Consider the following 288,358-nt stretch of genomic DNA (forward strand, 5'->3'; position numbering starts at 1 on the left):
ACATGGAAGAACCAAACTTATGATCTGTTGGAGGGCCAGGCAATGGATATTCACTGTGTTGGGGTGCCAACGCTCATGATTTTATTGCTACCCAGGGTTTGATATGTTCTTTTTTGTAACTATCCAGGGTTGATTTTGACTACATCTTGTACATGATTTGGGATATTCAAAAAATTCAGTGTTGGGTTGAATCTGTGTTGCAATTCTCTCATTGTTTTTGTCTTGCTGTCTCTATGTCTCTCAACTCTCTCATAATTGATCCACTTTCCTAAGGTGTCTATAACTATATACTCATTCTTGAATCATTTGTAATCGTTGCATAAATGGACTCTCCAATATGATGTCCTCATAATTGATCCATCTTTCCTAAGGTGTTTGTAATTATATATCCATTCTTGAAGCATATGTAATTGTTGCATCAATGGTCTCCCCAATATGATATCATAGCTAGATTTCTTTCCCATATCCACTATGATGAAGGTATGTTGGTAGTCAATATCATAGGAATTGACTACAAGTCCTCTAATAATTCCATAGGTCTTTCAACATGCCCATCAGCAATCTGAATTTTCATCCATGTTTTTCTTATAGCTAGTTTTTCCCAGCATTCCCAAACATTCTTGGTGGCTATGGAAATCCTTGTTTCACTGTCTAGGATTCCCAAATATTTAACCCTAGCATACTATATAAGTAAAGTGGTGTTGCCTTCTTTTCCCTCACATTAGTCTCCAACCTTGTTTACTAGAATAGGTTTGATAATTTCTCTTAGAGACTATTCTTTTCTCTACTCATCCATGTGCTCTTGATTTAGATCCTAAATACCTATGCCTAAGCTTTTGTGTATCCATGGTAGTATAGTCACAATAGCCTACATAATTCGTCAATCCAGTGAACTTGAACGTTGACCCTAACCTAGAGTGCAAAAAACTATCTACACACACCACTGCACTAATGGCCTTGAGAAATGCACATTGATTGCATAGATAAACCATTTCTACTTCTAAGCCTACTCACTTGGAATACTATACTCCTTTCTACTTGTGCAATGCTTGATCCATCAAATGCTCAATAGACCTCACTCAATTTACAAAGAAGCGATGTAGCTACTTCAAGCATGCACCAAGGAAGCAATGAGTGGGAACTAATGATTAAACAAGCATGCCACCTACTTTGTTCCTACTATTACACACAACCTAGAGCACCAACATTTAATCAATAAGCATCACACAAAGATTAAGAATTCAAAAATGGATAAGAAAACTTGGTTAGCTACTTCAAATACAGCTACACAATGCGAGAGAGAGAGAGAGAGAGAGAGAGAGAGAGAGAGAGAGAGAGCATTGGTTCTATTCATAATCTTAGTCATCATGCATAAAGGAGCATGTGGGAGTAGAAGAAAACAAAAGAATAGCTCGTTGTTATAAAGCTCCTTGGTGTTCACAAAGCTCAAGCTTGATGTGACTAGCCCCTCAATTTTGGGACCCAAAATGAGCTAAAAGTGACTATTCATCATAATAAGTCTTAAAAAATAGGGTTTGCATATGATCAGCCAATATCAATTAATTATAATCATCACACCTGGCCATAAGCTCTCTGAGTGTCACATAATTCCAGAAAAAATCACCTAGCTTCACATGAACTCCTAAGGCTTTATATGCCAAAAAAGGGATTTTACATATCTTAAATTACATGCTTTCACAGAAGACTCAACAATGGCTGCATTTGTAGTGGAACCACCCTCTTTCTTCTTAGCCTCTTCGGCCTTCAACTTAGGATACTGCTTGATCAAGTGATCATTAGCTTTACAATAATGGCAAAGAATCTTCTTTTTACCCTTATCATCAAAATTTCCAGACGAATTTCCGTCAGTAGAAGCAGTAGGAACATAAGTTTTGCCACTCGCAACAGAACAACCATAAGAAGTGGATGCATTGCTGTCACCACTCTTTCTTTGAGAATCAATAAAAGCCTGTTCAACTGCACGTTGCCTAGTCCTGTTTTTTCTAGAAAGTGACTCTTGCAACAACAACAGAACCATAAGAAGTGACTGCATTGTTGTCACCACTCTTTCTTTGAGAAGCCATAAAAGCTGGTTCAACTGCACGTTGCCTAGTCCTGTTTTTTCTGGAAAGTGACTCTTGCAACAGCAATGTGCATAATGCATCAAACTTGACAACTTCAGGATTTCCTTGGGTCATAAGTCTCCAAGTACTATCAAAAGTCTGGTAAGAATCTTATAAAGCATCAAGAATAGTCTGCACAAGGGAACTGTCTGAAATGACTTCATCTGCAGAAATAAGTTGCTCATTGATATCCTTGACAACAGCAAGGAAAGTGTCCATATCATCTTCCTCATGCATAATCTTCAATTCCAACTCTTTACACAACAAAGCAATTTTAGCCTCATTGCGGCTTGCATAAAGACCTGCTAGAATATCCCAAGCTTGTTTTGCAGATTTTGTTGAATGAATGTGAGGAACAATGGTGCGCTTCATAGATAACACAATCAATGCATGAGCCTACGCATCCTTTACATCCCAACGAGCTTGTTCTGCCATAAGCAAAACAACTCTAATAGCAGAAATCCTTACAGTAAGACCTGCCACATCCTCAACATTGCCTACATCCTCAAAACCAGGACGTACATCAATGCCTTGCACAATATTCTAGACACCCTTTGACACAAGAACATGTTGCATCATATAAGCCCACATAGGATAATTGTCCCCATCTAACCTGTCCTTAGCAACAAACATCTTGACCACCCATGGTAAATGATACACTTGATGTGAAAATTTCTCGAAAAGAGGAAAAATGAAGCGGAGACAACACGTACTATATAGCACAAATCGTAGAAGATTGTAAGGCACCTGTTATGCAGAAAATGGCACGGACAAAAATTCTACACAAAATGACGAAATTGCATGTGCAAACAAGTGCATGTAGTGGAAACGGAGGTCGAAATGAGCTCGAATCAAAAATCTGAGCAGATAGAAGCCAAGAACAACGAGTAGGATGTCCGCAATAACATTTTCTTATACATTTCGAGAAATATATGTTTGAATAGTTCAGCCAGAATAGAATTGGAAACTATCAAAGCACAAAATTCTTGAATAGAGCTCATTCCCTTCAAAGTCCATGTTATTAGCTCCAGTAGAATCACCACTACTAACGTACCATTCTTCCACTTCACTAGCATAGGAACTTGCACTGTTACTTGGAACCCATTAGCAAAGAATTATGAATCTCAACTTTTATCAAATACGTTTTTATGCATTCAGATGGAGAGACATAGGCAAATTCCTCATCTTATACAAGTAGATAAAACACTGTTGATAGTAGCTCTCAGAAAATGTTGAGCACGTAGTAAATACTTAGGGAGCTGGTCACGATTGTAGATAACGAGGCACTCGAAAAGCCCATGAATCTTCTGAGAGAAGCCCCAAGAAAGTAAAGCATGGCCATTTTGGGCTCTGAGAGTCCCATCAGACATTGAATGCGCACATAGCTCGGCGCTCCGAACAAGACAGAGCATGCCACATGTGGTAAAGAATGGTTGTTTTTGCCTCTGAGCCATCTTGCATCATACATTCAATGCGCACACAACACCATGCTCTAGAAATGATACAACACACAAGATGTGAGAAGCCCCAATGAGATAAACAAGGTGAACATGCCCCAGACCAGCACAACAGACTTTATGGTGCATGCCTTCACAAAATTGGTGCCGCCTTCAGTGACGCGATGCTGAGAAAAATGTGTGCAATGCAAAGCAGAAGCTGCATCGACCTGGCCCAAAAAGGACTTTCAAAATACAAAAACCCTAAATTTAACACCCTCATACACATGGCAATCATCTGACCCTCCGAAATTTCATGCTTTCTCCACAGCCCCCTATGGCCTTCTCTGGGCCCAAAAATGGTTAGTCCAAAAATACAAAGCAATGCTAAAGAAAGTCTTGCATGCGCAACTAAATATTTTCTACCAAACAATCAATCACTCATTATTCAAATAGCTTTTTGGTCAACAAATAATTAGGGAATCAATGCCTCTTCTTTTGTGCGTACACTTCACCTCCAGTGATCTCATGATGGGGTCTTCATTCAAGACCCCGTGTGCGTCCTTGGGGGGGACGTGGGAGAGAGAGAAAGAGAGCATTTGAAAACTTTTTGACATGCTTACCTATATATACCCTAGAGGAGAAGAGAGAAAGATGCACAAATTTTTTGTGTGCCTTTTTTAGTGGTCTCGTATTAAAGAATCACATGTGACTTCTTTCACATGTTGTTTTAAGATGCCTACATGAAATTATAGGAAAACAAGAGGAGGAGGAGGAGGCGACGGAAAGGTCCTGAAGGTTTTAGGTATAATGAGGATGTAGCAGACTGGAGCACATCGGTTCTGAGTTTGCTAAGGGTTAGAGTTCGTTGAGGTCACGCAAGGCTGCTGAGTTCGCTAAAGTTGCCCAAAGGCTTAAGAAGTTGTGAGTGCTCTTGTTGCTGTAGGGCAGTATCGTCCCCTTCTGCCCGACTTTGCCTGCATACGCCGAGCGCCCCTCCATCTACTGAGCGATTATTAACACTTGGCGTTAATAATCGCCTTTGGGATTGTTTTTGTGGCAGGTATATGCGATTATTAACACTTGGAGATAATAATCTCTTTTGGGATTTCCCTAATAATCACAATTTGAGCTACCTAATAAGCGCATGTGCATGTGAAGTTCTATCTCCTTGATTAAGTTCTCCCTTTTGTACAAGACCATGAGCTGAGCATCATGTGTGGTGCGTTAAGCTGCAAGGTAGTACATCCCCCCCCTCCCCACTACAACACGAGATTATTATCTTTGGTGATTATTATCAGATATTATCATCTCTTTGTTAAGGCGATTATTAACCCTTTTGTAACTTGGTGTCAGTGAGGCCTGTCACCGTGCCATGGCAAGCTCCTCTAAGCCTTCCTATGCTGAAGCAGTGTCAGGCAAAGAGCAGATCGACACTCTGAAGGCTATTGAACCGACCGGTGACCTTGCGAAACCGGGCGCCGATGATAGTGGTCAAAGCTCCCTTACTAATCTGAGTAAGGAGGAACTGAAACAAAGAAAGATATAGGTGGAAAAAGACCTAGCGGAAATCCTTTGTGCACTGTCATTAAACAAAAGGTCGTGCGAAGATTTGGCGACGCAAGAGGATCATGTTGCTGAAGTGGCCAAAGGGGACAAAGCTTCCCAAGCACTCAAGAAGGCGCTCCCGTAGTGTGTGGAGGTGGAAGATGCCGTTACGGTGGTTGTTCCCCCTCCCATAGTGAAAAAACGACTTGCGGAGGTTGCAAAGTCCACTCTGGTATTCGGATTTATGGGGAGAGTTCTCAATAGAATTGAGCTCTGTAATTGGCTTTGCAGTCCATTGGTGTTGAATCATCACAGCTCAGTAATATTCACCCAATATATAGCAAAAGGATTCGTGTCAGTTGAGTTCAATGACAATGCAATGGTTGAGAAGATTTTGTTGAAAAGCCCGATGTCATTCAATCGCACGCCAATGTGGTGCTCCCTTGGGACCCTCTGTTTGAATATAGCAAGGCATGTAGGGATCTCTGACCAGTATGGGTGGAGTTTGTCAACCTCCTAGTATGGCTTAGGAAGAACTCAAAGGACCTCGCCGCTTCGCTTGGAGATCCATTGTTTGTCCTATCTGCCAAAGCCTCGGGTGTAGCAGTAAACAAGGTTTGTATCTGGTGGGATCTGAGGAAGCCACATCCATAGAACTTGGTGGTGAATGTTGGGGCAGGGCTAAAGATCCTCTTAACTTTAACACCTTCTTCGGGTCCTGCTTCAAATGCAAAAAATTCGGGCATTATGCGAGGGTGTGGGCCGCTGAGGTGCTAAAGCGTACAGATGAGAGAAGCAAATTACAGGCTACCCCACAGGGTGACACGAATACAGTAGATCCAAAAAAGAATCCTACTGAAGATCTTGGCAAGGTAGAGGGTGAGAAAAATAAAGTCAACTCGGATAAATATGTGGAGAAACAAGATCATGGCAATTGTGGTAAGGGCAAGACCGCCCAAAGCTAGCGCTTTTCATCCACCGCTTAGCAAAGAATGGCCACCCCAGTAATGCAGAAGATCGTGATGTCTCCAACTATTAGGTCAAAAAATGAGGGTTGGCAAAAAGTATCTCATATTTCATGTAAACGGTTTAAAGAAAAGTCTAGGGCCTTGGGACAAATCATAGGTCTCCCACCGGATTTCCCAAAGCCTCCTATCCTATATGACAATTTATTCAATGTTTTGGGGAAGACAAATCAAGAGGACCTCTTCACTTCCAAGCTGGATACCATGCAGGTTCCAGTAGAAAAGAAGCCAATGGAAGAGGACAACCTGAAGGAGAACTCTGGTGAAGAGTTCCTGGAGGCAGAAGAATTGTCCCCCTTTCCCAATGATGGATACTCTCTCTATACAATCTTGGAACGTGAAGGGACTAAAAACCCAGAAAAAGGGCACTCTCTTCTGGGAGAAAGTGAAGAAAGAGAAGGCAGTCAATTGTTGGGCCATCCAAGAACACCATTTGGATGCTCGTTGCAAGAGAAAACAGGCTGTAGGAAAAAAACTTATCTTTTATGGGGAAGGAAGCGACGACTTCAGTGGTGTCTTGTTCATTGCTGGCAGAGATTTGGAGCCAAAGGTGGTTCTAAACCACCCCTCCGGAAGAGTCCTTGGGGTTAGAATAAGATGGGAAAATCAACCTATCACTATAGTAAATGTTTACGGCCCCTGCAATGCAAATGATAGAGCTAAACTGTGGATGTAGCTCAGGGATACTCTGATCAAAGGGGAGTGGCTGATGGTTGGAGATTTCAATATGGTCAAGAAAAGAAAGGACATAATAGGCTCTGCCAGTTTACTGACTGGCTCAGAAAAGTCTAAATGGCTGAGCTTGTGTGAGAAGTGGGCTATGATTGACTTGTGGTAAGTGGGCCCATGGAACAGCATACCTGGATTAACCTACACAAGCCTTAAATATGCCCGCACTGCCTCCCGGCTTGAAAAATGCTACTGCTCTCATTTAGCTGACTGGATCTCATCAACGTTAGAGATGAAGGTAATCTCAACAAAAAGCCTCTCCGATCACATGCCATTACACTTACAACTCAAGAAAGAAGAGGGGGGGGGGGGGGGGGGGGGGGGGGGGGGGGCAATTCCTGAGAGGGGAGAAAAAGCTTCTTGTTACAGGGATGCACCTGTTTAAAGACCCTCTCTTCAAAAGCATCACCAAGAAAGCGTTAGGAAAGATCAAGAAAGATGTGCGAATGAATAAACCTAATGCTTGGAATGTATTTGTTCGGAGTGTACAAAAAGCTATCAAAACTTTGAGTCCTTGGGTAAAAAAAGCCAATGAGGCACTTATCAAACATCTCATAGAGGAGGTAGTGCAATTAGCCTCTAGGAAGGCTACCGGACTGGCTACCAAAGATGAGCACAAGCAATGGCTTGAAGCTAAATCTCACCTAGCCAACGAATAGCTAGAGGAAATCAGGAAGGCGAGATTTCTCTCTAGAGAAACTTTCCTTCAACCAGAGCCTTCTAACCAAGCACATTTTTTTAGGGATCTGAAAGTCAGGATAAGTCGAGGCTATGTGCAAGTCCTCGATGATGAGAAAGGGAATACAATTCAAAACCAAGATGAGATGGCTTTAGTGATGCTCAAGTATCTCAGCCAGATTATTGGCCAACCAGAGACCCAATCTCAGGAAGTGGAAGAAGTCCGGGCGTCTTTACTTGGAAGTGTTGAAAAGAAGGTTCCCCATGAGGAAGCCAACTGCATGGAAAAGGTCTTCTCTAAGGAGGAATGCTTAGTGGCACTAAAAGCTCTTGGCAATGAAAAGTCCCCTGGCTGGGATGGATTGAGAGCTGAATTTTTTAGGGAATTTTGGGATGATCTCAACGGTCCAGTTACACGGATGGACAATCTAGATGTTTTCAAGTGTTATGAGAGGGCTTATCAAGCCCATCCCCAAACATATCTGTTTCTCTCAACTTAAACATTGGTGTCCCATTATGATGATGTCAGTATCATACAAGATTATTGCCAAGGCTCTCAGACTTGCCCCCCTCTTGAGTCGGATCATCTTTGCCCATCAACATGGGTTCATCAAAGGGAGATCTATATATGACAATATCTTGGCAGCAGTGGTAGGAATACAGTATGCATCTTTCTCCAAGCAAGAGTGCATCTTGCTATAGTTGGACCTTTACAAAGCCTATGATATGATAGAATGGTCCTATATAGAAGAAGTCATGGGAGCTCTGGGCTTTGGGCCTCGCCTTTGTCTCCTCATACGCACACTTGGAATTGGCAGCCAATCAGAGCTCCTATTTAATGACAGAATTGTGGGCTCTTTTGAGGTTAAAAGGTCTATTAAGCAAGGATGTCCCTTGGCCCCCTTGATTTTTACCATTGGGTTGCATCCTCTAATTATGATGCTCGAATCCAGTGCTGCGTGGGGAGAGATTCAAGGTCTGGCATTGCTAGGCAATGACCATCTATTGGCCAAAATGTTCGCAGATGATTCACTCCTATTCTTGAAGGCGTGCCCTCAACTTGTCAGGAGAGCTCTGGAGATTGTGCAAACATTTGCCGTGGCCTTGGAATCCAAGTGCAATGTAGAGAAGTCAAGACTAATCTCCCTGTCGGAGAACGACTCTTTTGACCCTGCAGTCTGGATAGGAGAGATTATCTCGAAAGGGAGTGTATCTAGACACCTCGGAGCCCCCGTAGGGGTGGACGTAACCCACAATCAAAGATTTCAATGGGTCCTTGAAAAAATAAGTGCCAAAATGAGAAGGTGGGTGTTCGTTCTCCTACCCTTCCAAAGCTGGATTAGAGTGATCAATGATTTTATGATCCCGTATATTGCTTTCCTCATCCCCGTGCTCAAGATGGCTAAGTGTAACTGAAAAGAATTCTTAAAACCAGTGAAAATGTTTCTTTGGAAGAACAACATGAAAACCTCCCGGTCATGGCAGTGGGCTAGATAGGAGGTAGTTGCTCGCCCAGTAGACCAAGGAGGGCTCGGCATCATTAACCCTATATCCCATGCTGAGGCCCTTTGTGCCAAATTTATGGTCTCATTGGCTACACAGGGCCAAGCTTGGGCTATCATGACCAAGGAAATGCTTGATGTAGCAAAACTGGGATCGAAAGGGGGAAAGTGGAAGGGGGTTGTGATGCACGACAAACTTATCGCCCCGAAGTGGTCTTATCTTAGATCTGGTGGACTCTCAGGGGAGCTGATGAGGAAGTACAAAAGTGCAGCTGAGGTTTTGGAATGGGGGAAAGTAACTAGATACTCTAAGAACTCTATTTTGTACTGGTCCCATTGGCTCTCTAAAATATTGGGGCCACTGCAAAGCCCCTATTGGATGGAAATGGCCAGGAATGTGAATAATAAGGGGCTCATTTGACTAGAGCAATTCTGGGATGGCAGCAAGAAGTGTTGGAAAAATGCTGAATCTTTAGCCATCCAATTTCAAATGAATGGCTTTGAGACCTTACTAGTCTACAAGGTGATGAAAGACCTTGATAAGGTGGTGATGCCAATATGTGAATCCAACTTTGAATGGGACGCTTGGAGATGGCCCGAGAGTAACCTCTTTTGGAAACCACACTCTAAAGGAAGTTACCATGAATTAATGCACGAGGCTAATCTGTGTAGACCCCTCAACAAATTATGGAAGAGGCACTGGATGGAAAAACGGTGGGAGGGATTCATGGAGAACGTCTGGAAGCCAAGGTGGCCTTAGTATATGAATATATTTCTGTGGAAAGTGATTTGGGGTGCTCTGGCAATGGGCGTGAAGATACAAGAAAGAGGCATCGGGTCCGATTGTTGCTCGGGGTGCAGAATAGCTAGTTAAGACCAAGTCCACCTTTTCATGGGATGTCAGGCAATCAGGGGCATGGCTGGGAAAATATGCAAGTGGATTCAAAGGACATGGAAAATTAAATTCTTGAAGAATGATCCGTTATTTGGTAGTAATAGGATGGGAAGTCCTTCCCTTCTCGTCTGCACTCAAATAATCAGGTACTACTTCTTGCACCATATTTGGCAAGAAAGGAACCGCTGCGTGTTTGAGGGGGATCTGGCTATGACAAGCTTTTGGGAAATCATACAAGAGAGCAGAGTGATGGTCCACATGATCGTAGGAAAACAAGCCTCAGAGGACTGGTCTAGAACAATGTATAACATCTTGTAATAAGTAAAGCCAAGGAGTAGTAGTGTTTTCTATGCCAAGAATACAACTTGTAATCCTTTGACCCTCAAGGCTGGTTCTGAGCTTGAGGATTGGTGTATATTTCTGATGTTCTTAATACTATCTACTCACAATTGTGAGTTTTTCACACAAAAAAAGATGCGTACATGAGGTTTCACCTTGTTATTATCCTAGCTTAACAAGAGAAAAGGGTGGATATGAACATAGCCTATGGTTAAAGGAAACATTCTAAGCGTAGGGTTTACGCGTTTATTGTTAGGATGGGAAGTTTTACTTGGTGGTTGCTAGGTTGTTTCTATTTTTATGATCACATCAAATTTGTTGCATCCCTTTTTTTTTGTGGGTAAAACTCACAATGGTGAGTGAATTATATTGTCATCCACAAAAAATTACATTCGTGCCATGCTCGTGTCGAGCCATGACAGCTCTTAGATGATACATCGGCTAATTGGGGAGCCACCCCATGAACAACATAGGGTCCTTATCGATGAGAGTCAGTTAAAACGGTGAAAATTAACATGTTCTATACATCAGAGTTCTTACGTTTTCCAAAGGCAAGGATCAACCCCTTGCTTTCTTGTATTTTCTTTGTGACACTGGCTGTTTCCATGGTCCTGTCAAATAAGCAACCATTCCTAGCCTTCGAGACCTATTTGAAATAGCAAAATCTAACAATTTGAGTTGCAATAAGTAGCTCTTGGCTTTTCAAAACCTTCCCTCCCAAGAACAGATCATTCTTATAGAAATCCTATCTTCCATGTCCTTTGCACCCATTTGCATATCTTACCCGTAAAGCTGCTGATCGTAGGGCATTCCTTGAAAAGGTGGGAAAATTTGTTGCATCCTAAAATTGTTGATTAGGACCATCTTGCTATTATTAACCCTTTCTTGTCCCTTTTTGCCACCTTTTGTACATTGATGTATGCTCTTGATGCTAAGGGCCGGGTCGCACCCAGTGAGAGTGGGGGGAATGGGGTAAAGCAATATACTCAATCAGATAAGAGGGGAACATTTCCTTGACTTTCGAGCCCCTCCTAGAGTTCTACTAGTACTATGAAACAACAGGTGATAAGCTAAACTTTAGGCGATACTGCTACGTCCTCATTTGTATGGAAAGTTTGACCAATCAAAACATTGTACGTGAACAATAATTTCTCCTTGAAAAGTCATGTTCCATTTTGCTTTTGAAATACACCATAGGTGCAAGGGTTCATTTTCGAGTTGAGCTTAATATCTCCTTAGCCCCCACTCGTGTTGGGCGCGACTCAACTCTAACACAAAGTAGGAGCATATCTTTTTGGATTTTTATGTAGGTGAAAATTTACTAGGAAAATAAATAAGCGGTTCACTCCCCTTTATTCATTGTACTTATGTACATAATGATGGCCTCATCATAAATAATTTTTTCTTCACATAAATAGCTTTGTCTCCACATAGCATTCACATAGATAGTTTGTATAAATCACTTTGTCCTCTTGTTGGCGGATACACTGCGACAGGCGTCAGCACAACAAGAACTCACCTAACAAGATTTGTCAGCTAAGGACAAATCTTGACTCGCAAGCGCGTGGAAGAAAGCATCGGGTGTCAATCTACACTCGACCGACTCTCGACTAATTCCTACAGAGGTCTCTACCCAATGTCTAAGCTACAACCTTCAGGAGTGAATAAGAGGAGATTTCCTACAACGCTTTCAAGAGCCAAATACCCATCAAACGTTTTCAAAATGCCACAGAACTTGAAGGAGACATTACTAACACCAATAGGTAGCTCTCCCTAAGGTCTTTGAACCTTGTAAGGTCCCCAACCCGCCTATACCGAGATCGGGATGGGATCCTTGATAGGTCTCTAGGCCTAATAAAAATCAGAGTCTCTAAACAAGAAAAATCCTAGGGAATTCACCCTTACCATTGGCAATGGTTTAGGTTCATAGCCCTAGAAGAGACCTAGTCCTATCTCGCAGTGGAAACGGGATCCTAAAAAAAAAAAATCCGGCCCTAAATCTTCATCCTTTAGATTAAGGTTTCCTTAGCCAACGCTTTTTTCCCTCTAACATATGTGAGGGCACAGCCGCTGGTGGATCCCTCGTCCAAGTGAAGTTTCTAAACGTTTTAGTGCGCGGGAATGGATAGTTACCTGACTAATCAAGTCCACCCGTCCATGATTGACAAACTTAGTCAATCCCCACTTACCACCCCGCACTCACATATGATTCGTTTATCTTATTATCACATTGTTTTAACATTTAAAATAATGGTTTCTTTTTAACATTCCATCACAGTAATTCCTTGAAGACAACATTGAAAGCATTCTTTTAAATAACAGACATCTTTAAACTTAAGACAGGGTACTATCAATCAAAACATTGTCCATAATAACCATGACTAGTACCCTTCTTGTCTCAAGACCACCTAAGGGTGAAAAACGGCACCCATTCCTTATTCAAATCCGGAGTGGATAAACCCCCACCCAAGGTTCCGGGTGCCCATACACCAAACCAGTTGCCCATACAATCGGGCGGCTCCCCTAGGATAAAAACGGTATCCTAACTTATGTAGAAACATCAAGACATGACACGGAGTAGAAACTCATCGTTCATGGGGGTAACCGACTTAATCGTGGCTAGAAAGCCAATCATTATCATCAATTTATATCAAGGAGTCGGAGGTGTCTTGAGACAAGCTGTCTTAAGGATGATCAAACATATCTTTCCTAATTCAACCAGTTTTAACCCAAACAATTCTTTCCTATATTATAAACAAATGCACGCTGGAAGTTACCTTCCGTTTTCAACCAATTTATCCTTCTTACGTATGCAATGCTAACTTATAAAAGAACTTAAACTAATTAAAGACTTAATTGAATAATGGAAACCCACCTGGGATTGATTGTCCATCTGTTGTTGCGCTGGCGCCTGAAGACTCTCCTCCGTAGGCCTACTACTAGGCCTGGCTTCGTCGTCATGCGATGCTCTAATTCGTTTTGGAGCTACATCCTCATCATCAGATGTAGGATTTGCTCGGGTCCTTTTTGGTATCATAACTTCTTATCCTTATAAAAAGGACGTCTAATTATTAGATAAATAGTTCAAAATCTAGACTTAACCTTTGTATTTAACCGTAACCCATCCAAGGTTAAATTTATAGTTTTAATTGATAAATTCTTGACTTAGTAATTTCTTATTTGTCTATATAAGCATGATAACTTCTTACACCGTTTCCCTAAGGGTTTTCTAAGCTCTCCTAACTTTCTTATAATTTTCTATATCTTTTTCCTAATTTTCCTATCAACTTTTAAGCTAATAATTTACTTGTTTTGGGCTTAATATTTATTGTATTTAATTTCTCTTAGAGATTTCATTTCCTTAACTTGATATCATAGGTTTTCACTTACTATAATTTTTCTAAAAACTTTTAACCACAAGTCTATTTATTTTAATTAATCATTTGCTCAAAATAAGACTTTTGGTCAATTATGACTTACTAATCTCACTAATTAACTATGGTATAATTACCACAAGTAGATAAGGATATTTTTGACCTCTGGTAATTATCTTATTATTTTCTAACTTAATTATATAATTTTCATCTTCAATTTTCAGCTAAAAATAGTGTAATTTGACTTAGATAAATATCTATGCTACTTTTCTAACCTTGAAATAATTATCAAGGCCTCTTTACCCTATAACATAGCTCTGATAAATAGCATGTAATCATATAGCATGATTTACTAATTTCCCTCTTTAATTTTTTAGCTAAAAATAGTGTAATTTGACTTAGATAAATACCTATACTACTTTTCTAACCTTGGCATAATTATCAAGGCCTCTTTACCCTATAATATACCTCTCATATATAGCATATAATCATATAACATGATTTACTAATTTCCCTCTTTAGATTTTAGCTAAAAATAGGGTAATTTGACTTAGATAAATATCTATACTACTTTTCTAACCTTGTCATAATTATCACGGACTTTTTACCCTACAATATAGCTCTGATAAATAGAATATAATCATATAACATGATTTACTAATTTCCCTCTTTAGATTTTAGCTAAAAATAGTGTAATTTGACTTAGATAAATATCTATACTACTTTTCTAACCTTTTCATAATTATCACGGCCTCTTTACCCTACAATACAGATCTGCTAAATAGCATGTAATCACATAGCATGATTTACTAGTTTCCCTCTTTAGTTTTTAGCTAAAAATAGTATAATTTGACTTAGATAAATATCTTCACTACTTTTCTAACCTTGTAATAATTATCAAGGACTCTTTACCCTATAATATAGCTCTGATAAATAACATGTAATTATAGTGCATGATTTACTAATTTCCCCCTTTAATTTACCCCTAAAAATAGCGTAATTCCACTAAGATAATTAGTTAAACTAATTATCTAAGATTAGCATAATTATCAAAGGTTACCTAACATCAAATGAACCTCTAAAAATTAACTCAATTCAATTTGAACCTATTCAATAATTTCTCTTATTTAAATTTCTCAAAAAACAGAGTAATTTTGCCTAATTAATTAGCTAAATTAATTATCTGAGCTTTTAATAATTATCACACGTTTATTAACACCTAATTAACCACTCATAAATATATCACAGTAATTTAATTCAATTTACTAATTTCCTCCTTTTAATTATCTCAAAAACAAGAGTATTTTTGCGTAATTAATTAGCTACATTAATTTTTTGAGCTTCTCCTAATTATCACGGGTTTTTTTACATCTAATTAACCCCTAATAATTATATCATAGCATTTGAAATCCTTTTACTAATTTCCCCTATTTAAATTTCTCAAAACATAGGGTATTTCTATCAAAGTAATTAGCTAGATTATTTTTTTGAGCTTAATCTAATTATCACGGGTTTTTAAGCACCTAATTAACCACTGATAATTATATCATAGCATTTGAGTTATTTTTACTAATTTCCCCTATTTAAATGGTTCAAAATACAGGGTATATTTGCTAAATTAATTAGCTAAATTAATTTTTTGAGCTTCTCCTAATTATCACGGGTTTTTAAACACCTAATTAACTAATGATAAATATATCACAACATTTGAAATCATTTTACTAATTTTCCTTATTTAAATTGCTCAAAAAACAGGGTATTTCTGCTAAAATAATTAGCTAGATTAACTTTCTGAGATTTTTCTAATTATCACGGGTTCTTAAACACCTAATTAACCACTGATAATTATATCATCTCATTTGAAATTCATTTACTAATTTCTCCTATTAAAATTGTTTAAAAAACAAAGTAATTATGCCTAATTAATTAGGAAAACTTCTCAGAAAATTATAGGATAATTTTTCTAGATTAATAAATGTTTAATGCATCTCTGATAAATAATTCAACTTAATCTAATCCTAATTAATATTTTTACCATTAATTCATGGTTAATTTGGCTAATTTCCGCCTTAATATGATAGGATAAATAATCAGCTTAGTATTACTAAGCTTAATTATAATAATCAGCAGAGATTAATTAATTTAAAGAGGTTTAAAGAGTATGCATAGGCCTAATCTTTGATTTATTAGCAATTTATCTTAATCTAATCTTGCTAATTAAGAAGGATTAGGTTAATTACCGTTAGGGTTAATCAATTAGAGATTAACTCTAATTATTTCTACGTAGTGTTCTCTCTAGATGAGAGAGAGAGTAGCAAGGCTCCGAGTCTGTGTAAAATGTGAAGCTAGGGGTCATATTTATAGTTTTCTGGCACTCATAAGCTCTCACCGGCTAAAAAAGGCAGTTGCTTGAAGTTCAAGCAGCCCCCAGCAAGTCAAAAAACGACCCCTGCTGCTAAATGAGTCCCTGGCAGGTGAGTGATGACCCTCCCATGACCTGGCAGCTTTTAAAATGTCAATTTTGCTATAATTTGACTTATTTTTGCTTAATTGGTAAATATCTTGTAAATATCTGGGAGACCTTTAATAAAGTCCATGCTTAAATGATTACTGCAACCCTTCAATTTTACCTATTTTACTCAATTCACAGTGTAAACTTCCAGGGGTCATAACTATGCCAGTTTTTATCGGAATTCAATTCTGAAAATTTCTACCCCGGGGTTTGCTGTGCTTAAGATTCCAAAAATACCAATATTTGCCATGGTCGGACAATTCTACATTGCTTTTTCAATAATCATATCAGTTTGATTAAGCTTTATACAACCTTTAAGGTTTCAGAAACTGAAAACCTTACAAACCAAAATCCCAACCCTAAACACCTAGTGCAAAATCATGTAGGATGTATGGTCAAAATTTGCAGGTCATCGTTTTTGAAAACTAAAGTGCCTAATGTGTAGCTCTACTCAATGCGAATGAGTGGATATGCTGAAATGCGAAAACGGATAATGTATGCTCACCGAATCACCAGATGAAGCTCATAGGTTGATCTTGCAAAACCAGACCGTACGCCCGCAATGTAGGTATCGGCGCGTAGCTCTCGTCGGGGGCAACACACTACACTTCTCCGCACTCGATTCCGACCACCAGTGCGCACGTAGCGTCAAGATGAAACGCTCACTCTCTCTCGTACACAGTACACTCACTCACACACAGAACTCTTTTAAAAATGACAAAGGTTTTTTTCATTAAGGTCAAAAGTGGTATAAATACCTTACAATCTCAAACCCTAAGGTTCCAATTTAACCATCTGCTCAATCTAAATGTCAAAAATGGGATACAATCTGAAAACTTCTGTAAGCCCAAATATTTACAAAGGTGAAATATCGGTTTTTCTCAATAAATGAATAATTACAACAAATAATATTCCGCCGAGCAGTCATTTTCTGTTGGGTGTGTCCAGCTGCTAACACTCCCCCCCTCCTTGTTCATGTCGTCCCCGACATGGCTGTTGAGCTACTTCTTTAGTGTAGGCTTTCATGCATCTTGATAAGTGACTCATATCTCGCATGCTTAGCAAGTAGCGTCGGGCCGAATATATATGTGCTGATTGTGAAGAAGCCGGTGTAGAAGGATTCTTCAAAGTCCTGGAGGTGATAAGATGGCAAAAACATAATCCTTTGATACAATGCATGTATCACCTCGTGAGAAGGCTGACCAGAGAGATCGTATGCACATCTGTGTGTATCTTGAAAGAAGAAGATGATGTATGTCGCCTGGCCTGGTTTGAAGGTCTTGAAGACTGCCAAAAGGGTTTTACATATCTTTCTCATCATGATGCAAGATAGGTCAAGTGAGCCAGTGAACAATTCGATGGCGCCCGTTAGGGTTTTTACCATGTATTGCTCCCTTATTCTCTCACCTGTCTTCAAGCCTGGCAGCTTCGGGTAATTGAGCCAAGTGGGTTGGCTTCTTTGCAATAGCTCATGGGATTTCCATGTCCTCATCCTTGGTAGAGGGCAGAAACTGAGGTTATCTCTGATCACTTTAGGTGCCTCTACCAAATGGATTAGATATTGAGGATACTTTGTCAGCCATGCCTTTCTCCACCTGGGTTGAGAGTCCGCTATCAGCTTGACCCCTTCAGGTTTGTAGATATCGTCTTTGTACAATGGCATTGTTGGCCCCTCTTTTATTCTTTTGTTGATCATGGAAGCTTCATACTTTAGCAGAGGATATGGGAGAGATGGTTGTAGCCATTCACGCCGAAGGTTACAAGCATCCATCTTCTCAACAGTCATCGACTTAAACACTCTCTGCTCCCATTCCAATTCTTCTTTGGTTGTGTCTCTTACTGCCGCTTCTATGGCCTTCTGCAGCTTCTCTTCTTCTTCTTGTGTTAGATCTTGTGGCTCTTGTGAGGGTCCCACCAGGATTTCCTCTTGCATGGTGGTGTCCACTAGGTCTTCCACATTTTGTATGTCAATCCCCTCTGTGGCTATTGGCCCAGTGCTAAACTGTTGCTCTTCCGTTTGCTACTGGCCTCTCAGCTCTTCTATCTGCTTCTGATGTGTCTTCTTTTCCTCATCCGCTTGCTCTTCCATGTTTACTAGGAGGTCGTTTAGATCTGCATTTATTTTCTCCGCCTCCTCAAGCTTCCTTTTGATGGCTTCTAGCTCATTCTTTATGGCCTGATTTTCTTCTTCTAGGTGGTTCTGCATTACCATAGACCCCTCAATCATCATCAGCCTTTGATTTTTCTCTAATGTCAACTCCTTTTGGAGCTCCTTCATTTGTTCTTCATATAAATCAATCTCAGAAGTCGTGTTAGTCGAGCTAGCAGCTCTGACTCTGGCCAAAGATGCTCGTAGTCGTTGGATTGTTTGATCTTTGACTTTAATATGATCTTTCAGCTTGATCACTTCATCTTGGCTCGCTTCATGCTCTATCTCTGCCTTTTCTTTGGCATTCCTCAATGTTTCCACTTCCTTGGATTCTTCAGCAAGTTGTAGGGTTAGGTTGTCCCTTTCTCTCTCTGCATCTGTCAATGACTTGCTAATTTTCTTGTATTCTTCTTCAGCTCTTTGATGCTTGTTTTCAGCTGCCTGATTTTCTCGTTCCATCTCCTGGAATCTTTGTAATGCCGTGGCCAGACTGGCTTGCAGCTCTGTTTGTTTCTCTATCGACTCTTGGCTTTGTTTTTGTAGTGTGTCTACTTCAGCCTTAATCTGAACTTCAGTGGTTTTGCGATTAGAAATCTCACTTTCCATGGCCATTGATCTTACCTTGAGCCCGGTTAGCTTGTGCATCACCACATCCAAGTCATTGGTCGGTGGCTATAGGTCCACTGTATTAGTGGCCATCTCTTTCAGTTCCACTAACCGCAGGCTCTACATCTGTTCCTTGGGCCTTGTGCTTGCCAACTCAAAGGCCAAAGTGGCTGCCTCTTCTCCTGAATACCCCGTAGCTAGTAGATCAGTGAATATTCTGAATTATTTTCTTATGGATCCATCTTTTCCTCTTTCGTTTCTTCTTCTTATTTCTGCTCTTGCTCTTGGCTCTTTTCCTACTTAGAATCCTCCTTTTGTTGGGTTTGTGGAGGGCTAAGAGGAGGTGGTGATGGTGGTGGGCTGGACTCCCTGCTTGATGGTGGAGTTGATGGCTTTTTCTTGAAATCCCTGTCCGCCTTTGTCTTTCTCTCTCTCTCTCTCTCTCTCTCTCTCTCTCTCTCTCTCTCTCTCTCTCTCTCTCTCTCTCTCTCTCTCTCTCTCTCTCTCTCTCTCTCTCTCTCTCTCTCTCGGCCTTCTTGCTCTTCTAGCAGTTGCTGTCGTACTTCATGTACTTCTTCTTTTGTAAAAGGGATGTTTGGGATATTTTCTGTTGTAGCATCCAGGATCTCGAAGTTTTTGATGTAGTATTCAAATCGATCTTTGTGCACCCTTCGGGATGATTCCGACATGGCCTCTAGTAAGGGATTCCACAGCTCGCTCAAATCTCCTTTTAGTGCTCTTTTGTCTGTGAAGCTTTCTATTAGTCACTCTAGCCGCGCCGCTTTTTGTGATTTGGTTTCTTTGATCGGCACTTGTGTACTTTCCTTCTTTCCTTTCTTCGACTCCGGTGGCTCTTCTAGCACGGTCTCTAACCGGCGCTTCAAGCGTGTTGCTACTCTGCGTGCCCTTGTAGGTTCTTCTTCTTTATCTTCTTTGAGCTTTAGCCAGTCATTCTATGATGGAGGGTCATGCTAGTTTCCCTTGGCATGTAATGCTCCATAGACCACTTTCGTTATTAGCTCACCTGGCACAATGTAGGTGGGGTTTTTGTTGCCCATCTTCACCAGGTTGTCATGGATGTAAGCAACATAATTTATCACCTTTGGCTTGCTATTCTACATTGCCCAGGTGAAGGTGGTAGCAATGTCTCTAGGCGGCATTCTATACTTTTGTGGCCATTTTGTACACATGTGGAAGTACTGGTTGCAGAGCTGGCTCATGATAGCCACTTTAGGGTTTGCAATATATTCAAAAGTGTAGTTGTTCTTGTTTTCGGAGTACACCCTGACTTCATATCTTCTCTTGGTCACACTATCTCCCTTGTTGGAGATGTCTAGTGCGGCTTCCACCACCCTCTCTGTGATGACAATCATGGTGTCTGGCTTGCCTTGTAGATCAATGACTCTGGCCACTCCATCTTCTTTGATAGTGGTTACAAATTCCCACACTCTTTTTATGTCAATCCCTGCTGGCAAAGCTTCAAAGTAGTTATGGAGATCTATCTTCTCTAGGTAATCTTCCATCTTGCTTCTGACAAACTCATTGAGCTCTCGTGGTATCATGGGTAGCTCTACTACATTTCCTTTAGGATCCTTGAACACGCCTTGGTAGATCTTCAAGTCATTGGACTCTAGAAAATCATCCTAAATCCATGTGTTGGTTGGCTTCAGGGCTCCTTCTGGGATGACAAACGGCTCTACTTCTTCCAAGTAGTCTTTTATTGTCATCCTCTTCTTCTTTGCCGGTCATTTTGCGGCTTCCATAGATCCTGTTGCACTCAGTAGTTCGAAGTTAGCGTTTTTTTCATATTAGTTGAGAAACTGAGTTTTAACTATCCAAATGACTTGAAAATTGAAAATAAAACTTAAAAGGAACTAGGGAAACTCGGCATGTGCTCACAATATCATTCTGGCCAAAATTTATCATTCAGACATCCTACGTGTAGGATGTCTATTTCATCAGTTTTTGGTGAAACTTGGCAGGCTAGTGGTCCTTGACCTCTGCAACATGGCTATGTGATTGGAATTGGGTTTGGGCTTCAAAAAGTGCATTTTTTGCCAGATCTAGGCTTTAGGCTCACAAATTGGGTAGGATGTCCACAACAGGTGGAAATTGATATTCAAATGGGTTGAAATTTGATATATGAGCTTCTTGCACCATGGTAATGGCTCCCATGAGGTCATTTCTTGCACAGTAGGTCAAAATCATGCTGGAGACATCCTACGCGTAGGATGTCTTTTTCATCAAAATGGCTTAAAATTGGTTCTCGGGGTAGCTCTTGGCATGTGGAACATGGCCCTGCTCTTGGATTTTGATTTGGACAAGAATTGGTGTTGGTAAGAGCATGTGTAGTGATTTTGAGCCAAATGGGATGGGAATGGCTTGAAACTTGATATATGGGCTTATGAAAGTATCATAAAGAGATCTGGAACTGAACAATGCCATCTGGGGGTCAAAAATATCATTTAGACATCCTACGCATAGGATGTCTATTTCATCATTTTTCACTTGTGACCATAGAGATAACTTGGCAATGTGCTCATGAGTGTATTGTGCAAGTTTCATGTGATTTGGACAAGTTTTGGTAGGTCTATGGCCCATTATTCCCTGTATGCTCTGACTTTGCGTTTTTTGATGCACATGAGGTCATTTTTTGTCCAAATGTGATGAAACTTGGTGGCTAGCTTGTACGGGCTATTCAGAAGCTGTGTGTGATGAGAAATGTTAGGTTTGGTGCCCAGATTTGGCCTTGAGACATCCTACGTGAAGGATTTCTCCTGATGAAATTTTCATGGTGAGTGCTACTGGTGCCTGAGCCCCCCTCAGTCCCTTTTAAGCCCTATTTCAACAAAAAAGTCAATGGATAGAAAGAAACTCCCTGTGTGGATTTCAGAGCCTCCGAGCCATTTTCTGACTGTTGGAGTGATTTTCGGCGATGAAATTTCTTGATGTTGGTCTCCATAGCTTCACGGTCCCTTGGGGATCCTTGCCATATGGTTTTTGTCGACTTTGGCTTCACCGGAGCTCCGTTTGGCAATTTGTCACTCTGGAAGCGCCCATGGTTGCATTTTCATGTCTTCGATGACTTGTGATGGTCTACCACCATAGGACTTGGTTGTTGATGGTCTACGAAATCCGCTCGTGAAGTTTGGTGGCAAACGGACATGTGGTTTGGCCGCGAGAGCCTTTTGACGCTTTGTGTGTCTGATGCCGTTTCTAAATTTTAGTGCCGCTTCGGGTCACCTTATGGCCATGTGGGCTATATAGACTTTGTTGAGCATGTCGAGATGCTCCTACCCATGAGTTTTGGTAGCATTTGAGCGCCTTTCCGCCGATTTCCCATTTGGTGGCCTCTTGCGGAGCTCTAGGAATTAGGGTTTCTCCCGATGGTTTTCTACTGCCTTTGGGCATCCAAAAGTGGTCTCCTATGCTAGGGTAAGCTGCCCATGAAGTCTCATTGCTTTTTGGCCATTTCTACTTGTAGGTCTCTGCTGCCCTCTTTCTGTGTGAACCCTACGCTAGTTTTCGCGACAAAACAACAAACATGCGTGAAAAGCTCAAGGTGGTGAGCCTACCTCTCATGTATGGAGCGTGTCGGGTGGTCGTGCGCGTCGTAGAAGCAGCTGGAAGTCCCGTTCGCTCTAGGTGGTAGGAGCTCTCTCTCAAAAGGCAATAGTAGAAATGAGCTTAAAATGAAGTGAAAATTTCTTATAATGGGGGTCCCCGAACCACTTTCCATGAAATTTGACATGTGCTCCCAAACTCCTTGCGAGATGCGGTTTAGGCTCAAAAATTTCTTGATTTAAACTCCATTTGTCCAGTTTCCGAGAAATTTGACGTTTCGGTCAAAATCTGGCCAAATCATGCTTTCCGCTCCATTCACATAATTGCACCCCCATTGTACCATAGATTGTCCTATAGTCACTGATAATCCCCATATTTTTTGTTTTTCATTACGACCGTTTTTCGCCTGCTTTTTGTATTTTCGAAGTTTTTCTGCCGAAATTTAGTAAAGGTAAAAGGAAAATAGCAAATTAAACCCAAAAAATCCCCAAAAATCATAATAAATCAAAAACATCATCGTAGAACACTATATACACTCACATGCAATTTTTATGGCCGGATTTCTCAGTTTTTTCCAATATTTTGATGGAAAAATGGCTATTTTTACTTGTATACACACACCTAAGGACTTGATTTGGCGTTTGGCCCCATATACTTGTAGATTCATGCTGTATAAGGGCATATGTACTTGGTTAGTCAGAAAATTTTGCAATCAAACGACAACCCTTTAAAATAGTCAAAAAACATGCCCTTTTTTTGCTCTTTTTTCCATTGGGTCCGCATTTGAGAATGCCTCCCCCCCCCTAGCAGAGTCCTCCCGGACGACAAGGTATCACCGCGGTGTATGTGCCGTCCATGGGTTAAAAATTGTGCTTATGCTCGGCCGTGTAATGTGGCCCTATATGATGCATACTCGATCAATGCATGAAAAAAATTAATGCTATGCAAGAGGAGGGTATAAGCAAGATGCTTATTGGCATTCTCCGTCGAGGTTTCTTGTTTGTTGTTGATTTGGTCAGCAGATTTTCTTTGCAAGTAAAAGTTGTAACTCTACTGCTCTCTGTTTAATCGTCTTTCTTGTAAAAGTCGCTTGGTTTGCCGCTACAGTCGAAATGGCCATGGTTGTCTCGTTGGAGAGAATTGTCGTGTCGGAATTGGCCATAGTCTTTGTCTCTTTTTCTTTCCATTTGTAGCTTTGCTTTGGAGGTTTTTGTAGGTTTATTACTACTTTCACAGTTGTCATTGTTTTGTTGCTGATTGGCACCCACATAGATCGGTTTGCCGGTTTCGTATGTAGTGTGTGTCTGCATGCCGATGTTGCTTGTACTGAAGGGTGTTTCTTTTGCTTCGGTTTTGGGATCCAAATGCGAGTCTCCCTTAAGTTGTTACTGAGCAGTTTCTTTGGGATCCATATCTGTTTAATTCCCTTGGTTTTTGGTTGAACTGTCTGCTTTGGTTGACTTCTTCTATTGTATTGTGGTTTGTCTGCCATGTCATCTCTATCCTTCCTCACCCATACTTGTTTGTCTCGTGTTGCTATCCTTGATCTCTTCACCGTGGTCGGTGTTGTTTTATGTTTGGGGTGAACATGGTTGGTAGTTCCGTGTTTGTTCACCATGGATATTGTGTTGTTTTGTAGTGGCACTCATCCTTTTGGTTCTTTATCCAGTGATTGTGTTGTTGCCTTTTGATTCTTTTGGGGTTGCTGAGCAAAGGCTATCACCTGTTGTTCTTGTGCATGCTGAATTTTTACTACATCCTCATTCCAATCTATCTGCACATTATACTCTTTTTGCCAAGGTTGTCCCAACAGCATGGGGTGTTGTGTGCTTTCATCCTTAACCACATAAAAATTGTGTGGGTAAATATATTGATGTGCTTATACATGCAATATAGTCCATCCCACTGTTTTTAGCGAATGTGATATACTACTTTCCAGAACTTGTGGAGTAGGATGTAGTTGACCTTTGGACTCAAGCTGTTTGTATAATCTGTAAGAGATTAGATTTTTTTGAGCTCATCAAGCAATCTCGTTGATTCAACTTGACTGCTACCCACTTTCACTGCAATTATTGGCTCCATTGTGTCTTCATCAAAATTCGTTAGTCGAATGGCATTGATTCGCAACGGTGATCCACATTGTTGTTGTTGTCTTAGAAGCCGTCTTTTGGCAATGCGTTCATTTGCTTCTGCTTGAGCCTCTTCTCATACCCTTTGTTTCTCCTTTGTCCGTTGTTTTTCTTGATGGATTTGTTAAAGCATATCCTGTGTTAGTGGCAAATGATACTTTTTTAATCGACACCCACTAATCCAATTTGACATTTCTTCACCTGCTAATGTAGCAAGCTTGACAGCTCCACTTTGTGATAGGTCACTAATCACAAAGGGTCCCATCCCTCGCTTTTTAAGTTTCTTGGCATGTTGCTTCAAGGTATAAACAAGTACATAGTCACCTGTTTTGACCTCTTTCGTGCGCACATGCTTGTCAAAAAACTCTTTTTGTCTTCTCTTTTTAGCATAGATTGAAGCTACAACTCGTAAGCAAAGTTCATCTAACTTTTCAAGATCATCTACTCTTGAAGAGAGCTCATGCCCTGTCCATTCTAAGCGTTTCGCTACTCGTAGAGTTGGAATTAAAAACTCTATGGGTAATATAGCATTTAGGCCAAACACCACGTTGTACGGTTTTGTTCATATCGATGTTTTGTAAGCTACCCTGTATGACCATAGTGTTAAGTATAACTGCTGATACCAGTCTGCCCTTGACTCTGATACAATTTTAGTCAAAATAGTGCAGTGTTTTATTTGTGGCCTCAGCAGGTCCATTGGCATGTGGATGATATGGAGCAGATTTTCTATGTATGACCATGAATTCCTCTAGCAGATATTCAATGACTTCATTAAGAAAATGTGTTCCTCGATCACTGAAAATTTCTATTGGTAACCCGTATCGTACAAAGACATTCTCATACAAAAATTGTGCAGTGGTTCGTGCATCTACTTTTTGCGTTGCCTTGGCTTCCGCCCATTTTGTGAGATAGTCGGTAGCCACAATGATATATTGGGTATGGGCGTGATATGCAGGGGGTGAAATAGGTCCCACAAAATCAATGCCCCATTTTGCAAATGTCCTTGCTCCCATTATTGGCCATAGTGGCATCTCATCTCTCTTTATTGGCACCTTGGTGCGCTGACATGTGTCACAATGTTTTACAAACTCCTCAGCATCCATATGCAATGTAGGCCACCATATTCTTGCGGTTAAGACAGTTTTTGTCGTCTTATCGCCTGAAAATTGTCCTCCACTTATTCCTCCATGTGCGTGTTCTAGAATTAGTAGGTATTCACTTTCACATGCACATATTCTAAGTTGATTGTCCTTTCCCCGCCTATAGAGTTGGTCTCCAATTAAATTAAAATCGCGAGCCTTCAGCTCTATAGCCCTTTTCCGTCCTTGTGGTTAAGAAATCAATGATATATTGACTCCATGCACGTGCAGTGTTTACCTAAAACAATGTCGCGTGATCCACTGGTCGTTTGGCACTACATAAAGTACAATTGTTAACATAAGCATGTGTGTCAGCATACATAGTTGGCCAATAGACTCCTAATTGTTTCAGTCGTTGGTGTGTTTTCATTGTTGAACAATGAAATGCACAATCTTGAACGTGTGCTTCTTCAAGATAACACTTGTATTCCTCCGGATTTATACATAATCATAGAATCTGGTCCGAGCCTAGATGATACAGTCGCCCTGCAATCAACTGGAAGTTTTTTGTTTGTCGAATTGTTTGTTGTTATGTTCTGTCTTCCTTGTTATCAAATCTACCTCCAAAGGAAAGAATACTAACAATTTCCTGAGACCATTTGGGTATCTTTTCAATATTGAAAAGATAAGCATCAGGTATGTCATCATCTATTCCTTCCGAAGCTTCCCCGTTTTGCAGCCTTGAAAGATGATCCACCCGTAGATGAGTTTTACCCTTTTTGACTACCACTGTGAAATCAAACTCTAGCAATATAGTAAACTAGCGTACAATTCTCCCCATATTGCATGGTTTATTTACCAGATACAAAAGAGCTTGATGATCTGTGAAGAACAAAAATTTGTTTGCAAGAAAATAATGCCGAAATTTCTTTACAGCATAAATTATTCCTAACCCCTCTCTTTCAGTGGTTGTGTAGTTCTTCTATGCACTATTTAACTGTCGTCTTGCATAACAAACTGGGAAATCCATTGTTCCGTCTCCAGGTTGAGCCAGAATACTCCCAATTGCATATGCAGAAGCATCAATGTGAACATGGAATATCTTTTATCAATCTGGTGCTTTAAGTACAGGTGCTGATACAAGGTTTTCCTTAAGCTTTTGAAATGACGTTTCTTACTCCTCAGTCCAATCGAAACTGACTAACAAAGGATACAGAGGTTGTGCAATGACTGCATACATATATATGAATCTTCGATAATATCCGTAGTGTCCCATGAAGGATTGCACTTGTTTGGCATTAGTAGGCCTGGGCAGGTCTACTATGACTTTGATTTTGTCTAGGTCAGTGGTTATCCCATTTCTTGAGACAATATGTCCTAAAATGCGGCCTTGCCTAACCATAAAAATGCATTTTTTCGGGTTGAGACAGATTCGATATGTTCTGCACTTCTCAAATACCTTTCGTAAATGGTCAATATGTTCTTCTCATAGAAGAGAGTGTACACAGAGATCATCCATATATATTTCCAAGAATATTCTCAGGTATTCTTTGAACGCATGAGTCATTAACCTTTGAAAGGTAGCTGGGGTATTGGTTAAGCCAAAAGGCATAACTCTATACGCATATATTCCCCATTCTGTGGCAAACGCTGTTTTGTGTTGATCCTCTATTGCAATTACCAATTGGTTATACCCTAAAAATCCATCTAGAAAGGAATAAGCCCGTTTCCCAGCCACCCTCTCAAGTACATGTTTTGTGATCGACGAGGGATAATTATCTCTTATGGTGGCTGCATTCACCTTTTTGAGGTTCACACACACTCACAGTTTTCCGTTCTTTTTGGGGACAACCACAATGGTTGACACCCAATCTATATGTTCGATTTCACAGATGAATTCAACATCCATCAGCTTGTCAATCTCCTTTTTGATTCATTTAGCAAATGTGTCATTATATGTATAAGGACGTTGTTTGCTAGGTTTGGCATCTGATTTCAAAGGAATTGTATGTTGGCATATCGATGGATCAACTCCTTTGAGGTCTTTGTAGGACCAGGGAAACACATATTTATACTTCTTGAGAAGTTGTGTTAACTGTTCTTCTCCTTCAGGCTCTAAATCAGTTGCGATATAGACCGGTTGAGGCTTTTCACCTGGTTCCGCAAGGTCTATCTGTTTTGCATTTTCCGTCCCATTGTAAGATTCCTGGTTGATTTTTTCCCTGGCTGGTGGTGTCATTATGATTTTTCTGTCCTAGATGGTGAATTTTTGATAGTGGGATGGTACATTCATGTTCCATTTTTCTGACTCCTCCTTACCATCACTTTCTCCCTCAGTAGTCCATACCTCTCGTATTGACTGTTTTAGTTCTTGGTATTTCTTTTTACGCTTCAATTTGGTCCACTCTTGGTCTTTTGTTGTTTCTTGTTTTGATTTTTGAGATTTTTTTGATTTTGTTTCCATTTTAGCCTTCCGTACTTGTTTTATTTCCTCTTGCGTCCGTTCGCTTCAAACTTTTGAGAATCTGCCTGATATTTGGTCTTTTACACAATCCTGTGCTTTGACAAGCATTAGATAGTAAGTTTTATCTTTTAACGTGGGCATAGGGTTCTCTCTCATTTTGGTTTCTTCGTGTTTTTTCCTATAGCGTTCTTGGCGTCTAGGGTGTTGATTGGCAAAATCATAAAACTTGATATTCGTTTTTTTCTCCCCATGCTCGCTTGAATTGTCTGAACACTCGTTATCTGCATCGTTATTTACCTCCACATGCTCAGAGGAGTTATAAAACTCTTCTTGTTCTAGTGGTTCTACAATCTCATCTCCTTTTGGTATAAGACTTACAATGTAGTAGGGTAGCACATCATAGCCATCCTTATTGCAAATTTTTGTCGTTCGACTATCTGTAATGCTGCAGACATCCAATGTTGCTAGTATGTGTTCCCATTCCAAAGGTTCTAAGGCACCTTCAGAAAAAGGTTCCAAAATATAATCCTTGTCCTCAATAGCTCTTTCTAAGACGCATTCCTCTCTTTTTAAGCTCCCACAATGTGAAGCTCTGCACATCCATAGCTCTTTTTTTTTCCCTAACCATGCTAGGAGTTTGGACCCTGCCAATGTAGCTGAATCAAACTCTTCCATTGGTGTCTGGTTCACATCTTTGTAACTATGGTCTTTCATGTGTATTTTGGTTGTAGTCTCGCCATGTCTGAGGTATAGGTGGTCGTAACCTCAATCCTGGACCATCTTTAATTGTCTCATGAATGGTCTTCCCAAGATGATCTCGTAATTGTTCTTTTTGTCGAAAGCGGCTATTGCAAATGTATGCTCATACTCGATTCCGCACGAGGTGACAATTACTTTTTCTAAGAGTCCTAGAGGCTTTTCCATGAACCCATCTGCCAGTTGCAATTTCATTCTCGTAGCTCTCAAAGCCGATTTTTCCCATTTTTTCCAGATTTCTTTGGTGGCGATAGTGACTCCTACTCCACTGTTAAGAATAGTTTTGGAGACTACTCCTTGGAATTCTACTGGTAGCGTGGTGTTCCCATATTCTCCCTCGCAATATTCTCCAACCTTGTTCAAAGGTACATGCCTAGTGTTTAGTTGAGGCTTGTCCAATTCTCTGATCCCTTCTTGAAGTTTTGAGGTGGGGTCTTTTACTCCAAATTTTTCTAAGCATTTGTCTACGGTGGTCCACATGTTTGGCCTTAGCCTTCGGAGTTCGGTTAATGTGATTGTGCATGCCACCGAGGTGGACAATAACTCAATCAACCCTTGTGAATCCATCACTCTGTTAGAAGAAAGTTTTTGAGATGGGATTTCTCTCAGCTCAAACTTGACTTCATACTCTCCTAGATAAGAGGGTAGAGTTTTTAGCGAGTCTGGTTGGCTATGCCCCGAACTAATTGATCCCTATGATGGGGGCTTTTCAAAATCCAAGTTCCCATACCCCTCTTCTCTCTTCCCCACCCCATGGAAACCCCCTCTTAGGGAGGGAGTGATAAAAGACATTGGAAAAGTAAGAAAAAAAATAAAGTATGGGTATGTAAATAAGTGAGAAAGGTAAAATGGGCCACCCTGGGCCTGCGGGGCAGCCCATCCCCACCTTGGCTCCTTTTTCTTCACTATTGTCCCGCCATGTGTCCCTTTTTCTTCTCCTCCACTCAAAAGGTCAACCCCCTCTCTCTTCCCCTTGTCCTTTCTCCTTTCTCTCTCCCCTCAAGCTACCCCACCCTTGTCCTTACCAATAATGCACCCTAACTCACATGCCACCTCTCCTATCTTCCAAAACAGTATAACCCACCCCCCTTTTCTCTCTCCTATCATATCCCATGACCCAAATACCCCCCTCTCTCTCTAAAGGGTTCCATGTCTCTTGTCCTGTAGCCAGATAACCTCCCCCACAGTCACATATACTCAGTTTCACTGAAAAAGGTACCCACAGACCCATCCCCATCTGGTGGTTACCTGGTTTTTGTTGTGTTCACACACATCTGCACACATATTCACCTCTGAACACACTCCCCTCTCTCCCCTCTTGTAATTACTTTATTCTCCATGTCACCTCTCCTTTTCCCATTCACCCATCTCTCTCTCTCTCTCTCTCTTAGTCTCCCTCTCATGAGACTGCTGTTCTGTCACATATACACACAGCTAGACAAGTGGGGCCCACAGTCACATGGCCTGTGTAGATAATGATTTCTTCATTTCTAAATTCTAGAATTTCTTCCCCCTCCTCCCCTATATAAAGAGGGGTCACCATCACACTAAGGACACACACACAACATCACCAGAGAGTACACTATGCACTGTGTGTGCCTAGCGCACACACACACACCCACACCATCACAATCACCGCAGTCACCATGCTCGACTTGAGCATGACCTCTACACCCTTGGGCTATGGAAGATATAGGGTAGCTAAATGAAGGATGATAACCATAACCCTTGTGCGAGTCTTCACCATCAACTCCCACCTATCCGCCATGTGCTCTACCACTCTCTCCCTTCTCTTTCCCCTACCCTATGCTCCCCATTTCATCGCCTTATTCTCTAAATAAAGCTTGAGGTTTTGTGAGTATGTTTCTTGCAATGTTTTGCCCATGTGAGGTGTGCGGAATCGCCACCTAAACCTATGTTTGGAGTGAGATTGTGTATGTGTGAAGGGTGTGCGGATTCGCCATCCTTCTGTGGTGCCTAAGTAATAAGCCGCTATACTCTCTCTCTCTCTCTCTAACTTGATCTCATTCCCCTTCCTCTTCACCATTACTCCCAAGTATCCATCTCTCTTGGATGAAAACTTTGTTATGGTGGTGTGTTGTTTGCGTCCTAGCCACTCAAAGCTAGGTGGTGCCCCCTGTTTACTTTATCATGTCAGGTTCGAGGCGCGCCATTCAGTCCCCGGTGTTTTAGAGGTTGTCGGGGTTCGGGGTTCACTTTGCTCCCGTCATTTGGTGCCCCCACTGAGGAGGGCTTTCTAAGACCCTTCGGTTTACAATGGTGAAAGTGACGCCCACTATCAATCATGGATGAATCGCTAGCAGGATTTGCTAACTGGACGACAGAAGAAGAAGATCTCCAAGCACAACTAGACGAACTCCGCATCTCCATCAAAGCTCGAGTTCAGGTGTAACGGTAATCTTTTTGTAGTGGGAGAGTCAACCAACACGCCAAACCTAGTGGATATACATAGGCCGAGTGCCAAGAAGAAGAAGGAGAAGGTCGAAACCATGTCCGCAACCTACAACCAACCCACAACAACAAGATGGAATGAGCTCTACAAAATAGAGAATCAACACTATTCTACTTTGAGAATCGGGTAACTCAAGTCATCGAGGTAATTATCACAGTCAGTTTCCAAGTTGCAGCACAGATAACTGAAGCATTGGCTCACACTAGAGAAACTAGGGATCTACTAAGTTTGTTTCAGGAAAGAACACCACCCTCTCCCACAAGCTTGGATAGTGACTAAGCACCTCTAAGCTTCACATGAATCAGTACAACCTACCTCAAGACATATCACACATACCAACACATGTACGCTAAATCAAGGTAATACTGGACTTGAAGGCTCACTACCAGCACATCATCGACACCATGCTGGGTGCGGAGCGGGTTTTTGAGGTTCTGGCATCAGATCAGCCATTTGTCTTACCCTTGGTACAAGGCAATGTACCGTTTGAAGTTTTAATCTATGTCCTAGTATAAGAGGGTATACACGCCTACTTGTAAAGAAGAAAAAAAACTTTTGCAAGTTAAGCAGTGTGTCTTTCTAGTTCTCTCTCAGTAGTCATGGCAAGTGTAGCATTTCCAACATTTAAAGGAAAGAAGGGGGAGGATTTGGTAACAGACTTCCTAGATGACTTTGAAGTAGCATGTGTAGTGAGCAACAAAGATACGGATGAATCCCGGGTTAGACTCGTTAAGCATCTCATGAAGCTAGAAGCTAGATCATGGTACAATGCACTTCCACAAGCAACCAAGGACAACTGGGAGCCCTTAAAAACCGCTTTTAAGAGGTGCTTTGGGGGAGGTACCACTTCAGAAAAGTTGTGGGACAAGATGAGAGACTTGAAGCAGGAGGGTCTTTTAGAATATGCCACCTATGAGTCCAAATTTGTGGATTTGTGGGAACAGTGAGTTGAGTCACTGGCAAGGGGGGAAGCTGCACCCGATTTCCTAAAAAAAGATCGATTCGTGCATGGCTTATGGCCGCTTCTCAAGGAGAAGGTGAAAGGTAGATTCCCGGCTACGTAAGAGTTAGCCGTTGAGATTGTTCGCCTTAAGGACAAGAAGCTGCGAATGAAATCCAAGGTAACCGAGTCAATAGAAGCAGGAACATCGCGTCAACCAGCAACTATAACAACCACCATTCCACCACCACCACTGGCTCTTGGGGTAAGAGATGACCAACAAGATATGTTGGCCCATATTACTGACCAGCTACAAAATTGGTTTGTCCACTTAATACAGCAAGGGAGGAGTCAAGAAAGAGATCAAGACCCTAGAAGAGCACGATGACAAAACAGGGAGTATCACTGCTACAACTGCGGAGAAGATGGTCACGGTATGTACTACTGTCGCAAACCACGACAAAACTATAATAGAGGAGGTAGGAGGAACCAATTGTCACCCCTAGAGAAAGAATGCCCCCACCCCGAGCACCAGCCCCACCAATACAAATTCTATGTCCACCCTAGACACCACCACAAGCATCCATCCCACCTCTTCCACCACCACCACCACCTGATTGCCCTGTAAACATCATAAGGCTAGAAGAGAAAGGAAAATCCGTAGTAGTGGATCCACCCAGAGCAAAGGAGAGGGACAAAGGTAAGGAGAAGATAACCTTTTTAGAACCACTTGAATCCATGACTGTGAAAAGAGCTAGGAGGGAGAAAGCTACACAATCAGATGATGAGAGAAGCATGAGAGCAGAGACTAGAAAGAGGCCATCCAGGCCACGATGAAAATTGGGCATCACCGACTTCCAACTAGGGGAAAGTTCTAAACCCTATGATCTAACATTGAATGTGGCAGAGCAAGGACCGAAGATTACATGGCCACAACTGCTACATCTTGCACCTAAAGTAAGGCGACAATGGTCCAAAATGGTAAGTACAAGACGCTCCAAAACAAAGGTAGCCGGAGAAATTTCGGGTTGCAACATGGACGACATCCTTCCAATTGTTGATGTAAACATAAAAGGAAAGAGGGTTTGAAACACCTACATTGATGTAGGTGCACAAATCTGTGTAATGAGTGAAGCTATGATGCTTCAATTAGGGCTCGATGTTGACAGGACTTCTCCATGCAAGGCTAAGATGGCAAACAATGCAAAAGTGAAGTGTGTGGGTGTGGTAAGTGCCGTAAAAATAAAAGCTTTCAGCACTGAGGTAGAGGTAGATGTTTTGTAATGCCTACTAAGGGGGAGGGCTATCCACTAATCTTGGGAAGGCCATGGTTGATGGCCATGAAGGAAAAACATGACTGGGGTACTGGCCTTCTACGCATGACCGATAAGAAAGGGGAGACAATCTACTACGAGATGAGGATTGGCAAGCAGAAGCAAATGAATCTGGAAACATCGACAGATGAAACCACTAGCGAATCTTCCACTTCTGAGGAGGAGACCACATCCACCGACGAAAGTGACAGTTCCATTGATGTGATGGGTATCATTATGAAGGATCCGCAAAGGGTAAGCACAACCGGTGATCCATCACCAAAAGGGCAACCCAATGAAGAGGAGAGCAAATCACCTGGCCTAGGAGGAAGTAGGTTGAAGGGTATGTTGTCTACGGAATTAACACTTGAGGAGAAAGATTGTTTTTTGCAAATGTTGATGGGATTTCCTAACCTGTTCATTGACAACTATGAAAGAATCACAGGCATTACAGTGGTGGAACATCATATTAAGCTGAAGGAAGAGGTAAAACCAGTTGTGCAAAAGCTACGACGACTGGGGGTCATACAAGAAACGGCACTCTTGGCCGAGGTAAGAAAATTGCTGGAGGCGGGATTCATCTATCTTGTAGAAAACTCAAAATGGGTGTCACCCGTAGTGGTGACGCCTAAAAAGAATGGTAAGTGGAGGGTCTGTGTTTACTGCAAACCACTAAATGCAGCTACAAAGAGAGACCACTTTCCTCTCCCTTTCTTGGATGAAATTATGAATTAAGTAGCGGGTTTTGAATGCTATACCGTCTGTGATGGTTATTCTGGATACTTTCAAATACGCATAGCCTTGGAAGATCAGCTAAAAACCACTTTTATCACTCCATGGGGTTGTTTTGCATACAGGGTTATGCCATTTGGTCTCACAAAGGCACCTGCCACATTCCAAAGATATGTCACATATGTTTTTCAACCGTTCTTTGGAACATCCATAAGAGTGTTCATTGATGATTTTTGTATATATAGCTCCCGTGTTTCACATTTAGAAAAGGTAACTGAAGGTTTCGCCAGGTTGCAGAGGCTAGGCGGGCAATTAAATGTGGATAAATGCCACATTGGGGAGAGTAAAGTCATTCTACTAGGCCATGAAACTTCAGCTAAAGGTATCAACGCCGACCCAAGTAAGGTGTCCGCACTCATAGCCCTACCTTCACCAACGACCGCACGTCAACTGGTATCTTTTCTACAGAAGGTGAGATACTTAAGTAGATTCATACATCTACTATCACAACTTGTTCTACCACTGCAACAACTCACTCAAAGATCAACTTTCACTTGGGACGAGGAAAGCGAACATCACTACAACAAGGTAAAGGAGGTCTTAGCCACCCTGCCAACTATCTCACCACCTAAGTGGGATGAAAAATTCTATGTCACCTCAAGTGTTGGTAATGACTCATTGGGGGTTGTTCTACTCCAAAAGGATACAACGACATCTTTCATGAGGCCAATCTACTTCTCTAGTCGAATGATGACAGTATGAGAGAAGGGTTTCACCCATGTGGAACACTTAGTCCTAGCTCTTAGATTCGCAACTACAAAGTTTAGGTCATATTTGCTGCCTAAGCAATTTGTGATTCTAAACACGGATGAAATATTTCCCTATGTCGTACAACACATGGATATGTCTGCTAGGATTACTAAATGGCTAGTTCATCTGCAAGAGTTTGACTACACGGTACATGTAGAAAGCACGACAAGGGCAAGTTTGGGGGGACTCATGACCTACCAAGTCTTTGAAAGGAAGGAGAAGCAATCTAAGGGAGGAGAAGTCCAATTACCTCTAGTACCACCGATGGTAGAAGGAGCATACTCTCTCTACTTTGATGGAGCCTACAAGCGAGCGTCTGACAAAGCAGCTGCAGGCATAATGGTCTTTGATGACAAAGGTATTCTCGTTGGGCCAATTGTTAGATTCACATTCTAACAATGAAGCTGAGTATGCAGCACTAACCAAGGGTCTAAAATGGTGCGTCTTGCAAGGTGTACAATGCCTTAATGTATTTGGGGATGCTCTACTTCTGGTAAGGCAAGTAAATGGAGCATGGTCATGCAAGAATCCTAGTTTAAGGACTCACTTAAGTGGTGTAAAAACCTTGTTGGGTAAGTTTGAAGAAGTTCAAATACACCATATCCCAAGGGCTCAAAACCAAGAAGCAGATGCCCTAGCAAGTGAAAGACTATAGGAAGTGGTGGTTGGAGCAATAAAGCTAAAGCTCCCTCTATTTCAAGGCAGTGACACCTTGCTTGACATCATGCATTTTTTGGAAACAGGGGAATGCCCATCAGATTTAACAAAGGGACAAAAGCAATGGCTGACGCGGAAGGCCACAAGGTATTGACTCATCAATGACGGTTTGTACTGTAAGGGTAAGGACCAAATACTCAGGAAGGTCCCTCTCTCTCAGGAAATCGCTAGCTGTCACGACGGGGTTTGTGGTGGTCACTTTGCCCTAGACATAACAAGTAGGAAAATCTTGCAGGCACGCTTCATATGGCCTAGCCTCAACCGTGATGTACACCACTGGTGAAAAACGTGTAAGTTGTGTCAAAAGGCCGGCACTAGGTCACTTATGCCTGAACCACAAACACCTATTCTCTCATATGGCCCATTTGAAAAATGGGGCATCGATGCCATTAGGCCATTACCTAGGGCCAACTCAGGAAAATTCTACATTATCATGGGGGTCGACTACATGACTAGATGGGCAGAGGCTACAACCACCACTAGAATCACAGCGGTAGAGGTAGCTAAGTTTATCTATGAGCACATATGCTGTAGGTTTGGCACACCTTTAGAGATTATCTCTGATAGAGGGCCAGGTTTCAGAGCAGACTTGGTAGGAGAATTAATCCAGAAACTGGGCATTACAAGGAGGCACTCTTCACCATATTACCCTCAATGTAATGGCTTAGTTGAAAAGGTAAATGGAATGGTTTCTAAAATTATTACCAAGCAGGTAAACAATCATCCTGGAGACTTGGATAAGTACCTACTACCAGCTTTATGGGCCTACAGAACTTCATTCCGTACATCCCTTGGATTCACATCGTATCATCTAGTATTTGGTAAGGAAGCAATCTTGCCCATTGAAGTGAAACTACAAAGTCTCAGAGTAATGACAAGCCAACTTCAACAACCCAACATGCATTTGAGAGATCACATCATCGACTTGGAAAGACTGCAACTGGACAGAGAAGAAGCAATAAATTATTATGCAGCACAAGCAGAGCATAGACGGCTCAACTTTAACCAGCATCTCCGGCAAAAATAATTGAAGAAAGGAATGTTGGTGCTCCGCTACGACAATCACTTCGACACGCGCAAGGATAAGAAACTCCTACTCCGATGGGAAGGCCCTTTCAATATCAGGAAAAAGTATGCCAATGGATGCTACCATCTTATGGAGGCTGATGGAAAACTTCATAAAACCAGGGTAAATGGTTGGCGACTTAAACCTTATTTTCTTTGATTTGACTAGGCTCCACATATTGACATTCCAGATGAGGACACACCATCAGCCGCCACCTCCGATGATAATGATCAAACAGATGAGCTAGAGACATGAATGCCTCTAGCCAAAAGGGGAGGACTAATGATGGGGGCTTTTCACAAGCCAGGTTCCCATACCCCTCTTCTCTCTTCCCCACCCCATGGAAACCCCCTCTTAGGGAGGGAGTGATAAAAGGCATTGAAAAAGTAAGAAAAAAAATAAAGTATGGGTATGTAAATAAGTGAGAAAGGTAAAATGGGCCACCCTCGGCCTGCGAGGCAGCCCATCCCCACCTTGGCTCCTTTTTCTTCACTATTGCCCCGCCGTGTGTCCCTTTTTCTTCTCTTCCACTCAAAAGGTAAACCCCCTCTCTCTTCCCCTTGTCCTTTCTCCTTTCTCTCTCCCCTCAAGCTACCCCACCCCTGTCCTTACTAATAATGCACCCTAACTCACATGCCACCTCTCCTATCTTCCAAAACAGTATAACCCACCCCCCTTTTCTCTCTCCTATCATATCCCATGACCCAAATACCCCCCCCCCCCCCCCTCTCACTAAAGGGTGCAATGTCTCTTGTCATGTAGCCAGATAACCTCCCCCACACTCACACATACTCAGTTTCACTGAAAAATGTGCCCACAGACCCATCCCCAGCTGGTGGTTACCTGATTTTTCTTATGTTCACACACATCTGCACATAGATTCACCTCTGAATACACTCCCCTCTCTCCCCTCTTGTAATTACTTTATTCTCCATGTCACCTCTCCTTTCTCCATTCACCCATCTCTCTCTCTTAGTCTCCTTCTCATGGGACTGCTGTTTTGGCACATATACACACAGCCAGACAAGTGGGGCCCACAGTCACATGGACTGTGTATATAATGATTTCTTCATTTCTAAATTCTAGAATTTCTTCCCCCTCCTCCCCTATATAAAGAGGGGTCACCATCACACTAAGGACACACACACAACATCACCAGAGAGTATAATATGCATTGTGTGTGCCCAACGCACACACACACCCCCACACCATCACCATCACCGCAGTCACCATGCTCGACTTGAGCATGACCTCTACACCCTTGGGCTATGGAAGATGAAGGGTAGCTAAATGAAGGATGATGACTATAACCCTTGTGCGAGTCTTCACCATCAACTCCCACCTATCCGCCATGTGCTCTACCACTCTCTCCCTTCTCTTTCCCCTACCATATGCTCCCCATTTCATCGCCTTATTCTCTAAATAAAGCTTGAGGTTTTGTGAGTATGTTTCTTGCAATGTTTTCCCCATGTGAGGTGTGCGGAATCACCACCTAGCCCTGTGTTTGGAGTGAGCTTGTGTATGTGTGAAGGGTGTGCGGATTCGCCATCCTTCTGTGGTGCCTAAGTAGTAAGCCGCTATACTCTCTCTCTCTCTCTCTCTCTAACTTGATCTCATTCCCCTTCCTCTTCACCATTACTCCCAAGTATCCATCTCTCTTGGATGAAAACTTTGTTATGGTGGTGTGTTGTTTGCATCCTAACCGCTCAAAGCTAGGTGGTGCCCCCTGCTCGCTTTATCATGATAGGCTCGCATTAGGAAAAGTTTGGACTCAAAAATGGGCTTTGTAAGAATTGTTTATGTCGCATAGTGGGGATCGGTAAATTTTTTGCAAATAAGATCCAAACTTGTCGGAGGTTGGATATTTAGAATCTACTCTTCAAATGCTATCTATTGATATATAGCATGCATGTATCGGACATTGCCTTCATGTAGATCTAGAAAAAGGTGATTTTAGATTACCATAACGGTAACAAAACCTGGCTGATTGAAAAAAAATGGCATAAATTTCATAGAAGTCATCCAAACTTTTCGGACCTTGGCTCTTTAGAATCCATTTTTCAAGAACTTTCCAATGATAGGTCATATCATGGAGTTCTAAGCAATATTTAGAGGGGTCTACCGGGTTGCTTTCTTTTGTACAACTTTGATGATGTGGCACTCTTCAAAGGCCCAAAAATGAGTTCAAAATTTTCCTAATGAGGCGTGCCATTCAGTCCCCGGTGTTTTAGAGGCCGTCGGGGTTCGGGGTTTGCTTTGCTCCCGTCACCTGGTCTCCCCCTTGTGAATGCATATCAAAGTTCACTTGTGATCTTTCCTCAAATTCTTCAATAGGAGGTAAGATCTCATTCTTCTCTTCTCTCGTGCTATTCATTTGGTAACTCACCCTTTTAGCTTCGTTGGCATCACGGATTTGCTTCCACGGGTCATCTAGACCGTTACAATCCTTACCCATTTCTACCTATGTTTAAAGCTGAAACCCCTCACTTGTCTCATCTGTTGTATTTGGCACTATGATAGGTTCTCTCCTAGACTCAGAGGCATTCGTGAGTCTCTCCTTCGTGTCTACTTGTTTCTCTAAAGTTGGTTTGATAGGGGTTGGAGATGGTACTTCATGCCAACTTGCAGGTTTACCGAGCGGGTTTTCGATCAAGGATTGAGCTGTTTCAATCATCTTTCGACACATTTCCAACCTCTTTTTTTCTATTTTGACATATGGATAAGTCATCCATCTTTGCTCTTCGGTTTGGTTGTTTTTTAGTCTGGCTTCGTAGGCTTTTAAAAGTGTGTCTAACTGCTCATTTATATTTTTTGCCAACACTGATCCTTCACTTTTGGGTTCTCCTATTTCCTTGGGTGCTATGGTTGCCGTAGTGTGTGAGCTTCGACTAGCTAGATCCTCTAACCTCTCTAATCTATCCTTTGTGTGTCTTAAATCCTCGGAGAGATCCGTTTGCTCTCGTTCTCTCCTAGCTTTCATACGCGCCTTTCTAGCTTTCCAAGTGCTTCTCTGGTTTTTTATTTTTGAACTTGGGGCATCGGTTTTTGGCTCTTCAATTATGGGTTCGTTCGTCATTCTTTGAGCTTGGACTCGTGTCACTACCTGAATAGGTATTATTGTCTCGTTTTCTGACCCTCCACTGGAAGGCATTGCTTCCAACATGTTCAAGGTAGTTTTTGATCCTTTGCTCGGGTTCTTAGGGCAATCAAGAATCAAATGAGTAACTCCACACTCGGTGCAATATGCATGGACTCTAATGATTTCATCATGAGGACACTCTCTTATCCAATGGTCTCCACCACACTTGTAGAAGGGTCCCTTAGGCTGTTGAGGTGCTCCTTGAGCTCCTCTTTGTTGGTATGCATGTCTCTACCCGCTCATGCTTCCGTTGGCTATAAACAACAATGTTCGTTCATCCAAGCTATATATTCCTTCTCGTGTTGCATGTGCAGCTGTTGGTGGTCATGTACTTCCTATCATGCTCTATGAGTCTGGCATTGAGGGTTCTTCCAGTGGATAATAGATAGGATTTGCAGCATATTCATTAGGATCTTTGTAATATGCATGCATAGGTACCAAAGCCTTCTCTTCTAGTTCGGTTACTGTTGGTGTGTATCTTATGTCAACTGGTTGTAATCCTAGTAGGGGTGGTTGTTGCGCCAACAATGCTTCTGGTCTTTCTACACTGCTTGATATCTAGGCATCGGTGGAAGTTGAGGAGATGCTACCTGAGCTTGGGGAGCATAAGGTCTCTCTCTCACATATCCTTTGCTATAATAACATTCCTCCGTCACATGGTTTGTCCATTTTTGTTCAATAGCACACCACTTTGGTTGTTTAGCCTGAGGTTCGTACAGGTTAATCTTTTTTAGCACTTCCTCTACAAGCTACTCTTGGCTTACAACTAATTCTCCTTTTGGTGCTGTCTTGGCGGACTTGCTTCCACTTTGTTGTGAGGATGAATCATCATCAAGATCCTTGAATTCACACTCCTTGTAGACCGCACAATTGTCTACAAGATAAAGAGCCTCCTTAGTTAACTCGTTTAACGTTGTTCTCCTCTTCATATGTAAGTCCTTCTAGAGATCTGCATTCCTTAGTCCTTGAATAAATATAAGCATAAGTTTGGACTGAGTTGGAAATTCTTCCACGGGACAAAACTTAACATATCTTTTTAATTGTAGGGCTGCCTTTCGCACCGATTCCTCGTATTTCTGTTTGAATTTATGGATTTGTGAGACTGTCTTGTGAGCTATCCCCCTTTGTGAGAATTCCTCAATAAACTCGTCAAACACCTCCTCCATATACTCAAAGTCTCTACGCTCCACAGAGTCAAACCAAGTAGCAGCGTCATCCTCTAGGGTTAGTCCAAACCCTGAAAATTGGTTAGGGAAGTCTAACACCTCTTCAACTCTAATTACACGCACAAAGGCTGTTACATGATCTCTAGGATCTCTGTTTCCCGTGTATTTCTTGTTTACCCATTTTTGCACCTGAGAACGTCTAATTCTACGATGGTCTACAAATCTCATCATTGGATCTCCTCGTCCTAATCGATATATCTCCTCTGTCCTTTGGTAGTGGGTAGGTTCCTCTCCCAATGGTGCTCCTAAGCCATAATTTTTGACAGTTCTTGCAAGAGATGGTTCATCTCTTCGAACTCATTCTTTGGGTGGTCTTCTAGGCTCTGTTGACCCTTGAGTTTTTTTATTACTCTCACCTTGATACCGTGAATAGTGTGGTGGTTCTTGTAAATCCCTTAGCCCTCGTGCGGCTAGATAATCATCTCGGTTTCGGTCTTGTTTTAATGTTTCACTTTGTAGAAGCCATGCATGTAATGATGGTTGGGTTGCTGGTTGGTTTTGGTAGTTGAACGTTTGTTGCCGGGTAGAATGTGAGGTCATGTCATACTCTTTTGAAAAGGGATTTGTCAATTTTCTAGGGGTGTAGGTGGCTCTTGGCACTTCTTTTGGGGCATATGTTGATGCTTTTGGAATTGTTGCCTTTTCTACCTCCTTTGGGAGAATACGTTTGTATTCTCGCGCGTACCTATCAACAAAAACAATATCCTTCCCCATAGCAATTTCATAAGAGAATAAGTAAAGAACCTTTTCTTTACTTAATTCGTTTGGGTAGGGTTCTTTGCATCAAAAGTAGGAGACTATTTCCTCTCTCTCATGCTTGTAAATCCCCACATTCTCATTATAGGTAGAGATCTTGGTTGTTTTCTTATCATACATAAAAAGCGCTCCAGGTCGATCAATGTTTGGAGGCAGTTCCTAAGTTTCTGAAACCATTTTTCCTTTTGCCACATTATCTCCATATCTATTGTATTTCTCAGGGTTACTAACTATCAGATAGTGGTTCCCCTTTTTGTCTCGGAATCTATCTCCATCATCATAGACTCGAATTATCTCCAATCTTTGAGCAGGCCTTTCTTCAATACAAATACACTTGCGTCCTCGATAGTCAGAATAAACTAGGGCTCCCCTAGAGTTTGTTCCTTCTAAGAAGATTACAGTGAACTTGGAATCGTTCAAAGGATTTAGGGAGGTGCTTCTGTCTTGGCATTGGGCCTTCATTGGAGAAACCTCCTGGCTGTTGACTACCCATCATGAAGAAGTACTTGTCCGTTGAAGTATCAGTATCACTACCCTCCTCAATAATCGGTGCTAGTGGATCTAACCTTGCCTGAGTTACACTCTCCTCGGTGGACACTAAGCTACCCTAATCACCTGCCACCTTTTGGTCTCTAAGAATGTGTCTTCCTGATCTTAAATTCATCAAACTTAGCAATGCACTTTAACCCAAATCCAACCACTCACCTGGCAAAGGATTAGTTTCCGCACAACTTCTTGCTTTGCCGCTGAATATACCTGTACACAAGCGTTTAATTTCCGCAATTGAATCAAAGCATTTAACCGCTAGAGGTGGTCTTAGTAATGATTGGTATAACTGGAGGGTTAACCTCAACCACTACTTTATTTTATACACTTTTGATGTTCTGGATTAGGTCTGCTAATCTAGAACTGTACTTCCCTCGGATGTTGCTCAATTTACATGGAAAGTCTTAATTCCATCTTTGCTCAGTCAAAAGGTCAAACAAGGTCCAATTTCACTTCTGAAAGAAGTTCTAGAACCTTCAAGTCAATTGGAACATCACCCTAGGTCCTTAGTCGAATTTTCACTTCACTAAGCCCTTGTAGACATCCTACACGTAGGATGTCTCCTACCCTGTTTTGCCTGTTTTTTGCACTATGGATTCCCCTTGATGTGCTGAGTCCACAGCTGTTTTTACTTTTTAATTTGGAAACCTATAAGCTGGTCAATGGATCAAAAATTTGTTTCAATGGACTGATGTTGGTCTGACCAATCAAATCAACTCCAATCTGGACCAAAATTGACTAGGAGGCTTGCCTCAGGCTATAGAACACCCTGCTATGCCTATACTCAGTTTTTGGCTTCAATTTCATGCATTAGACATTCTACATGTAGTATGTTTAATTGCTCCAAATAGATTCAAATGCACAGAATATACTCCCCTTAGGGTGCTGATCACTTTGGTATGCTCAAAATTAGGTTTGGAGTGCTAAATCACACAAAACACATCCTACGCGTAGGATGTCTATTTGGCCTGTATGACCCCAGACTTGAGCCAAAGCTTCCCCTTGATGTGAGCAACCCAATGCTATGCTTAAATTTTGGTTTGGATTTCAAAAGGCCCCAATTTTAGTTGTTCTAGCCCTTTTCAGTCAAAAATGCTTAAGTCTGCTTAAAACCGAATTTTCTCACCCAACTGAGGTGAAAACTTCCTCAGGTACTCAATAAATCATGCAGATCATGCTCATGCAGCCATCCTATGTTTTGGTCTTAAAATAATGCCTTGGCACAATTTGGGTAGGATGTCTGGCAATTTCTGTCTATCTGGCCTTATCCTGTCAAGATATGGTCAAATTTCCACTTTCCAGGTGAAAATAGGGTAAAACCTACCTTCTGAACACACTAGTCAACTCAAAATTTCAAAATTTCCACCAGATTAGCCTGTAGACATCCTACGCGTAGGATGTCTCCTGGCTTAAAATTTAATTTTTTTCTAACAGAAATGCTCCTAATGCTCTGCAGCTCTCTCAAAAACACTCACAACAACTTTTGAACTTCACTTTAGCTTTCAAACACTCTTTTGCGTCTTTTACAACCTTGTGATGAACCTAACAAAAAGTATAACATGCATGAAGTGCTCTAGATCATAAATCATGATGTCCTACTTACCCTACTCCTACTCATCATGTGAAATGGTGATAATGATGTTTTGGTTGCTTCCTGGCCTCTCCAGACTCTCAAGCTCTCCTTTCACAGCCTCTATCACTCCAACTCCTACTCTCAACTCAACTAATACCTAAAACTATCAAAGTCTACCTAAGTCGAAGGATCTAGGCCAGACACTCGCTCCCTAGACTCCCTCTAAGACCTAGAGAGTCCTGCACCCTCTGATACTATCTAAATGTAAAACGAGACTCTAGCAAGCCAGAGAATCCCTATCCTCAAGGACTAGTCTCGGTTATCTACCTAGGGTTTTCGTCCCCAGCAACGACGCCAATGTTGGCGGATACGTCGCGACGAACGTCAGCATAGCAAGAACTCACCTAACAAGATTTGTTAGCTAAGGATGAAGCTCGACCTGCAGGCGCATGGAAGCAAGCATAAGGTGTCAATCTACACTCGAACAAATCTCGACTAATTCCTACAGAGGTCTCTAGCCAGTGTCTAAGCTACAGCCTTCAAGAGTGCATAAGAGGAGATTTCCTACAACGCTTTCAAGAGCCAAATACCCATCAAACGTTTTCAAAATGCCACTGAACTTGAAGGAGACCTTACTAACACCAATAGGTCGCTCTCCCTAAGGTCTATGAACCAAAACCCCAACCCTAAACCCCAGCTTGAAAAACCAGACCGTACGCCCGCAATGTAGGTATCAGCACGTAGCTCTCATCGGGGGCAACATGCTGCACTTCTCCGCACTCGATTCCGACCATTAGTGCGCGCGTAGTGTCAAAATGAAACTCTCGCTCTCTCTCGTACACAGTACGCTCACTCACAGACAGAACTCTTTTAAAAATGACAAAGGTTTTTTTCATTAAGGTCAAAAGTGGTATAAATACCTTACAATCTCAAATCCTAAGGTTCCAATTTAACCATCTACTCAATCTAAATGTCAAAAATGGGATACAATCTGGAAAATTCTGTAAGCCCCAATATTTACAAAGGTGAAATGTCGGTTTTTCTCAATAAATGAATAATTACAACAAATAATATTCCGCCGAGAAGTCATTTTCCGGTGGGTGTGTCCAACTGCTAACACCTCTACATAGCCTTCACATAAATAGTTTGTCCTCCACATAGCCTCCTTCACATGGGAAGGTGTATACCAAGGTCTCCTTCACATTGGAGTCTGGTGTATACCAAGGTCTCCTTTACATTGGAGTCCTTCACATAGCCTCCTTCACATTGGAGTCTGGTGTATACCAAGGTCTCCCACTGTAGATGAGATCATGACACAATTTCCTTGTTGGCACTGGAAACTGCAACATACTTAGTCTGATTGTGGTGGAAGACAAAGTGTAATTTTGGAGACATGATCTCCAAGAGACTTCCGCTCATAAAAAACAAGAAAACATAGCCAAATATGGATCTTCTAGTGTCCACACAACCCGCATAATCAGAATTACTGTATCCAGCTATGGATGCATCATTATTCCCTAAGCGTAAGCACTTTGTGGATGAACCCTTGATGTATCTCAAGATATGCCTCACTACTTCCCAATGCTTTTTGCCTAGATTTTCCATATACCTACTAACCACTCCCATTGCAAATGCAATGTCTGTTCATGTGCTAACTATGGCGTACATGAGACTGCCAACTGCCAAAGAATATGGCACCTTTTCCATATCTACCTTTTCAGCATCCGACTTGGGACAATCGTTTTTGCTAAGTTTTATACATGCTACCATTGGGGTACTCAATGATTTCCCCCCTTGCATGTTAAAACGTTGCAAGACCTTGTAAATATACTCTTCTTGTGATAGTTCAAGTATTCCATCTCTCTTGATACACATACCAAGAAAGTGATGTGTATTGCCCAAATATTTCATTGCAAAGAAGTGCAATCTCATCTTTTGATTTCCCGGCTATAAGAATAACATCCACATACGAGATTAGAATGATGAAGGAACCATCATTCAACATTCTTGTGTACAGGGAGTGATCCTCTTGGCTGTGTATATAACCTTGGGATTGAATGTACTTATCAAATTTGATGTACCACTACCTTGAGCCTTGCTTTAGTCCATACAAAGCTTTCTTGAGCCTATACACCAGTTCTACCCTTGTGGGCTTCTTAGCCTTTATCTCAAAACCTTATGGCTACATCATGTAGACATCTTCTTCAAGATCCCCATGAAGAAACATTGTATTCACATCCATTTGGACCAATTCCATGTCCTCAGTGGCAGGTGCAGTGTAGTCATCTTGACCACTAGAGAAAAGATCTCATTGAAATCTATGCATTTCTTCTGCTTGAATCCTTTAGCAACCAATCTAGCCTTATATTTAGGCTCGCTATCTTTTGCTATGTACTTTTCCTTGTACACCCATTTGCAAGGCAATGCTTGTTTACCGTCTGCTAACTCTGTCAATTTACAACTTTCAGTGGTTAAAATTGAGTTATACTCAAATTTCATAGCATGCTCCACTTCATGCTATCTTCCATCTGAATAGCTTCTTTGTAACAAGTGGGCTCACCGCAGTCAATGACTTACAAACAATCCAAACCTGGCTGAAAATCAAAGGTGTAAAATATACATGAGAAGATCTTCAAAGTGTCCGACTCCTTAATTCCTCTCTCTCTGGAGAGACATTTTTTTTGTGTACTAGTGGAAGGTGCATCACTAGTACGTCAAGCATTCTATGTAAGTGATGGGGAGGCAGCATCCTCAAACCTTATTTTGTGATATTCAATCTCTTTCACTGGTTGTCTATGCACCTTAGACTCATCAAATATCAGCTATGAGCTGCATATAACCTTCTTAGATTCTGGATGCCAGAGACGATATCCCATCTCTCTATCTACACCATATCAAATGAAGATGCACTTGTGTAATTTGGGATCCATCTTTTGTCTAAACTCTTTTGGCACATGTGAGAATTCCTCACACCCAAGTATACGTAATCTATCATAATTAGGTCGTTTTCTTGTCCACATCTCCTATGGAATCTTATACTTCAATGATGTACTAGGTGACTGGCTATCAAGTAAACATCCATCAAAACAACTTCCCCCCAAAACTCCTTAGGTAAAGTGGTCATAGACAACATAGAAGTGACCCATTCTTGGATAGTCCTATTTGTTCTTTCTACCACATCGTTCTGAGCAGGTGTGGAAGGCGTGGTGAACTGTCTTCTAATGACTCATATGCCCCAGCCGGCTATGCCATAACTCTGTAGATGGCAGCACATCTACACATAGAATTCTCTTTCACTAAAGAGACATAACAATGAATACAATGAACTAGACTTCTGGCCTTTAAGCATGACCAGGTTTCCCTTCTTGATGATCCAAGAACCATGTTAAAAAATGATAGTGTAACCTAAATTGTCTACTTGCCCAACAGACATCAAACAATGAATACAATGAGCTAGACTTCTGGCCTTTAAGCATGACCACGTTTCCCTTCTTGATGATCCAAGAACCATGTTAAAAAATGATAGTGTAACCCAAATTGTCTACTTGCCCAACATACATCAAACTTCCCCCCAAAACTCCTTAGGTAAAGTGGTCGTAGACAACATAGAAGTGACCTATTCTTGAATAGTCCTATTGTTCTTTCTACCACATTGTTCTGAGCAGGTGTGGTGAACTGTCTTCTAATGACTCATATGCCCCAGCCGGATATGCCATAACTCTATAGATGGCAGCACATCTACACATATAGAATTCTCTTTCATTGAAGAGACATAACAATGAATACAATGAGCTAGACTTCTGGCCTTTAAGCATGACCAGGTTTCCCTTCTTGATGATCCAAGAACCCTGTTAAAAAATGATAGTGTAACCCAAATTGTCAACTTGCCCAACAGACATCAAACTCTTTGTCAATTTGGGTACATGTCTGACATTCTGTAGCATAAACTCACTGCCATTATGCATTAAAAAATTTATGGCCCCAATACCACATACATCACGCTCATAAGAGTTACCCAATTTCACCGTGCCATGTGTATTAGTATATGTGGAGAACCACTCCTTATGAGGAGTCACATGAAATCTATCACCTGAGTCCACTATCCAATTATGGGCATAACAATTGTCAAGAGATAACAAAGTATCAGGAATCAAATCCGAGGTAAAGATAAACACATCTAATGGCTTCGTCACATCACGAACAATCTCAACAATTGGAGATTTAAGAACATTAAATTATTCTATTTTCACGGTGCCTTTAGGTGTGTCAGACTTCGCTTTTTCTTTGTCCTTTTCATGTTGTAATGCATAATGGAAATCCTTCTTCACGTGTCCCTTTTTATGGAAGTGATAACATTCAACATACTTCATGTCTCTTACATGACTCTTGCTACAATTGTTATTGGGATCTTGAGAATGACCGCGACTATGACCACGCTGCCTTGGATTGTAATGTCTGCCACTAGCCATATATGCATCACCATGCCCACTTACATCAAGAGACTAACGTCTAATTTCCTTAGTGAGCAATGTGCTAGTAACATCATTGAGCACTAGCTTCCCACCAGGTGCTGAGTTACTTATGGTTGTATGGCGTGTATCCCATGACGATAGCAATGAACATAACAAGAAGATAGCCTTCATCTCATCATCAAAGTTAAGGACTTTGGAAGTAAGCTACAAAAAAACATTGTCAAACTCATTCAAATGAAAGCTAAGGCTGCTACCTTCTTTCATATTCATGTGCATAAGTTTCTTCATGGAAAACGTTGTTTGATGCACTTTTACCATCCTATGCTACACATATGGCATCTCATAAATCTTTGGCATTGGCCTTATCTATTATTGTGAAGTAAATGCATTCACCAAGGTGCAAGTAAATGGTCACCAGAGCACGCTCATTCAAATCTTCCCATTAATCATCAATGTATGCCTTCTCTTTTCTGTCACTCAATGGTGGTATCAATTCCTTATTGATCAACACATCTTGTATAAATTGCTTCCAAGTTGCAAAGTTTGTGCCATAAAACTTTTTGATGTAGTAATCTTCCTTGTCCAAAGCACTACTAGTAGCAGCCATAATCCAAGATAATATGACCAAAAACTTATGATAAGGGAGAATTTCATCAGAGTTTTCCCTGGGACAAGAGCAAAACCTCAACTTAGTATGCAACAAAATCACTAAGGGCTCAATCAAGTGTGCCAAAAAGGCATATGGAGGACTCCCTAGGGAAAATCTGTCAGAGTCTCCTCTACTTAAAGATCAAAATCTCAAGAAAAATTGATCAAAAAATAGCACATAAACCAACAAAGTGTAATCACTAGGCATATATTGACATGAATTTCTCAAATAAATTGTCGGATGACTACAAAATTGGAGTCAAAGCACCTATACCCGTTTGTACATAACCTATGGTGAGGCCACAAAAGGGATCTCCAATGACTAATCCACCTCACACTAGGTAACCCGGCCCCCAACTCCCGCCTTCAAAAAACCTTGCATAACGACCCTTATAAAAGGTTATGTAGACACAACTAGCCACAGTCTCAGAAAGGGCTCTTTTGGGCTGAGTCTTAGAAATGGCTGGTTAACTGCCAAATCAAGCCAAAAATGGCACCACAATGATATACAATGGTAGTATCCACAACACAACGTACATCCAAAACGTGAAACTGTCACTACAAGATGGCATGACATGCAAAGAGAAGCCAATGAGTATGAAAGCAAAAACACAAAACCAACTCCTTGTAGGGAGTAAAATTATCTCAATAGAGCATAAGCACTCTCAAGTGCGAGTCACGCTGATAGACTGCTTTTGACGTGTACAAAGTAGCACTTATATGCATGGTCATATGTACAAAAATATGTAAATACATGCATTTGTGAGATTTGCAACGTGGTTTCAAGTTCAAAAAAAGATGCAATGTGTACACGCTGTGAATAGTCAGCTTCGCGCGCTAGCAATTGGACACATGTACATGTCCGTATAGGGTATAGGGGCATTGGATATGGTTTTAGGTGGCTTATTTTGGTTCTAGATAATGTTTTTGAGCTTTCTAGAATGTAAATAATTCAAGTGACAAGTATGGGTACTCTCATCCCGCTCGAGAAGTTTGAGACATGCGGTAATTGTCTATTTACGGCGCCTGATCTGCGGTGATACGTGCATCACCCTAGAAGTGGTTAAAAATGGAATGTGGTGATGTGTAAATGTGATTTGGGTATTGAGGATCAAGCGTACAAAATTTGGTGAATTTTGGAGTCCGTTTGGGGTTTTTCTTGCGAGAAATGCCCGCCAGGGGTCAAAACTGGCCAAATCTGGGTCAAAAAAGGTCCAAAAATGGGAAAAAAAATGTGTGAAATGGCTTCAAATTGCCACATCACTCACGGTGCCATGATGGTCCAGGCTGAGGGAGGAATTTTGAAGAGCAATATCAACACTTTCACCTCTCTGTGTGGGGAAGGAAGCATGGTTCCTACAGGTGGTCTAGTGCAGTCCGGTCGTGTTCGCGTCCTGTTTTCGAGTGTGTGGAGGAGTGAATGAGAGCGTTCTCTCTTCAATTTTGCACTTGGGAGAGTCTATGCAAGTTCTGAGGTTTCCATGGATTCATGTGTGTGAGGAATTGAGGAAAGAAGGTGCGGCTTTCTGCAAGACTATTTGACCCTGTATCGGCGCCATTAGGGTTGGCGCTACTCCAAAGAGTCCAACAGAGTGGAGTTTCGTGAAGTCTTTCCAATGGTTTGAGAGTGGCCTTTTGTGGCTGGAGTTTTTGGGTTTTTGATGGTTTTTATTGTATATTTTGGTCACCATCAAGCGTGATTTTCAATGTTGATCACCTTGTAGTGTCCGCGGGCAGGCAAGGGCTTGTAGGTCGAGGCGTTTGGAGTTTGAATTAAGCTTGTGGGTAGAATTTTTAGGGAGCTTTTGAGTGGTGGTGAGTGAGGTGAGGAATTTAAGTAATTTTTTTGTATTGTGTTGAGTTGTCTGGGTGTGTGAGTGTGCGCACGACATGTTTTGCTCCATCATCCTTTGGCGATCCCGCTGGGGAGCAGAACTTTATTGTGCACCAGGTGAAGCGATTTTTCTGTGAAGTTTGAGCTTCATTGAAGAAAAGTGGTGGTTTGGTTGAGGTGCAAGACTTCAAAATTTGTGGATTTACTCATGAAAGGGAGAAGCGACTCTGAAGAGATGTCTTATAGTCGGCCATTGTTCACAAGGAAGGAGGATGTGAAGGACTGGATTACGGATTTCGAGTGGCATACGCTTGGTATGCACATTGTGAATGACGAAGCAAAGCTTCTTGTATTTCCTCTTGCACTCAAAGGAGAAGCTCGGGAGTGGTTTGAAGGCTTAGAGGAAGACAAAAAGAAAACATGGGAGCAAGTGAAGTTGGCAATTTTTGACAGGTTTGGCAAGAAACTAACAGCAACAGAAGCGACGACGAAATTGAGAGATTTGTAGCAAGATGTTCATGCTAACTTTAAAGAGTTTTTGCAACACTTCAAAGGACTTTGGGTTCAATTAGAGGTAGCATCCCAAGTACCTCCAGGGGATTTCTTTAAAGTGCGTCATTTTATCGATTGTCTCCATCCAAGTGTAAGGGAGTCTATCGATCAAGAGGAGCCTGCTACATTTGAAAGAGTTGTGGAAATTGTCGAGGCCAAGAGCAAGAAGAAGGTGGGAGCAAGGCATGACACACGCTGAGCTAGCTATGGTGCAACCAATGGTCCCTGTGGCAACAGATGATAGAGGTGGAGCAAGTGGTTCAAGGTCTAGATCATATTACGGCCCGAGTTCTGCATGATCTTTCCGGTCAGTTGCAAGAATTAAGAATTAAAATAATGAATAGGAACCAAAGAGAAGAGCGGCCAGCCGGGAGAGATAGGGGACGAAGGCTACAAGGTAGATGCTACAATTGTGATGAAGAGGGTCATTATGCCCCTGATTGTCCTGAACCACCAAGAAAGAGAGGAGGGATATACCCCTTATATGGACGTGGTCGAGGGAGAATAGAAGAAAATCATCAAGAGGGGGCACTAGAAGCACCACCTCCACAACAACAACCACAACCGTTGCCTGGAAGTGGAGAAGGTAGAGCTATTAACATCATTACCCTTGAGCATCAAGATGTGGATGTTTTGGCCAATAAGAGAGCGTGGCATGATAGGGAGAAAGAGACAGAAGAAGAGAGGGAAACAAGAGCAAGAAAAGGAAAGGCTAAGGTAGAAGACAAACCAGAAAGTAGCAAGAGACGGCGAAGAAGGAAAATTTGTCCAAAGGACTACCTCCTTGGCCAAGGTGTTGAAGACTATGATATTGTTGACGACATACAAAATCAAAAGGCAAATATATCTTTTGGTCAATTGGTGGCTTTGAATGCTAAATTGAGGAGGCAGTGGACCAAGTGTGTGAGTACACAGCTTCCTTCCAAGAAGGAAAAGCATCAAAGCATGGTGTCATTCTTGAGGGTTGGTCACCCAGTGGATATGGTGCCAATAGTTGAAGCTATGCTGGGAAAAAAGACGGAAGTCCAAGCATATGTGGATGGTGGTGCCCAGGTGTGTGTCATGACCGAGGCTATCATGAAAGAAGCATGTGTCAAGATGTCAGTGAATGCTTCGATCCGTATGAGAATGGCCAACCACAAAAAGGCAAGGTGTCTTGGAATAGCTGAAGATATGAAGATAAAAGTCTTGGGGATTGAGTGCTTGGTTGATTGCTACGTGATGCAAGCGGGTGAGAATGCTTATCCGATCATTTTAGGGAGGCCATGGCTTATAACACTAGGTGCTAAGCAGGATTGGGGCACGGGCTTGATCACCATCCCCGACAAAGAGAAAGGAAGGACCATTGTCTACAACATGAAGACACACGAGAGCCGTACACAGCCCCTATTGGAGATGCAGGATACGGATTCTACAGAAACCACGTCATACGATAGTGATGCTTCATCTACGTCATGAGAAGAAAGTGTAGAGGAAGGCTTGATGCAATTATGTCCTGATCTTTTTGGGATAAGTTTTGAAAAGGAAGCATCGATGCATGATATGAAGGTCAAGGAGGAGGAGGATAGTCCAAAAGCAATTGTAGAGCCTGCTGAAGTCAATGTAAGAAGCACGCTAGGAGAGGACTTGACCGAAAAAGAAAAAAAGGAGTTTGCAGACATGTTCAAGGAATTTCCAAATCTATTTGCCACTGAATATACAGAGTTGCAAGGAGCTAAAGGAGTCAAGCATAGAATCAATCTAAAAGAAGGCGCCAAGACAAAGGTTCAAAAGCTTAGGAGGCTAGGGGTCATTCATGAGAAGGCACTTCATGAAGAGGTGACAAAGCTTTTGGAAGCAGATTTCATCGTCTGAATGGAAGATTTAGGATATGTGTTGATTTCAAACCTTTGAATGCTGCCACAAAAAGGAATCATTATCCACTACCCTTTCTACATGAAATCCTCAATCAGGTTGCAGGTCATGAACGTTACTCAATCATGGATGGATTTTCTGGCTACTTTCAGATCTTGATAGCGATTGAAGATCGATTGAAGACGACCTTCATAACTCCTTGGGGTTGTTTTGCCTACAAAAGAATAACCCCATCAGTGCCTTTTGGGCTAGTTAATGCATATGCTACCTTCCAAGGATGGATGAATAGAGTTTTTGGTCCCTACTTGGGTAAGTTCATTCGTGTTTTCATGGATGACATTGGGTGTTATAGCTCCAGGGTCACACATTTGGAGAAGCTGAGGTTGAGTTTTGAAAGGTTTCAACAAGAGGGTGGGAAACTCAACCCAAAGAAGTGTAAATTTTCTCATGCCAGAGTCCACTTGCTAGGATCCGCCCAACAACACAAAGGATTTGGCATCATTTGTGCATAAGCTCAGGTACTTGTCACGTTTTTTCTGGATGCTATATCAGTATGTGTATCCTCTCTAGAAATTGAGTCAAAGAGTTCAAGGGTTTGAATGGAATGAAGACATGCAACAGGCTTTTGATGGCATCAAGGAGGTATTGTGTGCTTTACCAACAGTGAGTCCTCCTGACTTGCAGTCGATTTTCTATGTATCTATTAGTGTGGGGTCAGTAGCTTTTGGGTCGGTTCTCTTACAAAAGCAAGGAAGGAACTTCAAGCCAGTTTATTTTGAGAGCAAGATGAATAATGTAAGCGAATTCTCCTGCATGGAAATGGAACAGTGGGTATTCTCCTTGGTTCTTGCTTGTCGCCGGTTAAAAACCTATCTGTTGCCCCAGAAGTTCTATGTGATCACCACATCAAATCTTTTGCCTGATGTAGTACAAGATTTGAAGCCTAGCAAGCGCATCTTAAAGTGGACTTTCAAGCTTCAAGAGTATGAGTTTGAGTTTAAAGTGGATCATTCTGTTAAAGCTCACTTGATGAACATAGTGGTACATAAAGGAGGGGAGCTTCCATCTTACCCAAGGGTGGACAAGGATGATCATGAAGAGGAAGTAGATATTACAGATGCGTATACAATGATGTTTGATGGTGCATATAGGAAAGTTATTCAAAAGGCAAGTGGTGGGGTAGTCATTAAGAACCCAAAAGGTGATGTAATTTTTTCTAGAGCTTACGATCTTGATGACGCTGAAAGTAACAATGAGACCGAGTATCTCACACTTTTCCTTGGGTTGAGTTTGGATTGAAGAGGGTCATTGCAAAAGGGGATGCATTGCTAGTCATGAATCAGTTGCTTGGTTTGTGGAATGTTAAGAAAGATAATTTGAAGAAGTGGCTATATGGCATCAAGAAGCTTTTGCATGAGTTTGAGAAGATACAATTTCAGCATGTTCCTCGTGAGCAGAATAAAGAAGCTGGTGAGTTGGCTAGGGACAAGTTGGATGCCTTGGTAGCTCCTTTAAAGGTCAAGGAAGCCTTGTATGCAGGAAGGGAATCATTGCAAGATGTAGAAGTATTTCTTGGTAAAGGGCAATGTCCAGAGGGCATGTCAAAATTTCGGCGTCAGAGAATAGTTGCAAAAGAAAGAAACTACACATTGGTAGGTGAGGATATCATGCTTTATGGCAAGGATAGCATTTTGAGAAAAGTGTCGCACAAAGAAGAGATAGGATTGATTTTGGAGCACTGCCATGAAGAAACATGCCATCAAGGCAAGGATCAGGTTGTCTTTCGTGTTTTGAGAGCAGGCAATTGTTGGCCCTCTATGATGAGAGATGCTTATTTTTGGTGCAAGTCATGCCATGAATGCCAAGTGTTTGCAAATTGGAAGCTTTTAGCTGAGCCTCAAAAAGCTATAATGTCTTTTGATGCATTTGCAAAATGGGGAGTAGATGTTGTAGGTCCAATGCCAAAATGGATGGAGGCAAGAGCGGTAAAAGATGTAACAGCAGGAAGAGTGGCCTCTTTTTTGTATGAACAGGTGTGTTGCAGGTTTGGAGCTCCTATGGTTATCATTTCTGATCGTGGACCAGGGTTTAGGGGAAAACTTGTTGCTGCTCTCATGGAGAAATTGAAAATTCAGCATAGGCATTCTTCTCCTTACTACCCACAATGAAATGGGTTGGTTGAGAACTGCAATGGTCAAATTGTGAAGATGCTATCAAAGTATTCTAGAGAGCATCCTAAAGAGTGGGACTCGGACTTGGAAAAGTGTTTGTGGGCTTATAGAACTGCGTATAGAGTGTCAACACAATTTACACCATATGAGCTTGTTTATGGAAAAGAAGCTCTTATGCCCATACAAGTGCAGTTGGATTCCTTGAAGTTGTTGTGCAGAATGCAAGGTGAACATAATGACAAGCTGCAAGAAAGAATTATTTCTCTAGAGTTGTTGCGAATGAATAGAGAGAAAGCCAGTGATTATTATCTTCAACAAGCAGAGGCAAGGATGAAGAAAATGAAAAGAGGCTGCCAAAGAAAGAGATCAAAGAGGGAGATCTGGTGATGAAGTATGATTCTCGCTTGGATTTTACTTTTCAAAAGAAGTTGAGGGGCAAATGGTTGGGTCCCTACAGAGTGAAGCATGTATTTCCTAATGGTACCTATGAGTTGGAAAAATTGTCTGGTGAACGTTTGCGCTACAGAATAAACGGGTATCGATTAAAGAAATATTCTGCAAGGGATGTGGTTCCAGATGCAAATAGTCTCTTGGTTGAGCATGAATGCTCTACCTAGAGGGTGGGCAATGATGATAGACCGCTTTTGGCGTGTACAAAGTAGCATTTATATGCATGGTCATATGTACCAAAATATGTAAATACATGCATTTGGGAGCTTTGCAACGTGGTTTCAAGTTCAAAAAAAGATTCAACGTGTACACGCTGTGAATAGTCAGGTTCGCGCGCTAGCAGTCGAACACATGTACATGCCCGTATAGGGTATCTGGGCCTTGGATATGGTTTTAGGTGGATTATTTTGGTTCTAGATAATGTGTTTGAGCTTTCTAGAATGTAAATAATGCAAGTAACAAGTATGGGTATTCTCATCCCGCTCGAGAAGTTTGAGACATGCGGTAACTATCTATTTGCGGCGCCTGATCTGCGGTGATACATGCATCACCCTATAAGTGGTTAAAAATGGAATGTGGGGATGTGGAAATGTGCTTTGGGTATTGAGGATCAAGTGTGCGAAATTTGGTGAATTTTGGAGTTCGTTTGGGGTTTTTCTTGCGAAAAATGCCCACCAGGGGTCAAAACTGGGCCAAAAAATGGTAAAAAAAGGTGTGAAATGGCTTCAAATTGCCACATCACTCATGGTGCCGTGATGGTCCAGGCTGAGGGAGGACTTTTGAAGAGAAATATACACACTTTCACCTCTCTGTGTGGGGAAGGAATCAGGGTTCCTACAGGTGGTCTAGTGCAGTCCCGTCGTGTTCACGTCCTGTTTTCAAGTGTGTGGAGGAGTGAATGAGAGATTTTTCTCTTCAATTTTGCACTTGGGAGAGTCTATGAAAGTTCTGAGGTTTCCATGGATGCGTGTGTGCAAGGAATTGAGGGAAGAAGGTGCGGCTTTCTTCAAGACTATGTGACCCTGTATCGGTGCCATTAGGGGTGGCGCTACTCCAAAGAGTCCAACAGAGTGGAGTATGGTGAAGGCTTTGCAATGGTTTGAGAGTGGCCTTTTTTGGCTGTATTTTTTGGGCTTTTGATGGTTTTTCTTGTATATTTTGGTCACCATCAAGCGTGATTTCCAATGTTGATCACCTCGACTCACCTTGTAGTGTCTGCAGGCAAGCAAGGGCTTGTAGGTCGAGGAGTTTGGAGTTTGAATTGAGCTTGTGGGTAGAATTTTCAGGGAGCTTTTGAGTGGTGGTGAGTGAGGTGATGAATTTAAGTAAGTTACTTGTATTGTGTTGAGTTGTCTGGGTGTGTGAGTGTGCGCACGACATCTTTTGCTCCATCAACGGTATGCATCCAAAATTGTAGCTAGGCTACAATGTCACTCTATACAAAAAGACAATTACAGTTGGTCGTGGGTTGAAACTTGGTGGACTTGACACTTGGTCGTGGGTTCACACTTGATGGACTTGACACATGGTAGGACTGGTGGTTAGGATGACACCGTGGCCAGCTCTTCTTTGCCATAGTTTAGGGATATGTGTAGCTAGACAGTCAGAGATATCTGAGGTTATCTATTGGTTACCCTTTTGGGGGCTGTATATATTCTTACATTTGCTTCAGTCTGGGATGGTTCTAGGTAGAGTTTTGAGTCTAGCGTCAAGTCAGTCTACGTCACACACAACACCCTCCCTGCACATTTTGAGCCTCAACACCCCCATTGTACCTGTGAGTTTTGGGCATTGGAGCAGAGAGTATGCTGCCATGCCAGAGTCTGTATTGGTCCATCTGAGTTAGTGGAGTCCCATGTTGTTCAATTCTATTGTTGAGTGTGTTGTTCTATCGAGTTACTTGTTGCTACATTATTCATCGTTTGTAGTGTTTTCATTCTGTTAGTGTTTTCATTGTGTTGGGTTGAGATTTTCATGCACATTGCACTGAGGAGTATCCACAATAGAGAGCACGACACATTATTCTCGCTATAGGTGCTCTCATTTTGGCACGCTTGGTGGGACCTCATTTGAAGCTAGCTCGTTTAAGCTCTCGCCTGTGTTGGTCTAGACTAGAGTAGTCCAGCTTGGTCTGTCTAGCTCAATACTAGACCAATTAGTCTAGTCACTCATCCTGGCTCGTCTTGGTCTAAGTCTCTCATCATGGTCTAGTAGTTTCTAGGCTGGGTCTAGTCCTCTCTCGTCTAGTCTAGCCAAGAGGTCTAGTCACTCATCCTGGCTCGTCTTGGTTTAAGTCTCTCATCATGGTCTAGTAGTTTCTAGGCTGGGTCTAGTCCTCTCTCGTCTAGTCTAGCCAAGAGGTCTAGTCACTCATCCTGGCTCGTCTTGGTCTAAGTCTCTCATCATGGTCTAGTAGTTTCTAGGCTGGGTCTAGTACTCTCTCGTCTAGTCTAGCCAAGAGGTCTAGTCACTTGCCCTGGTCCAGGTCTAGCCATGAGGTCTAGTCACTCCCCTTGGTCTAGTGGAGTATGGACTAGTGTGCAGTAAGTAAAGGTCTTCTTGCTCACAGCTTGGGAGGGATTTTGGGTACTACATGACACACACAAGGAAATCAAAAGAGCGACAAAGCCCACTACTAAGTCCTTTGAAGTACTACCACATGAAGTGTCAACCCTTCTTGCCAAGCAAAAGTCCAGCCCCATTACCCCTACGTTCCCCCTCAACCAGTTCTACACCTCCCTAGTCACCCCCATAAATAAACTTCTCATCCACTGTGTTACAACAAGCTTCAATGCAACAAGCTCCTGCACAGACATCCATGGAGGAACTCACAAGCGTTCTTGCTAAGGTGGTTATTAAGTTTCCGACTTTCAAGGGTCTCTCCATAGGGGATGTGGACGACCATGCCCGTAGGATTGTTTCTCTCTGCAGAGGTCGTGGCCTCAATTGAGAAGATGGCTACTTAGTACTCTTCCCATCTACCTTGGATGGATTAGCAGGCAAGTGGACCCTTTGACTTCTTTACGTAGGGAACTTAAAGCCCTAAAACTACAACGCGCTCTTCAAGAGGAGAAATCAATCTCTCTTAGACAGGAGAAGCCCCCACATCATGAGGCGTTGGATCAAATCAAGAGGGAGCTACAAGAGCTTGAGTCTCAACAGGAGACTAAGGCTATGGTATCGTGCAGCTCATGACGCTCTCCAAGACACTCTCCATAGGACTGTCCCCTTCGTGTCTATTGCCACTTATGCAAAAAGTTTGGACATGAAGACAGGGATTACTACTATATCAAGGGATTGCGGAAAATACAACAAAAAGAGCACACTTGTATTCTCTTCTAGTAGTAACAGTATGTATTAGGCTAGTCATGCTCGACAATTACCTTTCACATTCACCACGACCCAACATACTTACCTTCTGAGAACATTTCATGCTAACCATTGTAATGCCTTCTCGACAATCCATCTTCAAAAGATCATCAATAGTAGTAAAGGACAGTTTCTCCAGTCAATTAGTATCTCTATGTAGGATGCTCATGTTCAAATCTTTATATAAATTACATTCAGTTCATTTACAAAAAAGATGAGTTATATAAACTGTTCGGAACCTTGTTGTCTATAGCCATTCAGCCCATGAATTCCAAAAGAAAACCAAATTTATGAGTGAAATTCCGATCATTATTCTCACCAGTAGCATGATGTAACATGTTCCCAGCCTGTTTTCATACTTGATGCATATATTAGTGAAAATGTACCAATAGATAATGCAAAACTACACATGCCTGGCATGGTTTACTAGGAAAACCAGTATTTATTTTTAGTACAATCAGCAACACAACTCTTATCGCCAGTAACATGCTTGCAACACGTTCCACGTTTCTGTTTCAAAACTGATGCATATTATAGAAGAAATTCCCCAATTTATGCAGTCTTACATATGTCAGTCCATGAGTATAGAGAACCATCCAACGAGGAGGTAAAATTTCATCTTAACTGTTGTTCAGCGTCACAATTTATAGCTATTATTAACACAAAGTACCATAGTATTTATCGACCCAGATTTTTTGAGTACAAGCAGTATACCATATTTTTTGCCAGTATTTACACCATCCCGATGCTACATGTTTCCTAGTTCGTGTGCAACCCAATGCACACAACAGAGGAAAAAAGCCCCAATATATCATGCTAACATACAAATGCCTACAACCAAAATTAGCAAGACTCCATTCCCAAATATGGGCTTCATCACCAATGTACATATTTTCCATAGTAAAATGATAGAAGCGAGGCTATGAGACAGTGCATTTTTAGTATGGGATAGTATCCATTTATTATTTTTGATGTTCATGCGAGTACATCAGCCCAACCACACCAGTATAGCAACAATTCTTTTCAATGTTTTTCCAAGGTCAATAAGGCATAAGAGAACGCTATCAAATGCAACATAGTAGGTGTTTAACTATTAAGAATCATAAACAAACTAAAAAACACCAAGCCGAACTCGACAATGGCATTGCTTTTTTCTACGATGCACAGTGAACCGATACCCTCTCTCAATAGAAAGTGCTCTCTCTCACAATACCCCAAGGCACTAAGCAAGTGTGCACAACTACACACTTCTCATTGATGCATTCTGGGTCCCACACGCCATGTTGCACCATTCATTCCAGAAAAAATCATCCGCAAAAAAAGACGTTTGTACATGCAGGTTTGGTGAATGCGCATGCTAGAAATGGTATTGCAATGAAGATGGCCACGTTTTTATTGAAGGTAGCCTTTTTCCCATAAGAAGGGTATCACACCCAAGCCGACCACTGAAAGAGGAAAAAAAGGTTGTGCCCAACAGAGACTCATTTTTTGAAAAATCTTTCCACAAGTATTCTTCATATTGTATTGATTTAGTCGGCTCTTAGTATTCCCCAAGTTTTTTTCTATTCGGGGATTCTGAACCTAAGTTTAGTTAGTTTAGAGACCCCACCTGTTGAGGGAGGCAATAGGCAGAATGTTCAATCAGAAACCACCCCTAGGTGAGGAGAATTTAGAGGTGTAGTAAAAATTATATATTATATATTATATATATATATGCCCGCCCAAACTCAGGCTTCATCCTCTATGAGACAGTAGATTCAAAGAGAATGAGCCTACCGGCTCATTAGTGTGATGACAATATCAATGTCTGCCATTATTCCAAGCCAAAGTCTATTTTTCAAAAACTTACAAATGGTGTAAATGAGATCTTTCCTATTAAACCCATTGGACCTAAACTTGAAAATAAGTTTTAATATGTCTTGAAAAGCTATAAAGGTACTGCTTGAAGAATACATTATGTGATATACCATGCTCAAACATGTTTTAATAGAGTTAAGATAAGGTCGATTAATTTTCCTTTTTACAAATTCTATAGACGTAAGCATCAGTTTGTCTCTCTTCCAAGAATATTGAGTAGTGAATTTGCCCATATACGGCGGTCAGTGTTATCTTTAAATTAAGAAATGACATTTTTGGGACCTTTTTATATTCCGCAATGGAAATATCTTCCAAGAGAGTTGAGTCAATCTTAAGTATCTTTGGGTAGATATCTTTGACACAGGTCTCAAATTCTGGATTATTTATGCTAAAGATGTCATCCATGTATCAAAATGTACTGTCAAATTTTTGGAGGAGTTATGAGGTTACAGGTTGTTCCATCATTTTGGAAATCCATTTAAATTCAAAATAGGTGAGGTACAAATTACACATGATAAGAGAACAAGAAAAACCCATGGGGATTCCATGTACCTGTCGGTAATAGGAGTTACCCAACCTGACATACCTATTGAAGAGTAGCCATTCAATGAGGTCAACCAAATCTACCAATCCATGTAGTGGGTTGGTATTCTCTTAGTTGATTGTTCTATCCAATGAGGTAATCTAACCATAGAGATCCAAGAAAGGCTTTCCTTTCTTCTATCATCAAAAACCATTTTTATAATTTTGTTTAGTATATCAATAAGTCCAACCGGACCGGTAAGGGGAATGTTTTCATAGCATTGTGTGATGTTAGCAGTAAATTAAGAGATACGTAATCTTGTTAGGTAGATTGAGAAAGACCACTGTTGAATTTTTGGCAAGCCAAAATGTAGAAACCTCTTTACCAAGGAAATTTGTATATGTTTGTTACTTAATTGCACAAATCCTTTCAAAGTCTTGAACAATTAAATTAAGACATCCTGTAATGGTATCTGTGACCGACATAAATATGCAGTTTGAAGCATCATATATCCACCTAAATTTGTGTTTATGGCTTTTGTATGTGGGGAAGAGAATGGGTATTTTATCTATATTTGCTAAATAGCCAAATGTACTAAGGCATTCCTTAATAAAGTTAATGGTTTCAGGGATAACATACTATTAGGTTCAAATTCATTACCATCAAGCCTACGTTCAGCTGCAATTTTAGCCAGACGTTTACAAATCAGTGTGGATATGTTGGGTGCTTTGTCTAACCCCACTACAAACAAGTGGTCTTTAATCGCATTACCTCGTGCCAGTATCTCTGGACTGATCCAGGTGGTATCCTCACTAAGCCAGGAGGTTGGTGAAAGAGAAAGTTCATATTTAAATATTCCCAGTAATGTATCAACGAGCTGAGATCGAACGTTACTATCGAGGTTAAGTAAATTGGCTATGTTAGCCAAACAGTGTAATAGTGAAGCAAAGGCCAAATGAGGGTTCATTGGATGAACTGGAATATGATTCAATCCCTTACCAAGTAGTCCTCGAGTAGAGTTATCTATTATAATTCCAAGATTAGTAGTACAAACATGTAACCCATATTCACCAAAATCTTTACAATATTGAGAATACTTATGGCATTCACATTCACTTCCAAAATGTTTTGATAGAAACTCTGTTGAGTAAAAAAAATATTTTAAACAATTCTCATATTTCCAGCCAATCCTAACATCTTCAAGCCGAGAGTGACTGCCAATCACTCTATCAAAGCATTCTGAAACAATATGGAAGGGTGAAAAGTACTAAAAAATTCTACTTGTAAATAGACAATGAACAAACAGTTTTGCCTCTGAAGGCTCTTTTTGGACACAAATTTTTCCTGCGAGAGTCCTGGTAACCTGTCATAGAAAAAATTAAGAATCAGGGAGTTGTCGTACAGGATAACCCTTACCTCTCCCTCTGATAAAGCTTTTAGCTTTTCCTCTTCCCAAGTTTGAATCCATAGAAGACGAAGGTGTGAGGAAGGAAGTAATAGAGTGAGAAGGGGTGGATATGGCAAGAGGGCATTTGAGGGATGGTGTACCCTCCTCATCTAAGCTCGGTTTGAGGAGGCTAACAATATGCTTCGCCCCTTTGAAGTTACCAAATGAGGCGATAGTGCTTCCAGGGGTATCTACCTTAAGATCCTTCAATACCTCATATATGAGTGAACGAAATTGCATGAAGGCAATCTGAGCTTTAATAGCTTCTTTAGCTTGTCCACCAAGCCAAGAATAGATGAGAGGAAGATGGTAGACAGGGGGGTAGTTAGGAAAGAGAAGGGCAAGATGGTTAAGCAAACACCAGATTGCATGGTCAAACGAGAGAATGTTTGACTTGCAAGGAGCTTTAGGATCTTGAAATTAGCACCCGCATTTGATGTACGGTTTGTAAACATTCTAGACAAATTCAATGTAAAATTCACTATTACTTTTAGAGAAACTCATTGTCCTTTTGTTCTGACGTAAATGCCCACAATTGAAATACATTTTTTGTCATCTAGAAAGTTCATGTTGAAAGGTGCCTTTATGAGTTCGCCTTTATCCAGGTATTGTACACCCTTGAGGATCTAAAGCCGACAATCTTCCAGAGTTGAAGCAGCCAAATTTGTAAGGTAGACCCAAGACTCCTTGGAAATCGGAGCCAAGATAGCTTTATTCTGTAATGTCCAAAGTTGGAATTTTGCCCTTCCGCCTACAACTTCAATCTGCCAATTAGGTAGTAGAGGAAAAACTTTAGAAACCTTTGGAACAAGTTCTACAAGTGATGAGTCACTTATAGAGCATAAACCACTGTGAAAACCATTAATAGCTTCCAGAATGGCAGCATCATTGCAAAAAATCCCACCCATGGGAGGAACAATGGGAATAGATTGAGAGGAAGCAAAGACTAGGTTCAACCCACAGAGCTTCTTTTGTAAGTTGGCTAATTCATATCCTTCTGAAGAGAAACTTACCAAGTCAGACTAAGACCATTGATAAGGTCTGACAAGAATTTCATGCCTTCCTTACCATCTTTTGCTAAAAGAACATGAATGGTGACCCAATCATTGAAGGTCAAAATATGCATGACTGATTCTTGATGCTCAGTTTGTTGTGTTGCGGGTCGGATAAGAGAGATAACAGCCTCATTTTTTATGCAACTAAGTACAAGAAGAGAGGCAGGCGATAGTGGTGCCGTATCAAATTTGAGCTCATTATCCAAGGTTAGAGAGCTGAAAGTAAAAAAGAAAAACAGGTGAGAGTGAAAACTAGTAGTAATATCCATCCTTCAACCAGCAAGATTTCCATCATAACTCTTGTGTGGAATTACCCCATAGCCAGATTGGCAGTGCATAAGATCAGAACCAACTAATCTTAGCAAGACCAATCAAAACTATACAAATACTAGCACTATGGTCTTGGAGAATGAGATTTCTCTCTCCCTCCCAAGTGATTATTATATATATATATATATTTGGGTTTACTTTATTACAGATAGCACAAGCGAATTTTAAGAAAAAGTACAAGGACCAAAAAAGAACCAGTTTAAAGCCAATAGACATATCATTATTCAAGTATCAGAACAATAATACATCCCAAGTGAGGAGGAGTTAGTCACATGCAGTTCCTCCCAATAGATAGAAAAGTTAGGAGAGATCCAAAAGTACAAGTCATCAACAACATATCCCCAATCACTGAAAAGACAAGATAGACCTTTACATACTTGCATCCACAGTAAAGACAAACAACCGCTTGGTTAGTGCCTGAATAGCATTGCAGGTAAATGGGCCTACCAGTTGTTATCCATGTACATCCCTCAATAAAAGAAGACATAACTATTGAAACTAAACCACATAATACCAGCTGATAAACAACCGCTCGGTTAGTGTCTGAACAACATTGCAGGTAAATGGGCCTACCAGTTGTTATCCATGTACATCCCTCAATAAAAGAAGACATAACTGTTGAAAGTAAACCACATAATATCAGTTGATAGACACCAACCTACCATTTCCAAGATGTTTGCATAGAAAGTTGCATTTTGCAGATAAATTTGCATGAACGGTGAACCAATGGGCTGAATTTGATACACTGGCTTGGCTTAGCTTTGTTTATGGTAAAAAAATAAATGCCAGGTCAGTTTATTAAACTTACATGGCTTGCAAAGGCAAAGGCTGAAAGCGAGAAAATTTGACGAGGTGACTATCGAGTAGCTGGCAAAGGACGAGAACGAAGGTGAGGCCAGCAGCTGGGTAAGGGACAAGGACAAGGGTGATGCCAAAAGGGAGGTGAGGCAAGCACGATGAGGTTGAGGGCAAGAGCACAGGCGAGGTCAAGGGCAAGGCCAGCAGCGGCAAGGTTGAGGACGTGGGCGGAGGTCGAGGGCGAGGCCAAGAGGGGTGAGGTTGAGGCCAAGGTTGAGGACAAGAGCGAGAATGAAACCAGACAGTGGTGGGGGCCAGGGCAAGGGTGAGGCCAAAGGCAAGCATGACTAGTCAAGGCAGAACGCAAAGCTTCTAGGCGATCACTGTCATACCAGCAAGCTAGAAGGTGGGAAGGAGACTCATAGTGTAAAATGTGAGTACTCATACCCAAGAAGACCCAAAAGCATTAAGCAACAAGCAAAGGGACTAACAATAGCAACAACGTGGAAAGATTAATAGAACCACCCAATAGGGGGAATGTAGAGAATCAGGTAATAGAAAGATATAGGTAACATGAGTATTGAATACTGTGGTATATGAAAATGCTGATGGGGGCTTTTCACAAGCCAAGCTCCCATACCCCTCTTCTCTCGTCCCCACCCCATGAAAACCCCCTCTTAGGGAGGGAGTGATAAAAGACATTGGAAAAAGTAAGAAAAAAATAAAGTATGATTATGTAAATATATGAGAAAGGTAAAATAGGCCACCTCATGCCTGCGGGGCAGCCCATCCCCACCTTGCCTCCTTTTTCTTCACTGTTGCCCCGCCGGGTGTCCCTTTTCCTCTCCTCCACTCAAAAGGTCAACCCCCTCTCTCTACCCCTTGTCCTTTCTCCTTTCTCTCTCCCCTCAAGCTACCCCACCTCTCACCAATAATGCATTATAACTCACCAATAATACACCCTAACTCATATGCAACTTACCTTATCTTCCAAAATAGTATACCCCACCCCATCTTTCTCTCTCCTATCATATCCCATGACCCAAATACCCCCCCCTCTCTCTAAAGGGCGCCATGTCTCTTGTCTTGTAGCTAAATAACCTCCCCCACACTCACACACACTCAGTTTCACTGAAAAAAGGTGCCCACAGACCCATCCCCACCCGGTGGTTACCTGATTTTTCTTGTGTTCACACACATCTGCACACAGATTCACCTCTGAACACACTCCCCTCTCTCCCCTCTTGTAATTACTTTGTTCTCCATGTCACCTCTCAATTTTTTTCATCAACCCATCTCTCTCTCTTAGTCTCTCTCTCATGAGACTGCTGTTCTGGCACATATACACACAGCCAGACAACTGGGGCCCACATTCACATGGCCTATGTAGATAATGATTTCTTCATTTCTAAATTCTAAAATTTCTCCCCCCTCCTCCCCTATATAAAGAGGGGTCACCATCACACTAAGGACACACACACCATCACCAAAGAGCACACTATGCACTGTGTGTGCCTAGTGCACACACACACACCCACACCATCACCATCAGCGCAATCACCATGCTTGTCTTGAGCATGACCTCTACACCCTTGGCTATGGAAGATGAAGGGCAACTAAATGAAGGATGATGGCCATAACCCTAGTGTGAGTCTTCGCCATCAGCTCCCACCTATCATCCATGTGCTCTACCACTCTCTCCCTTCTCTTTCCCCTACCCTATGCCCCCCCATTTCATCGCCTTATTCTCTAAATAAAGCTTGAGGTTTTGTGAGTATGTTTTCTTGCAATGTTTTGCCCATGTGAGGTGTGCGGAATCGCCACCTAGTCTTGTGTTTGGAGTGAGCTTGTGTATGTGTGAAGGGTGTGCGGATTCGCCATCCTTCTGTGGTGCCTAAGTACTAAGCCGCTATACTCTCTCTCTCTCTCTCTCTCTCTCTGTCTCTCTCTCTCTTTCACTCACTTGATCTCATTCCCCTTCCTCTTCATCATTACTCCCAAGCATCCATCTCTCTTGGATGAAAACTTTGTTAGGGTGGTGTGTTGTTTGCGTCCTAGCCGCTGAAGCTAGGTGGTGCCCCCTGTTTGCTTCACCATGACAGGCTCGAGGCGCGCCATTCGGTCCCCGGTGTTTTAGAGGCCGTCGGGGTTCGGGGTTCGCTTTGCTCCCGTCATTTGGTGCCCCCACTGAGGATCTTTTCATGAAACCCTTCAGTTTACAAGAGTGAAACCCCTAAACTATTGTGAATGGATGAATGGCTAGCAGGATTTGCTAATTGGACGACAAAAGAAGAAGAGCTCCAAGCACAACTAGATGAACTCGGCATCTCCATCGAAGCTCGAGTGCCAGGCATAACGGTAATCGATTTGCAGTGGGAGAGTCAACCAACACGCCAAACCCAGTGGATATACATAGGCCAAGTGCCAAGAAGAAGAAGAAGAAGGTCGAAACCATGTCCGCAACCTACAACCAACCCACAACAACAAAATGGAAGGAGCTCTACACAATAGAGAATCAACACTATTCTACTTTGAGAATCGGGTAACTCAAGTCACCGAGGTAATCATCACAGTCATTTTTCAAGTCGCACCTGATGCTGCAGCACAGATAACGGAATCATTGGCTCACACTCTCACTAGAGAAACTAGGGATCTACTGAGTTTTTTTCAGGAAAGAACACCACCCTCTTCCACAAGCTTGGACAGTGACTAAGCACCTCTAAGCTTCACATGAATCAGTACAACCTACCTCAAGACAGATCACACATACCAACACCTGTACGCTCAATCAAGGTAATACTGGATTTGAAGGTTCACTACCAGCACGTCATTGACACCATGCTGGGTGGGGAGCGATTTTTTGAGGTTCTGGCATCAGATCAACCATTTGTCTTACCTTTGGTACAAGGCAATGTACCGTTTGAAGTTTTAATCTATGTCCTAGTATAAGAGGGTATACACGCCTCCTTGTAAAGAAGAAAAAAACTTTTTCAAGTTAAGCAGTGTGTCTTTCTAGCTCTCTCTCAGTAATCATGGCAAGTTTAGCATTTCCAACATTTAAAGGAAAGAAGGGGGAGGATTTGGTAACAGACTTCGTAGATGACTTTGAAGTAGCATGTGTAGTGAGCAACAAAGATATGGATGAATCCCGGGTTAGACTCGTTAAGCATCTCATGAAGCTAGAAGCTAGATCATGGTACAATGCACTTCCACAAGCAACCAAGGACAACTGGGAGCCCTTAAAAACCGCTTTTAAGAGGTGCTTTGGGGGAGGTACCACTTCAGAAAAGTTGTGGGACAAGTTGAGAGACTTGAAGCAGGAGGGTCTTTTAGAATATGCCACCTATGAGTCCAAATTTGTGGATTTGTGGGAACGGTGGGTTGAGTCACTGGCTAGGGGGGAAGCTGCACCCGATTCCTAAAAAAAGATCGGTTCACGCATGGCTTATGGCCGCTTCTCAAGGAGAAGGTGAAAGGTAGATTCCCGGCTACGTACGAGTTAGCTGTTGAGATTGCTCGTCTTAAAGACAAGAAGCTGCGAATGAAAGCCAAAGAAACCGAGTCAACAGAATCAGGAACATCGCGTCGACCAGAAACTGCAACAACCACCATTCCACCACCACCACCGGCTCTTGGGGTAAGAGATGACCAACAAGATATGTTGGCCCATATTACTGACCAACTGCAGAATTTGTCTGTCCACTTAATACAACAAGGGAGGAGTCAAGAAAGAGATCAAGACCCTGGAAGAGCACGATGACAAAACAGGGAGTATCATTGCTACAACTGCGGAGAAGACGGTCACGATATGTACTACTGTCCCAAACCACGACAAAACTATAATAGAGGAGGTAGGAGGAACCAATTGTCACCCCCTAGAGAAAGAACACCCCCACCCCGAGAACCACCCCCACCAACACAAATTCTACGTCCACCCCAGACACCACTACAAGCATCCATCCCACCTCTTCCACCAGCCCCACCACCTGATCGCCCTGTAAACATCATAAGGCTAGAAGAGAAAGGAAAGGCCGTAGTTGTAGATCCACCCAGAGCAAAGGAGAGGGACAAGGGTAAGGAGAAGGTAACCTTTTTAGAACCACTTGAAGCCATGACTGTGAAAAGAGCTAGGAGGGAGAAAGCTACACAATCAGATGATGAGAGAAGCATGAGAGGAGAAACTAGCAAGAGGCCATCCAGGCCACGACGGAAATTGGGCATCAACGACTTCCAGCTAGGGGAAAGTTCTAAGCCCTATGATCTAACATTGGATGTGGCAGAGCAAGGACCGAAGATTACATGGTCACAGCTGCTACATCTTGTACCTAAAGTAAGGCGACAATGGTAAGTACAAGACGCTCCAAAACAAAGGTAGCCGGAGCAATTTCGGGATGCAACATGGATGACATCCTTCCAATTGTCGACGTAAACATAAAAGGAAAGAGGGTTGGAAACACCTACATTGATGGAGGTGCACAAATCTGTGTAATGAGCTATGATGCTTCGATTAGGGCTCGAGGTTGACAAGCCTTCTCCATGCAAGGCAAAGATGGCAAACAACGCAAAAGTAAAGTGTGTGGGTGTGGCAAGTGCCGTGAAAATCAAAGCTTTCAACACTGAGGTAGAGGTAGATGTTTTTGTAATGCCTACTAAGGGGGAGGGCTATCCACTAATTTTGGGAAGGCCATGGTTGATGGCCATGAAGGCAAAACAGGACTGGGGTACTGGCCTTCTACGCATGACCGGTAAGAAAGGGGAGACAATCTACTACGACATGAGGATTGGCAAGCAGAAGCAAATGAATCTGGAAACATTGCCAGATGAAACCACTAGCAAATCTTCCAGTTCTGAGGAGGAGACCACATCCACCGACGAAAGTGACAGTTCCATTGATGTGATGGCTATCATTATGAAGGATCCACAAAGGGTAAGCACAACTGGTGATCCATCACCAAAAGGGAAACCCAATGAAGAGGAGAGAAAATCACCTGGCCTAGGAGGAAGTAGGTTGAAGGGTATGTTGTCTACGGAATTAACACTTGAGGAGAAAGATAGTTTTTTGCAAATGTTGATGGGATTTCCTAACCTATTCATTGACAACTATGAAATCATCACAGGCATTACAGTGGTGGAACATCATATTAAGCTGAAGGAAGGGGTAAAACCAGTTGTGCAAAAGCTACAACGATTGGGGGTCATACAAGAAAAGGCACTCTTGGTCGAGGTAAGGAAACTGCTGGAGGCGGGATTCATCTATCCTGTAGAAAACTAAGAATGGGTGTCACCCGTAGTGGTGACGCCTAAAAAGAATGGTAAGTGGAGGGTCTGTGTTGACTACAAACCACTAAATGCAGCTACAAAGAGAGACCACTTTCCTCTCCCTTTCTTGGATGAAATTCTCAATGAAGTAGCGGGTTTTGAATGCTATACCGTCTGTGATGGTTATTCTGGATACTTTCAAATACGCATAGCCTTGGAAGATTAGCTAAAAACCACTTTTATCACGCCATGGGGTTGTTTTGCATACAGGGTTATGCCATTTGGTCTCACAAATGCACCTGCCACATTCCAAAGATATGTCACATATGTTTTTCAACCGTTCTTTGGAACATCCATAAGAGTGTTCATTGATGATTTTTGTATATATAGCTCCAGTATTTCACATTTAGAAAAGGTAACTGAAGGTTTGGCTAGGTTGCAGAGCCTAGGTGGGCAATTAAATGTGGATAAATGACACATTGGGGAGAGTAAAGTCATTCTACTAGGCCATGAAATTTCAGAAAAAGGTATCAACGCCGACCCAAGTAAGGTGTCCGCACTCATAGCCCTACCTTCACCAACGACCGCACGCCAACTGGTCTCTTTTCTACAGAAGGTGAGGTACTTAAGTAGATTCATACATCTACTATCACAACTTGTTCTACCATTGCAAAAACTAACTCAAAGATCAACTTTCACTTGGGACGAGGAAAGCGAACATCACTACAACAAGGTAAGGAGGTCTTAGCCACTCTGCCAACTACCTGACCACCTAAGTGGGATGAAAAATTCTATGTCACCTCAAGTGTTGGTGATGAATCATTGGGGGCTGTGCTACTCCAAAAGGATACGACGACATCTTTCATGAGGCCAATCTACTTCTCTAGTCGAATGATGACAGCAGGAGAGAAAGGTTTCACCCATGTGGAACACTTAGTCCTAGCTCTTAGATTTGCAACTACAAAGTTTAGGTCATATTTGTTGCCTAAGCAATTTGTGATTCTAACCACGGATGAAATATTTCCCTATGTTGTACAACACATGGATGTGTCTGCTAGAATTACTAAATGGCTAGTTCGTCTGCAAGAGTTTGACTACACGGTACAGGTAGAAAGCACGACAAGGGCAAGTTTGGGGGGACTCATGACCTACCAAGTCTTTGAAAGGAAGGAGAAGCAATCTAAGGAAGGAGAAGTCCGATTACCTCCAGTGCCACCGATGGTAGAAGGAGCATACTCTCTCTACTTTGATGGAGCCTACAAGCGAGCGTCCGACAAAGCAGCTGCAGGCATAGTGGTCTTTGATGACAAAGGGACAAAGGTATTTTCATTGGGCCAATTGTTAGATTCACATTTTAACAATGAAGCTGAGTATGCAGCACTAACCAAGGGTCTACAATGGTGTGTCTCGCAAGGTGTACAACGCCTTAATGTATTTGGGGATGCTCTACTTCTGGTAAGGCAAGTAAATGGAGCATGGACATGCAAGAATCCTAGTTTAAGGACTCACTTAAGTGTTGTAAAAACCTTGTTGGGTAAGTTTGAAGAAGTTCAAATACACCATATCCCAAGGGCTCAAAACCAAGAAGCAGATGCCCTAGCAAGTGAAAGACTATAGGAAGTGGTGGTTGGAGCAATAAAACTAAAGCTCCCTCTATTTCAAGGCAGTGATGCCTTGCCTGACATCATGCATTTTTTGGAAACAGGGGAATGCCCATCAGATTTAACAAAGGGACAGAAGCAATGGCTGACGCGGAAGGCCACAAGGTATTGACTCATCAATGATGGTTTGTACTGTAAGGGTAAGGACCAAATACTCAGGAAGGTCCCTCTCTCTCACGAAATCACGGGAGTAATTGCTAGCTGTCACGACGGGGTTTGTGGTGGTCACTTTGCCCTAGATATAACAAGTAGGAAAATCTTGCAGGCAGCCTTCATATGGCCTAGCCTCAACCGTGATGTACACCATTGGTGCAAAACGTGTAAGTTGTGTCAAAAGGCCGGCACTAGGTCACTTATGCCTGAACCACAGACACCTATTCTCTCATATGGCCCATTTGAAAAATGGGGTATCGATGCCATTGGGCCATTACCTAGGGCCAACTCAGGAAAATTCTACATTATCATGGGGGTCGACTACATGACTAGATGGGCAGAGGCTAAAGCCACCACTAGAATCACAGCGGTAGAGGTAGCTAAATTTATCTACGAGCACATATGCTGTAGGTTTGGCACACCTTTAGAGATCATCTCTGATAGAGGGCCAGGTTTCAGAGCAGACTTGGTAGGAGAATTAATGCAGAAACTGGGCATTACAAGGAGGCACTCTTCACCATATTACCCTCAATGTAATGGCCTAGTTGAAAAGGTAAATGGAATGGTTTCTAAAATTATTACCAAGCAGGTAAACAATCATCCTGGAGACTGGGATAAGTATCTACTACCAGCTTTATGGGCCTACAGAACTTCATTTCGTACATCCTTGGGATTCACACCGTATCATCTAGTATTTGGTAAGGAAGCAATCTTGCCCATTGAAGTGCAACTACAAAGTCTCAGAGTAATGGCAAGCCAGCTTAAACAGCCCAACATGCATTTGAGAGATCACATCATCAACTTGGAAAGACTGCAACTGGACAGAGAAGAAGCAATGAATTATTATGCAGCACAAGCAGAGCATAGACGGCTTAGCTTTAACGAGCATCTCCAGAAAAAAGAATTGAAGAAAGGAATGTTGGTGCTCCGCTATGACAATCGCTTCGACACGCGCAAGGATAAGAAACTCCTACTCCGATGGGAAGGTCCTTTCATTGTCAGGAAAAAGTATGCCAATGGAAGCTACCAGCTTATGGAGACTGATGGAAAACTTCATAAAACCAGGGTAAATGGTTGGCGACTTAAACCTTATTTTCTTCGATTTGACCAGGCTCCACCAATTGACATTCCAGATGAGGACACACAATCAGCCGCCACCTCTGACGATAATGATCAAACAGATGAGCTAGAGACATGAATGCCTCTAGCCAAAAGGGGAGGGCTAATGATGGGGGCTTTTCACAAGCCAAGCTCCCATACCCCTCTTCTCTCGTCCCCACCCCATGAAAACCCCCTCTTAGGGAGGGAGTGATAAAAGGCATTGGAAAAAGTAAGAAAAAAATAAAGTATGATTATGTAAATATATGAGAAAGGTAAAATAGACCACCTCATGCCTGTGGGGCAGCCCATCCCCACCTTGCCTCCTTTTTCTTCACTGTTGCCCCGCCAGGTGTCCCTTTTCCTCTCCTCCACTCAAAAGGTCAACCCCCTCTCTCTTCCCCTTGTCCTTTCTCCTTTCTCTCTCCCCTCAAGCTACCCCACCTCTCACCAATAATGCATTATAACTCACCAATAATACACCCTAACTCACATGCAACTTACCCTATCTTCCAAAATAGTATACCCCACCCCATCTTTCTCTCTCCTATCATATCCCATGACCCAAATACCCCCCTCTCTCTCTAAAGGGCGCCATGTCTCTTGTCTTGTAGCTAAATAAGCTCCCCCACACTCACACACACTCAGTTTCACTGAAAAAAGGTACCCACAGACCCATCCCCACCCGGTGGTTACCTGATTTTTCTTGTGTTCACACACATCTGCACACAGATTCACCTCTGAACACACTCCCCTCTCTCCCCTCTTGTAATTACTTTGTTCTCCATGTCACCTCTCACTTTTTTTCATCAACCCATCTCTCTCTCTTAGTCTCTCTCTCATGAGACTGCTGTTCTGGCACATATACACACAGCCAGACAAGTGGGGCCCACAGTCACATGGCCTATGTAGATAATGATTTCTTCATTTCTAAATTCTAAAATTTCTCCCCCCTCCTCCCCTATATAAAGAAGGGTCACCATCACACTAAGGACACACACGCCATCACCAAAGAGCACACTATGCACTGTGTGTGCCTAGTGCACACACACACACCCACACCATCACCATCAGCGCAATCACCATGCTTGTCTTGAGCATGACCTCTACACCCATGGCTATGGAAGATGAAGGGAAACTAAATGAAGGATGATGGCCATAACCCTCGTGCGAGTCTTTGCCATCAGCTCCCACCTATCATCCATGTGCTCTACCACTCTCTCCCTTCTCTTTCCCCTACCCTATGCCCCCCCATTTCATCACCTTATTCTCTAAATAAATCTTGAGGTTTTGTGAGTATGTTTTCTTGCAATGTTTTGCCCATGTGAGGTGTGCGGAATCGCCACCTAGTCTTGTGTTTGGAGTGAGCTTGTGTATGTGTGAAGGGTGTGCGGATTTGCCATCCTTCTGTGGTGCCTAAGTACTAAGCCGCTATACTCTCTCTCTCTCTCTCTCTCTCTCTCTCTCTCTCTCTCTCTTTCACTCACTTGATCTCATTCCCCTTCCTCTTCATCATTACTCCCAAGCATCCATCTCTCTTGGATGAAAACTTTGTTATGGTGGTGTGCTGTTTGCGTCCTAGCCGCTGAAGCTAGGTGGTGCCCCCTGTTTGCTTCACCATGACAGGCTCGAGGCGCGCCATTCGGTCCCCGGTGTTTTAGAGGCCGTCGGGGTTCGGGGTTCGCTTTGCTCCCGTCAATGCGAAGTTAAATTGCTAATGAACATGTAAATGGCACACCCAAAAGATACCCATATAAAGAGCAAAGAAACTGAGTGCCATGTGAGTAGAATCAGAAGCATTAGCAAGGATTGAGAGAGTGGGTAGGCCAAACAAAAGTCAATGAAGCAAGCAGAGTTAAGAGAAGAACAACCAACTACAATTGAGGACCTCAAAGCAAACCACAACAAACAAGAGTGATCAACTTTAATACAATAAACGCACAAGGAGTGAAGGAGATATTCATACAAAATCTTGAACCATGCCCACCAGAGCAGTAGAAGGAGAGGGTATATGAGACAATGATGGGGAACATCAAGTTTAGGGTTAAGGAGTTGGCTAGTAAGATCAAAACTTGATTTGAGAACCATTGACCGTCAGCTTACAAAATGATAGCATTTGATCCTAGACCCATTGACTAAGGGCAACGGAACTCCTTCTAGGGTGGATAATTGTACGGTCCCCTTGGGATAGAATCTCTTGCACCTTGTATGGTCCTTGCCAAGCTGGGACCAACTTCTTTGCTTTTTTTTAACAGTGTCAAGCTTGATAAAGTAGCATTGATGATCCATGCATGTTTTTTGGCTTACGGAGATGGCGATCATGCCATGCTTTGTGACGAATCTACTCTGTTTGTAGAGCCTGAGAAGCCAATCTTTGGCTTTCTTCCAAAAGGTAGAGACAAAAGACAGAGGCAGAACCCAAATCCCCATTGGCACGCAGACTACCTACTCGTGGAGATCGTGAGTTGAATTTGAAGGGCGCTATCGCTTCCAAACCAAATGCTAACTGAAATGGGGTGTGATTGGTTACTCTGAAAGAAGTATGATATTCCCAAAGGGTGCCGTGGATAGCTTGGGCCCAAGATGCTGGATGGAGATGACATGATTTCCACAGAAGGGCTATCACAACCTTGTTGGTGCTCTCAATCTGCCCATTCACTCTAGGATAATAGGAACAAGACTTACGATGAAAAATCTTGTAGTTTGTGAGAAAGGTTGCAATCATTTCATTAACAAAGTGACTGCCCCTATCACTGGTGATCTCTAGGGGACATACAAACCTGCACAAGATATTTTCATACAGAAACATGGCTACAGTATTGTCAGTTGTTGCGAGTACCTTTGTCCACTTGGTTGCATAATCTGTAGCCACCACCAGATACTTCTGGTTACCTGGTTGGGCAGGGGGAGCAATTGGACCCACAAAAATCCATGCCCCATCTCTCAGAGGGTTGCTATGCCATAGAGACCTGCAAAGCATGGTTGGATTGCTTGCTTGGTTTAGGTCCACATCGCTAACACACATCAAAGACTTTTACATAGGCAATTGGATCCCAAAAAACATAGGGCCACCATAGACCACTCTGGAGAATCTTTTGGGCGGTGATATGACCAAGGTAATGGCCACTAGTGGGACCACTGTGGGCATCCTCTAGAATATAAAATTCATAAAGGGAGACACACCACCTCAGAACACCATCTGGTCCTGACTTGTAGAGCTGGCCTCCAATTAGAGTGAATGGCCTAGAATTCAATAGTAGTCATCTCTTTTGCATTGGAGATGCATTCTCTAGGTAGAGGCCAATAGATAGAAAATGCAAGACATTGCCGTACCATTCCGGAGTGGTATCCACCTTAAAGAGACTGCTATCAAGAAAGTCCTACTCAACCCATGTAGGTGCTGCACCAGTTTGAATGCAAGAGAGGTGGTCACCAAGGACATGATGTTTGCTAGGTCTGAGTACCACTTCGAAATCAAGCTCTTGAAATAAGAGTAGCCACCACCATACTCAACCTGCAACTTGCGCCTTATAGTGTAGGGCATGGTGATCAATAATAATTGTGAAGTGGACCCCTAATAAATAATGGCAAATTTTTTGTAGAGCATACACAATAGCCAAACCTTCCCTTTCTGTGGTGCTATAGTTGCGCTCTGCTTTGGTGAGCAAGCGACTTGCATGGTGAACATGGCGATTTAGGTTGTACTCCTTACTAGGCTGAGTCAGCACAAGGGCCACAGCCAGTTGACTGGCATCAATATGCACATGAAAAGGGAGAAACCAATGAGGAGCCACTAGAATTTGTGCTTTAGTGAGGTATTTTTTGAGGTATGCAAATGCTTTAGCCTCACGTTTGGACCATTGGAAGGGTACTGTAGCACTGGTGAGTTGGGTCAATGGTTGAGCCACCTTTGCATACATGCGTATAAACCTACGATGATAGCATGTGTGGCCTACAAAGCTCTAAACACTTTTTGGGTTGATGGGAGGAGGTAACTTTAAGATGGCCACTATCTTCTCTGGGTCAAGTGCTAAAACCTTTAGCAGACACCACATGGCCTATAAGTGTGCCTTTAGTGACCAAAAAATGACATATGTCTGGATTGAGCTTTAGGCGTGCCTCTCTACACCTGAGGAAGACAGAAGACAGCTGAGCAAGGTGCTCCTCTAGATTGTATCTCATATTGTGTGATTGAAGGAAGGTGGAGCATTTTTCAACCCAAATGACATTCTAGTGTAGTTGAAAATATCTCACGGAGTCACAAAAGTTGTTTTGATATGATCACCTAGATGTATGCCCAACCGATTGTATCCACTAAACCCATCCATGAAATTGTACAATACATGCCCTGCCACATCTTTGAGCACATGCTCAGTGAAGGGTGTGGGAAAATTGTTTGGGATAGTTACCTTGTTCAGAATGGGTAATCGACGCACACACGGATTTTATTAGATTTCTTCTTAGGTGCTATCACCATAGGTGATAACCACTCAGAGTGCTCCACATGTACAATGATCCTTGCTTCTTGCATTTTTCTAGCTCTGACTTGACAACTTCAACATAATTTGGGTTGAGCTTGTAAGCTCCGGCTTAGCCCCTTCCACCAGAGGGATAATATGGACACCCAATTCTGGTGATGTCCCTTCCAAATCCTTGTAGGAGCAAGCAAAAAAAACTTTAAAAGAGTGCATGAAAGAGACTACTTGATCGAGTAGCACGGGATGCTCCCATAACCAAGCGGCTAAGAGGATATTTTGAGGGTTGTCAGGGTCGCCCAAGTTGACTTCTTTGACTGAGTCAGGAGGTGTGGCTAGAGAGGGTGCCTCAAAAAGTGAAGAGTGAGATGCCTCCTGGAGATTTGAGACATCATGGGCTGGTGTTTGATCCATTGGAAACTCCGCATACTCCTCTTGTAACCATCTTGGTGGAAGATCCTCGAAGGGTAAGTCTTCAGACACAACAAAGTGCTTTGGAGTGGGTGGGGCATCAGACCCAAGGGGTGTTGAGGGAAGAGGTGGAATGTTGGCGAACTCATGTAGAGGAGATTCCTTTCCCCTTCTATGATGTGTTATAGGTTCACCAAGGCCGATGGCTTCCATCAGGGTAACACTTGAAGCATGATCATTAGGGACTAATGCACTTGCTTGTGGGATCGATACACTTTCTTCTCGATGACTTGGGTCACTGGTTTTTGCCTGAGGATCTGAGAAAGAGGGTGTATCCACTGGCAAGGCTTGAATAGAGACCACATAGCATGGAATCAATGTGGTAGCTTCCAACCACTACAGTAGGTCTTCAACAGACCCGTAAACAGGGGTAGGCTTCTTGAGGTCGGGATTGGACTGGGATCCATGCCTCCTTCAAGTCAAATTGGTTGCATGGAGGAATGAGGAGTATATATCCACATGGAATTGTTTCCCCAATCATGAAGTGCCTTAGTGTGCCTCAACCATGGTCTACAATAAGCAAAGGAAATCCTCCCTCCACTTGGAGAAGACTGACCACCACAACATCCAAGCTAAAGGTAAAGTCTTGCACCTTCACAAGCACCTTGTCTATTATGCCTACTGAATAGACTATCCTCTGGTCGGCCAATGTAACAATGAATGGAGTAGGGTGGGTAGGCTGCAGACCTAAATCCAACGTAGTGAACTCTGGAATCAGAATGATCCCAGATCCACCATCCACTATGATTCCATATAATTGATGCCCAAGAATAGATACAGTGATACAAGGACTATTGTAATCGGTGAGGGGAGCGGCTGGATAGGAAATCATGTAAAACTCTGAGGGCTATACGAGGAGGTGCCCGGTACTAGGCCCTGCACCCGGGTACAGAGATTGAATGGCTGAGAGGGTGTCACTTCTGAGGGTTGCATCGAGCCGGAGCATATCATAAAGGGACACTTGCTGAAATGTGTTCTTCAAGATTGCTTCTGTTGTGGGCTTAGCTCCTTCAATCTGGGCTTCCTTTAGAGCTTTGACTTGTTCCACATCCGCCACTACTTCTAAGAAGGCTCCATCAAGGTTAGATAGCATAGAGATTGGCCTACTCTTAGCACCATTGAAGGGCTCGTCAATTGGGTCAAGTTGTGGAAGTGGAGATGGATGAGATGGACCTGTTGGCAAGCTGAGACCAAGAGTTGTTCTTTGTGCTCAAGTGACGTCAGCGGGCTCCCCCACTTGTTGTGGACTAACTTCATGAGTAGAAGGTGGATGGCTAAAGGATGGTGTTCACTGCGATCAGATTGATCTTTGAGAATGTGAAATCTTGTTGGTTTTGAGTTGGCCCTGAAGATGAGGATGCCCTTTTCTTGGGACAATCCTTACTATAGTGGTCCTTAGACTCTGGACAATGACAACAAGGAGAAGACCCTTCATGTAAAGGACACTTTCTTTGGTAATGCCCATATTCTCCACATCTATAGCATAATATTGGCCGGTTTGATGGACAAAACAGGGGACGAGATGGTCTCTGATCTTGTTGCATGGAGTTGGAAGCTCGGGGGATTCACTCTATGTACAAAATGGGACGCCACCTGCGAGCGGACAACTTTGATAAAACCCCTATATACGACTCATATCAGGGAATATGACCCCCCTTTTTACACTTATATGACAATCAATGTAGAAAACTATCATACCCCTATCTTACATATAAAATTTAGCTCATATGATCTAGCTGAGTAAAACTCGTCAAAGAGCGTGCAACATAGTGACTAGCAATGTACTAAGGAACCACTTCTATTGATAACTAGATTTACTCTCAATGTGTCTTAGTTTGACTTTCAAACAATATGCCCATTCAGCCTACACTTTAGCTACTCGTCTAATTCTGACCCATCTAAATTACTCAAAAAACATGGTTATAAAGTTTTGTTAGGTTCTCCATGTAAATTTGCATCTTTAAAAACTCTTTATAGCTTTCATCTCTCAACCAATTAACTATAGCCACAAAACAAGCAATTTATATAAAGTAGTGTTAGCACTTGTATGTCTCTTTGTAGATATCGACTCACAAGTTCGAGGGAAGACTCTTTTGGGAAGCCATGATTTTGAAACACAAAACCCCCCTCTCATTTTTCCCTTTTCTCACTTCTAATACCCCCTCCCTTAATTTTAAGCTTGGGGGATAAATTATTGGGGACCTGCCCCTAACTTATATGCTTATGTAACTTGTAAATAAAACCCCCTCCCCTGCACTTACGTGGTGTGGTAAATTTTCCATGGTGAATCCCCCGGGGTTGGAAGCTGAGGTCTAGAAGCTTTGAGGGGCTGAGGGAGCATGAGTATGATAAAAATTTTGAGACAGAAAAGTACCTGACATACCTTGGATAGTAGGGGTATTGAGTAAAGGTGGCATGTAATTTGGATGGCCAGAGGGGGCAACCTTATTGGATGTTGGTGCTAGCCCTTGTTGGAGAGATGGACCCGTTGAAATCCTTTCTATGCTCTTTAAGGAGTGACTTCTCAAGTAGTTTCATGAAAAATAGATTGGCACAGTCTTTGCATGCCTGTGTCTATCATTGATAGGAAAACATCCCTATAATCTCCTGTGGGGTTTGGCGCAAGGATTGGCAGCTTCTTTCTTTTCCACAGAAGATCCTCTTGTCACTTTATATTCCTTTTCGGTCATGTGAACCTCATATTGCCTCCAGAGTCCAAGGTGTATAGATGCAAGGATAGGGATGCTTTAGATGAGGCTAAAAAGGCCATGAAATCCTATATGCACTAGGTTTGTATCATACACTTTGGCCATTCATTCATAGTCCATTGTGATAATCAGGATACAAAGATGAAGTAATCCACATCACCTAGTGTATCATGTCAAAGTTCACTACGATGGTACACCATAGATCATGGCTTGGGATGCTTAAGTTTGTATGCATGAATACAAAGCAATAGGCAAGGACATAAAGTATGTGAGTGCATTTCTTATCTCTAGAGAAATCCACATAGCCACATATTTCTTTTTATCCTACTCAAAGATCTTGCCATGTAATATCTTCTAAGAAGTAAGGAGGAGACGTTTGGATACAAGTACAACTTGCTAATGCTTTTGGAGTAGATTGAGGAGAATGGACCTCAGGACTAAGTAACACGGGGTCTTCAATGATGACCCCGTCATGGGATCCACGGCAAGTAGCTATGCACCCAGAACACAAGGTATGTTCGGCCGTATGATTTTAAACGGACGTGTCCCAGTTTACTTTTTCTGTCTTAGTTTACTTTTTCCCGTAGAAGTTTAGGTTATATAGTTAATTTCTCGCCTTGTTGACACCGAAATGCACGCACATGTGTGGTTAGCTCATCATGTTGCAGTGGCCAAGGTGGTGGGTTCTAATCGCCGGAAAGACGTTGACTTGCATTTTTTGTTGGACATCCATCTCCCTTGAGATTCACACATGGCACGCCCATCGTCGATCCCATGATGGGGTCTTCTTAAAGACCCCGTGTTCTTTAGTCACGTTGATGGAGCAAAAGATGTCGTGCGCACACTCACACACCTAGAAAACTCAACACAACACAAGGAATTTAAATTCCTCACCTCACTCACCACCACTTAAAAGCTCCCTAATAATTCTACCCACAAGCTCAATTCAAACTCCAAACGCCTCGACCTACAAGCCTTTGCCTGCCCGCAAACACTACAAGGTGAGTCGAGGTGATCAACCTTGGAAATCACGCTTAATGGTGAACAAAATATACAAGGAAAACCATTGAAAACCCAAAAAATCCAGCCACAAAAGGACACTCTCAAACCATTGCAAAGCCTTCACCAAACTCCACTCTGTTGGACTCTTTGGAGTATCGCCAACCCTAATGGCACCGATACAGGGTCACATAGTCTTGAAGAAAGCCGCACCTTCTTCCCTCAATTCCTCGCACACACACATCCATGGAAACCTCAGAACTTCCATAGACTCTCCCAAGTGCAAAATTGAAGAGAGAAAGCTCTCATTCACTCCTCCACACACTCGAAAACAGGACGCGAACGCGACGGGACTACACTAGACCACCTGTAGGAACCCTACTTCCTTCCCCACATAGAGAGGTGAAAGTGCCCAAACCTGGCTTCCAAAATGCTCTATCATCCCAAGAACTCACGGAAGCAGCACTGATGTGGAAATTTGATGCCTTTTCACACCATTTTTGACCATTTTTTGACCTTTTTTGGCCCAGTTTTGACACCCAGTGGGCATTTTTCATGGGAAAAACCCCGAACGGACTCCAAAATTCACCAAATTTTGTACGCTTGATCCTCAATACCCAAATCACTTTTCCACATCCCCATATTCTATTTTTGACCACTTCTAGGGCGGTGCACGCATCACCGCAGATCAGGCGCCGCAAATAGACAGTTACCGCATGTGTCAAAATTCTCGAGCGGGATGAGAGTACCCACACTTTTCACCTGCATTATTTACATTCTAGAAAGCTCAAACACCTTATCTTGAACCAAAATAAGCCACCGAAAACCATATCCAAGGCCCCGATACCCTATACGGGCATGTACACATGTCCGATTGCTAGCGCGCGAACCTGACTATTCACAATGTGTACACGTACGTTGCATCCTTTTTCGAACTTGAAACCACTTTACAAAGCTCCCAAATGCATGTATTTACATCTTTTTGTACATATGACCATGCATATACATGCTACTTTGTACACACCAAAAGCGGTCTATCAACATGGGAGGATGGACACATTCTAACTGGGATGCATTTCCATGAGATGATGTCTTCTTGCTTCCAAGTTTCCTTTTGTAGGATATATTTGAAATTTATTTCTATAAGTACTGTTATGACACTAATTATGGTTTTCAAGTTTGTGCTTGTTTTGTGAATAGAAATTTTTATAAGAGCTATATCTTGGCTTAATAGTTGAAGGCCAAAATGTAATCATACAAAGGACATAAATCTGGTCGCAAATGTGCATGCCAACACACAATCAAACAAAAAAGCATATACAAATGGTCTACAAGATGTAAATGGAACAGAACTTTCTTTTTGTAACTCTTGAGTGTAAGTTGTGAGTGTGTTATCCGTTGACCATGCTTTGCTACCAATTTGACATAATTATAATTCTCGCCATGGGTTTTTTCCTAGACACAAGGAGGTAAGGAGCTTATGGTCACCATCCAACCAGAGAGGGCTAGAGAATGTATAATGCATTATGCAATGATGAACATCCTAAGAATTATCACAAGAAGATTTAGAAATTTTCTCATGTAGGAAAATGGAGTCTTTTTTAGTGTTTTTCATACATCATGAGCTTTTGCTCGAGAGGCACCACATACCTAGCTAGGTACGATTGGGGGCAGGGGATCACCGCCCCGGGCCGACGGTCCCCTGCCCCAATTGTACCTAGCTAGGTATGCGATGCCTCTCTCACAGAAGCTCATGATGTTGAGGTAAGTCACAATGTGAGAATTATTGTGAGAATATATCCAAAACTTCTTGTGTATAACTTATGACTAGTTATACAGTAGTGGCTTGCCTTTCTACACTAGCTTACCTCTATAGAGCCACTTTGACTTTGAACCCCCTCTTCCCTAATCCTTTGACACTCACTCTTTGTTCGATCATAGATCTACTATCAGCAGAAGCGATACTAAAGATCCCATTATAGACTTTGCAAAAAATTTCTAGGGTTTTCTAGTTCATATTTATGGATTGTGGTTTTGATCAACACATATCCTTATCACAAGATGGTGTGTATAGAGCCCACATGGAAATTTTCCATAGATTTATCTTTGCTCTATGAACACCTTAGATCCCCCATGAACAAACCATTTCCTAACATATGTGTTCTCAACTTTGCGCCCATCATTTTTGGATGGTCTTGGATCTTATGATGAATATTAATTTGGTCCAATCTCCATTAACTAGCTGATCCAAAGCATCAGCTTACTTCTAGTCCTTGAGGTGTTCAAATACACATAAACCCCAGAGCAATGTACACACATTAATCATGCTTAAACAATCCATCAACAAACTTCCCAACTAGCAATTCCATGCTATACTCACATGATATAAAGCCATATTGGAAGCCCCCATAAAATTAATCATGGAATAAAGGGGACATTAAAGAGTGAGAAACTAGCGCAATAGAGTCTCATAAGGGCAACACTGACTCCATAATCATCATGAAAGAGGATGTAAGGAGCTCTTCGTCAATGACTCAACCATAAAGTAGAGGGAAATAGAGAACAATCATTTTTTTAATTTTTCTTTTTTAACCAATGTAGGGCGTTAATAAATTAGAAGAGAAACAAAAAGGTTACATCTGTTTGCTCAGGGAGGGAGCATTGGATAACAAACATAGGGCCATACTGGCCAATCAAAAGGAATTCAAATAGATTTACTACACTCAGGTAACAAGCTTGTACATTGGGCAAGCTATCTTGGCAAAGTTTAAAATAAACTGCCTGTAATAGCCAACATGGCCCATGAACCTTTGAACTCCTTTATATTTTGTAGGTGGTGGCAAATTGGAAATGGCCTTAATTTTTCTCTTATTTGTGGAAATCCCATTTTTTGACACTATATGCCCTAAAATGACTCCATGTTTAACCCAAAATTTGCATTTGAAAGGGTTTAATGAGATGTGATACAATCTGCACTTTTTAAACACTTTTCATAAACATGATAGATGTTCTTTCCAAGAGGAATAAACACAAAGGTCATCTAAGAAAGCTTCACAAAACTCCCTCAAATATTCTCTAAAAGCAGTGTTTATTCATCTTTGGAAGGTAGCAAGGCATTGGTTAAGCCAAAAGCCATAACACAAAATGCGAACACTCCAAATTTGGTTATAAAAGCAGTTTTAGCTTGCTCCTCTGGTGCAATTGTGGTTTGATTGTAGCCAGAGTACCCATCTAGAAATCTATAATCTTCCTTCCCTGCAACTTTTTCCACCACATGTTTGAATATAGCAAGGGGTAATGGTCTCTCCTAGTGGCGGCATTGACCTTCTTGAGATCCACACACACTTTGAGTTTCCCATTCTTTTGTGGCACAATAACTATTGGAGACACCCATTCTGAGTGCTCAATAGGGTATATGAATACGTATTTAACAAGCTGGATTCATTAGGTAGGGTCATTGTTGGACTGGTTTAGCCATGCTATTCATGGGAATTGTGTGTTGCACCACGGAAGGTGGAACACCTTTCATATCATGATATGCCCCACTCAATTCTATCTCATTTCTCTCACACAATCACCCATGTGTGATGTTTCCATGCCCTAGCCATGTCGCTACCATCCTTGGATTGATAATTTTGTTGATTCTTTGGAGCTATTCTACAAAGGAGATAACAGGAAGAGGAAGAAGAAACATTCCATAGGAGAAAGAAATAGTTCCTCACTTATCATCACTTTTCTTGCTAGCATAACTATGAAGGTGGAGAAGATGGCAAGATTAAACATTGAAGCATGGCTCTTGGTTGGATTTTCATTCCATAGCCAAGAGTGTTGGTGTAGGCACTCAACTTCTCAACAAGCTTGGAGAAGGAGGTGGAGTTCCTCTACTTTCACCAAGTGAAATGAATGAAAAAAATGAGTGTGTGAGAGGTGTATACCCCCCCCCCCAATCATACCCCTTGATTGATTTTGTTCAGCCCTCCTTTTTTCTCAAGCCTGAAGCTCATTGGACCCCTCTCTCTCCTAGCCAATCACCCGCACAATCCATTTCAAGCACATGGGTAGTATTTGGAAAAAGCTTGAAAATATCTAGATATTTGTTGAATTGAACTAGAAGCTCATTTAACCCCTCTTTAGCCCACCCAATGGGATTCAAGCACACATGTGGCTAAGAATAGGGAGAGTCTGACATGTGTCCATGTGCCCCTTGAGAAAGGGGTTGCCCTTTGGTTGAGTGGGAGGTTAAGTCAAAGATTCCCCTAACTTTGGGGCTTTCCCCCTCCTTTGTAGGGTCTCTTTTTGACTCAAGCACCTTACCCCCATGCATGGGAAGATTCTCAAGCACCTTCCTCATCAAGCATGACAAGCACCTCAAGCACCTTATTCATCAAGCACGACAAGCACCTCAAGCACCTTAATCATCAAACACGAGAATTACCTCAAGCACCCTAGTCAGCAAGCACGACAAGCATTCAAGCTTCGGTCGGGTTCCCACCTCAAGGTCAGCCCTAGCTTGCCTAAGGTCAAAGGAATTTTAACACTAACCATTGGAGGTCTTTAACAAAGCTAGCCCTAAGGTCTTTTAAGCTCCATTAGCTAGCCTTGCTCTTTGACATACCATCTCTTATTTGGACCGCTTTACCATTGACCCCGTGTTGAGATAGAGATAGGTCCATGAGCACATGTCTATATTCTAACCCTTGTTCTCATTTATTATCCCACATTAAATGATCAGTTTAATATGAGAAAATCATTTGGGTTGGTTAGATATTAGATTTTATGACATTACCTCTCTCTTGAAATCATAGTCTTCCTCGACTATGAAGTAGAATAGATAAAGTTTTAGTCATTAGTCAATTTTTCTTAGCAGGTAGAGGATCCCTTTTTATCCTACAAAATCATTCCAAGATGGATGACTAATCCATTTGGTGCTTGGGAGACATCTGCCGCAAGCATGTCTGCTCTTTAGTCCATTTCATTCTTGCAAATAGAGTGCCAGATTCTACTTGGTGTTTGAGAGAAATCGTCATCACAAACATGATTCTAAGTATGCATACTACTTAAATTCGTGCACACTAAAAAGAGAATTAGTCTTATAAGACAAAAACATTGATCATTTAAAAGAAACATGTACATTTGCTTGCTCTAATGTAGCATTGTAAGCATTGACAATGTTCATACTATCCTTAAACTGTATTCCTTGCATCCATCTAGCATCTTCAAAAGGGTAAATTTTGAACTTAATAAGATACTCTCAGATAATCTTACCATGTCATAGTACCTTGTCTTCATTCCAAAGTATAGCTTCGGGTTGTAGCACCTCTTCTTGGTCTTCGATTTTGGGAGGGTCTTCAATAATTGGTTCTCTTGGTGGCTCTTCTTTGTAGGTATTAAGTAGGCTCACACGAAAAGAATTGTGGATGAGCCAATGGTTGGGCAACTTGAGTTGATGAGCCACCTCATTGATTGGCTTCAAATTTTGAAAAGGACCATAGTATCTTTTTGCTAGTTTAGCATAATACTTTTGATGGCCCGTAGGATTTTTGCCCATCGTTTGCCTCAATTGAACCTTGGGAAACTTAAGTAAGACCCAATCATTTTCTTTGAATGTTAAGGCCCTTTTGTGCTTGTCAACATCAGCATTTTGCCTTTGTTGAGAGATGGATATAGCCTCTTTAATCTTTTGAAAATATTCTTGCAAGTCAGGGCTATACTCATCGGCAACGAAGATATTTCCATGTACTTTAAGTAGCAAGGGACTTTTAGGTCTTCACTCTATGATTTCAAATGGTGATTTTTCTGTAGAAGTATGGACTGTATTATTGTACGCATACTCTATAAGAGGTAAGTAAATTTCCCATTGTGAGCGTTGATCTACTTCTGTAACATAGATCTTTAGTAGATCAAGAATCATAAGATTGGCTATTTCACTTTGGCCATCCATTTGTGGGTGATAGGCTGAAGAGAAATTCAATCTTGGACGTACATTTTCAAAGAGACGTTTCCAAAAATTATTGGTCATTATAGGATCTCTATCTGACACGATGGGTGTTGGATATTCCAGGGTGCTTCCCTCTATCATACTTAGTCTTTTGGCATACCACACATTTTGAAACATACTCTTGTATGTCCACTTTCATGGTAGGCCAATAAAAGTACGTCTCTACTCCTCAAAGAGTAGGTTGAATGTCTCTATGCCCCGCATAGGGAGGAGCATGGGATTCATACATGACTTTGTCACGAAGGGAGTGGGTAACACATAGCCTATTGTCATGGAGAAGATAACCATCCTATAAGGTGAATGGTTCCTCTTTATTCTCCAAAGCAAGGACTGACATTATGTCTTTAAAGTTAGGGTCAATAGCATACTCATCTATCATAGAAGATAGATCATTGTGAGTTGCTATAGACACGATATTATTTTTTTGTCATCATCAAAGTGCATCAGCCACTTGATTGTGCTTACCAACAATGTGAGAAATACGGAAGTAAAATTGTGAAAGAAAATTTTCCCAGCTTATTAGTTTGTTGGAAAGCTTGGTTTGCGTCATGAAGTACTTGGTCTCCATTTATTTTGAGTCAATTTGTAAAATAAATAGATTTCCCAATAGACAAGGCTTCCATGTGTCTAGGGCATGTAGAAAAACTAAAAACTCTTTCTCATAAATTCCCAAGGCCCGTTCATCCGTATTGAGCCTTCAGATCTCATATGTTATGGCATGCCCTTCTTGAACCAAAACTCGTCCAAGGCAATCACCACAAGTATCACATTGGACCTCAAATGGCTTTGAGAGATACGGAAACATTAGGACTGGTTGGGAGGTAAGCTTCTCTTTGAGCTTGTCAAAGGAATTTTGCTCCTTAGCAATCCATGAATACTTAACGTTATTCTTTGTTAAGTCATGTAATGGTCCTGCTATTTGAGATAATTTTTATATGAAGCATCTATAGTATATACACATACCAATAAAGCTTCTTAGCTCATGTAGATTCCTTGGATTAGGCCATGCTTTTATTACCTCCAACTTTGATGGATCCATACAAATACCATCTTCAGAGACAATATAACCTAAGTATTTAATCTCTTGAAGGAAAAATTCACTTTACTTTTTGTTTGAGAAAAAGCTTGTTCTCCCTCAATGCTTGAAAAATCACTTCGAGATGTTGCTTGTATTCCTCCAAGGACTTGGAGTAGATGACGATATCATCAAAGAACACTCCAGTAAATTTGCGGTAGGGTCTAAAACTTTTATCCATTAATCGATTAAACATGGCTGGTGCATTAGTCAAGCCAAGAGGCATGACTAGATATTCATAAAGACTGAACTTTGTATGAAACATGATGTTTAGTATATCTTCAGTCGCTATCCTAATTTGATGGTAGCCACTTTTAAGGTCAATCATACTGAAGTAGGTAGAGCCTTGTAGCCTATCTAACAAATCTTCTACCCGAGGCACGGGATTTTTTTTTTGATAGTGATATGGTTTAGTGCTTGATAGTCCACACACATACGGTATGTACCATCTTTCTTTTGCACTAAAAGGATTGCAGAACAAAATGGAGAGGACCTAGGCCTCCACATCCCTTTGTCTACGAATTCTTGTACTTTCCTCATAATCTCCTCTTGTTGAGCTTGGAAAACTCTATAAGGAGTCTTGTTAGGTGGTGAGCTTCCTGGTAGCAGCTCAATTCAATGGTCATCATCCCCTCATTTTGGAGGTAAGTCCATAGGGATATCATCGATGAACACATCTTGGAATCATTTTAGAAAGTTAGACAAAGTCTAACTCTTCTTGATTTCTACCTAGGGACTCTTTGACAAGAATCATACACATAGAAACTGATCTCTTCATCGATTTATCAAGAGCAAGAGTATTTACAAGTGGTATAGTACGACCAAACTCACTAGCATCTATATTTTTTCCCCTGTAGGTGAAGTAGATTCTCCTTTCATGGAACTTCATGTTGACAGCCATGCAATTGAACCATGGTGTCCCTAGGATAGCATCCTCATGCTGGAGAGGAGAGATTAAAATTTCTTCTTTGTCGACATAGCTTTGGACATGAAGCCTCAACTTCCCAATCAAGGAAGTAATAGAGGCTTGTTGTCCCTTGAAAGCGGTGTCAGCCGTTACAACATCTCTCATCTCAAAAGCTTGAATGCCAAACTTGGTGGCCAACTCCATTGATATGAAGTTGTGAGTAGATCCAGGGTCAAACAAGATGAAGGCATCATGCTTTCTTACCTTTCCCCAAGCATAGCAGAGAAGTAAACCTTTGAAATGAGCGTCCTCTTTTGGAGCTTCAATGGTGAAAGCTCTAGGAGTTTCATTATGAGCATTTCTCTTGGGGCAAGAACGATAGCCATGTCCTTTTTCCCACACTTAAAACGTTTGTGGTCCTTGGGAAAAGCTTCAAGCTCTTCAAAAGAGAGTTTTTTTTTACCTTTGTAAACTCCCCTCTCCTTGGACCGATTGTCGTCGTTGTTGGAATGGCCTTGCGAAGAATTTTGGGCATTGGTTTTCCCCTTTGCATCACTTTTTTCTTTGCTTTCCATGGGTTTGATATTCCTTCTATCCCCTTGTTGGAAATTGATATGCGAAGCAACCATAGTGTGGTGGATTATTTCGGTGATAGAACTAGGACATTGGGAGTTGACATACTCGGCCATCTCTTCCGGTAATCCCGCACAAAATTGTTGCTTTTGCTCGGTGAAGTCTATCTTTTAAAAGACAATATCCTTGATATGTAAATCCCAAAACTTGTCCACATATTTGTGGATAGACTCATGAGAGAGAAGCTTCAAACTGCACCATTCGGTGAGCACTTTGTCCTTTGCATTCCATGCAAGGAATTGCTTCATGATGGAAACTTGTAGAGTTTTCCATGTCTTTTGGGCTTCGTCGTTGCCACGAAGGCTAGCCCACCATTGACGAGCCAATTTTTGGAAGTGCATAGCTGCATGGTGTAGCTTGGAGGACTCTACAAAGCCCTCATCTCCAAAGGCCACATCAAATTGCTGATGAAGGCCAATACTTTCTTGGTAGCACCAAATGTGCCATCATAGGTGAGAAAAGAGATACTCCTTCCTCCCTCTTTGAACTTCTTGAGATTTTGTGACCTTTGACATGCAGGGTAAGATTTGTGATGTCCTCCCCTCTTGTGTTCTCTAGGAGAATAGCCATAGCTTTCATCGGAAGAGGAGAAAGGTGAAGAAGAAGGAGAAGAGGGTGACCTCTTTCTTGCCCTTTTCTTCCTTTTTTTCCTCTCTTACCTTTTGGAGTGACGAGGAGGACTATGGGTTGACCATTTCCTCTTGGGAGGAGTTGGCGATGGTTTAGTCCGCCATCTTTGTGCAGCCACATCTTTGGAGGAACTTAGGGATTAATTATTTTCTTGTTCTTTGGATTCCTCCTCTCATATGGGAGAGACTCTTCTTTTGGGGGTCTCATCAAGAGGCCTACTAATTTCTCTCTCCTCTTGGAGAGGAAAGAAAATTCCATAAGCACGAAATTGTTGAGTAACTTCGGCTTGCAAAGCGTCCATAGCTTGTCGCAACCTAGTGACAAGATAATTGACAAACATGGGGGCATCATCATTAGCACATTCATGTGCAAAATCAAAGTTGTCAATGTTCATTCTACGCTCTTGGTTATTGTCAACCATGTTAACAAAATTTGTGTGTTTACTTAGTGTATTATTTGGCAATTAAAAACCTTAGTTGCTACTTCTCTTATTCTTTGAAAATTAGTACTTAAGCATCTACACCCACGGCTCGAATTGGTTAATTATAGAGAGTAGTGGAGTGGGTCTAACATAGCATAGTTGCCGAGGGATAGCTCCTTTTGGACTTCTTATGACTCAATAATGGTAATGCCGTAGGCAAGTCTAAAAATACTCCATTATTAAGACCAAAGCTCCCGAGTTGTGTGCCATATCCCACATAGTGGGCTCAACGAAATCGATAATAGATCCCATTCCCACTTACCCTAATATAATTAACAAAATAAACCATTTATAGTATACTTAAGAACCTTTCTTCTTAAGCAAGAAAAGAGAAACCAAATGCTCTGATACCAATGTAATGCTAATGGCCTATGAACTTTGAGAGTAGCGGAATTAGGAAATTACACTAAATCACTTTTGTGAGATTACTTTGTGAGCATAGCGGGTGAACTTAATTGGTGGTAGCAACATAAACATGGTACTTTGTTAACTTGGCATTAACAAAATTTGTGTGTTTACTTAGTGTATTATTTGGCAATTAAAAACCTTAGTTGCTACTCCTCTTAGCCTTTGAAAATTAGTACTTAAGCATCTACACCCACGGCTTGAATTGGTTCATTATAGAGAGTAGTGGAGTGGGTCTAACATAGCAGAGTTGTCGAGGGATAGCTCCTTTTGGACTTATTATGGCTCAATAATGGTAAAGCCGTAGGCAAGTCTAAAAAGACTCCATTATTAAGACCAAAGCTCCCGAGTTGTGCGCCATATCCCACATAGTGGGCTCAACAAAATTGATAATAGATCCCATTCCCACTTACCCTGATATAATTAACAAAATCAACCATATATAGTCTACTTAAGAACCTTTCTTCTTAAGCAAGAAAAGAGAAACCAAATGCTCTGATACCAATGGCCTATGAACTTTGAGAGTAGCGGAATTAGGAAATTACACTAAATCACTTTTGTGAGATTACTTTGTGAGCATAGCGGGTGAACTTAATTGATGGTAGCAACATAAACATGGTACTTTGTTAACTTGGCATGAACAATACTTTTGTAAGAGAGAGCGTTTAGAGAACATGACAACCGTTGAGTACCAAATTTATGCGGAGCCGGTGCCCCCTCCAATAGGCATTTGTATCATAGTTTTTCCCATCAAGAGAGACTTGGTACAATACAATATTTATGTTCCTCATGACCAAGGTGATGCAATGAAGATGTAAATCTTCATGCATCATGAGCATAGCATAAACTTTGTAGAAAGCATTAACTATCCCAAGCCTCAGTCCCAAGGCCACAAACACCTTAGAAGGTGGATAGAGCTAGTGGGGAATGAGGGTAGGAAAGAGGAAGAAGAAACATTCCATAGGAGAAAGAAATAGTTCCTCACTTATCATCACTCTTCTTGCTAGCATATAAGGTGGAGAAGATGGAAAAATTAAGCATTGAAGCATGGCTCTTGGTTGGATTTTCATTCCATAGCCAAGACTGTTGGTGTAGGCACTCAACTTCTCAACAAGCTTGGAGAAGAAGGTGGAGTTCCTCTACTTTCACCAAGTGAGAATGAATGAAAAAAATGACTGTGTGAGAGGTGTATACCCTCCAATCATACCCCTTGCTTGCTTTGGGTGAGCCCTTCTTTTTTCTCAAGCCTGAAGCTCATTGGACCCCTCTCTCTCCTAGCCAATCACCTGCACAATCCATTTCAAGCACATGGGTAGTCTTTGGACAAGTGTCCTCCTTACCCCTTTGAGAGGGTAATCTTGAAAATGTTTAGATATTTGTGGAATTCAACTAGAAGCTCATTGGACCCCTCTTTAGCCCACCCAATAGGATTCAAGCACACCATGTGGTAAGCATGGGGAGATTATGACATGTGTCCATGTGCCCCTTGAGAAAGGGGATTCCCTTTGGTTGAGTGGGAGGTTAAGTCAAAGATTCCCCTAACTTTGGGGCCTTTCCCCTCCTTTGTAGGGTCTCTTTTTACTCAAGAACCTTACCCCCCATGCATGGGAAGCTTCTCAAGCACCTTCCTCATCAAGAATGTCAAACACCTCAAGAACCTTAGTCATCAAGAAAGACAAGCACCTTAGTCAACAAGCATGACAAGCACCTCAGTTAGAAAGCACAACAAGCACGTCAAGGTTCCCACCTCAAGCATAGCCTGAGCTTGCCTAAGGTCAAAGGAATTTTAACACTAACCATTGGAGGTCTTTAATGAAGCTAACCCTAAGGTCTTTTAAGCTCCATTAGCTAGCCTTGCTCTTTGAAATCCCATCTCTTATTTGGACCCATTTACCATTGGCCCTGTGTTGAGATAGATCTGTAAGCACATTTCTATATTCTAACCCTTCTTTCCGTTTATTATCCCACATTAATGATCAGTTTAATATGATAAAATCATTTGGGTTGGTTAGATATTAGATTTTATGACAACTTTATTGATGTGCTTGCATGTTTTGGCCATATGTTCTTATGTGGCACCAGTTCAAGATGCTATCCCAAAGGTGGTGCTAGAAGAAGCTACTCCTGATGCCCACAATTTGGACACTAGCATTCACTGCAATGACCAAACAAATCCACATGGTGAGGAAGAGTCGCATGTGGACAATGAGGGCCTTCTAGCTATGAAGGTAGACCCCTCTATATAGACAGTAACAGTTGAGCCACCACTAGCTGAAAGAGGTCCAAAGGAACATGGAGACATTGACCATGCATAGAAAATAGCACGAGGAGGGAGTGGATATAGTGGAACACATGCTGGTTGATGATGCAAATCCAGATCTCCCATCTTTCGGAGTGACATGTTGAAGGTGTCAATGAAGCGTAAGAAAAACAACAATGGCATTGGACCTGTCAAATTATAGGCAATGTTGAGGCTGATGCCAAGGTTTACAACATAGCTAGACCTTCCAAAAAGACTAGACCTTTGGAGTCCACGCGCTCAAATCAACATGCTTAGCGGGCTCCAGTTGAGAGTGATGATGAGTCGTACTTTAGTAAATGTCTTGTAAATGTTAAAATTAATGCATTTTATGATGTGAGAGTATGAGGTAGCCTAAATAATTTTTTTAGCATCCATGTCTCTACTTCAACACATGATCAACAACATACTCAATGAATTTCTTTCTGGTTTCAGGTGCAAATGAAAAACTAAGAGAGAGGGAAGCACTCAAATCACCTCCTACCATGAAGAAGGATCCCAAAAAAGTAGTCCCCTCCTCAATCCTTCTAATATTTACCACCGCCCAAGCCTCGATTTTGCAAAATGAATTTTCACATTGAAGACACACCATTCTTCTTCAATTGTAATGACAAGAATATGTGATTCTTGATTTTGAATGCAACAACAATCTTTTTGTTGGCCGCTATTTTCTTGTCACTATTATGTTTCATAAGTGGTGTTTTTTGGTCAAATAGTGCCTTGTATTTATTTTTCAATGTTGAATTTTTTTTACAGATTGTCCAAAGGAAAAAGGGGCCCTCAAGTTGCTCGTAGAGGAAATTATCATCATCAGAGAACCTCCAAAGTATATTCCCCCGGCTATCTTCTTGGGCCTTGCCATTTGATGATCCAAAATTTTGTGTACACCTAACAAGGATGACCCTTCACCTGCCTCTGATATTGAATCTATCTGTGGGATGGGTTTCTAACCTCACTCCTATCTTATTGCAGACATAGCGAGAACCACAAACATAATTGTCAATCCATGGGACAAAGCTGACTCAACTAGTGCATAGAGGCTACAAGAGGGTTTCAATCTCTTGGAAAACAACAAACAACTCACATCTAACACAAGCTACACTCAAATGACCTATGTCATCAAAAGCTAGTCACTAATCGTCAAACAAAACATGACCGTTACAACATCAAACGCATCCAAATGTTACGAAACTTCTAGGACAAGTATATAAGACCTAAGAACACTTGCTCCTCCCCACCCGTCCAAGCTTGTCCTATCTCTGACACTCTCTCTCTTGTCTTAGTAAACAAAGCCTCATCATTATTCTATTACAATGGACAAATGCAACATCATCTCTCACATCAAAAACAACTTCGGACCAATGAAGATGTTGCAGCAAATTGAACCTCATTAATAAATTCAACGACAAATGAAGATGATCAGCCCATAAACAACCAATCAAAAACCTTCCACAGCCTCCACAAACACTTTTCAATAGTGCCCGAGGACGGACACTAAAATCAAAAGGGGGGAATGTTAACTTAGACGGCGTTAGTTACTAGAAGTTGCTAAAGGCCTAAGCCTTACGGATGCACATTGACGATCAACATGAAGGAGCAGTAAATATTGGAGTTACACATGTCATAAAATCTAATATCTAACCAACCCAAATGATTTTCTCATATTAAATTGATCACTTAATGTGGGAGAATAAACGGGAGCAAGTGTTAAGATATAGATATGTGCTTATAGATCTATCTCAACACGGGGCCAATAGTAAAGGGGCCCAAATGGGAGATGGTCTATCAAGAGCAAGGCTAACCAATGGAGCATAAGACCTTAGGGTTAGCTTCATTGAAGACCTCCAATAATGTGTGAAAAACTCCTTTGACCTTAGGTAAGCTAGGGCTGAGCTTGAGGTGGGAACCCGGCCCAAGCTCGAGGTGCTTGACCTGCTTGAGGTGCTTGTTGTGCTTGAGGTGTTTGTCCTGCTTGAGGTGCTTGATTAAGGTGCTTGAGGTGCCTTGACATGCTTGCCTGAGATGCTTGTGGGAATACCCCCTAGTCCAAGTGCTTTGTCATGCTTGATGACTAAGGTGCTTGAGCTCCTAAAGTCAAAAATATCCCTACAAGGAGGGGGGCGAGCCTACAAGGGGGGGGGGATGAGAGAGAACACACACACCCACACACAAGGGAAGCCCCAGCTTGAAGAGGCAGCAAGGACACTTGTCAAGTTCCTCCTCATGTTGCCCTCATGGTGTGCCTGAAGCCTATTGGTTGGCCACCCAAGGGGTCCAATGATAATTTAGGATATTTAATTAATTGATTTTGCATTTATCAAGTCCTCTCTCTCAAAGGGGAAAGGGGGACACTTGTCCCAAGGCTACTCCTGTTGCTTGTAATGGCTCCTGCTTGTGATTGGCTAGGCCTGAAGGGGTCCAATGAGCTTCAAGCATGAGCTACAAGGGGGGGTCTCGACCCAAGCAAGCTAGGGGGGTGCTTAGGGGGTATACTCACCCACACACACTCACAAGCACTCTCATGGTGTGCTATGCAAAGTGCAAGAGCTCCCTCTCCAAGCAAGTAGAGGTTGAGAGTCTACACCAACACTCTTGGCTATGGAGTGCAAATCCAACCAAGAGCCATGCTTCAATGCTTGAGCTTGTCATCTCCTTCTTCTTCATTACTATGCTATTATGTATGCTAGCTCAAGAGTTATGATAAGTGAGGAACTAGCTCTTTCTCGTATGAAATGTTTCTTCTTCCTCTTCCCTACCCTCATTCGCTGCTAGCTCTCTCCACCTTCGAAGGTGTTTGAGGTCTTGGGACTGAGGCTTGGTATAGTTAAAGTTTTCTTCAAGTTTAGGTTATGCTATGATGGTGATGCATGAAGCTTTCCATCTTCATTGCTTCACCTAGGTCACAAGGAACACAAAGAATGTATTGTAACAAGTCTCTCTTTATGGGAGAAATCATAATACAAATGCCTATTGGAGGGGGGACCGGATCCACATAAATCCGGTCCTCAACTGTTGTCATGCTCTCTAAATTCTCTCTCTTGCAAAAGTATTGTCTATGCCAGGTTAACTAATTGCTATGATTATGTTGCTATTTTCAATTATGTCTACCCGCTATGCTCACAAAATCATTTCTTGAAAGTATTCTCATTAAATTCCGCTACTCTCAGATTGAATAGGCAAATTACATTTCATTGGTATCAGAGCATTTGGTTTCTCTTTTCTTGCTTAAGAAGAGAGGTCCTTAAGTAGCCTATAAATGGTTGATGTTGTTAATTATAATAGAGTAAGTGGAACTGGGATCTAATATCGGTTTTGTTAAGCCCACTATGTGGGGGATGGTGCACACCTCGGGAGCTTTGGACTTAATAATGGATTCATTTTAGACTTGCCTACGGCTTTACCATTATTGAGCCATAAGAAGTCCAAAAGGAGCTAGCCCTTGGTAACTCTGCTATGTTAGACCTACTCCTCTACTCTCTATAATTAACCACTTTGAGCCGTGGGTGTAGATACTTAAGAGCCGATTTTCAAAGGCTAAGAGGAGTGGCAACTAAGGTTTTGTATTGCCAAAGCATACACTAACACTACAAGAGGCTCTTCATATTAGCGACGCTCACACAGCGACGCTCAAAAAAAAAATTCCGGGCGTCGCTATGAGCGTCGCAAATTTCTTTGTAAATTTGCGACGCTCATAGCGATGCTTATAGAGACGCTCATAGCGACGCCGGCTGGGGTGAAAAAATAACCGAGCGCGCCCAAAAACTCAGATCTCAGATCTGAGTTTTTCGGCGCCCTCAAGCAAGGACCAGGTAACGCTCTCCCTCACTCTCTCTCTCTCTCTCTCTCTCTCTCTCTCTTTTTCTTCTCCACACACACACACACACACACACACGAGGAGAGGAAGGAGAGCCAGGTATGCTCCTTCCCTCTCCTCATTCTCATGTTCCCTTCCCCTCTTTCTCTCTCCCTCTCTCTCTCTCACACACACACACACACACACACAGTGTTTTTGAGAGAGAGAGAGAGAGAGAGAGAGAGAGAGAGAGAGAGAGAGAGAGAGAGTACAAACAAAAACAAAAACGCACACACACATACATAAACAAAGAATGCACACACACATTGAGAGAGAAAAAGAGAGAGAGAGCATGCATAAACAAAAAATGCACGCATTGAGAGAGGAAAAGAGAGAGAGAACATGCATAAACAAAAAACGCAAACATTGAGAGAGGAAAAGAGAGAGAAAACATGCATACGATCCAAAAAAACGCACACACATTGAGAGAGAAAGAGAGAGAAACTAATTTAACGTCGTAGGAAACTAATTAAAATTAAAAGACCTAAATATCTAGCCGACGAGGAGTTGAACTCAAGACCTATTATTCAAGAGGTAAATGGCATAATCACTCTATCATACTTGGCATGGGTGATAGAAAGGTTATACCATTTATCTCTTTTTATTGGCACACACATCCACACACGCGCACACACACAAGAAGAAGAGAGTTATAACGTCACAGGAAACTATCTTAAAAGAAGTTAAAGATTAGGTTATATGTAGACTTACATTAAATTAGATTTAGGTTTATTTTTAACTAGATTTACGTTTATTTAAGCTAGATTTAGATTTACGTTATATTAGATTAGATTTAGGTCTCCATAGACTGCGATGCCTACATGAAGCGGGTGAAGAAAGCCCTCAATGGAATATAGGGTATTGCTGCCTTCACGCATGGTGGGATCCGTCGATCCAAAAGTACTGGTGAAATGTCTTCAGAAGATAGGGAAGAAGGTGGATCTTCAGGGCGGCAAGAGTCACTACATCCCCGACACAATGACCATCTAGACAACCTCTAGTCATTAGACTTACGTTAAATTAGATTTAGCTTTATTTTTAGTTAGATTTACGTTTATTTATATTTACGCTTATTTACGTTAGATCGAGTCCACGCAAGAATTACTTACGGTTTAGGGTTTAGATTTAGACGAACAGTGAAAAGATCTACTGTGAAAAGATGTTAAGATGAAGTGAAGTGCTACAGCTAGAGAAGAGGCAAAGGGGTTTTGTCCACTACATGCAGTATCATGTAGACGTGGGTGTGTAGATTTCTTGTACACACAAATATAGGATTTGACCAATAAAGACGAGATTATAACCCGGTGGTTCTGATCTCCGTGCACCTCTAGACCGAGGTGTGCGGGGATTGGACATGACTAGAGAATGTGAGGTAAAGAGAGAGAGAGAGAGAGAGAGAGAGAGAGAGAGAGAGAGAGAGAGAGAGAGAGAGAGAGAGAGATAAGACGAAGAATGCCAATAGAATATTAAATTTTTTGTCCAGGTTATAAGTTTTTTATCCTCATTATGAGTAGCGACGAGGATGTGGGACCGTCCAACCGAAACACCTATCTCTCAACGAGGGTCTTATGTCCTTGTAATCAATGCAAGCATGCTTTGCGACGGACAAGACGTGTTTCTTTGCAGCATGTTCGCGAATTTGGCGAGTTCGATCCATCTATTATAGATCGAGCTGTTGCCAATTATAACTCGTCGGACTCTGACGCTGGCCAACAAGCAGCAATCTTGCAACCCAATAGACGTGTTCGCAGGCGCTTTGGTCAAGCAGCATATGTGAGGCCACAAGATGTAGCCTCTGACAGCTCGGGGGATGATCATGCAGAGCACATTCCCAACGAGGCAATGTTTGAGCCCGAGATTGATGAAATGATCGAGACGATCATGGATTCAGAAAGGCTTATCTATGATGATATGAAAAGTGAAGCCGATACGCCATTGTATAATGGAGCACGTATGTCTAGATTGAAAGCACTCCTGGTTCTTCTCAACATGCAGGCAAAGTTTGGATGGAGTGACACTAGCGTCACAGCGCTTTTCAGGTGATCTATTACAATTAGTTTACTTTAATAGAACTCTAAATGTATAATGATCTGATAGATTTTTACACGACTGTATCATATTTTTATGTTGTGTAGATTGCTGAAAGAGCACATACTACCAGCTGACAATGTGATGCCAGATTCCCGAGATGAAGCAAGAAAGATTTTGCGAAACTTGGGGATGGATTACAATTCTATCCACGCTTGTCCTAATGACTGCATTCTTTTCAGAGGGGAATACATAGACATGGAGAAGTGTCCGAAATGTGATTCCGAAAGATATCGAGTAGATCTCCACGGGACAAAAATTCCACAAAAGGTTTTGCGACATTTCCCTCTGCTTCCTCGCATCAAGCATTTCTTCGAATGTAAGTCCATGGCCGCCCTAGCATCATGGCATGAGGAGAATAAATCTTCGGATGGTGTGCTACGAATTCCTGCAGATTGCGTAGCGTGGAAACATATAGATGGAACATGGTCGGATTTTGCCAGGGAAGCTCGAAATTTGCGCTTAGGCCTGGCTATGGATGGCATAAATCCATTTGGTCAAAGATCAACATCTTACAGTGTATGGACCGTTGTCATCGTCAACTACAACATTCCCCCGTGGTTGACTACGAAGAAGGGGCACCTATGGCTAAGCTTGATTGTGCCAGGGCGATATAAAGTGGGGAATATGGATGTGTATCTTCGTCCACTATTGGAAGAGCTACAACAATTGTGGATTGGCATAGAGGTGGTGGATATGAGCCGGCACACAGGACGACGGAATGCTTTGATCAGAGGCATTCTAATGTGGACCATGCATGACTATCCCGGGCTAATAGAATGCTCAGGTGATCTATTGACACTCCTCACTCAGACACTGTAAATCTTGTTTTTTCCCATAGTTGATCTATTATCATGTGTATACATGCAGGGCTTCAAACAAGCGGATACAGAGCATGTGTCACATGTGGACCTAGACTGAATGCACGTAGGGCACCCTCATTGAAGAAGAAAATCTACGAAGGTCATCAAGCGTATCTTCCAGAGAATCATGTGTTACGCGACGGCTTTTTGGGAAGAGAGCCACCAAGGATGTCTGCACAAGCATGGTTAGAGCAGAAGGAGATGTGTGATGACGGATTGCCTCTAGGGATGAAGAGACTATCTCTATGGTACGAGTTACCATACTGGCCCCGACTCATGATCAATCACTTGCTCGATCCAATGCACATATTCAAGAATGTGGGTAATCTACTATGGGACCATTTGACCGGCAAGAAAGATACTTTGGGAGCCAGAGTTGACCTTAGAAATGTGGATCGTATGGAGCAATATTGGCCGCAAACAGCGTCTGATGGATCGATAAAACTCCCTAAAGCACCATGGATTTTCACAGGAGCCCAAGAACGCAAAGTAAAAGAGACCATTCGATCTTTGCGGACCCCCACTGGCGTAATGCACTCGCTCCGAACGTGTTTTACTAAAGAAGGAAAGCTTACCGGTTTGAAGTCACACAATTGGCATAAAATGTGTCAGGTACGTTCATAGTGGACTTTAATATCATTGCATAAAATGTCGACTTTAATATCATTGCTGCACATACTTTACAGTTTATTTTACCGGTTGCCATTGAGGGATGTTTGTCTCTCGACATCCGTAACACAATCTACAAACTTGCAAAGCTGGTGCAATGGATCTCACAAAAGGAGATCAACGTAGACACCATACCATTCGCCAAACTAAATGCTGCGGAGCTTGTGTGCATGTTTGAGAAACATTTTCCTACTACAATTCTAACCATTCAGGTGCATCTTCTTGTTCACATAGTTGATGAAGTGGAAATAGCTGGCACAGTTCATTCCAGATGGATGTTCTTCTTAGAGCGTTTCATGAAAACGCTTAAGGGATATGTGCATCAAAAGGCACGTCCGGAGGGTAGCATGGCAGAAGGTTGGTTGGTATCAGAGTCCCTAGTGTACATTGGAGAGTGGCTAGAGGGATTTGATAAATCCCGGGACACGCTATGGCGAACCATAGATGATGAGCGCATATCTGGGATTGTCATGTGCAATCTCTGTGTTGAGAAGAAGATGACGGAAGATCTAGAGGCTAAAATCAACCGATTTTGCATGCTTCACAATCCAGTGATGCAAAAGTGGATTTCACAATATGAGGATGCAAAGCAAGAGCGACAAAGGGCACGAATCGAGTGGAGACGGGGAAGACGACCACCGATGCACTATCCAGCGGTTCTGGAGAGCCTACCAACCTTCATGAGCTTAAGATGGTTGCACAACCAATTGAAAAGCTCACAACAATGCAGTGACGAAGTGACTGAAGAAGAGTGGGAGTACTCTCGGGGTTGCGCGACCAAGGTAAGTTTGCAATGTACGACTAGCAAGTGACTTTATTTATAAACGTTTGAACGGCCACTCATAATCTTTGTTCGTTGTAGTATAAGTCATACACAGCAGCATGGTGTAAAGGTCGAAATTTTAGGGTGGAACGAATCGACAAAAAGCGTTTTACTCAAGATTGTGGAATCATGGCAAAATTTGAACAGTCTAGTCGACGACGTTCCTCTGATGCAGATCCTGTGGTGGCGGAACTCACTTACTTCGGCACGCTGCAAGAGATTTTGAGGATCGATTACAGAGGATTTTTTTTCGACTTGTTCGACGTGCAATGGTTCAAGATAATCATGGAGGGTCGCAACGCTACTGTGCGTAGAGGAGAGTCTGGTTTTCTTGAGGTGGATTCTACTAAGAAATGGACTGACCTAAGAGACACTTTCGTACTACCCGAGCATTGTGAACAAGTAAGTATGTAAATAGTTAACATCCTCTTTTTACAAGTTATGTGCTTGAAAGCTCTCATGTAAGTTATGTGGCTCTGGCAGGTAATATTTCATCCTACAAAGTCTACATCAAACTGGTGGTACGTCATAGAGGTAGCCCCTCATAGTGCAAGGACGTATGAAGGCTACCATGTGCCAATCACAACGACATCAATGGAGGAGATCAGAGAAGATGCTCAATCAGAAGCCGCTGTGGTGGTGCCAGACGAGCATCAAGATGCTACTACTCTATATGGGGTGCATGCAGAGGAGCTACAAAATGAAACAGAGGATATGTGTTTAAACGGAGAGCTCTATATAGATATAGGAAGTTATGCTGAGTTATGCGATGATGAGAGAGAGATCTCTTAAAGCCCTGCCAGGACACCCAGGTTCACACGTCACCGGCCAGAGGGCTTGCCTTACTCCGTCGACATCAGCGGCGGCATCATCATGGATGATGAAGGCAAGAAGGTGATCTCGCGCATGTGTGGTCTTTGCTCTCAGCTGTTTAGACACTACATACTAAACAAATGGAGTGAAGTACCAAGTGATTTAAAAAACAGAGTCATCAGCATACTTCATGATGAGTTTCCCGTTCCAACACGGGATCAGCGCTTCAATGAAGACCTGATGAAGATTCGAATGCGCGAATACTGCAAACACAAGCGTTCCGAAGTGCAAAAAGCAATCAAGAATGGGTGGAACAGGCCAGATTGGCTGGCCAAAGAAGATTGGAAGAATGCGAAGAAAGCAGCGCGCGAGAATCCCGACAAGTGGAAGCAACAAAAGGATGCAGCCAGAGCGCGAGTAGAGGCAGGGAGCTCGCACCACTTGGGGAGCGGTGGATGGGCATCATTTGAGGCCGATTTTGTAAGTGTTTTCACATTGCTCTTTATGTTCGATAGTTTAGGGTTTATGAGTTTTTTAGTTCTAACATAATGAAATCTTTGTATGTTTTGACAGTGGTCGATGACAGAACGTGATCCCACACCGTACGAGCGCGAGTACGCAGGCAGGAAGGGCTTAAACGCCCTGATGGACATTCTCAGTTCTCGCGGCGGCATGGTTAGTATTAGGGTTTACTCTTTTTTATTTTTTGTATTGTTTTATAAATGTCGTTATATGTTTATACTTACTGAAAGCTGTCTTATTGTCTTTTTTTGCAGAATCCGACAGATATGCCACTTGGACGCGATGAGACGTCTGACTAGACGACGTCAGTTTAGCCGTAGCTAGATAGCATTAGTTTAGGGTTTCTCATAGCTTATGTATCATGAGACGGATTTTATACGTCTTTTTGAACCATGTATATTATTACATTTGTCACCGCAGTTCCTTTTGCCAATCAATTCTTTATGCCTATGATGTTGTACAATTGTCATTATTACATTTTCCAATCAATTCATTTTGCCTATGATGTGTACAATTGTCAATTTTGCAAACAATGCGTCTTGTGGGTGACTATTTTGGGTCTATTATCTACCCTTGCACTTTTTTTAAAAAGTGAATCAAGTACAATATGGTTGATGGGTGGCAGGGCATTCAATGCCCTGCCACCAAAAAAAAAATCTCTCGGGCGTCGCTATAAGCGTCGCTATTTATGGCTCTGTAGCGTTGCTATGAGCATCGCTATAGTCTTCTGTGTAAACGTCGCTATATGCGTCGCTATGAGCGTCGCTATATAGCGACGCGTATAGCGACGACTATAGCGACGCTCTTGTAGCGACGCTCGTAGCGACGCCGGGGGTTATAAAAACCCAGTGTATTTTCGTCGCTAACAGCGTCACAAGAGCACACAACCTCTTGTAGTGTAAGTATAAACATAAATTTTGTTAACATGGCTGACAATAATCAAGAGAGTAGAATGAACATTGATAGCTTTGATTTTGCACATGAAGGTGCTAATGATGATGCTCCCATGTTTGTGAATTATCTCGTCACTAGGTTGCAACAAGCTATGGGTAACCCTGTTTTGCAAGCTGAAGTTACTCAACAACTTTGTGCTTATGGAATTTCCCTTCCTCTCCCAGAAGAAAGAGAGCTTAGGAGGCCTCTTGAAGAGACCCCCAAAAGAAGACTCTCTCCCATTCGAGAGGAGGAATCCAAAGAGAAATAAAGCAATGACAGTCTAAGTTCTTCTAAAGATGTGGCTCCACGAAGACGGCGGTCTAGACGATCGCCTACTCCTCCCAAGAGGAAAAGAGCAACCTATAGTCCTTCTCCTCATCACTCTGAAAGGCAAGGGAGGAAACAAAGGAAGAAAAGGGCTAGGAAGAGGTCACCCTCTTCTCCTTCTTCTTCACCTTCCTCCTCTTCTGATGAAAGTTATGGCTATTCTCCTAGAGAATACAAGAGGGCAGGACATCGCAAATCATTTCCTGCATGGCGAAGGTCACAAAAGCTAAAGAAGTTCAAGGAGGGAGGAAAGAGTGTCTCTTTTCTCACCTATGATGGCACCTTTGGTGCTACTGACAAAGTGTTGGCCTTCATCCAGCAATTTGATGCGGCCTTTGGGGATGAGGGCTTCACAGAGTCCTCCAAGCTACGCCATGTAGCTATGCACTTCCAAAAATCAGCTTGTCAATGGTGGGCTAGCCTTCGTGGCAATGGAGAAGCCCCAAAGACATGGAAAACTCTACGAGTTTCCATCATGAAGCAAATTCTTCCAAGCGATACTAAAGATAAAGTTCTTACCGAATGGTGCGGCTTGAAGCTTTTCTCTCATGAGTCTATCAACAAGTATGTAGACAAGTTTTGGGATTTACATCTCAAAGCTACTGTCTTTCAAAAGATAGACTTTGCCGAGCAAAGACAGCAATTCTGTGCGGGATTACTTGAAGAGATGGCCGAATACATCAACTCTCAACGGCCTGGTACTATTACCAAAGTAATCCATCACACCATGGTTGCTTTCCATCAAGGGGCTAGACGTAATGTCAAGCCCATGGAAAACAAAGATAAAAATGATGCAAAGGGGAAATCCAATGCTCAAAATAACTCCCAAGGCACTTCCAACAACAACAACAATCGGTCCAAGGAGAAGGGAGTTTACAAAGGTAAAAACAAACTCTCTCCTGAAGAGCTTGAAGCTTTTCGCAAGGACCATAAGTGTTTCAAGTGTGGAGAGCAAGGACATGGCTATCGTTCTTGCCCCAAGAAGAATACTCGCAATGAGACTCCTAGGGCTTCCACCATCGAAGCTCCAAAAGAGGATGGTCATTGCAAAGGATCATCACTTTCCTATGCGTGGGGAAAGGTAAGAGAGCATGATGCCTTCATCTTGTTTGACCCAGGCTCTACTCTCAACTTCATATCAATAGAGTTGGCCACCAAGTTGGGCATTCAAGCTTTTGAGATGGGAGATATAGTAACCGTCGATGCAGCTTTCAAGGGACAACAAGCCTCTGTTACTCCCTTGATTGGGAAGTTGAGGCTTCATGTCCAAAGCTATGTCGACAAAGAAGACTTATTCATCTCTCCTCTCCAACATCAGGATGTTATCCTAGAGGCACCATGGTTTGATCGCATGGCTGCCAACATGAAGTTCCCTGAAAGGAGAATTTACTTCACCTACAGGGGAAAGAACATGTATATAGATGCTAGTGAGCGTGGTCGCACTATTCCACTTGTAAATCCTCTTTCTTCTTATAAATCAATGAAGAGCTCCGTTTCTGCGTACATGATTTATATCAAAGAGTCTCTAAAAGCTAATAATGTTTCATCAAATGAAAATGATAGGAATCAAGAAGAGTTAGACTTGTCTACTTTTCTAAAAGGATTCCAAGATGTGTTCATCGATGATATCCCTATGGACCTACCTCCAAAACGAGGGGATGATGACCATCGTATTGAGCTCCTTCCAGGAAGCTCACCGCCTAACAAACCTCCTTATCGAGTCTCACAAGCTCAACAAGAGGAGATTATGAGGCAAGTACAGGAATTGGTAGACAAAGGGATGGTGAGGCCTAGTTCCTCTCCCTTTTGTTCTCCAGTCCTTTTAGTGCAAAAGAGATGGTACATACCGTATGTGTGTGGACTATCGAGCACTAAACCATATCACTATCAAAAACAGATTTCCCGTGCCTCGGGTAGAAGATCTGTTTGATAAGCTACAAGGCTCTACCTACTTCAGTAGGATTGACCTTAAGAGTGGCTATCATCAAATAAGGATAGTGGATGAAGATATCCTAAAGACCGCGTTTTGCACAACATTTGGTCTTTATGAATATCTAGTCATGCCTTTTGGCTTGACTAATGCACCAGCTACTTTCAATCGTCTCATGGAGAAAATTTTTAGACCATATCGTAAATTCATTGGAGTGTTCTTTGATGATATCATCATCTACTCCAAGTCTTTGGAGGAACATAAGCAACATCTCCAAGTGATTTTTCAAGCCTTGAGGGAGAACAAATTTTTTCTCAACCAAAAGAAAAGTGAATTCTTCCTTCAAGAGATTCAATATCTAGGTCATATTATCTCTCACGATGGTATTCGTATGGACCATCAAAGTTAGAGGTAATAAAATCATGGCCTAAACCAAGGAATCTACATGAGCTAAGAAGCTTTATTGGTATGTGTGCATACTATAGACGCTTCATAGCAAAATTCTCTCAAGTAGCAGGACCACTACACGACTTAACAAAGAAGAACGTTAAGTTTGTATGGACTGCTAAGGAGCAAAATGCTTTTGAAAAACTCAAAGAGAAGCTTACGACCCTAAACCAGTCCTCGTGCTTCCGGATCTCTCAAAGCCATTTGAGGTCCAATGTGATGCTTGTGCTGATTGCCTTGAAGCGGTTTTGCTTCAAGAAGGGCATGCCATAGCATATGAGAGCCGAAGGCTCAATAGTGATGAACGAGTCTTGGGCATTTATGAGAAAGAGCTTTTAGCTGTTCTACATGCCCTAGACACATGGAAGCACTACCTATTGGGGACTCCATTTATCCTACGAACCGACCACCAAAGTCTCAAGTATTTCATGACGCAAACCAAGATTTCCGACAAACAAATGAGGTTGGCAAATTTTCTTTCGCAATTTAATTTCCATATTGCTCACATAGCTGGTAAGCACAATCAAGTTGCCAATGCACTTTCATGACGACCAAAAGTTAATGCGGTATCTATAGCTACTCACAATGATCTATCCTCTATGATAGATGAGTATGCTACTGACCCTGACTTTAGAGACATAATGTCAACCCTTGCTTTGGGGAAGAAAGAGGAACCATTCACCTTGCAGGATGGTTATCTTCTCCACGGCAATAAGCTATGTGTTACCCATTCCCTTCGTGAGAAGGTTATGTATGAATCCCATGCTCCTCCATATGCAGGGCATAGAGGTATTCAACCTACTCTCCGAGGAGTAGAGACGTATTTCTATTGGCCTACCATGAAAGTGGACATACAAGAGTATGTTTCAAAATGTGTAGTATGCCAAAAGACCAAGTATGATAGAGGGAAGCAACCTGGATTACTCCAGCCATTGCCTATTCCAAATTAACCATGGGAGAGTATATCCATGTATTTCATCTTTGGATTGCCCAAGTCTATCCATGGGAATACATGAATATGGACAATAGTCGATAGGTTTAGCAAGCAAGCACATTTTATTCCTGTCAAAAAGACTATTAAGGCACATCAAATGGCAAATCTCTTCATATCTCAGATTTTCAAGCACCATAGATTACCCACATCCATCGTGTCAGATAGAGATCCTAGAATGACCAGTAATTTTTAGAAAGGTCTCTTTGAAAATCTAGGAACAAGATTGAATTTCTCTTCAGCCTATCACCCACAAATGGATGGCCAAAGTGAGATAGCCAATCTTACGATACTCGATCTACTCAAAACTTATGTTACCAAAGTAGATCAACGCTCACAATGGGAAAAGTATTTACCGCTAGTAGAGTATGCCTACAATAATACTGTACATACTTCTACGGGGAAAGCACCTTTGGAGATCATCGAGGGAAGACCTAAAAGTCCCTTGCTACTGAAAGTACATGGGAAGATCTTTGCTGCCGATGAGTATAGCCGTGACCCACAAGAATCTTTTCAAAAGATTAGGGAGGCTATAGCCATCTCTCAACAAAGGCAAAAAGCTGCTGCTGATAAGCACAGAAGAGCCTTAATGTTCAAAGAAAATGATTGGGTCTTACTCAAGTTTCCTAAGGATCGATTAAGGCAAACGACGGGCAAAAATCCTACGAGCCATCAAAAGTATTATGCTAAACTAGCAAAAAGATACTGTGGTCCTTTCCAAATCTTGAAGCCCATCAATGAGACGGCTTATCAAATCAAGTTTCCCAACCATTGGCTTATACACAATGCCTTTCATGTAAGCCTAATTAAGCCCTACAAAGGAGAGCCACCAAATGAACCAATTATTGAAGACCCTCCCGAAGTCGAAGACCAAGAAGAGGTGCTACAACCCAAAGCTGTCCTTCGGCATGAAGACAAGGTACTACGACATGGTAAGATAATCCGACGGTATCTTATTAAGTTCAAAAATTATCCTTTTGAAGATGCTAAATGGATGCAAGGAGTACAACTTAAGGATAGTATGAACCTTGTCAATGCTTACAATGCTACATTAGAGTAAGCAAATGTACAAAATTCTTTTAAATGACTCATGTTTTTGTCTTATATGACTAGTCCTCTTTTTAATTGTGCACAAATTTAACTAGTATGCATGCTTAGAATCATGTTTGTAATGACGACGTCTCTCAAACACCAAGTAGAATTTGTCACTCTACTTTGGGAAGAACGAAATGGACTAAAGAGCAGACATGCTTGTGGCAGCTATGTCTCCCAAGCACCAAATGGATTAGTCATCCATCTTGGAAAGATGTCGTAGGGTAAAAAAGGGATCCTCTACCCGCTAAGTACGATTGACTAATAACTAAGCATTTATCTCTTCTACCTCATAGTCGAGGACGACTATGATTTCAAGAGAGTGGTAATTTCATAAAATCTAATATCTAACCAACCCAAATGATTTTCTCATATTAAATTGATCACTTAATGTGGGAGAATAAACGGGAACAAGTGTTAAGATATAGATATGTGCTTATAGATCTATCTCAACACGGGGCCAATAGTAAAGGGGCCCAAATGGGAGATGGTCTATCAAGAGCAAGGCTAAACAATGGAGCATAAGACCTTAGGGTTAGCTTCATTGAAGACCTCCAATAATGTGTGAAAAAGACCTTTGCCTTAGGTAAGCTAGGGCTGAGCTTGAGGTGGGAACCCGACCCAAGCTCGAGGTGCTTGACCTGCTTGAGGTGCTTGTCATGCTTGAGGTGTTTGTCCTGCTTGAGGTGCTTGATTAAGGTGCTTGAGGTGGTTGACTTACTCCATGCTTGAGGTGCTTGACTTGCCGATTGATTAAGGTGCTTGAGGTGCCTTGACATGCTTGCCTGAGATGCTTGTGGGAATACCCCCTAGTCTAAGTGCTTTGTCATGCTTGATGACTAAGTTGCTTGAGCTCCTAAAGTCAAAAAGATCCCTACAAGGAGGGGGGCGAGCCTACAAGGGGGGTGGATGAGAGAGAACACACACACCCACACACAAGGGAAGCCCCAGCTTGAAGAGGCAGCAAGGACACTTGTCAAGTTCCTCCTCATGTTGCCCTCATGGTGTGCCTGAAGCCTATTGGTTGGCCACCCAAGGGGTCCAATGATAATTTAGGATATTTAATTAATTTATTTTGCATTTATCAAGTCCTCTCTCTCAAAGGGGAAAGGGGGACACTTGTCCCAAGGCTACCCCTGTTGCTTGTAATGGCTCCTGCTTGTGATTGGCTAGGCCTGGAGGGGTCCAATGAGCTTCAAGCATGAGCTACAAGGGGGGGTCGACCCAAGCAAGCTAGGGGGGTGCTTAGGGGGTATACTCACCCACACACACTCACAAGAACTCTCATGGTGTGCTATGCAAAGTGCAAGAGCTCCCTCTCCAAGCAAGTAGAGATTGAGAGCCTACACCAACACTCTTGGCTATGGAGTGCAAATCCAACCAAGAGCCATGCTTCAATGCTTGAGCTTGTCATCTCCTTCTTCTTCATTACTATGCTATTATGTATGCTAGCTCAAGAGTTATGATAAGTGAGGAACTAGCTCTTTATCGTATGAAATGTTTCTTCTTCCTCTTCTCTACCCTCATTCCCTTCTAGCTCTCTCCACCTTCGAAGGTGTTTGAGGTCTTGGGACTGAAGCCTGGTATAGTTAAAGCTTTCTTCAAGTTTAGGTTATGCTATGATGGTGATGCATGAAGCTTTCCATCTTCATTGCTTCACCTAGGTCACAAGGAACACAAAGAATGTATTGTAACAAGTCTCTCTTTATGGGAGAAATCATAATACAAATGCCTATTGGAGGGGGGACCGGCTCCACATAAATCCAGTCCTCAACTGTTGTCATGTTCTCTAAATTCTCTCTCTTGCAAAAGTATTGTCTATGCCAGGTTAACTAATAGCTATGATTATGTTGCTATCTTCAATTATGTCTACACGCTATGCTCAGAAAATCATTTCTTGAAAGTATTCTCATTAAATTCCGCTACTCTCAAATTGAATAGGCAAATTCCATTACAACACATTTTTCACATTTTTCCAAAATGGTCATGTATTGTAAATTCCCGATTTATTTCGAGCCATTGTAATATTTTTAATGGGAGTTTCAAGCTGTAAAGAACAGGTCAGTTAGTGTGACTAGGTTGCAGATTCAGTAAGTGGTGAAGCCCTAAAGGCCTTGGGCGCCCAGACACTGCGTATTTTTACCCTACGTATATAAGGAAATGTGTAAAAGAAATTAGGGTTCTCAAGCTCATTTGCTGAGACCACTCTTTAGTGAGAGCTCATGAGGTGTGTGTCTATGGAGTCCTTGAGCTTCTCCTTGCTCATGTGACTTGATTAACACTAATCAATGCTTAATTCTCTTTCACTATGTCTCTCTCATGCTTCTTGTGATTGCTAATGATTCTTTGATTAGCTAGATTATAACTAATTAGTGGTTAATCCCTATCTAATCTTGTGTGATTGCCCTCTTTTGCTTGTGTGTGCATGTAGGTTTGATTGGAGTGTGGTGTTCGATAGATCTATGTGTGTGTGCTTGTGATTAGTGTGTTGCATGATAGGATTAGTGTTGTGTGCATCTTTCAATCGTTAGTGTGTGTGATTGGGTTGATTTGAGGTGAAGGGAAGTGGACGTGGAGATTGCCAACCATTGTGGCTTAGCTCCTCCATAGGTCGAGAAGCTCACCTCATAGAGTCACCATTCGTGTTGCCATGATTAGCTCAATAATATTGTAAGTGTTTCCATGCACTATCCGGATAGCTCATCTCTCTGTATTGATAATTTTGTTGGTCATTGGAGCTATGCTACGATGGTACACCCAACATAGAGCTCTTACATATGATTGCAATGCAACAGATGGCACTGCAGTGTGACAGCCGACACTGGAGTAGGAAGCATGAGAAGAAGAGAAGTGAGCACCGTTAGTTCATGTTGTGTATTTTTCTTATCAAAAACTTAACAATAACTTACAAAAATTGGCTTTTATAACTTAGCCAAGGTTTCTTTGGTCAAAAACTAGTAATCTGGGAGCTCTAACTAAGGATAGATTGATACAATCTGGAAGCTTATATCCCCGTCTCATCGATTACAATATCCACTTGGAAAATAGGAATTACAATATTCTTGATATATAAAAAGAATAAGAGTTTTTACAATAAAAGCTCCCAAAAAATGCTACATGGGTTAGCTTGCTGCTAACATTCCCCCCCTTCTTGACTGTGTCGTCCCTTGGCACAGTTTCATTGGCTGAAATAGTCTTCGGGTTGACGGTTGGCGAGGCGGTCTTTAAGTGCGTGAAGATCTTTCTCATATATCTCATGCATCTTTCTTTGTCAGGGACTTGCAAAACTTGAATAGTGACTTGTTTACAGTTCAATGGCAGAATAGCCAACAAACCTTGATGTCAGATTGCTAATCATTGGACCAAAAATCTTTGTCCACTATGTGAAGAATCTTGTATAAATAGCCTCTACAAATGCCAACATATTGCTTGGTGGAAAAACCATACATCTGACGTAGAAGTCGTAGAAGAATTCTTCTAAAGGCTGTCCTCTCCAATCATAGCACAAGCCTTTGTTACCTTCTAAGAAAGACACCCATGGGGCTCCTGCTTGCTCAGGCTCATGAAAAGCTTGAACGCACGTAAGCAGCATTCTGCAAATTTTATAGAGCATTGCACATGAGAGGTCAGGGAGGCTCTTAATGAAGTTCATGGTGCCCATTAGGTTTTTGACCATGTATTTCTTTGTTGTTGGTCCCTACTCTAGAGCTGACAGTTTCGGGTAATTAAGCCATGTCAGCCTCTTCTTCTTTAATGCTTCGTGTGCCCGCCATGTCCTTACCCTTGGTGCAAAACAGAATGAAGGGTCTTTTTGTATTGTTGCAGGTGCTCTTGTAAACAAAATGAGGTACCTTGAGTTCTTGTTGAGCCAATTTTTTCTCCATTTGGGGTGGAGAGCATCTCAACGTTCTTCCTGCATATCCTTGTAAAGTCTTTCTTTGACTTGCAGTAGATCCACCTTTTATTATGAAAGGGTAGGGCAGTGACTGTTGATGCCATTGAGCATTTATTTGGTTGGGAGTGAGCTGGTTACATTGACTGCATGGAGAACTCTCAACTCCCAATCCATTGCCACTTTCCATCATTTAGCATCTACTTCATGGACAATCTGTTCTTTTAGTGCATCTTCTTCAGCTTTAGAAAGCTGGACCATTGATACTTCTTCTTTTTCTGTGATTGGTACTTGGAATTCAGAATCTCCAGTCTGCCCTTCTATTGGTTGTGTTTGCATATCCACAAAGGAGACTGATGGTATGTCTATAATTGGCTGTTCAGAGGTTCATGCCTCCTCTTGAGCTTTTGTATGCCCTTCTCTCATCAACTGGTTGGCTCTCTTTAAATCCTCTATCTCCTTGAGCAACTGCTCTTCCCTTTGTACTCACATTAAGAAGAGGTCTCGTCTTTGTGCCTGTTCTAGCTTCAACTCAAGCTCCAGGTCTTTGTTTCTCTTTTCGAATGTCTTGTAGACTTCATTTGTCCCCTTGAGTGAAGCTACGGTTGGGTTTTTTGTGGTCTGCTTTAGGAATGCTACTTGGTCATTGATTCTTTGCTTGAAGTATTGCAACAAGGCATTGGCTACATTAAATTGCATTTGGATCTTTTGGACTGATTGAGTAGTAATTAAAAGTTTGTTGGCCACTTTTGTCAGTTGTTGGTCCTTGCTTTTGCATGCATCTAACAGCTTTGTGAGGAGCTCCCCTAAATCTTCCATCTCTTTCTACTACCTTTCCTTGACAATTTGGTGTTGTTTTGCTTCATTTTTCAGCTCTTTGATTTTTGCTTGGAGATCTTCAATGATGTTCATCCTGTCCTCGAGTTCACCTTGTAGGGAATATATTACATGTTCCAACTCTTAAGTGTTGTTGTTCACATCTTCTTTATCATCATCTACATCTTCTTTGCATACTCATTAACCTGAATGATGACCTCATTCGTTGTTTCCCATTCTTCAGATTCTATGCGAGGTTGATTAAAATTTCCAACAAATTTGGCTTGGCTCCATGATTCCGGGTCTTCTCCTGCAGCTTGGCAGCTTCTTTCATAAGACTCTTTTTTCCTGAACCTTGCTTTCTTCTGTTGAGGTTCTTCTTGATGGGCTACCATTGCTTTCTTCTTCATTTCCTCTCTCCTTGCCCTCTTTTCTTCATTGTCAGAGCTTTAATTGTTGTGGGCTTTAGGCAAGCTTTCAATTGATTCCTCACCTGATTTATATACCCTTTTCTTCTTTAATCTAGTGGTTTGTGGAGAGGCTTGAGCTGAGACTATCCATGTATTCTGATTTGGGGCTGGCGGCAAGTTATTTGCCATCCCAATGGCATGGTATGCGATCCGGGTTAGAACTTTTGGAGTGCCTAGATATGTTACCTTTCCTTCCTTCTTCATGCTCTTGAGTGTTGTAAGCATGTACTGAGCATGATCTATTTTTTTCCTTGTTCGTGACTTCAACACCTGCATGAAAGTGGTTGCAACCACATAATTCAGAGTAGTCTACCTTGGCAGTCTCTTTGAGAGGAAGTGGAAGTGCTGATAATAAAGATGGGCAGGATCCTCAACTTGCTTTAGAATGAGTTCGAGGAAAGTGGCGGTAGCTATATCCGTGGTGAATGTGCCAAATGTCTTCCTATCCATGGCACTCAGTGTCATACCTTTCGTTGGCAAATTTAGTTCCTCGGCCACTATGTCCTTGTTGATAACCACTTCAACTTTCTGGCCTTGCTGATCTGTGATTTGAGCACATACATCCTCTTTGATAATGGATAATAGTTCATAGGCCCGCTAGAAATCTACTCCACATGGCTCTAGGTCATAGAATTCTCGAAGTCCCAGTCTTCTGTTGGCTTCTTTTGTGTTTGGATTTGCGGCTACATCATAAAATTCCTTGGGTATCATTTGTAACTCTACCTGGTTTCCATCTTCACTCTTGAACCTACCGGTAAAGACTGTAGTGTTTTTCTCTTCAAGCTGTTCTTTGGATAGGTAGGTTGCCTTTGGCATTTTCAAAGAGCTCGCCTCCAACTGGTATGGTGGAAATTCTTGCAGCTTCTCTTTTTGAGTCATCCTCTCCTTTGCTTTTTCAACCACTCGCATTGCACCTAAATGGAGAATACAGTGTCAAAATTAGAAAATTCAACGGATTCTGCTATGAAATTCCCCAAGTCTAAATTACTGGCAAATGATGTCCATTTTTCTTCAAATCAATTTTGAAGCATGCATAGATGCATAAAAACATGTAAAGATCAAAATCAAGCAAACTAGGCAAAATTTGCAATTAATGTAAATAATCGTGATTATTTATGAATGGAAATTTTTTTCAACTTCTTGCATTTTTGACATCATAGGCTTGAAACGTATGTGATTTAGATACTGTGAGTGAAGTGTGGGCTCATTTGAGTGTACTGGGTGGAAATGGTGCCAGATTTAGGCTTCAAACTCTAAAACAATAGATATAAAGGAATTTTGAGTTTTTGTGATCTAAATTTGATAAAAATTGATTGGTAGGCTTGGAACGTCATGTACTTTGGTCCCTTAAGGTCAAAGTTGAAATTTAAGCTCATTTTGGTAAAAAAGTAAACAATTGCAATTATTAAGTTTTTCATCAACTTGGACAATTTTTTGTTGCAAGTTGGTTCTAGGCATGATATAGATCCTTTGTATGAGATATGGGGTGATTTGGATAAAAAAATGTGATAGTTGTTGAAATTATGGTTGCAGATAAATGCACACAGCTTGGAGAAGACGAAGGAAGCTCAAGGCATACAATAGAGAGTGTGTTACTTAGTGTGCAATGGAAAGATAGATAGCCCTGGAGTGATGGGCGTATATACAATGCACGGGGGAAAAAACCTCCTCAAGAGGGAAAAAATGCCCCGGCGGTCCTAGTGTGTTCACACACATCACTACCACATGTATATGGTAACAAATCCCCCTTGGAGTGATGCAGTGAACGAGAGCTGGCACACGAGTAAAGGGAAGTGCCATGCCTTGAGGACATCATCAATCCACAAAGGGGAGTAAGCCCAAAGCTTTGCAGAAAGCTTCGAGCTTCTCACGAGACAATGCCTTTGTGAAAAGATCTGCAAGGTTTTCCTGTGTTGGCACATAAGCCAAGCTGATCTCTCTTGCTCAGAGCCTCTCCCTGAAATAGTGGTAATGCACCTCAATGTGCTTTGTGCGAGCATGAAAAATTGGGTTCCTCGCAACTACCAATGCACTCTGATTGTCAGTGCAAATAGTGTTGCCAGTGTCCTGTCCAACACCCAAATCAGCCATAAGGCATTTGAGCCATACACACAAAACCGTAGTTGTGAAGACTGCCCTGTACTCAGCCTCACAACAGGAAGTGGCCACAGTAGGTTTCTTCTTGCTCAACCATGATATACATGAACTGCCAAGCATGCAACAAAAACCTGTGGACACTCGCGTGTCAAAACAACCAGCCCAATCTGAGTCCAAAAAATCATGTAAAGATGGCGGCAATGATCCCCCCTTGGAATAAAACGAGCCAAGATGTAAAGTGCCACTAGGTAGCGGAAAATCCTCTTGACATCCTGCCAATGCTTAGACCCTGGGCTATGCATAAATCTGATGACCTGTGAGACTGCAAACTAAATATCTGGCCTCATCTTGCATACATAAATGAGGCAGCCAACAGCAACTTGATAAAGAGTGACATTAGCAGGATTGCTAGCATCATGTAGACTCAAGTTCAAATCTGTTTCCATCGAAGTGGCAATAGGATCAGTCAGTAATTACCACGGCAGTACCACAGTAACTCCCAAGGCATATAAATAGGACCCATTACATTGTAATCGGGTTGGCATTCGTCGGCTGTACTTCTACTTAGCTTTTGATTCATAATCCTTAGTTTTCGAGCTGTTCTTGAGCTACATCATCTTTATCTGTAGTCCTAAATACAACAGTCTAGTGTACTTCAGCCATACATACTTTGTCTCATTCTCTCTGAATCTGAATTTGAATCTGAATCTAAACATCATTCTTAGTACTTCACTCTGTTTCTCATTTCAGTAGATGTATTCCAGTTCAGTTTCTATCTCCTTTTCCAGTTCTACTGCTTGAAGTAACACATCACTAGTAGCTGTAAACTTCTAACAGTGGAATCAGCTATCTAAAGAGATCAGCTCCAACTCCACTTTGGCGATCACGGTGGCTAGAGCTGTTGCTCGTTGACTAGAAAACTCATCTCCCATTTTGAAATTTTTCAGCTGCAATAATGGCATCAGTGGCCGGAAACCATCCTACCGCGTTGACCTTGGCCCTGAGGAGTCAGAAAGAGACTCCGACCCCAAGCATGAGCTGGTGACTGACACTGAGGCTCAGGAGGAGCACAATCATGATGATGAGGTGCAGGACTCATAGCATTCTAGTCAGTCCAGATGTAGAAGGACAGAAAGGGAAGCACGCAAGGCTAAAAGTTCTCGGTCGAGGCAGGGGGACGAGGGCGCCAAAGGCAGTAAAGGAAGTCGCCATACTTCTAGTAGACAAGCTAGGGAGGACACAAAAACTGAGATGGAGGCATATATTAATTAGGATGCAGATACAGACAATTGTAAGAAAGCTCCAAAGAGGCGTCCAGACTCCAAGATGAGAAGATCTCGTTGGCATGATTACACATCCTCGTTGAAAATCTCTTTTCCCATGTTCAAAGGGGGCAAGAAGGATGATCCAGATGTTCACATCCAAGCCTTTAAGCAGTATGCCGAGCTAAAAAATATTAATGAGGATGACTGCGGTGAATACTTTCCGCAAACGCTGAAGGAGGCAGCAAGGAAGTGGTACTACCATTACTCGGCTTGCGAGCTCAGATCCTATAATAAACTACTTAAAGCCTTTAGACTGGAGTATTCTGACAACATAGGTGATGAGGATATTCTTTGTGAATTGGATAAGATTAAGCAGAGGAAATTGTCAATTTGAAGCTATGTTGAGAAAATCAAGGAGCTGATAAGTCAGCCGTAGGAATCACCATCGAAAAAGTGATTGCGAGCATGGTTCTTCAATGGCTGTCACAGGAAGAAGCTTAGGGAGCAAGAGGTTCCAGCATCGACAAAGAAATTCAATGATTTGGTGCAGCGAGCCCTGAAGCTGGAACAACAAGCTAAGAAGGAAAAGGGTCATAAAAAGAGGAGGTCCAGTAGTAGCAGACCTTCTACTGATGACTCTGATTCAAGCGGAGCTTCTAGTAGTTTTAAGAGTAGCTCTGATGAGAAGACCAAGGATAAGCCTAGAAAGGGGTCTTGGGCTAGGAAGATTGAAGAGATGGCTCGGCAAATTGCTAAGATTAGCCAAACCAAACAACCGGTGAGAATAATGGAGACTTGGTGTTCAAAATGTAAATCTAAGGACCATGTTTCCAATGAGTGTCCGCAATGTACGTATTGTAAAGCCTATGGCCATCTATAGAATAACTGTGGCATTAGGATTTATCATTTCAAAAAGGGCAAAGACTTGTCAGTGGTGGCATTTACCAATGCCGAACAACCAGTAAGAGTGGAAACTGCCAATGCTTCTCAAGAGGAGAAACCAGGTACCAATGGTACTAGTACAGGGCGTGATAGATACCAAGAAGGTACTGGCCCGAGATCGGGGGCGTGGTAATTTTTAGAGCCGAAGTCTGAATTGCTATACTTGTGGAAAGTATGGGCATTTTGCGGCTCAGTGTCTAGAAACACCTGTGACTGCGGCTACTGAGGTGAAGGTTCCAGAGCCAGTTCTAGTACGAACACTTACACAAAGCAAAGGGGTAGTAATTGAGGAAATCCCAGAGATTCCAAAAAAACCATTCACTGCTGAAAGCAACAAATGGGCTCAACAGAGAGAGGTATGGAAGGCCAAGGGTAAAGAAAAGTTGGTTGATGAATGGCAGGAGCAGAGAGAACTAGCGGCAAAAATCACAGAGGATTTAGCCAAGAAGTTCCCAAAGCAGCCAGAGAGTTCTGAAGCACGGGTCATTCAAAAGATACCAACCCAATCTACTGCGATAGATCAGTCAAATCCCGCCGGCATGCCTGAGACCATGTTGGCTGCAGTACAAGGGTTGATTGAATAATTGGGAGTTGATAGAGGAGTTGAAAGCACTAAAATGAAGGAATGGCATTGTGAAGATATTACCAGTTCTTCAAGCTCCGACAACAAATCTGATCATGAGAAAGAGGAAATTCATGTCAAAATCTGTGTGACAAGAAGCGACTGGAGGAGCTTAACCAGTTAGATGAACTGAGACAACGGGCTATGCTGGAACAGGAGATTGTTCAGCAAAGAAGGAAACACTGGCAGGACCGAAGGATTAAGGTCTGGGAGTTTCAAAAAGTGGATCTGGTACTCCTATATCAATCCAAATTGGGTCCTAAGAAGCCGAATCTAAAGAGAGCCTGGGCAAGACCATTCAAAGTGGACTGGGTTTTCTCCAACGGCACAGTAATATTGAAAGACCTATATGGATTACTACTACCATGAGTGTATAATGGAGCTAAAAAAAATCTCTACTATTCAGAAGCCAGAGAGCCTTGCCAGGAATAGGGCACTGAGGATCTGGGCACTGAAGACCAAGAAATTCCAAAATCAGCTATCTTGGGACTTTTAGAGCCAGCTCTAGAGCCAGTTTCATACCAGTACCAGCACGACCAAGCCATGCTTAAACCAGGACCAGAAAAGTGGGGACAAATTTATCATTTATCATGTGCAGCCAGTTCTAGAGCCAGTTTCATACCAGTACCAGCACGACCAAGCCATGCTTAAACCAAGACAAGAAAAGTGGACACAAATTTATCATTTTTTAGGGGACCAACGTTCAGATGGAATATCAATGGTAATCATTTCAAAGACGGACGAAATTCTTGTCCAATGCATGTCTGCCACGTCATTTGTGGTGCACAGAAGTCTAGGAACGGTAAGTGGTGGAGCTTTTATGGTGTGAACACGTATAACAGTAAGGCAAGTAGGTGTTTTTCCTTGCAAATCTCATGCACGATGCTTACCTTCTGTTGTCCACTCACCATCACCGAGCTCTGAAGTTTCTTCACTAAAGCCGCAAACCTCATCCTCTGAGGAGACCGTGGATTGTCATCTGTCTTTGCTAGCCACACCTGGATACGATTTCGAAGAATCAAGTAAGTCATCTTCTTCTTCTACTGCTTCATCATCTTCACGGTGCATGGGTAGGAAGAAACTATCAGAGAAGATGCAGGAGACTATCAACGAAACCCAAGCCCTTATTACTGCTACAAAGGCAACTCTTCCACTCATCTCGCACAACAAAATTCAGCACTATGTGTTTACTGAGCAAGCTAAGGCTCTACTCCAACTATGGGATTTGCATGTGGTTTTGCAAGCCACGAGGATTGAGTTTGACACAACCATCATAAGGCAAGTCGTGGACTCTTTTATGTTGAAGATGGCAGTGCTGTGGTTTATGGCAAGAAGGTGTCTGTCACACCAGAAAGTATTGCTTTTGCATTCTGCATGCCAAACGGGCCCAAGCCATTTGTGGCAACCACATAGCAGATAAGTGCAGATCAGTGCAGCTCTGAAGGAAGATGATACTGCCAAGAGGAAAAGGAAATCCAACGCGCAAGGAATTCCAATAGCAGGACTAGACGCTCCCGCGGCCTACTGATTTGTGGCTGAAGCTATGAGCTTGAAGAATAATCCGACATATGTGTCAGAGAAAGTTTTTGCTATGCTTTTAGCAAAAAGACTAGATTTCAAAGTCTCTATCAACCTCTACCAAATATTGTTGCATAATGTGCTTCAGTAAACTGCCAATCTAAGATCTTAAAGTGTATTCAAAGCTTGGTATGTTTGGTACTAGGAAACTGCTCCAAACGCCCATGATCAGGTGAGAATGGCTTGGAGCCAGAACCCGTTCCCAGTATCCAGGAATATAGAATTGTCATTGGATGAAGAAGAGCCAGAAAACCAGTCAACCCCCACTGTACAGAAAAGGAAGGCTATACAAGATGAAGCTAGCAGTTCAAAGAAGCCAAGGATGACACTGACTAAAAGTACTGCTCTCCTTAAGCAGTTGGAAAGTCAAATCAAAATAGTGTCTACTGAAAGGATTCCAGTTAGCTAGACTGAACAATATACTGACCAGACCACTTGTGGAATCAACCAGTCAGCAGGCCAGATTTCAGTAACCACTAGTACTGGACAAGATCAGTCAGAAAGGGCCAGTCTTGCGCACTCAGCAAACCAAATTGATAAGGCCAAAGGCCTAGCTTCTCCAAATCCACTTGGCAGAGTTTCCATCCCATACAATGAAGAATCCCTGCACTTGAAAAAGAAAGACAGGTTACAATAGCTGCAGACTCGTCTGCTCAAGGGACGTCTCCTATTGCAAAAATCTTATTATGTTGCATCACCTTATCTAGCTCCTGTCACAGTCTATGATCCAATTGACTCTGACCCAGCAACAGTTAATGATGGTTGTTCAGCACTCATTCAGTCATCATGGAATACTATTGCCAGTTGCATGAGACAAATGATGGATGTTGCAGGGTCAGAAGATGAGTTGAATAAAGTAAAAACTAAACTAAAAGAAGTTGAGAAGCAGATTGAAAAGCTAGAGCAAGGGAGAGCATCCCAGAACCTGCGCCACAGTATCCTTGAGGCTCAGTCAAATAGGACTATTCATCAATTACAAAGTAAGTTAGCCAAGGTAGAGTCTGAGATGCAGACCATGCGGGAAGAAAAGGCAGAAGCTGAACGAGCTGATGATCGGTTCGAAACCATGCTGAGAATGAAGCAAGTTGAGTTCAACTCTTTACTAATCCGCCACAATGCTCTGAAGGCCACATCAACAGAAATATATATCTATAATAATCTAGCCAAGATCTTGAATCCAGCAGGAAATGCTGTTTTCAACATAGATAACTTGAAGTCTCTTATGGAAACGATGCAGAGTGATTTATAAGATAAATTTTTTGAATATAATAGTGCTCTGACAAATCAAGCTATCCTTGATTACATTGACAGTAGAACACCATTGAAGAAGACGAGGATAAGGAGGAAGAAGAAGTAGAGAAGGAGGATGATCCAAAAAAAGGGCATAATGATGATGATGATGATGCCTCTCCTCCATCTCCACCTTTAGAACCTAGTACTGGTGGTACATGGCCAGCTGGAGGAAATCAGTCACAGGCAGACTAGCCACACTAGCATGAAGGGCAACGGTCGATTAATCAGCAGTTAGGAGAGGAACAACCCAACAACAATGGGAATCCACCAGCACACCAGTCACAACACAATTGGGATGTTAAAGGGAAAGGCAAAGCAGTGACTGAGGGACCAACAGTTGATGAGCAACATTCATTCCAGCTCATCATGTTGAACAAGATATTGAGACATCAACAGGCTCCTATAACCAGGCGGTATCCGGAGGATGATGATCTTATCTCTAATCTAGAGCGCTTTTAGCGACTGTATGTCGGCACTAGCGAAATGGTTGAGCATTGGAAATCAGCTGCTTTCCATGATCAAGAGGCCTGCGAATTGCCTGCGCATCCCAGTACATTACAACTGTTAGAAAGGGTGCCTGAATGGATACTAACTACTGAAGAGAGAATAACCAATCCACATTGGCAACGACAGTCTACTGCAGATTGTCATTCTCTGGCCATGGAATTAGAGATTTTGATGGGAAACAAGCCGACATATAATGCATGAAGGATGTCAGGAATCAATTGAAAGAGGTCTTAGTGCAAATACAGATTGCTAGGGGAGTTTTGGATCAAAGGGTGCAAACTATTCTTCAAGACCAGCAGACTGCCACCAACAAGGGACCTCAAACTCGAATGTCAATAGGAGAACAGGCAAGAGAGGCAAGAGTTTCCAAGACAGGCAGCAAGAGAGGCAGAGTTGCCAAGATTTTTTCCAGCACTCTACCCTCAACATCTAGAACCAGTCGATCGGCTCACATATTTCAAGATTACTGATGATCTTTAGGATTGGTATGAGTGATCGACTTTGGAATGGAAAACCTGGCAAAGAATATTCAATGACGCTCTCCAATTGAATGATCTCCAAGAGCTAAGAGATGAGGTGCAGAGGATAAAACTGTGTATGGGCCAGTGGAAAATTCAGCTCAGAGAACTCATTAAGATCACCAACCAACTGCTGCAACTCGTTGTTGAGTCCTCTAAAGTGCTTGAAAAGGACATTATGGCTAGACCAGACCTAGGACCATAGTACAGAGAGATGGTTGAGATTCTTTTTGAAGCTTGGATCAAAGCCAATCAGCCTCTCTCAGAAGGATGGATCCATACAGCCTCGCATTGTCACAAACAGGCCAGAACTCGTCTCACCAAAGGCAGACGTACGCTCTATGATCCCAACACCAAAACTCATTATCCTCTCACGCCTTATGAAATCAAGATGTCCACAGAAAGGCGGGATCAGCTTGAGAAGGAGGCCATTTACAGGCTCATTCAAAAGGAGAATGCTGGCACTGGGACTTCTCAGGTGCCATCCAAGCCAAAATGTAAACGGAAGCGAGTTCAGTGGAAGGATATAGGGTAGTTCCATCTCAGAATTTGGTCGAGGATTTTTTTGCCGGTCTTGGAATCAGACGGTGGATTTTTCCAGTAGTTTCTCCAACAGACGCTGGATTTTTCCACTCAGGGGTTGGTGTCACTTGGTTGGACAGCCCTTGGAATTACAATTACAAGCGTGTCAAGCACTCAACAACCCAGCACTAGAAGAATCAGACGATGGATTTTTTCAGTTCGACTTGGTGTCTCTTAGTTGGATGCCCCTAGAACTACAACTAGAGGGGTGTTAAGCACTCAACAAGAAAAATTCAAGAAGAATTAGACGGTGGATTTTTTTTCTTAGAAATTTTGGAATCTTGCCAAAATTCAAGAAAGGAGGGAAGGATGTAGATGGCGGTTTCTGCTTAGCTTTTGATTCATAATCCTTAGTTTTTGAGTTGTTCTGGAGCTACATCATCTTTATCTGTAATCTTTTATCTGTAATCCTAAATACAGCAGTCCAATGTACTTCAGCCATACATACTTTGTACTCATTCTCTCTGAATCCGAATCTAAATCAAAATCTCAACATCATTCTCGGTACTTCAGGCTGTTTCTCATTTCAGTAGATGTATTCCAGTTCAGTTTCTATCTCCTTTTCCAGTTCTACTGCTTGAACTAACACATCACCAGTAGCTGTAAACTTCTAACACTGGAATCAGTTATCTAAAGAGATCAGTTCCAATTCTAGTTTGCAATCCTCAAGTCCAAATTTACATAGCAATGTCTCTATGTAACTTTTCTGACACAAGGCAATACCACCATCACACTGCTTAAATTGTATACCCAAGTAATGATGCAACAGTCCCAAATCTTTCATCTTGAAAGTAGCATTCAAATCAGCCTTAAATTCAGTCTCTCATTTGGTCCCGTGATCAGCATATCATTTACATAAAGAACCACAATGAGAAGTACATCACCCTCACGCTTTACATACAATGTGCTTTCAGTTGGATTGTTACAAAAACCTTGTTTGACCAAATGAGTGTCAACTTTCTCATACCAAGCACGAGGAGATTGCTTCAACCCATACAAATCCTTGTTACATTTTCACACTTTGTCCTCTTGTCCTTTCTTGACAAAACCGTGAGGCTGCGTTACATAAAATTCCTCAAATATGTCACCATTCAAGAAAGTAGTAACAATGTCTGATTGATGTACATCCCAACCAAAATGAGATGCCAATGCACATAGAAAACGCATAGTAGTCATACAACAAGTGGGAGCAAATGTCTCTTCATAATCTCTGCCTTTTTGTTGTACATAACCCTTTGCAACAAGTCAAGCCTTATGGCGATCAATCTCGCCATCCGGCTTGCGTTTCAACTTGTAAACTCACTTCATACCAATGGCCTTTTTGCGGGGAGGCAAATCACATAAAGTCCATGTGTCATTTTCTATAAGTGCATCATATTTTGATTGCATGGCAGCCATCCAATTTTCTAAATTATATGCTTCATCAAAAGACAGAGGTTCCTCAACATCATGTAAGCTAGACACAACCAAAGCATAACAATCTGATGCATAAGATGCATGGTGAGACCCTGAACGAGTATGACTAGACAAAGGTGCATCCAATTTAGTGTCACGTAAAGTGTGCACCAACCATTTTGGCATACCTCTAGCCTGCTCATTTTCAGCCCTTTCCTCATCAAGTACATCATGTACATCTGCATTAGTAATAGGCTGATCTGTAACATTTTTGGAAACCCCCATAGGCTGTACATTTGCCTCATTGGAACTTACATTCGTATTTCCACCACTAAAAAGAGGCAACAAAGTGTCATAAATGTCCTGTGAGCTTACATTACTGTCTCTAGTACATGACAATAAGGGCTGAACAAAATATTCCACAAACACTATATCCCGTGAAACTAGAATATGTTTTGTTTGTGGATGATACAACCTGTAACCTTTGCTTTCAGTACTATAACCAACAAAAATACATTTGACAGCCTTATCATCCAATTTTCTGCGTTGTGTTTGTGGCACCAAAGCATATGCCAAACAGCCAAAACCATGCATGTGCTCAATAGAAGGCTTTCTATCATGTCATGCTTCATATGGAGTAATAGACTGCAAAGCTTTTGTAGGACACCTATTTAGTACATAAGTGGCACACATGATGGCCTTAAGCTAAAAAGAATGTGGCAAAGCTTGACTTTTGACCATACATCGTGCCATTTCCGTAAGTGACATGTTTTTCCTCTCAACAACACCATTTTTCTGAGGTGTATAAGGCACTATACATTGGTATTTTATCCCACGACTAGTCAAAAATGCATTGAATTCATGAGGCATATACTCCCTCCCTCGATCGGAACAGAGGGTGCCCATAGTACATTTCAAGACATTTTCAGTCATAGCCAGAAATTGTTTGAAGCACATAAAAACTTTGGACTTTGCTTTAAGCGGAAATACCCATGCATGCCTCGAGTAATCATCAATGAAAGTACCAAAGTATAGGTAATTGCCCAAGGACGGAGTTTGCATGGGCCCACAAACATCACTATGCACAAGCTACAACGTGCATGTGTCCCTAATTGAACCATCCTTTGGAAACTTAGAATGCTGCATTTTACCCAGAATACAGCCTTCACAAACATGTTTGAGAGGTGCTTCAAGAGGCGGCAAAGAAGCAACCATATCAGATTTTTGCAAAGAACGCAGCAAACTGGCAAAATTTAGATGACCAAAACGTGCATGCCAAAGTATTGCATCTGAAATAGCCCTTGAATCTGCAACTGCATTTGCAAAATTTTGTCCACACTTGTCATACAAAGTGAGCTTATACAGCCCACGGCACAAAAGCCCAGATCCAATGATTTCATCACCAAAACTGAGATCATGAACTGTACATCTGTCATCCACAAATTTGACTACAAGTCCAAGTCTAGCAAGTGTAGATGCAGACAAAAGATTCTTCTTGATCCCAGGTACATAAAGTGCATCAACAAGTGCAAAAGAACTGCCATTAGCAGTAGTAAGCACAATCTTTTCAACCTCCTAAACCGGATAAGAGGCATTGTTGGCACAAGTGACTGAATTCCCATGAGGGACAGACTCAAGAGAGGTGAACAATTCACAATGTGAGGTAATGTGCTTTGTAGCACCACTATCGAAATACCACACATTTGAATCTGCAGCAATTGACAAGCATACATGATGGACAACAGGATTGTAAGTGCACTCTGCACTAAAAGCCCATTCTGCATCAACATCAGCAACACAATCTCCTTTCACAGAAGACTCAACAATGGCTGCATTTGTAGTGGAACCAGCATTTGTAGTGGAACTTACCCTCTTTCCTCTTAGCCTCTTTGGCCTTCAGCTGAGGACATTGCTTGATCAAGTGATCATTAGCTTTACAATAATGGCAACGCATCCTTTTGCCATTATCACCAAAATTTTCAGATGAATTTCTGCCAGCAGAAGCATTAGGAACATAAGTTTTTCCACTCGTAGAAGAACCATAATAAGTGGCTGCATTGCTGTTACCACCCTTTCTTTGAGAAGCAATAAAAGCCTGTTCAACTGCACGCTGTCTAGTCCTATTTTTCTTGAACACTGACTCTTGCAACAACAATGTGCATAATGCATCAAACTTGACAACGTCAGGATTTCCTTCGGTCATAAGTCTCCAAGTACTAGCAAAAGTCTAGTAAGAATCTAGCAAGGCATCAAGAACAGTCTGCACAAGGGAACTGTCTGAAATGACTTCACCTACAGAAATTGCTCATTGATATCCTGGACACCAGCAAGATAAATGTCCATATCATCTTTCTCATGCTTAATCTTCGACTGTAGCTCTTTACACAACAAAGCAATTTTAGCCTCATTGCGGCTTGCATAAAGACCTCCTAGAATATCCAAAGCCTGTTTTGCAGATTTTGTTGAACGGATGTGAGGAACAATAGTGCGCTTCACAGGCAATGCAATCAATGCATGAGCCTGCACATCCTTTACATCCCAACGAGCTTGTTCTACCGTAAGCAAAACAACTCTAATAGGAGCAATCCTTGCAGTAAGATGTGCAACATCGTCAACATCACCTGCATCCTCAAAACCAGGACGTACATCAATGCCCTGCAAAATATTCCAAACGCCCTTTGACACTATAACATGTTGCATCATGTAAGCCCACATAGGGTAATTGTCCCCATCCAACCTGTCCTCAGTAGCAAACATCTTGAAGACATCTGTGTTGTTGTCAACCATGGCAAATGCTGCACCTGATGTGAAAACTGCCCGAAAATAGGAGAAACGGAGCGGGAATAGCACGTGCTATATAACGCAAACCGTAGAAGACTGTAAGGCACCTCTTATGTAGAAAACGACATTGAGATAAATTCTGCACAAAATGGCAAAATTACTTGTGCAGACCTGCCTGAATCAAAAATCTGAGCAGACTGTGAGCTCTACAAGCACCCCCAAAATTTTTGTCGACCTACGAATGCTTGCCAACGCTTACTGAAATCGGAGAAAGTGAGCAGGCGTGTGCTGGAGCAGTTGGTAACTAAGCTCGGGAGGACGTAACCTGCTCTGATACCAATTGTTGGAATTAGGGTTGCAGAGAAATGCACACAGCTTGGAGAAGACGAAGGAAGCTCAAGGCACACAATAGAGTGTGTTACTTAGTGTGCAATGGAAAGATAGATAGCCCTAGAGTAATGGGCGTATATACAATGCACGGGGGAAAAAACCTCCTAAAGAGGGAAAAAATGCCCCGGTGGTCCTAGTGTGTTCACACACATAACTACCACATGTATATGGTAACAATAGTTAACTCAAAATTTGAACAAAAGAGCCTTTAGTGCGTTTTTTTGACCAAATTAGAGATTTTCTTGATCTGTTGGGCTCATACTTGACATATGGCATGTGATAGATGTGTACAAGTGATAGGTGAAGTGACAATAATTTTCAAGCCAATTGTGCACAAAAGTACATAATCGCAATTATTTACAATAGTCACTTTTTTTGCATAAAAATAAAATTTTATGACCTACAAATCTTTAATACATTTAAAAGAAGCCCTAAAATGAATTTGGTAAGGTTTGGTCGTGTCGGTATCACTTCGTGCTCTTGTCGACTCTGAAATCACCGATTTTTGTTACTACTTGGTGTGTAGAGTTGTTTGGTCATTTTTGAAGCCGTGGACTTGTCTGGTACATAGTCCTGATGGTGCTCATTCAGTTTGGGCTCATTCGGAGTCAGTTTGACTTCATATGTCAAATTTGACACTTTGTAGCCTTTGAGCTATTTTGTGTTGTTCGAGAGCTTTCCTTGACTATTTTCTTGAAACCATCTAGGTACTTAGTGTACAGACCTTGTCTATAAGCTACCCATGGAGTCAGAATCCAATTTTGGGATTTGGTAAAAACCTAGATTATTTACTTGGGGACCCCATCGACCCGTGCCAAATGGTCATCTAATGATATGGAAGTGTTCTATTATCTAAGGGAATGCTACAATTCAAGTCTCTTCCAATTCGGTTGAGCTGACAAGCCGCTATGGTCGTTTTTGTGTCATAGGAATTTGTACACGACTAAGATTCTAGGGCTTTTTTTGGGCGTAAACTTGCTACCCGAGTGTATAGAAACGTTCTTTGCTGAGTAGAACTTACCCCTCATGTCTCGTGTGAGACAATGCTGAAAATGGGCGATTGTGGACTCCGAAAATCACGCACGAAGAAGGTAGAGAGCTCTCTCCTCCAAGAGTGACTAGTGGAAATGAGGTTATTTTGGGCCACCTAAAATATCTATACTCCGACTTCCCAAACTATTTCCCCCCATATTTCCCTCTTAGTCCTACTAAGCCATGAAATCTAAGTTAGACTCAAAATTTTCTCAATCGGACTCCGTTAGGTCATTCTGCAAGAATTTGCAAAAACAGGCCTTGGCGTCCTAATTTAGGCTTCCCGCTTTCATTTGTCATTTTGATTGAAACTTTTTGTGTCTATCCGTCTTGTTCTTCTAATTATCAACGTATCTTCAGTTTCTCTATCTGAGCTCATTTGATATTTATTATTAATTTTTGACCTATTTATTGAAAATATCAAATAAAATAATAAAATATACTAAAAAATCAATTTGAAAAATCAACAAGTAAGAAAATCCATTGAGAAACATTTCTTTATTGCTTTTTGGTGGATTTCTCCTTTTTTAAAAACTCCAATATCAAGTAAAACTGATAAAAATAAGCAAAAAATGCTATTTTTTAATGAATTTTTTGATAGTATATACACTATTTACACTCATCGGGAGATGTTATTAGTTAAAATTTTCCTCTTGATGTTTTTTAAGGGTATTATTAGGTAATTTTTCAAAAAACCACACGTTAACATCTAACTTTTTTCCTCCCTCTTCAAACATTGCCCTTGATTACTGAGGTTCCCTTCCACTCCTCCTAGATGGAGTACTCCGGGACGATTCTGTGCATGGGTTGCACAATCGTGCCTATGCATAGCCGTGGTTGGCTCTATCATGGTTTGAAGGTCGATGCAATTCAAACCAGTATGTTGTGCAAGAGTTGGGTCTTGAGTAGTTAACTCAAGGCTTTTCGTGGTCGAGGTTTCCTGTTGAATAGAAAATTCTATAATTTGTGTGCTCTTTGTCTGATTGTACCATCTGGATGCTTCGGCACATTGATTTCCTAAGCTGTAGGTATCAATGATGATGGTTGCTAAGATTTAACTCTCCAATGGTATCTTGGTTTTACAATTTGTGGAGAAGATAAATGCTCCTCTTTCCTCCAAACCCATCTTGTGTTAGTTTTACTTCTCGAAGATGTTTTTCTCTGAGTTGTTAGATGTGAAACTTTCTTCAGTATGGTAGATGAGTTTTTAGGCACCCAAAATTGATACGGATTGTCCTTGATTTTTGCTTTTCGTACCCAACTATGCCCGACTCCTTGCATGCTACTTGTAGCATTTGCTTGTCTAGAGGAGGAAGTAGATTGATTGCTATGATTTTTCAATTGTACTTTGATGCAAATGTCCATTCCATCCAACCATTCATCATTCTGTGATTCTCTTAGTCTTTCATCTCCTTCCAAAGTGTTGATGGGAATAGGTGTTTGTTGATTTTTGAAAGCAAATTTTCTCTTGAGTACTCGAAGTCGAGCTTCCTCTTGGGGTTCATCAATAACTAGCTGTTGTTCTCTGCTTTGATGCATGTATCTTCTCTAGCAAATCATTGGTTAGTGAAAAATGGTACTTCTTTAATCGACATCCACTAATCCAATTAGCCATTGGTTCACCATCTAAAGTGGACAACTTAACTGCTCCACTTGGAGATACGTCTTCAATGATAAACAGTTCGTTTTCCTTTTTCTTGAACTTGGAAATGTGTTGCTTAAGGGAATAGACTAAAACTAGGTCCCTTTTTTTGAAGATTTTTGTGACTAGATGTGAATCAAAAAATTGTTTTTGCTTTTGTTTTTGTTTTTGTTTTTTGTGCATAGATGCGAGCTATAGCTATTAGCCTTTGCTCATCAAGATTTTCTAAATCTTCAAGCCTCTCTGACGATTCATGTGTTGTCCACTCAAGATCTTTAGCTACCCTTAGTGTCGGCAATAGAAATTCTATCGGTAGTATGGCATCAAGACCATAAACAAGATTAAAGGGTATAGCATTTAAAGTTGTCTTGAATGAAACTCTATAAGCCCATAGAGCGGCATGTAGATTCATTTCCCAATCCATTCTTTCTAAAATAACCACTTTAGTCAATACCAAGATAAGAATTTTATTCGTGTGCTCAGCTTGTCCATTTTCTTGTGGATGATATAGAGAGGATTTGTTATGGATGACCATACATTCATTCAGCAGATACTCAATTACCTCATTAAGGAAATAAGTTCCTCTATCACTGATAATTTCTATTGTAAGTCCATATCTTGTGAATATATTCTCATACAAGAATGTGGTTGTGGTTCTAGCACATTCTTCCTGGTTGCCTTAGCCTTTGTCCACTTGGTCAAATAGTCCGTAGCTACAATGATATATTGAGCTTGAGTTCTATAAGAAGGTGGTTGTACTGGTCTAGCCCCCATTATTGGTCTTGAAGGCATGCTATCTACTCTAGTTGACATTTTTTCTCATTGACATGAATCACACCTTTGAACATATTCCTTGGCATCTGCAAAAAGTTTTGGCCACCATATGCCTGCCATTAAAATTGCTCTAGTAGTGGTTTCACTAGAAAAGTGACCTCCAGCTAATCCAGTATGTGCTTGTTCTAGAGTGGGGATATATTCATGTTCATTTGCACAAAGACGCAAATTTTGATCCTTTCCTCTCCAATACAATTGGTTTCCAATAAGAGCATAGTCCCTTGCTTCAATTTCGATAGCTCTTTGGCGACGTTTACTCATATCCTCCAAAAACATTCTACTTGATAAGTAAGTAACTAGATAGTTACTTACTCATATCCTCTGTTCTACTTAATAAGTAAGTAACTAGATAGTTACTCCACTTAGGAACAAGTGAAATCTGAAATAACATCACATGAGGTATGGGTGCTTGTTTTTGGCATTGAAGAAAGTTTTTCACAAATGAGTGAACATCACTTCTCATGGTTGCCAAAATACTCCGAGTCTCAAGATTGATTGCATAGTTTGGTCTTCCACAAAGTGAAGTCCTACTATGGTAATGTGTACTTGACCTAGGTATTGGGTTTTCTCCTCAAGATTAATACACAAAATCAATAATCCATCGAGATTTCTTTTGTATAGCCTTTCAGCTAGTAATTGATACATAACCGATTGCTCAATTAATCCTGGTGTAATAGGAAGTGGTATTTGAGAATCCACTTGAGCTATGGTCATCAATGAAACCATATCTTTTGACCAACGGGGTATCATTTCTACGTAAAACATATATGCATATGGTAGATCATCGTCTACCCCTTTTGGTGGTTCTCTAGAATAATCCTTGATAAATGATCTGCTCTTTGGTGTGTGGTGCCCTTTTTTACAACCATAGTGAAATCAAATTCCAAAAGAATGATGAACCATCTCACTATTCTTTCTGTGTTGCATGGCTTGTTGACCAAGAACAATAAAGCTTGGTGGTCCACAAAGAACACAAATTTGTTGGCTAATAGGTAATGTCTTTAATTTTTTATGGCATAGATCATCCCTAATCCTTCTCTTTTAGTGGTTGTATAGTTTTTGTTTGCCACATTTAACTGTCTACTAGCATAAGAAATAGGAAAATCAGTTTTCTCATCTCTTGGTTGAGCTAATATACATCCAATGGCAAAATTAGAACTTGGAAGCATCAACATGTATATGGAATATCTTATTCCAATCTGGTGCTTTTCATATTGGTGTTGAAGTTAGAGCTTGTTTAAGCTTCACGAAGGACTCTTCACACTCATCAGGCCATACAAAGAGTGTAATCACGACATACATGGGTTTTACGATTATAGCATACTTGTAAATGAATCGTCTGTAATATCCACAATGTCCCATGAAAGCTTAAATCCCTTTGATTGTTGTCGGTCCAGGCAATTTAGCAATAACATGGATTTTATCCAGATCGGTTGCTATGCCGTTTTTAGACACTTTATGTCCAAGAATGTTTCCTTTTCTACCCATAAATGTGCACTTTTTAGGATTTAAGAAAATCCTTTTTTCGAATACCTTTTTTGAGATGTTCAAAATGGTCAGCTCAGATTGATGAATATATACATAAATCATCCATATATACTTCTAAGAAATTTTAAAGATATTCTTTGAAAACATGGCTCATCAATCTTTGGAAGGTGGCAGGAGCATTAGTTAACCCAAAATTCATAATGCTATAGGAAAAAATACCCCATTCAGTTGGAAAGGCAATTTTATGATGATCTTTGGGATCAATCAAAAGTTGATTGTACCCTGAAAAGCCATCTAAGAAGCAAATTCTTTTTTGCAACTTTTTCTAAAACATGCTCGGTGATTGGAAGAGGGTAGTTATCTCAAATGGTGGATGCATTCACTTTTTTAAGATTGACACGCACTCTTAATTTTTCATTTTTCTTGGGTACCACCACAATTGGAGACACCCAATCTGTGTGTTCAATTTCATAAATGAATTCAGCTTCCTTAAGATATTCTATCTCTTCTTTGATCTTTCTAGAAAAAAATTCATTATAAGTATATGGACGTTGTCTACTTGGCTTCACATCATCTCTCATAGGTATGGTATGTTGACAGATTTTTGGATCAGCACCCTTGAGATCTTTATAAGACCAAGCAAAGATATCTTGGTATTCTTTTCGTCAGCTTAGCAAAAGCTCTTCTTCTTCTTCAATGAATTCATTCGCAATGTAGGCAGGTCTAGGCTCTTCTCCTGGTCCCAGCTAGATCTATCTTCTTTGCAGTTTCAGGTCCTTCATAGGACCCACCCTGTTTTTTTAATTCCCTTACAGGTTGTTTGATTACGACCTTTTGGTCTTGGAGAATATATTTCTTGTAATGGGATGAGACACTAATTACATATTTACTATCTTCCTTGGTTGTTTCCAGTTCAGTGGTATACATCTCCTTTGAGCTTTCTTCAACTCTTGATATTTCTTCTTTCATTCAATCCGTGTCATGGATGAATCATCATCCTGGTGTTTAGGTTTTGATTGAGTTTCCTTTCTCATTTTCCTTGATGTTTTTGATGTCCCTTGTTTGTTGTCTAAAGAATATCTCCCCGTGATTTTGTCCTTGACACAATCATATGAATCTATCTGCATCAAAAACTGTGTTTTGCTAGAAACTAATTGCATAGGTCTAGATTTCAAGTTTCTTGTGTCTCTTTTTCTTCTATAACATTTCTTTCTCCTTGTTTTTTGGTTTGGAAAGTCAAAAAAGATTTCCTCTCCTCCTTTTAGGAGTAGTTGGGCTCTCACATATTCTTCTTCTCAACCTTAATCATTAGATGTAGCTGAATGTTCTTCAAACTCGTCTGAAAAGACTTGTTGAGATTTCAGTAAGTCCTTGGGTTCCTGAACTTCATCTTCAATGTGAAGGGTTGAGATCATTTGTATGGGAATTATGTCATAACCATCCTCATTGCAAAATTGAGTAGGCATAGACGTATTCACACACACATCCATTGTTGTCCAAAGTTGAGTCCACTCAAATGGCTCAAAAAAATTCTTTGAAAAGGGTTTTGGTATATATGCTTCATCTATGCAATCCCTTTCTAAGATACATTCTTCTCGTTTTAAACTCCCGTTTTTTGAGGCTCCACACATCCAAATAGGTGTGTCTTGTTGGAATTAGGGTTGCAAAAAAATACACACAACTTGGAGAAGATGAAGGAAGCTCAAGGCATACAATAGAGAGTGTGTTACTTAGTGTGTAATGGAAAGATAGATAGCCCTAGAGTGATGGGCGTATATACAATGGTTGCGGAAAAAAACCTCCTAAAGAGGGAAAAAATGCCCCGGTGGTCCTAGTGTGTTCACACAACACACATCACTACCACATGTATATGGTAACAAGCCCCCCCTAGAGTGATGCAGTGAAAAACAGCTGACACATGAATAAAAGGAAGTGCCATGCCCTGAGGACATGATCAGTCCGCAAAGGGGGGTAAGCCCAAAGCTTTGCGGAAAGCTTCAAGCTTCTCACGAGACAATGTCTTTGTGAAAAGATATATAAGGTTGTCTTGTGTTGGCATATAATCCAAGCTGATCTCTCCTACTGAGAGCCTCTCCTTGACATAGTGGTAATGCAGCTCAATGTGCTTTGTGCAAGCATGAAAAATTGGGTTCCTCGCAACTGCCAATGCGCTCTGACTGTTAGTGTAGATAGTGTTGGTAGTGTCGTGTCCAACACCCAAATCAGCCATAAGGCGTATGAGCCATACACACTCAATTGTAGCTGTGAAGATTGCCTTGTACTCAGCCTCACAACTCGAAGTGGCCACAATAGGTTTCTTCTTGCTCAACCATGATATACATGAACTGAGCATGAAACAAAAACCAATTGTGGACACTCGCGTGTCAAAACAACCATCCCAATCTCATTCTGAAAAAGCATGTAAGTCTGGCGGCAATGATCCCCCTTGGGATAAGACAAGCCAAGTTGTAAAGTGCCACTAAGGTAGCAAAAAATCCTCTTGACAGCCTTCCAATACTTAGACCCTGGGCTATGCATAAATCTGCTAACCTGTGAGACTGCAAACTAAATATCTGGCCTCGTGTTGCATGAATAAATGAGGCATCCAACAGTAGTTTGGTAAAGAGTGATATTTGCAAGATCAACAGCATCATGTAGAATCAATTTCAAACCTATTTCCATGGGAGTGGCAATAGATTTGCAATCCTCAAGTCCAAACTTACATAGCAATGTCTCTATGTAACTTTTTTGAGACAAGGCAATACCACCATCATAGTGCTTAAACTGTATGGCCAAGTAATGATGGAACAGTCCCAAATCTTTCATCTTGAAAGTAGCATTCAAACCAACCTTAAATTGATCAATATGTCTCTCATTTGGTCGAGTGATCAACAAATCATCTACATAAAGAACCACAATGAGAAGTACATCACCCTCATGCTTTACATACAATGTGCTTTCTGTTGGACTGTTACAAAAGCCTTGTTTGACCAAATGAGTGTCAGCTTTCTCATACCAAGCACGAGGAGATTGCTTCAGCACATACAATGCCTTGTTACATTTGCACACATTGTCCTCTTGTCCATTCTTGGCAAAACCGCGAGGCTGTGTTACTTAAACTTCCTCAAATATGTCACCATTCAAGAAAGTAGTAACAATGTCTGATTGATGTAAATCCCAACCAAAATGAGCTGCAATTGCACATAGAAAATGCACAGTAGTCATACAAAAAGTGGGAGCAAAAGTCTCTTCATAATCTATGCCTTTTTGCTGTGCATAACCCTTTGCAACAAGTCGAGCCTTATGGCAATTGATCTCACCATCCGGCTTGCATTTCAACTTGTAAACTAGACACTTCTGAATTCTGCGCTTCATCAAAAGACAGAGGCTCATCAACATCATGTAAACTAGACACAACCAAAGCATAACAATGTGATGCATAAGATGCATGGCGAGAGCCTAAACGAGTACGACTAGACAAAGGTGCATCCAATTTACTATCATGCAAAGTGTGCACCAACCATTTTGGAATACCTCTAGCCTGCTCACTTTCAACCCTTTCATCATCAAGTACATCATGTACATGTGCATCAGTAATAGGCTGATAGGCTATACATTTTCCTCATTGGAATTTACATTCAAACTTCCACCACTGAAAAGAGGCAACAAAGTGTCATAAATGTCGTGTGAGCTTACATTATTGTCTCTAGTACATGACAGCAAGGGCTGAATAGAATCTTCCACAAACACATCCCGTGAAACCAAAATACGCTTTGTTTGCGGATGATACAACCTGTAACCTTTGCTTTCAACACTATAACCAACAAAAAAACATTTGACATCCTTATCATCCAATTTTATGCGCTGCACTTGTGACACTAAACCATAAACCAAACAGCCAAAAACATGCATGTGCTCAATAGATGGCTTTCTATCATGCCATGCTTCATATGGAGTCATAGACTGCAATGCTTTCATAGGACACCTGTTGAGTACATAAGTAGCACACATAACAGCCTTGAGCCAAAACAAATGTGGTAAAGCTTGACTCTTGACCATACATCTTGCCATTTTCATAAGAGACATGTTTTTCCTCTCAGCCACACCATTTTGTTAAGGCATATACGGTACTCTACATTGGTGTTTTATCCCACGACTAGCCACAAATGCATTAAATTCATGAGACATATACTCCCACCCTCAATTGGGAATGGAGGGTGCCCATAGTATATTTCAATACATTTTCAGCCATAGCCAGAAAGTGTTTGAAGCACATAAAAACTTTGGACTTATCTTTAAGAAAAAATACCCATGCATGTCTGGAGTAATCATCAATGAAAGTCACAAAGTAAAGGTAATTGCCCAAGGAAGGAGTTTGCATGGGCCCACAAACATCACTATGCACAAGAGGCAACCTGCATGTGGCCCTAACCGAACCATCCTTTGGAAAGTTAGAACGATGTATTTTACCCAAAATACAGCCTTCACAAACACGTTTGATAGGGGCTTCAAGAGGCGGAAAAGAAGCAACCATATCAAATTTCTGCAAATGCAGCAAACTAGCAAAATTCAAATGCCCAAAACGTGCATCTAAAATAGCCCTTGAATCTGCAATTGCATTTGCAAAATTTTGTCGACACTTTTCATACAAAGTGAGCTTATATAGCCCACGACACAAAAGGCCAGATGCAAAAATTTCATCACCAAAACTGATCATGAACTGTACATATGTCATCCACAAATTTGACTACAAGTCCAAATCTAGCAAGTGCGGTTAGAAACAAAAGATTCTTCTTGATCCCAGGTACATAAAGTGCATCAACAAGTGTAAAAGAACTTCCATTTGCAGTAGTAAGCACAATCTTTCCAACCCCTAAACCAGATAAGAGGCATTGTTGGCACAAGTGAATGAATTCCCATGAGGAACAGACTCAAGAGAGGTGAACAATTCACGATGTCAGGTAATGTGCTTTGTAGCACCGCTGTCAAAATACCACACATGTGAATCTGTAGCAACTAACATGCGTGCATCATGTACAACAGGATTGTAAGTGCACTTTTCACTAAAAGCCCATTCTGCATCAACATCAACATCACAGTCTCCTTTTACAGAAGACTCAACAATGGATGCATTTGTAGTGGAACTAGCATTTGCAGTGCAACCACCCTCTTTCTTCTTAGCCTCTTTCGACTTCAACTTAGGACACTGCTTGATCAAATGATCATAATGGCAACGCATCTTCTTTTTGGTTATCACCAAAATTTCCAAACAAATTGCTGCCAGTGGAAGCTTTAGGAACAAAAGTTTTGCGACTCATAGTAGAACCATAAGAAGTGGCTGCATTGCTGTTACCACCCTTTCTTTGAGAAGCAATAAAATCCTGTTCAACTGCATGCTGCCTAGTCTTGTTTTTTCTGGAAAGTGACTCTTGCAACAGCAATGTGCATAATGCATCAAACTTGACAACTTCAGGATTTCCTTGGGTCATTAGTCTCCAAGTACTAGCAAAAGTCTGGTATGAATCTGGTAAGGCATCAAGAATAGTCTATACAAGGGAAATGTCTGAAATGACTTCACCTACAGAAATAAGTTGCTCATTGATATCCTTGACACCAGCAAGGAAAGTGTTCATAATCTTCGATTCTAGCTCTTTACGCAGCAAAGCAATTCTAGCCTCATTGCGGCTTGCATAAAGACCTGCTAGAATATCCCAAGCCTGTTTTGTAAATTTTGTTGAATGGATGTGAGGAACAATGGTGCTCTTCACAGACAACGCAATCAATGCATGATCCTGTGCATCCTTTACATCCCAATGAGCTTGTTCTATCGTAGGCAAAACAACTCTAATAGCAGCAATCCTTGCAGCAAGACCTGCAACATCCTCAACATCGCCTACATCCTTAGAACCAGGACGTACATCAATGACCTGCACAATATTACAAACGCCCTTTGACACAAGAACATGTTGCATCATATATGCCCACATAGGGTAATTGTTCCCATCCAACCTGTCCTCAGTAGCAAACATCTTGAACACATCTATGTTGTTGTCACCCATGGTAAATGTTGCACCTCATGTGAAAACTGCCCGAAAAGAAGAGAAACAAAGCGAAAACAACACATGCTATATAGCACAAACCATAGAAGACTGTAAGGCACCTGTTATGCAAAAAATGGCACTGACAAAAATTTTGCACAAAATGACGAAATAGCTTGTGCAGTACTACCTGTAGTGAAATGGAGGCCGAAACGAGCCCGAATCAGAAATCTGAGCAGACTGGGCTCTACGAGCTTCTCTCGAAATTTTTGTTGACCTTGAACGCTCGCCAAAGCTCTCTGAAATTGGAGAGAGTGAGCAGGAATCTGTTGGAGATGCTGGCGACTAAGCCCAGGAGGATGCAACCTACTCTCGTACCAATTGTTGGAATTAGGGTTGTAGAGAAATGCACACAGCTTGGAGAAGATGAAGGAAACTCAAGGCACACAATAGTGAGTGTGTTACTTAGTGTGCAACGGAAGAAATCCTAGAGTTTTTCTATGTGTCCATCATTTAATTGTAATTTCGTTCAAATTTGTCTAATGACCGATTTTCCCCATGATTCCATACTGCTTTTGTGGCTATGGCTATACCAGCCCCATAGTCCAGTATTACCATGGTCTCTACATCATTATCTCACAAGAAGGGTTGTGTTTCCTTCTTCCCCTTTGTAGTATTCTCTAACTTTGTTCATAACGGATCTGATTTCCTTGTTTTCCCATTTGTGTTTCAACTTACCCAAATTTTTTGCGATTAGCCTTGTTATTCCACCTTCTCTAGAGTTTTCTATAAATCATTCGATAAATTTGGTCTTATTTTTAACAGTTCTCCCAAGGTAAGAGTGCATAAAATTGGTGTAGACATGATTGAATGGATGTTGTCTATCTCTAGGGTCTGTTCCGCTCTTTTTACCTGAGTGGTTTTATACACTATGGACTCGTCTTTGTTGTCTCTAAAAGAGTAGTGTATTTAGAGTCATTGGTTTAGACATTCTTGATGCTTCAAAGCTGCAATCCCCATACAAGGATTGTATATCATTGTCCATATCAGGAGGTAGATTGTCTAACCAAAATTCCTCTATAGGAGATGACTTCAAAGTTATGCTCCCATCATTAATCTCTCTCACTTTTTCCCATAAATGTCTTGGCCAGTCTTCCTCCACCAGCAGAATTCCATCTAAAGCATCTTCACTGTCATGCACTATGAGTTCTAGCTCTTTAGTTTCAAGGTGGGATTCTACCACCGCTTTGGATTTCTTTTTAGTGGTTTCTACCACAAGCTCCTCAGGTTTTGCTATGCTGTTAAGCTTGGGTTTTTTTCTTCTAGCATCTTCTAAGTAGTTCTTACCAAATTTTGATAAGCTTCAAGCTTAGTTGCTTCCATATCTAGGGAATGAATTTTTTTTCATTTGTTTTTCCTGCTTTGGCATGCTTTAAGCCCCGCTTGGAAAGCTTCCAAAGCTGCATTGATTGGTTCAAAAATTTTATCTACCAAAATTGATCCTCCAGATTTTATTGTGGTTTCCTTGATTTCATTGCCCGTTTCTTTCACTTTTTCCTGGAATAGTTTCTTGGATTTTTCCTCAATTTTGTCCTTTTGTTTTTGTTTTCTCATCTCATACCTTTGACTTCTTCTTTTCTTGGTCTTTTGAGAGGAATTTTTAGTATTCTCTGATTCATTAGAGGAGTTATGTTTCTTTTTCTTAGCTTGGGCTCTAGTGATCACCTTGATTGGAACAATAAGTTCACTTTTTGAAGAGCTACTAGGTATCACTTGGACTACATTCACCGCTGTTTTTCCTTTGTTTAACAATTTTTTTTGACAATCTTCAGGGAAGTGTCTACCTTTTTTGCAGCATTGTATACAAAAATCTTCAACTGGCTTAATGTTCTTGTCAGGTTTTGGGCATTCATTTTTCCAATGATCATCAGCACCACAATTATGGCAGCTTCTAGTCCTTGGCTTAATCATGGGTCTCACCATTGGAGGTCTAATACCTTGATTAGATACATAGTACATCAGTGTAGGCTCTGGTGTAGCATAAGTCACAGTTTCCTCCATTGAACATGGATGTGAATTATACCTCTCTCCTTCTACCATTACTGTGGATGGACTAGGCTCAACATAAGGTGTAACATGCACTAGTGCTTGTTCATCTATGACTCCTTCCGAATGCATGTACTTTACATACACTACATTATGTCCAGAATATGGAGGTTGTTGACCCAACACTGGTTGTGGTCTTTCCATACCCATCGGCGGTCTTTGTGCTGGGGCCATATTAGGCTGATATCTGTACATGGGTTGTCCTTGTGGCCTCATAGGTAAATATTGAACATTTCCATTGTACTTTGGTCGGTAATAGCACTCATTGTTCTCATGGTTACTCCACTTACCCTAGATAGCACACCATTTTTGTGGCCTAATTGGTTGCCCCTGTTGAGGTAACCCTTGCCATGGTCCTCTCATAGGTGCTTTTTGCATATTATTCATTATTTTGCTCATCCTTTTGAGCATGTCTTCTATGGTTGTAAGTGGTGCTGCAACAGCCGTTCCCACCTGTGTTGGTTTTGTGGATGTTGTTTCCTCACTCTGAGTATCCTTAGGGACATCTTCTTCATTGAAAATATCATAATTGTCTCCCATGTCAATAGCATCTGATGCACACTCTTATAGGGTCATATATTTATTGCTATATAGTATAGCATGAAGTTCTTTGTTTAGCAATCCCTCTAGACATAATGACACTAAACTTTCTTCTAAACGTATTTCTAGTTCTGGGAATCTTACAATGTATTGCTTCATCCTAGTTGCACAATCCCTAATAGACTCACCTTGTTTCTGTTTGAAGATATAGATTTGAGCTAAAGTATTATGTTTGATCCCAGTTTTGGAACATGCAGCTACAATCCATGAGCTACTGTATTTAAGTCCATGATTGACCTTAGTGGAATGTTTTGGAACCATGTCAATGATTTTCCTTCTAATGTCGTTCCAAATCCTCAAATTGAGTGTGTAAATCAAATATGCGTTTTGCTCTGAGCACTTGCTTAAATCTAAGTGGTCATATGGATCCCCATATCCAATGTATTTTTTGATCCATTTTTTGAAAATCAACTGGTGGCTCAACTCTAGTTCTTTGGCAGTTGGTCGTGGCTTGAGTCCTTCAAACCAATATATTGGAAATAGTGACTCATGTAGCCCTGGACTAGCTTTAATGTCACTCGATTTTCTTCGTGATGAGGTAGGTTTGGGTTTTTTAACATTTCTCAAAAAGATCTCTCGCGGAGTTCCTCTCTTGGAATAGTTTTTGGTCCGTTCTACCTCCTTAGGACTTAGCATAACGAAGTTATTGTTATAACCATCCTTAATTAGATAATTTGATAGATCTGTTGAACCCTTATCTTTGATTTTGAAGATATAGATGATCTTCATCTATGGATGTTAACTGCCCCGATTTGGCATGAGAGGTCCATAAAAGATCCTTGACGTTCCTATCCTCCCAACAATAGACTCCGATCCTAGGATTATCAGTACTAAGCCATTTCATAGGTTTTGGATCAACTTGATCATATCCCTTGAATTCTACAGTCGGTGGACCTTCTTTGGCTACCATATCCGGAATTATGGTATTCACCTCTAACCCCCATTTTTCTATTACATCAGGGTTTTCAACTTTGGAATACCGAGTCCCATTTTTATCCATATGCATTTTTCCTTGTTTGTTCGCTTTGATTTTCTCTTCAAACTCTATGGCATGGTCATCAACGCGAATGGAATACTCTTCATTAGGATCTAGGTAAACCTGAGCTCCATGGACATTAGTCTTATAAAAGGTGAGCATGTGCTTATATTGCACTGTCATTGCGGTTCCTAAATGAGTCAAAGACATTTCAGATGTTGAGTCGGAATAGGTGTCTGAGACTTCTTCAAAGATAGTTCCCAAGTGATCGCCTTGATTCACTCTCTCTTTGGTGGATATCCTACTAGCGGTCTCTCCAAAGATGCCTTGATTTGCTAGTATACAACCAGATCTAAGGTTCATATAGACTTGTTAAGCCCAGGATATAGTACTGACGGACGCAAAGCGGACCCCGAACCCCGACGGCCTCTAAAACGCCGAGGGCCGAATGGTGCGCCTCGAGCCTGCCACGATAAAGCGAACAGGGGGCACCACCTAACTTTGAGCAGCTAGGACGCAAAACCCATGATGATATGAACACCGTAAGCCTACACACCGAGAGAGAGAGAGAGAGAGAGAGAGAGAGAGAGAGAGAGAGAGAGAGAGAGAGAGAGAGAGAGAGAGAGAGAGAGAGAGAGAGAGAAAGAGCGAGAGAGAGAAAGAGAGAGAGAGAGAGAGAGAGAGAGAGAGAGAGAGAGAGAGAATGCTTGCAAATGATGAAGACCTTCGGGGGTGTCAGGGTGAATTATTTCTGCAATATTTAAAGGCGGCATGCTGTGGTGGTAGAGAGGTAGGGGAAGGAGGTGGTGCAACCTGCTTGGTGCGTTCTCTAAGGCGACTCAATGATTGTGAATACTTACCACCAAGAGCGTGCATAAGTGCGTGCATCGACCATTGGAGTCGAGAGGTGGATGTGGTTCCCTTCGCATGGTGCAATTCCCAAGGCAAACCCAACTCACAAGGCCCCCCCCTCCCCGTGATGGTGATAGTGTCAATCCTTCCTACTACACTCTACCAAATGTTTGATTCCTCATGAACTGTCCCCCCCCCCCCCCCCCCCCCCGGGATAGTGACCTCTCAGTGCCAATTTATAAGTGTTGACTGCTTGGATTATGGTAATCCCAGTGTGGTTAGGGTAAGCTTAATCGGGGAGACAAAGCAAGTGGTGGGCCCGGTGTGGTTGACCCTTGCTTTGTTTTGGGAGGTTATAAAAGGATGGGAATCTCTAGGTGGGCCTTTGTGACCATCACTTAGAGAGAAGATATTTACAAAGAATGGAAATTTACAATGGCTTGGGTGAAACTGAAGATAATGATAAAAATACCCTATAAATTACTGGGATGGCGTCCTGGTTGTGTGTTGCCGGCGAATGGCGTATTGCCGGTGCCTCGGTGTCGACCGTACTTCTTTTCGGAGTCGGTCGGGGCAGGCCTTCGGTGCATTTTCTCTTTTTGTTGTTGGCGGCCCGTGCTTTGGATCCTTCTTCTTTTGTTTATCGATGTCGTAACTGTTTTCTTCATATTTGCGGTGCGGTGCGTATATGCGTGTGTGTGTGTATATATTCGTGCATGAGGGCGGGTGTGTGCGTTTTGTATAGGTATGTGTGTGCGAAAACGTGCGTGGGAAGGGGGGCTATATATATATAATGTATATATAGTTTGTTTTTTTCCTTTTCTTTTCTTTTCTTTTCTGGCGGATGGCCGGCGGCGTGATCTTCTGCGCAAGGTGGATGGGGGGGGGGGGGGGGGGGGGGGGGGTAGAATAGGGGTGGGTGGGTGTGTGGGTGTGAGTGAGTGTGTGTGTGTGTGTGTGTGTGTGTGTGTGTGTGTGTGTGTGTGTGTGTGTGTGTAGGGTAGGGTGTCTGTGTGTGGGTGTGTGTGTGGACTGTGGACGACTGTGCACAGCGCGATGGGAGAGAGTAGGGGGGGGGGAATGTGGGTGTGTGTGTATGGTGTGTGGGTGTGTGCATTTGCGGCGTTGCCTGGAAGGGCGTGAGAGAGAGAGGGTGTGGACCTCCTATGCTTGCATGGCCTGAGCGCCCGGATGAGAGAGAGAGAGAGAGAGAGAGAGAGAGAGAGAGAGAGAGAGAGAGAGAGAGAGAGAGAGAGAGAGAGAGAGAGACCACGCGGGGCTGTGAGAGGGAGAGTGTGAGGGAATGGAAGGGGTGAGGATTGGGGATAAGAGAGAGAGAGAGAGAGTGTGTGTGTGAGGGAGAGTGAGGGGGGGGGGGGGGGGGGGTTGTGGGGTATGGGAGCTTGAGGACAAGAGGAGAGGGGGGGGGGGGGGGGGGGGGGGTGGATTGTCTTGTATGGGAGCTTGAGGACAAGAGGGAGAGGTTAGTCAATGGGTGGGGGGGAGTGAAGGAATATATCCATGGGCCAAAAGGGGGGGAGTGAGGCCGAGGGGAGGGGAATGAGGCCAAGGGAGGGTGAGGCGAGTGGGTGGGGAAGAGGGGGGAGGGATCGGGGAGGGGATATTAGCGGGCCAAGGGGGGGGGGGGGGTAATGAGAGGGGGAATGTAAGAGTGAGTGTAAGAATACGGAGAGCAGAAGGGGGGGGGGGGGGGGGGGGGGGGGGGGGGGGGTTTCCATGCGGCTCACACCGAGGGAGCACGACAGGGGGGAAGGGTTTTTTAGAGCTTCTGTCTGGCCAGGGAGGGTAAATTGGGAGAGAGAGATATTAGGGAAGGGGTATGTAGGGAAAAAAGGGAGAGAGAGAGAGAGAGAGAGAGAGAGAGAGAGAGAGAGAGAGAGAGAGAGAGAGAGAGAGAGAAATTTATCCGATGCCCGTAGGGCGGGGGGGGGGGGGATTTGTAAGCTATGGTGGGGGGTACTGAGAGTGGGGGGGGGGGGGGGGGGGGGGGGGGGGGGGTGAAATGAGTTTTTTTTCTTTTTTTTTTCCTTTGATTTTCGAAAGTCGGCTATCATTAGCCCTCTCCCTTTTGGCTAGAGGCATTCATGCTTCTAGCCCTTCTTCTGCTTCTTCAGCTGTAGAGTTAGAGGGTTCTCCCTCTTCTGGAATGTCTAGCATGAATTCTGGGTCAAACCTAAGAAAATACCTTTTCAGTCTCCGTCCATTGACTCTAGTCTTGTGAATTCTTCCATCTGCCTCCATCAGCTTATAGCTGCCGTTGTCATAGTGCTTCTTGATGATGAATGGCCCTTCCCATCTGGGTTGAAATTTCTTATCCTTCCTAGTGTCAAATCTATTGTCGTATCGCAATACTAACATACCTTTTTCCAGTCCCTTCTCTTTAAGCTCTTGATTGAAAGTGAGTCGGCGTCAATCTACCTGTGCTGCATAGTGATTAATTGCTTCTTCCCTATCCAGTTGGAGTCTCTCTAGATCCAAGATGTGGTTTCGGAGGTTTACAATTGGACGGTGTGTCTGGCTAGCCAAGACTCGTAAGCTGGCTATTTGTACCTCAATGGGTAGAATTGCCTCCTTCCCATAAACTAGATGGAAAGGAGTAAAACCTAGTGATGTTCGGAACATTGTTCTGTAGGCCCACAGAGCTGCCATGAGATGTTTATCCCAGTCCCTTGTGTGGTTGTTCACCTGTTTTGTGATGATTTTGCAAATCATTCCATTTACCTTCTCTACCAGACCATTGCATTGTGGGTAGTATGGTGTGGAATGTCGACGTGTGATGCCTAACTTCTTCATCAGTTCTCCTACCAAATTACCTATGAATCATGGTCCTCTATCCGATATTATTTCAAGAGGAGTGCCAAAACGGCAAACGATATGCTCAAAAATGAACTTTGCCACCTCCTGGGCTCTAATGCGGGTGGTGGCCGTTGCTTCTGCCCACCGCGTCATGTAGTCTACACCCATTATGATGTACAGTTTACCTGATTGGGCCCTTAGTAAGGGACCGATCGCATCTATTCCCCATTTCTCAAAAGGACCATATGAAATGATAGGGGTTTGTGGCTCGTAGGTTAACGTGCGATCACTGGCCACTTGACAAGACTTACATGGTTTACACCAATGGTGTACATCTCTGTTCAAACTAGGCCAAAAGTATCCTGCCAGTAGAATCTAGAGCAAAATGTTTGCCGCAGATGCCGTCATGGCAACTTGAAATTACCTCTGTGATTTCACTGGAGGTTGGCACCCTCCTGAGAATTTGATCTTTGCCCTTACAATACAAGTGGTCGTCTATAAGGCGGTACCTAGTAGCCTTCCTTACCAGCCACTGTTTTTGGCCTTTGGTGTGTCTTGCTGGACATTCTCTTGTATCTAGAAAACTAATGATATCATGCATAGCATCACTACCTTGGAAGAGGGGTAGTTTTAACTTGATTGCTCCTATGGGAACATCTTGTATTCTTTCTTTAGCTAGTGCATCTACCTCTTGATTTTCTGCTATGGGGACATGGAAGAGCTTTACTGCTTCAAACTTCTTTAGAAGGTCCTTAACTTGGCAAAGTTGACCAAGTAAAACCTGATTTTTGCAATCCTATGTGCCATTTATTTGCCTTATCAAAAGCAAAGAGTCGCCGAACACATTCAAGCGCTGAATTCTTTGTGAAATACATTGTTCCAACCCAAGGATTAGGGCTGCATATTCTGCTTCATTGTTGGAGTGGGAGTGTAATAATTGCCCCATGGAGAATACTCTTTCTTGCTGTTCATTGAAAATGACCACGCCTGCTGCAGACTGATCCATTGTTCTCTTGTATGCTCCGTCAAAGAAAAGAGAGTGAGCTCTCTCTAGCCTAGGACTTTCTATCATTGGTGTTTCTTCCTTTGCTTCCGTGTTGACCTTCAGCTTCTTCTCATAATAGTGATGAGTGAGAATTCTCGCTAAACTAGCCCTGGTGGAGTTTTCTACTTGCATGGTGTAGTCAAACTCTTGTAGTCTAAGTAACCACTTCAATGAGATCCTAGATGAGACATCCATGTGTCGCATTACATATGAGAAAACCTCCTCCATTGTCAGGATTACAAAGGGTCTAGGCAGGATATAGGAGAGGAACTTTGTGGTAGCAAACATTAGTGCCAAAACCATGTGTTCTACTTCGGTGAATCCTTTTTCTGATGGGGTCATGACTCGACTAGAGAAGTAAATAGGGCGCATGAAAGAAGTTTTGGGATCCTTTTGCATTAGAACTGCTCCAAGTGTATCATTTCCCACACTAGGGTTCACATCAAATGGCTCGTCCCACTTAGGAGGTGAAATAGTGGGAAGCTTAGCTAGGATTTGCTTCACCTCAGTAAACTGCTACTCGTTCTCTTCATTCCATGAGAAAACATCCCTCTGGGTGAGTTGTTGTAGGGGAAGGACCACTTGAGATAGCAGGTGAATGAACCTGCTTAAGTATCTTACCTTCTGAAGGAAAGAAACCATCTGCTTAGCGGTGGTGGGTGATGATAAAGATACTAGAGCCTGAATCTTGCTCGGGTCAGCCTCGATTCCTTTTGCTAAAATTACATGACCAAGGAGAGTGACTTTGCTCTGACCAATGTGACACTTGTCCACGTTGATTTGGCCACCCAAGGTTTGCAGCCTGGTTAAGCCATCATAGACTTTGCTTAAATGAAGGGCTCGTGAGCTATAGATGCAAAAATCATATATGAAAACCCGTATTGATGTTCCAAAGTAGGGTTGGAAAACAAAAGTCACATAGAGTTGGAACGTGGCCAGGGCGTAAGTGAGGCCAAACGGCATCACTCTGTAGGAAAAACATCCCCAAGGTGTGATGAAGGTTGTCTTCTTCTGATCCTCCTCTGCAATGCTAATCTAGAAGTATCCTGAGTAGCCATCGCATACTGTGTAGCGTTCGTGACCTGCCACTTCATTGAGTATTTCATCCTGGAATGGGAGGGGAAAGTGGTCTCTCTTCGTGGCTGCATTGAGAGGTTTGTAATCCACACAGACTCTCCACTTACCATTTTTTTTTGGTGTGACTACTACTGGGGAGACCCATTCTGAGTCTTCGACAGGATAGATGAAACCTGCTTGTAGAAAACTTCTCACTTCTTTAAGCAATGCATCTTGTTGGATTACTCCAAGTCTTCTGAGCTTTTGTACTACAGGGTTTACTGCCTTCCTTGAGCTTTATGTGGTGTTGCACTATTGTAATTCCTATGATCTTATCATATCCATCAATGAACAAAGTAGTGAAGTTACCCAACATGGAGACGTACTTCTTCCTTTATTCATTGGTTAACTCATTTGAGAGCATTTTTTGTAGATTACCTGCATCCTCCAATGACTGCATACCTGATGATCCCTCTTGGTTTGCCGAGGTTGCTTCAGATTGTGCTAATCTGTTTGGGTCTTTAAGAATGACTCCCATTACTTTGATGCTACTGTCACTCCCGTCGGTGGTGGTGGTGTCTTCTCCTGAGGGAGACGAGTAGTCGTTGGTGGACTCGTCTTTTTAAGCTTCCAAGATCATGTTGTGCTGCTTTCCAGTCCTCATGTCGTAGAATATGGACTTCCCTTTAGCATCCTTCATCTGGATCATCCCGGTACTCCAGTCTTGTTTGGCTTCCATAGCCATAAGCCAAGGCCTTCCAAGAATGATGGGGTAGCCCTCCCCTTTGTGTGGCATGACGAAGATGTCTACCTCCACTTCTGTATTGAATGCTTTTACTTTGACCGCATTTATAATGCCTAAGTATTTTACTCTTACATTGTTTGCCATCTTGGCTCGGCAGGGTGCCGGCCTACTTACCTCTAGACCTAGATGGTGCATCATCTTTTCACTCATGATGCATATTTGCGCGCCACCATCTATGTAGACGTTTGAAATCCGCTTCCCTTTGATGTGAGCGTCCATGGTTGGCAGGATGTCGTCGAGATCCCTCCCAGAGATAGCCCAGCTATCCTGGGTCTTGATTTCCTGGTACCTACCATTTTCGTCCATTGCCTCCTCATTTTGGGTGCAAGGTGGAGTAATTGGGGCCAAGTTATCTTTGGGCCCTGCATTAACACATCCTCAACTAAGTTATAGGGTTGTGCATACTCACCTAGTGAGAAGTCCACGATGTCTATCTTCCGCCACGGTTTAGCTGCTTGCTTGCTAGACTCGGCCTTCCCTTTCATCTTCTCTTCCTTTTGAGATGCCTCCTCATGCCTCGCACGCTTCACTCCCATTGCATCTACTTCTTCTACATTCGCTTTTCCTTTGTGCTTCTCTCGGGCTGATTCTTCTACCTTCGCCTTCCCTTTAGCCTCCAAGCTAATAACACTCACCGCTTGGTTCACAACAGGTGGTGGGGGTAATGGCGGAATGAGAGGTTGGGGTGGTGGTTGCTGTTGTACAGGTGGTTGCAGGATTTGGACCGGTGGGATTGGTCCTGGCTCCCTAGGTGGTGGTGGTATTGCTCTTGGCGAAGAGATCTAATTTTGTCTCCCCCCTCTATTGAAATTCTGTCTCCTCGGGTGTAGGCAGTAGTACATTCCATGGCCGTCTTCCCTGCATTTGTAACAGTGGTACTCTGGGTTCTGCCTTCATTGTCCCCTTCCTTGTTCTGGGTTTCTGCCAAATGCATGCCCTTGCTGCACCAGATGCACAGATAAACTCTCTAGTTGGGTGGTGATGCGACTCAGCACGTCTTGTTGTTCTTCTGATGCCTCCTGTAGTTGGACTCTATGATTGGTTGTTGCAGCTACTAGGGTTGGTCGGGCCGAGCTTGTTTCCTCTGACTCGTTTACTCTTGCTTGCATGCGCAACTTCTTGTCTTTAAGGTGTGCTACTTCGACTGCCAACTCATATGTTGCAGGAAACCTTCCCTTCATCTTCTCTCTAAGCAGCGACCATAGACCAGCAATGAAACGATCCTTCTTTAGGAAATTAGGCGCTCCTTCGCCTTCCTCTAGTGTGGCAACCCATCTCTCCCACAAGTCCACAAACTTTGACTCGTAGGTGGCATACTCCAGCAAGCCTCCCTACTTTAATTCTGTCAGTAGATGCCATAGCTTCTCCGAGGTTGTGCCTCCACCAAACCTCTTTACAAAAGCAGCCCTTAACACATCCCATGCATTCTTGGTAGCCTGGGGCAATGCATTATACCAGGACTTGGCCTCTACTTTCATCAGCAGAGGAAAAATTCTAAGTCGTGAAGCGTCGTCATCTTTGTTGGAGACGACACAAGCAATGTCGAAATCATCCAAAAAGTCGGTGGTGAGATCCTCGCCCTTCTTTCCACTGAACGTGGGGAAAGAAACACTTGCCATGGTGGTGACTCAGGAAATTACAAACCCTTTTTTTGCTTTTTTACAAGGGTGGATGGATAGGTTAAAGCAGGATAAAAATAGAGACATTAAAGGAATGATGGTAATCTAATAGGGGAAGAATGATAGGGTTCGGGGAATTGAGGATTTCTCCTAGTACCGCCGCACCGAATAGGTATACGATCTTCTGTTGGTAGAAGATCTTCCTATCTACATAGATATTCACATGCATATGCTGCAGGAATCTAAACGGGAATGTCGTCGGCCCGTTTTCCATCATGCACAGAGGATGGAATGCTTACTTAAACTCTTACCGTGCCCGTGTTGATGGGTCGGCACATCCACAAGAGGTCGTCTCCTTTCATGGGCTCTACCTTTTCTTCGTTGCTCAGCACGTACGGGGTGATGGCAACGCGACTGACCACTCCCAGCCTTTTGGCTAACAGCAATTGTAGGTAATTTCCGTAATCGGCGTGTTGCATGAATTTTACTCCATTAATCTGCAGCTCGTTTCCAGCCCACTGGGTCTCTCCCGTGGTAGAGAGCTTCTTCAGGATAAGTTGTACAGGGTGAGGAGGAAGATCCTCCACTCGCTTCCCAAAACAGTGAGAGCAGTAGCCGAACCACTCTTCCCTAGGACATGGGAATCTTCTTACCTCTTCTTCTTCTGGATTGTCGAAGTGGATTGGCAGCACTCGCATGCGTCGTGCAAATCGATAGGCAACCTTCCGCCGCTTAGCTTCGGATGACTTCTTCTTTGAAAAAGTGGGTACAACCCGGCTTTCCGAGCTTAAAGCGCTTGCTTGGCCAAATGCTTCTCCCTTTGGGGTCATGTGTTTCTAGACTAGCTTATCTTCTCCTTGCCTTTGGCTCGAGCAGCCCCTTTAGTCCATTTTGGAGTTATATGTTTGACTGCAGCTTCTTTAGGGAAAAGAGGTCTCACCGTTTGCTTCCCTTCCTTGACGTGAATGACTTCTTTACGATGAATGTCGATGTAGATTACTTCAACCCTTCCGCTACCTTTGTTGTTGGCACTCATCGACCGTGTGCCTTGGTTGACAACAGTGATGGCACTTCACCAATCTCCCACCTGATGCTTTCGATTTATAGTTAGAACCAGAGACACGAGATGGAGAATTTACATCTTGAATGCTGACGACACTGCAGCGTGGCAGTAGCACCTCAATGAAGGTGGCTAGTGCCTCCTTCGTCTCCTCTTCTTCCATCCTCCAGTTAGAAAATTCCTTTCGCCATTCGTCCATGATTGATAGCGGGCGTCACTTTCAGCATTGTAAACTGAAGGGTCTTAGAAAATCCCTCCTCAGTGGGGCCACCAAATGACAGACGCAAAGCGGACCCCGAACCCCGACGGCCTCTAAAACGTCGGGGGCCGAATGGCGCGAATCGAGCCTGCCACGGTAAAGCGAACATGGGGCACCACCTAGCTTTGAGCGGCTAGGATGCAAAACCCACGATGATATGAACACCGCAAGCCTACACACACACACACACAGAGATAGAGAGAGAATACTTGCAGATGATGAAGACCCTCGGGGGTGTGAGGGTGAATTATTTCTGCAATATTTACAAGGCGGCATACCGTGGTGGTAGAGAGGTAGGGGAAGGAGGTGGTGCAACCTGCTTGGTGCGTTCTCTAAGGCGACTCAATGATTGTGAATACTTACCACCAAGAGCGTACATATTTGCGTGCATGCGTGCATACGTGCGTGCATCGACCATTGGAGTCGAGAGATGGATGTGGTTCCATTCGCATGGTACAATTTCCAAGGCAAACCCAACACACAGCCCCCCCCCCCCCCCCCCCCCCCCCCCCCCCCCCCCCCCCCCCCCCCCTCCCGTGATGGTGATAGTGTCGATCCTTCCTACTACACTCTACCAAATGCTTGATTCTCATGAATTGTCCCCCCCCCCCGATAGTGACCTCTCATTGCCAATTTATAGGTGTTGGCTGCTTGGATTATGGTAATCCCAATGTGGTTAGGGTAAGCTTAATCGGGGAGACAAAGCAAGTGGTGGGCCCGGTGTGGTTGACCCTTGCTTTGTTTTGGGAGGTTATTAACACTAGAATGGTAACCTAACAGGACATAAAAGTGTCCTTTCAAGCTTTTGGGAAAAATTTCCAAAACCATAGTAGATCCACTCAATTTGAAAAATCCTTTCATGAGATTATAGTTCAATAACTACTACATATGGAAAAAATGAGAAACTTGTAATTTTTCTCATTCCTTGGTCACTACAAGCCTCCAAAGTTGATGGACCAGTGCATTTTGCCCAAAACAGCAATTTCTTACGGTTGATTGCATATAAATAAGAGTGGAGATTTTTGTAGGACATGAGATAAAATGCCCCGTTAACTTCAATGGGTTGGTGACCAAAACATATGGTTGCTTTTACCTCACTAATTTTTTTTTGGGCAAAAAAAAAGGTACAAAAAAGTTGCATTTTTGCCATTCTGCGGACCTATCGTCAAAGCTTCTATAGTCACGCTCAATATAGATACTATATACATGTTTTCTTAGTTCTCTTTGGGCCTCTGGATTCAAAAGGAGCCATGGAGAATGTCAAAAGGATAATGGATCTCTTACAATTGGAACCTTGGGGGCAATGATAAAGTGCTAAATACAGCAAACATGAAAAATCTGGGTTTAGCATTATGACCTCTAGAAACCCATAGAAACTACTCAATATCTAGCCAAGTTTGTAGTCTATGATTAGATATGGTCACTACCTACAAAGTACACACAATTGGCCTAAGAAACTAGCAATATTGAGAAAGTTATACTTGCTACTCTAAAATGTATCGTATTCTTTAGCAATAAAAAAACTCAACCATCATCATATACTATGCTATATAGCATATTAGGTCCCCCAAAACTCAAGGAAGATTAGCTTTATGTTATACATTACACTTACACAATCAAAATTGAATTTGAATATCAAGAAAGCCACCAAAAAAATCATAAAAGTGCTAATTTAGGCCAAAAAACAGGATTATGCAATTCTTGTAAATTTGTCATAACTTTCAATTTTAACACTTAGCTCTCCCTACAAGCATCAAAACATGTTGACAACTATGAAGGCCTAACCTCTAGCCATCTAAACCTCACAAACATGAAGTTTAGAGTGGTATAGTTGCCAAAAATTGAAAAAAAAACCAAAAACAGGACCCATTTTTTCACACAGTTTAGGTTCAAAAATGTTGTGCAAGAGTAAGGTTAGTGGTGAGATCGATACTCAAAAAAAAATGCTAAGTTTTTTTCAGCTCATAAGGCAACTTTGTGGATATATAGCACCTAGAAATTCATTTTCATACTCTTCAAATAATTCAAGCAAAATGGTCACTTAACAGGACACAAAAGTGTCCAAGGACATAAAAGTGTCATGTTACCATTCTAGTGTTAAAAGATGGGAATCTCTAGGTGGGCCTTTGTGACCATCACTTAGAGAGAGGATATTTACAAAGAATGAAAATTTACAATAGCTTGGGTGAAACTGAAGATAATGATAAAAATAACCTATAAATTACTGGGATGTCGTCGTGGTTGCGTGTTGCCAGTGAATGGCGTGTTGCCTGTGCGTCGGTGTCGAGCGTACTTGTTTTCGGAGTTGGTCAAGGCATGCGTTCGGTGCATTTTCTCTTTTTGTTGTTGGCGGCGCGTGCTTTGGATCCTTCTTCTTTTGTTTGTTGATGTCGTAACCGTTTTCTTCGTATTTGCGGTGCGGTGCGTATATGCGTGTGTGTGTGTGTATATATATTCGTGCATGAGGGTGGGTGTGTGCGTTTTGTATAGGTATGTGTGTGCGAAAACTTGCGTGGGAAGGGGGGCTATATATATATAATGTATATATAGTTTGTTTTTTTTTTCCTTCTTTTCTTTTCTGGCGGATGGCCGGCGACGTTCTCTTCTGCGCAAGGCGGATGGGGGGGGGGGTAGATATGGGTGGGTGGGTGTGTGGGTGTGAGTGTGTGTGTGTGTGTGTGTGTGTGTGTGTGTGTGTGTGTGTGTGTTAGGGTGTGTGGGTGTGGGTGTGGTGTGTGCGTGGACTATGGACGGCTGCGCCCAGCGCGATGGGAGAGAGGGTGTGTTTGATGGCGGGCCAAAGGGGGGGTGGATTGTCTTGTATGGGAGAGAGGGTGTGTTTGATGGGGGGGTGGATTGTCTTCTATGGGAGCTTGAGGACGAGAGGGAGAGGTTAGTCAATGGGTGGGGGGGAGTGAAGGAATATATCCGCGGGCCAAAGGGGGGGACTGAGGCCGAGGGGAGGGGAATGAGGCCGAGGGAGGGTGAGGCGAGGGGTGGGGAAGAGGGGGGAGGGGTCGGGGAGGGATTTTAGCGGGCCAGGGGGGGGGGGGGGGTGATGAAATGAGTTTTTTTTCTTTTTTATTTTCTTTGATTTCCGAAAGTCGGCTATCAGTACTTACGGGTAGATTGAATTGTTATCCATTTCTTCCACTTGACTTGAGTGCAACTCCTATCAAGCTCTCAATTCCTTGCTTGCAACCTGGTTCCTGTGTCACTTTTAACCAAGTTAGCAATTTTTTCACAAAGACAGTACAATTTTTTCTAGCTATTGTGATCGTTCTATGTATATCACTTCATTTTGAGCTAAGTGAGTCAGCAAATGAGACTTCCAAATTTTACCTTTGCAAAGAGCTAAAGAACTAATCTGCGACTTAAAAACTGAGCTAACATAGACTGGTTTGGATCCGATGGAATCCAAACTTGACCAGTGGCCTTGTATTATGTTGTTCTAACACTGTACAAGCTCAAAAGTCCAAAATCTTGTCTCTAGGGTTCAAAAGTAAATAATTGATTATTTACTTTTCTCAATCTTTCATGCTTTTTAGGTTTGTTTTGCAATATCAACACCTTGTTATAGTCTCTGGACAAGTTTCACTAAGTTTAAACAAGATTTGTCCAAGTTATCAACTGTTTAGTGTCCGTAGACCCAGTGTTCAAGAATTTATCTTAAGTCTCACTTTTGTGATCCAAATTTAACCAAATTTGATATATGGAGTCTTCTTGATATGCTTGACCTTGTGGTGTACTCAATTGTGCAAAAATGTTCAATTCTTTAAGCTGTGCGGTTTCGAAGAGAAATTTTTTAACTCTAGGTGATCCTAGAGGAAGTTAAAGGACAACTATACTAGACACTCGTGTTTTTCCTAGGTTAGGTCTATTCGTCCCTGACAGTGGCGCCAAATGTGGGATGGGTTTCTAACCTCACTCCTATGTTATTTGCAGACATAGCGAGAACCACGAACATAATTGTCAATCCATTGGATGAAGCTGACTCGACTAGTGTATAGAGGCTCTTTCAAGAGGGTGTCAATCTCTTCGAAAACAATAGAAAACTCGCATCTAACACAAGCTACACTCAAATGACTTAAGTCATCAAAAGCTAGTCATTAATCGCATCTAACACAAGCTACACTCAAATGACTTAAGTCATCAAAAGCTAGTCATTAATCAGTAAACAAAACATGACCGGTTTAGCATCAAACAACATTCAAATGTTACAAAACTTCTAGGACAAGTATATAAGACCTAAGAACACATGCTTATGGTGTCAAACCTCACTTTTGGTGAAGTACAAAAAACACAATTATTAACAACAATGAGTTTTTGAACTAGTCATTTTTGACCCCGAATGCATCTAAATGCTTAGCAATGATGTCCCAATACCCCACCTCTGCTTACTTTGTAATTTACTATCTTGACAAAAATAGGCCGTGGTTTGGCGACACCAAAAGCTACAGTTTACCATGATATATTTTTGTCAATGCGTAGAGCTCTTAGATGCGGTTTCAACACAACAGATGGCACTGCAATGTGACAACCGACATGGGAGTAGGAAGCATGAGAAGGAGAGAAGTGAGCACCGCTAGCTCATGCTGTGTATTTCTTATTCAAAACTTAACAATAACTTATAAAGATTGGCTTTTATACCTTAGCCAAGGTTTCTTTGGTCAAAAACTAATAATCTGGAAGCTTATAGATCCGGCTCATCAAATACAATATCCAATTGGAAATAGGAATTGCAATATTCTCAATTTATCGAAAGAATAAGTGGTTTTACAATAAAAGCTCCCAAAAAGTGTTACATGGGTTAGCTTACTGCTAACATTGTTAGGCCTAAGGTAGGACTAGGTAGGCCAAGGTCTGGGATGTACATATAGTTCAAGGGGCTATATATAGTAGGACAAGGGCCTATATATGGCATGGATGGGTGGAGATGAGCATGTGTCGGTTCCCAATCTCCCATATTTGTATCAAATCCCAAGGGAGAAGGGAAGCTATAGAGGAGGGAGAGCAAGAAAGCGGTCGTGGCTTTGCATGATCTCTCTCTCTCTCTCTCTCTCTCTCTCTCTCTCTCTCTCTCTCGGTTATGGCAAGCTCGATGAGGCAAGGGAGCACCATGGGAAGTGACCCTTGTATGTAGGAAGACCGCACAATGAACTGCATTGTTTGAGGTGAGAGTGACTCCAAAAGGGACTGCCAAGGCAAGAGAAATATTTTTTCCTTCATTTGCATAGGCTTAAGTGGGTGAGTAGCATTCCTTGAATCTTCTTCTTTGTATGAGCTTGCTACAGCGAGAAACACCATCACCACTTGGAGATTGATTTTAGTAGGTACCCCCCTTACAACGGGACTTATCCCATGGCCATTGCAAGGAACCCTGCAAGGGATGCCTAGTTGAATGCATGCACAGGCTATCCATGCCTTGGTATGACCCTTGCATGCGATTTTTATGGTCATGGACTTAAAGTATGCTCAAAATATTCAACAAGTTTGAGAATTGAATTTGGCATGACCGACGGTATCCCATAAATGTCGAGATCTGATCGATCTTGGAGCAAGGCTCGTTTGACTCGATTTTCATGCAATGCCGAGATCACATCTTATAATTTGACTATGGTGGTGGATACAATTCGGCCTCCGAATTAGCTTGTACAAGGGCTCAAATGTGGCAAAGTGCGACTTTTTGAAGGATTTGTACCAGCCAAAGATCTGCAACATTGGGGCCTTTCTTGAGATGGGAAAGCATCAGAATAAATATTGAAATTCTACATTAGGTTTAATTTTCTAGGTTGAACAGACAAGGATGTTTATCAACTATGTAGCACCCAAGGTTGGGCCACAAGGTTGGAGCTCATTCTAAACTGTATCATGTAATAGAAAGGACAACAAATCTTCAAAATATTTCGTCTCACGAATTGGTAAGTCATCAAGTTGTAGTAAGGCAAGTTCAGGCAAAGCTTGTGGCTTGTAAGAAGGCAAAGGTACTAGATAGGTTGGACCGTTTGTTACAACTCAAGAAGTCAACATGAATCTCTCTCTCTATTTTGGAGTTTTGGATTAAAATTTTTGCTAGGGCTGGCTCCTAGGTAAGTTTCTTGAGCTAGATGCAGGAGCAAGATTTTGATTGTATTAGGTTGATTAGGATGCATTTGTACATGGTGAAGCAAGGCTTCTATACATATACACCATTCTGCATAAGAAAACCACTCCAAGGGGTGATATGAATTCTGGGGCCAAGCGTAGTGATTCAAGCAAGTCGATAAGCAACTTAACTTTATAGTTTACAAATTTTCACTTATTAAATCTTGTGGAATTTTCTCTAAAGCCAGATTGGCAAGCAAAATTTTCTTCATTCAAGAAGAGTTTTGAAGTCATGCAAAATTTTCTAGCTAAGCTTCTTGAGCTATCTCCTTTTAATATTGGGTACTCTCCGATATTTTTATCATTTTTCATAAGATGTAAAATTTGACAAGGATGATTATCTACATGATCAACAAGGTTGAATTCATTTTACCATGATATCTATATATATCAACAGGAGCACCTATTGGCTATGAGTGCAAAGGCTCCATCATGTTTTATCCTTATGATGTAATTATGCAAATAAAATCCGCAAGTTCCAACATCTTACATAGAGTCTTCCAAAGTTTGTAATATGTGTTGGGGTATAAAGCCCAATGTGGTCGCCCAGGTAAGTGGACGGGCCACCAGGTATGTACACATATTCTTTTGTTAAAACCTAATAAGAACTCACTATGCTCTACACATTACAGTAGAGCGAGTTCACCATATCGTCGTGGTCTTCTTCTCGCACTCTCTCTCTCGCGTCGCACTTCCGCTCGTACTCCTTCAACTGGTATCAGAGCTCAGATCGAGGCTCGGGGCAGCACTGCAAGAGGCTAGAGTCACCAGCTCAGATTGGAGTGAAATTCGACAGGCAAAGACACGGCCCCAAATCTCGTGGGCGAGCTCGAAGGGCTCGGTGTTGTCAGAATTTCATTCTACGGTCATCTCGGCCACCGTTCGGCTTCGACAAAGGTCTGCGCATGCCATTTTCGACTACCTGGTCTTGACTGCAGGTGCTGAGGATATCGACACTCCCAGAGTGTTGATTTGTGGCTGTCTACACATCGAAGGACGGCTCACAGTTCTTGGAGGCGTGTCACATACGACACAGGCGCATCTACACACAGACTGTAGGCGACATCCACTAGTTCATCAGGTAGCTTGTGTTTGCTGCTTGATATTCCAGATTTCATCCTGACATTGCAGGTACTTCCACATGGGATGTATTCTCAGAGATGATGTATGTCTATTGAGGGTTTGCTGGCTGTGAGTCACTCAGCAAACAACTGCCGCAGCAGTTACAGCATACAGTGGGAAATTTGTGGATATATGACTTTGTGGGAAGTCTATGTACTGTCAGATTTACTGCAGCCTTTGTTGAGGGTCGAGTGAGGTTTTATTGAGCTGGGGGATTCTCGAATGTTGAGATCCTTTCGGTGATACAGGTCTTGGAGCGATCCCTCGAGCACCCTTAGATAGGCAGCTAGGATGTATTGACTGTGAGTTAGACAGTTGGGATTGCATCTTTGCTTTACTGCCGTTGAGGCATTGTCGCAGTCTATGCTTATAGGACAGTGACAGGACAATGAGAGATAGTACAGGTGCAGGACAGGTTTACCCGCAACTTACAGTGTCAGAGAGACAGTGTTTTTTGAGCTGTTTTTTGGTCTGTTTTTGAGTACACCAGAGCCATTTTACAAAGGAGACTCTTCCGAAATTTATGCAAAATCTAAAGCTTTCTTGGTTCATTTGACAAGTTGATATTGGTTCAGAGGTCAGTTTACAAGGGAAACTCTGCCGAATTTTTCCCAGGAAAGTAAACTACTATGAAGCGTAGCTATGGCTGGATCACAGGACACTGCTCTTTACAATATCAAGAAGCTGGATAGAACCAATTTCCCATTGTGGAAGCAACAGATTTGGGACGTGTTGGTACAAAAGAAGCAGATAAAACCTATAAAGCTCAAGGGGATAAAACCAGAAGATATGGACGAAGATGAATGGAGCGAAATGGATAAATTGGCACTTTCTACCATTATGCTGACTTTGGCAGAAAGCGTTTACGTTAATGTAGCAGACGAGATGTCGGCTTATCAAGCATGGTTAAAGCTGAGTGATCTTTATGAGAAGCAGAGTGCAGCTTCACAGGTATATTGGCTTAAGAAGCTTGTTGACTTGAAGATGAAAGAAGGGACACCTATGTCCAATCATCTGAATGAATTCAACACAATCTATAGTCAGTTGTCAGCTCAAGGTGTCAAGTTTGATGAACCTGTTAGAGCTATGTTCCTGTTGATCACATTGCCGAAAAGTTGGGACACTTTTCGCACAGCTTTGAGTAATTCTGCACCTCCAGATGGTTTGAAGATAGCAGGTGTAGAAGGAAGTCTGCTTACTGAAGAAACCAATAGAAAGACAATGGACAAAGGCAAAGGAACAGCCTTAGTTGTCAGGGGAAGGACCAAAGAAAAGTACAAAGGTGGAAAGAGGAATCAGTCTCGTGGCAAGTCCCGCACTGCTAAAGGCAAGAGTGACATAGAATGATACCATTGTGGCAAGAAGGGTCACATGAAAAAAGACTGCAGAGAATGGAAAGCAGAAAAAGGCAAAGAGAAAGCTCAAGACCATAGTGAGAAGAACAAGTCCTCAGTGAAGATTCAAGAAATAAATGTGACAAACACTGTTGCAGAGGATGACAGTCTAGTGTCAGGAGACATCTACTTCTTGAAGAATACAATGGACTCAGCTCTTCTTACAACATCTGATGGAAATGCACTGAGTGACTGGATTATAGACTCAGGGGCATCACTTCATGTGTCTCCAAACAAGGAGTGGTTTACCTCTTATGTGACCACTAAAGATCATGTTCGGCTAGGCAATGAGCAAACATGTGAGATCTTAGGTGTTGGAGATGTTCAATTGAAGTTTCAGAATGGCTCTTCTTTCACGCTGAAGAATGTGAGACATGTTCCCGCAATTACAAAGAGCTTGATCAGCACAGGTTTACTTGATGATGCTGGCTACGTCACCACTTTTGGACAGAACATGTGGAAGATATCCAAGGGTTCTATGACAGTAGCACATGGAGTAAATTCTGGAGGACTTTACATGATTTATGTATCAAATGTCTCTAAAAATGTAATCAATGTAACCGAGCAGCCGAACGTTTCTTTGTGGCATAGCCGGTTAGGACATATGTCCAAGAAGGGAATGGAAATCTTGTCTCGTTCTGGTTATTTTCCTGGCTTTTCATTTAATGATTTTGAATTCTGTGAACATTGTCTGTATGGTAAGCAAACACAGCAGCCACATAAGCATAGAAGCAGTAGAAGAGATACACAGTTGGCACTTGTTCATAGTGATTTGTGTGGACCTATGCCTAATGTATCTCTAGGGGGAGCTTCTTACTTTATGACATTTATAGATGATTACTGGAGGAAAGTATGGGTTTACTTTCTCAAGCACAAGGATGAAGCGTTTAGTGTTTTCAAAACGTTTGTGACACTTGTGGAGAATCAGAGTGGCAAGAAGCTTAAATGCTTACGCACTGACAATGGTGGAGAGTATGTTTCAAAGGCCTTTCAGGACTTTTGTGAGTCAAAAGGTATAAAACGTGAACTTACTGCTCCTTACAATCCTCCTCAAAATGGTGTTGCTGAGAGGATGAATAGGACCATACAAGAGAAGGTCAGAAGTATGTTGTCTAATGCACAGCTGCCAAATGGGTTTTGGGCTGAAGCTGTATCAACAGCTGTTCATCTTGTAAATAGATCTCCTAGAAAGATTTTGTAGAAGGATTCAGTGCCAAAGATGGTATGGTCAGGCAAAATGCCCTCATACAAGCATCTCAGAGTCTTTGGCTGTGAGGCATATACTCACGTTCCAAAGGAATTTAGGAACAAATTTGAGCCAAAGAGTAGAAAGTGCATCTTTCTAGGCTATGGTAATTCTGGTGAGATGGGGTACAGACTTTGGGATCCCGAATCCAGAAAGGTTGTTTGCAGCAATGATGTTCACTTTAATAAATCCAAATATCATTCTAAACCAGAGAGGGTTGAGGAGATTAGAAGAGTTGTCTTCCAAGAAGATGGACCTGCACGTGCAAGACAAAATGTCAGGGCTCAAGAGGAGCAAGGACAGGATAGATTGGAACCACAGGTTGTGGCTGAGCCTGAGCCACCTATTGTGCGTAGATCTGGACGTGTCACACGATCTCCTGATAGGTTTGTTCCATCTATGAACTATGTCATGTTGACTGATTGCAATGAGCCTTCATGTTACAAGGAAGCAGTGCAAATGAAGGACTCCGGGAATTGTCAATTGGCCATGCAGTCAGAGATGACAGCTCTGCATAAAAACCAGACATGGAAGCTAGTTAAATTACCACGGGGCAAAAAGGCTCTACCCTGTAAATGGGTTTACAAGTATAAGATCACCACTCATGATAGTCAGCCAAAGTACAAAGCAAGGCTTGTTGCCAAGGGCTTTAAGCAAGAACAAGGCATTGACTTTGATGAAGTCTTCTCTCCGGTGTTCAAGATGACTACATTGAGATGATTTCTTGCATTGGTTGCCATATTAGATTTGGTGTTGCACCAAATGGATGTCAAGACAGCGTTCTTGCATGGTGATTTAGATGTGGAAATTTACATGTAGCAGCCAGAAGGGTTTGTTGAGAAAGGCAAGGAAGATTGGGTATGCCAGTTGTTAAAGAGTCTTTATGGCAAAAAAAAAAAATCACCGAGGGCATGGTACCATAAATTCCACAAGTTTATGCTTTCTCAAGGCTACAAACGTAGTGAGTTCGATCACTGTCTATATACAAATAAGGCTAAGGATGGCAGTTGGCTGATCCTTATTTTGTATGTGGATGACATGTTGATTGCTGGCAAGCACTTGGAAGAGATTTCAACTTTGAAGTCAAAGATGGCAAAATCGTTTGACATGAAAGACATGGGTGAGGCAAGTCATATACTTGGTATGCGCATTGAGAGGGACAGATCAAAGAAGTTGATTTGGTTATCTCAAACAGAGTATATTGACAAGGTTTTGCAACGTTTCAATATGGAGAAGGGAAAGGCACTGAGTGTTCCATTGCCACCATATGTGAAACTTAGCAAACAAGATTGTCCTGTGTCTGAGGAAGAACAGGCTGAAATGGATAAGATTCCATATGTGTATGCAGTGGGTAGTTTGATGTATGCAATGATTGCTACTCGCCCAGACATTGCATTTGCAGTGGGAGTAGTAAGTCGATACATGTCAAACCCAGGCAAGAAACATTGGGAGGCAGTGAAAGGAATATTGAGATACCTGAAAGTTACAAAGAGTATGTGTATATGCTATGGGAGTCAGGAGCTAAGTGTAAAGGGTTTTACATACTCAGATTATGCAGGTGACTTAGACAACCGAAGGTCTACGTCAGGGTATGTCTTTACATTGGCTGGTGGAGCAGTATCATGGCGTTCTAGATTACAAGATTGTGTTACTCAGTCTACTACAGAGGCTGAATATGTTGCAGCATCAGAGGCGTGCAAAGAATCAATTTGGCTTATTTGACTAGTAACAGATTTGGGAATCAAAGAAGAGATGCCTGTGTTATATTGTGATAGTCAAAGTGCTATACAATTGGCTCGCAATCCAGTTTATCACTCAAAGACAAAGCATGTGGATGTGAAGTATCATTTCATCAAGGAAATGCTCGAGGATAAGCAACTTCAGCTTGTCAAAGTTCACACCACAGAAAATCCTGCTGATCTACTTACAAAAGGACTTCCCTCAGAGAGCTTTGCGCATTTTCGCAAGCAGTTAGGTGTAGGGTAGTACATCACTTCTCTACATCTCTTGTATATTAGATTGTATAGTAGCTTCTCTCACACTTAAAGTACCACATTGGACTTTAAGTGGGAGGTTGTTGGGGTATAAAGCCGAATGTGGTCACCCAGGTAAGTGGGCGGGCCGCCAGGTATGTACACATATTCTTTTGTTAAAAACTAATAAGAACTCACTATGCTCTACACATTACAGTAGAGCGAGTTCACCATATCTTCATGCTCTTCTTCTCGCACTCTCTCTCTCGCGTCGCACTTCCGCTCGTACTCCTTCAACAATATGCTATAAACATACGAGCTTGGGGGGAGCTTGCAACACGTCTGAATGCTTTTGGTACGACCAAGCCAAGAGGGCATGCATGGCTCATACAATAGATCTCTATTTTTCAGTGTACACGGCTATGACCCAGATTCAAGCACAAAAATTTGGCCTTAGAGGGGGGAGGGTTAGAAAATTTTAAGTTCTTCTTGTTTTGCTATGATTTGATACTTACTTTGGACAAGATCTTCTATTTTGCAAAGCAAGGTGCTTTAATGATCATCACGAGAAGCAAGGCTCCGTTCCTATACAAGGTACTATTCATTGACTTGGAATCAGGCACAATGGTAGACATGTTTGGGGCATTGGCAATAAGAGGATATGAGCTCACATTTTAGATTTGGAAACATCAAATTGTGATTATCTCATGCCAATATAGATGGTGCAAGGCACACATGGTATCAGCAAAACTATTGAGACCATCATTGTAGCCAAGGGCTTATTATTTTATTTTCCTAAAGTTCATGCATGGCATGCCAAAAAGGTGGAAATAATTCCACCCTATCATTGTTTTCACTTTTTCCATAACACCAGCTACTCTATCAAGGACATACTTATCCACCCCATTGTCACGATGGACTTTGCTGGATGTGATGTTCACATGCACTGAACTTGCATGATTTTTATGTCAAGGTAAGACCTTATTTGTTTACAATGATTTTTCTCGATACCTCTCTTGTTTATGTTGTTGTAGGGGTTACTCATAGCTATAACCTTTTACTCGATAATAGTTGAGGCTTTTATATTGCTTGTTGTGATTAGACTATGGTAGTCACAGCTAACTGATAGTAAGCAGTTTCCATGAAAAATCTAGCCACCACCTTTTAGTAAGTATACAATTTTGTTTAAATTCAGTTTTCAATATGATTTGATTAAGTTTTCAAAATGGGATGCATATGCTAGAATTCTTTCATCCATTTCACTCTTTAGACACATGACAGGGTCATGTAGGAGCAAAGAATTTTGGGAGAGTAGTGTACCACAAACATTTTCGCACCCTACAGTTATGGACCTACATGGTAGGGTTTGATTTGGCATACATTGTTAGCCACAAGGTTGCAAAATGTTCTAGGAACTCAGGGAGCTCGGTTTAGCTAGGGTGGAGCAAGGTCCATGTGGGTCCCTCTCACTCATGCCATTGAGTGTTTACAGTAACCTCCACACACAAGTACATCTCGTACTTGATGGATGTCATTTTTCTTGACATTGTTATATGAGAGATATTTCACATTTGGAGAATATGAGTCTCCAACACTGACACTCACATCTATTTACTTAATTATGTGTCACAATAGAGTCCCTAAGTGCTGATCAGATCTGTATGTTAGACCATTTTGACTAGGTGTAGCAGGAACAATTTTAGTGGCTTGAAATTCTTGGATACGTAGAAAGACTTGTGAAGATTACAAGCACTATTAAACAACATTCACAGATGGTTGTTATGCATATAGCAAGTGTTTGGCCAATGCAGCTTACGGGTACCCCCCTACTCAGACACACAATCCAGAGCCACATTTTTTATGTATTCTATCTTATTTTTTGAGGATCAATTAAATGAGCCTATGTAATTTGATCAGAGTTATAGATCTTTGAGCTGTAAATGTCTGATTATGCACTCAAGACCCAAATTAGCCGACATACAGGAAATTTTGAAAGCCCTAGGTATAGAAGTCAAAAGCTCCACTTTGAAAGAGACATTAGATATAACGATTCTTTTGGAAAAGAAGAGCTCTGTTGTACATACTGTCAATCAACTCAGATTTGTAATCAACTTTTTGAATGATTGGGTTATCCTATTTTGATTTCAAAGATTGCATTCTGTTCTCCTTCTCTTGCTCTTTCATTTGAGTGTAAGCATTTCAATTTCTCTCATGGTTTGTGATTTCATGTCTGCAAGCCTTATCTTTGATTTTGAGTGCCTAAATCATTGTTTTTTGACATTTTGACTACAGGAGAGTGTTGTTAGACCTTAGAGAGACCTATTTGAGTAGGTTTGTTGCAATTTTTTAGACTTGGTAAATGATGGAATGCGATATTGATACCTTGTCAAAATGTTGCCAAAATTTATAGACATGTCCCCTTAGACCTAATATAGCTTTCCTTAAAGTTTTTGGCCATCCAAATCCATTTAGTCATTAAAATGGCATGATGACGGAGAGCAGTGAGAAAAGACATATGCAATTTTTTTGATTTGGGAGTAATGATTTGCTTGTTGAGTTTGATGTGTCTACTTGGTAGGTTCACTTATTCATTAGGAAGTGAATGGGGTATAAGAGGGCCTCTTTATTTGGCAGTTTAAGAAAATGCTTAAAGCTTAAACCAAGTTTGACCAAGCTTAAAATAAAGGGTGCTGAGATTTTTTAAAATGACATTTCTATATATTTTCACTAAAAAAAGAGGTGGGTAACTGAATTTTAAAATGTCTTTTCTCACACTTCTCTCTCTCTCTAGCATATAAATCACTCTCTCTCACTTAGATATCATAAAGAGAAGTACTTTTCAACCTTTTCATAGTCAGAAAAAGAGATTTTACACATTCTCTCACTGTATTCTCTCTCTAAAACGTGCAGCCATCTCTCTCTCTCTCTCTCTCTCTCTCTCTCTCTCTCTCTCTCTCTCTCTCTTTTCCTTTGTCTCTTCCTTCTTCAAATCATTGAAAGAACATTCTATGTTGTACATCTGACAAAAAGTGCAGATTCTCCAAAGTTGCAGATTTTCTCTCTCTTCCACACTCTCTTCAGTTATTTCTTTCCCTCTCTCCCACTTCCTCTCACTTTCTTTCTCTTTCTCTACCTCTCTACTCTCTCTCTCTCTCTCTCTCTCTCTCTCTCTCTCTCTCTCTCTCCCTCATGCTTTTCTCCCTCCTACTCTCTGTGAGAGCAATGGACAACTCCATTACCTTTGTGTGCAGCTGCATTTTCTTCTTCAAATATTTGAATTTGAAAAATATTGAGTTGTACTCCCCCTCTCTCTTCCCTCCACAACAAAATCCCTTTATCTCAACTCTAAGAGCTTTTTCCTATCTCATATCCCTCCATAGCCAGCTCTCTGTGCTTGTACTGCTTGTAACCTTCACCATTACACATTATCCCTCTTGCTTACTTGTTTATTTAGCACCAATGGCAAGTAATCTCCCTCCACTGCAAGATATTACCAATAAGACAAAACGATATCACTTAAATGCTGATTTAGAGTAGGAATATGCTACTGTACGCCTTCGAAATTCTAACCCCAATGTTGCAGATCAGCCACGAAGTAGTGGATGCAAAGCAATCAACTTATGGGTTGATGGTCACATTTACCCGTTTGATCCTATAACCAATGCAGCAGCACCCTTTCGCAATGTCACGACGTTTTGTGTTTTATTGGAGATGGAAGAGATGGGCTGTGGGGATACTGCTGGAGGTTACATTCGGCTTTATTCAATGAAAGAGAAGCAAGAAAGCAGCTCTTTGTTGCCTCATCAAAATTGCAAGAAAAGCACATGATGGATATTCAATGAATCAGGGGAGAAGCCAATGACAAGATGAAGGAGCTGAACGCTGAGATAATCCAACTTAAAAAAAAGCTACAGCAACAAAAAACAGAGCAAGAGCGTCGATTGGAAAACTACGTTCAACTACAACACACTGCACGTAATATGCATCGGAGAATAGATCATCTCACAAACATTCCCCTCGGCTACTACATTTGTAAGCGCAAGAGACAAGCAATGTCTACGCTATCTTCAAATGGTGGAGCTCAAAAAAACGAATACGACAAACTAGGTAAGGATACGAACGCCAACTTTTGCTTTTACACTTTGTTTGCAGGTTGTTATAATTATGTTTCCATATGCAAAAATTTGGCTCGACAAATGATGGGAATCGATTCTGATATCGATACAACCGGACGTACATTGTTGCAACATATCATCAAACCAAAGGAGTTGGTGGAGTTATTGGACGATCCATCCAATGTTAGCATTGCCAAAATTCTGCGTCAAAATTATTTCAGTGAGTTAAAAAGTATTGTGTCACCTCAGGAGATGCTGGAGGTGTGTGACAGTGCAGGAATAAGTTTCAAAGCTTATGAAGCTTTGTATAAAATTGTAACAATAGGACACAGAGCAAAAGGTCTTTTCAGATTGCTACCAACACCTTACAGTGTTAGCATTGCCAAACGATGTGCCAACAATGATGTTGCAAGTTTGTTAGGTGGATTTCAATGTGTCAAGGATGTCATGACATTAGAAGATGGAAAATCCTTTCGCTACAACGAATTCAACAATGTGTATGTCAACTTGTTGAAACTCCAGGAGTCAATGATCAGATTTTACGGGTTGACACAAGAAGAGTGTGGTGGCAAAGTAATTTTTGTTATGAAACTAGATGAGTGTCATATTGTTAAAGGTCAGCGGCTCGAAAGGGTAAGCGTTACAATGATGAACAGGGCTTTGGTAGGTGTAGATGTTGAGTTAAATGACAATGAGAAGGGAAACACATGTTTAGGTGTTCAATCACAGAAGAATATCTAGTGGTTGGTAGATTTTCATCTCCCAAAAGAAACACATGAGTCCTTGAAGTGGTATTTCAATCATATGCCAATTGTTGACATCATTCAGTAACAACAAGAAGGACAAAGATTGCAGGTTTCAGACTTGGGTTCCTTCCAAGTTGAGTGGCATTTGACAGGAGATTTGAAAACTCTTAAGTGCATGTTAGGTTGCAAACATGGTGCAATGACACTCTTTCCATGCATTTATTGCTGCCATAGTAAAGTGTCCATGGGAACCAAGAGCAAGGTTGTCAAAGTCACCAAATCAAAAAGCGGTAAGGGAAAGGGGGGGAAAGTTGCAGAGACTCTGTGAAAGGTGTGTCCAATACACAAACAATAAGTAAATCACTACAACATTGGTTCCAAGGTATTCTTAGTTGTGATCAAAGTGTACCCCCTAATCAAGACATGGATGATCCCAATTGGGATCCTATTTTACCAATTCCACTAATTAATGTGCATGTTTGCACCCTTCATGCTCATCTGCGAATTCTTGACAAGTTACTCATGTTACGTATCAATTATGCTTGGAACATGGAGCCTGCAGAAAGAAGAGAGGAGTGTATAAAGGAACTTGAGTCTACTTTATCAAGTGTTGGTCTACATGGTGGTGCAGTTGAGCTATCCAAAGACAAAAAGACATCTCGTAGTACACAAGATAGACCCAATAAAATATGTATGGGTGGTAGCAAAGCTCGGCATTTTCTATCAGATTATTCGGCTTCTCAAAGTCAAACTGAGTTTCAATTGTGGAAAAAAGTGTGTTACATTACCACATACAAAGGGAACTGTTAAGGCGGTTACGCCGCTAGCGGAAGCTAAATAGCGAGAACTCAACCAACAACAGAATTTGTCAGACGAGGATGGAGCTTGACCCGCAGGCGCATGGAAACAACTAGGTGGGTGTCAAATCACCTACTCGACCTTCTAATGACAATCACTACTAAGGAAATCAAATCTAAGTTCTAAAATACGCAAGTGTCTGAAATCCGTACTACGAACGAATGCTATATGAAACAAGATCTAGAATCATTGAATCGATCTCAAACTCAAGGGGAAGTCTATACACTAGGTAAGAACAACACCCTAAAGACTTGAACTGCAAAATCAACCTATAACCACTCCGTGCGGTAAACGCGTATGAAGACAGGCCGAAAAATACAGGTGACCGAAACTCGACCCCGATGGTACTAATGTGTAGCTCTACTCGTTGTGGTTCTATAGATATGCTGCATGCTCTATTCCGACACACGAGTTGGAAGAAAACTCACACCGAAGCTCGTAGGAACTTACCACACATAGAAGCCGATAGCGCGCACTCTTGGTATCTGTGCGTAGCTCTCGCCGTTGCTAACACAATGGTGGTGTCGCTTCTCCAATGGCGGCTCCGTAGCTCGCGTAGCAAGTAGATAAGACTCTCTCTCTCTCTCTCTCAGACACAGTCACGGCGCTCAAAAACTCACTTTGATTAATAATCTGAATCTCCCTTTAGGTTACAAAACTTTGGCTTATATACCTCAGCCTTGGAGGTGAGAACATCTCTAACTAATTACATCGGCAAGTGAAATTACTTCGGGATTACAAGCTGGAAACTCAATTGAGTCCCGTTACTTAATGAATGGCTCAATTCAAAATCAATGTCGGAAAGACATTTATTACAATCAATGGTTACAAAAATGATGAGTGTGAGCAAAAATGTGGGTGTGATCCTCTGCTGGCTCAACACTCCCCCCCTCCGCGTTCATGTCGTCCCTGACATGACTTTTATGCTTGGTCAATAAAGTCCTGTCGTCTTGAGCATCTGCAAATGTGATTCGTATCGTAGGTTGCCGATGGTCAAGGTTGGGCCGAATATTTTGCTTTCGTGGGTGAAAAAGCCGGTGTAGAAAGCTTCTTCGAATGTTTGCATGTGGAAGCTAGGCAAAAACGTAATCCTCGAATGAGGAGTGTGAAACTTCATTCCAAAAGTTGAATGAAAACCTTGTATCAACACCGGTACTTAAAACACCAGAATGGGAAAAGATATTCCATGTTCACATTGATGCTTCTACATATGCAATCGGGAGTATTATGGCTCAACCTAGAGATGGAACAATGGATTTCCCTGTTTGTTATGCAAGCTGACAATTAAACAGTGCAGAAAAGAACTACACAACCACTAAAAGAGAGGGGTTATGAATGATTTATGCTGTAAAGAAATTTTGACATTATTTGCTCGCAAACAAATTTATGTTCTTCACAGATCAACAAGCTCTTTTGTATCTGGTAAATAAACCATGCAATACAGGGAGAATTGTACGATGGTTTATTATATTGCTAGAGTTTGATTTCACAGTGGTAGTCAAAAAGGGTAAAACACATCTACGAGCGGATCATCTTTCAAGGATACAAAACGGGAAAGCTCCTGAAGGAGTAGATGATGACATACCAGATGCTTATCTTTTCAATATTGAAATGATACCCAAATGGTCTCAGGAAATTGTTAGCATTCTTTCTTTTGGAGGTAGGTTTGATAACCAGGAAAACAGATCCAAACAAGAAACAATTAGACAAAAAAAAAACTTCCAGTTGATTGCAGGACGGCTGTATCATCTAGGATCGGACCAAATTCTACGATTATGTATAAATCCAGAGGAATTTGAGTGTTATCTTGAAGAAGCACACGTCCAGGATTGTGCGTTTCATTTCAACAATGAAAACACACCAAAGACTGAAACAATTAGGGGTTTATTGGCCAACTATGTATGCTGACACGCATGCTTATGTTAACAATTGTACTATATGTAGTGCCAAACGATCAATGGATCACGCGACATTGTTTTAGGTAAACATTGCACATGCATGGAGTCAATATATCATTGATTTCTTAACCACAAAGATGTTTCCTAAAAACATAACAAGAGTACAGAAAAGGGCTTTAGAGCTAGAGGCTCGCGACTTTAGTTTAATTGGGAACAAACTCTATAAGCGAGGAAAGGACAATCAACTTAGAATCTGTGCAAGTGAAAGTGAATACTTGCTGATTCTAGAACACGCACATGGAGGCATAAGTGGAGGCCATTTTTCAGGCGATAAAACGACAAAAATTGTCTTAACCGCAGGAATATGGTGGCCTACATTGCATATGGATGCTGAGGAGTTTGTAAAGCATTGTGACGCATGTCAGCGCACAAAGGTGCCGATAAAGAGAGATGAGATGCCACTACGGCCAATGATGGGAGCAAGGGCATTTGCAAAATGGGGCATTGATTTTGTGGGACCTATTTCACCCCCTACATATCACACCCATACCCAATATATCATTGTGGCTACGGACTATCTCACAAAATGGGCGGAAGCCAAGGCCACACAAAAATTAGATGCACGAACCACTGCAAAGTTTTTGTATGAGAATGTCTTTGTATGATACGGATTACCAATAGAAATTGTCAGTGATCGAGGAACACATTTTCTTGATGAAGTCATTGAATATCTGCTAGAGGAATTCATGGTCATACATAGAAAATCTTCTCCATATTGTCCACAGGCTAATGGACAAGTTGAGGCCACAAATAAAACACTATGCATGGTTCTCGCTAAAATTGTATCAGAGTCAAGAACAGATTGGGATCAACAGCTACACTCAACATTATGGGCATACAGGGTAGCTTACAAAACATCAATAGGAACAACACCGTACAACATGGTGTTTGGCCTAAATGCTATATTACCCATAGAGTTTTTAATTCCAACTCTACGAGTAGCGAAAAGCTTAGAATGGATAGGGCATGAGCTCTCTTTAAGAATAGATGATCTTGAAAAGCTAGATGAACTTCAATTACGAGCTGTAGCTTCAATCTATGCTAACTTCAAAAATACAAAAAGCAGGTGAAAAACGGTCGTAATGAAAAACAAAAAGTATGGGGATGATTAGTGACTATAGGACAACCTATGGTACAATGGGGGTGCAATTATGAGAATGGAGCGGAAAGTGTGTTTTGGCTAGATTTTGACCGAAACGTCAAATTTCTCGTAAACTGGGCAAATGGAGTCCAAATTAAGAAATTTTTGAGCCTAAACCGCATCTCACAAGAAGTTGGGAGCACATGTCAAATTTCATGAAAAGTGGTTCGGGGACCCCCATTATAAGAAATTCTCCTTCATTTTAAGCTCATTTCCACTATTGACTTTTGAGAGAGAGCTTCTGCCACATAGAGCGAATGGAACTTCCAGCAGCTTCTACGACGCGCACGACTACCCGACAAGCTCCAGACATGAGAGGTAGGCTCACCAACTTGAGATTTTCGCGCATGTTTGTCGTTTTGTCGTGAAAACTAGCATAGGGTTCACACGGAAAGCGGGCAGTAGAGACCTACAAGTAGAAGTGACAACCTAACGGCTAACCCAAAAGCAATGAGACTTCATCGGCAGCTTACCCTAGCATAGGAGACTAGTTTTGGATGCCCAAAGGCAATAGAAAACCATCGAAAAAAACCCTAATTCCTAGAGCTCCGCAAGAGGCCACCAAATGGGAAATCGGCGGAGAGGCGCCCAAATGCTACCAAAACTCATGGGTAGGAGCATCTCAACATGCTCGACAAGTCTATATAGCCCACATGGCCAAAAGGTGACCCGAAGCGGCACTAAACTTCAGAAACGGCATCAGACAGACAAAGCGTCAAAAAGCTCTCGCGGCCAAACCACATGTCCGTTTGCCACCAAACTTCACGAGCAGCTTTCCTAGACCATCGACAACCAAGTCCTATGGTGGTAGACCACTACAAGTCATCGAAGACATGTGAACACAACCACGTGTGCTTCTAGAGCGACAAATTGCCAAAGGGAGCTCCGATGAAGCCAAAGTCGACAAAAACCATATGACAAGGATCCACAAGGGATCGGGAAGCTATGGAGACCAACATCGAGAAATTTCATTGCCAAAAGGAACTCCAAAAGTCAGAAAATGGCTAGGAGGCTCTGAAATCCACACAGGGAGTTACTTTCTATCTATTTGACTTTTTTGTTGAAATAGGGCTTAAAAGGGACTCAGGCGGACTAAGGGCAGGCACCAGTAGTAGCAGTCTCCACAAAAATTTCATCAGGAGACATCCTACGTGTAGGATGTCTCAAGGCCATTTTTGGGCACCAACCCCAATATCTGTCATTGCACAAAGTTTTTGAATAGCCTTTACATGCTAGCCACCAAGTTTCATCACATATGGACAAAAATTGACCTCATATGCATGAAAAAACGCAAAGTCAGGGCATAGAGGCAATAATGGGCCATAGACCTACCAAAACTTGTCCAAATCACATGAAACTTGCACAATACATTCATGGGCACATTGCCAACCAATCTGTGTGGTCACAAGTGAAAAAAGATGATATAGACATCCTACGCGTAGGATGTCTAAATGACATTTTTGGCCACCAGCTGGTATTTTTCAACTCCAGATCTCTTTATTACCCCTTCATGAGCTCATATATTAAGTTTCAAGCCATTCCCATCACTTTTGGCCCCCAACACCTCCAAGATACACTTTTTGAGCCCAAAAACACTACACATGGTCTTACCAACACCAAATCTTGTCCAAATCAAAATCCAAGAGCAGGGCCATGTTTCACACGCCAAGAGCTACCCACAGAACAAATCTCAAGAAATTTTGATGAAAAAGACATCCTACGCGTAGGATGTCTCCAACTCAATTTTGACCTTCTGTGCAAGAAATGACCTCATGGGAGCCATTACCATGGTGCAAGAAGCTCATAGATCAAATTTCAACCCATTTGAATATCATTTGCTACCTGTCGTGGACATCCTAGCAAATTGTGAGCCTAAAGCCTGAATCTGTCCAAAAATGCACTTTTTGATGCCCAAACCCAATTCCAATCACATAGCCATGTTGCATATGCCAAGGACCACCAGCATGTCAAGTTTCACCAAAAACTGATGAAAAAGACATCCTATGCATAGGATGTCTAAATGATAAATTTTGGCCAGAATGATACTGTGAGCACATGTAGGGTTTCCCAAGTTCCTTTTAATTTTTATTTTCAATTTTCAAGTCATTTGGATAGTTAAAACTCACTTTCTCAGCTGATATGGAAAAAACACTAACTTCGGACTACTAAGTGCAACAGGATCCATGGCAGCCGCAAAATCACCTGCAAAGAAGAAGAGAATGATGATAAAAGATTACTTGGAAGAAGTGGAGCCGTTTGTCATCCCAGAAGGAACTCTAAAGCCAACGAGCATGTGGATTCAGGAGGATTTGCTAGAGTCAAATGATCTGAAGATCTACCAAGGCGTGTTCAAAGATACTGAAGGAAATGCAATAGAGCTACCCATGCTACCTCGAGAGCTCAATGAGTTTGTCAGAAGCAAGACGGGAGCTCCATAACTATTTTGAAGCTTTGCCGGTAGCAATCGACATCAAAAGAGTGTGGGAATTCGTAACTACAATCAAAGAAGATGGAGTGGCCAGAGTCACTGATCTGCAGGGCAAGCCGGACACTGTGATTGTAATCACAGAGGGAGTGGTAGCAGCAGCACTAGACCTCTCCAACAAAGGGGATAGTGTAACCAAAAGAAAAGAAGAGCAACTACACCTTTGAAGATATAGCAAACCCTAAAGTGACTATCATGAGCCAACTTTATAACTAGTATTTCCACATGTGTACAAAGCGGCCACAGAAGTACAGAATGCCGCCTAGAGCAATTGCCACAACCTTCACCTAGGCAATCCAGAAGAGCAAGCCCAAGGTGATCAACTATGCTGCTTATATCCATGACAATCTGGTGAAGATGGGCAACAAGAACCCCACCTACATTGTGCCGGGGGAGCTAATAACGAAAGTGGTTTATGGGGCATTGCACGCCAAGGGAAGATGGCCTGACCCTCCATCTCAGAATGACTGGCTAAGGCTCAAAGAAGATAAAGAAGAGGAACCGCCCAAAGCACCCAGGGTAGCAACACGATTGAAGCACCGGTTAGAGACCGTGAAAGAGGAGTAGCCAGAGTTGAAGAAGGGAAAGAAGGAAACTGTACAAGTGCCGATCAAAGAGACAAAATCACTGAAAGCGGCACGGTTAGAAAGATTAATGGAAAGCTTCAGAGCTGAAAGAGCCCTCAAGGGATATTTGAGCGAGCTATGGAAGCCATCACTAGAGGCCATGTCGGGGTCATCCCGAAGGGTGCACTGAGATAGGTTTGAAGATTATATCAAAAATTTTGAGATCCTAGATGCTACGACAGAAAACATCCCTAACATCCCAAGAAGAAAACACAAACATGAAGAAGGAGCTAGAAGCCATCAAGAGAAAGCTCGAGGAGGCGGAAAAGATAAATGCCAATTTGAACGATCTCCTTGTGAATATGGGAGAACAAGCTAAAGAAGAAAAGAAGACATTTCAGAAGCAAATAGAAGAGCCGAGAGGCTAGCAACAAACAGAAGAACAATTTAGCACCGAGCAAGCAAACATGGAGGGAATAGACTTAGAGAATGTGGTAGATCCACTGGACACCACCATGCAAGAGGAAATCCTTGTAGGACCCTCTCAAGAGCCACAAGATCTGACACAAGAAGAAGAAGAGAACCTACAAAAGGCAATAGAAGCAGCAGTCAAAGACACATCCAGAGAAGCTTTGGAATGAGAGCAGAGGGTCTTTAAATCAATGACTATTTAGAAGATAAATGCCAGCAACCTTCGGCGTCAATGGCTACAACTCTCTCTCCCATATCCTCTGCTGAAATATGACGCTGCCACAATCAACAAGCGGATCAGAGAGGAGCCAACAGTGCCAATGTACAAAGCAGACATCTCCAAGCCTGAAGGAGTAAAGTTCATAGTCGACTCTCAACCCAGGTGGAGAAAGGCATGGATGACAAAGTATACACAATATCTAATCCATCTGGTAGAGGCACCTAAAGTCATCAGAGATAACCTAAGTTTCTGCCCTCTACCAAGGATGAGAACGTGGAAGGCCCATGAGCTATTGCAAGGAAGCCAACCTACTTGGCTAAATTACCCGAAGCTGTCAGGCTCGAAGGCAGGCGAGAGAATAAGTGAGCAATACATGGTGAAAATCCTAACGGGCGCCATCAAATTGTTCACTGGCTCGCCTGACCTATCTTGCATTATGATGAGAAAGATTTGCAAAACACTTTTGGCAGTCTTCGAGACGTTCAAACTAGGCCAAGCGACAGACAATATCTTCTTCTTTTAAGATACATACAAATGTGCATATGATCTGTCTGGTCAACCTTCTGTATCAAAGGATCATGTTTTTGCCATCCTATCACCTCCAGGCCTTTGAAGAAGCTTTCTACACCGGCTTCTTTACAATGAGCACATACATATTTGGCCCAACACTACTAGTTCAACATGCCAGATATGAGTCACTGCTCAAGATGAGAGAAAGCCTAAGATGAAGAAGTAGCTCAATAGCCATGTCGGGGACAACATGAACAAGGAGGGGGGGAGTGTTAGAAGCTGGACACACCCTACGGATAATGACTGCTTGACGGATTATTATTTTTGTAATTATTCATTTATTGAGAAAACCCGACATTTCACCTTTGTAAATATTGGGGCTTGCAGAAGTTTCCAGATTGTATCCCAATTTTGACATTTAGATTGAGTAGATGGTTAAATTGGAACATTAGGGTTTGAGATTGTAAGGTATTTATACCACTTTTTGACCTTAATGAAAAACCTTTGTCATTTTAAAAAAGTAAAGTCTGTGAGTGAGCGTACTGTGTACGAGAGAGAGTGAGAGCTTCATCTTGATGCTACGTGCGCACCAGTGGTCGGAATCGAGTGCGGAGAAGTGTAGCGTGTTGCCCCCGACGAGAGCTACGCGCCAATACCTACATTGCACGCGTACGGTCCGGTTTTGCGAGCTGCATCTTGTGATTCAGTGAGCATACGTTGTCCGTTGTTGCATTGCAGCATATTCACGCATTTGCATTGAGTAGAATTACACATTAGGCACTTTAGTTTTTGGAAACGATGACCTGCAAATTTCGGCCAGACATCCTACGTGATTTTGCACCGGGTGTTTAGGGTTGGGATTTTGGTTCATAGACCTTAGGGAGAGTGACCTATTGGTGTTAGTAGGGTCTCCTTCACGTTCTGTGGCGTTTCAAGACCATTTGATGGGTATTCGGCTCTAGAAAGCGTTGTAGGAAATCTCCTCTTATGCACTCCTGAAGGCTGTAGCTTAGAAATTGGGTAGAGACCTCTGTAGGAATTAGTTGAGAGTCGGTCGAGTGTAGATGGACACCCTATGCTTGCTTCCACACGCCTGCGGGTCGAGCTTCGTCCTTAGCTGACAAATCTTGTTAGGTGAGTTCTCGCTATGCTGACTTTCGTCGCGGCGTATCCGTCCAACATAACCCTCACGCACATTCCTATCACCTACGATGGATGTTGTATTATTTACTTGGTAGAGTTAGGTACCAGGCTTGTCAGTCTAATAGGAAAAGGTTAAAGAGTGATGGCAGATGAGAGGCGCACTCTAACTGGAACATTCAAGGGATTAGTTGGCTAAGCATGGGCGCCCAAGTGTGAATGGGGCGAGCTCATATAAAAGTCAACTAAACCTAAAATTCACTCATTTGTGCAATTGAAGAGTGCTCTTGCTCCATCTCCATCTTCTTCTTCTTCATCTCCTTGTGTGTGTGTGTGTGTGTGTGTGTGTGTGTGTGTGTGTGTGTGTGTGTGTGTGTGTGTGTGAGAGAGAGAGAGAGAGAGAGAGTGCGATCGAGCTTGTGGTGTCACAACGGCGGTTGAGAGCGGCATAGTGGCGTCTCCCTCTTCTTCATGGCGATGAATCCTCCACGATAGCACACCATCACCATCACGATCTTTGAGCTTACTAGTTTAGGCTTGTTGTGTGCTTGGAGCCATTTGTGGCTTGCACGCAGTGTATCAGCAAGTTCCTTGCATTGACATGTGCAACAGACACGCACAACACTGCTTCACACTGCTTCCATCACCAAAAATAGAGAAGAGTGGTGACCACCCATGTTCATGGCCTTCTTGACGAGAGAGACACTCTTCAATGAAGGCTCCAGGCCCTCTCTCTCTCTCTCTCTCTCTCTCTCTCACACACACACACACACACACACACACACAGAGGCACCTCTACTACACAACCTCCATGCACCACTGTAGATTGCAGTAATAGAGGCTTTCTTCTTCACAGTCAAAAACCCCAAGTCATTCACAATCCGAAGATGATAAACCTTTAATTTTTATTCATATTTTTAAAGCACTTACTCACTCTTTGAATTCTTGACACTCCTATGTACAAAAACACCAAAAGTATATACCTCACACAACTAGTCTCGCACAACTAGTCTGCATGCGTAGAGACATCTGGCACACACCCTTTGTACACTTTGTACAAGCATGCTTCATTTACATCCAAGGGGTCCAAAAGCATCAAAAAACATTTCTCAAAGACTTTGGGGTGGCCCACATCATTCATAAAAAATACGTCACATCGGCACAGGAAATTTTGGTAGAGAAGATGACGATGTCTCAAGTAGAGATGATGCAGCAAATGTTACATCTATTGATGCTTTCAAGAAGAAACAACATCAGCTTACTTATCAACAATTTGGTTTGGATAGACATGTACAAGTAGAGTTATTGCAAGGATTTGAATGACCGGATGAAGCTCATATGAAGCAAGCAAAAGTGGATGAAGCGGTGGAAAGTGTATGTTGAAAGAGGTAAAAATTTGATGGTTACAATGGTGATGGGTACCTTGCATGTTATAGGTCAGAGATGGAGCTTACGAGTATTTCAACCGAGTGTACAATCAAGGAATATGAATATTTAGTAGCTTCAAAATTGTGTGATCAAGTACAAGAGCTTATCGAGACGTATGGGGATAGCTGAGCAATAGTTGAAGTAGCACTTATACAAGTAGGTGACCAGTACATGGACTTAGAAATAGAGTAGATGATTGAGAAGAAGCATCTTACTTTTAGTAAAGGTGACAAGAATCAAATGCAGACATTAGGGGAAGTTTGAGGTCTTGAATTTGCCCTGTAATAAATGGTAGAGAAAAAAGAGACTTTTCATTTTTTAAAATATGAACAAGGATTTTTAGAACCCAAAATTGAGAAAAAAGGGTCATATTTTTACTCGGTGCATGGGATGTCACTTTTTGGGGCCCCACATGTAGAGTCATTTTCAAATCTCTTGGGAATGTATCCCTTTCTCCCTCCCAATGCACCATTTTCCTCTTTTGGTCTAGAACTCAATTTTCCCTCTGCTCATTCTATCCTTTGTCTACACCTTTCTCTGCATCATTTTGTGCACCATATCCAACTCATCATCTTTCCCATATCACGTCCAAGAATTTTTCTAAAAGAGGATCTATCATGTCCATGTTGAGTTGAAAGATAAATATTCCCCTCTCCAAAAAAGGAATAGGCTTTGTGAAACTCCTCCTTCTACCATTGAATCATTGAGATTGGAATATAAGAAGCACATTGACCTATGGACAGATGGTAGGTTGTATCCCATAGACCACATCACCAAATGCACCTCACCATTTTTCAAGTGTTCTTCATTGAAGAGATTTGTCGGAGATGGTATGAAAGGCCTATTAGGCTATACATAAAACCTTACAGCAGAAAGGGACATTCTTAAGCTAGAAACCCATTTGCTATTACAATTCAAGGATTCTCTTAATCATCAGCTTCAAAAAAGCAAGCAGAAGGTAAAGAACCTCCAATAATTACTGAATATGTTCAAAATAAAGAGGAGAGAGCTTGGGCTTAGACAAAGACAAAGGGAGTTGAAGAACATTGAGAGTCTCAAGCGAGGAGGTGGAGGCTGCAACAAAAGGATCAAAGCAGTGAGGTAAAATTGATTCTTAATCAAGTTGCTATATTTCTTACAAGTTGGTATCTTTTGGTGCTATAATATTTCTTTGTGTTCACCTAAAGTCCCTAGTTCAATCAAACTCTTCACAAGGAAACATGAGAGGTGCATCACAATCATTTTGTGAAGTATTCCACCTGTAGTTGTTGGCAACCTATTGGATGAAAGATGATTTAGGGTTGCTGGGGAGAAATGCATCAATGTATTTTTGCAAAGTTCTACTTTGGACAAAGATGAAGTTCAAGGCACTATGGATAAATTTGAATCAATAGGGCAAGTTAAAATCTATTCAAGCTCATCAATAGAAACATGAAGCAGTCAAGAGTGAAGGGATCCTTACTTCCAAAGCCATCAATTATTCAATAAGTTAGGCTCAGAATCAATTCCAAGGTCATGGAGATGCTTGGAGAGACTTTCCACATCAACGACATATATCCTAGTAAAAAGAAAGAAGCTCTTTCAAAAATTTGTTCTTTGACTTGAGAACTTTGCAGAGGGCAATGATAAAATTATGTGATCTTCAACATACTGAGGTGAATAGGCAAGCCATTTTTGTCATCAAATTAGATGAGAGTGAAATTTTGAAAGGTAGAAAGCTTGAGAGAGTATCAGTTATCCTCATGAATAGAGCTCAACATACCACAGAGAGGAAAGAAAAACCCTAAAAATTTTAGTGTGTAGTCAGAGAAGAACATTTGGTAGTTGGGTGATTTTGAGGTTGATAGTGAAGATTTCACTGCGTTGAATTGGGTATTCCACCACACTAGTATCCCTACAATAATCAAATCTCCACAGGCTGGGGAGGAGCTTGATGTTGAGGGTTTTGGTAGGTACAAGGTGTAATGACACATGGGGGGAGACCTAAAGACACTAAAGTGTATGTAAATGTGTCAAGGGGTGCCAATGCCAAAAGCCCCTGTATCTATTGTATGGGTGCAACAAAGGAGCTGAATCATACTAGCTGGAACAAGGCCCTAGATAAACACTCTAAAGATCCAAACTTTCAAGTTGTTTTAGATATCCTCCTTTAATATTTCCATTTCAACACATTGCATGCACTTTGTAGAGTCATTGAGAAGATTGTGTACCTCTACATAGGGTTTGCATGAAACTACAACCTTTATCAGCCAAAGAAATGGCCATAAAAAGTATTGAGAGGGTGTTGTCTGATATTGGACTTCATGGGGGGGAATGTTGTGATTACCCCAAGAGGTTATCTGGTGGAAATAATGTTTCTAGGAAATATTCTATTGGTGGGGTGAAGGCTAGGACCTTCTTATTCCATGGAAAATTGGGTAAGGGTTCATTTAAAGTCCAATACAACAATGGAAGGCTCTACACAATGTTGTGTGAAGAGTGCATGTGCGTGGATGCGTGCATGCACGGTGCGGATGCAATGCGGTTTGTGCGTGCAATAAGGGGAGAGGGAGAGAGTAGACCGTGTGTGGGTGGAGCAAGACTCAAATGAGCTACTCCTTGGTATATGTACAGGAATAAGGTAGTCAGTGGTGGACGGGCACCCATAGCCTGGGTGGTCGGGCAAGGCACAAACACCTATACCCCAAAAATCTCCCACTTAAAGGAAAATGTGCCAATAAGTGGGTCCTACTAGCTAAACTACTAGTATGCACAAGAAAACAGGTGAGAGATTCTCTCAACCTACACCCACTGGCTTGCTTAGTCAATTTATATGCAACCATATTGGCTCTAGTGGTAGGCAAGTATGTGTCCCCATGCTAGAGCCTGCATGTAAGTCCCACTTACTACTCTATATGGTCTCCAAAAATCCACTATGCATCGTGATAGTGTCAATCATCGTGTGTCTGACAATCCATGTTGCAAATGATCCCACTACAATTGCTAGGTCAGGCCTCGACACTAGTAGGTTGTACATGAGATGGCCAAATGCTTATAAATTTGTGCAAACATGGCTGTACTCGCCTCCCCTATGCTATTTGTAATCAATACATCATCAAGACTATCCATCGCGTATGGATGTGTCAACGCCAACACTGGGATGGCTACATCCCTCTCACCCATAGGTGGAACTGTGTATCCTGGAACTAGCTCATCATCCTTTAGGATGATCATATCAAAGAGTTTCATGCCTGTCATCTTTTCCTGTGTCTCTAGGGAGCAGAACCACTTTACCTCTGCCTGTACAGACTTTGACAACACCTGCTATGTCTCACTAGAGCACTGCTGCTCTATCTCTGTCTCTGTAGAGTCTATTGGTATGTCCTGCACAACTAAATGCTCTATCTTTTGAGTATGGTGTCACCCCACAAAGGAGACACGTCTCGTCTCTTGCTCAAAGAATTCCAACAACAAAAATAAGACCACACCATCTCAAACCTTAGCCACATGCATAGGATATTCCTTGGCAATCACTGATGAGCCGTAATGCATCTAGAAAGACTGTTCTCTAAGTAGTGTCTGACACCCAAAATCTACTAACTCTCTCACTAAGATTAGAATCTGTCTCAACCGAGAAACATAGCACACATGTCATAGCATAAATGATGCACCAACGGGCAATGACAAACAAACATCTCTTGCACCTGCATTGTCAAACGTCGAACCATCATCCAAGCACACACAACCAAAGCTCCCACTAGAGAAGGTGCTAAACCATTCACGATGTGGTGTGACATGGAAAACTGCATCCTCATCTAGCAACCAATAGGGAGAAGTGTCGCCTCTCAAAGACATGTAATCAGGAGGAATGCTAAAGGCAAACAAGACATCACCATCAATGGCATATGAAGCCACTACTCTAGCATGTGTAAAACCTCATCTGCATCTCGCATACATCTTTGTTGTTGTCTCATAAGTGTGAAACAACGGCGCCTAACGTGCCCTGCGTGACCACAATGTGAACATCGCATATGTCGGCAAGAACAAGACCGTCGTCTCTCATGAGTCATCATGGTAGACTCTAAATTGTCATACATATCTACAACCATAAGTGAATGTCAAGAAACTATGGCAAGAAAATCTGGGAGAAAACTGACAGTCTCCCCTATAAATTGAGCAGAAAAGTCAAATACAATCTCTACCATAAACTATGCCAAACTGGCAACAAAGTGAGAGATAAATCGACCACTACACAATCATGGAAACCATGATCAAATGCATCAAACTTGATGCTCACATATGCATAAAATCAGCTCCACAATCTGCTATATCTACAAGTATACAATTTGGGACAAATAGCTCAAAACGTAAAGCACATAACCATATACGCAAGTAGAGAGAAAACTAGCTCAAGGATCCGGCACAAGAGAAAATGCCTGCAACAATCTGCAAAAAACCTATGAAACATGTGATTGTTTGTCTGCAGCCACACAAGCATACACAATCCTTACTCCTACGAGAGTGGGTACAAAACACTAAACTATGTCCAAGCTGACAAAACCTGTCAAAGTGAGAGTGAACACTCAATCTCTTTCAAAGTGGAATTTAAACTCGACCATTAAACCATCAGAGAGCATAACTGCAGATATGCATGAAACATGGTGAGAATCCGAAAAAAAAATCCAACAGATTTTCCCATGAAAATTGAGTGAAAACTCAAAAAATCTCACCAATATTGCATAAAAGATCCACAAATTGTATACATGAGATGCCAAAACTATGGCGAACAAGTTCACTCCTGAAAGAGCGGCTCGATGGACTATACCTGTCCAAAAACATTGTAAACCTATGAACTTGCTACCTGCGAGCTATACCTAGCTCAAGTTGTATCCACAAATGCATACGTGGCATAGGCTAAACAAAACCGTGCTAAAAACTACTCTCTAGAATGCCCCACACAATCATACATAGTCTGCATTGCAAGAGAGTGCAAACTGCAAGCAAAATGGTCAAAAATCTGGCGCACTATCTCATCGGTCAAAAAACATGTCGATCAAAAACCAAGCGCAAAGCACAACCAACTGCTTGTGGTTGAAATAGCTGTCTAAGAGCCACACTCACGAGAAAAACTGTTCCGGTATGGTCCATCGAAGCCTTTGTGTGTTGGTGTGTATCATCGAACCTGAAAATGGGGGTGGTTGAAGCTAAAATGCCGGGGAAAACCGTTGGAGCAAATCGGCTCCGGAATGGGCATGGGAGGGAAGTCGCTGACGAAGCTACACTAGAGGAGAGCCCAACTACTCTCTCTCGCTCTTGCTATGTTGAAGCCAAGAAAAGAAGGCCGATGTTGCCTTCAACCGCCAAAGGGAAGCGCTTGCCAAGGTCGTAGCTGCCAATGCTCAAAGCCGAGACCGATGTTGGAAAGCCGGGTCAAAGCTGTTGAAGTCATCGAGAGAATCGTCCATGAGAAGCACTCTCAATAGGGAAAAAGAACCACCACTATTGGGTAAAAAACCACCAAAAGATGTAAGACTGATGTTGAATGAAAGTGCCAGGCTCGTCGAAGCAGGAAGCCTAACGCTGGTGTGAGTGATTGTGAATCAGAGGGATGCCAAATCTCTGTCTTGCTCTCTACCACTCTAGGCTTGATGCCGCCTTCCACCGCTGGGCGCAAGCATCAATGTTTGAAGGTCGAGGCCGAGCTACGTACCTGAGAGCATACTCTCTCTTTCTCTATCTTGATTTCAAAGTTGGTACTCGACGGCGAGCGAGTGTGTGTGTATGCTCCCTTACAAACACTAATGAGAGAGTAAAAGAAAAATTGAATTCTCTGCAGACTGTCCAAACCTGCAGACTAATGTGCTTCAATGGGGCTTAAAAGACCTAAGGTTCAGCTCCATTAAGACTTCCATGGGCTAAGGTTCCTAATTTTAATTAATTTGTTCAAAGGCCAAAGTAGGGGAAATTGGATGGTCATGGGAAGACTAAAATGTCTTCCCACATCCTTAGGAAGGAGGGGGCGAGCCCTTTTAGTAGGGGATGAGAGAGAAACACACACACACACACACTCCAAAGCTCCCCCTTTACACAAAGGGAATACTAGACACATGTTAAGCTCCTAGGCCAGTTGCCCCCAACCTCCCCTCAAATCCTATTGGATGGCCATAGAGGTGGACCAACGAGAATTAGGCTAGAGTAAAATTATTCTAATCAATTTAAAAAGCTTGCTAAAAGAACCAATAGAAATTAAGCTCCCTAGAAGACTATTGGACAGTCTACCAAGGGGTTCAATGAGCATCCAATAGCCGAATGGCTTGCCTGATTCCTATTGGACAGAAGACTAAGAGGTCCAATAAGATTTTAATTGAATTAATTAATTACCTAAAGCTCTTATGAAAGGGGACACATGTCACAAGGCTATCAATTATGCTTCTAATTTGTGATTGGCTAAGTTTTACGGGAGCTAATGGGAGGCCAGCATGAGCAATGAGCAAGAGGGGTCGACCAAGATGAGAGAGAAGGATGAATTTTAGTCTATCTTTATGCTACACACACACACACACAAACACACACACACACACACACACACACACACACACACACACACACACACACACAACTCATGTGTGCAAGAAGAACTCCATCTCCTTCTCCAAGCATTGAGAAGTAGAGGCCTACAGCAACAACTCTTGGCTATGGAATGCAAATCCAACCAAGAGCCAAGCTTCAATGGCATGCTCATCTCCTCTACCATGCTAATTACTATGCTAATCTATGATAGAAGAGTGATTGTGTGAGGAGAATACTTCTTTCTCGTAAAATACATCTTCTTCCTCTCAATCTATCCTGATTTCCTCATAGCTCTCAACATTTTTGAAGGTGTGTGAGGTCTTCGGACTGAGGCTAGGGATACTAGGTGTGTTTTTCAAGCATAATTTGGTGCATGAAGCTTCCATCTTCATTGCACCAACTAGTTTTGTTAAGGAACACAAATATTGTATATTGTATAATAGTCTCCTTTGATGAGAGAAGCTATAATACAAAGCCTTATGGAGGGGGGACCGCCGGCTCCATGTAAATCCGGTCCTCAACTATTGTCAATTGTTCTATCTCTCTTTTCAAGTATTGTCAATGCCAAATTAGCTAGGTGTAAATTGCTATGTTGCTTTCTCAAATTAAGTACTCTCTCTATGCTCATTAGGAACTTGTTCTTAATGGATGCTCACTATGTTATCAATTTCCACTACACACAAGTTACTAGTGCATTAAATGTTACATAGCTATTGTTTCCTTGCTAATCTTCCCAATGTAATGGCCCAAACTTAGATCCCTCTTTAGATCCAAAGGCTAGAGCCCTTCCCTCTCCGTAGAAACTTGTGTGGATCCATAATATCCATATGTGCAAAAAACCCCTCTAATCGGTTAAAAGAAATGAAGCTTCATTGGCCTAAATAATGTGCTTGCATAAATACTATTTTACCTTAGGGTTTTTATCATCTTCAAAAAGTCCTCTCTATAGAGGTCAATGGAAAAGATTGGTTTATTCTCTTTGCTCTCTCTTGGAATATCGATGGACTCCTCCACCTTGGTGATGTTCCTTGCCTTGAACTCTGCCACATCCAAGGTCTCTTTGCTTTGAAGCCTCTCCATTTTCATTCTTGAGGTGTTTCCTCCACATCTTGGGCATTCACAACTGCTATGATTTATAGAGATTTGGAATTTCCTTCTTCTATTGGAATAAGAGTTAAAAAGAGAAAAAATGCAATGTCTTCAATCACAAGCTTACAACCATGCTTTGCATGCCACTCACAGGGATTACGGACCTTCTTCCAATCATCTTGGAGTAATGCCAATTTCTTGGAGCCTGTGATTGGTGTTAAATTGCTTGCTTTAAAAGTATCATTTAAGTGTATAAAGTTGCCAACCTTGTGCTCCTTGGGTAAGGTCAACAAAAACCTTCTGATAGTTAAGAATTTTGTTGTTGAAACCTTCCAGAAAGCTCTCTAGATCAAAGGGAACATTAAACATTTCCCCGACATAGGCAAACTTAGTTAAGAATCAGCAAAAACCTTCTGATAGTTAGGAATTTCATTGCTAAAGACTTCTAGAAAGTTCTCTAGATCAAAGGGAACACTAAAAATTGCCCCGACAATTGTTTGAATTGATAGAGTAGGTACATCAACCTACCATCACTTGTCTCCTCAGCCTCTTCAATGTCCACACCCTCCAAACTCTTCCTAGTCATCTTTTCTGCACAATGTGAGGAAAACATAAGCCTTAAAATATGTTATACTTGTTTAACAAAAAGTGTTGTGTTGATTCTTTAAAAAACATTGGACTTATATCGTCGCTATGCAAAAATAGAGCACCCAAATGCATGTTCGGGTCCTCTTTTTTTTGCATCGGAATGACATATGGAAAAATTTAAGTAGCAACAAAAGTAATTGGAAATTATGTCATTGCTATGCAAAAAATAGAGCACTTGGAAATGCATCCGAGTGCTCTATTTTTTCATAGGAACAACATATGACATTAATTATAAAGCAAAGAAAATAATAGGAGTTGTGTCGTTGCTATGCAAAAATAGAGCACCCGAACGCATGTCGGGGTGCTCTATTTTTGCATAGCAATGACAAATTGAAAAAATGTGTAGCAAAGAAAGTAATTGGAGGGTGCTCTATATTTTCATAACAATGACATATTGAAAAAATGTGTAGCAAAGAAAGTAATTGGAGGTTATGTCATTGCTTAGCAAAAATTGAGCACCCTGACATGCATACGGGTGCTCTATGTTCGCATAGAAGTGACATATGGAAGAAATTGTATAGCAAAGTAAGTAATAGGATTTGTGCCATTGCTTTGCAAAAATAGAGCACTTGGACATGCGTCCAGATGCTCTTTTTTTGCATAGCAATGACATATTGAAAAAATGTGTAGCGAATAAAGCAATTGGTATTTATGTTGCTACTATGTGATAATAGAGCACCTGGAGGCATGTTTGGTGCTCTATTTTTGCGTAGCAATTACATATGAAAAAATAAATTATTCTCACATCAAATTTATTAATTTTGCGTAAGGATGACACACTTTCAAATTGCTCTTAAAAAATCCAAAAAACAAACGTACCTTGTGCTTTCTCAACAACATTTTGAGCTTTGAGTTCCACTCAAAAATCTTGACAAAATATAAAAGAATGATAAAAAATGACATTTATAGGCTTTGATAGCTATAAATAGTATTTTCATTACGCACCTCAAAATTCATGCACAACGATCAACTCCATGCATCATAAATTATGTCAATTCAAATTTAACATAGGTAATTGTGCACTACTATATATAGAAGCGTTCTTACTCAAACAATATTTTTTGAGCATTTTTTCTCCTCATCAATTCCTTTCCTCTCTCCATGCCATTTCTGCTACTACACAAGGTCAAATTGAATCGGATTTTCTTCTACGAGAGTTTTTTACTACTCAAATCATTGGATCTTGTAGAATTCCCAATTTCAAGGTAAAATTTTGAATTTGTATCTATTTATATTTTTTTCTATCTATGTCCTCCTAATGCAAAAATAGTGTAGTTGGATGCATGTCCACCTTCACTATTTTTGCATAGGGAGGACACAAAAGCCTATGTGAATTCTTTGAGGTTGTGTCCTCCCTACGTAAAAATAGTGTAGCCGGACATGCGTGTGGCTACACTATTTTTGCGTAGGAAGGACACAAAAGCGTACGTGAATTTTTTTTAAGGTTTCTGTTCTCCTTATGTGAAAACAATGTAGTTGGGTTGCACTATTTTTGCGTAGGGAGGACACAAAGTCTTTTGTGAAATTTTGTTGTTGTGTCCTCCTTAATTGAAAATGGAGTAGTTGGACATGTATTCAACTACTCTATTTTCGCATAGGGAGGACACAACCTCAATTTTTTTGTGTAACTTTGTGATGTTGTGTTCTCTTCAAGCAAATGAAGAGTAAGGTTAAGATAGTGTATTAATGTTGAAAGAGAAACTAAAGTAGCTCTATATTTTTTATTTTAGGTATAATATTTAAATATGTCATTGACCAAACAAACTACAAGGAAGGTTCCTAGAGAAGATGTCAAATCAGGAGATCTTAAAGGAACACCAAAAGATGTCAAACTTGGAGACAAAGGTGATAGCTTTAAATGAATAAAGGTGAGAGCTCAAAGGGGGACAAAGGTGAGAGCTCAAAGGGAGATAAAGGAGTTGCATCTTCCAAGAAACCAACTAAAAAGGGAGCTGGTATACAAAGGCTTCAAGGTGTCTACCCTCTTAGAGGATGACGACCTTCAAAAAAAAGATTACATATCCCTAGATGTTGAGTTTGTTGACATTCTTAAAGACTGGTAAAAAGAGATCAATGACCATATTATCCTGGCATCTTTGAGGTTTGCATAAGCATCAACATTTTACATGTGTTTTTGTAGATTTTTCATAGTTAATAAGTGTTCTTTGAATGTTTTTGTAGATTATTGATGCATGACTATAAGTTAGATGTCCCATATAAAGTGGACATGGTTGACCCAACTATGTCTCATTATTTGAGAACTGATTTGACATAAGGAACTGACTATCCAATATTGATTTTGAGGCTTATGAGATCCTACTCTATCCCTACCATGAGAGGTATGTTTTGCAACCCTAGGTCATTTTGATATTTTCATCTTGGAGGCTTTTGACAATGTCCAATGGTCTTGAAATAGCTCACAATGGAGTCTTATTGTACTTGATATCATTATAAAAAATGTCTCAAATTGAACTCTCTCGAGGGCCACCATGGAATGGCTAGGCTATAGGTGTAACTGTCCAACACTTTAGCCAATGCTCCCACTTTTAGTTATTTTGTAACAATGCTTTGGATCTTTCTAAATACGGTTGCCTCAAGGCTGATAGAGGAAATTAAGCAATGTCCTCTCGAAGAACTCTTGTAGAGGATTTTGATTCAATTACAATTGCAAAACTTGAAGTACCCACGTGGTTAAACACTAAATCTCATCTATGGATGTGTGGAGCTTCAGATTGTGATAGTCTTGTAAAAGAAGAGCATAAGTAGGATAGGTTGTTTGAAGATATACTTGAACCTTTTCCCAATGAAAGAATGGAACCCTTGGAGTGGAAGCAACCTTAGATGTGTGTGTCAATGAGATCACCCCTACCAAATTTAGTGATGAGAATGGCCTAGATTTAGTTCCATTCTGCAAGATAAATGTGACTCAAGAATAAGACAATCAAGAAAAGACCAAGGTTAATGAAGTGACATGAGGATTAGAGATTAGAGTGCAGTGTTTGCATATCCAAGATGAGATTTCTATTTGAGATCTTGCCATGGGAAATGACACGAACAATATCCTAAACGAGAACAAGGAGCTAGGTAATGAGTGTTACTATGACACCTTAGACACTCAGAACAATCTAAACTTTTGTGCAGATGATGAAAAATCAAAGGGTCATGAAAGTGAGGGAGAAATGCAATTTGAGAAATTCTTTAATTCTTCAAATAAAAAACCCCAACGACAATAGTGATACAAGAAAAAACGAACCAAAAGAGGGGTGAAAAACAAGCATGCCATGCATAGAAGGAAAAAATTTGTATTTGATGTTGGTAGGAGCTCACAATTGCATAAAAGACCAAGCGATCGCAAAACTCTCAACACATCCTTTGTTGAGCAATTCAAAACCAAAAAAACGACAAACGGCTAGACCTCCCAAAGACGTGTCTAAGAAGGTTGATGCTGCTAGCAACCTTTGATGGACAAAAGTTGAGCAAGAAAAGAAATATAGTGAAATAAAATGGACATTGAAAGAGGTGTAGACGACAAAGAATATTTAGAGAAGGATAGATTGAGTGTACCATTGCATTATAAAAGTACACCATTCAAGCTCGCAAGTTTATTTTTGAGTAGCCAATTATAGAAAAGGCTGAACCATGAAAATCTTATGAATCGGATGTGAGGATGCTAAAAGGATAGATCTAGTGAAGCCAAGGGAAGAGCCCAAGCTTGGTTATATTACTATGGATCTATCTCCTGATGAGGAGAAGTTATTGATTAAGATGCTCAAGGAGTATGAGGATGTATAATCCTGGTCTTATAGGGACTTGAAGGGGGTAGATTCTACCATTTATCAGCACACAATTCTCCTAAAGCTTGATGGTAAACCGTATGTATACTTACAATGAAACCTTTGCTAAGAAGATCAATGAAGAGATTGATAAGGTGAAGGAAGATGAGTTTATTTATGAAATCAAGCACACAAATTGGATATCCCCAATTGTGGTAGTACCTAAGAAAAAAGGCAAGTTGAGAGTGTGTGTAAATGTCAAAAAAGTGAATGCATCTACTATCCGTGACAATTATCCTCTTTTCATTATTGATCATGTCTTGGAATGCGTACTGGATAAGTGAGCATATAGTTTCTTGATGGACTTTCAGGCTATAATCAATTGGCTATTAAACTAGAAGGCCAACATAAAATAGCTTTTGCTATTGAGTGGGGGATTTTTGCATATTGTGTGATGCCTTTTAGGTTGGTAAACGCACCTGCCACCTTCCAGAGACTTATGGCTTAGGATTTCAAACAATACTTGTGTATATTTTTAGAAATCTATATGGATGATTTGTGTGTGCATTAAATATTACATGAAGACCATATAGAGCATCTACAAAGAGTGTTTGGGAAATGTTGCATGTACACAATCATTGCTAAACCTCTCTTTAGCTTGATAGTGACCTTTGATCTGACAGAAGACTATGAGGAATAATTTCAAAAATTTGAAGCAAGCATTGGTATCGACACCAATCCTTAAAGCACTACATTGGAACAAGATCTTTCATGTGCATGTTGATGCCTCTACTTTTGCCATTGGATGTATCTTACCAAAACCTAGAGAAGAAACTATGGACTTCCACATATGCTATGCTAGCCACCAATTGAGTAATAATGGGACAAAATTACACAACTACTGAATAGGAAGGATTGAGAATGGTTTATGCCATGAAGAAATTCAGGCATTATATCTTATGGAGAAGGAATTATGGACTTTGCCATATGCTATGCTAGCCACCAATTGAAAAATTATGAACAAAATTACACAACTACTAAACATGAAGGGTTGAGAATGGTTTATGTCGTGAAGAAATTGAGGCATTATCTCCTAGCTAATCGGTTCATTTTCTTTGTGGATCATCAAGCACTATTGTGTCTTGTTAACAAGCCATGAAATTCAGGTAGGATAGTAAGATGGTTCATCATCTTACTCAAGTTTGATTTCACAATTTAAGTAAAGAAGGGGACTACCCATCAAGGGTTGATCACCTTTCTAGGCTTGTAATTGGAGAGAACCTTGAGGGAGTTGAGGATGATTTGCCAGATGCATATGTCTTGAGACGATACCTAGATGGAGTGAAAGTATAATTCCATTTTTGACCATAGGATAGTTGTTGATAGATCAAGAGAGAATAGATGATAAGAATTTTGATTGAGCAGAACAACCCTTTTCAACTGCTTACCGCATTGGCATACTAGTCTGCAGCCAAAGCATTGCAATAAATCGCATCAAAACCTGTCATTCTTTTGCCAAAAAATCCTTTAAAAATATTTTTATTTTTGTGCTTTTCTCCTAGTGAGCACAAGGCGTCGCGATAGCGATTCTACATCAAGTCAGTCTTGCACCTCCTATTCATTCTAAGATTTTAGATTTTGTTGTTTTGTTATAACTTCAACTTGAGAGAGTGGTTGTATAGATGATTTTCCTTCTTTAGGCACATTTGAAGTTAAGAAGGTGCTTTGGGAAAGGTAGCATCCCTTGTTCCCTATACTATATTTGTTGTAGTCTTTTTTTCCAAAATTGTCTCCTCATGTTGTATTTGTGGACTACAAGGAGAATCCATAATTGAATCTAGCTCTATAGTTTGTTTGTCGCTTGGTTTCCTTCTCTCTTTGTTTTGCTTTGAACTTTAGCTCTTGGTGGATTCTTTGTCTGGCAGCACCATCCAATTTTAGGTCATTTTTAGCAGTCTATCTTCTTTCTTCTCTGAGTTTTTTAAGTTTTTCATTTTATCCTGCATCATCAGAGTTGGAGGAGGATAAAAATTGCTATGCTTCCACTGCTTTTGTTTGCTCCTCAGTTTGCTTTGCAAATTGTTTCTCCCTCAGCCACTGAGCTTCTTCGATCGATCTTTGCACTTGCGTTCTAAGAATGTGCTCCTCTTGTTGCGTCTTTTTTTTATATAAGAGGGATCTCTATTTCTTTCTCCTCTTTTTCTATTTGGTATCCATATGGGATGTCCTCTTTCTTCTTGATCTCTTTATGGAGCTCTATATTAGGCTTTGTTGCGTTGTTGTCATTCATTGGTACTCTAGAGCTTGATCTGCATGTTTTTCTCTTTTTTGGGATGTTGAAGCACTCACCACCATTTTGACACTATGATTTGACTTGTGGAGAAGGTCCTATTGGAACTCTTGTTCTACAAGGTCATCAATCGTACCCAGATCCTAGTAAGCTATGCATGTCAACATGGGTTAGAAATTCATATAGCTTTTGTTCTTTTCACCGCTCTCTTCAGATTTTCTTTGACCATGTTTCCTAGAATGTAGCTATCAAGGTCACACTTGATGATTCAATGCTCTAACAAGTCAATTTCCATTATTCTAGTAGATGAAGTCTTTATATGTTAGCTTATGTCCCTATTGCTTGATGAATGCTTTATCATTATCAATGGCATTGGTTTTTAGAAGTAGATTATGATGTCCAATTGGAAAGTGGAGTGCCTAGAAAATGATATCACTAGTGATCTTGACTTGCGTAGTAGCCCCATCCTTGTCGTTGATGGAGCAAAAGATGTCGTACACACACTCACACACCCAGACCACTCAACACAATACAAGGAACTTACTTAAACTCTTCATCTCACTCACCACCACTCAAAAGCTCCCTGAAAATTCTACCCACAAGCTCAATTCAAACTCCAAACGCCTCGACCTACAAGCCCTTGCCTGCCCGCAGACACTACAAGGTGAGTCGAGGTGATCAACATTGGAAATCACACTTGATGGTGACCAAAATATACAAGAAAAACCATCAAAAACCCAAAAAACTCCAGCCACAAAAGGCCACTCTCAAACCATTGCAAAGCCTTCACTCTGTTGGACTCTTTGGAGTAGCGCCAACCCTAATGGCACCGATACAGGGTCACATAGTCTTGTAGAAAGCCGCACCTTCTTCCCTCAATTCCTCGCACACACGCATCCATGGAAACCTCAGAACTTCCATAGACTCTCCCAAGTGCAAAATTGAAGAGAGAAAGCTCTCATTCACTCCTCCACACACTCGAAAACAGGATGCGAACACGACGGGACTGCACTAGACCACCTGTAGGAACCCTGCTTCCTTCCCCACACAGAGAGGTGAAAGTGTTGCTATTGCTCTTCAAAAGTCCTCCCTCAGCCTGGATCATCACAGCACCGTGAGTGATGTGGCAATTTGAAGCCATTTCACACCTTTTTTTACCAATTTTTTGACCTTTTTTGGCCCAGTTTTGACCCCTGGCGGGCATTTTTCGCAAGAAAAACCCCAAACGGACTCCAAAATTCACCAAATTTCGCACGCGTGATCCTTGATACCCAAAGCACATTTCCACATCCCCACATTCAATTTTTAACCACTTCTAGGGCGATGCACATATCACCGCAGATCAGGCACCGTAAATAGACAATTACTGCATGTCTCAAACTTCTCGAGCGGGATGAGAGTACCCATACTTGTCACTTGCATTATTTACATTCTAAAAAGCTCAAACACATTATCTAGAACCAAAATAAGCCACCTAAAACCATATCCAAGGGCCCGATATCCTATACGGGCATGTACATGTGTCCGATTGCTAGCGCGCGAACCTGACTATTCACAGCGTGTACACGTTGCATCTTTTTTTGAACTTGAAACCACGTTGCAAAGCTCCCAAATGCATGTATTTACATATTTTTGTACATATGACCATGCATATAAGTGCTACTTTGTACACGTCAAAAGCGGTCTATCATTATTGCCCACCCTCTAGGTAGAGCATTTATGCTCAACCAAGAGACTATTTGCATCTGGAACCACATCCCTTGCTTTGACTTGACAGCCCAACATACTTTGGGTTGAGCATTTTTCATCTTGCTTCTTGAATTTTTCTAGCTCTGACTTGACAGCTTCAACATACTTTGGGTTGAGCTTGTAAGCTCCGGCTTAGCCCCTTCCACCAGACGGATAATATGGACACCCAATTCTGGTGATATCCCTTCCAAATCCTTGTAGGAGCAAGGAAAAAAAACTTTAAAAGAGTGCATGAAAGATACTTCTTGATCGAGTAGCACGGGATGCTCCCATAACCAAGCGGCTAAGAGGATATTTTGAGGGTTTTCAGGGTCGCCCAAGTTGACTTCTTTGACTAAGTCAGGAGGTGTGGCTGGAGAGGGTGCCTCAAAAAGTGAAGAGTGAGTTGCCTCCTGGAGATTTGAGAGATCATGGGCTGGTGTTTGATCCATTGGAAACTCCACATACTCCTCTTGTAACCATCTTGGTGGAAGATCCTCGAAGGGTAAGTCTTCAGACACAACAAAGTGCTTTGGAGTGGGTGGGCCATCAGACCCATGGGGTGTTGAGGGAAGAGGTGGAATGTTGGCGAACTCATGTAGAGGAGATTCCTTTCCCCTTATATGATGTGTTATAGGTTCACTAAGACCGACGGCTTCCATTAGGGGAACACTTGATGCATGATCATTAGGGACTAATGCACTTGCTTCTGGGATTGATACACTTTCTTTTCGATGACTTGGGTCACTGGTTTTCGCCTGAGGATCTGAGCAAGAGGGTGTATCCATAGGCAAGGCTTGAATAGAGACCACATAGCACAAAATCAATGTGGTAGCTTCCAACCACTACAGTAGGTCTTCAACAGACCCGTAAAGAGGGGTAGGCTTCTTGAGGTCGGGATTGGACTGGGATCCATGCCTCCTTCAAGTCAAATTGGTTGCATGGAGGAATGAGCAGTATATATCCTCATGGCATTGTTTCCCCAATCATGAAGTGCCTTAGTGTGCCTCAACCATGGTCTACAATAAGCAAAGGAAATCCTCCCTCCACCTGGAGAAGACTGACCACCACAACATCCAAGCTAAAGGTGAAGTCTTGCACCTTCATAAGCACCTTGTCTATTATGCCTATTGAATAGACTATCCTCTAATCGGCCAATGTAACAATGAATGGAGCAGGGTGGGTAGGATGTAGACCTAAAGCCAACATAGTGAACTCTGGAATCAGAATGATCCCAGATCCACCATCCACTATGATGCCACAAAATTGATGCCCAAGAATAGATACAGTGATACAAGGAATATTGTAATCGGTGAGGGGAGCGGCTGGATAGGAAATCAAGTAAGACTCTGAGTGCTATACGAGGAGGTGCCCGGTACTAGGCCCTGCACCCGGGTACAGAGATTGAATGACTGAGAGGGTGTCACTTTTGAGGGTTGCATCGAGCCGGAGCATATCATAAAGGGACACTTGCTGAAATGTGTTCTTCAAGATTGCTTCTGTTGTGGGCTTAGCTCCTTCAATCTGAGCTTCCTTTGGAGCTTTGACCTGTTCCACATCAGCCACTACTTCTAAGAAGGCTCCATCAATGTTAGATAGCATAGAGATTGGCGTAATCTTAGCAACAATGAAGGGCTCGTCAGTTGGGTCAGGTTATGGAAGTGGAGATGGACGAGATTGACATGTTGGCAAGCTGAGACCAAGAGCTGCTCTTTGTGCTCAAGTGACGTCAACGGGCTCCCCCACTTGTTGTGGACTAACTTCATGAGTAGAAGGTGATGGCTAAAGGATGGTGTTCACTGCGATCAGATTGATCTTCGAGAATGTGAAATCTTGTTGGTTTTGAGTTGGCCCTGAAGATGAGGATGCCCTTTTCTTGGGACAATCCTTACTGTAGTGGTCCTTAGACTCTGGACAATGACGACAAGGACAAGACCCTTCATGTAAAGGAAACTTGCTTTGGTAATGCCCATATTCTCCACATCTATAGCATAATATTGGCTGATTTGATGGACGAAACAGGGGACGAGATGGTCTCTGCTCTTGTTGCATGGAGTTGGAAGCTCGGGGGATTCACTCTATATACAAAATGGGACGCCACCTGCGAGCGAACAACTTTGATAACACCCCTATATACGACTCATATCAGGGAATATGACCCCCCTTTTTACACTTATACGACAATCAATGTAGAAAACTATCATACCCCTATCTTACATATAAAATTTAGCTCACATGATCTAGCTTAGTAAAACTCATCAAAGAGCGTGCAACATAGTGACTAGCAATGTACTAAGGAACCACTTCTATTGATAACTAGATTTACTCCCAATGTGTCTTAGTTTGACTTTCAAACTATATGCCCATTCACTCTAGCTACTCGTCTAATTCTGACCCATCTAAATTACTCAAAAAACATGGTTATAAATTTTTGTTAGGTTCTCCATGTAAATTTGCATCTATAAAAACTCTTTATATCTTTCATCTCTCAACCAATTAACTATAGCCACAAAACAAGAGCTTTATACAAAGTAGTGTTAGCACTTGCATGTCTCTTTGTAGATATCGACTCACAAGTTCGAGGGAAGACTCTTTTGGGAAGCCATGATTTTGAAACACAAAACCCCCCTCTCATTTTTACCTTTTCTCACTTCTAATACCCCCTCCCTTATTTTTAAGCTTGGGGGATAAATTATTGGGGACCTGCCCCTAACTTATACGTTTATGTAACTTGTAAATAAAACCCCCTCCCTTGAACTTACGTGGTGTGGTAAGTTTTCCATGGTGAATCCCCCGGGGTTGGAAGATGAGGTCAAGAAGCTCTGAGGGGCTGAGGGAGCATGAGAATGATAAAAATTTTGAGACGGAAAAGTACCTGACATACCGTGGATAGTAGGGGTATTGAGTAAAGGTGGCATGTAATTTGGATGGCCAGAGGGGGCAACCTTATTGGATGTTGGTGCTAGCCCTTGTTGGAGAGATGGACCAAGAATTTGTTGTATTTGCCGCAATCCCTTGATATAGTAGCAATCCTTGTCTTCATGTCCAAACTTTTTGCATAAGTGGAAATAGGCACAAAGGGGACAGTCCTGTGGAGGGTGTCTTGGAGAGCGTCATGAGCTGCACCATACCATAGCCTTAGTCTCCTGTTGAGACTCAAGCTCTTCTAGCTCCCTCTTGATTTGATCCAACGCCTCGTGATGTGGGGGCTTCTCTTGTCTAAGAGAGATTGATTTCTCCTCTTGAAGAGAGCGTTGTAGTTTTAGGGCTTTAAGTTCCCTATGTAAAGAAGTCAAAGGGTCAGATGGACTCTCCAAAAGTACAGAGACAATCTCTACCTGAGAAGAGTCGGTGAACAACTTCCTTGCCCCCTCTATCCTAGTTGCAGCTGCAACAAACTCCTCCAGGGTGGCATCACGTCGGAGATTCTCTCTGAGTTTTTGTTGATAAGTCTTTGGAAGAGGCTTATCTACCCATTTCTTGACCATAAAATCACCTGGTTTCTGAGGAAGCTTGGTGACCAGAGACTTTGTTTGGGTCATGAGTTCTGCAAAAGTCTCTTTGGGCTGAAGCAACAAGTTGGCCAACTCATCCAGGACCTTTTCTTGGAACTTGCCTAGTTTGAAAGCTTCACAAAATTGTAGCCCAAGTAGCAAAGTGGTTCTCTACAAAGTGACTGTACCACTTGTTTGCTAATCCATCCAAGGTAGATGGGAAGAGTACTAAGTAGCCATCTTCTCAATTGAGGCCACGACATCTGCAGAGAGAAACAAACCTACGGGCATGGTCGTCCACATCCTCTGTGGAGAGACCCTTGAAAGTCGGAAACTTAATAATCACCTTAGCAAGAACGCTTGTGAGTTCCTCCATAGCCGTCTATGCAGGAGCTTGTTGCATTGAATCTTGTTGTAACATAGTGGATGAGAAGTTTATTTATGGGGGTGACTAGGGAGGTGTAGAACTGGTTGAGGGGGAACATAGGGTTAATGGGGCTGGACTTTTGCTTGGCAAGAAGAGTTGACCCTTCATGTGGTAGTACTTCAAAGGACTTAGTAGTGGGCTTTGTCGCTCTTTTGATTGCCTTGTGTGTGTCATGTAGTACCCAAAAGCCCTCCCATTCTGTGAGCAAGAAGACCTTTAATTACTGCACACTAGTCCAGACTCCACTAGACCAGGGCAAGTGACTAGACCTCATGGCTAGACCTAGACTAGGGCAAGTGACTAGACTTGTTGGCTAGACTGGACGAGAGAGGACTAGACCCAGCCTAGAAACTACTAGACCAAGATGAGAGACTTAGACCAAGACAAGCCAGGACGAGTGACGTTGGGAGAAGAGGTGGAGATCGACCGCTTATAATATTCAACACAAGCTTTCAAGCCATCACCATCAAACTGTCCACCTCTTCTTCCAATTTCCAAGCACACACACTCACCTAGACTATCACACACACACACACACACACATAGTAAACATAGAATTGACATAGACAATTTGTAAGAGAGGTGTAAGAGATGGAGACTAGATTAGAGAGTACACAACAAAATAACCATAGCTTAAGAGAGTAGAGAAGAGAATCTGCAAGAGAAACGCCTAAATCTAGCCCCAAACTCCACGGCACCTCTCTTGTGGAGTTGGTATTTAGTATATTACTTTGAGTTTAAGGTGCCAAAAATTGAGGCCCCTCTTTTACAACCACTTTACTTTTGCAAATGAGTGAAGCTCATTAGTTCTTGCATGACCCATAAGGGGAGTTCCCACTACAACTATATACAGAGCCATAGTGGCTTATTGAAATGATGTTCTAAGATACTGTGCAAATATAAAGTGGCCAAGAATAGTTGCCATCACCTCTTCATCAACTCCCCACATTCCACTCTACAAAATCATCATCAACTCAATTAGTAAAATAAATAGATAGCACATAATTAACCATTACGCCCAGCTATCCCAATTGCAGCTAACCACTACAATAGGAGGGTGCCCAGTCTCGTAACATCGCTCCCATTAGGGATAGCAACTGTCCTCAGTTGCTCAGTAGAGAAATCAACTGGACCGTGAGTGATGGAAAGTGTGGAGAAGGTCGGGGAAGTTGCAAAAAAACTTTTCAGGCATCCATTTGGCATCCTCTCTAGGGTGGCCCTTGAAAGTCAAAAGGTAACGGTTATAAACCATTCCAGTGCGTGTAGTGGTGGTCTCATGGTCAACTATTTTGTCAGGGATAAGTTGCTCTTCTTGGTCTACAAGTGAAGGTGGGTCTTCATAAATGTGGTGTGTAGGTAAGGGTCATCGGAATGGGCGTAAAAGACTAATGTGAAAGGCATTGTGAATGTGCCAATGTGCAGGTAGGTCTAAACGAAAAGAAACGTCGTTAATGACAGTTGAAATTTTGAAAGGTCCATAAAAACGAGGAGCAAGCTTAACAAAGACATTAGTATCAACACTTTTGATCCTTCGTTTTTCGATGCGAAGTAAAACATGATCACCTTCTTTGAAATGGTGTGCACAATATTAGAAAGACGTGAAGTAGGAGTAGGAAGTGAGTGACCATATACAATTTCAAAGGGAGATTTACCCGTGGCAGTGTGAGTGGTGTTGTTGTATGCAAATTGCAAAATATGTAGGTAGTCATCCCATTTCTTAGGTTGAGAGGAAACATAAGCTTTCAACAAGTCAATAATAGTGCGGTTGGTGACTTCTGTTTGACCATTAGATTCAGGATGAAATGCAGAAGTGAAGTCAAGTGTAGTGCCAAGATTTTCAAATACAGTAGTCCAAAACGCACTACAAAATTTTGAGTCTCAATCGGAAATAATCACTTTAGGCAAACCATGATGTGGAAAAACAGTCTTCAGAAACAAAAGTGCAGCTTGATGTGTTGTGAGTGTTTTCTTACATGGAACAAAGTACGCTTGTTTAGAGAAACGATCAATAATAGTCCATATCATGTCATGTTTGTGTGTTGTGAGTGGGAAACCAGTAACAAAATCCCTGGAAATATGTTCCCAAGGTCTTTCAGGGATGGGGAGAGGGTGTAAAAGTCCCAATTTCTTACCTGTAGCTGCTTTGATTTTTTTGACAGATCAAACAAGTTGACACATACTGTTTAACATCTATTCTCATATTAGGCCAATAGAAATCACGACATAAATTTTGAAAGGTGGCAGCAAATCCTCTATGTCCAGCATAAGGTGGTTTGTACAATTCTTCAATAATTAATGTACGAAAAGGTTTAGTCACACACAATTTTTTTTTGAAATAAAGGAAGTTTTCTTGAATAGTGTATTCGAGAAATGTGTGTACAGAATTATCAAGCATGTGCAACCATGTCGTTTTGAAGTCATCATCATGTGCATAAGTGTCAGGCATAGTGTCAAAGGAAGTTCCCGTAATGGTTGATAGATGATTAAGTGAGGGTCTTCTACTCAAAGCATCAGCTACAACGTTTTCTTTACCAGGTTGGTATTGAATGTTGGGGTGGAAACTTTGAATAAAAGCGGCCCACTTAATATGTCTATCATCTATTAAGGGCTGAGAAAGTAAATATTTGATACTTTGTTGATCAGTTTTAATGATCAAGTCAGTACCCATTACATAGTGTTCCCAAATTTTCAATGCATGTACCAGAGCAATCAACTCTTTATCATAAGTACTTAACTTTGTTTCAGACGGTTTGAATTTATGACTTTTGAAAGCAATTGGATGGTTATCTTGCATAAGGACTGCACCGATACCTTTCCCACTAGCATCAGTGACTACCACAAAGAATGGTATTTCAAAATCAGGCAATTGCAATACAGGTGCATTAGTCAAAGCATGTTTAAGTGCATTAAATGAGCTTTCTTGCAAATCAGTCCATTCATAAGGCGTGTTTTTCTTCAATAAGAAAGTCAAATAATGTGCTTTGTAAGCAAAATTACGAACAAATTTCCTGTAATAGCTACAAAGACCAATAAAAGATCGTAGCTCGTGCAAGTTTTGGGTCTAGGCCAGGATTGAATGGCTTCAATTTTCTTTGGATCGACATGTATTCCCTTACCCGATACAATATGTCCCAAATATTCAATTTCATATTGGAAAAATGAACTCTTTTCAGGATTCAAATACAAGTGATTTTGTGCAAGTAGATCAAATACACGTGTTAAATGTTGCTTATGCTCTTCTTCAGATTTACTGAATACCAAAATGTCATCAAAAAATACAATCACAAAATCTTGATGGTCAATGAAAATGCGATTCATCATGCGTGTCAATGTAGCTGGTGCATTTGTCAAACCAAATGGCATGACAAGAAATTCATAGTGTCCAGTTTGTGTTCTGAAAGCAGTTTTGTAGACATCATGTTCAAACATTTTGACTTGGTGATACCCTGATTCAAGGTCAATTTTGCTAAAGATGTTTGCCCCTTTCAGTTTGTCTAGTAGATCATCCACTCTAGGAATAGGAAACCTATTCTTAATGGTGATCTTGTTTAAAGCCCTGTAGTCGATACACATACGAAAGGTTCCATTTTTCTTCTTGACAAGAAGTACTGGAGCTCCGTATGGTGAACTACTAGGTCAGATTAGGCCTCGGTCAAGTAAATCAGTGATTTGAGTTTGTATTTCCCTGTGTGCGGTAGGATTTACACGATAAGGTGCTCTACAAGGAGGTTCACTACCCGGTATGATGTTAATTTTGTGGTCTTCGGGGCGTGATGGTGGAATTCCAGGTGGCAGATCATGCATGAAACAGTCTTTAAATTGTGAGAGAAATTCATCGTGTGTGGAATTACGTGAAGTTTCCATTTCAGTAGAAATTTGATTTACCAATATTAGATATGTTTTCCCCTGTTTTTGAGTTGCTCGTTTGGCTTGAGTGTGAGAGAGGAGTGGAAATTTTTTTTGTGCCAGTGTTGCTTGGATGGAGAAAGTTTTATTATTATGAGTGAGAGACATCGTACGTGTTTTATAATTAATCAACGGGTCAAATTCGTGACGAAATGGCATTCCCAAAATCATATCAAGTCCATGCAATGGTGCTACCAAAAATGTACGTGCTTGTGTGAATTCACCAATCCAAACTTCAACAGTGACTTGAGTTTTGCAATTAAAACGTTGATTATTAAAAACAGTTTTTACCTTGTGAGGTGATGAAATTTCAAAGAGTGATAGTTGCTGTGCCAATCGTGTGGAAATGAAATCATGGCTACTGCCATCATCTAGCAGAATGGTGACATTTTCGCCCTTAACAGTGCCTTGCACTTTAAACAAAGTGTGAGGAGATAGAGGAGTACCTGAGGATGGGTTGTCATCGTTATCATAATTAGGATCATATCCCTCACCGTCGTTAACTTCCACTTCATTGTCGTCGGGTGTAGCATCTTCGATGAGGTTAAGAGTAGCTCCGTTGGGGTGGTTGTTGTTGAAGGGTTTCTGATAATAATTCCTGTTGACTCCATTTGAATGGCCATTGGATTGACCATTGCCCTTAGCATGACCATTTGGGCACTTATCTGCATAGTGACCATACTGAAAGCATTTAAAACACTTCACCTTTTTGTTACCATTAGAATTTGGAGGAGAATGCTGGTTGAAAGAATTTTGGTTGCCTCGCTGCTGGGGGTTGTTGGTGTTGTTGCTCATATGAGGTTGAGCAGTGGTAGGAGGATTGTCAAATCTTCGTCTTTTGAAGAAAGTACGGCTTTGGTGTTTACTTTTGTCAAAGTTAGGAGAAAAAGGAGGTCTCTTGTTGCGGTTAGTGTTAGCAGGTTGATCAGTGTGAGAGGCATGTCCACCTTTCTTCTTTTCTGCGTTGAGAGCCAAGTTAATGGCCTTTGACAGAGAATCTGGTTTGAACATATCTACCTCAGCACTAATTTGTAGTGCCAAGTCTGATATGTACTTTCACTTCAATTTCCTGCGACTAATATGTTCAATAGCTTGCAATTGAATTAGACAATTCCAAAAATGGTCAGTGTAACCCTGTACATCTTCATTTCTACCCTGTCGAATTAAATCCCATTGACGTCTTGCTTTAGCTTTGTACTGTGTGGGCAAAAATTGGGGTACGTAAAAACAATTTTTTAAATGCATTCCATGTGCGTGGTCTTCTTCCATGTTGTTTGGTGGCGTTCCACCACAATGCAGCACTACTAGTGAGATGATTGGATGCACACTTTACCATTTCACGCTCGGGAAAGTCTTCATCATGAAAATAGTCATCTAGTTGACTAACCCATGCTAGAACCGTGCTAGCATCTTTAGTGCCATCAAAATCTTTGAAAGTGAAGGCCTTTCTGCTAATTTTGTTTTTCTTGGGTGCCGGTTCAGATTCGGTGCGTGCAGAATACAATAATTTATCTTCAAGTTCTTGCCTTCGCATGCATTCATATGTGAGTGACTGCTGCAAATTTTGAAGCTGCTCTGCAATCGTGGGTGCATGAGGAAGATGTGCCATGATGGCGTGCTTTTTTTTTCTTTTTTAATAAATAATAAAGTGATAATGCTTAAAAAGGCTATTTGGTGATATTTACAGTTGCAATGTGCGACATAAAATAAAATAAATAACAAAAATGTAATGTACTTAACTGAAAAAGAGCGGTGGCGTCCAGTCCAAAATGGCGATGCGCTAGGAAATTGCCAGAGAAGAGACAGTCCGACGGTGCGTCACCGAGCGAGTTGAATTTGTAGCATCCGGTCTCCCTTATCCTCCCGAAAGAAGCCAACAATGTCAATTGTAGAAGAGGAGTCCGCAATTTATTCAATTGAGTGATAAGTTTTTTGATTAATTTTGACGATGTTCGGATTCTCGGGGAATAAATTTGCAGCTCCATTGAGATAGTCGGTATCAAGGAGGAAGTAGTTGGAAAAGCCGATAATTTTCGTTGCAAAAATATTTAGCAACTCGGTGGTTGTCCTTCCACTTCTTGGTGGCAGGAGTTCGATACCTCTTTGAAAACAATAGCCCTTTGTGACCGAATGAGGGGGAGTCGATCGATTTGGGAAGCCGTCAAGTGGAGAGCACCATAGGCAGTAGGGGTGAATGGGAGTTAAGCAAGGGCGGCCGAAGTAACACGTGAAAGCCCTTTGGAGGTTTTTGGTAAAAAAATTTGGGAATTGCAGTGGGTGGCCGGCCAAAGAGTGCCTAGCCAATACATTAAGCCTCACTTTGTTTTTAAAGTGTGTAAAGGCTTTATATAAAGCCTTGCATGGTGGCGACGGGCATGTAGGTTTCAGCAGGCAGTGCGATGAAGACAAGGCCGAGGGCGACCCGCAGAAGCTCCTGCTGCCGACGTGCATGCACAGGAAAACAACCCCGAGGCCCAAGCAACCAGATGTATGCAGTCGTAGCTCGATTTGGCAGAGGTCGTCAGGGCTAAGTAGTTGCGACTAAGGGCCTGCTCCCACGTAGATTGGAGAAGCCCGAGCCTCTTGGAGATGCTAGTTGAGGTCGGAATTTGCGTAGATAATAAGCTCTTGGAATCCTCTAGAATAGCTGCAAAATTTTCTCTTCTCTTCTTCGCCGCTTCTTGCTTTCCTTCAATCTTCAAGTCTTTGTAGCAAGACTTCAAAGCTTTGCCTATTTCAAAGCTTGCCGATTTCAAAGCTCCGCCGGTTTTGAAGTGTGTCGATATAGGTTTTCCTTGATTCTTGATCGAAATCTACAATTCCTTAATGAAAAATTTCACCCAAATTTCTAAGATGTACCTCTGCTTTTGCAACCATAGCTTCTTAATTGACGAATTGGAGTCTTCTTTTTCGCATAATTACTCCAATTGAACGGAACCTGGCTCTGATACCATTGTTGGGAGAAGAGGGGGAGATCGACCGCTTATAATATTCAACACAAGCTTTCAAGCCATCACCATCAAACTGTCCACCTCTTCTTCCAATTTCCAAGCACACACACTCACCTAGACTATCACACACACACACACACACACACACACACACACACACACACACACACACACACACACAGTAAACATAGAATTGACATAGACAATTTGTAAGAGAATGTAAGAGAGGTGTAAGAGATGGTGACTAGATTAGAGAGTACACATCAAAATAACCATAGCTTAAGAGAGTAGAGAAGAGAATCTGCAAGAGAAAGGCCTAAATCTAGCCCCAAACTCCACGGCACCTCTCTTGTGGAGTTGGTATTTAATATATTACTTTGAGTTTAAGGTGCCAAAAATTGAGGCCCCTCTTTTACAACCACTTTACTTTTGCAAATGAGTGAAGCTCATTAGTTCTTGCATGACCCATAAGGGGAGTTCCCACTACAACTATATACAGAGCCATAGTGGCTTATTGAAATGATGTTCTAAGATACTGTGCAAATATAAAGTGGCCAAGAATAGTTGCCGTCGCCTCTTCATCAACTCCCCGCATTCCACTCTACAAAATCATCATCAACTCAATTAGTAAAATAAATGGACAGCACATAATTAACCATTACGCCCAGCTATCCCAATTGCAGCTAACCACTACAGCAGGAGGGTGCCCAGTCTCGTAACATGCTCTGATACCACTGTTGGGAGAAGAGGGGGAGATCGACCGCTTATAATATTCAACACAAGCTTTCAAGCCATCACCATCAAACTGTCCACCTCTTCTTCCAATTTCCAAGCACACACACTCACCAGCTAGACTATCACACACACACACACACACACACACACAATAAACATAGAATTGACATAGACAATTTGTAAGAGAATGTAAGAGAGGTGTAAGAGATGGAGACTAGATTAGAGAGTACACAACAAAATAACCATAGCTTAAGAGAGTAGAGAAGAGAATCTGCAAGAGAAAGGCCTAAATCTAGCCCCAAACTCCACGGAACCTCTCTTGTGGAGTTAGTATTTAATATATTACTTTGCGTTTAAGGTGCCAAAAATTGAGGCCCCTCTTTTACAACCACTTTACTTTTGCAAATGAGTGAAGCTCATTAGTTCTTGCATGACCCATAAAGGGAGTTCCCACTACAACTATATACAGAGCCATAGTGGCTTATTGAAATGATGTTCTAAGATACTGTGCAAATATAAAGTGGCCAAGAATAGTTGTCGTCGCTTCTTCATCAACTCCCCGCATTCCACTCTACAAAATCATCATAAACTCAATTAGTAAAATAAATAGACAGCACATAATTAACCATTACGTCCAGCTATCCCAATTGCAGCTAACCACTACAACAGGAGGGTGCCCAGTCTCGTAACAAGTGACTAGACTAACTGGTCTAGTATGGAGCTGGACAGACCAACTGGACTACTCTAGTCCAGACTGTCACGGGAACCGAATAATAGAGATCGATAGCAAAAGATAGAGAAAGAGATCTTTGTATTGATGAATCTTTGTAGAGTTTTGATACAACAAAGGAGCAAAATATATGGGCGCACTCCGTTGTACGGAGCTCGAACCTCCCGACCACCCCCGAGCTTCAGTTCGCTTGCATGCAGCGTCTCACTCGCACTCGCACTCGCACTCGCACTCTCACTCTCACTCTCACTCGCACTCGCACTCGCACTCGCACTCGCAGAAGAAGAGATCGGTGAATGATCCCCAAACGCACCACCCGTCGTGCTTTTATCCTTCTTTTCCTCGAAAAGCCTGCACGATTTTCGTACCGAGTATACCTGCGAGAATAATATAAGAACGTGATCGCTAAGCGATCCGTAAAGGTTAGATTTTTATCATGACACTTTGCACAGATCCTGTTTCACAAACTGATTTCTGCATCGCCTACAAAATAGCCAAAAGAACATACTCGTGCAACCAATTCAACATGATAATCAAAGTTAAAAAAACATAATTCTATACCTTCATAATCTCAATTTCCATACTCTATCGTGAAGAAACAATCCACTTCTTGGTTGATAGAAGGGAGAACTGTATGATGTTGTATGTCTGTCTGTCCCTGTGTAAACTACACTGCTGCTGCCTTCTGTTTGTTTTCATCATAACTTTTACAAACGAACTCAGAACAGAGCAATCCAGGTACTCAAAACGACGGGAATAGGTCTGGTCTACAAAGCAACGCGGACAGAATTGCGAAAAACGTCTTTGTTTGGCTAAAAACGCAACTTTTAGGTCACGACTCATAAAACCTCTATTTTTGGGTCTCCACTACTTTTACAACTTATTTTAAGCCTACCCATGCATTTTAAGCTAAAACACATAAATATAAAACATTGATATTAATAAAAATCTCAATTTTACTCTTCATAGACAGACTATCTGTTATTCATTAATCTTTATCAAATCCATCTTTAGTGTATTATTTTTTTTTTTTTTTTAAGAATATATGTTCTCTCTTAATATCTCAACTCATTCGTATAAGCTCTATTTAATAGACTATTCAACAATCTTTCAAATCGTACTAACGAAAGATATGCCCTGCTACATTCTTTTCGACTTTAAGAACTTCAAAGACTAGTCCTATTACACAGACCAACACAAATGAGAGCTTAAACGAGCTAGCTCCTCGACCTATAGGCATAGTGGAGTGAAACTTAAAATGAGGTCCCACCAAGCGTGCCAAAATGAGAGAACCTATAGCGAGAATAATGTGTCATGCTCTCGATTGTGGATACTCCTCAGTACAATGTGCATGAAAATCTCACCCCAACAGAATGAAAACACTAACATAATGAAAACTCTGCAAACCTAGAACCATCCCAAACTGAAGCAAATGTAAGAATATATACAACCCCCAAAAGGGTAACCAACAGATAACATCAGATATCTCTGACTCTCCAGCTACACATATGCCTAAACTATGGCAAAGAAGAACTGGCCACGGTGTCGTCCTAACCACCAGTCATATCATGCCTCAAGTCCATCCAGTGTGAACACACAACCAAGTGTCAAGTCCACCAAGTGTTAACCCACGACCAACTGTACTTGTCTTTTTGTATAGAGTGACATTGTAGTCTAGCTACAGTTTTGCATATATATGGGTTATGCGTTGATGGAGCAAAGATGTCATGCGCACACTCACACACCCAGACAAATCAACACAATACAAGGAACTTACTTAAATTCCTCACGTCACTCACCACCACTCAAAAGCTCCCTGAAAATTCTACCCACAAGCTCAATTCAATCTCCAAACGCCTCGACCTACAAGCCCTTGCATGCCCGCAGACACTACAAGGTGAGTCGAGGTGATCAACATTGGAAATCACGTTTGATGGTGACCAAAATATACAAGAAAAACCATCAAAAACCCAAAAAATCCAGCCACAAAAGGCCACTCTCAAACCATGTCAAAAGCCTTCACTCTGTTGGACACTTTGGAGTAGCGCCAACCCTAATGGCACCGATAAAGGGTCACATAGTCTTGTAGAAAGCCGCACCTTCTTCCCTCAATTCCTCGCACACACGCATCCATGGAAACCTCAGAACTTCCATAGACTCTCCCAAGTGCAAAATTGAAGAGAGAAAGCTCTCATTCACTCCTCCACACACTCAAAAAGAGGATGTGAACACGACAGGACTGCACTAGACCACCTGTAGGAACCCTGCTTCCTTCCCCACACAGAGAGGTGAAAGTGTTGATATTGCTCTTCAAAATTCCTCCCTCTACCTGGAACATGACGGCACCGTGAGTGATGTGGCAATTTGAAGCCATTTCACACCTTTTTAAACCATTTTTTGACCTTTCTTGGCCCAATTTTTGCCTGTTTTGACCCCTGACGGGCATTTTTCGCAAGAAAAACCCCAAACGGACTCCAAAATTCACCAAATTTGACACGCTTGATCCTCGATACCCAAATCACATTTCTACATCCCTACATTCCATTTTTAACCACTTATAGAGCGATGCACGTATCACCGCAGATCAGGCACCGCAAATAGACAGTTATCGCATGTCTCAAACTTGTCGAGCGGGATGAGAGTACCCATAATTGTCACTTACATTATTTACATTCTAGAAAGCTCAAACACATTATCTAGAACCAAAATAAGGCACCTAAAACCATATCCAAGGCCCCGATTCCCTATACGGGCATGTACATGTGTCCGACTGCTAGCGCGCGAACCTGACTATTCACAGCGTGTACACGTTGCATCTTTTTTTGAACTTGAAACCACGTTGCAAAGCTCCGAAATGCATGTATTCATATGTTTTTGTACATATGACCATGCATATAAGTGCTACTTTGTACACGTCAAAAGCGGTCTATCATCATTGCCCACGCTCTAGGTAGAGCATTTATGCTCAACCAAGAGACTATTTGCATCTGGATCCACATCCCTTGCAAAATATTTCTTTAATGGATACCCATTTATTGTATAGCGCAAACGTTCACCAGAAAATTTTTCCAACTCATAGGTACCATTAGGAAATACATGCTTCAATCTGTTGGGACCCAACCATTTGTCCCTCAACTTCTTTTGAAAAGTAAAATCCAAGCGAGAATCATACTTCATCACCAGATCTCCCTCTTTGATCTCTTTCTTTGGCAGCCTCTTATTCATTTTCCTTATCCTTCCCTCTGCTTGTTGAAGATAATAATCACTGGCTTTCTCTCTATTCATTGCCAACAACTCTAGAGAAAGAATTCTTTCTTGTGGCTTGTGATTATGTTCACCTTGCATTCTACACAACAACTTCAAGGCATCCAACTGCACTTGTATGGGCATAAGAGCTTCTTTTCCATAAACAAGCTCATATGGTGTAAACTGTGTTGACACTCTATACGCAGCTCTATAAGCCCACAAACACTTTTCCAAGTATGAGTCCCACTCTTTAGGATGCTCTCTAGCATACTTTGATAGCATCTTCACAATTTGACCATTGCAGTTCTCAACCAACCCATTGCATTGTGGGTAGTAAGGAGAAGAATGCCTATGCTGTATTTTCAATTTTTCCATGACAGCAACAACAAGTTTTCCCCTAAACCCTGGTCCACGACCATAAATGATAACCATAGGAGCTCCAAACCTGCAACACACCTGTTCATACAAAAAAGAGGCCACTCTTCCTGCTGTTACATCTTTTACTGCTCTTGCCTCCACCCATTTTGTCAAATAGTCCACAACCACAAGGATATACCTTTTGCCATTGTTGGTCCTCGGCATTGGACCTACAACATCTACTCCCCATTTTGCAAATGCATCAAAAGACATTATAGCTTTTTGAGGCTCAGCTAAAAGTTTCTAATTTGCAAACACTTGGCATTCATGGCATGACTTGCACCAAAAATAAGCATCTCTCATCATGGAGGGCCAACAGTAACTTGCTCTCAGAACACGAAAGACAACCTGATCCTTGCCTTCATGGCCTGTTTCTTCATGGCAGTGCTCCAAAATCAAGCCTATCTCTTCTTTGTACAACACTTTTCTCAGAATGATATCCTTGCCATAAAGCATGAGATACTCACCTACCAATGTGTAGTTTCTTGCTTTTGCAACTATTCTCTGACGCCGAACTTTTGACATGCCCTCTGGACATTGCCCTTTACCAAGAAATACTTCTACATCTTGCAATGATTCGCTTCCTGCATACAAGGCTTCCTTGACCTTTAAAGGAGCTACCAAGGCATCCAACTTGTCCCTAGCCAACTCATCAGCTTCTTTATTCTGCTCACGAGGAACATGCTTAGACTGTATCTTCCCAAACTCATGCAAAAGCTTCTTGATGCCATAGAACCACTTCTTCAAATTATCTTTCTTAACATTCCACAAACCAAGCAACTGATTCATGACTAGCAATACATCCCCTTTTGCAATGACCCTCTTCAATCCAAACTCAACACACTACTTCAACCCAAGGAAAACCGTGAGATACTCGGCGTCGTTGTTACTTTCAACCTCATCAAGATCGTAAGCTCTAGAAAAGATTACTTCGCCTTTTGGGTTCTTAATGACTACCCCACCACTTGACTTTTGAAGAACTTTCCTATATGCACCATCAAACATCATTGTATACGCATCTGTAATATCTACTTCCTCTTCATGATCATCCTTGTCCGCCCTTGGGTAAGATGGAAGCTCCCCTCCTTTATGTACCACTATGTCTGCCAAGTGAGCTTTAACAGAATGATCCACTTTAAACTCAAACTCATACTCTTGAAGCTCCAAATTCCACTTTAAGATGCGCTTCCTAGGCTTCAAATGTCGTACTACACCAGGCAAAAGATTCGATGTGGTGAGCACATAGAACTTCTAGGGCAACAGATAGGATTTGAACCGACGACAAGCAAGAACCAAGGCGAATACCCAGTGTTCCATTTCCGTGTAGGAGAACTTGCTTACATTCTTTATCTTGCTCTCAAAAGGAGTGAAAGCTCTCATTCACTCCTCCACACACTCAAAAACAGGACGCGAACACGACGGGACTGCACTAGACCACCTGTAGGAACCCTGCTTCCTTCCCCACAAAGAAAGGTGAAAGTAATGATATTGATATTCAAAATTCCTCCCTCAGCCTCCACCATCATGGCACCGTGAGTGATGTGGAAATTTGAAGCCATTTCACACCTTTTTTAACCATTTTTTGACCTTTCTTGGCCCCTGACGGGCATTTTTCCAAAGAAAACCCCAAACGGACTCCAAAATTCACCAAATTTCGTACGCTTGATCCTCGATACCCAAATCACATTTCCACATCCCTACATTCCATTTTTAGCCACTTCTAGGGCGATGCACGTATCACCGCAGATCAGGCGCCGCAAATAGACAATTATCGCATGTCTCAAACTTCTCGAGCGGGATGAGAGTACCCATACTTGTTAATTGCATTATTTACATTCTAGAAAGCTCAAACACATTATCTAGAACCAAAATATGCCACCTAAAACCATATCCAAGACCCTGATACACTATACGGGCATGTACATGTGTCAAACTGCTAGCGCGCGAACCTGACTATTCACAACGTGTACACGTTGCATCTTTTTTTGAACTTGAAACCACGTTGCAAAGCTCCCAAATGCATGTATTTACATATTTTTGTACATATGACCATGCATATAAGTGCTACTTTGTACACGTCAAAAGCGGTCTATCGTCATTGCCCACCCTCTAGGTAGAGCATTTATGCTCAACCAAGAGACTATTTGCATCTCGAACCACATCCCTTGCAAAATATTTATTTAATGGATACCCATTTATTCTATAGCGCAAACGTTCACTAGAAAACTTTTCCAACTCATAGGTACCATTAGGAAATACATGCTTCAATCTGTAGGGACCCAACCATTTGTCCCTCAACTTCTTTTGAAAAGTAAAATCCAAGCGAGAATCATACTTCATCACCAGATCTCCCTCTTTGATCTCTTTCTCTGGCAGCCTCTTATTCATTTTCCTTATCCTTCCCTCTCCTTGTGGAAGATAATAATCACTGGCTTTCTCTCTATTCATTCGCAACAACTCTAGAGAAATAATTCTTTCTTGTAGCTTGTGATTATGTTCACCTTGCATTCTGCACAACAACTTCTAGGCATCCAGCTACACTTGTATGGGCATAAGAGCTTCTTTTCCATAAACAAGCTCATATGGTGTAAACTATGTTGACACTCTATACGCAGTTCTATAAGCCCACAAACACTTTTCCAAGTCTGAGTCCCACTCTTTAGGATGCTCTCTAGCATACTTTGATAGCATCTTCACAATTTGACTATTGCATTTGTCAACCAACCCATTGCATTGTGGGTAGTAAGGAGAAGAATGCCTATGATGTATTTTCAATTTCTCCATGAGAGCAGCAAAAAGTTTTCCCCTAAACCCTGGTCCACGATCAGAAATGATAACCATAGGAGCTCCAAACCTGCAACACACCTGTTCATACAAAAAAGAGGCCACTCTTCCTGTTGTTACATCTTTTACTGCTCTTGCCTCCACCCATTTTGTCAAATAGTCCACAACCACAAGGATATACCTTTTGCCATTGTTGGTCCTCGGCATTGGACCTACAACATCTACTCCCCACTTTGCAAATGCATCAAAAGACATTATAGCTTTTTGAGGCTCAGCTAAAAGCTTCTGATTTGCAAACACTTGGCATTCATCGCATGACTTGCACCAAAAATAAGCATCTCTCATCATGGAGGGCCAACAGTAACCTGCTCTCAGAACACGAAAGACAACCTGATCCTTGCCTTCATGGCCTGTTTCTTCATGGCAGGGCTCCAAAATCAAGCCTATCTCTTCTTTGTACAACACTTTTCTCAAAATGATATCCTTGCCATAAAGCATGAGATACTCACCTACCAATGTGTAGTTTCTTGCTTTTGCAACTATTCTCTGACGCCGAACTTTTGACATGCCCTCTGGACATTGCCCTTTACCAAGAAACATTGCCCTTTACCTCAGCTTCTCCAAATGTGTGACCCTGGAGCTATAACTCCCAATGTCATCCATGAAAACACGAATGAACTTACCCAAGTAGGGACCAAAAACTCTATTCATCCATCCTTGGAAGGTACCATATGCATTAACTAGCCCAAAAGGCATTCTTCTGTAGGCGAACCACCCCAAGGAGTAATGAAGGTCGTCTTCAATCGATATTCAATCGCTATCAAGATTTGAAAGTAGCCAGAAAATCCATCCATGATTGAGTAACGTTCATGACCTGCAACCTGATTGAGGATTTCATCTAGAAACGGTAGTGGATAATGATTCCTTTTTGTGGCAGCATTCAAAGGTTTGAAATCAACACATATCCTAAATCTTCCATTCTTCTTGGGCGCAATAACAACTGGAGAGAGCCATTCAAACTCCTCCACTCAAAAGATGAAATCTGCTTCCAAAAGCTTCGTCACCTCTCGACTCCTTTAGCTCCTTGCAACTCTGTATATTCAGTGGCAAATAGCTTTGGAAATTCCTTGAACATGTCTTCATACTCCTTTTTTTCTTTTTCGGTCAAGTCCTCTCCTAGCATGCTTCTTACATTCACTTCGGCAGGCTCTACAATTGCTTTTGGACTATCCTCCTCCTCCTTGACCTTCATATCATACATCGATGCTTCCTTTTCAACACTTATCCCAAAAAGATCAGGACATAATTGCATCAAGCCTTCCTCTACACTTTCTTCTCATGACGTAGATGAAGCATCACTATCGTATGACGTGGTTTCTATAGAATCCGTATCCTGCATCTCCAATAGGGGTTGTGTACGGCTATCGTGTGTCTTCATGTTGTAAACAATGGTCCTTCCTTTCTCTTTGTCGGGGATGGTGATCAAGCCTGTGCCCCAATCCTGCTTAGCACCAAGGGGTATAAGCCATGACCTCCCTAAAATGATTGGATAAGCATTCTCACCCGCTTGCATCATGTAGCAATCAACCAAGCACTCAATTCCCAAGACTTTTATCTTCACATGTTCAGCTATTCCAAGACACCTTGCCTTTTTGTGGTTGGCCATTCTCATACAGATCGAAGCATTCAATGACATCTTGACACTTGCTTCTTTCATGATAGCCTCGGTCATGACACACACTTGGGCACCACCATCCACATATGCTTGGACTTCCGTCTTCTTTCCCAGCATAGCTTCAACTATTGGCACCATATCCACTGGGTGACCAACCCTCAAGGATGACACCATGCTTTGATGCTTTTCCTTCTTGGAAGGAAACCGTGTACTCACACACTTGGTCCACTGCCTCCTCATTTTAGCATTGAAAGCCACCAATTGACCAAAAGATATATTTGCCTTTTGATTTCGTATGTCATCGAGAATATCATAGTCTTGAACACCTTGGCCAAGGAGGTAGTCCCTTGGACCAATTTTCCTTCTTCGCCGTCTCTTGCTACTTTTTGGGTTGTCTTCTACCTTTGCCTTTCCTTTCCTTGCTCTCGTTTCCCTCTCTTCTTCTGTCTCTTTCTCCCTATCATGCTCAAGGGTAATGATGTTAATAGTTCTACCTTCTCCACTTCTAGGCAACGGTTGTGGTTGTTGTTGCGGCGGTGGTGCTTCTAGTGCCCGCTGTTGATGATTTTATTCTATTCTCCCTCAACCACGTCCATATAAGGGGTATATCCCTCCTCTCTCTCTTGGTGGTTCAGGAAAATTAGGGGCGTAGTGACCCTCTTCATCATAATTGTAGCATCTACCCCTTAGCCTTCGTCCCCTACCTCTCGCGGCTAGCCGCTCTTCTCTCTGGTTCCTATTCAGTATGTTAATTCTTAGTTCTTGCAACTGACCGGAAAGATCATGTAGAACCCGGGCCGTAATAGGATCTGGACCTTGAACCAATCGCTCGACTCTATCATCCGTTGCCACAGGGACCATTGGTTGCACCACAACTAGCTCAGTGTGTGTCATGCCTTGCTCCCACCTTCTCTTGATCTTCTTGATCTTGGCCTCGGCAATTTCCATAGCTCTTTCAAATGTAGTAGGCTCCTCTTGATCGACCTTCTCCCTTAAACATGGATGGAGACAATCCATAAATTGATGCACTTTAAAGAAAACCCTCGGAGGTACTTGGGATGCTGCCTCTAATTGAACCCAAAGTCCTTTGCAGTGTTGAAAAAACTCTTTAAAGTTATCATGAACATCTATCTGCAAACCTCTCAATGTTGTTGTCGCTTCTGTTGCGGTTAGTTTCTTCCCAAACCTGTCAAAAATTTCCAACTTCACTTGCTCCCATGTTTGCTTTTTGTCTTCCTCTAAACCGTCAAACCACTCCCGAGCTTCTCCTTTGAGTGCAAGAGGAAATACATAAAGTTTTTCTTCGTCATTCACAATGTGCATACCAAGTGTATACCACTCAAAATCTGCAATCTAGTCCTTCACGTCCTCCTTCCCTGTGAACACTGAACGACTATAAGCCATCTCTTCAGAGTCGCTTCTTCCTTGCGTGAGTAACTCCACAAAAGTTGAAGTCTTGCACGTCAACCAAACCACACTTTTATTCAATGAAGCTCAAACTTCACAGCAAAATCGCTTCACCTGGGTGCACAACCGGCAAATTTCCGCTCCCCAGCGGGATCGCCAAAGGATGGAGCAAAATATGTCGTGCGCACACTCACACACCCAGACAACTCAACACAATATAAGGAAATTACTTAAATTCCTCACCTCACTCACCACCACTCAAAAGCTCCCTGAAAATTCTACCCACAAGCTCAATTCAAACTCCAAACTCCTCGACCTACAAGCCCTTCCCTGCCCGCAGACACTACAAGGTGAGTCGAGGTGATAATATTGGAAATCACGCTTGATGGTGACCAAAATATACAAGAAAAACCATCAAAAACCCAAAAACTCCAGCCACAAAAGGCCACTCTCAAACCATGTCAAAAGCCTTCACTCTGTTGGACTCTTTGGAGTAGCGCCAACCCTAATGGCACCGATAAAGGGTCACATAGTCTTGTAGAAAGCCGCACCTTCTTCCCTCAATTCCTCGTACACACGCATCCATGGAAACCTCAGAACTTACATAGACTCTCCCAAGTGCAAAATTGAAGAGAGAAAGCTCTCATTCACTCCTCCACACACTCAAAAACAGGACGCGAACACGACGGGACTGCACTAGACCACATGTAAGAACCCTGCTTCCTTCCCCACACAGAGAGGTGTAAGTCTTGATATTGATCTTCAAAAGTCCTCCCTCAGCCTGGACCATCACGGCACCATGAGTGATGTGGCAATTTGAAGCCATTTCACACCTTTTTAAACCATTTTTTGACCTTTCTTGGCCCAATTTTTGCCTGTTTTGACCCCTGACGGACATTTTTCGCAAGAAAAATCTCAAACGGACTCCAAAATTCACCAAATTTGACACGCTTGATCCTCAAAACCCAAATCACATTTCTACATCCCTACATTCCATTTTTAACCACTTATAGAGCGATGCACGTATCACCGCAGATCAGGCGCCGCAAATAGACAGTTACCGCATGTCTCAAACTTCTCGAGCGGGATGAGAGTACCCAAACTTGTCACTTGCATTATTTACATTCTAGAAAGCTCAAACACATTATCTAGAACCAAAATAAGCCACCTAAAACCATATCCAAGGCCCCGATACCCTATACGGGCATGTACATGTGTCCGACTGCTAGTGCGCGAACCTGACTATTCACAGCGTGTACACGTTGCATCTTTTTTTGAACTTGAAACCACGTTGCAAAGCTCCCAAATGCATGTATTTACATGTTTTTGTACATATGACCATGCATATAAGTGCTACTTTGTACACGTCAAAAGCGGTCTATCATCATTGCCCACCCTCTAGGTAGAGCATTTATGTTCAACCAAGAGACTATTTGCATCTGGAACCACATCCGTTGAAAAATATTTCTTTAATGGATACCCATTTATTGTATAGCGCAAACGTTCACCAGACAATTTTTCCAACTCATAGGTACCATTAGGAAATACATGCTTCACTCTGTTGGGACCCAACCATTTGTCCCTCAACTTCTTTTGAAAAGTAAAATCCAAGCGAGAATCATACTTCATCACTAGATCTCCCTCTTTGATCTCTTTCTCTGGCAGCCTCTTATTCATTTTCCTTATCCTTCCCTCTGCTTGTTGAAGATAATAATCACTGGCTTTCTCTCTATTCATTTCCAACAACTCTAGAGAAAGAATTCTTTCTTGTGGCTTGTGTTTATGTTCACCTTGCATTCTACACAACAACTTCAAGGCATCCAACTGCACTTGTATGGGCATAAGAGCTTCTTTTCCATAAACAAGCTCATATGGTGTAAACTGTGTTGACACTCTATACGCAGCTCTATAAGCCCACAAACACTTTTCCAAGTATGAGTCCCACTCTTTAGGATGCTCTCTAACATACTTTGATAGCATCTTCACAATTTGACCATTGCAGTTCTCAACCAACCCATTGCATTGTGGGTAGTAAGGAGAAGAATGCCTATGCTGTATTTTCAATTTCTCCATGACAGCAACAACAAGTTTTCCCCTAAACCCTGGTCCACGACCAGAAATGATAACCATAGGAGCTCCAAACCTGCAACACACCTGTTCATACAAAAAAGAGGCCACTCTTCCTGCTGTTACATCTTTTACTGCTCTTGCCTCCACCCATTTTGTCAAATAGTCCACAACCACAAGGATATACCTTTTGCCATTGTTGGTCCTCGGCATTGGACCTACAACATCTACTCCCCATTTTGCAAATGCATCAAAAGACATTATAGCTTTTTGAGGCTCAGCTAAAAGTTTCTAATTTGCAAACACTTGGCATTCATGGCATGACTTGCACCAAAAATAAGCATCTCTCATCATGGAGGGCCAACAGTAACCTGCTCTCAGAACACGAAAGACAACCTGATCCTTGCCTTCATGGCCTGTTTCTTCATGGCAGTGCTCCAAAATCAAGCCTATCTCTTCTTTGTACAACACTTTTCTCAGAATGATATCCTTGCCATAAAGCATGAGATACTCACCTACCAATGTGTAGTTTCTTGCTTTTGCAACTATTCTCTGACGCCGAACTTTTGACATGCCCTCTGGACATTGCCCTTTACCAAGAAATACTTCTACATCTTGCAATGATTCGCTTCCTGCATACAAGGCTTCCTTGACCTTTAAAGGATCTACCAAGGCATCCAACTTGTCCCTAGCCAACTCATCAGCTTCTTTATTCTGGTCACGAGGAACATGCTTAAACTGTATCTTCCCAAACTCATGCAAAGCTTCTTGATGCCATAGAACCACTTCTTCAAATTATCTTTCTTAACATTCCACAAACCAAGCAACTGATTCATGACTAGGAATACATCCCCTTTTGCAATGACCCTCTTCAATCCAAACTCAACACACTACTTCAACCCAAGGAAAAGCGTGAGATACTCGGCCTCATTGTTACTTTCAGCCTCATCAAGATCGTAAGCTCTAGAAAAGATTACATCGCCTTTTGGGTTCTTAATGACTACCCCACTACTTGACTTTTGAAGAACTTTCCTATATGCACCATCAAACATCATTGTATACGCATCTGTAATATCTACTTCCTCTTCATGATCATCCTTGTCCGCCCTTGGGTAAGATGGATGCTCCCCTCCTTTATGTACCACTATGTCTGCCAAGTGAGCTTTAATAGAATGATCCACTTTAAACTCAAACTCATACTCTTGAAGCTCCAAATTCCACTTTAAGATGCGCTTGCTAGGCTTCAAATGTCGTACTACACCAGGCAAAAGATTCGATGTGGTGAGCACATAGAACTTCTAGGGCAACAGATAGGATTTGAACCGATGACAAGCAAGAACCAAGGCGAATACCCACTGTTCCATTTCCGTGTAGGAGAACTCGCTTACATTCTCCATCTTGCTGTCAAAATAAACTGGCTTGACGTTCCTTCCTTGCTTTTGTAAGAGAACTGACCCAAAAGCTACGACCCCACACTAATAGATACATAGAAAATCGACTGCAAGTCAGGAGGACTCACTGTTGGTAAAGCACACAATACCTCCTTGATGCCATCAAAAGTCTGTTGCATGTCTTCATTCCATTCAAACCCTTGAACTCTTTGACTCAATTTTTGGAGAGGATACACATATTGACATAGCATCCAGAAAAAACGTGACAAGTACCTGAGCTTATGCACAAATGATGCCACATCCTTTGTGTTGCTAGGCGGATCCATAAGCAATAAAGCCTTAACTTTCTCTGGGTCAGCTTCTATTCCATTTTGGGAAACCACATGTCCTAGCAAGTGGACTCTGGCATGACCAAATTTACACTTCTTTGGGTTGAGTTGCCCACCCTCTTGTTGAAGCCTTTCAAAACTCAACCTCAGCTTCTCCAAATGTGTGACCCTAGAGATATAACACCCAATGTCATCCATGAAAACACGAATGAACTTACCTAAGTAGGGACCAAAAACTCTATTCATCCATCCTTGGAAGGTAGCATATGCATTAACTAGCCCAAAAGGCATTCTTTTGTAGGCAAAACAACCCCAAGGAGTAATGAAGGTCGTCTTCAATCGATATTCAATCGCTATCAAGATATGAAAGTAGCCAGAAAATCCGTCCATGATTGAGGAACGTTCATGACCTGCAACCTGATTGAGGATTTCATCTAGAAAGGGTAGTGGATAATGATTCCTTTTTGTGGCAGCATTCGAAGGTTTGAAATCAACACATATCCTAAATCTTCCATTCTTCTTGGGCATAATAACAACTGGAGAGACCCATTCAAACTCCTCCACTCGAAAGATGAAATCTGCTTCCAAAAGCTTCGTCACCTCTTCATGAAGTGCCTTCTCATGAATGACCCCCAACCTCCTAAGCTTTTGAACCTTTGGCTTGGCGCCTTCTTTTAGATTGATTCTATGCTCGACTCCTTTAGCTCCTTGCAACTCTGTATATTCAGTGGAAAATAGCTTTGGAAATTCCTTGAACATGTCTTCATACTCCTTTTTTTCTTTTTCGGTCAAGTCCTCTCCTAGCATGCTTCTTACATTCACTTCGGCAGGCTCTACAATTGCTTTTGGACTATCCTCCTCCTCCTTGACCTTCATATCATACATCGATGCTTCCTTTTCAACACTTATCCCAAAAAGATCAGGACATAATTGCATCAAGCCTTCCTCTACACTTTCTTCTCATGACGTAGATGAAGCATCACTATCGTATGACGTGGTTTCTATAGAATCCGTAACCTGCATCTCCAATAGGGGTTGTGTACGGCTCTCGTGTGTCTTCATGCTGTAAACAATGGTCCTTCCTTTCTCTTTGTCGGGGATGGTGATCAAGCCCGTGCCCCAATCCTGCTTAGCACCAAGGGGTATAAGCCATGACCTCCCTAAAATGATCGGATAAGCATTCTCACCCTCTTGCATCATGTAGCAATCAACCAAGCACTCAATTCCCAAGACTTTTATCTTCACATGTTCAGCTATTCCAAGACACCTTGCCTTTTTGTGGTTGGCCATTCTCATACAGATCGAAGCATTCACTGACATCTTGACACCTGCTTCTTTCATGATAGCCTCGGTCATGACACACACTTGGGCACCACCATCCACATATGCTTGGACTTCCGTCTTCTTTCCCAGCATAGCTTCAACTATTGGCACCATATCCACTGGGTGACCAACCCTCAAGGATGACACCATGCTTTGATGCTTTTCCTTCTTGGAAGGAAGCCGTGTACTCACACACTTGGTCCACTGCTTTTCCTTCTTGGAAGGAAGCCGTGTACTCACACACTTGGTCCACTGCCTCCTCAATTTAGCATTCAAAGCCACCAATTGACCAAAAGATATATTTTCTTTTTGATTTTGTATGTCGTCGACAATATCATAGTCTTCAACACCTTGGCCAAGGAGGTAGTCCTTTGGACCAATTTTCCTTCTTCGTCGTCTCTTTCTACTTTTTGGGTTGTCTTCTACCTTAGCCTTTCCTTTCCTTGCTCTCGTTTCCCTCTCTTCTTCTGTCTCTTTCTCCCTATCATGCCTAGCTCTCTTATTGGCCAAAACATCCACATCTTGATGCTCAAGGGTAACGATGTTAATAGCTCTACCTTCTCCACTTCCAGGCAACGGTTGTGGTTGTTGTTGCGGCGGTGGTGCTTCTAGTGCCCTCTCTTGATGATTTTATTCTATTCTCCCTCGACCACGTCCATATAAGGGGTATATCCCTCCTCTGTCTCTTGGTGGTTTAGGAAAATCAGGGGTGTAGTGACCCTCTTCATCACAATTGTAGCATCTACCTTGTAGCCTTCGTCCCCTACCTCTCCCGGCTGGCCGCTCTTTTCTTTGGTTCCTATTCATTATGTTAATTCTTAATTCTTGCTACTGACCGGCAAGATCATGCAGAACCCGGGCCGTAATAGGATCTAGACCTTGAACCACTCGCTCCACTCTATCATCCGTTGCCACAGGGACCATTGGTTGCACCACAACTGGCTCAGCGTGTGTCATGCCTTGCTCCCACCTTCTCTTGATCTTCTTGCTCTTGGCCTCGACAATTTCCACAGCTCTTTCAAATGTAACACGCTCCTATTGATCGAAGTTCTCCCTTACACTTGGATGGAGACAATCCATAAATTGACGCACTTTAAAGAAATCCCCTAGAGGTACTTGGGATGCCACCTCTAATTGAACCCAAAGTAGTTTGACATGTTGCAAAAACTCTTTAAAGTTAGCATGAGCATCTTGCTACAAACCTCTCAATTTTGTCGTCGCTTCTGTTGCGGTTAGTTTCTTCCCAAACCTGTCAAAAACTGCCAACTTCACTTGCGCCCATGTTTGCATTTTGTCTTCCTATAAACCTTCAAACCACTCCCGAGCTTCTCCTTTGAGTGCAGGAGGAAATGGATGAAGCTTTTCTTCGTCATTCACAATGTGCATACCAAGCGTATGCCACTTGAAATCTGCAATCCAATCCTTCACATCCTCCTTCCCTGTGAACACTAACCGACTATAAGCCATCTCTTCAGAGTCGCTTCTCCCTTGCGTGAGTAACTCCACAAAATTTGAAGTCTTGTACCTCAACCAAACCACCACTTTTCTTCAATGAAGCTCAAACATCACAGAAAAATCGCTTCACTTGGGTGCACAATCGGAAAATTTCCGCTCCCCAACGGGATCGCCAAAGGATGATGCAGCAAAAGATGTCATGTGGACACTCACATACCTAGACAACTCAACACAATACAAGGAACTTACTTAAATTACTCGTCTCCCTCACCACCACTCAAAAGCTCCCTGAAATTCTACCCACAAGCTCAATTCAAACTCCAAACGCCTCGACCTACAAGCCCTTGCCTGCCCGCATACACTACAAGGTGAGTCGAGCTGATCAACATTGGAAATCACGCTTGATGGTGACAAAAATATACAAGAAAAACCATAAAAAACCCAAAAACTCCAGCCACAAAAGGCCAGTCTCAAACCATTGCAAAGCCTTCACTCTGTTGGACTCTTTGGAGTAGCGCCAACCCTAATAGCACCGATACAGGGTCACATAGTCTTGTAGAAAGCCGCACCTTCTTCCCTCAATTCCTCACACACACGCATCCATGGAAACCTCAGAACTTCCATAGACTCTCTCAAGTGCAAAATGGAAGAGAGAAAGCTCTCATTCACTCCTCCACACACTCAAAAATAGGACGTGAACACGATAGGACTGCACTAGACCACCTGTAGGAACCCTGCTTCCTTCCCCACACAGAGAGGTGAAAGTATTGATATTGCTCTTCAAAATTCCTCCCTCAGCCTGGAACATGAAGGCACCGTGAGTGATGTGGCAATTTGAAGCCATTTCACACCTTTTTAAACCATTTTTTGACCTTTCTTGGCCCAATTTTTGCCTGTTTTGACCCCTGCGGGCATTTTTCGCAAGAAAAACCCCAAACGGACTCCAAAATTCACCAAATTTGACACGCTTGATCCTCGATACCCAAATCACATTTCTACATCCCTACATTCCATTTTTAACCACTTATAGAGCGATGCACGTATCACCGCAGATCAGGCGCCGCAAATAGACAGTTACCGCATGTCTCAAACTTGTCGAGCGGGATGAGAGTACCCATACTTGTCACTTACATTATTTACATTCTAGAAAGCTCAAACACATTATCTAGAACCAAAATAAGGCACCTAAAACCATATCCAAGGCCCCGATACCCTATACGGGCATGTACATGTGTCCGATTGCTAGCGCGCGAACCTGACTATTCACAGCGTGTACACATTGCATCTTTTTTTGAACTTGAAACCATGTTTCAAAGCTCCCAAATTCATGTATTTACATCTTTTTGTACATATGACCATGCATATAAGTGCTACTTTGTACACGTCAAAAGCGGTCGATCATCGTGTGAGTGTGGCTTCTCCATTGTATTGAATGCTTGACATAAGTTCATGTTCACTTTGGAAGTTAGTGTCTTATGTCGGTAGATGGAAAAAATTGTCTATTTGTAAGCATTTAGCACTATCTAATACTTTTGACTCTTGATGTAATATCCACAGTTCTTTAGGGAAAATCGTTGTCTTCAGTAAAGTTGTGTCTATTACTGGGACTTTTTGATGGATATGTTTGTTGGCATTTTCTCCGAATCTTCATCCTTGATATGAGCTTTTTTATCGAACAAGATTCCCACAATTTCATGTGGAGGAACCCCCCATTCCTTTTGTGCACATAGGCAAGGCATCCTTCTAGCAAAATTTATCATTTTAGTTCCAAGAATTTGGTCTAAATGTTGTCAAAAAATCTGCTTTATTGCAAACTTGACCATTTATTAAGCACTTGGGAGAGTCTACAAAAGTTATGAGTTTTCCATGGATGTTTGTGTGTAAGTAATTGAGGGAAGAAGGTGCGTCTTTTTGCAAGACTATGCGACCATTTATCAATGCCATTAGGGTTGAGACTACTCCAAATAGTCTAATAAAGTGGAGTTCGGTGAAGGTTTTTCAATGGTTTGTGAGAGGAAATTTGTGGCTAGAGTTTTCAAGTTTTTGATAGTTTTTCTTGTTCCTTTTGTTCACCATTGAGTGGGATTTCAATCCTTGATTAGATCGACTCACCTTGTAGTGTCTACGGGTTTGAATTGGGCTTGGAGGGAAGATTTTCATTGATTTCTACAGCGGTTGTGTGAGGTGAGAAAATTAAGTGAGTTACTTGTGTTTTTGTAAAGAATGAGGATGTGTGAGTGTGTGCACGGTGTCTATTGCTCCATCATCCTTTGGCGATCCTACTGGGGAGCGGAAATTTATCAGTGGTGCACCTAGGTGAAGTGATTTTGTTGGAAAGTTTGAGAATCCTTCAAGACAAGTGGCAGTGTGGCTAAAGCACAAGACTTCAATTTTTTTGAATTCACTTAAGTAAAGAAGAAGCGACTCCAAAGGGATGGTGTATATCAGGCCAGAATTTATAGGGAGGAAGGAGGATATGAAGGACTAGATTGCTAACTTTGAGTGGCATACACTTGGTATTCACATTGTGAATGATGAAGCAAAGATTCATGTATTTCCTCTTGCACTCAAAGGGGAAGCTCATGAGTGGTTTGAAGGTTTGGAGGAAGAAAAAAAATAAACATGGGAGCAAGTGAAGTAAACAATTTTTGACATGTTTGAAAAGAGACTGACAGTGACAAAAGCGACGATGAATTTGAGGGGTTTGCAAAAAAATATTCATGCTAAATTTCAAGAGATTTTGCAATACTTCAAAGGACTTTGGGTGCAATTAGAGGCGGCATTCCAAGTACCACTAGGGGATTTCTTCAAAGTATGTCAGTTTGTGACTGTCTGCATCCAAGTTTCACGGAGAAGGTCAATCAAGAGGAGCCTGCTACATTTGAAAGAGTGGTGGAAATTTCGAGGCCAAGAGAAAAAGTATCAAATGAAGGTGGAAGCAAGCTATCACACATGTTGAGCCAATGGTTTCTATGGTAACGGATGACAGAGTGCACCGAGTGGTTCAAGGTCCTGACTCCGTTACAACCATGGCTTTACATGATCTTGACAATCATTTGCAAGAGTTGAGGATAAACATAATGGATAGGAATCAAAGCAAAGAGAGGCCACCTGGAAGAGGCATGGAACGAAGGCTGTAGGGAAGATGTTACAATTGTGGTGAAGAGCTAAGGTGCATTATACGTAAATGGTTAAACATATTATACATGTCTAATTGCTGTATAATACGTTTGGCCAAAAAAAATGGCCATATAATACGATGACACGTCACTGAAATTGGCCTCCTGTATTATTTCTCTGCACTTTGATCGAAGTTTTCTTCGATCGAAGAAAGCGTTGACCAAAAGATTCCTAGTATATAAAACACTATCACATGCTCTCCCAACACCATTGACACAAACAAATGCTATTTTATTTTGAAAGAGTGATCCTTTCTCTCTCTTTCAATTAGAAATTTTAAAAAATAAAATAATTGAAAAAAATAAACATTTAGATTAATTCTAAATATTATTTATATTTTGTGTATTATAAATTGTAGTAGAGTTTGCTTTTTGTTTTTAATTTTAGATTGAATATTTTTTTTGAATAAAATTAGAACTTTGCTCTTTTTATGCTCGAGTTTTCTCACACTTAAAGAGGAGAAGATTAGTCATTTATCGATGTGTTGGAGTATATACTCACACTTGAAGATGCATATTTATCAAATAGACATTATTTGCCTTTAAATGCATTTATTCGCACTGGCGATAATCATTTGTTTTACATTTATTTGAATGTTATTGCAAAAGGAAAGCTAATAGTTTTAATGTAAAAATTATAGGCATAGAGTTTTTGCTTGAAAAACTAGAAACTTTACTCGAGTATGCACTTGCATGGGATATAAATTAATGTTTATGGTTTTTATTTAATCAAATTTAGACTATAGGATTACATGGTCGAGTATACGTCTTATTTGGTATTATTCAGGTATACAGTGTATAATATCGTATGATACATATAATTTTTATTATATGGTCGTATAAATGCAACACAGGTGAAGAGGGTCACTATGCCCCTGATTGTCTTGAACCACCAAGAGAGAGAGGAGGGATGTATCCTCCTTATATGAATGCAGTCAAGGAAAAGAAGAGGAAAATCATTAAGAGTGGCCACTAGAAGCACTACCACATCAACAACAACATCAACCGTTGCTTGCAAATGAAGAAGGTAGGTCTATTAACATCATTACCCTTGAGCATCAAGATGTGGATGTCTTGGCTGATGAGAGAGTGAGGCATGTAAGGAGAAAGAAACAAAATAAGAGAGGAAATCAAGAGCGAGAAAGGGGAAGGCTAAAGTAGAAGAGCAACGAGAGAGTAGCAAGAGATGGCAACAAAGGAAAACAGGTCTAAAGGACTACCCTCTTCATCAAGGTGTTGAAGACTATGCTATTGTCGATGACATACAAAATCAAAAGGTTAATATATCTTCTAGTCAGATGGTGGCTTTGACCGCTAGATTGAGGAGACAATGGAAAAAATTGTACATGACTTCTTTCCAAGAGAAAAAAGCATCAAAGTATGGTATCATCTTTGAGGGTTGGTCACCTTGTAGAGATGGTGCCATTAATTGAAGTTATGTTGGGAAAGAATATATAAGTGCAAGCATATGTGAATGGTGGTGCCCAAGTGTGTGATATGACCGATATTATCATGAAGGAAGCAGGTATCAAGATGTTAGTGAACGGTTCAATTTGTATGAGAATTGCCAACCACAAAAAAGAAAGGCGTGTTGGGATTACTGAACATGTCAAGATAAAAGTTTTGGGGATTGAGTGCTTGGTCGATTGCTACATGATGCAAGTGGGTGAAAATGATTACCCAGTCATTTCAAGGAGGCCATGGCTTATAACCCTTGGTGCTAAGTAGGATTGGGGCACGGATTTTATCGCCATCCCTAACCAAGAGAAAGAAAGGACCAGAGTCCACAATATGAAGATACACAAGAGCCATAAACAAACTCTAGTAAACATGTAAGATACAGACTCGATAGGAAGTGTCTTATATGAAAGTGATGCTTCATCTATATCACTAGAAGAGAGTGTAGATGAGGGCTTGATGCAATGTGTCCTGATCTATTTGGAATAAGTGTTAAAAATTGAAGCATCCATGCATGATGTGGAGGTCAAGGAAGATTTAGAGAATCCAAAAGCAAGAATTGAGCCCACCAAAGTGAATGTAAGAAGCATGTTGGGAGAAGAATTGTGACAGAACAAGAGAAGAAAGAGTATGAAGATATTTTGTCAAGTTCCCAAAGTTATAGGCCAGTGATACACAATTGCAAGGAGCAAAAGGGATTGAGCATAGAATTAACCTAAAAGAAGGTGCCAAGCAAAATGTTCAAAAAACTTAGGAGATTGGGGGTCATTCATGAGAGGGCACTTCATGAAGAAGTGACAAAGCTTTTATAAGTAGATTTCATCTTTTGATGGAGGATTTTGTATGGGTCTCTCTAGTAGTTATTGTGCCCAAGAAGAATATAATATTTAGGGTATGTTTGATTTCAAACCTTTAATTGCTTCCACAAATAGGAATCATTATCCACTATCCTTCTAGGATGAAATCATCAATCAGGTTGCAGTTCATGAATGCTACTCAATCATGGATGGATTTTTTGAGCTACTTTCAAATCTTGATACCAATTGAAGATCGATTGTAGACTACCTTTGTGACTCCTTGGGGTTGTTTTGCCTACAAGACAATGAATTTGGACTGGTTAGCACATATGCTACCTTTCAAGGGTGGATGAATAAAGTGTTCGGTCCCTACTTGGTAAGTTTATACAAGTTTTCCTAGATGACATTGGATGTTACATCTCCACGATCACACATTTGGAGAATTTGAAGCTGAATTTTGAAAGACTTCAACAAGAGGGTGGGAAACTTAACCCAAAGAAGTGTAAGTTTGCTCATGCTAAAGTTCATTTGCTAGGACAAGTGGTCTCACAAAATGGAATTTAGACTGACCTTGAGAAAGTTAAGGCTTTATTGCTTGTGGATCTGCCCAACAATACAAAGGAGTTAGCATCATTTGTGCAGATATCTATCACGTTCTTTTTGGATGATATGTCAATATGTGTATTCTCTCAAGAAAAATTGAGCCAAAGAGCTCAAGCATTTGAATGGAATGAAGACATGCAACAAGATTTTGATGGTATCAAGGAGGTGTTGTGTACTTTACCAAACAATGAGTCCTCCAGACTTGGACTCCATTTTCTATGTATCTATTAGTGTGAGATCAATATCTTTTGGGCCATCCCTCTTATAAACATAGGGTAGAAAGTTCAAGCCAATTTACTTTGAGAGCAAGATGAAGAATGTAAGTTAGTTCTCCTACAAAGAAATGGAACATTGGGTAATTGCATTGGTTTTTGCCTGTCGTAGGTTCAAGACGTATTTGTTGCCACAAAAGTTCTATGTGCTCACCACATTAAACCTGTTTCCGACTATAGTGCAACATTTGGAGACTGGCAAGTGTATCTTAAAGTGGACTATGGAGATGTGGGAGTATGAATTTGAGTTCAAAGTTGATCATTTTGTTAAAGCCCACCTGGTGGACATAGTGGTATACAAGGGAGGGGAGCTTCCATCTTACCCAAGAGTTGACAAGGATGATCATAAAGAGGAAGTGGATATTACAAATGCATATATGATGTTGTTTGATGGTGCATACATGAAAGTTCTTCAAAAGGAAAGTGGTGGGGTGATCATTAGGAACCCAAAGGCTATGTAATCTTTTCTAGCCAAATGGTTCAAACAATTCCTCTAAAAATGGTTCTAGGATAAAATTCTTATCCTCTACTAGTCTCTCTAGGATACAATCTTCCCTTTTCAAGCTCTCACACTCAAAATCTCCATATATACAAAGATGTGCATTAGTCTAAAGACATGTAGATATCTCTTGCTCATCGATGGTGGTTGAATCTAATTTCTCTATAGGAGTTTGACTAACATCTTTGTAGCTATGGTCTTTTATGTTGATCCTTGTTGTAATCTCTTTGTGTCTCAAGTAGATATGGTCATAGCTCCAATCTTGTACCATTTTAAGTTGACACGTAAATGGACTCCCTAAAATGACATCAAAGTTGTTGCTCTTACCGAAATCCACTATTGCAAAGGTATGTTCGTACTTTATCTCGCAAGAGGTTACTATAATCTATTCCAGCATACCTATAGGTCTCTCAACATAATCATCTGCTAGTTATAACTTCATCCTTGTTTTTTTTAGAGCTAGTATTTCCCATTTCTCCCATATCGCTTTGGTGGCAATGGCCACTCCAACCCTACTATCAACTATAGGAATGGTTTTTATCCCTTTATGTTCCATTGGTAAGGTGGCATTCCCTTTCTTTCCTTCACAATAATCACCCAATACAAATACTAGTTCTACCTTTGGTTTGATTTGTTTCATTTTACCCATTGGGCCATCTAAGAGGATGTCTTGAAGAGAAGTTTTCAATTCCATCTTCTCTAAGTTTTTTCCCACTTCCCTCCATAGATGTGGTCTAATCCTTAACAACTCAAAGAGAGTTATAGTGCATTGTATAGGAGCCGACATTAGTTTAGGCTTTTAGTGTCCATCATCTTTGGAAGTGTCTTCCATAATGAGAACACTACCCTAATCTCCAATTTTGTTTCATGATGTCCGATAAAAGACGAATTTTTTTTCAACATTTCAGATTTATCTCCCCAAATGTTTTTGTTCCAACATCACCGTATAAAGATTATATATCTCTTGGGTAAAACTCATGATCCATGTTGATTTGAGTGATAGGTGGAGACTTGAAAGTTGCATTTACATCCTTCTTGTTCCATATCATTTTCCATAAAGCCACTAGCCATGGATTTTCCACTTCAAGAATTAGTACCGTCATTTGTGACTTTGAGTCATCTGTGGTGTTAGCCACTACCCTGTTTTCCAATGTTTTTTCAATCTCTGGTCTTATGTGTGTTACCATATACATGTGGTAGTGATGTGTGTGAACACACTAGGACCGCCGGGGAATCTTTTCCCTCTTTAGGAGGTTTTTTCCCCCGTGCATTGTATATATGCCCATCACTCTAGGGCTATCTATCTTTCCATTGCACACTAAGTAATACACTCTCTATTGTGTGCCTTGAGCTTCCTTTGTCTTCTCCAAGCTGTGCGTTTCTCTGCAACCCTAATTCCAACAATTGGTATCAAAGCAGGTTGCGTCCTCCCGGGCTTAGTCGCCAGCTGCTCTAGTACACGCCTGCTCACTTTTTCCGATTTCAGTGAGCTTTGGCAAGCGTTCGCACGTCGACAAATATTTTGGGATGGCTCGTAGAGCTTGGTCTGCTCATATTTTTTATTTGGGCTCATTTTGGCCTCCGTTTCCACTACAGGTAGTACTGCACAAAGCTATTTCGTCATTTTGTGCAGAATTTTTGTCAGTGCTGTTTTTTGCATAATAGGTGCCTTATACTCTTCTATAGTTAGTGCTATATAGCACGTGTTGTTCCCGCTCCATTTATCCTATTTTTGGGCAGTTTTCACATCAAGTGCAACATTTACCATGGCTGACAACAACAACACAGATGTGTTCAAGATGTTTGTTGCTGAGGACAGGTTGGATGGGGACAACTACCCTATGTGGGCTTATATGATGCAACATGTTCTTGTGTCAAAGGCGTCTGGAACATTGTGCAGGGCATTGATGTACGTCCTGGTTCTGAGGATGTAGGCGATGTTGAGGATGTTGCAGGTCTTGCTACAAGGATTGCTGCTGTTAGAGTTGTTTTGCCTATGGCAGAACAAGCTCGTTGGGATGTAAAGGATGCGCAGGCTCATGCATTGATTGCGTTGTCTATGAAGCGCACCATTGTTCTTCACATCCGTTCAGCAAAATCTGCAAAACAGGCTTGGGATATTCTAGCAGGTCTTTATGCAAGCCGCAATGAGACTAAAATTGCTTTGCTGCGTAAAGAGCTGGAGTCAAAGATTATGCATGAGGAAGATGATATGGACACTTTCCTTGCTAGTGTCAAGGATATCAATGAACAACTTATTTCTGCAGGTGAAGTCATTTCAGACAGTTCCCTTGTGCAGACTGTTCTTGATGTCTTACCAGATTCCTACCAGACTTTTGCTAGTAGTTGGAGACTGATGACCCAAGTAAATCCTAAAGTTGTCAAGGTTGATGCATTATGCACATTGTTGTTGCAAGAGTCACTTTCTAGAAAAAACAGGACTAGGCAGTGTGCACTTGAACATGCTTTTATTGCTTCTCAAAGAAAGGGTAGTAACAGTAATGCAGCCACTTCTTATGGTTCTGCCACGAGTGGCAAAACTTATGTTCCTAATGCTTCTGCTAGCAGCAATTCATCTGGAAATTCTTGTGATAAGGGCAAAAATAAGATGCATTGCCATTATTGTACAGCTAATGATCACTTGATCAAGTCGTGTCCTAAGTTGAACGCCAAAGAGGCTAAGAAGAAAGAGGGTGGCTCCACTGAAAATGCTGGTTCCACTACAAATGCAGCCATTGTTGAGTCATCTGTGAAAGGAGACTGTAATGCTGATGTTGATGCAGAATGGGCTTTTAGTGTAGAGTGCACTTACATTCCTACTGTCCATGATGCATGCTTGTTAGTTGCTACAGATTCACATGTGTGGTATTTTGACAGTGGTGCTACAAAGCACATTACCTCACATCGTGAATTGTTTACCTCTCTCGAGTCTGTCCCTCATGGGAATTCACTCACGTGCCAACAATGCCTCTTATCCAGTTCAGGCAATTGGAAAGATTGTGCTTACTGCTGCTAATGGTAGTTCTTTCACACTTGTTGATGCACTTTATGTACCTGGGATCAAGAAGAATCTCTTGTCTGTATCCACACTTGCTAGACTTGGACTTGTAGTCAAATTTGTGGATGACAGATGTACAGTTTATGATCTCAGTTTTGGTGATGAAATTGTTGCATCTAGCCTTTTGTGCCATGGGCTATATAACCTCACTTTGTATGACAAGTGTGGAAATTTTTTTGCAAATGTTGTTGCAGATTCAAGGGATATTTCAGATGAAAAACTTTGGCATGCCAATTTGCTGCATTTGCAGAAATCTGATATGGTTGCTTCTTTGCCGCCTCCTGAACCACCTGTCAAACATGTTTGTGAACGTTGTATTTTGGGTAAGATGTAGCGTTCTAAGTTTCCAAAGGATGGTTCAGTTCGGGCCACATGCAGGCTGTAGCTTGTGCATAGTGATGTTTGTAGGCCCATGCAAACTCCGTCCTTGGGCAATTACCTGTACTTCGTGACTTTCATTGATGATTACTCCAGGCATGCATGGGTATTTCCTCTTAAAGAGAAGTCCGAAGTTTTAAAGTGTTTCAAACAATTTCTGGCTATGGCTGAAAATGTCTTGAAATGTACTATGGGCACCCTCCGTTCCAATCAAGGGGGGGAGTATATGTCTCATGAATTTAATGCATTTTTGGCTAGTCGTGGGATAAAACACCAATGTACAGTGGCTTATACACCTTAGCAAAATGGTGTTGCCGAGAGGAGAAACAAGTCACTGACGGAAATGGCACGATGTATGGTCAAAAGTCAAGCTTTACCGCATTCTTTTTGGCTTGAGGCCATCATGTGTGCCACTTATGTACTAAGCATGTGTCCTACAAAAGCTTAGCAGTCTATTACTCCATATGAAGCATGGCATGATAGAAAGCCTGTTATTGAGCACATGCATGTTTTTGGTTGTTTGGCATATGCTTTGGTGCCACAAACACAGTGCACAAAATTGGATGATAAGGCTGTCAAATGTATTTTTGTTGGTTATAGTGCTGAAAGCAAAGGTTACAGGTTGTATCATCCGCAAACAAAACGTATTCTGGTTTCACGGGATGTAGTGTTTGTGGAGGATTCTGTTCAGCCCTTGCTGTCATGTACTAGAGACAGTAATGTAAGCACACAGGACATTTCTGACACTTTGTTGCCTCTTTTCAGTGGTGGAAATATGAATGTAAGTTCCAATGAGGCAAATATACAACCTATGGGGTTTTTTGAAAATGTTACAGATTAGACTATTACTGATGCAGATGTACATGATGTACTTGATGAGGAAAGGGCTGAAAATGAGCAGGCTAGAGGTATGCCAAAATGGCTCGTGCACACTTTGCGTGACAGTAAATTGGATGCACTTTTGTCTAGTCGTACTCGTTCAGGCTCTCGCCATACATCTTATGCATCAGATTGTTATGATTTGGCTATGTTTAGCTTACATGATGTTGAGGAGCCTCTATCTTTTGATGAAGCACAAAATTCAAAAAATTGGATGGCTGCCATGCAATCAGAATATGATGCACTTATAGAAAATGACACATGGACTTTATGTGATTTGCCTCCTGGAAAAAAGGCCATTGGTACGAAGTGAGTTTATAAGTTGAAACGCAAGCTGGATGGTGAGATCGATCGTCATAAGGCTCGACTTGTTGCAAAGGGTTATGCACAACAAAAAGGCATAGATTATGAAGAGACTTTTGCTCCCACTTGTCTGTATGTTCTCGAAATGTACCGCACATGACCGCATTGGGAGTGTCGAGCATGCCTCATGTACCCTCATGTGGGAATAAGCCCTTAGAAGGAAGGGATCTCAAGAGGCATAATCAGGAAGGGCTACGGGGATATGAAAGGGTGCTTATTATTTCTACATAAGGAAGGGTTTCCTTTGTATGCTGTATCAGGCTTTATCATAATCAAAGGCTATGGAATCGGATGTATTCTTATTCTCTCTCTCTCTCTAATGCTGTGCGGTGCTTCTCTCTCTTACATTTCTGTGAGCACAATCTCGCAATAGGCATCCATGCCCATTACACTTGGCGACCACGCAGTTGATCGAATCTCCATCCTTGGTGATGAAGGAGGCACATATGCTACTGCTTGAGTCTATTATTACACGCACAATCATTTTGGGAATTGTAGAAATGATGGGTGATGACAAGTGCCTGGAGACACGCCACCTTTCCCTCTTGGGGGTGATGACAATTATGAGAGGATGGTTTTCTGGAAGCAGTTGCACAGGCGGGCAAGGGTGGTCTATGGTCATGCAGATTCCATTCATTTGGAGACCAAGATTTCCACAGCAGCCGTTGGAAGGCATCGCGAGTCTCAAGCACCGAACTTCAAAGTGCTGCGGGGTATTTAATATGACTTTCCAGAATGATGTGGAAGTTTGTGAAGAGTGTAGCATCGGTGAGGATGAAGTTAATGCGGCTGCATGTTTATGGCTAACTGGTTTGGATCATGTTCGTCCGACGGAGTGTAGGGGATACCTTTGGTGGGCCCATGTGGAGTCCTGGAGTCCTTGTTATGTAGACATTTACTGTGCAATTTTTGTCGGGTGCAGTGTGCGGGCCAACAGGTGAGTCCTGGCGAGGCTGTACGGTACCGTATGCAAGGCATAGCCGGGTATGCGGTGCATGTGCAACAAAGGACAACAGAGGGTCAATTCATTAGCACAGCTTTGAATGCAGTGCAGGTTTAGTTGAGCAGCTTTGCGGCACACTCCAAATGTAGTGTATGCGGTATTCATGTGTATTCTGGCATGCGGGTGCTGCAGAGTCCAGACCTTGCTGTGTTTGAACCTTGATCCCGTGTGCAATGATGCAGCTCTTACAGATTGTGGTGGCTACCTACGTAGATCAGCTAGAAAAAATTGTCAAAATAATCCATATTTACCTTTTCACAACAAATACTTAACTATTAAGCAGGGATTCACACAGTTCTAGATGCGGCAATTAAATAAGCATTTTGCTTCGTAAATAAAACATGTGCGCATGTCGACGGAAAAATGTGGAACCAGGTGGCAAGGGGTTAGCAAAGTTTGCGGCCAATTACGGGAAAAATTTCACCGAGTCCGAGATGCGGGTAGATGAAGATGATTAGTCCAGGAGCAAAGAGCCAAAGAGCCACGAAGTGGCCTCGATGATCATTCTTGCGTCACACTTCTCGAATTCCAAACAAACAAGGGATGCACTTGTTGGTTCAGACAGTCCACCTTGTGTGCCAGGTGTATGTGCCCAAAATGTACCGCACATGACCGCATTGGGAGTGTCGAGCATGCCTCGTGTACCCTCATGTGGGAATAAGCCCTTAGAAGGAAGGGATCTCAAGGGGCATAATCAGGAAGGGCTAGGGGGATATGAAAAGGTGCTTATTATTTCTACATAATGAAGGGTTTCCTTTGTACGCTGCTTTATCATAATCAAAGGCTATGGCATCTGATGTATTCTTATTCTCTCTCTCTCTAATGTTGTGCGGTGCTTCTCTCTCTTACATTTCTGTGAGCACAATCTCGTAATAGGCAGCCATACCCATTACATTGTCGTATGACTACTGTGCGTTTTCTATGTGCATTGGTAGCTCATTTTGGTTGGGATGTACATCAATCAGACATTGTTACTGCTTTCTTGAATGGTGACATATTTGAGGAAGTTTATGTAACGCAACCTCGCAGTTTTGTCATAAAAGGACAAGAGGACAAAGTGTGAAAATGTAAGAAGGCTTTGTATGGGTTGAACCAATCTCCTCGTGCTTGGTATGAGAAATCTGACACTCATTTGGTTAAATGAGGCTTTCGTAACAGTCCAATAGAAAGCACATTATATGTAAAGTGTGAGGGTGATGTACTTCTCATTGTGGTTCTTTATGTTGATGATTTGCTGATCACTGAACCAAATGAGAGACATATTGCTGAATTTAAGGCTGATTTGAATGCTACTTTCAAGATGAAAGATTTGGGGCTGTTGCATCATTACTTGGGTATACAGTTTAAGCAGTGTGATGGTGGTGTTGCCTTCTGTCAGAAAAGTTACATAGAGACATTGCTATGTAAATTTGGACTTGAGGATTGCAAACCTATTGCCACTCCCATTGAAACATGTTTGAAGTTGAGTCTACATGATGCTGGTGATCCTGTTGATGTCACTCTTTACCAAACTTTTGTTGGCTGCCTCATTTATGTATGCAACACGAGGCCAGATATTCAGTTTGCAATCTCACAGGTCAGCAGAATTATGCATATGCCAGGGTCTAAGAATTGGTAGGCTGTCAAGAGGATTTTCCGCTACCTTAGTGGCACTTTACATCTTGGCTTGTTTTATCCCAAGGGGGGATCATTTCCGCCAGACTTACATGCTTTTTCGGGCTCAAATTGGGCTGGTTGTTTTGACACGCGAATGTCCACAAGTGGTTTTTGTTTCATACTTGGCAGTTCATGTATATCATGGTTGAGTGAGAAGCAACCTACTGTGGCCACTTCGAGTTGTGAGTCTGAGTACAGGGCAATCTTCACAGCTACGGTTGAGTGTGTATGGTTCAGATGCCTTATGGCTGATTTGGGTGTTGGAGAGGACACTGCCAACACTATCTACATTGAAAGTCAAAGCGCATTGGCAATTGCAAGGAACCCAGTTTTTCATGCTCGCACAAAGCACATTGAGGTGCATTACCACTATGTCAGGGAGAGGCTCTCAGCAAGAGAGATCAACTTGGCTTATGTGCCAACACAGGACAACCTTGCAGATCTTTTCACAAAGGCATTGTCTCGTGAGAAGCTTGAAGCTTTTTGCAAAGCTTTGGGCTTACTCCCCTTTGTGGATTGATCCGGCATGGCACTTCCCTTTACATGTGCCAGCTCTCGTTCATCGCATCACTCCAGGGGGGATTTGTTACCATATACATGTGGTAGTGATGTGTGTGAACACACTAGGACCGCCATGGCATTTTTTCCCTCTTTAGGAGGTTTTTTCCCCCATGCATTGTATATACGCCCATCACTCTAGGGCTATCTATCTTTCCATTGCACACTAAGTAATACACTCTCTATTGTGTGCCTTGAGCTTCCTTCGTCTTCTCCAAGCTGTGTGCATTTCTCTGCAACCCTAATTCCAACAATGTGATCATTTGTTTCATTTATTTTATGCTTAATCTCCCCACCCCTTCTGTGGATTGATACTTCCTATTTAGGGATGTTTTGTTTCTCTGCTTCCATTAGAGCGTGAGCTATCTCTATGAGCGTTTTACACATTTCAAGTCTTTGTTTTTCAATTTCTAGATGCGGATATGTCAACCATCTATGTTGTAGTCGAGTCTCATTGGCTTGTAATAAAGCCTTTAAAGATTCTAAAACTTTATCAACCAAGATTGAACCTCCTGATAATTTTTTGAATGAAACCGTTCCTTTTCTCTAATTCTTATTGTCCCTTTCATGTTTAAGCTGCTCTCTTGTTTTTTGCAGTAGTGTCTCCAAGTAAGTTTTCTCTTTTAGCCTTTTTTCTTTCATTTTTTCTCATTTAGCCATCCATGATTTTCTTTGATTCCTCTCTGATATACTCTCAACTTCTTCTTGGACAATAGGTTTACTTTTAGCAGGTGCTTGAGCTTAGTCTCTTGTTGCTACATTTATTGGAATTGTAGGATCAATTTTTGATCCACTTGAGCATGGCATAATCCCAATGATGTTCATTGTCATTTTCCCTTTGTTTCAAGATTTTTGGGGCATTTTGGAAGAACATGGGTGATTGTACATTCATCATAGAATCCATAAATATTTTTACATTCACACTTGTGTGGAAAAATTATTTCCCACTGATCACCTCCACATTGATAGCACCGAACTGGTTGTTGGAATGCTTGTGGAGACCCCCATTGGTAGCCCTGGCCTAGGAGGATAACCTCTAGGTTTGTAGTTTTGGTTAGCTATATACATGAGCATGTTCTCGTCCATTGTATAGTGTTTTGCTGGTTGTGTAGTATATTATGTCTTTGAAATATCATCTATACTAGTCCAACAAGGATGACCTTCATTAACATAAGTATTACTCTTGGGTACTCTCTCATAAGACTCGATCATCTCTTTATAACATGAAATTGGTGGCAACATTCTTTGACTTGCAAGTGTCTCTATCTTCAAAATACACTACACAATTACTACTACTGGTCTAGGCTAAGTGTTACAACATGGGGTGGGATAATCTCCTCCACATATGTCACATCTCCTCATTGGTTCTTGTCATACATTCGGGTTCTATTTATAGTCTGGGTTCATTTTCTTGGATACTTCTTTGATCGATTGATCAATGTTTGGCATGGTAGGAATTTGAACACCCTGCTTCATTGTGAATTCACTCATCATAGAAAAGGCACTACTAGTCACGTTGTATGTATCTTCCATCACCTCTCTGTGGGACTTACAATTGTTGACTAGATATAAAGCTTCTCTAGTGACTTGCTCAAACATTGTGCATGCTTTGGAGTGCAAGTCCTACTTGAGAGTCTCTTTCTTCAAGACATCTATGCAAAAAACTGATAGCCTCTTTTCTTGTGGTAACTCTCTTACCAAACACCTCTCTATATACTATTTAAAGCAAAGAAAAGCTTCCTTTATTTTCTTATTCTCTTTTTGCTTGAAAGTGTAGATTTTGAACACGATGTTATGCTCGATTCTCCTTTTAGAGAATTCCTCTGCAAATTCATGCAAGAGTTGTTCCATGTTTGGAGAATCACCTATGTGCAGTGGTTGGAACCACATCAAGGAATTCCTTCAAATGTTAGCCCAAATCCTTCATATTGGGTGTGGAAATCCACAATCTATTCATCTTTTAGAAACTTGTTTGAAGAGTGAGATATGAGCATATGAATCTGTTGATCCATTATACTTTTTGTACACACATTTGGCTATGTAAGATGGTCACATCTATTGTGTTTTTGCAACCATTGTCACAACTCTTGGCTCTCTTGCTAGGGTATCTATAGCCTCATAATCCCCACTAGAGACTCTAATTGCAGTTATTTATGTGTCTCTCCTCTCAAGATGCACATCTCTTGCTAATGTCACGATATAGATCATTCTAGGAGCTTCACTCACCCTATGTGTTTTCATTGGAGCCTTGGAACCCAAGGATCCATCAATCTAAAACCAAAAACTATTATTGGCTCATTGAATCATCAATTCTTGTTTTTCTTGGACTCAATCTTACCATCTTTGGTCTGGTATTTGGTATAGTAGTTTTCAACATGCTAGGAGTGACATAATACTGATGGAGTAGGCCTCCAAAATATGTATATCTTTCAATCTATTTATAGTCTATCATCGAGTACCTTTCTCCATACTTTTCAAGCATGATTATGTAGGTGTTTATGACTTTAGTGTATGTAAAAATATACAATATTTTGTGTTTCGACAACTCTCCTATGTATGGTTCATCACACTTGTAATAGTGCATTTGCTCACCATTATTGTACTTGTATAGCCCCACATGAGTACTTTCTATGTTGACTTGGTTTGCTCCATTACATGCCTTAGTTTGGAATTAGGCTTGTCCAACTTAGGCTGCTTATCTTCGAGCTCAACATCAACTTTGTCTTTCATGCCTGACATTCCCTATTTTTCCACAATATAGGGATTTTTCACAAGTAAATATAATATTCCTCCATCGTTGATGTATCGACCATATAGTCAACATGCACTAGGTCCTTAAACTCAGTAGGCATTTCCTCTAATTTCACATGATAGCAATCCATACCATCTTTGTAAATCTTTGTATTTTTGTCATTTTTGAATTGGTACTTCCTCAAGTACTTCAACTCAAACAATTTCACTTTGGGTGTTGGATGGGATCCCATGTTTGGTTCCTCCTTAAAATTCACTTTATTGAATCCCTTATCCATGTAGGTGTAAGATCTCTTTGATGATGTATCAGATAGACTCTCCTCAATAATTGGCTCTAAGGGAGCCAATGGTCGTTGACTCACACTCTCTTCACTAGAAATATTTCTTACTTGGTCTCCTATGGCAGGGTTTCTAATCGGGTAATACCTACTTGATCTCAAATACATGAAGAAACAATCACTCTTGCAAAACCCTACCTGTTACCTCTTTGGTCACTTTAGAATCTCCAACTCAGAATCAGTGCAAGGTGTAGTGCTCTATCCTTTGTAATCTGCACAATAAAAACTTGATGGCTATGAGCTTACAACCACTCTATTAGTTCAAATTTTCTTGAATTGATCAAACAATCGTGCTTTTTGCACAAAACCTATTTTATCTTGCAGAATCATTTAATGATGTTCAAATTCAATTTTGAAAAGACCTCTATGCTCCTTGTTTCTATATTTAGCTATGGTATCACTGTGGTTTCAATCTATGTGATAGGGGGACATGGATTGTGATCCATGTACCTTTGTGATAGAATGTGATGAGACTTCGCTCATAGCTTGCCCTTGGTACCCTAATATCGGCTATAGTCTTTTTGTGTGATTTGGATTGGTTTAGGTCAACTGAAAGTCAAACCCTAGGTCTAACCTTGTGGGTTTTCACCATGAATTGTTTTTGCCCCATTTGGTCTATCTTTGGGATTCTTTTTGCAGTCTTGCTTTACAAAGTATGTTTCTTTATGTTTGTGGTAATCACTGTTCAATTTTTAGGAAAAATGTCAGATGAGGTACATGGATCGTGATCCATGTTCCATCTTCTTTTGACATGAAACTTTGTCAACTTGTATTCTCTCCTATCTAGAAGCTATTCTCAAAATCTTTTTGAATTTGGATAAGAAAAAGTTAAAAAATCCCAAATTTTGGTCAGATGGCTCACCTTAAGCGAATTTTCCCCAACTTCCTTCTTTTGGCTGTGTTTTTTGTCTCAATTGGATCCCAAACTTTGGTTTCAGTTGATTCAAATCAATATATTTTAGTTAATCTTAATTATACTTCAATATATCTTTGGGGGACATGGATTTCAATCCATGTTCCACAAGAGAATCTGTTGAAACTTCTCAATTTGCTTTTGATGAGTTTTTTGAGGCCCTTTCGTACCCTCTTTTGGTTTTAAATCATCTTTTAGGTCTCTACCAATAAATTTTTAAAATTTTAGAGTTATGGTCTTCTTTGCCCAAAATATGGTTTTCAGCCCTTTTCTCCCTAATCTTTTCAGCCTAATTTGATGGTGATAAGTCCTACTTACCCTATTGCTATGTGCTAGAAAGAAACTTGAAACAAAGATGAAAAAACCAATGCAAAGTAAAGTGGTAAAAAAAAAGTGAACAACACTCTCAAAGTATAGAGAAAATTTGAAGAATGAAATGCTTTTGCTATCTCATTCACAACTCTCCTTACCCTTCAAGGATAGATATAACTAATCCCTCAACTCTAGACTCTATCAAGCACTAAACCCATGTCTAGCTACTTTATTGCTAATGTGTATGAAATGGATGATGAATCTTTGCCAATATTAGCGGGTCACCATGATAGACGTCCATAGCATAGCTTTTGGGTGCACTAACATACTAATGTCAATACTCAAGGAAGTGACTCGGATGGGGCATGGAGACTCTTTGGTGCCAATCCTCACATTAGGAAGGGAATGAGGTGTAGGAGGGCCTCTTTATTTGCCATGTGATTAAAAATGGGGTTAGGGGCTGGGCTAATGGGTGGATGCCATGTGGACAAAAATGGTGGGTGTGGTAGGTTTGGTCAAACTTGTACTCTTTCATAAAATATAAAGAGAGAAACTCTTATAAATGATAAAAATAGAGCCTTTTTCTAAAATATTGGGGTGAAAACCAATCTTTTCTCTCTCTAGAGGCTGTCAATTTGTTTTTCCCACTCTCTTAATATAAGGTCTCTTCAAAAACGTGCTGAACATTCTCTCTCTCTCTCTCTCTCTCTCTACTGTACCATCTATCACTTCTCTTTATACTGTACCATCTCTCTATTGTACCATCTCTCACATCTCCTCTCTCTACTGTCCCATCTCTCACTTCTCCTCTCTCTTCTTCTCTCTCTTCTCTATCAGTACCATCTCTCACTTCTCCTCTCACTTACCCTCTCTCACTTTTCCCTCCCAAAAACCTCTGCAGCAGAGTGTTGAACCTCTTTTCCCTCCTCAAGCTTGCAACATTCTTCTCAAGGTTGCTGCATTCTTCTCAAGAGTGCAGCCTGCTCTTGCTCCTCAAGGTAAAGATTTCCATTGCTTTGTAAGTTTCTTACACATTGCTATCTATAACTGAGTTTGCAGCATATCTTTTGTTTAAATCTACCATTTCTCTTTCTCTTTTAAGCTTGATTATCCCACTCAAGCTTTTCCCAACCTGCAAGTTTTATATCATAGTAGTAAGTGATGTGTGTTAGTTGTGTCCATATTTTTCATTGGTGTTCATCGATTAACAGTAAGTGTTGTGTGCAGGTTGTGCCATTATCTTCCATGTCATCATTAGGTTCTCGACGACCCAGGAGTGCTATTGACTCCATGTCATGCAGAAATGTTCAAGATGACAGTGGGTGCTGGGTGACGACAGAGTTCAAACGGTTGTTGTGGGTGACAATGCAACCCAGCTCAAGAGGTGCACACAAGGTCTCCAGGAGACACATGGCTTCTCGGGCACACCATTGGAAGGGAAGAATAATGGAGTTTAAACAACTCCAAAGTGGTAAGCGGCTTGCAAAGGTTCAACATGTGTATGTGGCTTCACAACTAAAGTTAATGACAGCGTTGACTCCACCAAGGTTTCCAGCAAATTGTAATTTCACACCACTGTCAAAGTCTTAGATTTTCTTGATTATCGATTTTTGCTGCGTAAGTTGCTTTGTTGTTTTAAGATTTATTTGATTGTGTAATGTTTACAGATGTCTTTCCATCCGATTTTGTAGAGTGGGAGCCAATAGAGTCCTTCACAGGAACTTTTGAGGCCATCCATGTTGAGCTTGGCAAGTTGCTCTATGCTGGTTGTTCCTCCTCTGAGCTTGCATCACAAAACATTTTTTTTTACGACCATACTTACATCACACCTACAAGAAATGGGTATGGAAATCTTTCTCCGGTTAACTTGCCAACTTTGCAGAGTTTCGAATGGCCTAAGCCAGATAGTGCTTTAATAGCAGCAACCAAAAGGAGAATCGAGATGGATGTGCATGCAGCAATGAAGTGCACCTATGGTTCTCATAAAGCAACTTTGACATGGTTTATGTCACTTCATATGTTTGTACATATTTTCTGTGTGCAGAGTGTTCACATGACACCAACAATGTGGACCTGCAAAGGGGGAGGTGCAATATCTGCTTTTCTTGCAGCTGGATGGGAAACGAAAGTGGTCAACCATCAAGGAGATAGAATCAAGTTGTCTATAATTGCGGAGAATGTGGTCTTCAGATACCATATCACAAAGCAAAGCTTATCAATGGCTTTTCCATACAGAAGATGGAAGTTGACGAAGGGAGAATGGGAAGCACTAGACTCTGACGTTGCAGTTAGAGAATCCATTGACCTGCAAATATGTCTCCATGATGGTACACTGCATGACATCTTAGTGAATAATGATTGGCATCTCAGTCATCTTCGCGAGTATCTTAATCTTAGATATTCCATGTTAGAGCCATATCTCTTTGTAATCAACCAGAAAGTTATACGTTCTAGAAAAGAGAAGAGCTTTTTATGTGAGAACATCACATTTTCGCGATGTATTTCTGTAAAGCCTTGTAATTGATAAAAGATTATGATTTTATTAATGATTTTGGCGTTTTGAATTTTATCTTTGTGTAAAATCTTATGTCCAATGTTATGAGTGAAATGCCATTTCAGTGATTTGGAATGCAAGTGCTTTCCACAATGGTGTTTTTTGATGCTTTGTCACGTTTATTAAGTAAAAGTATACTTTTAAGTTATTTTTATAATTTTTTTAAATTTTTTTAAAAAGTGACTTTGAGTATATAAGTGACTTTATAAGTTTTTAAAAGCTTTTATAACATTCACAAAACTCAGACTCTTTGCTCTCAAGCTCTCTCTTTCTGCTCTCTATCTATTTTCTTTGCGAAAAAAACCATGGCCACATCTAGTGACACACTTCTCTCACAATTGGAAAAGATAGGACTTGCAGATTGAGCACACGATTTAATTAATTTCTTTGAAGGCTTCATCGACATACAAGCCACATCAAATCTTCATGGGGAAGCATTCCAGAGCTTCCTTGACTACATGGCACAACACATCAAAGAATATGCCATAGTCTTCGAGGGATCTGACATGGCATGGGTGCCAGTGGATTTCCTCAAGCACCTCTACGCCACCGACAAAAACTTTCGCTATCGATTGTTGCGATTCACTAAAGGGCTCACTGATCGGGATTACAGGACAGAGGATGAGGAAGACCTCATGGATCTGGGCATGGGAAACATCGGCACTCAATTCATCTCATGGGACATGGTTTTAGTTTTGCTTGTGCTTGAAGGTACTGATAAGGGAAAATCAAAAGACAAAGCCAGTAAAAAACCAACGGTGACTCTTGTTGAGGAGTCAAATGAAGTTATCGAGGAGGTGGATGAGCAGGCGGAGGCATCAATGGCACTTGTCCTATTACAAGAGCCCAGTACAACTGAGAAGGATGATAGAATGATTGAGGGAGATGACGTGTTGGAAGAAGTGCTGGAGCTACAAATTATTTCTCTACATGCAGTGGTCGTCGATGGTCGTCACTTCCTATTTCTTGATGACATTGCCAAAACATTGGGACTTAGAGAAGACAAGTCTCTCTTTGTGCTAGCTATCTATGCAGGGATGAAGGATCCTAGTGGAAAGCAAGAGAAGACAGAATTTGAAATTGACTTTGAAGATCAAAGTATTTTAGACGGTCTCTCATTCTTTCCCATTGCGAATGAACAAACATTGGTGCAGACCGTCGCTTCAACTCTTGTAGAGATCAAATCGTGTGCCTCTTTCTATGAAAGCGTTCCTGAGAGTGGTTTTCAGCCGCACAAACCTTTGATCTCTATGGGAAAAGATGATCGCTCTAGCATCGACCTTGCAAAAAAATCACTTGAAGAGATGGATGAAGAGACATAGGTAAACTTATTATAACTTGATTATTTGTGTACAATTCATTACAACAAGAGTTTAAATTTATAAATTGTTTTGCAGACTGCATATCATGTTGATAAATTTGCAATGCGAATTGGTGGTTCCTGCAGCAACCCTATAGGCAGAGATAGCTCTTTGTGGCACTACCTGAACCACTTGGGCCCCTCAATTATTAGAGTTGTATACATGGGCTTCTCCAAGCATGGTACAACGGAGCTCCTCAAGTGCAAAGCTTTGAGTGCCATACTTGCTGAAGACTCTCTCACTTTAAACGCCCATAAATGTATATTGGTCAATAGAGAGGCTGCTTTGTATGCATTTACAGGCAAGCACTCTAGATCCATCCTTTCCCACTGTGCTTTAAGCTTAGGTTAAGGAATTACAAACCAAGACCAAATTGTAAAGACATTTGATGTCGATTTAGCCCCTCTTGCAATTCCTACCGATGTAATTCGTCAAGAAATGCATAAACCATGATGTAATATCTCTTGTAATAAAAAAAGTTTTGCTTTTGAAGTGTTCTATCGCGTCTGGTGTATTGGTATTCTGCAGGCAATGTCTACATAGATTTTTCAATTTTTATTCATTTTTGAGTTTTTTTGAGCAGTAGGAGGGGTGTAGAGGGGTGTATACAGCTGTATAAGCATGAAAGGTAATTTTTTTTAAAAAAAAATCCCTGTGCGCCACGGCGCGCACAGGGCCATTTTGACCTGGTCAAAACAGCCCTGTGCGCGCTGTGGCGCACAGGGCTTTTTTTAATTTTTTTTTTCACTTTCATGCTAGTACATCTCCTTTGCAGTGGTTTAGCACCATTCTGCATGGTTTGGAACATTGTTTTGGCAGCTTTCAAAAAAAAAATTCCACTATTGAGCATTTGTCGAAATGAACATTTAACAAATTACAACTTAAAATTCTTGAAGTTCTCAAGACATAGTTTAAAATTACTCAAGACACTGATACAAAATCTGATCATTGATATTGATTCCAAAGATTACAAACTCTCAGTAGAGCCACAAATCTGATAAAAAGGTTACATGGGATAAACTAGTTCTTATATAAATAGGCTTCATCTCTCAATCTAATTGCTAATGCTAAGTCCGTCACTTTGAGGGTGACTCTCTTGGCATGCACCATATAGGAAGCGCCGTCGTTGAAGAGCTGCACCAAAATGTCTTCCGCAGCGTCCTGTAGTGCCAAGAGTGCTCTACCTTGGAGTCGAGTGACAGAGTCACTACACTCTTCCATAATTTCTCTAACAACACGCGAAAAAGATGCTTTTGGTATGATTGGATCGGTAGATTTTTGATACTTTCTAATTTCCCTCAAGGCCACCGTTCCTGGCTTCCATCTTCTTTTCTTCTGTGCCACAGGTGGTGGAGGGGGAGCTGGTAGTCTAGCCCATTGAGGAGGGTCATTTCTAAACTCTTCTCTCCTGTCTGCTTGAGCTTGTTGCTCTTCAGCTGTGAGATTGTCCTTCTTTCTCTTTGGACATTTCTTGGATCTCTGAGGTCCTTTGGGTGGCCGAGAGCTGCTAGCCTGTTCCTGTTGTGTTGCTCTGGCTCTCTCTTCAGCTGCTCTTCTCTCTGCTTCGTCCCGTGCTTGAAGGTTTTCCAAATGAGCTCTCTGAGCCTCGACTCTCTCCCATTCTTCCACCTCTCGTCTTCTTGCTTCTTCATTTTCTATACTCTCAGCTTCTTTGATAGCTCTTTCTTTTTCCTGGCGTGCCTCTTCGTTTCTTTTCCTGGCAGCCCGTCTATCCTTCTCTGGTGTTTTTATTTTTGCGCACTGTTTGAAATGCATCTTTATTGGTGTAGTTTGCAAGGTTGCTTGAGCAACAGGTGGAACCTGCTCATTTTGTAGTGGCTCAGGGTTGATCTCAGAGATTGGTGGAGGATCCGGCAAAGCTGTGCGGCGGGCTTGATGTAACGGTGGAAGATCCCCAAAAATTTGGCGCATGGTAGTTTGATCATCTGGAATAGAAGGGTCTGGAGGTTGGATGGGCTCTGTGACAGGTTGTGGTGTTGGGTTATCGTCATGCGATTGCGGCGCGGGATTCGATGTGGCAATGGTTTCCTCGTGTGAAGCAGATGGTTGGGGAGGTTGCATGGTATCTAGATGGGCTTGTGGCATTGGATTTGAAGATGTGGGCTGTGTATGCAGTGCGGGTTGGGGTTGGGATGTGGTAGTGGTTTCTTCTTGTGCAAGAGATGGTTGAGGAGGTTGTGTGGCATTTGGAGATGGTTGTGATGTTGGATTTGAAGCTGGGGATTGTGTATCAAGTGCGGGCACTGAATCTGTTGTGTTATGAGTGGCGGTGGTGTCATCGACATGCATACTGATTTTCTCTTAAGTAGGTTCCATCGTGATCAAGATACGAGTGAGTGCTCGCTTTGGCTCGAGTGGATCTTCTAGAACGTGCGAATGAGAAATGAACTTTAAAAGTGAGTTTTGACTTAAATAGGCCCAAAAATTTTAAAAAAATTCCAAAACTCTGTAAAACCAATTGAACATTTCATGTAACGCATTGCTTTTTTTTTTCCACCTCCATGACGTGTATTCTTCAAATACACCGCTTTTGCTTGATAGTGTGAGCGCTCCATTCCTTGGCTACTCCAGATGCCCAATGAACCAAAAGTGTCGAGAAAAAATGCAATATGTGCAAAAAGAATATGCTGAAAAATACAAGCTTTTGTTCAATGATATTGTAACGCTGATTGTAAAGACAAAATGAAACTTACCATGTAATGTGTTATGTGTGTTTCTCCCCAAGCATCGACCATTTGCGAAGTGAAGCTGTTGATCACAAACTTCAAAGTGGATATCTCATCAGAAGTCAGCTTTGCTTTTTCAAGTAGACGAAAAATATCATCGACAGATTGCCACACACGAGCACGCTTAATTCCAAGAGCAGCTTCGTTCCTGTTGAGCTAGCAGAGGATCACACCCACATTTTTGCTCACACTCATCATTTTTGTAACCATTGATTGTAATAAATGTCTTTCCGACATTGATTTTGAATTGAGCCATTCATTAAGTAACGGGACTCAATTGAGTTTCCAGCTTGTAATCCCGAAGTAATTTCACTTGCCGATGTAATTAGTTAGAGATGTTCTCACCTCCAAGGCTGAGGTATATAAGCCAAAGTTTTGTAACCTAAAGGGAGATTCAGATTATTAATCAAAGTGAGTTTTTGAGCGCCGTGACTGTGTCTGAGAGAGAGAGAGAGAGAGAGAGAGAGAGAGAGAGAGAGAGAGAGAGAGAGAGAGAGAGAGTCTTATCTACTTGCTACGCGAGCTACGGAGCCGCCATTGGAGAAGCGACACCACCATTGTGTTAGCAACGACGAGAGCTACGCACAGATACCAAGAGTGCGCGCTATCGGCTTCTATGTGTGGTAAGTTCCTACGAGCTTCGGTGTGAGTTTTCTTCCAACTCGTGTGTCGGAATAGAGCATGCAGCATATCTATAGAACCACAACAAGTAGAGCTACACATTAGTACCATCGGGGTCGAGTTTCGGTCACCTGTATTTTTCGGCCTGTCTTCATACGCGTTTACCGCACGGAGTGGTTATAGGTTGATTTTGTAGTTCAAGTCTTTAGGGTGTTGTTCTTACCTAGTGTATAGACTTCCCCTTGAGTTTGAGATCGATTCAATGATTCTAGATCTTGTTTCATATAGCATTCGTTCGTAGTACGGATTTCAGACACTTGCGTATTTTAGAACTTAGATTTGATTTCCTTAGTAGTGATTGTCATTAGAAGGTCGAGTAGGTGATTTGACACCCACCTAGTTGTTTCCATGCGCCTGCGGGTCAAGCTCCGTCCTCGTCTGACAAATTCTGTTGTTGATTGAGTTCTCGCTATTTAGCTTCCGCTAGCGGCATAACCGCCTTAACATTTGGCGCCGTTGCCGGGAACGAGAGCCCTAAGTAGGTGACCTTAGACTAATCCTATGAGGTGAGTCGTATAAACTACTTTGTATACTTTAGTTAGAAAAGATCTAGGAGTGGTGGACTCCGAAGATCTCGAGAGATTCTAGGAAGTGGGGTATTTCTGGGTCTTCCGTGTTGACAGTATTTTTAGTTTAGCTTAGATTTGTTTGTTGTTTTGTTGGTGTTGAGTAGTTGTTGATAGAAGAAGAATTTGCTAGTCCGTGAGTGGCAGTGGATCTCTTTAAAATCACAATTACCAAACCCATTTTATGATTAGGAATAGCTTAGGTAGGACTTCATTTGATCCTGATCTAGAGCTAGTAATCATTGGAGTATTTGCTTGATATGGTTGATTGCATGTTAGATCACTAAACCGTCGAGTTAGTAGTGAAACTTGCAATAAACAAAAGTCAGAGAAATTTTCTGTGTATCTGGGAGTTGTTGAGCACTTGAGAAAGCTTTAGGAAGGATTCTGTGCCAAAAAACTAGAAATCTGCAACTTTAGACATCATACGCGTATGATGTCTAAATGACCAAACAGAGACCAAAACAAAAATTTTGACTTTACCAGAGTGTTCAAAAGGGGGGTTATACCCTAATTTCAACTTAAAACAAGAGCATTAACACTCAAAGAAACCCAAAAAGACAAGTCGGAGTCCAAGAAACGCAAAGAAGAGGAAATTTTGGATTCAGATCTTGTTTTTACATTCAAACCTGACAAAAACACTTGAAACTCAATTATAAACATTGGAAAAGGCTTAAAACCAAGAATAGTCAAAATCTGGGACAAAAGACATCATACGCGTATAATGTCTTTTGACACATCCACTGCTTATTTTTGATATCTGACCTAACAAGATTGTTACAAGCGCTGTAGGAAGCATAAATATCAAGTTTTGACCCAAATTGATGAAAAAGACATCATACGCGTATGATGTCTTTTACCTAATTTTGGACATATTTTGATACTTTGCCAACACAGATCCATTGTAATAGCTGTCTAGAGGTTATGTTTCAAGTTTCATCCCATTTGCATCACAATTGACCCAAAAAACAAGTTAAAAGCGGAAAATTGTCGAGAAAAGCCTAAATTAGCCATAACTTGCTCAAACAGAGTTCAAACTGAATTTTGTGAGTGGACAGAGCATAAGGGGGCTACTGAGAGTGAGTATTACCAAAATTGTCTAAATCTGTGAAAAAAGACATCATACGCGTATAATGTCTTTTTCAGCATAACTGCAACAAAATTCTCACTTGATGAAACAGAAGTTGTCCAACTGACAAGATTAAACAATTGACCAAGTTCCGTTTCAAGTGAGAACATTATTATATTTTCCGGTCAATTGAGATAACATCACTTGAACCTGAACCTGATCATCAAACCCTTCCGCCATAATGAAGCTATTGTTCATAAAATACCAGTACGACAATGAGCAAGGTGCCAAGATCTACAAAGATGGAATGGACCGCTATTGTGTAAAGATAGAGGAGAGACCTAGTGAGTTCAAGGACTTAGTGCCTGTGAGCTATAGCGGAGATAGATATCTAGATGACGAGGGTACCATGTACTTGGTAGTCCTAAACCCTAACATTGTGGACAAGTGGGGATTGATGGGCACCAAAGCCAAAGTAGATGAAGAACTTGAGGAGAAAGCACCAATAATGAACTTCCCTGATGCGAGGTTAAGAAGAGAGAATGAAACTACAAGGATCAACACTGATAACATCTATGTGGGGCTATACAAATATAATAATGGGGAGCAAGATCTCTATTATAGATGTGAAGAACCCTACACCGGAGAGTTGACAGACCAAAAAAGACTTTATGTCTTTACGTACACAGAGGGATCGAAAGTGAAAATTGCCGCTTACGACAAGTATGGCAGGCAATACTCAACAATGGGCAAGAAAGAATTAGAAGGATATACATACTTTGGGGGACCACTACATCAGTATTATGTTACTTCTAGCTCACAAAGACCAGCACCAACAAATGGAGGGCAAAACCCAATGACGACAGGAGGACAAAGAACTCAGGCTGCTGACTCTTTCAGTCAACCTCAGTACTCGAAGCCCGGACCAATGGGATCATTACATTCCAGAGAGTCAATGGATACGAATCGAGGTAGTGCAGTTCCAATCCCCACGTATATCACTCCAGGTCCAAGGTTCGAAGCGGAACCATCACATTTACCTCCTAGTAGTAGATTCAGGGCGGGGGAACCGACAAGGGTAACCCATGAAGTCCATGATGCTAGAGAAAGCTTTAGCCGGGACACGGGAGCAATGAGATTGGTAGCAGACCATAGACGTATGAGACCATCTCAAGTAGGGAAGTGTATGCCAAAGAAGTATGGTGGTTCGGGAGATCCGTATGCACATGTGTCACTCTTTAAGCAAGTCTTAAGAGCTGAGCAGATAACAGATTTCCATACACAATACGAGGGATTTGGTCTTACTCTAGAAGGTACGGCATTGACATGGTTTCAACCACTGAACATGGGGGGATTCCATGACATTGACCATTTGCTAAGAGAGTTTGCTGAGGAATTCTCAAAACGAGGGATTAAGCACAATACGGTCTCACAAATATATGCTTTTAAACAGAGAGAACACGAAAAAGTGAAGGAAGCTTCACTTCGCTTCAAACAATACATTGAGAGATGTCCAGTACGTGAACGACCACAAGATGACAGACTATCTGTTCTCTTTATTGAGGGATTGAGAAACGACACTCTCAAGAAGGACTTGCACTTGAAAGCTTGTACAAGTTTCGAGCAAGTAACGAGAGAAGCATTGTACTTAGTGGATAACTGTACGGTTTATGGAGAGGTGTCAGAGGATACAGATTTTGCATCCAGTAGCTCCTCCTCCATAGCGAGCGAGACTACCACTAAAAAGAATGTTCAAACAACAACCATGCCAAATGTAGAGCAAATGATAGAAGAGGCTCTAAAAAGGATGGCACCATACCAAAAACCATTGCCAAAAACACTGAAGTGGTGTGCTATTGAACAAAAATGGACAAACCATCCAACAGAGGAGTGCTATTACAACAAAGGGTATGTAAGGGAGCCTCAGTATGCACCTCCTGCTCAATTAGCACCACCTCAAGTACATCCAGTACCTCGATACCCAACGGGAAATGTACCATGACCTATGGGGATAGAAAGACCGCAACCAGTATTGGGACAACAACCACCTTTACCAGGAGCAAGACCAGTGGGCATTAGATATGCACCAACCTTAGAGAATCAGGAAGAACAAGCCTTAGTGCCTGTTCAAGCCTATTATGAAGAATCTGGTGCACACATGTCTCCAACTATGTATTACCCACCAGAAGAACCCAAACAACCAGAACCATGGGGCATGATTGGGAATGTTGGAACACCAACAGTTACAAGTGCTTCTGATGAAGAAAGATACAATTTGGACGCAAGAACATTGATGTTCATAGCTCATGGAGGGTTAACAGGACAAAGACCATCCTATCCACAAAGGACGAATCAAATGGGACCAAGACCAGCACTAGGACCCTGTTACAAGTGTGGAGGTGACGCTTATTGCACTGAGTGTGGGGTTACTCACTTCATTGAGGATTGTTCAAAAAATCCAAACAAAGTGCAAAAGACGACATTGAATATGCTAGAAACTATTCCTACCAGCAGTGGGTCTGAAAATGAAACTCTGATACCAACGCAAGTTGTTACTAGAGCTCAAGCTAAGAAAACCACTAGAGAACCTGAGAATGGAAAGTTAGCGACTGAAGTGGTTAGTCAAGGACCGCGGAGTCAAAGAAACACATGGAAAGCTAGAAAAGCACACATGAAGTTGAGAAAAGAACGTGAAGACGCTATTCTAGCTGAGGAACTAAAGCAAACGAAAGAAAGATTAGAAAAACTTGAGAGTCAAAACGGGAAACGAGAGATGAGCCCTGAAAGAACGAAACAAAAGAGTATCAAAGAAACAACTAGCTTAAGCTCAGGGGGATCAGTGCTAGTCGACAAAGTACACGAACCATTGGATGCACTGATGAGAGATTACGAAGCTAGGTTAAAGAACAACCAAACATACGAACAGAGGTGGATGACATACCCAAACGCGGAATTGGAAAAGCAGAGACTTGAAATGTGCCAGAGAATGATCGAGACTCCACAAGCCTTATTAGAACCACCAAAAGAAACAATGAATTGTGGAACGGAAAACCCAATTCAGCAAGAGACTATCGTTTCACGGGTAGCTGAAAAGACTCCCAGTGCACAAAAGCCTGAAAATACACACAAGGATGACCGCATAGTATTGAACACAACCGATCAGGAGATAGAGAGTTTTCATCCAGTCATACAGAGGTCTTACGGAAGAGATGAGGATTACAATGAATTTTGGAAACAAGTGAGAGAGGCAAACTTTGCAAACGAGCTAAGTTGCCAAGCTAATCAAACAAATTGGGAAAAGGACATCACGACCCCTCCCATAGTGTAATTTGAGGCAGGATCTCAAGTGGACTTGGATCTGCAATCTTACTGGGGAGATGGGGGCTCTGTTAGAACAATGGAGAGCAAACCTCATTCACTGAATACTTTACCTTCATACTTAGGAGAGTATGAAGCAAAATCCGAGATTAGAGCACTTCCCTCACGAAGAATCTCATCAGAAAAAGTCATGGACTCGCAAGGATTGATAGATCTTGTCAACACCAGTGACATGCACTATCACTCTAGCTGAGCTTTTGAGGCTAAGACCACATATGTGGACCACTGTAGGAAAATGCTTGGAGAAATTTGGGATAAAAGACCCAACATCGAGACTGAAAGAGGGAATACAAGAGCTGAGTAAACCACAAAAGAACGCTAAGCCTGTACCCTTAAACAAGGTCGGAGAGTATTGCGAAGGTGAAGAGGGGAATACAACCTTACCAGTTGAATTCCAAGGAGTGAAGACGATGGCAATACTAGACATCGGAGCTGGGGTAGCCATTGCTACAAAACAAATCTGGAAAAAATGGGGGAAACCAGCAATAAGGAAGACTAGGTTGAAACTCCAATTAGCAGATGGACACATGGAGAAACCTGTGGGGTTATTAGAGAAAGTTGTAGTGACTTCTTGCGGCATTGAATACGAACATACTTTTGCTATTGTCGATTTTGGCAAGGAGAATAACTATGATATCATATTGGGAAGACCATTCATGAGACAGTTGAAAATGGTCCAAGATTGGGGCTACGATCACATATACCTGAGAAATATGGAAACCACTACACGTGTGATCCTGAAAGACCATAGCTACAAAGATGTGAACCGAACACCGGTGGAGGAGTTTGATTCTGCTACTTTGGCGGGATCCGAATTTCCAGCTTGGTTAGGTAAACCCAAGGAGTTATGGATGTGTGGAGCTTCGAAATGTGGAAGTCTGAAACGAGAAGAATGTGTTTTAGAAAGGGCTATCGAAGACGAAGCTTATCTAGGAGAACCCTTTCCAGAGGACACGCTTGAACCATTAGAATGGACACACATTCTAGCAACCCTAGATGTTTGTGCAATTCTGGATGGTCCCACAACAAAATTTTGCGACAAGGACGGGTACGACGTGGTTCCGTACTTCATGTTGAGAACTGTACTCGAAAAAGAAACTGAAAAGAACGATACACTGGAAAAGGAAGATGAAGAAGAGGTATTTCACGACATTCCCGATCATCCTGAGTGGGGAAATGAAGCAGACAACGAGTCAACGGACAATTCAAGCGAAAACGAAGAAACTATAACGGATGTCCGATTTTATGATTTTCCGAACCAAACTAAACAACGCCAGAAACGCTATAGAGCAAAAAAAAAAACAAAGGGGGTTAGAACCAATCCGATGCCTAGAATAAGAGGAAAAAATCAATTCCTAATGCTAGTAAAGGCGGAAGATTGTGTTAAGGACAAGATTTCTGGAAGAATGAGAGGTAATGATCAAAAGAGCTTACGAAAAGACAAAAGAGGCTCAAGAAATCAAGTTCAATGGAATGGAACGAAAATAGAAACAGAAAAAACAGAAAAGAACAAACGCAACAGAGAACACACGGAGTCCAAGTTAGAACGTAGAAACAAGTACAGAGAGCTCAAGAAAACTCTGAAAGAAGTTTGGACAACAGAATTTGAGAGTGGAGAGGACGAAAACGCCAAAACCAAGGAAAACATGGATGTTCCCTCTCACTATAGGAAATTCACAATAGAGGATAGGAAGGTGGTATTAACCTAACCTATTCGAGAGAGAAAGGAGAACGAATCTTATGACGGACCGGAGGATGCAAAAAAAGTAGATTTAGCAGCTCCAGGTGAGACACCTAGACCGGTGTACATAGCCACAAATTTGTCTCCAAGCGAGGAAGAGAGACTTTTGAGTCTTCTCAGAGAGTACAGGGATGTGTTTGCATGGTCTTATAAGGACTTAAAGGGAGTTGACCCATCGATATGCCAACACACAATCCCACTGAAACAAGACGCAAAGCCTAGCAGACAGAGACCATACACATATAATGATACATTTGCTAAGCGAATCAAAGAAGAGATAGATAAGCTAATGGAAGCTGAATTCATATACGAGATTGAACACACCGATTGGGTATCTCTGATTGTGGTGGTACCCAAGAAGAACGGAAAACTCCGAGTGTGTGTCAACTTAAAGAAAGTGAATGCTGCAACAATCCGGGACAATTATCCCCTACCGATAACTGATCATGTTCTAGAGCGTGTATCAGGGAAAACAACATACTCTTTTCTTGATGGTTTTTCAGGATATAACCAGCTAGCCATAGCACTGGAAGATCAACATAAAACAGCTTTTGCAACGGAGTGGGGAATTTATGCTTATCGGGTTATGCCTTTTGGTCTAACCAATGCTCCCGCAACCTTCCAGAGGCTGATGACGCATGCTTTCAAAGAATACTTAAGGTTGTTTCTAGAAATATACATGGATGACTTATGTGTACATTCTCTACTGAGGGATGAGCATCTAGAACACCTAAGAAAAGTATTTGAGAATTGTAGGACATATCGCATTTGTCTCAATCCTGAGAAATGTGTGTTTATGGTCCGACAGGGCAGAATTCTGGGACATATTGTCTCACAAAACGGAATATCCACGGATTTAGAGAAGATAAAAGTTATAGTGGATATGCCTAGACCAACCAATGCGAAACAAGTATAGAGCTTTATGGGACATTGCGGATATTATAGACGATTCATTTCCATGTACGCTATAATAGGCCAACCACTTTACAGGCTAATAGTGAACTTTGAATGGACAGAGGAGTGTGAGGAATCGTTCAAGAAATTGAAAGAGGCACTCATTACTGCTCCAGTCTTGAAATCACCAGATTGGGAGAAGATATTCCATGTGCACATAGATGCTTCGGCATATGCAATAGGATGCATTCTGGCTCAGCCAGAAGAAGGAAACATGGATTTTCCTATCTGTTACGCCAGTCGACAGCTCAACAATGCAGAGAAGAATTACACCACAACCGAGCGAGAGGGATTAGGAATGATATATGCTGTGAAGAAATTTCGGCATTATCTTCTAGCCAACAAGTTTGTGTTTTTTACGGATCACCAAGCCTTGCTCTACCTAGTGAATAAACCATGCAATACCGGGAGAATAGTGAGATGGTTCATTATCTTACTGGAATTCGACTTCACGGTAGTAGTAAAGAAAGGAAAAACACATCTTAGAGCTGATCATCTTTCGCGATTGACGAATGGAGAAGACCCTATAGGAGTAGATGACGACATGCCAGACGCGTACTTGTTCAACATAAAAATGATACCGAAGTGGTCTCAAAATGTCGTTAACCTATTAACCTATGGAGGAGAGTTCGATAGAAGAGAATACAACCAGAAACATATTGCTATTCAGCAATCCAAGAATCTTCAATTGGTTGCAGGAAGGTTGTATCAATTGGGAAATGATCATGTTTTACGACTATGCATCAATCCTGAGGAATATAATATATATCTACGCGAAGCACATGTTCAGGAATGTGCATTTCATTGTTCAAGAAGGAACACATATAGGAATTTGTTACAATTGGGAGTCTATTGGCCAGGAATGAAAGAAAGCGTACATGAATATGTCACTGTATGTATTGTATGTTCATCAAAACCACCAGCAGAGTATTCTACATTATATCAGATAACGATCGCTCCAGAATGGAGTCAGTATATTGTTGAATATCTCACAAATAGAACTTTCCCAAAAGGAACGTCAAAAGCTCGTCAGAAATCTGTAGAGACAGAAGCTAGAGATTACGCTTTAATAGGAGATCAACTCTATAAGAGATGTAAAGAAAACCAGCTTAGGATTTGCGCATCAGAGTCTGAGTATGTGATAATCCTAGAGCAAGCTCATGGAGGAGTAGGTGGAGGCCATTTCTCAGGTGATAAGACAACAAAACTTGTCTTAGCCGCAGGAATATGGTGGCCAACATTACATATGGACGCTGAGGAATACGTTCGACGGTGCGATGACTGTCAGCGGACCAAAGTACCACTTAAAAGAGATGATATGCCGCTTAGACCAATGATGGGGGCAAGAGCTTTTGCAAAATGGGGGATTGATTATGTCGGACCCATTTCACCTCCTGCATATAAGACTCATGCACAATACATCATTGTGGCTACAGACTATCTAACAAAGTGGGTCGAAGCAAAGGCAACTCAAAAAGCAGATGCCAGGACCACGACACAATTTCTATATGAATACGTCTTTGTACGATATGGATTTCCAATAGAAATTGTGAGTGATCGAGGCACACATTTTATAAATGAAGTGATAGAGATCCTTCTAGATGAATTCATGGTAATCCATAGGAAATCAGCCCCGTATCATCCACAAGCAAACGGACAAGCTGAGGCAACAAACAAAACCATATGCACGGTCCTTACGAAGATTGTATCTGAGTCGAGAACTGACTGGGACCAGAAGTTGCATTCAACATTATGGGCATATAGGGTAGCATATAAAACATCAATAGGAACGACCCCATATAACATGGTTTTTGGGCTAAATGCTATCTTACCAATAGCATTCTTGATTTCAACATTAAGGGTGGCTAAGGATCTAGAGTGGACAGGGCACGAGCTTTCTGATAGAATAGATGACCTGAAAAAGCTAGATGAGCTTCGCCTAAAAGCAGTAGCTTCTATCTACGCTCAAAAAAGGCGACAAAAGGAATTTTTTGATAAGCATGTGCAGACTAAAGAGTTTAAGGTTGGGGACTATGTCCTAGTTTACACTCTGAAACAGCATGCTAAGAAGCTTAAAAAGCGAGGGAGGGGACCTCTGGTAATTAAAGATCTATCACCAAGTGGAGCCGTCAAGCTTGCTACATTAGACGGAGATGAAATGCCCAATTGAATTAGTGGATGCAGAGTGAAAAAGTATCTTTTGCCGCTAACCCAAGACATGCTTCTCAAAATACATCAAGAAAAGCTGTGTGTCCAGAAAAAGAAAAAGATTGTGGAGGAAGCGCAAGCCCAGGTGAAGGAAAGAATGGAGAAAAGAAGACTACTACGTCAAAAACAGCGCAATGAAGGAGCACTACGAATAAACGCAGTCAGTATAACAGAAATGGATAATGACAAAGAAGAACCCATCATTGAATGCAAAGTAGGAACCAACCAAATCAAAGCCAGAGCACTATTGAATTCAGGAGCTCAAGCTAACCTACTTTCACTCAGTTTGTATAGACAATTGACAAATGACACTAAACTACAAACTGCCAAGCAAGAGTTAAAGAGTTACTCTGAGAATTCAATCAAAACTGTCGGATGCACATTTTTACATATACAGATTAACCAGTATGTGTATCCTCATATGTTTTACGTGGTTGAAGACCAAGCTACACAACATCCATTATTGCTAGGACAACCATGGCAGAAGCAATACAATGCAATGATTGACTGGAGTTTTGAATCAGTGCTTATCAAATACGAAGGTGAAAGTCAATCAGTTAAGTTCACCAAAGAAACAGAGCCAACTCCAAAGGAAGAATCCAAGCACAAAGGTAAACAACAACCACAGAAAAAGAAGAAGCAATGGCAACCAAAATTTTCTATACAACCGGATTACTCTTCGACGAGGAATTCTCAACAGTGGATAAGGAAGACAAGCAATAATATAACAGCTCAACCTTGGGAAAAAACGTAGTCAAAGTTGATATGGAGACCAAAAAAGGTGGTGCCAAAGAAAACAAAGGTGGAAAACAGAGTCTTCAATACCAGACAACAGAGTGATTCCAGACAATCAAGGACAGTGAAACAGATTTGGATTCCAAAGAAGTTCATGACGGCACAAAGCTATAGCAAGAAAATTTGGATCCCAAAGATTTGTAAACAGGAACTCCCTTCAGTACAATCAACGGAAACTCCTAGGTATTTCAAGGCGAGGAAATCAACACAAAGGACAAAGCAAGTTTGGGTCGCAAAGAGTTTATGGCAAGCACAAGCGAAGCGGAAGCAGATTTGGATTGTGCAAAAGAACAACAAAGTAAAGAAGAATCCATCTACTGATTCTACTACCGAAGTATCACCAACCCAAAACCCGACCAACAATCCTTCAATCAAACAAAGAGCAGCTTTACTGGAAAGACTGTTGTATCATCGCTTTGCAATTGCATCGGGAACTTATGACCAAAACAACTACAATGCTTCGCCCACAGACACTTCATAGTCGTCTGGGAGGACTCAGACTAGGAGGGGGGGAGGTATACAGGTATACAGGAGTTACAAATCAGCTACAAGCGCCAAAAACAAAGAAAAACAAAAAAAATTATATTACAAGGGCAGTGTCTTACATGATTTTGTAATTTTTATGTTTGATTGCGGATATTGATAATATTTATGCCCTTAAATACCTTGTTTTGCAACAAGAAGAGATCAAATGATGAGTTTGGGTCTCTAGACGTGTAAATATCACTAAATAAGAGTGTTTTTGGAGCTATAAAGTGGAAAAAAGTGGTAATCCAAGTCCAGAAATCACAAATAAGTGTATATTCATATACACAGGGTTACCAACTATTTATCGTGTATGTTTGGAATTTTTTGGCTTCAATTTGCTATTTTCCTTTATTTTTTATGATTTTCTTGATAAAAGTAAAAGAAAAATAAAAAAGCAGGTGAAATGAGATCGGAAAAAAGAAAAGAATAGACGGTGATGGTCCTAATGACAAGGGCAACCCATGGTAAAAATTGGGTACAATTCTGAAAAAGTTGCGGAAAGCCCGAAATGACAGAATTTTGGCAAAGTGGACAGATTTCTCAGAAACAGGTCAAACGGAGTCCAAATTGAGAAATTTCAAATCCTAAAGTGCATTTCACGACGAGATAGGAGCACATGTCGAATTTGGTAACAAGTGATCCGGGAAGTCCGAAGTTAAGTATTTTTCACTTCACTTTCAAGCTCATTTCCACTATTACCTTCTTGGAGAGAGCAAAGAGCACACAGGAGCATCCGACCTTCTACCGCCTTCTACGACTGCTACGAGAGCTCAGAGGACACCAGACATGAGAGGTAGACTCGTTGCCATAATCTTTTGATGCTTATCGTTAACTTTTGTCACGAAAACTGACCAAAACCAAGAAACAAGAGCAGACAGGGAATGGGGAAGAACGCTAGGTAGGGGCACAACCGCCTAACCAAACCTTGCAAGAACTTAGAGGTGGGTTACCCTAACATAGAAGATGGGTTTCTAACACTCAAAGCTCGAGAAAGAACAACTTGAAAAACCCTAGGTCAACAGAGCCTACAAGAGGCAAACAGGAAAAAGTTGTCGAAACGACACAAAACTTCTCATGAAGCTTAACAACATCAAGGGCAATGCAACCATGGAGTATCTCCAGGTTTGGACCACCAAAAGTGGGTCAAAACAACCGATTCGGCTACGGACACACAAAGCGTCATTTTGGCATAACGGCTGAAATTGACGACCGAATGAAATGAAACTTCACAAGCAGCTTCAAATATACATGGATGACTTATGTTTGCAAGCAAAACCCAAAAGAAAGGTGATTCACTTACCGATGGTGAAAAAGACGCTTTCGGGCAACCAAATGGAGAAAGATGGAGAACGGTGAGCCAAAGTCAAGTTCAACCAAATAGGTGGCTTCACAACATATCTAATGAGCTGGAAATGCAACTCTCGAGAAGAAAAGTTGAAGAAATTCAACTCCAAGGCAAAAAGACGACTTCGGAGACTGAAATGCCTATAAGGGGGCTTTTTAGCTAAACTGATGACTTTTTAAGTTGAAAACTAATTAGCAGGGCTTAGGGCACTAGCACAAAGCATTCTTTGCACAAAAAGACCAACATTTCAAGAAAAGACATCATACGCGTATGATGTCTCACAGCATGATTTTCACATCCATTTCAACATTTGAGTGCATAGCCTCATTCCACATGTTAATCACATCCTATGAACCAAGTATCATGAGAATTGGAGTTAGAAAACCCAAGGAAAACCAAAAAGACGCAAAGTAGGCCATAAAATTGATTTTTGGTCCTAATTTTGTCAAAATAACTCCAAACTCATTGAAACTTTGTAGGATTGTTGATTAACACATCTATAAGCTATCTGGAACCAAAAAGCACCATTTTGACACAAAACACGTATGATGTCTATTTGCACTTACAGAGCCAAAACTGCTCATTTGTCATCATACATCCATTATATATATCTAATACATGCTACATATGAAGTTTGGAACCATTTGGTCAAGTTGATCACCCCATTAGCTCAATTGAGGGAAAATCCTTCATCCAAAGCCTACTTTAGCCCAAATCCAACATACTCAAGTCCAAACCAAGATTTGAGTAGATATAGTCCTTCACTAGTACATGGGGAGTCCACAGAACCAATCCCATGAAAAATTGATGAAAAAGACATCATACGCGTATGATGTCTCCAGAGCCATTTTTAGCCCAAAATCTATCCAAACTTCATAAATCCACTGAATAAGCCTATCTAAAGCCATATCCAAGCTTATAGAGAAATTTGGTCCAAAAATACACTAAAAGACATCATACGCGTATGATGTCTCATTATGTGATTTTGGCACCTCAGGGCTTCAACCACCAAACAGAAGTGATCTACATGCCATTTGAAGGTGAACCACCAAGTTTTATCCAATTTGGATCATAAAATCCAATTCCCTTTCAAAATTTTGCCAAGAGCCTCAACTGGACTAAACTGGCCAAAACTTGACCAAATGGGATCCAAACTCAAATTCAAGCATATGATACTCATGTATACACTATCAGCTACAAGCACAACCAATATGAAGTCATTTTGACACAAAAGACATCATACGCGTATAATGTCTCCAGCATGATTTTGAGCCCAGTTTGCATATTTTTTCACCTACCTTGCATCCTTAGGCCCTGAATATCTCATGTTTCAATTTTCAAGTCATTTGAATAGTTAAAAGCTTCATTTCGGCTTTCAGTACTAAAAAGACGCTAACTTCTGAAATTGGAGTTACAGGATCCATGGATTCCGCCAAGTCATCAGCAACAAAGAGAAAAAGACCGACAATCAAAGATGCTCTTGCAGAAGCAGAACCCTTTGACATTCTAGCAGAAACCCTCAAGCCAACCAAAACTTGGGTGGAGGAAGCAGTACTGGAACAAGAGGGAATACAGATCTACTAGGGGACTTTCAGAGATCCTCAAGGGCAAGCGGTGGATATACCGATGATCCCACAAGAATTGGTGGATTATAGCAGGTCAGAGAACATCAGCAGGTACCTGGAAAGGGCAGACTTGCACAGATTCTTCACCTCGAGACCATCAGGTGTAGATACAAGAAGAGTGTATGAGTTGGCAACCTCCATTCAGAAGGATGGGAAAGCCACATTGACAGCAATAGATGGAGAGAAAGTAGAGGTACAGATCACTCCACAGCTCATTGCAGATGCATTGAAGCTGCACAACAAAGGGAGCTCTGTCAGGGAAAGAAGGGAGGCTATAGAGGTTTATGGGTCCAAGAAATAGAATGCAACTTATGGAGATATGGCAGACCAAAGAGCGGCAACCCTTTGCCGACTGTACAACCAGTTTCTCCATATTTGCAGTAAAAGACCGCAAAAGTATACGACACCACCCCATGCCATTGCAACTACCATCACATGGGCATTGAAGAGCAATATGCCAAAGGAGGTGAATTACGCTCAACACATCCACGAGCAAGTAATTGCCATGCACAACGAGAAGCCAAAGTATATAGGAGGAGCTGAAGTTCTGACAAGAATAGCTTATGAAGCTATTGGAGCTAGAGATCAGTGGCCAAAGGTTCCCTCCCAGAATGAGTGGCTTAGAGAAGCCGACGAGGAGGAAGAACAGCCCGAAGTATCCAAGAGGGCGTCCACAAGAGCACGCAGGAAACTAGAAATAGTTTCAGAACCTGTAGAGGATGTGGATGAGCCGCTTATGAAGAAAGCAAAGAAGAAGGTTTCTCCCAAGCAAACCAAAAGTCAGAAAGCGGCAAGAATGGAAAGACTGGTGGAGCAGTTTAGAGCGGAAAGAGCTCTAAAGGGGGACTTTGAAGAAAAGTGGGTTCCAGACCCCACTAAAGTCGGAACTAGCTCAGCCAGGCCATGTTGATCAATATGATCAATATATTAGAGCTTATGAGGAGTCAGAGGCTATACTGGAGCAACAACCTGTCGAGCCATACACTGAAGAGGAAGTACAGCTTTTAAAAGCTGAGCTGAAAAAGGACGACAAGGGGAAGAAGAAAGTAGATGAGTCTACTGAACCTCAAGAGAAAGACGAGCAAGCAAACAAAGGGAAAGCCAAGATGACTCAGGACAATCAGCCTTCCTTTACTGATGTACCAAGCCCGAAGAAGACGGAAATCATTGTGGAAGAGACCACAGTAGAGATGGACACGGCTGGTATGGAAAAGCCGGAGGCCGGGACCAAGGAAAAGGAGATAGATCCAATTCAGCAAAAGAAAAACGATTATGAGAATCTGGTAGCGATAGGGTACACTGAAGAAGAGGCCCTTGAGGCGGTCTATGGAATCCACCTACAAAAACAAGATGATCGGAGAGGGAAAGAGGAAAAAATAAAAAGTGCAAAAGAGAGTGAAGAGAAACTGGACGAGCAGAATGTACTAGAAAAACCGAAGCCAGTGGAGGTGGTGGCCGAAAAAGATTTAGAGTTGACAGATGAAGATGAAAAAGACATGCACATGGTGCATGAACTGCTCAACAAGATCAAAGAAAGATCCAAGGCAAAGGAAGTGGAGATTGGGACAGCCAAACAAAGGGAAGCCAAGTTGCAGAGGAAATTAGAGGATGCTATGACTGAATCTGAAAGTCATAAAGCATCACTCTACGATGCGGAAAACGAGAGAGACGGCTTGATACTCCAGCTAGCCGAGGCTTCAAGAGAAGTAACAAGTGCACAGGAAGCAAGGGAGCGGATGGAAGACGACTTGGAGGCGGCTAAAGATGAGCTCATTGAGCTAGGGGAAAGAGTCGCGCTCCAAGAAAGAACAATCACTAGACTCAGGACTACCCCTAGAGCTAGCAGAGCAGGAACCGAACAAGAGGGAGCTCTTGTACCAGCTCTGGAAGACCAGGTCCGAAGCTTACAAAGAGAGCTAAGATTAGAGCAAGTGCAAAGGTTGCACATTGCAGAGGGATCATTGGCAGCAGAGGAGAGGCTCACTTTAGAAAATCAAACACTAAGAACAGAGAATGAGACCCTCCGCAAACAGCTCCAAGATCTACAAGAGCAACAAAGAAGAGAGACAGAGACACCACAAGAAGAATCAGGTGGAGCAGCCATAGAGCTACCAGAAACTGGAGAGGCAACCACAATTGAAGATCCAGCCCCAGTTCACGAGGTGGCCTCGACTTCAGGAATCTCTGAAGAAGAAGAACAAAGGCTCCATGACCAAATAGCAAAGTCAACAGAGGAGAGTGCCAAGGCAGAAATGGAATGGGAGAGGAGACTCCTAATTTCCATTAGACTTCAGGGATTAGACACAAAAGTGCTCCATGAAGAGTGGATGCAACCCAGCCCACCTTTCCTTTTGATGAAGTTTGAAGTGATAAAAACGAAAAAGAGAATAGAGGAGGAGCAGTATGTCGCTCTTTACGAAGGCGACATCACAAAAGAGGAACAATCAAAGAAGATTGTAGATTCGCAGCCTAGATGGAGGAAAGGTTGGCTGAACAAATACCCAGCCTACCTCATCTACTTGGTAGAGGCACCAAAGGAGATTCGGGAGGATGCAACCTTCTGCCCGGTGCCAAGAGTCAGAAGCTAGAAAGAGCATGGCAGGATTGCAGAAAAGAAGCCAAATTGGCTTAATTACCCCAGGATGCCAGGACCAAAGGCAGGAGAGAGAATAGGTAAAGCCTACATGGTGAAAACCCTAACGGGCACCATCAAACTCTTTACTGGCTCTCCTGACCTTTCGTGTCAGATGCTCAAGAAAATCTGCAAGACTCTCTTAGCTTGCATTGAAGTGTTCACGCCAGATAAAGCCACGACCTCGAGTCTACTATCGACGGCCGACACAGTGACTGATATGATATATGATCTTTCATTGCAGCCTTCTCCAAAAGTGTTGCACCTCCTATTCGAGTCGAAACTAACTAACAAACGATACAAAGGTTGTGCAATGACTACATACATATATATGAATCTTCGATAATAAATCACAAAATTCAAAACAAGAAACAAAAAAAGACCCAGAGTGGACCAAATTGAAGCGCAAAAAGAAATACCAAGAACTGAAACGGTCATTAGGAGAGGTATGGACTACTGAGGGAGAAAGTGATGGTAAGGAGGAGTCAGAAAAAGGAAACATGAATGTATCATCACACTATCGGAAATTCACCATCTAGGACAGAAAAATCATAATGACACCACCAGTCAGGGAAAGAATAAACCAGGAATCTTACGATGGGCCGAAAAATGCAAAACGGATAGACCTCGTTGAACCAGGTGAGAAGCCTCAGCCAGTCTATATAGCAACTGCCTTAGAGCCTGAAGAAGAAGAACGGCTAACACAACTTCTCAAGAAGTATAAAGATGTGTTTGCATGGTCCTACAAAGACCTCAAAGGAGTTGATCCATCGATATGCCAACATACAATTCCTTTGAAATCAGATGCCAAACCTAGCAAACAACGTCCTTATACATATAATGACACATTTGCTAAACGAATCAAAGAGGAGATTGATAAGCTAATGGATGCTAAATTCATCTATGAAATCGAACATACAGATTGGGTGTCACGCATTGTGGTTGTCCCCAAAAAGAATAGAAAGTTGCGAGTGTGTGTGAACCTCAAAAAGGTAAATGTAGCCACCATAAGGGATAATTATCCCTTGCCGATCACAGAACATGTACTTGAGAGGGTGGCCAGGAAATGGGCTTATTCCTTTCTAGATGGGTTTTCAGGGTATAACCAGCTGGCAATTGCAATAGAGGATCAACACAAAACAGCGTTTGCCATAGAATGGGAAATCTATGCGTATAGAATTATGCCTTTCGGCTTAACTAATGCCCTAGCTACCTTTCCAAGGTTAATGACGCATGCATTCAAAGAAGACCAGAGAATATTCTTGGAAATATTTATGGATGATCTCTGTGTACACTCCCTTCTACAAGAAGAACATATTGACCATTTACAAAAGGTATTTGAGAAGTGCACAACATATCGAATTTGTCTTAACCCGAAAAAGTGCATTTTTATGGTTAGGCAAGGCCGCATCTTAGGACACATTGTCTCAAGAAATGGCATAACCACTGACCTAGACAAAATCAAAGTCATAGTAGACCTGCCCAGGCCTACTAATGCCATGTTTCTGTTTTAGCTTTCCGTACTCATTTTATTTCCTCTTGCGTTCTTTCCCTTCGAACTTTCAAGAATCTTCCTGATATTTGGTCTTTTACACAATCCTCTACTTTGACAAGCATTAGATAGTGAGTTTTAGCTTTTATTCTGGGCATCAGGTTCTCTCTCATTTTGTTTTCTGCTCGCTTTTTCCTATAGCGTTCCTGGCATCTAGGGTGTTGATTGGCAAAATCATAAAACTTGATATTCATTGTTTTCTCCCCACGCTCGCTTGAGCTGTCTGAACACTCGTTATCTGCATCGTTATCTACATCCAGATGCTCAGAGGAGTTATAAAACTCTTCTTATTCTGGTGGTTCTACCATCTCATCTCATCCTGGTATAAGGCTTACCATGTAATAGGGTAGCACATCATAGCCATCCTTATCGCAAAATTTTGTCGTTGGACTATCTGTAATGGTACAGACATCCAATATTGCTAGTATGTGTTCCCATTCCAGAGGTTCTAAGGCATCTTCAGGAAAAGGTTCCGGAATATAATCCTTGTCCTCAATTGCTCTTTCTAAGACGCATTCCTCTCTTTTTAAGCTCCCACAATGTGAAGATCCGCACATCCATAGCTCTTTATGTTTCCCTAACCATGCTGGGAGTTCCGACCCTGCCAATGTAGCTGAATCAAACTCTTCCACTGGTGTCTAGTTCACGTCTTTGTAACTATGGTCTTTTAGCTGAATTTTGGTTGTTGTCTCGCCATGTCTGAGGTAGATGTGGTTGTAACCCCAATCCTGGACCATCTTTAATTTTTGCATGAATGGTCTTCCCAAGATGATCTCTTAATTGTTCTTTTTGTCGAAATCGACTATTGCAAATGTATGCTCGTACTCGATTCCGCACGAGGTGACAATTACTTTTTCTAAGAGTCCTAGAGGCTTTTCCATGAACCCATCTGCCAATTGCAATTTCATTCTGGTAGCTCTCAAAGATGGTTTTCCCCATTTTTTCCAGATTTCTTTGGTGGCAATAGTGACTCCTGCTCCACTGTCAAGAATAGTTTTGGAAACTACTCCTTGGAATTCTACTAGTAGAGTGGTGTTTCCATCTTCTCCCTCGCAATACTCTCCAACCTTGTTTAAAGGTACCGGCCTAGTGTTTAGTTGAGGCTTATATAATTCTCTGATCCCTTCTTGAAGCTTCGAGGTGGGGTCTTTCACTCCAAATTTTTCTAAGCAGTTGCCTACTGTGGTCCACATGTTTGGTCGTAGCCTTAGGAGTTCGGCTAATGTGATTGTGCATGCCACAGGGGTGGACAATAACTCAATCAACCCTTGTGAATCCATCACTCTGTTAGAAGACAGTCTTTGAGATAGGATTGCTCTCACCTCAGACTTGGCTTCATACTCTCCTAGGTAAGAGGGTAGAGTTTTTAGTGAGTTTGGTTGGTTGTGCCCCGAACTAATTGATCCCTGGTCTCCCCCTTGCGAATGCATATCAAAGTTCATTTGCGATCTTGCCTCAAATTATTCAATAGGAGATAAGATCTCATTTTTCTCTTTTCTCATGTTGTTCATGTGGTAACTCACCCTGTTAGCTTCATTGGCATCACGGATTTGCTTCCACGGGTCATCTAGACCATTACAATCCTTACCCATTTCTACCAATGTTTTAGGCTGGAACCTGTCACTTGTCTCATCCGTTGTATTTGGCACTATGATAGGCTCTCCCCTAGACTCAGAGGCATTCGTGAGTCTTTCCTTTGTTTCTACTTGTTTCTCTAAAGTTGGTTTGATAGGGGTTAGAGCTAGTACTTCATGCCAACTTGCAGGTTTACCAAGCGGGTTTTCCATCAATGATTGAGTTGTTTCAATCATCTTTCGACACATTTCTAATCTATGTTTTTCTATTTTGGCATATGGATAAGTCATCCATCTTTTCTCTTGGGTTTGGTTGTTTTTGAGTCTGGCTTCGTAAGCTTTTAAAAGTGCGTCTAACTGCTCATTTACCTTTTCTGCCAACACTGATCCTCCTGATCCTGCACTTTTGGGTTCTGCTATTTCCTTGGGTGCTATGGTTTCCGCAGTGTGTGAGCTTAGGCTAGCTAGATCCTCTAACCGCTCTAATCTATCCTTTGTGTGTTTTAACTCCTCAGATAGAGCCGTTTGCTCTCGTTCTCTCCTGGCTTTCATACGTGCCTTTCTAGCTTTCCAAATGTTTCTCTGATTTTTCGTTTTTGAACTTGGGGCATCGGTTTTTGGCTCTTCAATTATGGGTTTGTTCGTCATTCTTTGAGCTTGGGCTCGTGTTACTGCCTAAATAGATATGATTGTCTCGTTTTCTGACCCTCCACTAGAAGGCACTGCTTCCAGCATGTTCAAGGTAGTTTTTGCTCCTTTGCTCAGGTTCTTAGAGCAATCAGGAATCAAATGAGTAACTCCACACTCGGTGCAATATGCGTTGACTCTAATGATTTCATCATGAGGACAGTCTCTTATGCGTTGACTCTAATGATTTCATCATGAGGACAGTCTCTTAGCCAATGGTCTCCACCACATTTGTAGTAGGGTCCCTTAGGCTGTTGAGGTGCTCCTTGAGCTCCTCTTTGTTGGTATGCATGTCTCTGCCCGCCCATGCCTCCGTTGGCTATGAACAACAATGTGCATTCCTCCAAACTATATCTTCCTTCTCCTGCTGCCTGTGCAGCTGTTGGTGGTCCTATACTTCCCATCATGCTCCAAGGTTCTAGCGTTGAGGGTTCTTCCGGTGGATAATAAACAAGATTTGTAGCATATCCATTGGGATCTTCGTAATATGCATGCATAGGAACCAAAGCCTTCTCTTCTGATTCGGTTACTGTTGGTGTGTATCTTATGCCAACTGGTCGTAATCCTGGTAGGGGTGGTTTTTGCCCCAACACTGGTTGTGGTCTTCCTACTCCTACAGGTCCTGGTAGGTTGCCTGCTTGATCCCTAGGCATCGGTGGAATTTGAGGAGATGCTACCTCAGCTTGGGGAGCGTAAGGTCTCTCTCTCACATATCCCTTGTTATAATAACATTCCTCCATCCCTTGGTTTGTCCATTTTTGTTCAATAGCACACCACTTTGGCTGTTTAGCCTGAGGTTTGGCGTACAAGTTAATCTTTTTTAGCACTTCCTCTACAAGCTGCTCCTGGCTTACAGCTACTTCTGTTTTCGTTGTTGTCTTAGTGGATTTGCTTCCACTTTGTTGTGAGGATGAATCATCGTCGAGATCCTTGAACTCACCCTCTTTGTAAACCGCACAATTGTCTACAAGGTAAATTGCCTCCTTAGTTAACTCATTTAACATCGTGCTCCTCTTCATCTGTAAGTCCTTCTGGAGATCTGCATTCCTTAGTCCTTGGATAAATATAAGCATAAGTCTGGACTGAGTTGGTAGTTCTTCCACAGGGCAGAACTTAACATATCTTTTAAGTCGTAGGGCTACCTTTTGCACAGATTCCCCTTCTTTATGGATTTGTGAGATTGTATTATGAGCTATCCCCCTTTCAATAAACTCATCAAACACCTCCTCTATAGACTCAAAGTCTGTACGCTCTACAGAGTCAAACCAAGTAGCAGTGTCATCCTCTAAGGTTAGTCCAAACCTTGCAAATTGGGTAGGGAAGTCTAATACCTCTTCAGCTCTAATTACACGCACAAAGGCTGCTACATGATCTCTAGGATCTCTGTTTTTCGTGTATTTCTTGTTTACCCATTTTTGCACCTGTGTAGGTCTAATTCTACGATGGTCTACAAATCTCATCATTGGATGTCCATGTCCTAATAGATATACCTCCTCTGGCCTTCTGTAGTAGGCGGGCTTCTATCCCAGTGGTGCTCCTAATCCATAATTTCTAACAGTTCTTGCAAGAGATGGTTCATCCCTTTGAACTCGTTCCAAGAATGGTCTTCCAAGCTATGTTGACCCTTGAGTTTTTGGCTTACTCTCGCCTTGATACCGTCAATAGAGTGGTGGTTCTTGTAAATCCCTTAGCCCTCGTGCGGCTGGATAACCATCTCGGTTTTGGTCTTGTTTTGATGTTGCACTTTGTCAAAGCCATGCCTACAATGATGGCTGAGTTTTTGGTTGGTCTTGGTAGTGGAACGTCTGTTGTCGGTGACCCTTGGCATTTCTCGGGGGGCATATGTTGATGTTTCTGGAACTGTTGCCTTTTCTACCTCCTCTCGGAGAATACGTTTGTATTCTCGCCCGTACCTATCAACAAAAATGATATCCTTCCCCATAGCAATTTCATAAGAGAATAAGTAAAGAACCTTGTCTTTGCTTAATTCGTTTGGGTAGGGTTCTTTGCATCGAAAGTAAGAGACTATTCCCTCGCTCTCATGCTTGTAAATTCCCACATTTTCATTATAGGTAGAGACCCTGGTCATTTTCTTATCATACATAAAAAGAGCTCCAGTTCGATCAATGTTTGGAGGCGTTCTTGAGTCTCTGAAACCATTTTTCCTTTTGCCACGTTAACTCCATATCTGTTGTAATCCTCAGGATTACTAACTATCAGATAGTGGTTCCCCTTTTCGTCTCGGAATTTATCTCCATCATCATAGACACGAATTATCTCCAGTCTTTGAGCCGGCCTTTCTTCAATACAAATACACTTGCGTCCTCGATAGTCAGAATAAACTAGGGCTCCCCTCGAGTTTGTTCCTTCTAAGAAGATAGTAGTGAACTTGGAATCATTCAAAGGATATAGGGAGGTGCTTTCTCCTAGCATTGGTCCGTCATAGGTGAAACCTCGTGGTTGTTGACTACCCATCATGAAGAAGGATTTGTCTGATGAAAGTCAGTATCACTACCCTCCTCAATAATTAGTGCTAGTGGATCCAAGCTTGCCTGAGTTACACTCTCCTCGCTGGACACTAAGCTACCCTGATCACCTGCCACCTTTTGGTCTCTAAAAATGTATCTTCCTGGTCTTAAATTCATCAAACTTAGCAATGCAACTTAACACTATTCCAACCACTCACCTGGCAAAGTATCAGTCTTCGCACAACTTCTTGCTTTGCTGCTGAATATACCTGTACACAAGCGCTTAATTTCGGCAATCGAATCAAAGCATCTAACCGCTAGAGGTGATTTTAGTAATGATTGGTATAACTGGAGAGTTAACCTGAACCACTAGTGTATTTTATACACTTCTGATGTTCTGGATTAGGTCTGCTAATCTGGAACTGTACTTCTCTCGGATGTTGGTCAATTTACATGAAAAGTCTGAGTTTTGTCTTTGCTCCGTCAAAAGGTCAAACAAGGTCCAAATTCACTTCTGAAAGAAGTTCTGAAACCCTCAAGTCAATTGGAACATCACTGTATGGCCTCAATCAAATTTTCTCTTCACTAAGTCCTAGTAGACATCCTACGTGTAGGATGTCTCCTGCTCTGTTTTGCCTGGATTTTTGCACTATGGATTCCCCTTGATGTGCTGAGTCCACAGCTATTTTTACTTTTTGATTTGGACACCTATAAGCTGGTCAATGGATCAGAAATCTGTTCCATCAGCCTGATGTTGGTCTGACCAGTCAAATCAACTCCAATTTGGACCAAAATTGACTTGGAGGCTTGCCTCAGGCTATACAACACCCTGCTAGGCCTACAGTCAGTTTCTGGCTTGAATTTCTTGCTTTATACATTCTACACATAGCATGTATTTTTGCTCAAAATGGCTTCAAATGCAAAGCACAGAGTCTCCTTAAGGTGCTGATCACTTTGGTATGCTCAAAACTCAGTTTGGAGTGCAAAATCACACAGATGACATCCTACGTGTAGGATGTCTTTTTGGCCTATTTGACCCTAGACTTGATCCACAGCTCCCCCTTGATGGCAGCAACTCAGTGCTATGCTTAAATTTTGGTTTGGATTTCAAAAGTTCCCAATTTTAGTTGTTCTAGCCCTTTTCAGTAAAAAGTGCTAAAGTCTACTTAGAACCCAATTTTCTCACCCAAATGAGATGAAACCTCTCTCAGTCTCTCAATATATCATTCAAATCATGCTCATGCAGCCATCCTATGGTTCTGGTCTTAAAATAATGCTTGGGCACAATTTGGGTAGGATGTCTGGAAATTTCTGTCTATCTTGCCTTATCCTGTCAAGATATGGTCAAATTTCCACTTTCCAGGTGAAAATAGGGTAAACCCTACCTTTTGAACACACTGGTCAACTCAAAATTCCAAAATTTCCACCAGATTAGCCTGTAGATATCCTACGCGTAGGATGTCTCCTGGCTTAAAATTTATTTTTTTCCTAACAGAAATGCTCATGATGCTCTGCAACTCTATCAGAAACACTCACAGCAACTTTTGGACTTCACTTCAGCTTTCAAACACACTTTTGTGTCTTTTACAACCTTGTGATAAATCTAACAAACAAGTATACATGCATGAAGTGCTCTAGATCCTGAATCATGATGTCCTACTTACTCTACTCCTACTCATCATGTGAAATGGTGAAAATGGTGTTTTGGTTGCTTCCTAGCCTCTCCGGACACTCAAGCTCTCCTCTCACTGCTTCTACCACTCCAACTCCTACTCTCTACACCACAACTCAACTAAAAACTACCTAAGTCTACCTAAGTCGAAGGATCTAGGCCATACACACGCTCCCTAGACTCCCTCTAAAACCTAGAGAGTCCACCACCCTCTGATCCTATCTAAATGTAACATGAGACTCTTGGCAAGCCCGAGAATCCCTATCCTCAAGGACTAGTCTCGGTCACCTACCTAGGGCTTTCGTCCCCGGCAGCGGCACCAATGTTGGACGGATACGCCGCGACGGACGTCAGCTCAGCGAGAACTCACCTACCAAGATTTGTCAGCTAAGGACGAAGCTCAACCCGCAGGTGCGTGGAAGCAAGCATAGGGTGTCAATCTACACTCGACCGACTCTCAACTAATTCCTACAGAGGTCTCTACCCAATGTCTAAGCTACGGCCTTCAAGAGTGCATAAGAGGAGATTTCCTACAACGCTTTCTAGAGCCAAATACCCATCAAATGGTCTCAAAACGCCATAGAACTTGAAGGAGACCCTACTAACACCAATAGGTCGCTCTCCCTAAGGTCTATGAACCAAAATCCCAATCCTAAACACCCGGTGCAAAATCACGTAGGATGTCTGGCCGAAATTTGCAGGTCGTCATTTCCAAAAACTAAAGTGCCTAATGTGTAGCTCTACTCAATGCGAACACGTGGATATGCTGCAATGCAAAAACGGACAACATATGCTCACCAAATCACCAGATGGAGCTCGCAAAAGCGGACAGTATGCGCGCAATGTAGGTATTGGCACGTAGCTCTCGTCGGGGGCAACACGCTGCACTTCTCCGCACTCAATTCCAACCATCGATGTGCACGTAGCATCAAGATGAAGCTCTCACTCTCTCTCGTGCACAGTACGCTCACTCACAGACTTTACTTTTTTAAAATGACAACGGTTTTTCATTAAGGTCAAAAAGTGGTATAAATACCTTACAATCTCAAACCCTAATGTTCCAATTTAACCATCTACTCAATCTAAATATCAAAACTAAGATACAATCTAGAAACTTCTGTAAGCCCCAATATTTACAAAGGTGAAATGTAGAGTTTTCTCAATAAATGAATAATTACAAAAATAATAATCCGCCGAGCAGTCATTTTCCGTAGGGTGTGTCTAGCTTCTAACAAGTTAACAAGTGTGAAGCAGAGCTCTCTTATATGTGTGTGCCTACTACTCAGGTTTGGCAGCGAAAGCCCCTTGTTATTGTTGTGAATGGAAGGGTATTTCCCCATGTTTTCCATGGTTTTTCTGAGTTTTTGGTTGAACATCATGATTTTTTGCATAACTCATGATTGGCATGGTTTTTGATGGATTTGTGTGCATGGTTGGGAGCGACTATGGAGCCCCATCTCGCATATGCAAGGGCTACTGACATGGTGTGAGGGTATGGCATTTATGAACAAACACGTAGAGAATTTCCTTGGTTTTTTTTTTGGCCTTTTTCCCAAAATTTGGTGTTTTTTTTCCTTCCTTGAGTGCAATTAATCATAGTTAGGGCTATGGCAATGTAGAGTGAAGCTAGTCGAGTGTAGGCGGGGTTTTGTGAGTGCAAGGGTGAGAGAATTTGTGAGTTAAGATCATATTACATCCTCTTGTGAGAGCTACTTTACTTTTTCTCATATATCTTGTGAAAATGGAGGTGTTATAGAGGCCACCCCCAAATCCTTCACATGTTTTGGTGCCAACTTTGCATGCTGATGAGATCTCTATTTGTGCTCGTGGATGGTATAAAGCAAATTCAGGGCCAACTTTTTATTTTCCAAAATATTCCTTTCATCGGAATATCTTGGTCAGACGATGGCCGGAAGACAATTGAAAAATGGTCGTCCAGTGGCCGGTGGCCGATTGTCCAAGGTCTTTGGCTAGCGGTCGATGGCCGATGGCCGGATTTCCTTGGCCGGTGGCCGAGTTCTAGGAGGACTTTTCTCCCAAAAGTGGCTACACATGGGTGCATGGCAGAGTCCTACTTGGATTTGTCTATCTAAGGGCGGCTACACATGGGCATTTAGAAGATCCCTTACACCTATATAAGGAGGCCTTCTCATGCGTAATTCGATAGAATGGTGTACACACTTGACATAGACATGCACATCCTTATTGAAGGATTGTTAGTCCCTTGTATTCCTACTTGCTCTAGTTGGCTAAATTGCCATCTTAGCTCTACCTTGAGAGCGCATGGGTGGATGAGGCCATCACTTTGTAATAGAGTGCTAATCTAAAATTTTGATTTGCCACTAATCTACTTTGCATCGTATCTCTCTCTACTCTCCTTGCTACTAGATCCTTATTGTATTCCATATTTCTTACAATGCCAACGGGCAAAATGAAGCTACTCTTGTGGTTGATGATAAAGACTATGCCTCTACTTATGGGTTGTTTGATTAGTTGACTATGGCTTCCAATGATGATGTGAATGCTTTTGGAGATTTGGATTATCACTTGGATGTTAATGATGTCAATATGGATTCATCTAATGTCATTGGAGAACCCATTGGTGAGGATGAGGTGTCTAATATCAAAGACTATGTCTTCTCTTATGGTTTGTTCAATGAACTGTCAGTTTCTCCAAGCTCCCACTTTGATGAAGCGAGCATTTGTTTTGACTTTATGAAACAAAAGGAAGAGCTTGATTTCCTTGAAAATTGGATCATATGATGATCATGTGCCTCTCATGTTTGACTTTGAGACCCCAATAAAGAATAAAGATTGTATGGTTGATGGTACTGCTTATGATGATAAGCCACAGGATCTTAATGAGGGTTTGGCTCTAGCTATAATGAGAAATATTATCATGCAAAGTGCATGCTTAAGGAATTTTTTAATGCTTATGATAGAAGAATTTTGATGGTCTTAAAGCACATCTTGTGATATATACAGAACATGCTTCTTCTTGTGGTGCTCGTGCTTTATGGGAGATGGGCAACTTTGATCAAGATTGTTATGAGTATTATGAGCACGTCACTATGTTGAGATTTATGATAGATATGTGGGGAGGTTTCAAGCTGAATTTTATACTTTTGAAAGTGGATACCTCCCCACATATCTATCATAATAATCCAGTTCATTTTTTATGTTGAGATTCATGATAGATATGTGGAGAGGTATCAAGCTGAATTTTATACTTTTAAAAGTGGATCTTCTATTTTGAAAGATATGCAATCCTTTGTGTTTAATCGAGGTAAGTGGGATATACTTGCTACAGTGAGTGCATTCACTCTTACTTCGAGGGGAGGTAGATATTGGCATATCATAGGTGTGATTGTTATAAATGGAACATGGAAATGGATGGTTAGAGGAGCCACCCATTTTTACTGTGATCACTTGCAGTGATGTTTTTTTGGGATGCAAAGTATATAAAGTGACTACTTGATGCTAGAATGTGCACATGAAACACTTAAAAGTGTTCCATGCTTGTTGGGGGGCAATTGCGGCATGTTTTTGAGGAATGTTGTGGACTACCCCAAAGTCTTTGAGAATTTTTTTTAATGCTTTTGGACCCCTTGGATGTAAACAAAGCATGCTTGTACAAAGACGGTGTGTGCTGGCTGTCTCTACGCATGTAGGGTAGTTGTGCAAGGTACATACTTTTGTTGTTTTTGTACATAGGAGTGTTAAGACTTCAAAGAGTGAGTAAATGCTTTAAAAATATGAAGAAACACTAAAGTTTTTCAGCTTGGGGTCGTGAATGACTTGGAATTGTGTAGTGGAGCTGCCCGTGTGTGTGTGTGTGTGTTGTTAAGTATGGAGCCTGATTTACCCTTGTAATTTTCTGTGGTAAAAGCGCACATTTGTAAGGCCCCCATTATGAGGAGAAGCCATCGTGCGTGAAGGAAAATCACTCAGCGGAAACCAAAATTTTCACGGACAAGAATCAGGGGCAACTTTAAAGGCCTTGAGGGCGGAGGCCCCCGAGACTTTTTTTCACCGGAATATTATGGCCGGACGGCGGCCGGAAAGTGGTCGGAAAACAACCGGTCGGTTGGGCGGTGGCCGGTAGTCAATGGCCGATGGCCGGTGGTCGGAAGTCAATGGCCGGTGGTCGGTGGCCGAATTCAAAAGCGGACTTGTCTTCTCAAGGGCGGCCACACATGGACGGATTGGAGGGTCCGATTTGGACTTATTCGCACAAGGGCGGCTACACATGGCTGTCTCTCATAAGAGAGGGCAGCCCTTTTGGCCTATAAAAGGAGGCCATTTCTACTCACATTTCATAGTGTGAAGTTGATGCAACAAGGTGAGTGTGAGGTGGTGAGAGTGAAGCAAGGAGGGAGCTCCATTAAGGGTATAATCCCTTTGTAAACTACTTCTTGTTTTGAAGTACTAAAGCCATTGAGTGGCTGCTTTCCCGTGGACGTAACCCACATTGGGTGAACCACGTATATCGTGTGTACTCTCTCTCTCTCTCTACTCTATAATCTCGTGTATATAAATCTGTCTCTCTCCATTAAGTAATCTACTCAATTATCTATTTAGCTACGTCTTATTTCCTAACATGTGTGTGTGTGTGTGTGTGTGTGTGTGTGTGTGTGTGTGTGTGTGTGTGCGCGCGCGCGCAAGGGTCTAGAGCCTTGATTGGAGAGTGTGTCTCTCATCAAGAAGGCCATGAACATGGGGGGTGACCTCTGCACTTTCACCCCTCTTCTCTCTTTTTGGTGATGCAAGCAGTGTGACGTAGAGCTCTCTTGTATGTGTGTGCCTGCTACTCAGGTTTGGCAGTGAAAGCCCCTTGTTATTGTTGTGAATGGGAGGGTGTTTCCCCATGTTTTCCATGGTTTTTTCTGATCTTTTGTCTGAACATCATGATTTTTTGTATAAGTCATGATTGGCATGGTTTTTGATGGGTTTGTGTGCATGGTTGGGAGCGACTATGGAGTCCCATCTCGCATATGCAAGCGCTGTTGACATGGTGTGAGGGTATGGTGTTTATGAACAAAACTGTAGAAAATTTACTTGGTTTTTTGTTGGTCTTTTTCCCCAAATTTGGTTTTTTTGCTTCCTTGAGTGCAATTTATCAAAGTTGGGGCTATGGCAGTGTAGAGTGAAGCTAGTCGAGTGTAGGCGGGGTTTTGTGTGTGCAAGGGTGAGTGAATTTATGAGTAAAGATCGGATCCCATCCTCTTGTGAGGGCTACTTTACTTTTCCTCATAGATCTTGTGAAAATGGAGGTGTTATAGAGGCCACCCCCAAAACTTCACATGATCTCCGAGTTGCTTGCTATGGGAATAAGGTGAAGAAAAGACGTACAAAACAAGAGAGTTTTGGGCAAATGACCTTGAAATATTAATTTACTACACTTAATGAACTTGGAGTCTAATGACAAGCAAATCAAACCACAATTGACACCACATGCTCTTGAATCTTTTGAAATCAAGAGATAAAGCATGAACTCTAAAGCATAGGTGAAGACATGCTCCTCATCTCCCAGTCCTTGCTCTACCCTCGGGGGGTGCACTATGTAATCATGTTAATGCATAGCGTGAGTTTGAAAGGAGGGGTTTTAAAATACAAAAATTTTAGGCAATTTAACAGAGATACATTAAAATAGGGAGTTTTTATATTCAATTTTGGAAAAAATTCCTAAAATAAGGGGTCATTTTATGCATTCAGATATGTTAAAAGAGGGGGTTTTTTAAAACCTTGCGAATGCACGTTATATAGGGGGGTACTGAATGGTGAACCCCCCGAGGCTCTAACCCTTATTTAATCTGCTTCAGTTTGCTCTTTTTGACCACCTTCAAGAGCATATGGTTATTCTTCACTGGCTTTTATCCTTCTTTCAAAGGAAGCTTGTAAACTTTTGGTTTGCAATGTACATTGCTTCAATAAAACTCTATGCTTCAAATCTTTAGAGTCGTCGATTATCGTGTAGAGTCAATGTGTAATAGTGCTCTTTGGTCTTTAAACAAACTTTTAAAACAAACTTCAACAAAATCATTGCTCATCGCTTGGTTTGCAAAACCACCTGCTCTTTTTTCACCTATAGGGTGATGCTCCTTCTCCTCTATTTATCTCTTTGAAGCTGCTTGTCCTTCCTCCTGCTCTCCTTCTCTTCTCCTTTTTAACTGCCGTCCTTTTTAAATGATTTGAAAAAAAATTATGGCATTGACAACTTCTTGGTAATTAACTCTGTGTGTGTGTGTGTGTGTGTGTGTGTGTGTGTGTGTGTGTGTGTGTGTGTGAGAGAGAGAGAGAGAGAGAGAGAGAGACCTTCTTTGCGGATTTGTACAACTCTTTATTGGCATCTTACTCTCCTTGCACACCTTGATGCTCTGCCTTGTCCTATAACTACTCACCCACCTGCAATCAGCTCCTCGTCGACTCCTACAAGCTTGTAGAATTTTCCTCCATTTGCCACATCCTCCCTCCTGCTTGTCAATGGCTCACACCTCTTCTCCCTTTTGCTCGAAAACTCCGTGCTTCTATCCTGCTGCTTGGTTCTATCGGCTGCCCTACGCTTCCTGCTCATCGACAGTCTCCGACGCTTGTCTCCCTGCTCGTTGGCGGCATTTCCTTTATCCTTCTCCACATGGTTTTGAAAATATCTTTAGCTTAGTCTTATTTTTAGCTCCTGGATCAGACGTTCATTCACATGCTCGCATCCGCGTTCGCATCCAAGAGACCACTTAAATTGGCATTCATTTGACCAAGCTAGTATTGAGCATATTCATATCAACCAAAGCATTTTCCATCACATATTTTCCAAAGCCACCTCCATATTGGCCATCGTTTATCAACCAAAGCATGTTAATCACAATTTATGGCATACATATCAATCAAAACATTTCCAACTAATGATACTCCAAACACAAAGCTTTGCAATCACTTGAAGAAGGCAACATCGGTGATCTAAAGTGGAGACCCTCTTAACTCTTGCCTAGTCAAGCATAATCCATAATTTGTGTGCTGGATGAAACAACTCCCGGACAATAGCTCCTCAAGCACTGATTATTGTCTCTGAAGTTAAGCATATGATTGTATTATAGAGGTTTAGATGGTACACTATGATTGTGTATTGAAACTTCCAATATTCCCTCATATCTAATAGAATCGCATGCCACTGTGGGCTCTATCCATCATGGGAAAATCCAATCCTACCAGAATTCGATGAGAATGGGGATTTCTTAGCCTAGTATGAAATTTAAAAACATGGTCTCTCTGCCGACTCTCTCTCTCTCTCTCTCTCTCTCTCTCTCTCTCTCTCTATGTGTGTGTGTGTGTGCACACGCACGTGCACGCACATGCACAACAAACTTGAGTTGCATCTAGAGCTGACATGTGAATAGCCCAGCTTTTTTGTAGGTATGTGAGCCCCCCTTTCTTCACAAAAACATAGTCAACCATCGAGTTTTTGTGAGTGTTTCTCTCGTGCATGCGTGTGCACATGCACGCACTGCAACAACCAATGACTTCAAGGAGGAAGGGGAGAGCGTGTATGCTCACCACATAGAGCCTTGGAGGTGCTAGCACTCAACAATTTTTCAAGCACTTCAAGTAAGAGTGAAGAAGTGCTCCTTTAGAGTTGGTTTTGAAAATTTCAAATACCAACTTTCTTGCAAAAATTTAAACTATAAATGTTGGTCTTGAAACAAGTCACGAGTGAGGTAGACCTCCTCAACTTTCACATTTCATTTCACAGCTTCACATCGCTAGTCAATATTCGACAACGTCCCTTGTTTTTGGCCTGCCCCAAGGGCAAAGGCTATAGCGATGCAATGTCTTTTCGCTGACTAAAATATTTTTCATTTATTTTGTTCATTTTGTGGATTTATATCAAGAACCACTATGTGTATGATTAAATGCACAATTTTTTGATAGATGAATAAGGTAGTGGGCACGCATTACTAAGTATGGTGGGATAGATACTATATACTTATTACTATCTTATAAATGCTTGCAACCAATAAATCTAGAGAGAGAGAATCAGTGTCGTGGAAAAGTGTGTCTTAACTTAGCCTTGAGCCAGTTGCACAATCAAAGTAGCCAATTGATTTTATTGTTTCCAATTCCAGGTGGTAGTGGGCACTTATTGGCCCGCTCAAAGGTCAAAACTTATGCTGATTAAAATAGAAAAAAAATTGAGTTAAATAGATTAAAGTATAGATAGTTCTTTTCTTTAATGGTAGTCATGCTATATTCAAATATGTCACTCTCGTGCCCTTGCAGCTCAAGGTGTTGATGCAAGGTGAAGGCAGTCAGCTATGCTTGCACCTTAAAGCCTTGATGGGCTGCACAAAGAGGGCGGAGAGGAAAAACGAGGTGGACAGTCAGGAGATGTTGGAGGAAGATGTCGTGCTTGGTGGTTCGCAGGAGCAGGCAGAGCCAGATATGGAACGTGGGGAAACGGACCTAGAGGGACCGTTTTGCAGCAAGGTAGACCATGAATTCAGCAAGTGAAGGATTCCAGTTTGCAAGGAGAGAGCTCATTAAGGGTGCACAAGTTCTTCCCGAGCCTTTGCATGATGCAGGAACCCGCAAAGATGTGTACGGTACCAGAGTGGGATTAGGGAGCCCCAATTTTCTGCACAACCCCATTATTGGACAAAGTCCTGGTCGTGATTTTCGCATTGACGAAAGGTGACTTATTGATCCAAAGCTCCTCTTTGTTGGGCCCAGGATTGGCGAAGGAGGGCATGGGAAAATGTATGAGGGCAAGTAAGTATCTTCAACTTAGCAGACTTTTTTTTTTTTTTAGTTTGGCTGCTTGCACCATGAAGCAGAAATTGCAGTGTAGTGGTCCTCATAGTGGCTATGGGAATGAGGCAGAACAATTACCAGTCTTGTGGATTGACTTCCACCACTTTCAAGAGAAATTCTACCTTTGGGTCACAGTGACTTAGAAAAGTGGCACGTTTCAGGTCCCTTGCTCGGGAGACTATGCACAGCTTGGGTTATTAAGCTAGGCAGATGGTTATTGAGCTAGTGTAAGCTTGGGTTTTACATCGACACAGAACATGGTTTAGTCGTTGTACCCTATGGGCTGAGATCTCATGTGGTTCTTGTCTTTTTAGCTGAGCTGTGTCCTCACACTCATCATTGCACCACCAATGTAGGGAGGCTAGATGCGTGTGAAAGTCAGATAGTGATGAGGTTTGCAGTGACTCTTGAAGTGTGTGGTGAGCGTGCAATGGTAAAGCCCTTCCCTCTCCATGGACCCTGGTGCCGCCCCTCGGCCCCTTGCCGATATCACCTTCTGTGTTCGCGTGCTAAGCATAAAAATACGAGGGTAAGATTGTTGTGTCTCATTATTTTGTGGAGAGAGAGAGAGAGAGAGAGATTAAAGAACAATTAAGTTATATGCTTCTCTTGTTTATTCCTTCTCTTCAATTGCTGACTATTGCCATGAATCAGTATGCAGAGGTACTTGCATCATTTTCTCTCTCATTGCCACCAAGTGGCGATGCTTTCAACAAGGACAAGTTGAATTTTAGATGGTGTGATATGAGTTTAGTCACTATGCTATCATCATTGCGCATCTATCACCTTTCAACATGATCTTGCAAGATGATCTCTCAGGTGTTAGGTTTTTCAAGTTACTTATTATGTTTTAAAACTGTGGTTTATCCTAGTTTGACAATTGGTCTTGGCTATTGTTCTTTCCTTCTACGGTGCAGTTGAAGGCCTAATTTTCTATCTTGGTCTTTAAATGGTTATGAATATTGTTCTTTTCTTCTAGGATGGAGCATATGGGTATATTCTTGGATGATGCGTGTAAATACGGTCAGTCAAGCAGAGTCTTGTAGATAGTAATTTGTGTTACTTGCTCTAATATATAATTTAGTGTATTTGAATTTGTTTCAGAAGTTGCCAGTGCTAGAAGGCAAGCTTTAGAAGCATAGAAGAGAAACTCTTCACAAAGATTTGAGATGGGAAATTTCTTGATGTTGTAATGTTCACAACTCTTAATCGTCAATATGTGTCGTGTGCTGTTTACATTCTATGTATGAGCTCTTATAGTATGCACTTCATAGTTTCAAGCATGCTTGTGTTTCCGCGAGCCGCCTAACTTGAGTATATTTGCAATGTGCTAGCAGCACTCATCATGCATAGCAAGGAGATCAATTTGTTTTAACAGGAGTTCACGTATTGCTTCAATAAAAACGACTTTCAAAGTTTATAGTTATTAGATGGCATTTCATTCTTAATTGTCTGTACCTGTGAGATATTTTTGCGATTGAGTTATTAAAAATTAAATTTTAAAGAGCACTTGGAGCAATTTTAAGCAGTACATTATGGTAAGTCTCCTATTGTCTATGTAGACTGATGGATGTGATTTCATGGGCTTTCCCAACAAGTGACTTGTAAAACCTTATGTGTTATTCTTGTGGGAGTCTCAGTAGTAGAACAATGAGCTAATGAGCTATTTTCAATGTATATGTGGCATGTGAATGTTTGGCAAAAGTGTCAATCTAAAGACATTGAGGTTCAAGAATTCAAAAATAGTGTTCAGGTTCATACATTCTTGTAGTAGTATGTAAGATTTGAAAAGGCATTGTTTTGTAGTTGGTCATGGTTATATTGGGAACTATGGTGTGAATATGTGCTTACGGAGAAAAAGCGTAAGGTTAATGTTGATTTTTGTAATGGAAAGTACCTATTTAAGTGCTTGGCTTTCTTTAAGGTTGTGTATAATAGATAATTTTACGTAAATTAGATCATTTCACATATGCTATTCTTGTAGGTTTAGTGGTTGTGGTAGTATCAAAGATGCGAAAGGCAACAAATGGTGGCTGTGTTGAATATCACTACTTAGAAGTTTTGTGTGCACACATTGTAAATGGATTTAAAGAGCATAAAAGGTGGATTTGTTTATTTTGCATCTAACCATTTGATTTATAAGGTTCGTTATTTTCTCCCATCGATTATTATGCAAATGGGGTAATTGCATCTTACTTGGGAGATAGAGAAAGAGAGAGGAGGAGGGAGAGCAAGAAAGATAGCTAGAGAGAGAGAGAGAGAGAGAGAGAAAGGCGGGGAGACTCGGGAGATAGAGAAAGAGAGAGGAAGAGGGAGAGCGAGATAGAGAGCTTTAGAGAGAGAGAGAGAGACGTAGATAGAAAACGGCATGATATTATGTTGAGACACATTTTTCTCGAAACTGCTCACAGCGTAGATTTTGAAGTTAATTGACATTGGGGAGATAGAGATAGAGAGAGGAGGAGGGAGAACAAGAAATACAGAGAGAGAGAGAGAGAGAGAGAGAGAGAGAGAGAGAGAGAAGGGCGGGGGGGGGGGGAACACTGGGGAGATAGAGAAAGAGAGAGGAGGAGGGAGAGCGAGAAAGACAGCTATAGAGAGAGAGGAGAGAGAGCTGCAGAAGAAAACGGCATGATATTAAGTTGAGACACATTTTTCTCGAAACTGCTCTCAACGCAAATTTTGAAGTTGATTGACATGGTCGGGTGAGAGAGAGAGAGAGAAGAGAGAGAGAGAGAGAGAGAGAGAGAGAGAGAGAAAAGGGGGGGGGGGGGGGGGGGGGGGGCATTGGGGAGATAAGAAAGAAAGAAGAAGAGAGAGTAATTTTCTTGATCTTCTTTTGTAAAATTTGTCAAGAGTAAAGAGCTTGAGGGTAAGAGGGGCCATGCCACCGCCGAAGGCGACGCCGATTTACTAGTTAGTGATAAAA

Source organism: Adiantum capillus-veneris, chromosome 16, assembly GCF_014529385.1.
Source record: "Adiantum capillus-veneris isolate H3 chromosome 16, ASM1452938v2, whole genome shotgun sequence".
NCBI lineage: Eukaryota > Viridiplantae > Streptophyta > Polypodiopsida > Polypodiales > Pteridaceae > Adiantum > Adiantum capillus-veneris.